The sequence below is a fragment of the Lepisosteus platostomus genome, chromosome 6 (genome assembly GCF_059453375.1).
Source record: "Lepisosteus platostomus isolate fLepPlt1 chromosome 6, fLepPlt1.hap1, whole genome shotgun sequence".
NCBI lineage: Eukaryota > Metazoa > Chordata > Actinopteri > Semionotiformes > Lepisosteidae > Lepisosteus > Lepisosteus platostomus.
Window position 1 is genome coordinate 27,620,213 of NC_142616.1, and position 288,358 is coordinate 27,908,570.

The 288,358-nt window shown below is 36.9% G+C and overlaps 4 protein-coding genes across 8 annotated transcripts in view; 2 read left to right on the top strand and 2 right to left on the bottom strand.

Annotated features, from left to right (window-relative positions):
* Positions 1-14,917: 14,917 nt before the first annotated feature.
* Positions 14,918-81,730, top strand: cpxm2 (carboxypeptidase X (M14 family), member 2). Its single transcript, XM_088635154.1, has 14 exons — positions 14,918-15,651; positions 18,871-18,960; positions 34,556-34,665; positions 39,866-40,005; positions 49,885-49,969; positions 57,195-57,345; positions 60,998-61,086; positions 64,037-64,160; positions 64,534-64,730; positions 65,446-65,625; positions 68,344-68,641; positions 69,633-69,772; positions 73,586-73,685; positions 77,669-81,730. The coding sequence occupies exons 1-14, from the start codon at positions 15,336-15,338 to the stop codon at positions 77,920-77,922; spliced, it is 2,274 nt and encodes a 757-aa protein (XP_088491280.1). The 5' UTR covers positions 14,918-15,335; the 3' UTR covers positions 77,923-81,730.
* Positions 81,731-90,820: 9,090 nt separating this feature from the next.
* Positions 90,821-104,006, bottom strand: gpr26 (G protein-coupled receptor 26). Its single transcript, XM_088635155.1, has 3 exons — positions 102,997-104,006; positions 99,475-99,588; positions 90,821-93,192 (listed from the first exon to the last, which is right to left on the bottom strand). Exons 1-3 carry the CDS (start codon positions 103,665-103,667, stop codon positions 92,961-92,963), a joined length of 1,017 nt encoding a protein of 338 aa, XP_088491281.1. The 5' UTR covers positions 103,668-104,006; the 3' UTR covers positions 90,821-92,960.
* A 60,401-nt stretch (positions 104,007-164,407) lies between these two features.
* The window catches only part of bub3 (BUB3 mitotic checkpoint protein), a 126,204-nt gene continuing 2,253 nt past the window's right edge, over positions 164,408-288,358 (bottom strand). Inside the window, exons 3-8 of one of the 3 annotated variants that reach the window (XM_088635156.1) lie at positions 288,254-288,323; positions 287,820-287,971; positions 282,212-282,370; positions 281,711-281,888; positions 280,995-281,211; positions 164,408-165,158 (exon numbers count right to left, since the gene is read on the bottom strand). In XM_088635156.1, the coding sequence (XP_088491282.1) occupies positions 165,125-165,158; positions 280,995-281,211; positions 281,711-281,888; positions 282,212-282,370; positions 287,820-287,971; positions 288,254-288,323 (810 nt within the window). In that variant the 3' untranslated portion in view covers positions 164,408-165,124. Of the gene's footprint in view, positions 165,159-276,248; positions 276,837-280,990; positions 281,212-281,710; positions 281,889-282,211; positions 282,371-287,819; positions 287,972-288,253; positions 288,324-288,358 lie in introns of those variants that run through there. The other 2 variants (XM_088635157.1, XM_088635158.1) reach the window with 2 other exon arrangements.
* LOC148661424 (uncharacterized) lies at positions 202,357-240,906 on the top strand. 3 transcript variants are annotated; one of them, XM_088635160.1, is made up of 7 exons: positions 202,357-202,559; positions 203,414-203,549; positions 204,325-204,428; positions 204,981-205,129; positions 207,539-207,767; positions 208,319-208,539; positions 240,412-240,906. In XM_088635160.1, the coding sequence occupies exons 2-7, from the start codon at positions 203,428-203,430 to the stop codon at positions 240,577-240,579; spliced, it is 993 nt and encodes a 330-aa protein (XP_088491286.1). In that variant the 5' UTR covers positions 202,357-202,559; positions 203,414-203,427; the 3' UTR covers positions 240,580-240,906. The 3 variants fall into 3 exon arrangements, with proteins under 3 accessions (XP_088491286.1, XP_088491288.1, XP_088491287.1); XM_088635161.1 differs by having other exon boundaries at positions 202,359-202,559; positions 204,328-204,428; XM_088635162.1 differs by lacking the exon at positions 203,414-203,549 and having other exon boundaries at positions 202,358-202,559; positions 204,328-204,428.

The window sequence follows — 288,358 nt, forward strand, 5'->3', positions numbered from 1 at the left end:
TCTTCTTAATGATCTGATTAATGACTCAATTTGATCCTAAATTAAAAAACCCTTGCCATTTCTAAGACATCGTTCAATTTTGTAATGAACAAAAATTATAAACTGAAACTGTTAATATCTTTTCTTCTCTAGTCGGAGGAGACAACGGATATTAAGGGATGTTGTACTTAATTAAGTGTTTGTGTAAAGTCAGTTGTGTAAAACCTGGTTAAGAAATGTTCGAGTTGTACCTCTAGTTATGAGGAATGAACCAGGGAGACTGCTGCATTTGTGAATGTGTGTGTGGGGGAGGTGCTAGAAAATATGCACAGCAGGTGAGTATTATATATAAGAGAACAGAAATGTGAGATGACAATTTGACTTCCTCCCAAACTTCTGTCTAATAACCCCATATAAAACCCAAGGACGATTCTAAAATTTCTTAAGGAAATGGGTTGCAGGAATTTTCAGACTATAAATGGTTTCATGCGTTAAGTGCCTCCTTACAGAGCAATAAAAATAAGTGTTCTCTTCCTCCTGCATGTTTCAGATATTATTTAAAATCAACAGAATGAAATATGCCAGGGTTTCCACCAAGCAGAACAGGGATAAACCAAATGTCTGTCCTGTTCCTGGGCAAAGCATTATGAGAATAAAAAGGATAAGACAGCATCAAATGATGCATGAGCTTCTTGGGGAAGTAACTCAGGTCCAAGTGATCCGAAAGGGTTTGAATCATTTTGTCCTGTTTCAGCTTTGATTTATACCATCACGATAGACACCACAGCCTGATTTACTCCTGCTTATTCTTTAATGCACAGATGCGTTTTTACAGCAGCCACTAACAAGAAAAATGACACTTGTAAGGGTGTTCTAAATTTATTGGCATCACAGTGCCATATTTATTTGGTTGGCTGACACTGCAGGTCATTACTCATCCTATTTTCCAAAAGTAGGATATGCCAAACCCGGCTGGCAAAGTACAAAAAGATCCTTTGAATGTATCTGTTGTGGCAGGCACCAGGGGAACAAGGAAATTAGCCATGCCTTAACTTGTTTCCATGGTCACTCAAAAGAAATCTTTCCAAATTAACGGAGTTAATGCAGTAATTTATAACATCAAGTCCAAGTGCAAAAAACCCTTTTACATTTACTGTACTTCATTCTTACACCAAGTTTCTCTCTCTGGCTTGGAGTTTTCTTGAATGTGTTAGCTAAGTGTTATTTAAGAAATGTCAAACATAATGCCATGAGTTATACTAGTTTTAGCTGGAGAGAGACCTGGCATTGCAAGGGACATTGAAGTACAGCAGCTTGTTCACACTTTTACATTATTACAACCCCCTGCCTTTGGATTCTTCTCACTCATAATTTGGCCAGTGCCTATTCAGCTAACAGGTTTGGAGACATTTTTATTTTTTTGTTGTCATTATGGGTATTGTTAGCCAAAACACACCAAAATCTTGCCAGTCAGCATGATACTGTACCTTCCATAGCCAAAAGTTAATTTTTCTGCCTTCTACTTTTCAGGATGGAATTCAAATTGTACTTAATCCTTGTAAACTTGCTGACGCGACTTTATGAGTCAAATCAGTGAAAGGGAGACCTTGTAAGAGGAAATAAACAGGAATGAAAATGGGATGTGGTGCATTTTGAAAAAAGAAAACAGGACAGAACCGAAAAGAAAAGTGAATATTTAGCTCAAGAGAAAAGTCTTATCACTACTGTACATCACTGATCTGTGAGGTAGCCTTAAGTAATACCAAGAGTGCTTGGTATCATGGCAGCAAATATTACTTCTACTGTACGTCATTGGAAATCTTATTTTATTAGCACCCATTAACATTACATGTGAAATTTCCAATTGAGAGATCAATCATTAAAAGCTATTAATTATGATCCAAATATATTCAGTAGTGAAGTTTGTAAGGTTTATGTAACGAAACAGTTCTTTCCAGACCCTATGAGGACGACACAATCTAGAGGAGTGAGGAAACACTAGGAAAAAAGTCATGCAGGAATACGGGGATCAAAACAGGGGGCGTGTCCTTGGTGCGCTGGTGATCAGGGGGGTGAGTCCGGGGCAAACAATCCAGTGGTAATCCAAAGGGGGAATTCAAACACGAGCAAACTCCAAAGCCGGGTGGGTCCATCCAAAAACAGATGAGATAAAAACTAGAACCGGGTCGGAACCGGCAGAAAGGGAACAGGAACAGAGAATAAAACCTTAACAGGATCAGGCGCTTCCAGGTCCTGGACTCGCACGATACTGAGATCAGATGCAGAGCCCAGATTGACGTCAGCACCTGGCTTTTAAGGTGGACTGGGAACGGGCGGAAACAGGGGACAGGTGCACAAAATCAAGTCCGAAATGAAAGAGCCGTAGCACCCTTAAGGAGGAGGGACTATAATCGTGACAGTTTAAATCTCATCCTTAACTCATAGAAAATTAGTTTCTTCTATTCTTCTGTTATTTGCCCTGTTAACAAAGCAGATGCAGATGTTGTGTATTTTAAAACTGTTACATTAGCTTTACTCTCTAGTAAAACCATTTAATTAGCTGGCTAGCTTTGTTTCTTCCCCTTGAAAATGAGAGCAAAAGAGTGACTGCACAGGATTGTTTTCCACTTCACAGAGGGGTTTGCAGTAGTGTGGTAAATCTGAGAGCACCATGTTGATTTTTAGAAGAGAAGCTGAAATTCATGGTGCACTTGAGTGTCTTCTGACCAACAGCAATAAAACATTTTCCAGGCTTTAGGTCCCCTGTTTACAGAAAACTATGCAGAAAGAATTAATCATCTCTAATGCAAAGCAGATGATCCAAGTCATTCCATTCTCATTGTTCTGCCTATGGTCGTGCCTGTGATCCTTCTCCTAATGATAAAAAATAGACTATTTTTTTTCTGCTCATACATACAATGCCATAGAAGTCATCATGGACCACATGCTTTATGTCGACTGTGTGGCTGGATGCAGGTTTGGAACCAGCATCTTTATCTCCATTTTATGAAGGAAACATAAAATCCTAATGTCATTTGTTCAGCCCAAACAGATATCAAATGCAGTCCTCTGACACTAGGAATTCGAAGGCTCTAAACAACCCTGGAGCATGACATCAACATGATCAATCATTAAAAGCTATTAATTATGATCCAAATATATTCAGTAGTGACGTTTGTAAGGTTTATGTAACGAAACAGTTCTTTCCAGACCCTATGAGGACGACACAATCTGGAGGAGTGAGGCCTTGAGCCCTTTTACGTGAACTTAGTGAAAACATAGTAATTGCTTTTAGTCTGGATTTATTTTTTAAAGCTAATCTGCTCCTTCTGAGATGGAACTTTTTTACTAACACTGCTTATACAAGCCATAGTAGCTTAAGCGAATCATTCCACCTATAAAAATTCCTGGCTGTAATACGCAACAGGACTGTATTGCATTGATGTTACAGATAGACAGGAGGCAATAGGTATGTCATGATTGCCATCTTGGCCAGTGAAAACAAATATCCCATTCCAGAACAATCTCTGTTTGTCTCAATAGGAAGGGGCACAACAGAAGACTTCCATTTACTGTGTTGTAGTAATACAGGGTGAAAAAGATCTATTGCAGTACACAGAACAACCAAATATATTGCAGTAGAGGTAACACTAATTCTAAAAAGAAATGGATAATTTTACAAACAGATCCAAAAATAATAGACCTAATTTCTAAATATTAAGAAATGAATATACTGTATAGTACCAGAACATTAGTGAAATGTGGAGTAATGTGATAAACAAGCACAAATTTGTGAAAACCTGGTGCAATGAACTGTAAAACTGTCTACTATTCTCAATTTACTGTAAGATATTTAGAAGAAATACCTTAAAATGTATTAAGGTCAGCTTTCTGGTCATTTAATTATCACATCCATTGCAAACATTTGTATTTTAAATATAAATATGGCAATGCTTTTGCACACACAATAACTGTAATATACATGTAATACCACACATTCAATACAGAATTAAAAAAAATCTTAATAACTAAATAACTTCTTCTAATTTTGCCTGTCTTATTTTCTGCCATTTCTCACATTAGAGTTACACATTATACAGTATATCACACGAAGAAAACGTGTAATTACATGCACTTTTGTATTTATTAATATGGACTTTCTAATACCTAAGGGTATGCACTGACAGCTACAAACTGGTATGCTCAAAATGTGAAGGACAGGATTAAAAGGAGAGAAAAAAACTGAAGGATGCTTGTATTTTAATTAACTCCATAACTCTGGCAAATAAATACTTGTTCAGGCTCCTCTCATGCATCACATTAATATATATCATGTGTCTTTTTTCCTCTAAACTATGTCATAAAGATTACAGCCAACCACAATTATTTACAGAATGTGAACAGATTGAGAACACCAATATAGCATAACCTCAAACATTTAGGAATGGGTAGCCAGTACACACAGTAGAATTTTAGTTCAGGGACTGCAAATTCATTTACAGTGTATATACCCCTGATAACCCAATAATGCATGACGTGGATATTAAAACTGTATGAATAACTTGGTATTTTTACTGTATAAAATACAAATGTCCTCTTCATCTATTATGAATAGTATTTAATATCGGTACCTTTAAAAACAATTATAGCTATAAATTACTTGGTTAAGGAGTTACTTTTTAAAATTAATGAGGAAAGGGAAAATAATCTTCACCAGGCTCCAGATAAAATGATTGTATGCTGTATGTGTATACTTCATATACAGTATACAGTATATAATATATATATATAATATATTATATTATGGTGAATGGTTATTTTACTTCAGTTTCTTGTGCTTCAGTTTCATGCAACAAATTGTACAACGGAAATCTCCACCTCTAGAAAAGCTCACTCAGCTATGTGATAAAGTAAATAAAGTGATAAAGTGATAAAGTTGACTTACTGTAGGTTACTGGTTCCTCTTTCTTCTTATGTAACATTAGTGAAATGACTTTTGTTTTATTTCATTTCATTTAGCACTACATTAAAAAATGTACTGTATCACTCACATATCTTAGTTTAAAATATACCTCAAATACAGTAGCACCTAATTAGAAATGCTAATGACAACTTGATAAGGCCAAGTGATAACTCAGACATAAGATTGAAACTCAAAGGTTTTGGTATTATAGCAGGTAGTTATAGGAGGTAGCTCATTAGTAAAGTTATATGCATGTTCTGTTTAATTTGGTGACATTATTTTAATTGCACATGCGTAGTACTTTATGTCCTTCTAATGTTGAGTCTGTTTTGCGTAATTTCGTGCTCTAGTGAGATCTACTGGCCATGCTTTGCTGCTGTGTCTCAGTTATATGAATTAATGACCCCGTCTCTGACAAACACCAGATGTAAAACCCCTGTAATCTTCAAGACACACCTGTAGTAACACACACTGTACAACAAACAGAGCTTCTAAGCAAGACACTTCATAAACCAGAACCAAGGTAGGCTATGAAATTCCTTGTAATTCCGATTGGCTTTGTTCTAAAGTGATATTACAAAATGGCAAGTTACAGGACATAACTACTGATGTACATGGGGGGTATAATCGGTATTTCTGCATTCTTTGTCATAATAAGCAACTATATTATTTGTAAGTATACAACTTACAGTATATTAACAATCCTTTGATCATCCGTATTGTACTGTCATTGTACAAAGTGTACAATGTACAATGTACAGTGTACAAAGACTTGGGGATGTTTTCACCTGAGGTGTTTGCACAGACTATAGGAGGTAATACTTTGTCTTTTGTCGTGTTGGGGACATTAATCCTCCAGCAAAGTTTGTGACAAATCAGTGACAAAGAACTCTGACATTGATATTTTATCTGCAGGGTTGTCTTCAAGCTCTTCTTTATATATAGAATTCTCTCTCTATATACAGTATACCATATTTTTATAGTTACATGAGTGGGGTGTAGGTAATATGGATGTACAGGGTGGTTACTGTTTACCTCTTTTCTTGGACAGCATCTCTGGCTGCTGAGGTTGGAGTGTGTTTAACCAGTGAGGCATTTGACTAGATAAGAAGTCTAACTAGAAAATACTCCAACTGAATGGAAAGCAGATGACTCCACAACTTATGAAGCTATAATTTCCATGGAAATTCCCCAGCCATCCCTTGAAACCAGTGCTCTTTAAAAAGATGTCAAGGAATGAGAGCATTGTAGCAGGAGAGCTAGACAAAGTCAAAGACAGGAGAGAATGAGTTACAGCCGTACTGCTGATCTACAGTACATCTTGCAGTTCCTCCCTAATAATCGGGTATCGAGCACTGAAGGGAATTAATATAAATCTAGGGAAAGAAGTCTTGATTTTACATATTTGTTTCATTTAAATTCCTCAGTCTAAGTTTGTCAGTCTGGGTAATGTGGATGTATTCTGTTTGTGGCCAAACTAAAGATTGTCTCATATTTAACATCAGTTTAAAGGTCAGATTCAGCTGTGGAGGGTTTTGTCCCTGGAAGATTTGGTCTAACCACCATTTCTTTAAAAAATATATTTTAAAATACAATTCTGAGTATACTAGGGTGGACAATATTAGGAATCTGGTTGGAAATACTGGAAAATGTGTTTGGCTCTAAAACTCCCTCCATTTTTAATAATAATAATAATAATAATAATAATAATAATAATAATAATAATAATAATTCTTTAAACTTACACAACACTCCACTCAAAGTGCTTTACAGATAAAAGGGACTCCCCTACCCAACCAATGTGTAGCCTCAACTGGATAACGCAACAGCAGTCAGTGTGTGCCAGTACACTCACTACACACTCAGCTATCAGTAAAAGTAATGAAGCAAATTCATAAATAGGAATTATTAGGAGGCCATGATTGGTAAAGACCAGTGGGAAATTTGGCCAGGACACTGGGGTAACACCCCTATTCAAATTGTTTTGAAAGCTCCTCCATTGTTGAGTCTTTGCTTGAAATTCACTACCTGACAGGAACCTTGTTCAGGTACTGTACATGAGTCCCAAGATCAAGTATTACACAGATAGAAGCTATTCCACTAATTGTGTGACTTTTTAAAAGATTTTTGTTTGTCTGCGCTAATTTAAATTCCTCAAGCAAGAAGTGCTTGTGCAGTCAAAATATTTTAGTTTTGGATTTCTCTTTGCAGTTTTTGCTGACATTTAACTTCACCCATAAGAAGAATGTTTAGTTTAAACATTCATGTTCTGTTTAAAAATATTCACTGTGAAATAACAATTACTGTAAATTGTTTGTATTGCAACTCAAAGGACTGTGTATTTTAAAAATAATAAATGTAAAGTCTTCTTAAGCATTTTCCCTCTGAAAAGTCTTGTTTATTAGTTTCTTCAGATTTCTGTGATTGGAATAACACCTGTTGCAAAGTATGTCAGGCATACCATTTACTATACTGTTGGAATTTAATTTCAAAACCATTTTCCATTTTATATCATGATTGCCATGTAGTCAAACTTGTAACATCTGGAACTAATAAGATGTTTACCTAAAAAAAAGTACTGTGGCTTTGTACAGTACAGTAGCTTTATAGTACTGAGACCTCCTTGTTTATGTTTTTGTTTAATAATTCATTGACATGTATTTCAAGCAATTTATTAAAGCAGGGCTTATAAATGAGAATGTTAGCTCTCCAGGGCAGTCCAATGTACAAATGTCAATGACATCTACAGTACATTTTCATTTAGTTATGTAATAACGGCAACATATGAAATACACAAAGGCAGTGGCACAATGTTGTTAAAATTAGAAGTTTTGAAACAACTTCAACTTTAAAATTCATACATCTTTGAAACTACATGCAAGTTCAAGTTCAAGTTCATGTTTATTTATCATTCCAGCCGCATCCAGTGGAATGAAATCTTGTTCCTCCTGATCCACGGTGCAAATACAGGCAGGACATACATGACACTGACATAGACATTGTAGACAGGATACACATAGTGCAAAGTGAAGATAGGGTAAATTACAAGTAAATACATAATGCAATGTATTTGTATTATGTACCTGTGTTTGTATTTGTATTACACGGGCCAACCTGTCCCATTCCATCAGGGAGGCAAAGCACACCTATGCACACAAAATCCATGGCCACTTCCTGGACACCAGAGACATGCGGCGCATGTGGCAGGGCATCCAGACCATTACTGATTACAGGACTACCCCATGTGTCAGTGACCATGATGCCTCCCTCCCAGATGTGCTGAACAACTTCTATGCACCATTTGAAGCAAAGAACATTGTGTAGAATTTAGTGACATTTTCTTTGGAATCTTATAGAAAGCCATGGTGATTTACTTTACATATGGGATATTATATTGCACAGTCCTAAAGAAATCAAGTATTATACTTAGTAAAGTAATGTCATTTTTTTTTGGCTTTTCTAAAATTTTTTGTGTTTTCTTATGGTACTCAAGTTGTTTAAAGGAAAGTTGGGCATTTAAAATTTATCAGTAATAGAAATTTACAGAATCGTGATACTTTCATTTTAAATTATTTGACTACAATATTCAATATTCCAGAATGTAAAGTACTCAGTATGTATGGTGATGTACTAGAATGTACAGTACAACTTTAAAAAAATGTATGTTTAATGGTCTGGAATAAATTGAGTTATTTCTTCACCTGTTGGATAATCTGGTTTAGGATCCCAGTATGTTCCAAGCATCCTTAATAGCTTGGGATCCCCCCTTTCTTTATAGATGTGTCAACATATTTGTTCTCTGTAATGTATATTATCAACCTTGTGGCGAACACAGAGAAGAAAATCTTCCCCTCCACAAATAGAAGTGAGATCACTCTGAACTGGCCAATAGCAGAAGAGTTCTCCTTGGGAGCAAAGTAGCTCTCCGCCCTCTTTCATCTTAATGGGATGGACGCCTTCTTCCATATTACCTGGAATAATTTCCACAACCTTTCTAAGCCACTTTGGGCAGCACCTTATAGGGGATTCAACGGGCCTGGAGCTGACCCTGATCTTGCCTTCTTAACCTTTGTCATCTCTTGGACTTCTTTCCAGGTTGGTTCAGTGATGTTAAGCTACTTTGTTGGTGTTTTTACTGTGCTGCTTCTTGGGTTCTTGTCTAAAACATCATGTCTTTGGATATCCCTGTATGTCTATAAAAAGGTTTTAGCAAACCTGAATGGATCCTTTATGAAATGCACTCTCTCCCTCTCCCTTTTTTGCTATGCCTTTCTTGTATTCTTAGCCCGTCTCATTCTGGAGACCTGTTGTCTCAGGCTCGTGATCAATGGTCCTATTTCCTTCTGTTCCTCTGCCTTGATTTTGAGTGGCATATCTCTCTATCTCTTCTGTTCATTCACATTTCATCTCCAAAGTTACCATTTTTTACTTCTGTTCCAAAATGTTACTTTATCAAGTTATAGAGTATGTTAGTGTAAGAATAATTATAATAATTGCTTACACTTATATAGCGCTTTTCTGGACACTCCACTCAAAGCACTTCACAGGTAATGGGGACTCCCCTCCACCACCACCAATGTGCAGCATTCACCTGGATGATGCAACGGCAGAATCGTGCGCCAAAATGCTCACCACACACCAGCTATCAGTGGGGAGGAGAGCAGAGTAATGAAGCCAATTCAGAGATAGGGATTATTAGGAGGCCATGATTGGTAAGGGCCAATGGGAAATTTGGCCAGGACGCTGGGGTTACACCCCTACTCTTTTCAAGAAACGCCCTGGGATTTTTAATTACCACAGAGAGTCAGGACCTCGGTTTTACGTCTCATCCAAAGGACGGCGCTTGTTTACAGTATAGTGTCCCCGTCACTATACTGGGGCATTAGGACCCACACAGACCGCAGGGTGAGCACCCCCTGCTGGCCCCACTAACACCTCTTCCAGCAGAAACTTTAGTTTTTCCCAGGAGGTCTCCCACCCAGGTACTGACCAGGCTCACACCTGCTTAGCTCTAGTGGGTTGCCAGTTGTGAGTTGCAAGGTGATATGGCTGCTGGTGTAGTAAGTGTATTAACCTTCCATTGTACTGTGAGAGAAGACATAGCAACCTCATTGAGGATTTAAAAATAAAGTGGCATTCAGTGAGGGAGAGAAGCTGACTATGTCAACTAATACCAAAGGATTCTTTCCTGCATACAACTCCACTTTGGTGGACCTTGGAGGAAGGCTGCAGTTTTCTAAAGTTGTTTAAACATCCCTAAGGCCAGATGTGGTGATGTGGTGCCCAGAAGCGAGAAAGACTGTCTTCATTGAGCTAACAGAGACATGGAAGGAAGGATGCAAGGAGGCCTTCGAGTGGAAAAGTGCCAAATATGAAGACATGGTGCAAGCTTTTAAAGGAAAAGGGTGGGTATCTTAATTGTTCCCAGTGGTGGTTGGTTGCAAGGTCTCTTCGTACAGCCAGTGTGGAAAATGCTGACATCTCTGGGGCTGACTGAGAGGGACGGAAAGACAGCAGAACAAAGGCTGGGAGAGACAGTGGAGAGAGCCTTATGTTGGCTCTGGAACAGGAGGGAGGAGTTAAGCTGGAGGCCTGGAGCAGACGAGCTGTTACTGGCCATCACTGCTTACCTGCCAGCTGGAGGGTGGATAAGGGTCAAAATGCCTGATGAACCACAATCATTTCTGGACAACAGCAATAGCCAACGTACCTTAGGTGAGGATCAGCAGATGTATATAAAGAGGTTGAGAGGAAATCTTTTTCAAAAGTGATCAGTTACAGGTATAGTGTTCTGAATAAGGTGCAAAGTTAAAGGAATACATTACTTCTTAAAAGTAATGTGTAACTGTCTAATTAAGTTTAAGAAGTAATTACACAAGTAACTTGTAATTTCAAAGGATAACTTTTTAAAAACAACTCTCCCCATTTATCCATTTTCTTGGAAACGTCATGTATACAATTCAGTTTTCTTTTCTTGGAAGGCTTGCAAACTTACATGGAAAAAAATGAACACATGAGCTCTGTAACATTTTAAATCACAGTACTAATGTAATGAATCCCTGGGCTTTCACGGCTCATGGCATTGCTCCAGTGAGCAGCAGCTGTCCTCCTACCTAGAACAGTCCTCCCACACCGGCCACCGAGTCCAATGCTGCTTACTGTACTTCCAATGCTACTATCTTCAGATGACACCTCAGAGTGTGTGGGTGTAAGACCAATTTATAACTGACATTTATATAAAGTGTATATCCATAAATCATATACAGTATACTGTATATATATATGACTAGATGTAAGACTCTACAAAGAGTGCACTAAAGCAATAATATAAATCATATTTCAAAACCTGCTCTGCAGTTTTTGAATCTGTGGGCGACCACCATATAGCTGTTAGTAAGTTTTACCCATGAGTCTTCTTTTCTTATTATACTGTATGCTGGTTGAATGTCAGAAGCTCTTGCTATTCATGCATGGCTATGTAGTGGATTCTTTCCTCGCCCCTGATGAATCCTTGGCTGTCCCAGCCTTTACCTCAGAATAAGAGTTCCAGAACTCTTGGTGGGGAGGAAATTCTGGAATGTTCCTTTGAATTTGCCAAGGGATACAATAATCATTTACTATTTTAACGGCACACTAACATAATGTAGATGCTTGAACTATAGGAAAATAGAAATGGGTAATTTTTGTGTCTTTGAAATAACTTCAAGACTTGAATATTTTCCCCTTAGATTATAAAGAAGAATTCAGAAGAGAATACTATATGATTTTGTTTCAAACTAGTATTTGTAGTCATGCCTAAAATGTGTGTAATTCAAACATAATGGCACATTCATTTAGTGAGAACCTACAGTAATATTAGTTTGTAGTTAACATTTAGTTATGTTCCCTTAATTACAATGCACCTGCATACTGGAGTGCTTTTAGAAGTAAGGTTTAATACATGGTTTCAAATCGCAAAAGGGAAAGATAGCAAAGGACGAAGTGAAGTGATAGCAATGGGGAAAGTTGAAAAGTTGAAAGTTAAAGAAGCACTTAGCATAAACAAGCATCTAGTGCCTAAAGGATTTCTACCTACTGTACTAAAGCAAAGGAGCAGCGGCCATTTATACAACTCTTTCAACAGTCGCTAAAGACAGGAATAAGACACATTCACTGGAAAATTACTGACATACATTTAATAAAAATGGGTGATACAATTTAACTGTGTAATTATAAACAAATGTCTTGTTTCTCTTACATACAGTATAAGGTTATGGAACTGGACTGTATTGAGAGGACTATACTATCTGGAAAGTAATTGAATTCTTAGGGATAGTCAACATGGAATGTTACAAAAATTACAGTAGGAAAGAGAGGTCTTTTGCTTAAATAGCTTGTTTGAGTTCATTGAACGATGAACAGCAGTAATGAATATAAACATATGCATGTAAGCATAGGATATACTTAGATTTTTAAGAACTTAAAATATTTGTATAAAGTCTCTCTTAAAGATTGATTCTTAAATTGAATTAATGCTTCCAATGTAATGTATGTACGGTATTTAGATAGAGAACTGGCTAATGGATAGAAGACAGAGGGCAGATAGAGGGCAAATGTTCAAATTGTAGTGCTGTGATTGGTTGAGTAACAGAAGGTGCTCACATTGGCCACTGAATCCGGTGCTACACACTGTAGGGTCTCAATTAGGACCACTGCTCCCCCTAAATTATATAAATGATTTGATTGTGGCACAGTAAGTCTACTAGTCTATTTCCATACAAAAACGAAGTTTAGCAAACATTATTGAAGCAGCAAACAAAATAAAAACACAAAATTCAACATAGGTATGCGATAAAAAAAACATAATGTTAAGATTATAGTTAAAAGCGCAGAATTTAAGTTAAAGGGTTTTAAAGTTGTACAGTGCGCAGGTGAATTTTGGCATCATGATACAATACAAGATACATCACTGCTCTTGGATCAGTTAAGAGAAAAGCTTTCCCTGGCTTAAAGGAATGTACTGCACAGAAAAACAGAACTGAATCTTTTACTCATGAACCCAGAAACATCCAATGGGATCTGGTTTAAGACAAAATCCTCAAAGGCAGTAACAAAGTCAACCCAATTGTCACGATCTCCCGTAGTTCAACAACGGCCCCTTTAAGAAGGCGTTCTTCCCGGCTTATCACCTAACCACTCATCGTCCCTGTTCTCCACCACACCTCCAGTCTTGGAATACTTAAGTGCGCGGAGCACTTATATCACTGGGTAGTATTTGGGTTTTGAGGTCAACTTCTTGTTTGAGTTTGTATTTTTTCCTGATTCGTGTACTTGTTGGCTTTTCGTCTTCTGCATCTATACCCGGAAATATCTACTTGGGTTTTGAATACGTTCTCTCTAAACTCTGCATAGGGATCTGTTTCGTGATTCCACCGACTCGTAACGCCAATGGTGTTCTTCAGATTCACGGGCAAATCACAAACAAGAGGTCACAGGGAATTTAAAAACGAGTTACTGTACCTTAGTGGGTTGGACTACGTAGAGCACTGTACCATAAATACTGTGCTTTGTCATGAATCCACAAAACTGCAACATGGCTGCCATTGCTTTCAAGTTGGCTTTGGTTTGTCTAAGCAATGAGTGCTTAAAGTTGAGGGAGTTTATTCGTCAATAATTCCCTGTGTTGCTGTATCAGGGTATCAACTTTGTGTGTGATACCACTGTACATTGTTGGCCGAACTGAGTGTGTTCAGAGTGTTACATATGGGAGATGGTGGATCTCACAGGCTTATAATCCAGACCTGGCTCCCAGTGAGTTCCACCTCCCCTGCCTCTTATGTATTGTATTGTATCTGGACAATTTTCAGTTGATAGGTGACATGTAATTAGGCCTTGAATTAAGGAGCGGATAGAACAGATTTCTATTATGCTATGATTCAATGCATATGGTGTTGTAGTGGGATGTGTGCTGGAAGTTGTTTGTGAAATATATAAAAAAGCAGACTTCACAGAAAGGTAATGTATGTACCATGGCCTTTTTATTGGTTATGACACCTGAAGCTTTGCCCAAAGACAAATTACAATGGAAGTTCATCTAACCATATTTATTGAAAGACCTCCATAATAATTTAAAATTCAGAATAGATCAAATAAGAAAAAAAAAGAATCAAGGGTTAAGCAAAGATGCCAGTTTTCTCTTTGAAATCTCTGACGTCATCTCTGGTGAAATCATCAGTTGCCCATGCTGTGCGTTGTGCGCTGTTGGCAGAGGCTGTTTCGTTGCTGGGAGCAGCAGTCCCATGTGATTGTGATGGGTCCTGACAGAGTGCAGCAGGGGCAGCCCTCATCCTCTCTGTTCAAACATGTCTGATTCCTCCAAGCTGCCTGGATGCCACAAAGGAAAGTTTCGCACAACTGCAGCAGCTTGCTAATGAAGAAACTTACCGTTGCGGCTCAAGACAGTGCTTTGGAATGTTCTAGCAAGCAAATGCCATGTCAGGAAGATTAAAACCGATTTTCTAAGTAGCTTTTACAAACTATGTACTGTATGTAGTAGCAAACAATTTATCCTTGCTTTGTTGAGTATTTTGCTGGGTAGCAGTAGCTTTTCAGAATCATAGGCTTTGTCGCCCATGTCAGTATGAAGTTAATAAAGCTTTTTGTATATTAATAATATTATTATGGTACTGTAGGTCAGCTTTATGACCAACTCTGCTATCACAAAACCGGTCTGTTAACTAAGTAAAAAAACTTCAACAAGATACTGGAATGAACAACAGGTGAATCTAAATTAAATTTTAAAAAACTACAGTAAAACTTTGAATGGTTTATAAGTTTGAAATATTTCCCCTGCAATAAAATAAGACTTTTCCTCTTATTTCAACTGTTATGGACCTGAGGCTTGGAGCAGGGGGGTGTAGTTGGAAGCCTTTCTTGCCAAACTGTCCCTTCTTTTTCTTAAAACAAAGTAGCAGTGTATGTGCTGTGAGATGTGGTTTTGATTACCTTATGTTTATAGCAATTGTGTCCAGCCTCTGGTTCTTGCCAAATAAAAAAAAAAATCCCTGTAAACCTCTTTGAGAGACCTTTAGTGCCTGAACCACCTGCCAACATCGAAATCAGAAAATCCCTCTCCCCCCTCCCCAACCATGTCTGTCTCTCTCTTGTGCTCTGTTTTTTCTTTTTTTTTTTACTCGGCAAGAATTCACATGGACCCCCTGGCTCTAGAGCATTCATCACTTGCTTGGAGCTTTCAGGAAAGTTTGTAAACTGCAGTCCTGGAGTACAACTGAAGCAGTACAGGAGCTGATGGGACAGACAGTGACCCAGGAGGGACCTATCAAGCCCAGCTGACTGTGCTGCTTGACTTTAGCCAGCCTGTAACAGCCTCTGGAGTAACAGGATCCTAGTGATTATGTTCTCTTTGCTGAAAAGAGGAGATTGTTCTGCATTCCTCACTCTCTCCCTGTTTGGGCTGCTGGGGCTGCTCCTGGATGTTACCCATGGGATACCGGCGGAAGACGAGGATTACTACCTGCAGGAAATTCTCAACAGGGAGCACTTTTACTCTGACCCGGGTCCCGATGATTCTGTGCCCTACACTGAAACGCCCGTGGAGGCTGAGCCAGGAGGGGAGAACCGCCGCACTTCCAAAATCAGCAAGAAGGAACAGAACGGGAAAAAAGAGAAAGAGAAGCAAACAGATAAAGCCGCTGCTGAGACCAGATCAGGTACCTTTCCTTTACGTTAGTTTAATTTTGACTTTCATTTTGGATTGATTTTATGTCTATATGTATTGAAATGTTTCAATATATGAATACAGTATATACAATAATGCATATGGATTTTTATCTCCTGTATTATTATAATAGGTTTGTTTGTCTATTCCGAATACACAAAGTATAAAATCTATTTTAAAAAGTTAAGATCCATTTTATTAATAGCAATGCATGCTTTATGCATGTATGTGTAGCTATGTAATTTGTTATCCTAACTTTATAGGGTTTGCTTTTGTGTAGCTTGAATTTGGATTTATATCTGGGCAAGACTATTTTAAAGATAGTCTTTTCTTCTTGTTATGTTTTCAGTTCATTAATTAGCTACAGAAATATAGCTTTGAGCACTGAGTGGAAATCAAGCACTAGGGGGCAGCACCAGAGTCTTTTCTTTTCAGTAGGGGATCAGTGCCTTTATATCCAGGTCATAATTATTTGCAATATTCCGGTAGCTGAATGAAATTATATTTACAATACCTGCTGTAAAAATGCCATACAATAGGTTTTTTAGATTTTAAATACAATAGTTTAATCATCCAAAATAGGATGCTTTTATAAAGATATTCAACAATGTATAGATCAATGTGGAGCTACTACAAGAAAGATTAATTTAACTTAATTACTGTACCTGTGTTATGATATGATATTGCTGTTAAGAATTAAAGGATGATTAAAAAACTCTTTCAAAGACCCCAGCAATTAGGCATGCTTCTTATTTGAATGTACAGTATAGTGCATTTTCTTACATTTTGAAATGGAATTTGTGTTTTAAATGTGTTTTTTCCATTGTTCAATAAAGCAAACAACCACATAAAAATTAAATAAAGCAATAATCTTGTCAACATTATCTCTTCACAGTTATTTACTATGTCAGGAATAAAATTTTGATCTGCATAAAGATTATGTAATCAGAAGAGTAATCTGAAACACATGCTTAAAAAGAGAGACGTCTGCAGTTGATCACATTTGGCTGCAGTTGTGGAAACTAGACCTTCTAGGAGGGACAGGGGTCAATTCAGAGGACAGCTTCCTGTGTTGATGGTATTTTTACAAGGGCATGCTCCCATTATAGATTACAAACTGGAGGATGATGTTTAAATGCTGTCAGAAACCAGGTGGTCTTTACAAGAGGAGCAGCATTTACAACCTACATTGCATGGGTCAGGAACAAACTGAAATGTTTACAAAACATACTGTATATGAGGTATAATACTTTTCAAAAAGGAAACATGAACCTTCAAGTCTAAAAGATGCTAGTGCTCATACTCATACTCATACCTGATATTCATGTTTTGAAGGAACATGTCTGAGACTCAGAAAGTATGACTGGAGCACAATAATATCAAACATGTCAGAGGGGAAAGATCCCTGGAATGCAAATTGTAACAGTGAGATTATTTATGCAGCTGCGATTATGTGCCACACTAAGAATCACCTATAGGAGACAGGTGGAACATTTTGAAGTGCTAAATTTCCAGTACCCTGTACTAAATACTTAATATTGCTTTGCCTTGACATTTCCTTTGAATCACTTTGGTGATTGACCCCCATAATGATCTACAAAGGCAAGACACTCACTTTACCGGCACAAAATGCATCTGTGATTTCAGCTGTACTCAAGAAAATGAAAACAGGACTAAAAGTAGGCTCCTGATGTACAGTATTGTAGGCAGTAGGCAGTAGGCATTTGAGGTAATTAATCTATTTGAATTTAGGACTGATAAAAGGGTAGGAAACATATAGTACATTAGTGAGTATCACAATGATCTGTATAAATACTGTTCCTTAATATTTGTGATCTTGAGTCTGGTATAGTTAAAAAACAGATAAAACTCCTGGTAGAGATGCAGAGAAAGGAGGAAAAACATAAAGAGATATACACTGATCTCGAAGAAGCTATCAATGAAAACGTTTTAAGTTGACACGTCATAATAGTCTTCTACATGATGTGGATAAGGAATAAAAAGGCAAACAAACATGTTGTTGAAGCTGATATCCTGGCTTCCTTCAATAAATGGCTGTATGAAACTATAAGAACAACTAACTTCAAGGAACCAGTTAAGCTGGTTGGGTTTAACATGATCTTTTATGGGAAATACGCAACTTAAATTACAATAACCAATAGAGAACTTTAGAAAAAGAATAAAACCAAGAGCAAGATAATAAATCAATGTGAAATATGCAAACTGAATTGCTAAGACTGTTTCACATTAAAATCAGAATTCAGAATCTACTCACTGCAAATCACGGGGAACATGTTTACATTTTTGCAAATAGAAAGTCCCATCTTTGGCCAAGGATATTTCTAGTGTTGTGAAAGCTATTGCACAGCACTTATGCTGTATTTCTTTACATCTGGGGTTTGACAAAAAAGAAGAACTGTAATGCTGATGCCTGGTAAAAGTTAAAAAAGCCTTATTTCTGGACACATAGATTTTCTCTAAAGTGGGCAAGAGGGATGAATTCCCATTCTTCTGACCTTTCTTTAGTCCTCTATGGATGTTTTTCTCATGATGATGGAGAGTAGACACTCTTCCTTTACATGAATCCACCAGTAAAATCAGAAGAAAAAGTTCATAGGGTGCTCTATTTTTAGTTCACTGAACACAGTCCCCTAGATTCATAGTTTTCCTGAGGATGGGTTTGGCACAAAGAGCTTAAGCAAGTGATTTTCCTAGCACTGTAATTGCCTTGCTCTATCTTGAAAAGAGAAGGCATGATGAAGTGCACTAAAATGTAAAAAGGAGTTTAAAGTGGCTCCTAATATCGCAGAACACTTTTGAGCAGCAGGACAAATTGTAAACCATTACAAAATAATGATAGGAACTGTCAAGAATGTACTTTTCTTTTCCAGTGTAATAATCTCTACTAAAAGTTTTAGCACAGCTTTGTTCTTTATTGATGTTGTGCAGCTTAGACAACAGTGCAGTCAGGGGCTGATTTCTTGCTACTTTGTCAAAACCTGGATAACACACTACCTGAAAGACTCCACTTCACTGGACAGCGAATCAAAAAGCTCTCTGCAGAATACACATCAAATACTATCATCTTCTTGCAAAAGCTATCCAAGTAGTAAAGGATAGCTTTTTGCATACTTATCATTATAAAATAATATCAATATACAGTATGTGAAATGCCCTTTTAACATTATTATTGTTTTCAATATTTTTCCAGGAAAAAAGGTTGAGAAGAACAAAAAAGGAAGCTGGAAAACTCCAAATGGCAGCAATGAAGGAGAAGGGAACTATGAGTCTGTCAGAGAGCGTAAGTAAAGGGGAGACTTCTGTAACTCTGTAGAGGAACATGGGATGTGTCATATAACACGGGTCCCCCAAGTACTTTTTCTCATATTTCATTTTAGCATGCTTCTGTGTCCTTGACTTAATATTGAAAATGCTGGTAAACAAAAAGAAATACGTTTGACCGTGTTTTCAAAATGTAAGCAATTTGTAACTTAACTGTTAAAGAGATCCAGTCTGTTGAAATGTGCAACTGTGTGTTTAGTTCCAGCTCTCCTCCAAATGTGGAATGTCTGTCCAAATGTGCCAGCACCTCTGCATGTACTGTATAGGCTGAGGGAACCAAGAAAACGTTTAAAGTTACATAAAGAAAAATGTCTAACTTTCTGTAAAAAACAGAAGCAGCCCTTAAAATGGAAAAACAATCATTGCATAAGCATTGAAGTCTGTTCCAGGAACTAAGAAATGTCCAAATAGACACATTGCTTTTGAAAGTGCAGTTATAAGCTTTTTTCCTTATGGTCTACTGTTATCATTATTATTTTTAAAAATGATCTTCTACAGGTTCCCTTTTGAAAAGTACCTGGTAGACTGGTATTCTATCCTAAAAAAAAGGCAAGAGTATATCCCGACAAGCTGGACAACTGGACAATAGCATTGCAACAGCTGAAAAGAATAACAGGCAGTAATGTGGTGTCCTTTACTTCGGGATAAAGCAGGCTCTGCTGGCTGCTGCTGTTACCATGGGGATGATGATAAAGTTGAAATGCCAGCCTTAGGCCTACAGAATTTGTGATGCCCCCACACTGATGGGCACATTGGAAAATCCTTTTATATCTAAAGATGCATTGAAGCTGTTTGAAATGCAAGCAGTTTTGCGGGTGACAGATGATATATTGCCAGAGCAGGTTTCCATATTAATCCCACAATGAAAATCTTTAAGTAGGATGAAAGGACAAAACAGCATGTTGATTCTGTGGAATATCAGCTACCCAGCTACATTGATGGTTTATGATTTCCAGACTGGTTTCAGTGCCAGCCAATAGCAGGTATACAGTAAATAAATTAGACACTCACAAGTTGAGCAAAGTTCAATTGCTGGGGCAAAAGGATTTTTTGAGAGTCACATCCTTATTCAAATGGAACACTGAATGAATAAGAATTCCTGATAGTCGTTAATTTGCAAAGTATTAATTTTCAAGACTAAAAGCATGTCAGGCCCTTTCCTTATTTTCACTGATGTTTAAACTATCTGCTCATATGTTTAGAGGTCTTGCAAGATGGAGCTGATCCCTCAAGCTTGTGAAGCTTTATACAAGATCTATTATTTTTCTGTTTTGGAATAACGCCATTTTGACATAAGTCAATGCTTAATATTATTTTTATCCACAGGCAATATACACCTACATCTTCCCAGAAAACCACAGTATCATTAGTCTTCAGAGTGCCCTTAGGTAAAAAAAACAATTTCAAGTAAATTTGTGATGCATGCCTGGGTAAAATAGAGTAATTTCACAGGGTGAAGCATCTTTTGACCTTAACAGGCTCAATGTCAGTGACTTCATTTAACAATCCCAATCATCTCATATGTAGTCTTTCCTATGTTCCTGATATATGAAAAAAACAGATTGGTTAATAATAATAATATCACTTTATTAACCCTTTACAATTTCTTACATTAGGAATTATCTTTTTGCATACCCCAGCTTGCTCTCCCTGAGACACACAGACAGGGATCTGGGGTCAGAGAGCAGGGTCTGCCATTGTACAGTGCCCCTGGAGCAGTTGGGGTTAAGGGCCTTGCTCAGGAGCCCAACGGAGTAGGATTCCTCTGCCGGCTGCGGGATTTGAACTGGCAACCTTCTAGCCACAGGCGCAGATCCTTAGCCACAGAGCCACTGCTCCGCCATTCCCATCAACCCTACTAATGATCCCAATCTGACAGAAATTCCTCTCTCTGTCTCCATGTCTCTGCCTTCTCCCTTGATTTGTATTAATTGCATTGATGGGAAGCTCCTCTTCTGTTAACAATGGGGCACAATAAAAAAACAAAACAAAAACAAAAACATAATCGTAAAGGCAAATGTACAAACCAAAGAAAAACATCAACAGTAAATGCACGGGGGTGAGGTATCCTTTTTTTTAATCAATGCCTTGTCTTGAAATGATATTCTTTGGGCATTTTCAGGTTACATTTTTCCACTTTGATTGGGTTTCAAACCAGCATGAAGCAAATAATGCTTTTTCTGAAGAACTTCCCTATTGTCTCATTGTTCTACCTGTACTGTATGATGCCTGAGGTCAGTTTTAATTTACTGCCTATCTACAATGTACATGAAGGCTACTGAATGATGAGTGAAATAATTGTGCTGCGTTGTCTAGATAGAAATATCCACTGCTATTATTTTTTGGTGGTTGTTGCTGGTGATGTCATGCACACAAATAAAAAATTACTTCCCCCAAATGATTGGTTATAGTTTTACAAGAACTGGAAGCTCTTCAAAAGCATATTTTAATAGCCAGGAACAACCGGCACACTATGCTGTTCAGCCCTGCCAGTTCCAAAGCACATAACTGGGCAAGTGTGCATGCAGCATTCTGTTCCAATTCCCATGCAACCTGGAGTTGCATTCTTTGCCATCTCGCCTTCTGTAATTTTCTAAATTTTCACTGCTTTAGCCTTACTACTGTGCTTGAAAATAAAATAGGGAAGAATGTGCTGTGTGGCACAGATGATCTTGATTCAGGAAACAACTATAACTCACAAGCTAATTCTACATGAACATCAAGCTCTCTTCTCAATGGTAAGTCAAGAATTACAGTTATTGCAAATTGCCTTTTGATCTTTACTGCTGAGTATAGTATATAAACCCTAATGTTTAAAACACTACTATGCATGCCAGGTATGGAATTACTGTCTATGGTAATGTCTCAAAATTAAAAGGTATATTACCAAATGGTATTTGTTAATAACACCCCTCCTGTCCCAATAGGTGATTATATAAGTTTAAATTAGTGCAATCAGTGTTCTGTACATATCCTTAACTCTTCCGGGCTCATCAAGGCTGTTTGGTTTTCATTGCTTCCTGTGAAGTTTTGAGGGTAACGTCTGACTATAAGGTCTGTTTTTATGAAAAAAGGTGTCTTGGAATAATTTTATTTTTTCTAAACTCCATGGCTCCTCTGTGCATGGGAGGGTAGCCTTGGCCATGCGACAGTGTTGTAATGGGAACCATGTGCAGCCCATTCTATATGCACAGAGACTGATGCTTGTACGGAAATACCTGCTTTGAAATCTCAAACTGAAATGTGAGCGCCAATAGCTGTGGTTTGAAAAAAAAAACCTTTTGCAGATCCAATTGAAAAGCTGTTAGCCATCATCATTTTGAAAAGATTACATTGTTAAATCTTTGGTTTGGTCATTTAGCCACGAAAATGGTTGTTTCACAAGAAAGACAAAAAAATGCACAAAATGGTGCATTTCACAAGAAGGAGTAAATAAATATTTATGCTGTACATTCATACCTTTTAGTTTTAGATTGATTCTTTAGTAGTAGATGTACAGTAAGTTATTAGGTCATTTAGTATGTGGGACCAGGAAACATGAACCAGCATCATCCTTACATGTGCATGGTACTGTATATGTTCTGAGTTACAAGTGGTAAAGAACAATTACTTTATGTACCTAAAGTTCCAGTTTCCAACTAGTGAAGCCTTGTGTCACTGCCACATTCAAAACTGCAAGTCATGGTATTTTGAAGCAGCAATCAACACTGGTCCCAGTGCTGGTTGCCAGCTGTAACCAAGTATCAGCCAAATTGCCTGGAAGCACACACTGGCCCAGCCCCTGCTGTTTGCCTGAGAGAGGAAGTGAATGCAGCCTGGGAAAGAGAAGGACAGATTTGCCTGCCGGGAGTCTGATTAAACCGAGCAATAGAAACGAAGTTTGTTTGGTCTGGCAGAGTGAGTCAACAGGAGCTAGAGAGTCTTGAAGTCCCCTTCAGGCAGTGACCCTTCAAAAAGGCCTTAATCAAACCACTTGACCCATTCAAGTCAGTAAGTCTGTATTGCAGTGGTGTACTGCAGGGAACAAATGATTGTGAAAATATAGCAATGCCAAGGAGCCAAACTCTTCCTCACATGGAGGTCAGACAATATTTACTCTGTACTTAGCACGTCTCAGATAACATGGGCACCGGGCCTCGTCTTAGCACACTACAGAGCTAAGCTAAGTGTATGATAATAGTTGGAATTAACAAATTGTGCTGTCCTCTTCAAATTGCCCTCATGGAAATATTTACTATACCTGATTTTTTTCTACAACTCCCAAATGGATTTTCAATACCATTGTTGCATCTAGAAAAATAAAGAGATATTTTTAGCACTTATCATAGATGTGCCATTAAACAAAAATCTTGGGCTGCATAAAGATAATGAATAGTTTATTAGCTGATATTTGACTATTTTGACAACAAAGGCACTTTGTTTTTTATTAGTTTGATTAGTAAAGTCAGTTTCATTATTTTTTTAGATGAGTAAATACTTAAATCGTGTTCCAATCCAAAGATACAGTATTTCCCAGTTAAACTAAATGTTATCTTAATGCAGCACTGAATTTTCTCATCATAGTCTAATTGCACATACGTTGAAAATAGCAGACCATAAGTAATTACCATAGTAATAGCCTGTCATTTTCCGGCTTTGTGACACTGATTAAAGAGTGTGGAGGAGTAAAATAGAAGTGAGAACAGCATTTCTTGATCATGTTTTTTAATAATCCCCAGCCAATTTGGAACATCAGACTTAAATAAGGACCATGAAATGAAATAACGCAGTTTTAGAATGGGCAATCGAAACCATTAAACCTATCTAAGATTGATTCTGTTCTTCTTTTATTTATTTACAGCAATGTACTACTTGAAATATCAGTAGGATATGTGTAAGATACATAAAAAGTATCTCAGATCGGTGTTTTTACAAGACATCTCAGGCTTTGAGAAAAGTACTAAATTATGTTTCTTTTTTTATTACAGTCATTGAATTAATTGATAAATAAGTATTAAATAGCATAAATGAATCATCTAAATTGACCCATGCTAATGACATAAAGGATAATTTCCTTTCTATGCTTTGTTAAAAATGTTTTGTTAGATTAATATGAGATCTTTATTTACATATACTGTATCAGATCAAACTGAAATGCTTCTTTTTCCTGAATAGAAAGAATAACATTTCACACCTAAAAATGAAAACATCTACAGTACTCTTAACTGCTTATGCAAACTTTAAATAAACAATGTGCTGTTGTGTATATTAGAGCATAAAATGGCAATGATCTTTAGTTCAGTTTCAGCATTTTTACAGTTGAGAAATAATGGCTCATTTCAACTAATGATGGTATTTTAAAGTATTAAAATTAGTCATTTGCCAAGCAGAATTGCTGAGGTTATACCTCACTGCTGCAAAAGGTCAATGAAATATTCAGTGAAATTTGTTTAATTATATTTTAGGGAAAATTTACTTGACCTTCTACATTCTATTGCCAAACCCTCAGTTAAAGAAAAAGAAAAGTGGACATTTTCTTGGATACTAAAAATTATGTGGAGCCAACAGTGGAGCCAAGTCCTCCTTAAAGATAAAAAAAAGTTCTGTGTAGACCACTCTGATGGACATCAGTGAGTGTAGAGCAGATATACGGAACTTTATGTTAATTGTTTTGTGCAATAGACCAAACAATGGCGAGGTCTGTATGTGCCAGTTTTCTAGCAGGACAACACTCTTGCTGTTGAATTCACGTCTATTTGTGAAATGAGAATGTGACAGTTGTGTTTCAGATGCTGTACTTACAGGTATCAATACAGAGCCATTGAACATTTGCAGGATGCTCTAGGGCAACATGTGTAATCTAGGGCTCAGGGACATGCTCATCCAGACTCCACAACTCAAAAAGAGCAAAAATCCACAAAACAACATCAGCAACCTGGTACAGAGCATGGATCACAGATGTACAGTAAAGCTTCTCTTGCTTCTAACACTAGCCACACATACTGTGCAGTATTAGCTTGTGCCTTTTACAGCAGACCCCCTATTGATCGACGTTTTAGTAGACAAATTTTAAAATCTTTTTTTGCAATCTTGTTACAAGTGTACAGATGCAGCCATTCAAAGTGCGCGGTACAGACACGTACCGCAGGTAATTGGCTGCGGTGTCGCGTATCATGACGCAAGATGAGGCGGTACGTGATTGGTTGGTCTGTCGTAGAAAGACTTACTGTAAACGTCTTTACTGTGCCCGTTGTAGATATTGAATTTTACCACTGAAGGGAAATCTTAGTAGCTGAGCATAAAAAGAATAGGAGCATACTGTAACGCGTGTGAAGGCCATAAACGATATTAATTTTGGAACATAAACATACAGTATATAGCTGGTCTTGGTACTTTAAAGAAACAAATACACACGAGTATTCCATTTCTCCCTAAACATTTTAAGCTTCGAAGTCTTTAACTAACGTGATACCAGAGTCAACAAGCATACTTTTAGAATTTGATTAATAGGGAATATAATATGGAATCGCGTATCTAAAGAATTTAATAATGGTATGATTATATTCGTGTACTGTGACAGGGCTGTGTAGGGCTGTTTCGCCTCCCTGTTCATGCAAGTTGTCTTGTAGCCTACTGGTCTACGTGCGTGACTAACAACGCACAGGTTGTGTGTTCGAATCCAGCTGGTGCTGGACTTCTCTTTTAACAAACATTTCTTCGAAAAAATAGAATAGCGATATTATGGACAATCAATTGACTTTTATATTTCAAAATATCGCAACATGATCGATTCTAAGTCATTTTTGATAACAATGAATAGTCACCTTCTTCCCTTCTGACAGCGATTCAAATCAATATAAATGTATATTTTGTAACGCATAGGTGACTATTTATTGTTATTAAAAAGACTTAAATTCGATCATGTTGTGATATTTAGAAATATAAATTTGTTTGGTGTGAGTGAGGTTTTATTTAATCTCTGACCAAGGGAAACGTTTCATTTTTTCAAAGAATGTTTGTTAAAAAATAAAGTCATAGTTCCATGGGATTCAATCACAGACCATGTGACATGGGAGTCAGGAAACTAACACACAGCGCCACCGGATTTAATAACGCAATAAAAACGCTATAAAACAATGTGACTAGGCAAAAAGAAAAAGTTTACAGCACAGTACAATAATAAATGCTGACCATGACTTTAGAAGCATAAATTACCTTACACTCAATTTAAACACAAGCTGTCTTGTAGAAATGTAGAAATGCATTAGCCTGATTATGATTAAAAAACACATAATTAAACACGCGTTTGCGATTTAAATCAGAACACGATTTAAATCAATATAAATGTTTATATTGTAACGCATACTGTCCAGCCTCCATTTCTCTATAAAAATTTACTCTGTTGCACACACACACACAATAGAAGCAGGAACCGCTGTCAGAAGGGAAGAAGGTGACTATTCATTGTTATCAAAAATGACTTAGAATCGATCATGTTGCGATATTTTGAAATATAAAAGTCAATTGATTGTCCATAATATCGCTATTCTATTTTTTCGAAGAAATGTTTGTTAAAAGAAAAGTCCAGCACCAGCTGGATTCGAACACACAACCTGTGCGTTGTTAGTCAGGCACATAGACCAGTAGGCTACAAGACAACTCGCATGAACAGGGAGGCGAAACAGCCCTACACAGCCCTGTCGCAGTACACAAATATAATCATACCGTTATTAAATTCTTTAGATACGCGATTCCATATTATATTGGCAGAAAAGCTTAAAACTACCACTTTTTCACACGCTATTTCACATGCTAGTTAAATACTTCGATGCTTAAAATCGTTAGGGAGAAATGGAATACCGGTGTGTATTTTTCCTTTAAAGTACCGATTCCTGGAATCTGACTGGCTGACACCCTTCTGAAGTGGTTCCATAAAAACTGGTATACGGAAAAGAAAGCGTTGATAAATACAAGTGTCTTTTAATACACTCTTTGCTGTGCTCTTGAGGATCCTTGTGATATTTTGAGCTCTAGTTGAATGATAAGTGTCGCATTTTAAATCATTTTCGTAGTTAGAAATTATGAAACGCCCTGTTAAAAGCAAGGAAGTTTTTATGCCCGTTGAAGTAAAACAAAATGCCTGACAAAGTATGGCTTGGACAGATTCCAAGTGCTTGTACAAATGTGCTAAAGAAATTATACTTTGAGTATACAGCTTGTCCAAAGCCATCCATTATTAATACTATTAGTAATATCTTCAGTAAAGGCTTTGATGCATAAATATTTCTGATAAAGGTAGGTTGTGTACTTTTGTCCAACTGAGCAATCTTGCTTTCATAAAATATACCAACATTTGAATGACTGATGATTAACATGCTGTAATACACAGTTCAAAATTAAAGGCTCAAATGCTGTACATGAGAGGTTAAGCTCCCCCTGGCGGTTTTACAAGGTGACGCCGGATAGTTTCAAATGACGCGCGATTAACCACGTGATACCGCGTGATACCGCGACACGCCCACCGGGGTATGCCGCGAAATACCTGACCCATTTTGAATGGCTGCATCTGTATGTCAGGAAAAACCAAAGAGAAAAAATGAACGTCTTTGGAGTCTGTTGCAAACTCCATATTGGGTTTGATACTGTAGGTTTTCCAATCTGCCAGACAGGCCAGCTTTGTGGGGTGGCCGGGGTGTTGTTGAATTGTCCACATTTTCTTCTCTCTCAATCATTGAACTCCGGGGTTGCAGCTGCGGCTGCAGCTATTTCAACATCACTGCTGCTTTCACAGTTGTATCCATAACCAGTTTCCTCATTGGCCAGTAGCTCGATTCAGAGTGACAGCCTGATGTACTGTAGGTGATGTCTGTGTGCTTCCTAATGATCAATGTCACTGTGCTTAAACAGATACTATGTCTTCAAAATGTTTTTTTCAAAAACTGATCTGTGCCTTTCTGCAGCATTGTCATTGACTTGGTAATTTTTATGGTTGCATCTTTGCTTGAAATTATCTACGGTACATGACTAAAGAATCTTGCAGAGATACTGTAGGTGTACTTATTACTTATATCACATGCTCCACCATTGTTGCACACAGACAGTGGCAACTCATTGCTTATTGCTAATTGCATGGCTCATTAAGGTCTTTTGTGCACCAAATTAATCCAGATTTTAATCCAGAAGTGTTCAAGAGTACTTATGTAATCATGACTTTTCTATATTTCCTTTATATCGATTATCGATTTAGTTTTCTTTTTTTATTTTGAACGTGTGAAGTAAGATGTGTAGAATATGTGTAAAAAATTGACTGCTACTTCAAAGTGTTAATGGTTGCAAACTACAAAGCAATAAAATGTAAAAAAATGTTCAAGGGCATGAATACTTTTGCAAGGCACAGTATGTATTCTGAATTTTAACTTTTCAGATATACTAAAAAACTCCTATAGAAAATATTTCACAAAAAGCAGTCTGCTCTTGCCTTTTTTAATACAACTGAAAAAAAGATATACTGTATCCAAAACTGAAAATTAAAACAGGTATCTGCATGAATGTGATATGTAAGAAAAAGATGTTTTATAGAAATGCATTCAGAAAGGTACAGATTCAAGATTGTGACTCACTAGGGTTGATGAAACTTGAAGGTACTTCTTTTTTCTGTAAAGAATTTATATATGGAAAAACTGGAATTATTTATCGGCACCATCAAACCCATCATAGATTAGGTAATATCTTTCAACAATATTTGTTGCCAGTTTGATTGATTGTTGTTCTTGGCTCAATAAATGTCTTGAATAGAAATGGGCTGAAAGTTTTTTTTTCTGTAAGTGCAATGATCACCTTTTTGTGAAAAACCACAAAAAACTGGTTCTTTTCTTCCTAGCACTTGTTTAAGAATAGTAGACATAAAACCAAGAATCTGTTATTGTTTTGTGTATCCTGTACAATTTCAGCTGTTTGCTTCACAGCTATTTATACAATCATACTAATTGAAAGCAATAGTGCTCCTTTTACAGGGTTGATGGGTCCTGAGAGAACTGTCAAAGAGTACGTCTTTGGAATGATATTGAATGATTCTGCAGTCTTTTGTTGTTTTGTTTTAAAATATGAAAGCCTGGAGATACCAATAATTTACTTTGTTTGGATTTTTTTGTCCCTAGCCGAGCAGTCAATTTCATTGTTCCAGTAAAAGAAAGTTCTCCACATGAGGATTCTATTCTACTGTATTCATTTATGGTTTCTTGTTTTGGCTCTTGCAGATCTGTAAAGGTTCGTGATATTTTTTATTTTAAAAAAATATGCCAAATTAAAAATAAAGGGTTTAGCGGTATAGGCAGAAACATCTGTCCTGTTTTTTTTTAAATCTACCTTCAAAACATACACATTGGAAACTTTTCGAGTGGAGAATAGTTTATTGCCATATGTACATGTGCTGTACATTGGAATTCTTAATCACGCTGATCTCTCTGGACATACACGGTACAACAGACAACATTACACAATGTAAACAATAGGAACAATTAATATATGGTGGAAAAATAAATATGTAGTAGCAAGACAGAGAAAAAAAAGGAAAAAAAACATACATTTTATGAATGTGCTTTAATTTTATTTGAACAAAATAAACAGTGAATCAAAGCGTGAAGATAAAATAAAGGAAAATAAATTATTATAAGACATCAACAAACATTCTGAACAAAGTTTTAGTCACCTAAGAAAAATAAAGACCATAGACTGTGAATTTTTCAGAATAACAGCTAGGCATTTATTGAAAGAAGCCAGTTTTCCCTTGAACAATATGGGTGTCTAGCATTATTCTGTAAATCTGTAGGATTTTCCTTTAAGACCAGGAATGTGTCAGATCTTCCTAGGTTCTGATCTCTTCTGGTTCCAGATTATCTACTGTATACTGTATATATTTCTATGGTGACCAAAATTGAACACAATATTATAAAGGTATCACTAAGGAACTGTACAATTTAACATACTGTAGCATCCAATGATTAACATAACATTTCTGCACATTTTCATGAAGATGAAAATATTATATTAACATAAATACCTATAATAATGTTCCAGCAGCAACCTTAGTTTTTCCCAGGAGGTCTCCCATCCAGGTATTGACCAGGCTCACCAGTGGTTAGCTTCAGTGGGTTGCTAGTTGGGAGTTGCAGGGTGATATGGCTGCTGGCTTACCTACAGTACAGTATGTGTAGGCTTTTTTCTTAAGTTGCTTCTTCAAGCTTGGACAATACTCTGCACTTGTCTAGGAGTTACAGATCCCTTTTCTCCTCTCCCAAGTACATCACATCCATCTGAGTACAGTATATGTCCTTAATCTGTACTCTCTGCTTTCTAACTTTTAACCAGTTCTCAATTCAAATCCTTGCATTACCTTGAATGACTGTTGTGTGCAATTTGATAACTAATCCTTTATTACAAATCCTTTCTTAAAATGTAAAAAAATCATAATAAATTGTGTCATATGTTCTGTTTCTTACCCTTTACTTTTCTGTTCAAAGAGTTAAACAAGACCCATTATTTCTTAAACCACATTGTCTCACAGTTGATCCTCTATCTGAATTCTTATTTTCATTTTTCATTTTGACATGTAATAGAAATACAAATTAATTGGTATTTTTTTGGTTTTGGTGCACATCTAATGGATAATGTACTCACTGTTCTGAGTGACTGCTGGCAGAAATTTATTAACAGCATATAAACAACATCTCTTGTTTCCCAAAGAGCAAATAGAATACCACCAGGTTTAAAAGATTTGTTTATGCAATTATTAATGATTAATTTATTTGGCTGATGCTTTATCCATAGTGACTTACATGTACACAGTGTTAAAGACTGTGTATTTTACCCGAAGAATCTAAATGAAGTACCTTGCTAAAGGGTACTACAGCATAGTTCCAACCTATTTTAACCCAGAACCTTCCAGCTATACAGTACGTCCAGGGCAGACCACTACTCCCTCATATTAAATGCTCCCAGTACTTGTTAGACAGCTTTTCTTAGGCTAAGAGATATTGACAGGTTCTTTCTTGGTAAACAACTGAGTGAAATATTCATTTTCTACATTAAGCATTTTTTCCAATGGGAGCTTCTAGTCCTACTGCTGGAGGGCCAGTTTGGCTGCAGATTTTCTAGGATTTTTTTAATGCACCAGCACCTGAAGAGCTGTGAGAATCTTTTTAAACTGTTCTTTTTAAGCGGATAACAAACTGATTCATGTTTGATTGGGTATTCCTGGTCTACAAGCTTCCCATTCTTCTCTCTTCACCTCACACACTTTGGAGTTCAGTTCAACATGTACTACCAAAGATAATAAAGAGCTGCATCAACTGCCGAACATCAATAAATGAAAAGAAAGACTGAAGAAGCAAATTTAAATACGATCCTGCAGCAGGGAAAGGTACTGTACACTGACGTAAAAAAACATTGAAGTCAAAATTACATATATGCCTGTAAGCCTGTGAGAGACTGCAAGGCATTAAAAGTCTTTGTACAGTACATTCAGTCCTGCTGTAGTTATAAATACAGCCACGTACAACATACAGAGATCACACTGTACATAAGTATACTTATATTGAAAGAAAACACAACGTTTCGGCTGTGGAGCCTTCTTTGGGTGTGAATTAAAAGTGCATGACTATTTTTTTCTTCTCCTGTCAGCATGGAATAAACCTATTACTTGTTCCTTTGCAGCCTACTGTACGCATTCTGTTGATGATTCTGTACAGTAGGATAGGATGCATAGGATATCCTAGGATGCATAGGATGTATTATGATAAACTGTTAAGATCCTCAAAACAGATTAAATAGTGACATTTACATGATCCAGATCAATGTTTTATGGATAAGAAACTGCAAGATTACTAAATGTGAATTGTTTCTTAAAGTTTGGAAAAGCCAGAACCAGATGTGTAATTTGTGCAGTTTTTCTAAAACATTACATTAAGGAGCAGTGAAACAAGCAATTGGTGAAACCACACAGCCGCAAAACTATCACATACACACCACACAATAAATGTATGTCCATGGAGCCCACTGTATGTTTACACTGTAAAGCAGAATGTTTAAGAATTAACCAGAGATCTTGTGCAACAGTTCATAAATACATTTTCTAAAATGTTCTGTAATGTATTTTGGCAAGTTCTTTTTGTGAAATGATTAACGGCCAGCAGTGACTTGCCAATAAAGCATTTGACCAACTCCAAATCTTTACTTGTACATGATAATGATATTTTAATTATATATCACTTGGAGTTTTACACAAAACCCCCAAAAGAAAAAAACTTTCAGCTGTAAAGAACAGTTTTGCGGAATTCTACAACAAGGCTATAAGGTATAAGTTGATGTTGGAGTTTGGAGGACAGAGACCCCAACATCATCTTAAAATGTATAGTGGGGTTATTTATCCACTCTGCAATTGATCAACTGCTGGTGTAAACAAACATTATCTGTTCTAATAAAATGCTTTGCTATTGGAAGAGGGATTTACATAATATCCAGTGCACTGCTAGTCAAAAAGGTGTGCAGTCAAATTTAGGGTATTATGAGAACCGGCTTCTGAAAAACCTACGCATCTGACATTAAAAAAGTAGGAACTGCGATATTTACCTTTATTTTTATAAATGTGTAGATCTGTTCATTCATTTTCTAATCTGCTTATCCAGGGTTGCAGGGGAGAGCAGACGTCTATCTTGGACAATGGGCGCAAGGACAGATACACTCTGGCTGGGACGCCAGTCCTTCACAGGGCACACACGGACACAAAACACACACATGCTCACATCAGGGTCAATTTTTTACAGAAGCCAATTAACCTAACAGCATGTCTTTGGACTGTGGGGGCGAAACTAGATCACCTAGAGAAAGCCCATATGAACAAGGGTAGAACATACAAATTCCCCTTAGATAGCACACAATCAATTCTGTTACTTTGCTATTGACATTGGCATGTGTATGGTTATTGAGGTACTTTTACACAAGGATGACTGTGAAAAGATGCATCACTGCTAAAGCCGTTGATAAACATATATAATAACATAATGAAATGTTAAATTTATCACTATTGTACTACAGAAATCCCTCTTCTAGATACATGTGTGGTAAGATCTGAGCAAGACGTGCCGCAATGCTCTTAAACCTTAGAATGTCCAAGTAATCAAATCCATGATGCCTTGTACCATTAGATACACAGATATTTTAAAATGTAGTGAAATGTAGGCTTTAGAAGAAATTATTATTATTTCTGAAGTGCATTCTTTTAGTTTGTGAACAACAGAGGAATCACATCATTCTAAATTATTCATTGTTTTATAGAACTGTGTTAAAACAAGGTGATCTTTTTAACTTGATCTTAATGACAGACACCATACTGTAGCTACAGTATTTGTAAGTGATCACTGTTTCTATTAAAGTTGCTTTTCATACATGGGAATGGTTGGTCTGATATATACAGTATGGTTGTTCAGGGGATGCAATGGCACTTTAACAAAATAGGTGAAGCTACACTGGAATAATGTTTGGAGCTACAAATTTTGTTATGTTTCTGATTGGACACGGATAAGATTATCCGGTTGTCAACTGTTACTGTAGCCAAGATGCAATATCTAAAATTTGCTGTCAACATTTTGGCATTTGAGGCTGTCTTGCTTTTAATGGTCTGTTAAATCTCATTTCTGTGTGATAAATGAATTAAAATTATTTGTGTCACTTTAACCTCTGCGATATCTTACAAAGCTTCTTTCTTTCAATCATCCCATTAGATCCAATCTAAGCCTAGTTCCAATCTTTTCTAATGTGTATTTATGTACTGTGCTTACCCTATATATACTGTACTATGTACGATATACAGAATGCTTTACTTCTCATCTTCCAGCCTTTACTACACCAGAAATAAAATATCATTGTTGACAACAGGGTTTTTTAAGGCCTTGATTCCCTCACAAAACCCAACACATCTAATTTTACACACAGCATGACAGAAGAATAAATCACTCAATACTACTGGGTATAAAGAGAAGTACCGGTAATCTGTCATTGTTAAGCTGATGTCTGACTCCTCTTTTACCCAGTTGGAATCCATCCTACTACAAATTTAATTAGACTACAAGATGCATAGGCACTGAACGGCACACTGTATGATTTGTGTCAGAAATAAATGAGCTAAAGATTAGCCAGTGTCCGCATCCTTTGCAGGGATCGTTAAAAAAAAAAACATACATTATGAACCTCTTTTAAATACTTGTGAATCTTTTGTCTTTGAAAGCACTTATTTTTTTAAACAAACGTATTAAGTCTGAGTAACTAATTAATTTAAACCTATAGACAGTTTGAATTTAAATTGCCAATATCAAGCATACAGTACAGTAGGGTTATTTCTTTCATTTAACTAATGTGATTTCAATATGCCTTATAATTCCATTCTCAATGAGATTCCCCTGCTAAGAAAATAACGCAGGGTCAGGTGTCATTGCTTTCTTTCTGAAGAAGTGACTGTAATGTGTAACATTAGCTTTAATACTAAGATGAGTGACCTGGGGTTCATGTTTTTTGCTTGACAGAATGTCCTCCAATGGGACTGGAGACCCTGAAAATTGATGACTTCCAGCTGCATGCGTCCACAATCAAACGGTATGGCCTGGGAGCACACAGAGGACGCCTGAACATCCAGGTGCGGAGAAGCTCTGTCTCTTGGAACGCTCTAGAACAAGCACTCAAGCACTGCAAAGGTGCAGAATTTCAATAGCAAAGTCTTTGTTCAAATAAAAAAAAACTCAGAGGGAAAACAACATTGGTTCATTACAGAAGGATTTGGGAATGTGCAGCTGCAAGCGGCTCACATGAAGATTGAAAATATGTCCCCTATAAGCAGGTTTTATAGTGGGTATTGTTAAAATGTATGAGTTGAAAAATACTGTATGTTTGCCTGTCTTTACCTTCTCATGCAATGTGCTTCTTGTTTGATAATGGGAGAAGCATGTTTTGATTATCTGATATAGAAAAACCTTTGTGCATTTCAAGTGTACTCAAGTGTGGTCCATGTTAATATACTGTACATAGTGTAGTCTATTATAACTCAATCCATATTGCACAGTACTGACATACAGTACAGTACATAGTGAAAATGTTTGGGAACCCCTATTTGTAATTACCCTTTATTACCTTCCTACCCTTGTTTTATCAAAACCTGTGTTTTTTTTAATAACCAAAGGGGCTTCTATTTACCAGCTCAATATTTTTTTATGATGCAGTGGTGCATGAAGTAGAACAAAAATGAATCATTAAGAATCAGTGTATGGAAAGTTATACAGTAGTGAGCCCTAGTTTATTTAGCACAGTTAAGGGGGTTATTAGAATCAGGTGGTTGAATAATCAGATAAGTAAACAAGAAATGACTTTGGGAAGCCCTTTCCTATATAATAGAAATTTAGTGAATTTGGTCTTCACCACACAGTTTAGTGGAAACACGTCAGGCCATCCATCTGTCTGCTAAAGCTGAGCTGAAAGTAGGTCACTACAATGATCTTAAACATACAGCGCAAGCAGAGCTACAATAGAAAATGTCCAGTTTTGGGTAGACCAATTCAAAGTCCTAGACCCCATTTAAATGCTATCGTGAGAAAACACCTTAATGTTACCTGATGACCTGAAAGCAGTTCTGTAAGGAAGAATAGGTTAAAATTTTTAAAATTCGATGTGAGAGACTGATAAATAGTTACAAGAAACATCTACCGTAGGTGAAGTCCTTGTTTTTACATCAGGATATTTACTGTTACTGTAGATCATTTTGTAAATTAAAATAATTCAAATATGTCCAATGTCTTTATGCCATACATTTATTTGGGTTATTTTTGTCTTTTATTAAGTCTTTCTTTATTTCTAGTTATGTTTTGGGTTTAAAAAATGTAAGAATGCGGACCAACCTAGACATTTCACAAACTTTTTCTCAGCAATGTACAAAACATGTCCGGTGTTTGTACCTACTGTAGATCCACAGTATGCTCAAAAATGAAAAATAAAAGGACTTTTTTAATGCTTACCCAAGTCTCATAAACTTTGAAAAAATAAGATTTACGAGCAAGACTTTGAATATGATTTTTAAAAATAAATCTCTGATAAGTAGACTTGTTTTCAAAATATGAAGAGGGGGCCTATAAAAAATGTTTTCCTTCTGCTACAAACTATAAAGGATCTGTTGCCATAGAGACTAGTGAAACTTTATATTTAAGAAGGGCTCCTGAAGCCCTCTGAAGTTTTGTTTTTTCTGAGAGAACTGCTTTCAGATTTTAATTACTTGGAAGAAGAAATGGTGAAAAAAATAAAAAACTTTGAAAGGCAAGTACAAGAATAAAGATTATATTTGTATTGGAAAAAGTAGCCTTGCTATTGGTGACAGCCATTTCTAAACAATTTCTAACCCTTTTTGTGATTTGATCTCAGATGTTATTTGATATTAATACTATTTTATGGTTCAAAATGTTAATTGCTGTCAAATATTTTAAAGTTATTTTTTAACTCTAGTTGGAGTTGGGGGAACAGTAAGTTGCACTCTTCCCTCTGGCCCTGAATTTGCAAACCAATATCCCAGTAGTGTGATGGGGACTCTCCTTCTAATGAGATGTTAACTGAGGTCCTGGCTATTTGATAATTAAAGGTGGTTAGTGTAATGTCCTGGCTACATTTGACCGCATGAAGTTATTTTTCATGTCTCCCCCTGATCTGTTGTGTGATGGCCCTGCTGATGTTCATCATCATGATGCTGCATTTCCTTCATGTACGTCAATGGATGATGCAATGGGAACCTTCCTATAGTTGAAGTGCTTTGGGATGAAAAAGCACTTTACAGGTGCAAGCAATTATTAATAATAAAATTGCTGTTCTGGGCTTGGCCACCTTTATTTGTGGCATTTCCATGTTATTGTATCCCATTGAACGTCCTTCCAGAGGTGTGCTGTATGTATTAACAAGTAGCTCCATTAAATTGTCCCCCTATGGGTTTGTACTCAAGAAAAGGAAAGCTGGGCAGCCTCATCTATTTATTCCACTCTTTGTCACACTTCCTCTGGTGGCTCTCTACTCTACTCCCAGATTCATACATGAGCTACACGGACTTGGGAATTCAATTACCACATATTGCTGTCTGTCTCTGTTTACTCTGGTAATGTATGGTGTGAATTCACAAAACGCTAAATTGATTCAATCCCAAACTTCTGTCTACAGAATTGAGTCGTTAACAAAATATGCACAGTACTGTATATTGGCCTCATGCTCTGCCTATTACTTCCAGATTCTTTCATTGGCCCATCAGAAATAATCAGAATAACATTTTAAAACATCAATTAAAAGAATCCAGGGGAGCTAAATAGTCACAAAATGACACAAGAGTGTATTTTTTCCACACAGCTGAGAGGAGTTAGCTAAAGGGAGAAAGTATATTTAAGTCAATTAATCAAGGAATTACACACTGTTTCTGACAAGGGACTTACTGTACACCCTTGGATACAGTACATTTTACTGGAAATGACTTAAAAAGATTGCAGCTTCAAAACGAGTTTGTATTCCAAACAGGGGCAAGGAAGCTGAAGAGATCATTTGAAATCTTGCGTAAGTCTTATATTTAGTCCAGATGTACATAAGCAAATCATGAGATAGAAAAAAAGGGGAAAAAACAAGTGAAAGGGAAAATACAAAAACTTTTTTGGCATTTGCAAAAAAAAGTATTTCCTGTTAAAAAAAAGACAAATAAGGAAATCAAACAGAAGTTAGAATGCAGCAGTCTAGTCTGAGTCATTCCAGGGGTTTGCATTGCTCTGGAATTAGTCTAATGAGTTCCACAAACAGACCAGTACATACAAAATAAAGCTCTATTTCAGCTTTGCTTTACTAGTGAAACACATACTTGTGTTAAACTAGAAATTACCAAGGATGTTAGCTACAACATTCTGTACTGAAAAAAAAAAAGAAAATCCCTGCAGTTCAGGTACTAATACTGACAATTGATAAGAATTTGCTATGGATTAGTTTCCTTTGTCATGACAATTGTTCTGTTCTTGCATCTAGCAACTTAAGATGTGTGAAAGCCAGAAAAGGCAATGTCAAAAATACTCAATGCACACATGCAGGAATGCAGCCAAACTTAGTCTGGATAACAAAAATCTAATATTAGGTATTTCTCTGCTTTGGTTACAAATTAATTCCTCCAGTCTGTATAAATGGACAAAATGCCATGATGATAAATGTGCAAGAAATGTATTCTTATTCTAATTCTATAATATTCTGAAAGGGTAATTCTAGTAATTACTGTACGTTACATTTGGAAAAAAGTTAGAGAAATGAAAAGCTACGTACATGAAAGCTAGATTGCTGCTAAAACTGGAGATAATTGTACCATATTCTTCAAATGAGATTTTCTTTTCTTTGCTGATTTCTATTAGAGAGTTTAATAACAGTGATGGGATGTCTGTACTCAGGGAGGGGGAAGGTTCTGAAGAAGTATTATGGAAAAGTAAATTGCAGATTACTATCTTAACCCATTTCTGCCTCCTCACTCATTATTCTAAAAACAATTTAAGAAGGAGTTCTTGGGACTTCAATATATGAATTTGAATTTATTGAGTACAAATTGTATCTTAAAAAGCACAATGGCAGTAAATGCAGTAGCTGTGGGTGCCAATTTACAGAACATAATTTAATATTTTTCCTAAACTGTGTATGTGGTTGCATCAATTAAGCCATAGGCACTCAATATTAATTAAAACAAAAACAACCTGTTGGCGAGTTATTGAAAATGCCAAAAATTATTCATAGATGAGAATGCATTTTCGTGAGCTATTCATAAAATGAATGTGGTCTTGCTGAGGTTGGTGCTGTTCTTGCAAACTGATGTTTTTTGTAGAATTTGTAACGGGTCTTTCATTTTACACAATGGGCAGCGATTGCAAAGCTGTACATTTTTGGGTACAATGGTGTATAATTCTGTGTTTGGCATGGTGTGACTCAAAAAGACTTGGCCCACAAAAAACAGAATTCTGCGCACAAAGATTGACAAAATGAGAGCTCTGTCCAAAAACAAATGAGGTTTTTAAATCAGCATGTAATTCACTCATAAAAAAGACTCAACGTCAGAAGGACATTAGAGGCATCAGTTCAAGGCTGCAGATGGAAAATTAATCACGTTTTTTTTAGCTAAGTGTGGTTGAGAGAGAAGTTGCATTGGCATGACCCCAGGACTGAAAGTGTCAGTCTTCCCCACTTAGCCCAGCAGGGAACGGGGTGATAAAAGGCTGTCAGTGCTCAGATATCTTCTTGATCCCTTCAGGCTATGATAATTTACCAGTTCTTTAGATGTGCATGGTAGACATGATGTTCTAATTGCTCATCTTTTTGTGCATCTCCCGTTATTTGAATAAGTGACAAAATAAAACCTGTTATTATGAAAATGATTGATTTTTTAAAATCTACTTCATAATAAAGTAAACTTGAATGGCTGTTTTTAACCACAGAAAGAATTCTAGATATATGATGTACTACTTTTGGGTATTTGTTAGAAATCCCATCCTTTGACCCAGAGAAAGGTCTGGAATACTCTTTTGTGTAGGAAATCTTCAAAACAGTTCCAGTTATCAATATTGTATGAAAAAAGCATTCAGACTTTCCTTGTTCATCTATGATACATGTTTATCTCATGAAGTGAGAGATAAAACGTGACAGAGAAAAACCTACATTTGTATGTCATGAGATTTTACAGTTCAATCAAGACAATCTAGAAATTGGACAACTTGGTCATATTTATACTACATGTATGTACTGTATGATAGCTCTGTGGATTGTTAAAATACTATATGTAGAATATAACTTTTCTTGTTTGCCAGGCTGGTATCTATGAAGATGATTTCTATGATGGGGCATGGTGTGCTGGAAGAAATGACCCTCTACAGTGGTTTGAGGTTGATGCTAGAAGGTTAACAAAATTCACTGGAGTCATCACACAAGGCAGGAACTCCTTGTGGTTGTGAGTACATTTAGAGTTATTTTAACATTCTATAATTGTACCAGCTCTTATATTAACATTCTTGGTTTTGGAAGATGGTGCCTAATTAAGAACAGACCTAGCCTGTGCTGGGACAGGAAACCTCTAAGGACATTATTTCTGTAAATAACATGGATTGCACTCTTCCCTTGGGATCAGAATTTCAAAATCAGTGTCCCAGTATAGTGACAGGTGACACTGTGCTGTCTGAGGTACCATTCTTCAAATCTTATGTTAAACTTCCTTCTAGAAAGAGTGTTAAAATAGTGACCTGGTTAAGTTCCAGTCTAGGCTTGCACCATCTGGCCTACCTAAATTTGCTTAATGAAGTAGTGAAGTAGTTTTGCACTTCTGCACCTGAACTGCTGTATACTGGGGCTGTTGGTTTATAATGGCTGACATGCTTCAACCTACTGTAGTGGGTGATGACTGCACTGCAGTGACAGATGAAGTGGAGGAAAAGCACTAGACAAATTTAAACAATTATTATAAAATGCTGAGCAGAGACTTGCAAACTTAAAACGTTTAGAAATGTTTCTGTGACTCTCTCATCACATACCACATTCCAGCTTGAGATCTTGCAATCATGTTTTGGTCATTTAAAACAAACAAGTTTTAAATTTATACAGATGTGTATACAAATGTGGCCACCCTGAACTGTAGTTTCAAGGCAGGTGGGAGTGTATTTTTGTATGTTATGTTTAGTTTCATACCCTAACTAAACAATAATGCCTTTATTTAAATTGAAAGAATACAATGATGCTGGATATCTGATTGCAGTGCCTTATGAATTTAAGTCAAGAGCTAATTTGATCATTTACCTTTTCCGTACCACACTTAGTTGCAGAAACAAGCCATCTTTTCAAGGCTGAAATAATAACATACTGTATAAAAGATCACAAATGAGTGGAAGCCATTCAGCCTATTTAGCTTGTTTGTTTGAGAGACAGATTATCTGAAAGCCAAGCTGAAGATACCTTTAAACCCTGTCAGGGAGTGGCATAAGACTCTTTGGTAATAGTCAAACTCTAATAAACTAATAATTATTGCATTAACAGTTATTAAAAGGGTGCATCCCCACTGGGCTTTCAGCTGCTTGCTGGAAGCCTAGGGGGAAGTCTACACAGCTGGAGTTCATTAGTCAAGATCCTTTAAAAGCAGGGTGTACCAGAAGGTACTTAGTCTTTTCCAAGATATTTAGGTTAAACAATACAACAAGCAACAAAAATAAGGTTGTACTACAAAAATAAGACTAGGAGATATTTAAAATACTGTAAGATACAGTAGCAGCAAATGGATTTTCAATGTCTTGGACCACTGTTTGCTCAAAGAAAAGATTTGCTTAAGCATACCCTCCTGGGAGGGAATTTAAGAATGGAGGTGTCAGGGCGATCTGAACTGTTGGATGGTGAGGCTTTGAATACCTTTATGTTCCTAAACTAAGGCATTATGTTCTAAAGGGTGAACTTGGTGAGTTTGCTTAGAGACACACCAGACTAGTTTCCCAAACTTTTAAAGGGGTATTATACAGTATATAAGATACTCTACAAAGGCTCAGCAGGTTCACAGAATTAGGGAAGGAACTGCCACTAGACAGAAAAGGTAGTAGGTAGTAGGTACCGTGTGCCATACCGAACAATCGCTATCGTGGAGTACAGGAGACTAGGCATGAGTCTGTAAGAGAGTGTATCTGTGTTTGTGTTATGTATGTGTAGTTTGTGTGCATGTGTTGTTTATTTATAGTGTACAGTATGTGTTTCGGTGTATGTACGTATTTGTACAGTATGTCTTGTGTATCTGTTTTGTATGTGTATATGCTGTGTATTTGTATTGATTGTGAGTATTTTGTATATGTTGTGTTTGTGTTGTGTATGTGTATAGTGTATTCTTCCTTATACTTCCGTGTGTCATTGTTGGTCATCCTTTAAATGTACAGTACCACTCAAAAGTTTGAGTACACCTCCTTAAAACCAGGTTTTTTGTGATTATATGTTTTAAACTGTATAAACTTTTCTATAAACACTTAATATTTAATTACATGATATATGCACTTATAATCTTAAGTGAACTGCATTGAAAATTTTAATTTTTCCTTTTTTAATAAAATGAACACCCAAAGCAAGTGGATTTCAGTCAGAAGCCAAGGTTAGTTAAAAGTCAGAAATGTGTATAACATGGTGTTAGAACACTAAAAGAAGTTTAAAATTGTATTTGTTAGATGTTCTCACAGTTAACTAGCATTTTACCTCATTAACCTTTTGTAACCAATTATTAGTAAACAGGTGAGGGTCCATGATTACTATAAATATAGGTAGCATGGGCAAAAAGTTCTAATTCCTGAATGAACATTGCAAAATTTGCTCAGTAAGCAAGTAAAAAAGGACAGTCTATAATTACTTTAAGAAATGAAGGTCAATCTTTAAGACAAATTGCAAGAATTTTCCAAGTGTCAGTAACTGCTGTGGCCAAGACTACCAAACGATATGAAGACTCTATCACTCATAAGGACTGAAAAAGTTCAGGCATTTACCTCAGAATCAGAGAATACATTAATTCTAGTCACAAGTCTGCAAAACCGGCGACTAACTGCCCCTAAAATACAAGCTGAGCTCAATGCAACCAGAAGTACAGATGTTTCAAACATCAACTGTTCAGAGGAGGTTGTGTGAAGCTGGCCTACCAGGAAGATTTGCTGCAAAGAAACCATTGTTAAGAGTGCAGAATAAGAGGAAGAGACTTGCCTAGGCAAAAAAAGCACAGAGACTGGACCTTTGAGGCCAGCTTCAATACTGTAGTATTGAATATTTCAATACTAAATTCAATACTGTAGTCTAGATGGTCAAAATGCCATTGTTAGCCATGTGATGTAAGTGTGAACTGAAACATAGTGTTGGTCAAGGTAACCCTTAAACAGAAGACCACTTCATGGCCATTGTAGAACTACATTTAGCAGTAAAAGAGATATTGCAGTTCACTGGTTTGTGTGTGTCAAAAAGAGAGATTGCTAAGATGCGTTTCCCTCAAGGTAAGACCCAAATATGTCTGCATCAAGTCAGGGCACCCCTCATTCTGAGATGATTGTGTTAGAGATGTGCTGAGGGATACACTTGCAGTATTATTATTGCTTATCCTTTGTGGCCAACATGGGATCTGTGTGTGTTGTCCTGAGAGATATCTTGTTGTGTATTACGCTAATGGGACATGGAGAGTTCTTCCATTTAAAGCCATTGGGTGTGTTGTGCTCATTTAACAGCTCTTGAGGGGCTTCTGTGTTGAGTAGAATATGAAATGTGTACCTTGTAGGCAAGAATGAAATTCATTGACTATGACAGGCCACCAGTAGTACAGGTCATTTAAGCCTCTATTGTGTGTACTGTATATACTTGGGGTATTGATTAATTACTTAATTAGTGAAGGACTGAAAGCCACATTCTTGCATGTGTCTAATCTACTGTATACTAGTCTGGTATACAGTATAAAGGGATTCATGGTAATAGCTTGTGTTGAGTCATTTAGAGTAGGTCTGTATTATGCAAACAGCTTTGTCAGAATAAAGTCTCCTTGCACAGCATTTTGCTGTCCATTCTGTTTCCATGTGCTCAGGGCCCTCAGTCCTCAGGCCTGTCACAGTGACACATACTTTACTGTAGCAACAATCCTGATTTAGTTGTTTTCATGAAGGTATCCTTGTGATTTAGGCAATACTAGCAGTGAGACTCCATACGAGTGCTAAGGAATACACTCTGAGGCCACCCAGAAAATGAGCCTGAGAACGCCTGGCCTTGAAGCCCTTATTTAAAGTATATCATAGAATGAAGGATGGGCAGAAGCTTGGGTTTGTCCTCCTCCTCAACTTTTGTAATGAACTACAATTAATTTTACATTAAAAGAAATATTTACCACTACCTGTTTATCATACCCAGCCTGATGAAAGCCACTTCAGTGATAATTTATCCATGGCGAAGGTTAATTTATTTGTATGCCGGAAAGCAAAACATTTAACTCCATGAGAGTCTCTTTGGCTCTTTGATATTAAAAGGTCATCATAAAAAGCCAGTAAAAGATGTCATCCTTCATTCTTTCTGCCTAGTTAAATTTAGCTGAAGGTTTGCGTATTTTGTTTTGCAGTTATAATGGGCAGCACTTAGTCTTTTTGTAATAGCTTGAGAGGAACATTACCAGAGGGACGGGATGTTGAATTCTTCCCATGCAGTTTTTAACATTATTATGCCTAAATTAAGAGGATAAGGCTAAGTGTTAGTCATCCATTAATCCATCAAAATGCCTTTAAAAGCTTTTGCAAAACTTGAAGATAAAAATATCCACCACCTTAACTAGTTGGTGTAGTGAGTTGTGTTGACTATGCATCCATTTTTCAAGACATACAGTACTACAGTATATGTTCAGTACGAAAAAAAGAAAACCTTTAGGTCATAAGGTTTTAACTGACAATTTGTAGGTTTTTGCAGTAAAATGTTCTTATATGGTTTTTGAAGTTTTTTACATTGGAAGTAACATAATATATGTACTGTATATGTTTGAAAATGTGTAGTTTTTTAAAACACTAAAACACATATTTTAAAACAGAGTGCGACATTGAAAATGAAAAAAATGTCAAATGAAACACCACATCAAAACACTAAGAGCCAGTGCTGTGATGTAATCTTTTGTCACAGCACAACTTAATCAAGAAAAAACAAAAGCCTGAGTTATGTTTAATAATGCCTTGTTTATCTTCATACTGTACCTCAAAACCCCTGAGATCAGTACTAAATACAAACCCTCTCAAAATCTTCATTAGATATTGCTTCATTATTTGACTTACAATAACTGCTTTTCAGACTATTCACAGTGCCAATAAACCCAGGAAATCCAGAGAGTGGATTATTGATTCCCATTTCATTTTTAGAAGCATTTTCCTTTTTTTTGAGCTTTGTAATATTATTATTCCATCTATATTTAAGAGTTATTTCCCCAGATCATGTATAACACCTAAAGAATGCTTTATCAGCTCAAGCCATACTGTGGTGCAGTAATTTGCATTGCATACCAGTGTCCCTTACTAGCGGTAGAAATGCAGGTTTGAAGCATTCAATAAGGAATTCATCTCACCATTCCAGAGAGAAGCAAGGGTAATTAGTCACAGTCTTTTGCCTTGAATTATTTACAAGGCTTTTTGCTGGGTTTGCTACTGTGTGACATTTTCACGCAGTTTCAAGACCATGTGTAAGTCATCTCAGTGCCTACTAGGAAAAGATTAATTCAAAGTCTTGCAAAATATTATAAATACCAAAAATATTTAATATTTTATAACAGTTTAAAACCTCTTTTTGACACATAGTATGATGAACTGTAGTAGTGTTTGCAACACATAGAATTGCATTGTTCAGATGTGACACTTTTTCTTGAGACTATCAGTAAAAAGAGACTACAGTAGAATAGAAATAGTTTTTTTTAACATACAGTAGCATATGTTTGATAATGTGTAATAAATACAGTATTTGGTTTAGAGAAAAAGCCTGGCCTATTGAAATGTTATTGTCTGTCAGCTAATTGAAATTTTAAAGTTGAGTGGGTTTTAAATCAACAACTAAATAATGGTACAAGAGACAAATGCAAAGTGGCAGCATCATAGGAAAACAATTCTGTATTTGATATAATCAAGGTATTTAATGAAAAGGAGCAATAATCACAAACCATCTGAAAAGCCTTTAAATTAATTTTTAAACATCATAGAAATACAATATATTCATTGTATTTTGCAAACTAATCTGGTCAGTTTCTGCTGTCACATCTTACAAACACTCTTTTTAAAATACATCATAAACAGTTGCTCTCTTAGTATGGTTTGAGCTCCCTGAGCTGAAATGGATTCAGTGATGTGTTTATTAACAAGTCAGTTAAATCAGTTGGGCAACATTCAGAGTGGTGCCAATGACAACAGTCTGCTGGAGCTGTTCCTTAATTAAAAATTGCTCGATGAAAATCAGCTCCGAAAATACTGACTCACTTAATGCAAAAACAAATGAGCAAACATCAAAAACTCTGAATACACAGGCTTAAAATGACATATACTGTATGTACTGTAGGAAGAGATAACAATAAGTTTTGTTCGCCCTCAAGTTTTCAAAACATTCCAGACTTTATTTAGGTTAATCATTTTAATGTATTTAATTAAAGCACTGTTTTTAAGGAATATACAGTACAAAATGTACTTTATACATAATACATTAGGTACAGTATATTATTATACAATTATACATAAACTATATCAGTTATAAATATTTGCAACATACAATGTATTGACACATTTTCTGTATGTTGCATGTATTGCAATATGACTAAGAAATAATATATACAGTAGTACTGTATAGTTTTTATTGTTTGCTGCACACTATAAATTTAAATATTGTACAACACATTTTAGAATGTTAACTTTCCGAGTCCCTTTATATGTGAAGTGTATTTGATGATATGCTGTGGAACCGTACCTTTTGTGCCATGTGAAAGTGTTTTTTACTTCTCTGTTTGCCTGAATAAATTGCACCACTTTTATAAAATACAGTAACTGTAAAGTAAATAATGATGGTTCATACCTACTGTACATCTCCCATTAAAGAAATTAAACCAAGTACTTCATAAACTTGTCTTTTAGACAAATACAATACTGTAAATCAATATTTTAACTTGATGATTTTTGCAGTTCTTTGTACAGTGGCTATGTGAGGTTGGCATTCTGAGACAATAAGAGTCTCCCCCCACACAATGAATCAGACTGCTTGTTGAGTGTAAACAGAACATGCAGGATTGCAGGTGGGCGCTATTATGACACAGCAGCTCTTATTTGTCCCATCAGGAGCCTCCCTAGACTCACACCACAGCTGTGATCTGTTGAGCTTGACTTAAACATGTGAGCAAGGCAATTAGCAGAGGGATTCTTTGCTGCTACAGACAGATGCAGCCTTAATAGAAAACCCACAAGACAAAGCAAATAGAACCATACAAGAAATAATTAAATTAAATGTAAGCCCCCAGAAAGATACTAGAATGGCATGATGTGACTAGGAAATAATCCTTAAATTATTCATTATAGCAATTTGCAAAACCTTGATGAAAACCACCTATGCAGTATAGAAATCCTTAAACATAAATGCTGTAATAATAGAAATTTGAGCAGTGTTTTAAAAACATTCTTGCAGGGCCATCCATAGGTGTGAGGCAATACTGCAGACAAATTTGTACACACTAAGTAAACCTAAGACAAAAAGTAACTTTAACTAATTTAACTGAGGTTGACATAAAATCTTAGTACAGAGGTGTTAACAGATTGACACAGATTCAACAGAATTTTTCCCCATTTCAAAAGCAAACAAACTTTGCAGGATTCCATGTTATATAAAATGTTGGGCATTTTCCCTCAATATTCTATAAAGCCAATGTGCACTTCTGATCCTTGTTAATCCTCAGTCCACCCCCAGACTGTCTGTGGATTGTCACCTCCTGTCCTCCGAGGATCAGCCTCCCACACTGACATTTCATTTCCATTCTAGTTACCCGGAAACTTCAAACAGGCACACAAGTCCTGACTAAACCTCAACTAAAAAACAAACTTTCGCAATATTGTCCTTAAATTGCATTTCCACGGTTTCATAATCTTAACTTTTGATTCAGATCAAAGGTTTATCTATTTGTTTCTCTATGTAAATAGAAAATAATAAATTAAATGCTCTTTGTTTTGATTTAGATATACTTTAACCAAAGACTGGCAATTGAGGGAGTTCTATCTTCTGCTATTTGGCTTTATGTGGTCTGTTGTACTATTTGTATGACACACAGGGATCCCTGGTAGTTCTGTCTCTGTCTCTTGTTCTTTCTCTCTGGACATCTGTCACAACTGAGGATTATTTTTTTTTTGTGCAATATTGCAAGACTGCACATCTGCAGGTCTGAAGATGACTAAAGAGGAAAATCCAGGATAAACAGATTTTGGTCAAGTTTATTATTGTGTTCTCAAATAAAATTGGGGGTCCTGGGTGGATGATCAAGTCCATGGCACACTGTTTTTGCAGTTCCTGCTTTTCAGTGTCTTGTTGTTCCATGGTTTTGAGGAGTTGAGATTCTTGTTGCAGGTGCTTCATTAAATTCTGGGTAATAATCTCCATGAGTTCTAAATGTTGATATTCTTCATGCTGGCTTTAGGACATCATTGAAGTGCTTCCCTTGACCTCCTCTTGAGCACATGCAGTTATTAAGACTTGCTTAGTTATTCTTGTTCTATCATAGACCCAAAGCAAGAGATCATTACTACTATAACTACTACTACTGCAACTACTTCTACTTCTCCTGCTAATAGTAATTATTATAATAATGAAGTAAAGTAGTCTTCTGGGATGGTGGCCATTCTGTATCATTGTCACGTTCTTAAGTTCTAAATATTACTGATACTACTTAGCCAATTGTGATTTGTGACAAGGCACACTGTAATGAGAAAGTTGTCTCTATATTTTATACTGCCATGAGATTGGACACCAAGAGTTTGAGCAGTTCTGCATCAAGAACAGAAAAAATCTATTCTAAGAATGAGTAAATCAAAAGCTGAAAACAGTCTCCTAAATGGTTCAACAAATACATTAAGAAAAATATGAAGGAATTAAGCAATTTATAAAATGATTAAAAACAACAGGATCCACTTTAAGAAAAAGTAAAAATATCTTAGAAAGGTCAAGGGTGGGATAGAAAGGAATATTGGAAAGGAATAATAAAATAAAGGCAAAAATAAAAGTAATAAAATGTTTTCCAAATGTATATCAAATATGCTAAATTCTGGAAAATTGGAAATCAAGTCTGCTGATGATAAATTAACAGGAATAGTTATTATATCAGATGCAGTTTGGTTTTGAAAGTATGAAAAAACCTAACCAAATATGTTCTTTCAAGAAATGGCTGGATGAGATACTTGGATCAATCCTAAAAACTACTGTAAACAGGCTATACAAACCAAATGACCTCTTCTCATTTGTAACTGATCTTCTTAGAAGTGTCTCATGTTATTAAACATCTATGAATTTGTTATTTTAATAAATAAAGCTGCAGTACTTAGAGGAATTAATAGTAGCTTATTTCATATTAGACTTTTAAATGACAGTATAAGTCCACTTTAAATTTGAAATGTGCAGTCAAAGCCCTTTTTTAACATCTAAAAATAAACCTGGATTTTATGTTAAAATAATACCAAATTTAGGTCAGCTACAACTTTTTATCCTAATATTTCACAGGATTGAAGAGTGCCCTTAAATTGCATCATAGATCACCCTAGTAAATCTAAAGCATTCCAGAACCAATCCCTGCTGTTAATCAGCTATGGCATATTATAAAGGCCGATCTCATTTTCTTATATTTCTTGCAAAAGGTGAGCTAATTATATTGTTATAGTTTCTTTGTACAGTAAGTTACCTGTACAAGCTTTTCAGAGTTGTATTGAGTCTGGAGGAAGTAAGGCCATCTAATTCAGTTGCATGAAACAGAAAGGAAATTTAATGTGCAGTCCTCCAATATACAGTAGTAGTGTACTGTAATTATCTTTTGTATTTTAACAAACATGGTTCACACCTGAAGAAGAGTCATAATTGGAAACCTTTTTTCTTTGCATTTACTTTTCAGTGTGGAATTAGCTTCTGTGTGCTCCTGAATTGTTATTATAAAATGGATTCAACACTATAGTTTGAACAGACCAGATACCTACAGAAACTTGTAGCCTCATGGCAGCTAATGTGTATCCACACAAAGCTTAATTTGTACTGCAGTTACACTCTAATGATTGCTGGTTAAATAAGATGTTCTTTTCTAAATCTGTCATTGCAGAAGCGATTGGGTGACAGCATATAAAGTAATGGTGAGCAATGACAGCCACTCGTGGGTAACAATTAAAAATGGAACACAGGACATGGTGAGTAGGAAAGGCTAACCGATTTCTTGTCTGTGAATGTTCATCTTCTCTTTAACATTGTTCTAATTCACATACAGAATCTGCAAGAGTCTGAAAGACTATCTGTGCTCTAAAACCTGCACTTCAGTGATGCCTCAGATTCATGTACAGTAAGGAGAGTTTCCCACACATAATTAATCCACAGAGGAAACCCAGCTACAGGCACGTGTTTTAAAAGGCAAGAAGACACTTGCTGTCATTGTCTTTGCCTTTTGGTGTTCAGTAATAATCCTGACATTTTCTTCAAAGGCTCATTTCTCTTCACAGCTAATGCTCTTCAGCAAAAGCAGATTTGTGGAACATTTACCAACAAAGGAAAGGAGGCAAGCATTGAGGTCTGCTCAACAACAATGTAATAAAGAAGATAAAAATAATTTATGAGGCTTATGAATAAAAACGACATCAACATGACTATGATAAAAACAATTACATCGGGTGGAGCAGACATAAAGGATATATAGGTCACATTGGAATATATCTCTTCATGAAGATTAATCATAGATCAGACAAAATAAGAAACCCTATTTAACCTTCAGTGATCATTATTATGTGTCACAGAAAGCAGTGAAAGGTTTGGCACAGTTTCAAAGGCAGGCCTATACTGTACCATACCCATGTAGCCAAGAAGTAAGTTTCTAATACTCTGTCTTGAACTGGTCCGTAGCCATCAGTTAATCAATACAATTCCCTTGGAAAAGTTATTGTGTGTATATTATTTTAATTTTTGTTTCTTCATGTGTTTCACAACACACATATTCACATAGATGATAAGATCTGATTGCATTTGTTTCAAAGGTATTGTTCTCCACTGTGTGTGTGTGAATAGAGGCAGGGAAGTATAAACAACTTTCAAATCTTCCGTCCAAACTGTAATTTTTGTTTCTTTTAGGACTGAAATTGCTTCAATGCATTATTTTGGAGTAGGCTCTACCTTTCTGTCTCCATGTTATGTAGTGCTGAATCCTAATACTTTGCTCTGTCCGCTGCTTGCCCCATGTGTTTTGTGCTATATCCATGGTTTGGTTCCACCCTTTGTAGTCTGAGCACTGAATCGTTTCCGGTGCTGACTCGCTTGGCTCAATGCTCTATTCGTCTCACTGAACCAAATGAACAAATCATCAGTGGACTCAGGACCAAATTCATTTGTTTTACTGGTTGACTGAAATCAAAATGAAGTAGTTGTTTGCGAGCTTTTTACCCATATTAGCTGTGTATTAAATGAAGCTGCTACTTCCTAAACTGTTGCGCAGCCGAGGACGTTTTGTGATTGGAATCTTCAAGGTCACTACACGACCAAACAAGGGGCCACAGGTCACAGTGAACTTTCAGTGCACAATATAAGCTTCCTTAGCTTCCTTGTGCTCTTTTTGCTGGGCTTTGTTCCCACATTTAATCTCTAAATCCTGCTCGCCGAATCTAGAACACCTGACCATAAAATGTCGACCCTTTTATTTGCCGAGGGAGTTTTCCGCCACTATTATCACAACCGTTTACATTCAACCTCAAGCCTGCGTGGAAGCAGCACATAGCGAACTCCACGACATTATCAACAAGCACGAAAACTCCCACCCAGAAGCCGTCTCAATTGTAGTAGGGGACTTCAACCACTGCAATCTGAGGAAAGTTCTGCAAAAATACATTCAGCATGTCACTGTACCGACAAGAGGAGGCAATATTTTAGACCACTGCTACACAACAATAAAAGGAGCATACAAAGCGCTTCCCAAACCGAGTTTCGGTAAGTCGGACCACATCGCTCTCCTGTTGCTTCCTGAGTACAAACAGAAGCTGAAGACCTCCCCCATTGCGAACAGGTCAGTGCGTTGTTGGTCTGAGGAGGCGGAAAGCAGGTTAATAGACTGCTTTGATAGTACAGACTGGGACGCATTCAGAGCTCCCGACACAGATTTAAATGAGTATACCGACGCGGTCACCAGCTATATTAAATACTGCACCGACGTTTGTGTACCAGAAATGAAAATTAGGTCATTTCCCAATCAGAAACCGTGGTTCAACCACGACATACGCAATAAAATAAAAGTTAGATCCACCGCGTTCAAATCGGGGGACGAAGAGCTGTACAAGAAATCACGGTATGCATTAGAAGAAGCCATAAAACGCGCCAAACGGAGCTACAGAGTGCGGCTTGAAACGCAGTGCGCTGACACCCGGAGGCTGTGGCAGGGATTACAGTCAATCACAGGCTACAAGGGCTGCAGCCAGGAGATTGACACGAACAACACATCCCTGCCTGACGAGCTGAACCACTTCTATGCCCGCTTTGATGCTCTGAACACGGGCAATGCTGAGAAGACCCCAAGTGTGCAGGGCGAGTTTGTTCTGAAACTCTCAGAGCAGGACGTGCAGAAGACTCTGAGCAGGGTGAAAATCTGTAAGGCTGCAGGGCCTGATGGGATACCACCTCGCGTCCTGAGGACATGTGCAGCCCAGCTGACCACAGTGTTTACAGACATCTTTAACTCCTCCCTGTCACGGTCCATGGTCCCCACCTGCTTTAAAAAAACCACTATTGTTCCAACCCCCAAAAAGACAAAAGTGGCATGCCTGAATGATTACCGACCAGTAGCATTAACATCTGTGGTGATGAAATGCCTGGAGAAGCTGGTGTTGTCACACATCAACTCCTCCATCACAGAGTCCCTGGACCCCCTGCAGTTCGCCTACCAGAGCAACAGATCAGTGGATGATGCTATCTCCCTGGCTCTGCATACAGCCTTGGAACACCTGGACACTAAGAACTCGTATGTGAGAATGCTGTTTGTGGACTACAGTTCAGCATTCAATTCCATCATACCCAGTCAACTGGTGACAAAGCTCAGGGGATTAGGTCTGTGCAACTCTGTCTGCAACTGGCTGCTGGACTTTCTTATCGAGAGACCACAGGTGGTGCGGATAGGCAATAAAACATCAACACCACTCACCCTGAGCACTGGAACCCCACAAGGCTGCTGTCTGAGTCCAAGGTTGTACTCCCTATTTACTCACGACTGCACAGCAAGACACAGCAACAACCGCATCATTAAGTTTGCCGATGACACCACTATAATAGGACTGATCAGTGATGATGACGAGTCCACTTACAGGGATGAAGTTGTACAGCTGCTTAGGTGGTGTCATAGCAATAACCTGGACTTGAACATAAAGAAAACGAAAGAGCTAATAGTGGACTTTCGGAGACACAGGCCACACACTCACAGCCCACTCAGTATTGATGGAACGGAAGTGGAAACAGTCACCAGCTTTAGGTTTTTGGGAATTCACATCTCTAAAGATCTAACCTGGACTGTGGACACTGACTCTATCATGAAGAAGGCTCAGCAGCGCCTTTATTTCTTGAGGTGCCTCAAGCGATGGGGGATGCCAATACATGTGTTGGTGAACTTCTACCGCTGCACTATCGAGAGCGTCCTCACCAACGGGATCACCGTGTGGTATGGCAACACCTCTTCGCGAGAAAGAAAGGCACTGCAGAGAATGGTCAATATGGCCCAGAAGATCATCGGCTGCGGTCTCACCGAGATTAAACAGCTCTATGAGGACCGCTGCCGTGGTAGAATTCTGGCCATCACAGAGGACAGTCACCACCCCGGGCATGAGCTCTTCACCCCACTGCCCTCAGGCAAGAGATATAAGAGCATACGGACACTTACCACTAGATTCTTCAATAGCTTCTATCCACAAGCAGTGAGACTGGCGAACACATTTAGCCATCCCCCTCGGACCACACCTACACCATCACCATCTACCTCATTGTAATTTATTTATTGTACGTCTCCAGTCATTGTTTATACGTCTGTGTTGCTTACATTCAAACTGTCTGCATGTTTACTTGCACATTGTCTATTGTTTGTTTGTACATTGTCTTGATGCACTGTTTGCACTTTGTTTTGTTTTTTTTTTACACTTGTTTTACAATTGAGAGACTTTCTGTAAGTAAGAATTCCATTGTACCAGCACCAGTTACATATGGCAATAAAGTTCAAGTCAAGTGAACTTCTCAATCAATTTGTTTCGCTTCAGTTGGGTAGTATTTGTGTGGTACAGTATGTGTGCAACTGTGTACTGTACACAGTTGTTGTTGAAAAAGTGGCCATAAAATTGAATTATTTTAATTAAACATATATATAAAATCTTAATTGATTTTTTAGTGAAGGGATTTAAATAATTATCACTAATTAAAAGTGAGAATTTACAGTACATTACCCCATAGCCTGGTAACTGCCTTGTTAGTTTCAGAGAAGATTATCAGATTAAAATCTTGTTAGGTGCCAATTTAAAGCAAGGTTCATTACCAGTGATCATTAGCAAGCCAATTTATCTGCAGGATAATAGTCTAACTATTAATTATTTTCACACAGGAGACAACAACATTAAAACGGGGCTTATTTCATATCCAAGGGAACCAGTGGATTCATTAATAGACTGTAGGCATACAGCCTCTGGGTATGATTGACAACATAGCAGCAACAAGGCCTGAGTGGAAATTAGGACATGGGGTTCGTGTTGATTAATTTTCTTGTGTGCTGCTCAACTGTTTGTATAAACAGAAGATTAATGCTTTTTTACAAACCCTTCAATAACTGACATTTAGATTTTTTGCTCTCTGCTTGTTACCACTAAAAAGTGTGTACCATTTATATTAAGTTTCCAAAATTTTATTTAATATTTTAAAAATAGCCTGACCAAATACAAAACAAAAACATTTCCAAACTGATGTGCGTTTCATTATATTTATTTAAAATTCCTTTGATTACTTAGTATTATTTTTATTTGTTGAATGATGAAATGATGAAAAGCTGAGAACTATGATTTTAACCCCATCAGGGTTGGGCTGTATGCCATGTCACCCTGCAACTTACAATTGGCAACCCACTGAAGCTAAGCAGGTGTGAGCCTGGTCAGTAACTGGATGGGAGACCTCCTGGGAAAAACTAAGGTTGCTGCAGGAAGAAGTGTTAGAGGGGCCAGCAGGGGGCGCTCACCCTGCAGTCCATGTGGATCCTAATGCCCCAGTATAGTGACGGGGAGACTATACTGTAAACAAGTGCCGTCTTTCAGATGAGACGTAAAACCGAGGTCCTGACTCTCTGTGGTCATTAAAAATCCCAGGGTGTTTCTCGAAAAGAGTAGGGGTGTAACCCCGGCGTCCTGGCCAAATTTCCCATGCCTCCTAATAATGCCCCTCTATGAATTGGCTACATTACTTTGTTCTCCTCCCCACTGATGGCTGATGTGTGGTGAGCGTTCTGGTGCACTATGGCGACGGCAGGCGGAGCGACGCGCCGGTTGGAGTATTTCTCGGTCGCATTTAATGGCAACGTCAGCTCAAAGATTTGGTTCAAACCACCAAATGGAGACGGGCGTGCTGAAAAGCGGACCTTGCTGATATGGGATTAACTAGGATGAGAGATCAGGGTTGGGCTGTATTCTTTACAGCTTCTGTTTAGCTGTATCCCTGAACAAATTGCAGTTAGTATATTTGGTCAAGTCAGGCATCTTTCAAATCCAAAACCTCATGTCTCCCTCTGCCTCTACCCTTTGTGTTCCCTAATATCAAAAACTTCCCAACAACATCCACAAACTTCTTCTGGGACAACTGTCATTAAGCCCCTAGTGAAGTGCTCTGTAAAAAATCATCAGCCAGATTGACACCTCAATTGGCAATAAAACAATAAAACCCAGTCCCAGAGGCAACAATATGCCATTTGTGCAATAGCTGTCCCCTGCCTACTTTTACCAGCTCAGGAATGAAATCATCCCATCATATTTAGTACAAGAAAAACAGAAGATGCACACTCTGCCATACCAAAAGAAAATGTTTTACTTTAAATTTGTATTTTTCAGTGACGTGTGGGACATTAAGCACACAGCATTTGATTAAATACAAAACACATATAGTATAGCTGAAATCAATGCCAAAATAACTGAGTAGTTGAAAGTATCAAACCTTCAATTGATTAGACCCTGAACATTCTGTATTACTGTATTTCCACTCCTAGCAATCTTCAAGGTATGCAAAAGCAAATGGCCCTTTTCCTGTGCACTTCTGTTTGTAATTAGCACTTTCTATTTCACAATGCAGAGTGAGAAAGGAATTGTCTAAAAATGTTTCTTATTTTGCCTTTCCCACATAGAAAGTCAAAGTTAGCTTTCACAAACAACTGCTTTGCTCTTTTTAGGGCACAGTGTACAGTATGTTAAGAGCTTGCTGTCTCTCTAAATTATGACTAAACCTGCACATTGAAAGATCCATATAAACATGTTCCCCTGGAAAAAGTTGGCTATGTCACAGTGATGAGCCTAATAAGGGTAAAGTAGTTGTCCAAGCTGCTAACAGTGACATTATACAGTATACAGTATGCATAAAATGGAATTAGAGGTTTCTGTAGATGGTTCCATTTCACTTGTCTTTGTGAATTGGCAGGAATGTTTTAATATTATCCCACTACTCATAATGACTGCATGCTCTAAACATGCACCTGAAATAAATCTAAAGGTTACTTTATGTAAGATGGATAGACTAGATAAGATAGATACTCATACCAGGTAGTGCGTCTCCTGCTACCCAGCTTTCATAACTATGGTGAAAGAAACAGAAGTATGTATCACTGGAGTGAATGCGCATGAAAACAATGCAGTGGTGGTCCAGGGGAGGAAAAGTCAGAACATCTCAGCAACCATCGCAACAGGCACAGGGTCAGAGAAGAAGGAATAAGAGGAGAGTGGTGCAGGAGGTCAGCAGGAGTTTGTGCTAATTCATATCCTCTCCATAGAGTTTTCAGTGGTCGTCTGCCAGCATGGTGAATATTACTGTAGCTGTCTCGTAGAATAGAATGTTGTAGAAGGTGCTTGATTAAAGAGGAAACTGGTCTGTCTTTATATGTCAATGACACTGCAGGTTTTGGAGACAATGTTTACTATTTTATTTAAAAAATGGAGAAATCAGAAATGATCAGAGTTTTTTTAAGAATCTGTTCGGCATGCAAATTTCAGCTGTGGTTTGAATAAAAAAAGTGTTTTTGACCAAACCCAGATCAGCCAATTCCAACAGGCTACACATACTGTATAGTGATATCACAGAGAACATCATAGCAGTGTCTGCATACATATCCCTTGCTCCTGATACATATTAGGAACTAAGTATTTATTCCCTCTGTGGCTCTAGATCTTCGTGGGGAACCATGAGAAGGAAATTCCAGTGCTTAATGAATTTCCAGTTGCTGTGATCGCCCGCTACATTCGTGTGAATCCACGCTCTTGGTATGAAAATGGCAGCATCTGCATGAGAGTGGAGATTTTAGGCTGCCCAATGCCAGGTAATTTTGCTTTGTGCAAACAGGAAACCCAAATGAAATCTGTTATTGTGTGTAGTGTTGTTTCACTGTATGAGAAAGAAAGATACAGTACATACTCTCAAGGAATGGGTGAATAATTGATTATGTTGTTTTATAGTTTCAATAAGTATAGTAATATAGTTACAATAAGTCCTTAACAAATCTTTTGTCCGTGTTGATAAACACTCTGATAAAAGTGATGTATTTATACTGATTACATGTGTATGCAGGGGTATATTTGAAGGAAACAGTAAGAGCACTGTTGTTGTAATTTTAACTGCTTGTTTTATAGTGCCTGCTCTGAGATAAGAGTAGGTAGTTTTAGTCTATGCTTTCTTGCTTGTGGGGAACCTCTGCAGAGCACTGAATGACCACTGTCTGTTCACTTCCATACCACAAACTCTATCCACTATCTCCCCCTTCACTCCACTGTTATCCTCTGCATGTATCACAAACACAAATCATAGCATAAATAGAAAACATATGAATTAAAAAATTAAATGTTACCTCCTGTTTCCAATTTTATAAAATTTCAAAATGCAAAATATCTTACCTTACACAGAAAACAATGATAATCTATATTTGTACAGTTTAAATGTTTAAAGTCTTTGATGTATCCTTTGAAATCCCTTTTGTACAGGGTGAGCTTTTCTTGTATGTCATCAAAACTCCTTTGATGCAATTCAGGTGAGCAGGTGAACACATGTGTCTTTAAAAGATGATCACAGTGTTTTTTGTTCTTCTCTGTGACTGGTTTTCATCAGTTGGGTCAGTTAATTAAGGAAGACATTAAACTGTTTCCAAACAGACTAAGAGTCACACTAAATGCATTGTAACTTCATCCATGTCTATTTAAAAGCATTAGAAATATAAAGAGGATTCTGTAAATGACATACTGTAGATAACCAAATTTAGAAACAGAAAAGAAGTCAACAGTACTGTACCAGCTGGGAGTGTGGTATGGAGGGTAACATCTACAGTACAGTACTGTATATGTCTCCCGACAATTAATGCAGGTCTTTGAAAAGCAATTAGGGTTGTGTTAAAACACAAATAGCTTAAGTTTCCATCAATATTCTTCACAGGAATTAGCCAAATCTAAAATGTGTTTTTTATTTGAACTTCCTTCCCTGCTGTATTACCGTATATCAGAGCAAGCAGAGCTGGGAGTAGGACAGCTGGCTTGTTAAAAGTATATTTTATCATCACAATAGAAAAATCATAGAATGAAACACCACACATTTCAGAAGAGAAAGGCTGCCAACAGTCATGAATCGAAAAGGAAATGTAAAGATTATGTTTTAATGTAGTTTATGACTCTGACACTGACTCACCCAGAGACATCACAGAAGATTAAAATTTCTGCATATTTTGTTCTACAATAAGTGACAAATCAATTTTTTATTTAATACAGTATGTCTATAAATACTGTATGTAGGCCTTAAAATGTTGCCTTGAAATGTTTGACCTTTTCATTATGATTTACTCCTCATCACTTGCTGAGTGGTGAATTGGTTGGTAGTGTTTGGCTTTCAATTTATATAAACACAAAATTCTACCATTTGGCACTGCTAAAAGACCAAACCAATTTTAGAATAATTAATCGCATAATAAAAAGACACGGTTGTGATTTTTTCTAGTTTCAAAGACTGCTCGAAACAGTGGTCTTGGATACATGACAAATGTACAGTTTGTGGTACATAATTGCATAGATTTTGGAATAGAGCATGTACAGTATTACATTTATAGTCTCACTAAACGCACATTAACAAAATGTTTTTTTAACATGAAGATTTTTTGTCCTTCATGAGAAAACAATTTTCAGTAGAGTAGAGAAATAAAACAGTGGGAGTATTTTTTTCCAGGCAGACTTTTTCTGGTCACACGATACATATTCCACATTGTATTTTTAAATCATTATTAGCTGAGTGATAGAGCACAAATTCACTCCTAAAATCCTGGTGTGTGATCCCAGTAATGTTTCTGTACTGTATGTTTCTGGGGTGTTTTTCCTTTTTCCAAAACAAATGTTTTAAAGAAAATGTTGGAACTACTGCCTTGACTATTGTTATTCCATTTGCTATGATTTTTTGCATTATTTAGGTATTATTTATTTTTCCACAAAGAAGGATACAAATTTCACTCAAAAAATAAACAGCTGTAATATATATAAAATGATGAAAAAGCAGCATTAACAGTAACAAAAATATTATACACATAAAAAATAACCCAGCTACCTACAAACAATTTCTAAGATGCATTATAGTTCTTTGTATTTTTCAGGAAGATTAAATGGCTCACATTATTGTTTACATTTTCCTTTTAGACATTACTCAAATGTCATATTTCTAGGTCTGTTCTCTTAAACAAATGTTTTCTTTTTCCTTTTTCCGAATGTGGTAGATATTGCAACTGTCATAGATTCTTGAGAAACAAAGAATCATACAGTATGTTACATATGCCTTCCTTACTTTGCTCCTACTCCCTTCATACTGAAGTTATAAAGTTTTACTGAAGATTTCCAGTCATTCCAGGTAGATTATGCAACATTTAAAGAACTGCAGGAGGTTATAAAGCTGATCATTGCTTTTTCGATAAGAGTTAAAATTCCCAATAACACTCTCAGAGGAAGAGTTTAGGATAATCATTTAGCATAAATAGCATGTCTTTGGAAGGTCACAGGAAACCAGATCAAATGCCTAAACTGCATTTGATCAAGGGAGAAAATGCAAACTCCCTTCATGCAAACACATAGAAGTCTGTAATTGAATCCAGGTTTCAACTGTCAGGCAGCACGGCTAACCATTAGGCCAATCATTTTGTGAGATATTTTAAAATAAGAACTAATTTACAACCTGTACAATAATTTACAATGGGAAGGTTATCATGCTTGACTTGTGAAGATAAGTGCAATTGTGGTCTTAGGAAGAGTGTCCTATATTGCCCATACTGACAGAGTTACATCATCTTCTCAGTGCAGCGGGAAGGGCACAATTACTCCCTGAAAGAAAATTGCTTTTCTTTCCACACTTCTCAAGTTCTATCTTAAATGTCACATTTAAAATTTAAATACAAAACCCAAGTTCTATATTCAGAGAAGAATGATGAACTTGAGTTTCATTTTAGCCGTTGGTGCAAAACGTGTTTTTGAGTGGTTTTGCCAGCTTTAATAAAAGAAGGAGATAAAATGACAAAAACCACTCTTGAAGGAAATGACAAGTACATTTTGTGCTTACAGCAATTTTTGCGTGAGAAAACCTGCCAGCGTTTGTGCACTCCACATGTTTGTTCTCCTTACCAAAAAGAGAAAAGGCTGAACTACAGGTGGCTTTGCTATTTTCCCTGTTTCTGTTGAAAACTCAGTTAAACTGATAGCAGGCCCTCCAGTGCAACCCAGGATTCTACACAAGCTACAGACACCCTGAAACAATCTGTCCAGTTCCAAAATTTTAAAAAATCAGTTTAGACGCCTCTTTCAAGTTGGTTCTGCAAGTATTTTGTGCTGTGAAAAATAAATTGAGCAATTCAAAACAAAAGATCTAAAACAACCCAGTCTCATTAAAAAAATGTGTTTGCTTCATTCTTATAAACAGTGATTCACTGTGGAAAATCTCTTTTAATTCTCTTTTTCCAGACCCCAACAATTATTACCACAGACGGAATGAGATCACAACAACAGACAATCTGGACTTCAAACACCACAGCTACAAAGAGATGAGGCAGGTACGTTCACAGACTCCTGGGCCACACCTGGATTTACACAGGGTCAGGAACTGGGATTATCTACAGGTCATAATACACATGTCCTAATTAAAGTCAATACTCAAACTAAATATTAAATTATAGATGTCTGACTAAATGCGAGGTTGGTGTGCAACTGGGATGCCAGCAACAGACAGTGGAGGGGTTTTAAGTCTTTATTTCATTATTATTTTTAAATTGTGTTTTAGATATATGAATTTGTTGCTGTGTAAATTTTACACAGTACAGATTTTATGATAGATTCAAAGGAGAGTATAATTGATCTTAAGATAATACCAGTATCATACATTTTTAGTATAATAGAAGTATATTCTCTATATAATAAGATGTACAGTATGTGGTACTTTAGCAATTAAGTTGTTTCACACAGACAACACTATTCGCTGAATTAGAGATCAAAGAGGTTTGAAAATGTATGGATGGATGTATGAATCATACAATTCTATTAGACAACTACTAAAATTTTGTTTAATAATCTCTAAGAATGGCATTGATGTGGTGGCTTGGAAATTAGTGCTTCTGTGTTTTGGCTCTTAAGTCACGGGTTCGAATTTGGTCTGGAGTGGCTTTTTGTGTTTGAGTGGGCTTACTCCTGGATGCTTTTCTCTCACCTTCCAAAGAATCCTAAGTTACTAAGTGTCCCTTTGTGTATGCTGCAGTACTGTCCCATCCATTTTGTACTGCCACATTATGTCCAGTGCTTCATGGAAATGCTATGCATTGCTCTAAACCATATGAAGAATAATTGGCTTTCTGATAGATGCATGGATCTGTTGCCATCCTCTGTGTTGGCATAAATTAAAATAGGGTGTCCACTTTGTCAGCACCATGGACAGTTCTGAGCAGAAACATTTGTGTTTTTTAATTGTAAAATCTTCAACTCCGTGCTGATGGACTTAAATGAAACATTAAAATTGTAGATCTAATTTCAAATGCATGTAGAAATTAAGATTTGTCACTCAATTTATTGGCCAGATCTCACTCAATTCATTGACCGCTTCTTATAATGAGGGACCAATAGAATTATGGAAAGGATAAGGGAGGAGTGTATTATTCTCAATGATCTGACCCAAACCTTTTTTTACTGTCCGTCTGTTCCCTCTGGTATTGTATTTCTGTAATCAAATTAACGAGCACATTTGACACACACCTCTGTCTCCTCCAGTTTGCACAGCTCTGCTGGGATGAGTCCATCTTTGTTTTTTTATATCTCTGCTTCCAGCAGTTACTTCCACCCACCTAACCCAATGCAGACACAGCAGATGCACATCTGAAAATAATTTTCCATTCTCTTCAAAATGAAAAAAAAAATGTCTGAGAGCTCAAATGCAAAAAAAACATTAGTTACAATAAACCTTGAACAAACCATCCTCATTGTTTCAAGTATGGTTTTGGATCCTTCCTGGTTAGCTAACTTATTTTTTGGCCTTTAAGACACTTTAGGCTGCTGCTTAAGATGATAAAATTTTGCTAAAAAGAAAGTCACTTTTCTCACTAAGCTTTGAGATCTGCAGTGATGATATATCATCGGCTCTGTTCCCAGATAACAGACACTTAGCACAAGGCTCTAATGTGATTTTAATGATTTACCACATGTTAACCAAGTTTTTGGTTTTGGAATTTGTGAAAAAGGATTTGGCTTCTGTGCTTTGTTTTTAATTCTATTTTAGTATTTCTTAACCACATTCATCTGTCAAAAAATGTATCGCATCTTCTAGGTCATTTTTTGTACTGTGATGAATTTTGGAAAATATGAATCATGATAGGTGGCATGATAGATCAAGCTTTCTCACACTTTTTTTTCTAGGCTTTGTTTGAACACGATTTTTGGTCTAACTGATGTAAATTAAATTTAGGTAATTAATTCAAATCCCTTCCCCTTCTAGTGATGAATATTTTCTTGCTCTTCATCCTGTTTTAGGATTAAGTTTTAATTACCAAAGTATGTAGGAGGGGAGTGAATTTCCATCTAGATATAATTTAGTGAAAATACTGTACGTAAAGAAAGCTGTTTCTCTAAACTAATTAGATGTCTTCTAAATATACCATAGTATAATAGTTTTTCAAAGTTGATTGTGACCTACAAACTGTGTAGATGTGAGTACAGTACCTCTGTGGGTTATTCTCAGCACAAGCAATCCCCCTATACCCAATTTTGCTTTTGTGTGGGCCAAGCCTTTATCATTAGCTGACTGTGACCAGGATGCCCGAAGTACTGGCTCAACGCTGTCTTAAGCCTGCAAGGCCTGGGTGGCTTACTTCAGGAGTTTTCTCATCTTGCTGTGAAACAGCACTGCTTTTGTACAGTATATGGGCTTTCACTGGCGTCAGTGCTGTCTGTGGTGTATCAGATGACCTGTGGCTCTGACACTTGTCTCAGTGGAGTGTAAGCGGTCCTTCATTCCCCCTTTATAGTACAATGCTTACTTCAATATGCCGTTGATTAACAACAAACAGTTCCACATTGGGTGGATATAAAATGGAAACATGTTTATCCAAATCTAAAGACATAAAAAAGAAATACAGGCAATAATATATGGATAATGGTGAGAACTGTGAATGGAGCAGTTCTGCAATCTAGAAAACAAGAACAATATGCTCTGAATACAGTGGGTTTACAGGAAATAATCAGATATGGGAATAAAAAGGAATTAATGTAATGGAAGGGGAGCAAGGATAATGTCGAAGTTAGAATGTACAGTAATGTTATCTATTTTTTTGTGATTTATACTATTTGTGAAACCAACACATCAAAATAGAACAAATGGGAAAAAAGCAAGGGGAATCAGGAATTAAAAGAAAAATAAAAGTGGTTTTTGGATGGTCTGAAACAGATTAAAATAAATGTGTCATTGATTCCGTTCAATAGGTTTTAACTCACTTTAAGCAGACTCCTCTGTGTTCCCAACAGCTAATGAAGGTGGTAAATGAAATGTGTCCAAACATCACAAGAATTTACAACATCGGCAAAAGCCACAATGGACTGAAACTCTACGCTATTGAGATCTCAGACAAACCTGGGGAGCATGAAATTGGTAAAAAAAAAAAACCTTCCACTGTCAACAAAATAATTAGGAAATATAGTAATGATTCACAACATTTTAAATTCTAGTCTGTCCAATAAAATGTAGCATGATTAAACTAAGATTTAGGAGCTACCTGTATTCATGTTGTACCTGTTAAAAAAAGTATGAATTATTGTAAAGGATAGTTACTTGCTATAAAATATTAAAATCTATTTTTTGGAGAGATTGAACTACCTGACTATGTCTTTGTTTCTCTTTAATATTAATTAGTCTGTATTTTACCAGTCATCTGTACTCTGTGTAGATATCATTGCATCATTTGATCTCATTCATCATTTTTCCTTAGAAATAATAAAATAGTAGTTTCACATTGTCGCTCCAGGTGAGCCAGAGTTCCGCTACACTGCTGGTTCCCATGGCAACGAGGTGCTTGGCCGGGAGCTGCTGCTGCTGCTGATGCAGTTCATGTGCCAGGAGTACCTGGCTGGTAACTCACGGATACGGCACCTGGTCGAAGAGACCAGAATCCACCTGCTGCCTTCTGTTAACCCTGATGGCTATGAAAAGGCCTTTGAAGTGGTAGGTCTGCTGAACCTTAATTCATCTGAGCAGCTGTGAATGGACTGACCTCACCGGTGCAGTGTGATATGATGCTAACACAGTTTTATTTGAATTATGTAAAGTCAGCTTTTTCTTGTCACCTTCGAAAAGTGGCTATGATGCAGAGTGTTTTTTTTTTTCTAAAGAAAAGAATATGATATCCGATAGTGCGGCTAAAACCAACAAACCCAGATGAAATTAGTGTTTCCATTTGAATTAATTCCTGAATTTTTCCATTTATTCTTTAATATTATTTATTAGGTAGTGAAACCTACTTAAATTATTAGGTAAACTTTCCTAAATTATTAATTATTGGTACTTTACCTAGAATACCATTGTCCTCTCTTGATTTTATGTTTTTCTGTCTGGACTTGTCAGAAAATGATAATAAATAATAAATAATAATTGAACAAAATATGTTTTGTACTGTATTTTGAACGTCAAGTACAGGTTAGAACATCATTATATATGCTCACTGTGTGTCTGTTTATGCAGTACTTACAGTATACATGTTCTAATGAACTTCATTCCAGATTACAGTAGGAGTTAAGGACAGCAGTCACAATATTTTATAGGTATAAGTATTAGTTAACTCTCCACCCAGTCACAATGCTACATGAATATTACTAATATGATTAGGCTGGTTTTATATAATCCATGTCTGATCTCCAGTTTTGAATGGTATATTTTTCAGGGTTCCGAGTTAGGAGGATGGTCCTTGGGTCGCTGGAGTCAAGATGGCCTTGACATCCATCACAACTTCCCAGACCTTAACTCTATCCTATGGGAAGCAGAAACCAGGAAGTTAGTTCCCAGAAGAATCTCCAATCATCACATACCCATCCCAGAATGGTATCTGTCTGAAAATGCTACTGTAAGTCAAAGAAGGGTCCTGGAGAATGAATTTCTAATTGTAGAAAAAGTAAAGAATTACTTCTGTTGTAGGACAACCTTGTCTTAGCATTTTCAGTTTAACTGCCATGTTAAACAAATTTCATCATAAAATTACTCATACCCCTTTGTTTTAATAAAAACAGAAGAACCAAGGGACTGATTTAAATACTTTTCACTAAAGCATTATTTATTTTAACTTAAATGTGTAATGTAAAGGTGCTTATAATGTGGGATACTTTAATTTCTTGCACAACCTCAGAGTCCAGCAGAACAGTTCTTTGTTTCTCCTGGTGAAAGAAAATAAGAAAATGAACAAACTGTTTCAACGGTTAAACATCTTGATCGTTGAAGGCACACATTACCTTTTAGAAAATAGGAGAAAATAACTTTTTTAAGAAAAACAAGATTACATTGAGAAAAAATAGTATTTATTTCCAGAATCATCATGTTTTTAATTTTAAGACATAGCAACGTCTGTGTTTTCGGTGTTTCTTTGCTACTTGACACATGTCCCTTATGTTTGGCTGATTTTATCTGCTTATTATGAAACAAAATGAGCTGCATTTCTTTTCACACTTCAGCCACTGAGCTTTCTGCCACTCCAGACTCAAATTTTATCTCTGGTCACTCATACCACAGCAGATTTAATTAATTTCAGTCCTACAATTTTCTGAACCACGTGTACAGAAGGTTGTGCATTTATGTTCACCATTTTGTTAATGAGACATCCCAACAATACACTTGCCACCTGAATGGAAATATCTGTACAATTTTTAATACAATTAAAACACAATATATACAATACTGTTCCAAATGGGGAGTTACGAAATTGACCGAGCGGTTAAGTCAATAAGTAAAATAATTATTCATGTCCCCCAACTTGTAAGTGATTTCTAGCAATGTACCCCAGTGGCTGGTATAATTAGAGGCACGTGAATTCTTTGTTCTCTGGCACAGCTTTGTTGAGAAGAGTAGTAATCCAGGCACATTTGGTTAAACAAATATGCATTACAATGACAAGATTCAAACGACACTATACACAACAAAACATAAAACACAAGTTACATATACTATATACAGTATTTACAGACAAGGTGTTTCAGAGGCCTAACATTCTGGTTACCCAGAAAACCCCAGACAGCTACTAAGTATTAAACTCATAGTAAGCCTGCAGTGGCCACAAACATCCTCTCTCCTTTGAAGTTTGAAGTGTTTACCCTTCCAGGTGTCACAAACTTTATCTGAAATCTAAGAGACACTTCTCAGTCACCTAAATATTTAAATCATTCTGGTTAATAATATTAAAACCATACTATAGATCGAGTATTGCTGAACTAAGGTATAGTGAAAACACAATTGCTGCTAATTGCTGTATTATACAGAATGCATGTTGCTGTTGAATACATACAGAAAAGGCTACTTTTTATACACTATATAAAAACTAATCTATATTGAACATAAACAATGAGGTAATTGGGGATTCAAACATTTAAGCTTTGCAGCTAGAAATAACATTTCTGTACCCTAGTAAAAAGTGTTTTTTTGGTTTTGTGCTTGGATTTGATAGTCATGAATGAGAATTCATATGTCAATAGAACTATACTTTGTGATACACAACACAACTGTTTTATTTATTGCAATTTGTGAATCTCATAGCTAAAAATGGTACTTTTCCTAGGAATCTATTTTTATGTAGAGAGCCTTACAGAGAATAAGCAATGACTCACTCATCTTTCTAAAATAGTAACACAGCTGCAGCTGGAAAGATCTTTTCCCCTTTAATGTGTTGTTTCCCCCCCGGCTATATTATGATAGTCAGTTGTGCTCAGTAAAATGTGAAAATTATATTAATTTTTCACCTCTGTATTGTTGTCTGTAATACAAAAGGCCTTTATTTTATGCATTAATGGCTTTTTAACACTGGGGCTACAAAGAGGAAAATTGAAAATTTACTTTAAATGTCTGGTAATAAATTATGGAGAACATACCTCAGGAGGAAATAAATCAGTAAGATGCAGTAACTTTCTTAATTACACTTTTAGTTATCAGGCACAACCTTTACAATATCCTTTGTTTCCCTTATTTTAAACTGAGATTTGGTAAAGCTGATTAAAGTATGACATTTTGCTCACAACATTACATTAATTTTTTTTTTCGATTTTCTCCAATAACAGCCTTCCAGGTCATTTTTCATGTCTTTCCAGGTTGAAGTCCTTATCAATGCTTTGAATTGTCCCTGAGACAGCCTGGGTCGATTGTTCTTTCTTTCATGTGGCCTCTTTTTTCCCAGACAGATGTGTGTGTTGGTGTTGTGTGTGGCTGGCTTGTGTCACTCTGGAATATATGAGGATATGTAAGCTAGCTATGTAACCAAGGACACCTCTCTGGTGTCAGTTTTGGGGGTTTTCTCTTGATGTTTCTGCTCCAGGTTTGTAAGTGTGCTTTTCTGAGCATTCGGTGCCAAAAGAAAGCACCCTTGGTATCTGCACTTCATTGCAAGGTTTTTCCCAGTTACTTCCTAACTGCATGGCCTTTAGCTGCAAGCTCCCAGAACTACAGGTTATTTACAGTAGGTCTTTTTGTAGGTATAAAGCAGTGGATGGACTAAAGTTTTGCAAATGAGTGAATGCATCAAGGCTGTTCTGGTCCGTGGAGTTTTCCACAGCACTGACTGCTTTTCTCTTCCCCGCTGGTCAAGGTGGCCATGGAAAGCCGCGCGGTGATCGCCTGGATGGAGAAGATACCCTTCGTTCTTGGTGGGAATCTGCAGGGGGGAGAGCTGGTGGTAACTTTCCCCTATGACATGGCGCGGTCTCAGCACAAGACCCAGGAGCAAACCCCCACGCCCGACGACCCAGTCTTCCGTTGGCTGGCGTTCTCTTATGCCTCCACTCACCGCCTCATGACCGATGCCAGCCGACGAGTCTGCCACACCCAAGATTTCGCCAAGGAGGACGGGACCATCAATGGAGCATCATGGCACACTGTGGCCGGGAGTAAGTTTACCAACTTCCATTGCTCTTCCGTTCTCTCTCTTTCACTTTGTCTTTTTCTCCAGGGTGTTCTGTTCTTATGAACAACTTCAGAAGTAGAGCCACAACAATAAAACAGCACAATTTCCATCTATCATTTCAAACATCTATTTTATGCACATAAGGGAAAATATATTAAATGCATTGGCAAATCTTTCATTGTGTCTGTCTCTCCTCTCTTTGTCACAGTAGCCATATTAAAATACTGTATTACGTTCACCAGATGAACCTATAGCCCTTTAACTTTTTTAATGTGATGGTCATCTCCATTATGAATGATTCTCTTCCAATTTACAGATATAAATGAATACACCACAGTCCAGTGTTTCTGTGTTCATTAACTCATTCTCTGCTTTTTGTGTGCTTCATATTAAAACTTTCTTATTTCATAAACAATATTTTTTAAAAGGTAAAGCTTTTTTATTTCCTGTGCACCAACCCCCACACGAAATGTACATGTTATCTTAAATGGCCCCTGTTTCTACACAAAATGTCCTCAGATACGGCAATTTTCTGATTTTGGCTGATGATGTTCTTTCTAGCACAGTTAGTTCAGGAACAAAAACATGTCAGCAACACTTCTCCTTTATCCCCTTGCATCTTTGAAGGCAGCCAGCTTTTTGTGGCACTGAAGTGCTGACAGGGCCTTTTATTGTGTTTCTGCATAGCATGGATTATTCACAAGTCAGAAGGGGCAGCACTATAATCAGGAGTAGATATGAGCCTCAGAAAATTGTTTTGTTCCAGAGTAAACATTCTGTTTCTCAAGTAGGGATATTTCTAAGTCAAAGGGTTTATAAAGTCAGGAGCTAGAGGAGAAAAAAGAATGTCTAGGTAATGTCATTCCATGTTTCTATTTTAAAAGAAAATACTGATCTCAGAGAGGGACACTGCACCCATCTTTGAAGAATTAATTATGGAAGTAGCCAACAGATAAACTCTTCCGTTTTGACAGGTATGAATGATTTCAGCTACTTGCACACCAACTGCTTTGAACTGTCGATGTACGTGGGCTGTGACAAATTCCCTCATGAGAGTGAGCTGCCAGAAGAGTGGGAGAACAATCGCGAGTCGCTGCTTGTGTTTATGGAGCAGGTACAGAGAGAAATATCTCAATTCCTGAGAGTCAGGGACAAAAATATATGCAAACATGTCAGGGGAAAATACGTGGAAACAAAAGTGGTGCAAGCTGCAAGGTGACTTTGATCTGGAAAGCAGGGATAGGACTAATACCTTTCTCAACAGATATTAATACTGTTCTCAGATATAAGCAAACACACCAACAGACATCCCCATACCTTAGAGAAATTGTTGCAATATTTAGGAATTTGGTTTGGATAACATCTGTGTTCTTTCCTTAGCATTTGCGTGATTTAGAACAAATTACACATGTACTGTATAGACACATTCCTCAACATAGGCAAATGAAACTGACAAGATGCATTGAAACAAATAATGTTTCTGTGCTGTAATAGAGTTTATATACAATTTTACCAACAAGTATCTTAAATCTTATTTGTTAATGGATCCCCAGACTTATTTTTCCTGGGCCAGGAGTGCTGCCTGGACTCCATGGATTCTGAAGGCTGAAGGCTTTTAGGCATATCATTCTCAGTGTGATTGACTCCAGACAGAAAGAGACGATGTGTTCGTTTGATTCACAGTCCAAGGCAGAGGTGCACAACCGCACTGCAGGAAGACCACAGTGTCTTCAGGTTTGCATTCTACCTGAGCCTAACTGAACCTAATTGAACTAATTATTGACTTAACTTGACCAGCATAGCATCTCGTGTCAGTTATTTAGGTGCTGGAGAAATATACTGTAGATACCTGTAAGACCTGTTGAATTGCAGCCTTCCAGGAATACAGTCATATATCTCTTGTAAAGAGCCATTTGGTGATTTTATGGGCTCTGACAAAGAGGAAGAACAAGCTGAGCTGAATTCATTGTTGCCTGAAAAGAGAAAATGTGGAGAGAAGCCCAAGGGAAAGGATTGTAGACAGTATTCTTGATGATCCTAAGATCTCAAATGACTTAACGTTTTCAGTAAATGAAAAAAATGTTTGGACTGCAAAAGAGCAGGATTCAGTTTTGGTCCTACAGTATACCTATTGAAGCAGAAGTATGAAAGAGAGGTTCGCATAATTGCTTTATGTTTTAAGCAAAAATTTCCTTTTTAGCGCTCAATTCCACCCACTCCGGAACAAATCAGAAAAGTTCAGATTTTTTTACACATTGTTCTGAGGTGACAGTATCTGTGGTTGCCAGCAGCACTCTGTCAAAGAAATAAGAAGTTTTGTTTGTGGGAAGCATCTTGTCTCAATTTATTTAGTTTCGCTATATCTTTAGTCAAAAGGCAAAGAATTGAAATTGACCTTACTTGCTCACCATGGTGCTGCCCTCAGTGTAGGAGATAGCACAGTACCAGTGAAGAATGAGAAAACCATCACAGGAATAATGGAAACTATAGATTTTCTTTTTTCCCCTTCGGTGTAATGTAACTGTGGATAATGCTAACCCTAAGTCTTGAATAGATATGTCATTTTCGTTTACTGCCTTGAAGCATTTCAGACTGTATTTCAGACAATGAAAGAAGGTTAGAATCTTTTTGACAAGAATATTGCTTGACTAGCTTAAAGGAGCCTGTTGTAATGCGTAAAGGACCAAGAACATTGTTGATAAAGTGAAAAACTGGATATACTGTACAGTATATGAATGTACACTGACTTGGGCTAGATGGTATATCTGCACTATTGAATACTGTGTATAAATGCACTCTATTTGCTGAATATATCATATACATATTTTAAAATGCATTATTGTTGATGGTGGTATAGAGCAGAATATTTTCTTAAAGCACAAGAGTCTGGTTGTCTTTGGGACTGTTTTGGATATAATGGACTATTTACATTGTGCACAATGCAGATTGACTGTGTGCTACAGGAGAATAGGAAGTATAATACTGTATGTACTGTATTTCACTAGAGCTCATACAGTATAGTTGTGTTTGGGTTTTTACTTTATAACATTATGATATGAGGTTTGTTTGTGCCACACAGCCCTAGGTTCCATACTTAAGGTACTAAAGAAGATGAGCTGGATTATGCTGGAAACTGGGGGGATCACACATAGGACAAAAATGTCAAATTTTGTGCCCCAAATAATAGTTTTCCCCTCATCACAAAGTAGCGATCTCCTAGGTACTGGCAGGTAAACCATATTATAACTGAACGGCTTGCCTGCAAAAGTATGTTCTCTGTTGAATCAGTGACGTAATAATTGAAAAAGCATTTACAGTATGATGCTCTTTAGTGAGTAATAATCATATTTAAATTGAACTGCATACCACAAGCTTTCATTTTTGTCCTAGGGACAGATTTACAAGGCCAATCTCACACCTGCCTCCTGACCATCAGTGTCAGTACTTGCCATCATTTAGAAGCTGGTAAGGGAGGCGGGTTCAGTTCAAGTGCACACAAAAAAGTGAACATATCCATTAAATATATTTGCTGCTTTATTGCTGGAAAAAAGTTCATGTGCATTTGGCACTGTTCATCTGTATTCAGATGACTGCATCCAATTCTAGAAAAGAAGATTATTCACCAGATTACTGCAGTTGCTTTACATTAGCTGTCATTTAAGATCAGCAGAGGCTATAAAACAATAAATGGTATACTGTGTCATAAGTCAGTAGATTTATCGCAGTAGCCTCTGTTAGCTGTGTTAAAAGTTATATTCTGTATCTACAGTATGTATTATACATGAGCACAATACATACAGTATGCACTCACCAGCTGTAACACTTATGAACATGAATGTTATTACTTATAACTTAGAACTAAAAAATAAAAAATGTTGTTCTGGCAATCCTTTGTTGTATAGTGACAGTGTTATTCCTCCACCATCCCATGTTGACACCTCATCTCTCAGTATAACTTTCCCACTGGCTTTTTTCTCTTGGCTTCTGGTTTCATTCTTTTGTGTTGGCAAAAACAAAAACTTAAGATGACCTCTCTCTTGGAAGACCTTTATTATTATATAATATTCTTCTCTCGCACATGCTACAGCACTAAACCCCCATGTGAAATGTGCGCTCTGAACCCCCAGCCTCAAGTTTCACCTGTTTTGAATGGTTAATTAAATATTCTGAAAAAATTAATACTAACTCTTGCAGTATGCATAACAACATTCATGATTACAAGCTGTTGTTTTTTTTCTTTTCTGAGATTTGAAATATCAGTGAGGTTATTAGATAGATAGATAAGACTTTACGTTACAGCAGCCCAGCCCAAAACAAGCAAAAACAGACATCAAAATAGACTAAAAATTAAAATAAGTACAGCTAAATAAAATAGAGTTAGGTGTGTGCAAATATGCTAATAGTCACAGTGAAACAATAAAAGATTAGCAAAATACGCATAGGTATACTGTATACAGATTGAAAGTACCACAGTAAATACAGTATATTAATGCAGTGTATAAAAAGTACATTACTGCAACATGCTGTCCATAGAGCAGATGAAGGGCTAGCAATCCTAGCCTAGGGCAGTGTTATCCAGCCTTAGGTACAGTATTACATTTAATTGGGGAATCGAAGACACTAAGACACCAATGAGAGAAACAAAATACTGAAAAATAGTATCTTTATTTATTATCCAAAAAATGGAAATATCAAGAAAAGGGTTTAATAGCCAGAAGATAACCATTTAAATTGCAATGTAGTATTGATTTGATTCAAGGAAAATGGAATAATCAATCTGAAAAAGAATGTAAGAGACACTTGTGTTAGTCAATTACTTGAAACGTCAGGCCATTTGCCCAGTTTTTGGTCTTTTTTGTCATCCAGAGTAATCATTGTCACACTAAGCTTCACTTTCTCATTGTTAATCAATGTTTTTATTCCTAAGGTCCACCGTGGGATCAAAGGAATAGTGAGAGATGCTCAAGGTAGAGGCATAGCTAATGCTATCATATCTGTGGAAGGAATCAACCACGATATTCAGACAGGTATGTTCTTCAGGACACTCATGGCTTTTTACAGACTTAAATTTTAAAAAGCTAAGAAAGAGAAAAGGGATGTATTACCTTAGAATGTTTACTGGTTCCAAACATACTGCATTTCAATGCAATTCAAACAAACTTGTTCTTTCTGCATTGTAATTCAGAAGAAAAAAACAAGATGCTGGATGTAGTCTTTTGTATGTGTACACTGTACTTATACAATCTAAAAAATAAAAGAAAATAGAATATTGTTTTTTAGGATAACCTCAACATTGTGAAAAGGGTAATGCTTTTTTATATATCACATCAGCTGGAACTCCAGATTAAACTCAGAATAAGACACCTTTCCTTAACTGTGGAATATGACATTTTCTGCAAGTACTGTATACCACTTTTGTCCTAAACCCACAGTAGAAGATTGCACACCGTGAATACAATTTTCACTTCCATGCCTTGCTGTAAAATCAGTGCCTGTGGTCTTACAACACTAGCAATATGTTCTTTATACAAGTTTGTTTTCCAGGTTTCTAAAAATATTTAGGATACACCACCTTTAAATAAAAGTTTGAAGCAAGTTCATTAGTTTAATTAGAAAACTAATTATGTGTTGGAGACAGATGTTGAAACAGCAAAAGGACAACCTGCTCAGTGCTGAGGAACATTACCTCCTTTTTAATAATTCCTGAGATTTCCTTCACAGTAAGTGGGTCTGACTTTCAAAGAAGTGTGTGTGCCAATGCTGCTTCCATGGGATTCTTTAAAGTAAGGACAGACTGACAGATAAAGAATGTTAATCATTTTCAATTCCGGAGTTGATCTGAAAATCCCTTTCTTATATTTGAAAACCCTCTTTAGTTTCATATGCTGGAAAAGAGGATTTCATCTTTGCCCATGGTTCATAGCGGAATTCTGATATTGTTACCCTTGGTTTAGACATCTAAAACATGAGATGGAGACACAGTAGTGCATAGAAAAACATAATAACCTTTTGATAGCAATTTGGATATTGGAAAACCAAATTATCCAATATCTCCCCCTGTCATCAGGAATGTGAACTACCCACACGTACGCATGGTACGCAGGTAGTGAAGCCATTTTTTTAATTGACCTAATATTTATTAAAATAATTACAAAAACAGTGAGTCCGTGACCCCAGGCCTGCTACAGACTAAAGCTACCATCTCGCATCCCTTCAGGGTTGTGATCAGACTTGCAACAACAAAAACAAACATTTAGGGAAGCAGTGTTGGTTTCTAGACAACAAAAGACCCTTCCAAGGACAGTCTGCTCTGTAACACAGAATCGAGAACCATTTCTTTCAACAAAACAATGCATCCAGGTTTTATGAGCTCTGCTAAAAAGGCTGCTAAAAAATAAATCTTTCCTTAACCATAAAAAGACACACAGCCCTTGTTCTCCTAAATTCAGTCGGGTGTAATTGGTGGTGAACAATACTGGCAATGTTCCAGTTCCAAAAAACACTTGGCCTTTTCTCTGCAAGCTCCAAAAGATGTGAGGTGATGCAGCAAAAAAGAGAGAATTTATTTAGTAATCTGGTCCCACAGTGCCGGTCGATCTCTTATTATGTCAGTTCTCTGCCCTAGGAAAAGAACTCTCATTGGACGATGTGCAAAAAATACCCCCCTACCCTCAACAATATCAAACACTTGACCATCTTCTTTCTAATGTGTGGTAAATATACAGTACCAAGGTGGATTATTGGATGTTAGAAACGTCCCTGAATGTCACATGAGCAATTAATTTCTTTTCTCCTCTGGCAAGTGTCAGATAAAGCTATTTGTAACTTCTTAAGATTAGTCTGCACACAATTAATGTATTTTATAATATGCTGGACCTATTTTAAGGCTTATAACAGTAAAGTGTCACTTAAATTTCATCCGAACAGGATGACTCATACTTATGTCTCTGGGCAAGAAAACACTTGCCTAAACTAAGACAATGATCACTGTGTGGCTTAAGACAATAAATAGCCTCCAATAAATGAAGAGGGATCCAAAGACATGTTTTAACAGAAGAGCCACATTGTGCCACTGCATCTTTTGCAATTTTATAAATATAATTGGATTTATTATGGAATGATGATTAATAAATTTCTTTAGAGAAGGGTTCTGTACTTGTTATTTTTTAATTGAGCCTTAAGGCCAGAGAAGTAGGTCAAATGTAATTAGTTTGACCTTCTACATTACCTTACAGCTCGAGAAAAAATAAGAAAAGTAAAAGATCACTAACAGAAGTGTGATTATTGCTGGTAAACTGTCTGCATGTCAAATACATCATGATGTCTAAAGACCCTGGCAGCTGCATATATCTCCTTTCTTTTAAGAGCGACAAAGACACTATTTAGTGTTCAATATTTTCTTAAATACAATGTCATAGTCACTGTGCTGTCAGGTTTTGTTGAAAACCAATTTCTCTTTGTTTTAAATGTGTGTCAGAAAATGATTAAGAAAAATGTGACAGTAGGAATGCTGGCATGAAATAGAGTAGAAACAATACCAGTTTTTGAGATTACAGGATAATCATTCATTTTTAAATATACTTTACTTTGAATTTCATTTTAATTCTTTCTGCAAGGCAGAAAGAACAAAGGGGAGCTTTTTGTTTCTGGTGTAAGGTTAGAAGCTGATTTAGCATTCAAGTAGGCTTATTATGATGGTTTCAAATTAACCTTTAGAACCCATCACAATAGCAAATATATGGTAAATGTCATCATTATGTAGCAGTGTTCCTGTGTAGGTGTCTCATAGGGAGTATGAGGTCAGGAAGGAAATACTCTTGTAGGATTTTAAGAAGACTGTAACTCTCCTCCATTAATATGTTCTAAATATATCATTTATTTGATCATATAAATGAACACTGTACCATAGAGAGATAAAATTATTACTTCAGTTATGGTTATTTAGCCACTGTAACCTCTAGGAAGTTTTACTAAACTAGCTTGTTAACTATCATCAAACCTACAGTATGAAATAAGGAAAGGTGGAGTTCTAATTAGAGCTATAGAAATAATAGGTTCCCAGTAGGAGCTGTATGAAGTCAGAACATGCCTACACTCTGCTTTCTGGCTTGATCACAGACACTGTTATGCCCTGGATTTCTTCTGATTTCTGCCCACACAGTGCTATTCTTAACCAAGTGAAGCAGGTACTATTTAGCATGACACCGTTCAGTGCTATTTTTAAAACTCTTACTATAAAGGGTACATATGCAGTGTATTGTATATCTTGAGAAATAAAAGATAGCTCTGAGATTTTTTCTTGAAACTTTTTTGGGGTTTTTAGTAATATGTGTTTTTTTTTACTCAAGTAAAATATTGCATTTGTTTCCTTCTTCTAATAAATTAAACTATTATTTATGACATCTGGAGTATGCAGGTTTTCTTTGGCAGTTTTCATTGTCGCTCAAATTACAAACCTTAAGACACCAAGTAACTATACAGTATAAGTCCATACCATAATAAAAGCTTTGACATGGGGATACCTTCATCTTTAAATCAAACATTATGTATAAAAGACCAAAAATCTAAGAATGTTGTGAATTACAGTATATTAATTTCTACAAAATACCTTGAAGTAAGAAAACATACTTCAACAGTTTATTGAGGCACGTCTCACGGACAAAGCATTGAGAAGAATGGTATTCCAGAGACAACCACAGTGAATAGGTCACCATGCCTTCAGATATTCAGTAAAGTATAAAGGGGAAAAATTGAATAATCTTCTGGCATGTGTAAGCTCAACAATGAATTAATTTGGTACAGGTGCAGTACGCAGATCTGAAGTAGTAATACACAGTCTCAATTGGAAATAGATTTTTTTCAAAAAGTGAGAAATGTCTGGAGCACTTTATCCAGCTGGGTGACATTATCCATGATACTGGATTGTCTTTGAGGTACATAATGAGCTCCACTAGCCTGATATTGTAGATTCTAACACTCTCCTTCTTTCATTCCCTGTTTCTCCCATCAGCTGCCGATGGGGATTATTGGCGCCTACTCAACCCTGGGGAGTACAAGGTGACTGCTAGGGCAGAGGGCTACACCCCAACCAGCAAAGTGTGTGAGGTGGACTACGACATGGGCGCCACCGAGTGCGACTTCACCTTGAACCGCACCAACCTCTCGCGCATCAAGGAGATCATGGAGAAGTTCGGCAAGCAGCCCATCCCCATCCCCGCCAGGTCACACCGCCAGAGGGTTCGGCAGAGACGCCGGCAGACATAGGAAAAAGTTTACTTTACGTGAACCATGAATAATTTAAGACTGGCAAATAAAAAGGAAGGGGGTGTCAGTAAAGAAAGAGTTAAATTGCCATGTGGAGACCATTTACGTACAGTAGTCCTTCAAATGCCAGTGTAACTCTTGCTCACCAATCACTTCCACCAGGTTACAGACGACACAGAAAGTTCTCCTGTGTGATGCGTCCTTAAAAATGGGGTATACAGTACCTTTTAGTAAGCTAAGGTAAATGGTGGTGTGTGACCTGGGGTATAGGATGTTACTAATTTGAAACTATTAGTACAATTAAAAATAAAGTACAACAAAACACAGGAAGATCTGCATTTCCCACCAATAAGGGTCAGTAGTTGTGGGCATTCTGAATGGTGCATTTAAAGGGAATAGGTGTGCTTTCAGTAATGACTATTGATTAAAAAAGGTTGACTTTAGTACAATGTTTTCTGAGTATATGAAAATTTTAATTGTATAGGCTTCAATTTATATGCTTTTGCTCAAAACTATAAAAATGTTATCCATTACAGGGCATTAAGTATCTTTCTGCAGCCTATATGACAATTCACACAATATTTGTATGTGTTCTTAATAAGTGTATAAGAAAATACATAATATGCTTTAACATGTTTACTGTTGAACTCCTAAACAATTCCTTTGGCCAGAAACAGACAGAACACTTTACTGTGACATTTCATTACATGTTAGATTCCTTCCCATTTTTCCAGAATTAGTTCACATTATGTAAAAATATTTACAGTTTGTACCAGGATCTCTTTTTGATGAGGGGGAGAGTGATTGGACGGCTGTTTTTCATTCCATTCTCTTGACTGTGTAACCAATATCATTATTCACTTGATTATTTATACCAATCTTTAACTTTCTTCCTGGGTAAAAAGCTATCAATGGCTTAAACACACCTACAGTAAGTGCAAGTTAAACCTGCCACTGGCAAATTATAAACCCAGTATTTGGTGCTGTGTTTCCACTGAATGCAATCAACATGTCTATGTGAGTCAGAAAGCTGTCTACAATAACTGATTTTTGGAATTTAGGATTTGTACATGGGTCATGTTTTAATCTTATCTATCTATTGTGACTGCTAACCTCAAGGCCAACAGCTGTGCCCACCTGACCTGGATCTATTGCCATAGAACAAGAAACAGACAATCGGATCAGAATCATGAACCTACTCAGACCTTCCACATTCTGTATATCACATGCCATCCCTAAAAACTATTTTAAGACCTCATTAGCTAAACAATTGTTCAGAATAATCATTTTGCCCCAGTCTTAATCAGATAGCCATTACATAAAAATACCTATAAAACCTGCAGTGAAACTGGGTTGATCATTGCTGTTACAATAATGTTTAGGCCAGATACTCCATGTTGCTATTTATTTCATGGAGTTTATAATGAAACTTTGGGAGGGATGACAACAGCCAAGTTCAATCTGACTCAGCTGTCAGTAATACACAATTAGTCCTGACATCATTTCCTCACCTCTCTCTCATCCTAGCGTTAATCCCACATCAGCAGGGTCCGCTTGTCGGCACACCCGTCTCCATTTGGTGGTTTGAACCAAATCTTTGAGCTGACGTTGCCATTAAATGCGACTGAGAATACTCCAACCGACGTGTCGCTCTGCCTGCCGTCGGAGGGGGGAGAGGAGAACAAAGTAATGTAGCCAATTCATAGAGGGGCATTATTAGGAGGCATGGGAAATTTGGCCAGGACGCCGGGGTTACACCCCAACTCTTTTCGAGAAACACCCTGGGATTTCAAGACCTCGGTTTTACGTCTCATCCGAAAGACGGCGCTTGTTTACAGTATAGTGTCCCCTTCACTATACTGGGGCATTAGGACCCACATGGCCCGCAGGGTGAGCGCCCCCTGCTGGCCTCACTAACACCTCTTCCAGCAGCAACCTTAGTTTTTCCCAGCAGGTCTCCCATCCAGATACTGACCAGGCTCACACCTGCTTAGCTTCAGTGGGTTGCCAATTATAAGTTGCAGGGTGACATGGCTGCTGGCATCATTTCCTCACCTAAACATTATAAATACTGTATGTTATCATTTTCTCACCCTCATATTCATATTTTAATCCAACCTCCACCTTCGCAGCTGCCCCTTGGTCACTCCTCACTCTGCATGGGGCTTCCAGTCTCCTTGTCCTATGGCCAGCTTAGCCCTGAGCCAAGTGGGTTAAGACAGATTTTGGCGAAACCCCCCATAATCCTTTCACTACACTTAATTCTTGGGTGCTGTTAAACATTATTGAGTTAATGTTTAATTAACTTCACTCTGTAGTTCCCTCACAATGGACAATACAACCTATCTGAATAAGGGATAAAACCTTGTAGACAGATTACCTAGGGAACTCATTCACAGCTGTATTGTGTTGTAATTCATTTGGATTTAATTTGTCTTAAATCTAATTAATCATTTTCATACTTGGTTTGTGCTATAAAAGTGTACCACAAGACAAAGAAATATAATATATAAAAAGAAACAAGTAATAGGTTTATTCCATGCTGAAAAAAAGAAGAGAGAAAAAACACAACGTTTCGGCCGTGGAGCCTTCTTCAGGTGTGAGAGAGACAAGGCAGTAGGCAAAGATATAAATGCAATTAAATTTTTCTAGAGGATCTAAATTTCTATATACTGTATAATGGTCCATTAAGGTTACTTAAACTTGTGCCCAAGTCTACTTGTAATAATTGCTTTACTATAACAAATATAACAATTTGAGCTGTGTCATTATGCCTTTGGTATACTGTAAATCCACTTACAGTCAATAATGACTTCTAATACAAAATCATTTGAGAGATCTTACTCTGATGTAACTCAGGGGTGCTTGAGTCCAGTCCTGGAAGGCCACAGTCTAGCATGGTTTATAAGCTTCTTAAAATCAGTAACACCATGTGACTGGAAGAGCTGCTAACCTGTTTCAGTGAAGCCAATGATTCAATAAAAACCTGCAGACCCAGCAGCCAACCAAGATTGGTTCTGGGCATCCTTTGTGTGGACCCAACACCATGTTCACTGTAAATGAATAATTTGCTTAAAATTACATTTCAAAACTACTTTAAGATCAAGGAAGTAAAAAACAAGATCCATCATTTATCAGTTTGTATAGCTGATGGGTCTATAAAGATCCTACCACCACACACTCTCTCCATGAGGATGAAGGCTTAATGGAAATGCATTGCAATCCATTAAGACCAAATAAGGTGATTCTGAGCAACAGTAAGACTGCAAATCTACAGTATCTGAGACTTTAATGCAAAGTGGATAGAAGTATATTTCACCACAATTTTCAACAATTTTGGAAAGTCCTGAGTAAGAACTAATTTTTAAAAGCCGTAAGAGAATAGTTTTGGTGAAAAATGGGTTTCTATGCCAAATACAGAGTGACTGATCAATTTTCATGTCCAATCAATGTGGCTTTCTCTGTTGCTGAATAATTAAAAACATTGACCAGGCTCTTTCTATGTCTAAAGATAATTCTGTTTGTGTTCATTTGACACATGGTTATTACCCTTTTCTAAAACTGAAAATGACACTGTATATGTGTGCATGTATACAATATTTATACATTTTTAATTAAGATTTCATAAAACTTTTTTTTCTAAACTTTAAAATATTATACGATATTCTAGGTAATGTTATTGCACTTTAAAAACCCCACCAGACTGCTTCTGCTTAGAAATTCTTGTATTTGGAATTTTTACTATTATGGATCTTTTATATGCAGGAACTGTATGAGGCAGTTTATAATAAAATCACTTTTTGTCTAATATCTCTTGTGTAGGTTTGTGCCAGAATGCATTTCATCTGTTCCCCATTGCACAGCATAATTTTAAAATGCAACTTTCTAGAAAAATAATCCCGGAATGTTGTATTCTAAAGTATACTACAAAAATATGGATTGGTAAAAGACGAACACTGTTTTGTTGAGACAGAACGAGATTTTTAAGGCTAGAAGAGTCTAACAGTTTAGTACTGAGAAATAAACTGAAAGTGCCTTGAAGTGTTAATAGAAATAGAATTGCCGTCTCATTTTTGTATAACCCTGTGTCTTCAGTGCTGTCTTGGGTAGAGATTCCTAATTAATGTGCAGCCCACCCTTTTCTGTCACGCCTGCCTGCATACCTGCACTGAGCCACAGCCGCCTGCACACCCGGGACTCCACAAACCCGCAATTACAGGGAGAAGTCCAATCAGAGGAGACACTATTGAAACCTTCCAGGGGTATTGAAAAGCATGCCACACCAGCGTCATAATTTCACAAGATAAATAGTGGGTGGATAATATGTGAAATCATGATTCCTGGACTAATTATCTCTTCCAGTCTCTCTTTTCTTTTCTTTTTTTGGCATTGCATATTACTGTGAATTGCCTGTTGATAATATTTGCTAATAAGGAAAGGAATGGAAAAATAAAGTTAAAGACTTTTTAAATATATTTGAGTAATGGTAGCCTGTATTTTTTAAATTAAATAAATAAATATCATTATTGATGATATTGTTCGTAGTGATATGATAATTGTTGTAGTGTTCTACATGCTACACAAATTCTTGGGTGAAGTACTTTGATGTTCCACATGGAATATACTTAGATACATTAATAATACAGCAAATGAGTGTTGGGACCAGTGGCATTTGTTATGCTTTTAATGCCTCTCACTATATCCATATATTCAATTTCAGCAGTTTGATTAATAATTACCTGTGTTCCGTTCCCACCTGCTAGACTCTGTCAGACAAAACAATCCCCCAGTTTTGTAGGAAAAACCCTTCTATCCATACAATGTCTTAAATTCTGTCCTATGTGTCCAGAGCTCCTGTATATCTCAGCAATCAAAGGTCTTTGATCTTGAGCATCAGAGTGTTAAAGCTGTATAGTATATCTTGCTCTATTTTTATTTACTGGTGCTTTTTAGGCACATTAATGAGCCATGTGACTTTATACAACATTTTCCTTAATAGTGCACTACAGTATACTGTATACTGTTTTGTACATTTCATTTGCACGATTTTAATTAAAAAAGCAGAAAGATATAGTAATTCTACTAGTAATTCAGGGTTCGTACAGATTTTCCAACATTCACCTCCCATCTGGAGCCAATCAGGGTGTCCAAAGGACAGTGCTTACTGCTCAGTCTGTAATGCTGTACAGATGTGTGGGAAGAGAGAGCTGCCATCTGACCTTAATATTGGTTCAAATGCCACTGCTCCCTCTGAAGTTGTTCCAACCTTTGAAGTGAACGTGTGTCTGCATGGATATTACATGAGTGAGTGGCATTATTTACAGTATCTGTTTAGTGACTTTCTAAAACTCTTCATACTCTACAGCATCATTGTTGTTCTCATATTGGTAAAATAGAATACAAACAGACCAATAAACAGCCAGATACTGTACATACTGTAGATAGGTAGATTGGCCATTTATACTGCATATACTGTAGATAGATTGGTGCTTGCTCTTCATGTACAGTAACACTATAGTTTCATTACTAACTTGAAATGCAGATATACTGTATTGCATAGGTCTACATGTTTAATACACAGCATTGCTATAGTACATTTGTGTCATGGTACAAAACATTAATGTACAGGGACAGATGAAATGTGGAAAGGCTACAGCAAGAATGTTTTTCTGAGATTTATGGAAGTGAGTGTCTGTTTTCACTTAACGTACTGTACATCTCTCAGATGCTCAGGGCTTGCTTGGCTGAGCACAGCAGGAGCACTTATTCTCTGTGAAACAATTGTCTTCTGAAGGTAATTAACTCCTGCAGAATCCCATCTGAAGATGGTTTTGAGGGCTTTGAGAGGGAGTCTGTATTTTGAGTAAAAGCCATTTTCAGCCCTACATTCCTCAGCTATTGTACTGCCATTTCATTACCAAGATCAGTATGATGCAAGTAGGTAAACCAGACCCTCAGCATGCTCTGTACTAAGGTGGCAGACAAACTCAATTACCATACAGTATGTCTTACAATTTGATTCCCTCACACACTTGTATTCCCTGCCTTTGGAAGAGCTTCTGTTTATTTTCCGTAATTTTCATCACTAAGTCATAGCTTGTGTATTTTAATTATGGAAATTGAACTAGTCAGAGCCTTTCAGCATTTGACTTTCATCTCTGAACAAGGAGCCAAGCTACAAGTATAGTAACTAATAAAACTTTGGCATCCTCAGCTGCTCTCTTACAACACCACTGAGTTTGAATTAAATTAAAAATGAAAAAAAATATTTAGCTTAAAGTGGCCTTAGCACAACATGTAGGAGACTGAAACACCTGGGAAGTAGCATGCAATGTTGTTGAACCTGATTTGCTCTTGAAGCTGATATGTCTGAGATCATGCAGGAAAGGATGAGATGAGGTCCATGACTCATTAAGCCACTGGCAGCCAAACAGGCAGGGTGGATTTGTAGTCTTGCTTATGTTCATACTGTATAAGCATCTTCTTGTCAACTTGGAATTAACCTTTACTTGTTCCTTATGTTCTTATGTACAAATGCAAGGTCTGCCCATTTCAACTCAATAGAGAATAAAAACAAAAAGTGAAAATAATGACATCTCCCATTTGTTGCTGTGCATTCCTCTCACATTTCTCACAGTTCAAAGACATACTGATAGGTTAATTGGCTTCTGGGAAATTCGGCCCTGGTGTTGGGTGTATACTGTAAGTGTCTGTTTTTGTCTTTGTGCACCCTACAATGGAATGGAGTCCCCTCCATCTACCCCATGACCCTGAATTGGATGAAGCTAATAGAAACTCAATGGATGGATATACTTAAGTTTCTTCGATAAGCAATATCAATGTCTCTGTGTATTTTTGTTTTATTAATTCCATTTCAACACAGAAAAAATAATTCACCACTGCCATTATCCTTGAAACATTACATCATTTATTTTAATAAACTCACAATAAATAGAATTTGCAAAATTAAACACTATCATAACAAAAATATATACTGTATATAACAACATTTTATATAGTATGGCTTCACACTCACAGAAGAAAATAAAACACTATAAACCTTACAGAATCAGAAAAGTTAGTCAGGGAACATTGAAATGCTTTCAAGAGGAGAAGAGCCATTAGACTCCAGAATGCTTGCAAATTCGTCTTGGGAGAATGGGAGCTTGTTCTAAGCAACACAGGAATCAATGTTGTAGGGGTCAGTTATGTTCGTTAAAGAGGAGTCTGTTTATACAAGCAACATATTTTGGTTATATCATTGTGCTATATTAACAAAGTCTGGTACAGAATTATAAACAATATAGTATTGCTGGCATGTTTTTCCACATATTATACTTTATTAGTATATTATTATGTTTTTCTTGCTTAATTGTAGCTTAATATAATCACTTTTGAGATAAGTATATACTATACACGGTAAAGTGCACTAAAAAGGTAATGGGACAGAAAACTCAAAACTGTTATGGTTGTTTTATGGCCAAGCAATTTGTATTTGTTATAGTGTTATTTATATGAATAGGTACAGTACAGTAAAAACAGTATAATTCACATTTTACTTTTGGATAAATACATGGATACCTCTAATGATATTAGTACAAAAACCATAACCTCCAGAGGCAACCATGCATAATGTACCAAGGAAGTGACAATTAACCATACTTCAAAAGTACAAAGATGAGACAAGATTGTTTTGGACCAAAGTATTATGGACAGATGAGATCAAGATAAAACACTGCTTAAACATTATCTGTAAAGTATGGTTGAGGTAATGTCATTCATAACCATCTCTTGAGCTGATTTACTTATCTTTATAAAGGATGAAGTATTCAGGTGGGTAGCTGTGTCTGCATGTATAGGCTGCAAAGGAACAAGTAATAGGTTTATTCCATGCTGAAAAGAGAAGAAAGAAACAACTTTTCGGCTGTGGAGCCTTCTTCGGGTGTGCGATGTGTTTTCTTTCTACAGATATCAGCAACAGAATGAATTCTGGACTTTACAGAAATATTGTGTCTTCTTTTGTAGAAGAAAATACTACCATACTTACTGAGTGCTTTAGCATGTCAATAAACACAAACATGGCCAATGTAACCAAGGTGCACAGTTTAGTCCATCTCCAGTTTTAAATGAACATGCTTTTTACAAAATGAAGACAAAATTAAGTCAAAACACTCTATAAACATGCTAGAACCCAAAATGGCTGCAGCAAAGGCTTAGCAAAATATTTCTATTGACAGTACAGAGTTTGTTTGGTGAGCTCAATGAGTCACAGACTTCACGCAGTTATTGCCTCAAAGGCATGTCCAATTAAATACTGACTTTTACAAATTTTCTTAAAGGGAATGTGTTCCAATACTTTTGGTCACAAAAAACCACACCACAAAGTACGTAATTTTCTAATATGATTAATTGCATGCATGACATTTTCCAAAATATACAGTAATGTATATTATATTAGCTTGTCACAATTCTCATGAGCATAAATTCAAATTGCTTGAGTGTAAACCAAATGTAATAGTTAAATTCCAATATGTTTGGAGGGCACTGAAAGTACTGTGCACTCAAGAGCTACAGTACTGCTGCGACCTGATTCTCCTACAACAGTGTGTCATTTCTCTAATATTGCACATATAAGGCATATTTTATCCCCTTGTAATTGGAAACACAAGTGTCTGGAGTTTCAATTTGTGATCAAAACAATTTGATCTTCTAAATTATTTAAGGGGAAGTTTAATGTGAGTATAAGGATATAATAGTTTGATCTGTCTAAGTTACTGTATGAGTTATAGAAAGATTCAAATATTTACCTTCGAACTCATAACAATAACAACATGCTATTTTTAGGTGTGCACTTTTTAAAATGTAACAGTTTGGGGTATGACATACTGTACAGTTAAAGATTAAAGGTATTTCAAAAGTAATTATGTGTAAATTATATTTTGTCACTGCATTTTTATGTTTTCTTGCAGCTGATTCTTGCTGTCTCCATGCTCAATAGGCAGAAATGATTATTTTTGTTCTAACTGTCCCTGAAAATAAAAATGAACTTGCAGGATTCAAGACTAGATGACTCACTCCAGTGCAGGGAGAGTACTGAAGTGATCTGTGGAGCTGTGCTACACAGTCCACACTCTGTGTCCCAGTAAACTGATGCTTTGTCTATCCCACTGAGAGCAAGTTGTACTGAGCATGTTGTTTCAGCTTCCACTGTACAACACAGTGATCCTAAAAGAAGAGAACAGATCACTGGGCATAACAGAGCTTGCACAGATCTTGTAATACACCAAGGATACCAATTACAATTAAATTGCAGCTGTTGGGATCATTTAACCAAATGTTTCCAGCTCCATTGTCATCTCTGCCAGCCATAAGAAAATGAGAATAAAAGATGAGTGAACAGATCTTAAATCTCAGCCTGTTACGTTTTCCATTGATAGGAGTTTGACCTTTATTTCCGTTTTGTTTCTGGCAGCTTAATCTGGTGCAGTTACACAATATGCAAGAACCACACTGATATGTTTTTTTCTTTTTTTTGGACCACCACCGTCTGTTAAAAAATAATCATCCATTTTCACAATAACAAAAAATTAAGGATTTTACTTCAGTAATTTAACCTTAGTTTCCACCTTATATTGTGGGTTAGGGTTAAAAATGTAATTACTTTATGGATATAGAATCAATCTGAAATTAAATGCAATTTTTGAAAACATGAAAGATTTTTTACCTAAATGTGAGGAAGAGATTTGTTGTAGCATTGTATCTGAATAAAATCACGTGCACTTACACAGTAGTTACATTTTCATTAAGTATACGGGCACAACAATGTTTTATCCAATCTTTTTTTCTTCAGCTAATACAAACTAATTATAATATTATATTGAATTAGCTATGAAGATTAAACAAATTTACCCTACAGTTAATATTTACTTGTTTTCACGTACCATGTAAGCCACGCATTTCTCTAAGACAGTTTATAACCTACTTAAATGAAATCACATGAAATTTACAAGCACATAGTCTTTAACAAAGATGTTAACAAAAATATTTATAATACATTCCTCCATATACAGTATAAAAAATTAACCAAAGAGTGATTGTGTGAATTCTGTGTTGAATACAGTGTAAATTCAACTTTTACATCATAAAACTCTATTTAATTAACTGCTACTTAAAGTTTACTGATTCAATTGGCACTGTCATAAAATATATTTTCCTATAGACACAAGTTAAGAACATACTGTAACTGCTGTATGGAAACACAATTAACAAATCAAGTTCACATAGTTAACTGTCACATTACCCAGGAGAGAGCAGGTTTTCAGTAAAAAGGACTGGTTTTCAAACTGGTTTTGAAAAGCCCAAAGTAATTTGTATCTGACCATGATCTTACTTTTGATCATTGGAGAAAAGGATAAGATTTTATCTTTAAATCCACTTAAATTTATGAATGGGCAACAAGATAATTGGTCAACTAAAAAGATCACTGACAGACAGCAATATTTAAGGCATTTAATCTATTGACCAGTCAGTTTATGAACATACGGTAACTAAATAGAACAAAACTGTGACTTGTGCAATAATGCTGGTGTTTAAACTAGAATTTTGAAATGGTATCCCTAAACTGTAAGATTATATTGAACAATATTTCCCTTTAGAAAAATAGCTTCTGAAAGCTGACTTTTTATATAGCTTCAATACATATTAAATGTTAATGAATAGTAGAGAATAGTAAATAATGTAAAGATAGCTTAGTACATGTCAGTTTTGAGTTCTGAAACACTGCAAAAGCATCTGACCTCTTTCAAAACATTTAGATGTTGTTATAAATGTTATTCATACAGAACCTGTAGAGAACTTTCATCATGCTTGTCTTACAAACTGGAAAAACACACAACATTGCTTGTTTCAAGTAAAAAAACAATCTTTTCAAAAACTTGTATCAGCCATACAGGAAAAATATTTTTTAAATGCTGCGTTTCTTATGATCATGACATTTTTAGATGTCCTGAATTGGTTAAAAATAGGAGCTGTTAAACAAGCATTCTTGAACAGTCACATATATTTTCTAGGGCAGCAAAGATTTAACATCCAGTGAAAATACTCAAATGTGATGTTGATTGAATCATGCTGAATTTGGGGGCTAGATATGCAGAATGGCTAATGTGTGATTTAAATTATTTTGAAGAAAAATGCAGTACAAGAAGGCACTGTGATGATCTTGTTTTTAATTTCTTGTTTTCAAAATGTTTTAAGAATTAGAATGGCAATGTGATTTGGAAAGGAGTGCATGTCTGCAAAATTCCTTTTAATCTTGTAGATTTCACCACAATGTAGTTCATCATATTGGTTATTTCCATTTTTGCAACACCAATAAATGAAACAACAGGTTTCATATACTTCTTCCACTTCTCTGCATATTACTCCTGCTAAGTTTAACTATACTTTAAAACATACTGTTAAAAGTACAGTATGTACGCTCTTGACAATGTGAAATGAAAAAAATCAACGGGCAGTTCATGAGCTATGAACAAGATATTTAATTTTAATTGAAATTGGCCGTATTAATGGTTATGAACGTACTTAGGTTTCTGAATGTCACATGTATCACAAGCCATTTTAAGCCAATTCTTAACATATACACCTTCTTAGTAAGAACAAAACAAAATGTTCCATCTATTACCAATTCAAAGTAAAAACTAAAATGCTCTAAGCTGTCCCAAAAATCATTTTCATTTTCTTCTATTTTGATGCCACTCACAATAGTGATGGTCAAATAAAGCAGAGTCTGAACTGGCAAAATAGTTTCCTAAATATTTTTAAATTCAGAAATGAAATATTTGAAGAAGAGGAAAGCAGAAAACCCTTTCGTTCATTATTTAACAGAAATATGAAAGGATTAGCATATTTCATTGTCCTGATTGCCTGCTAGCTGTTCAATTTACTGTGACAATCAAGCAGTGCTTCTTAGCACAGTTGAGCACATGCTTTGTAGCTGATGTGTAGCTCTGTCCTGACTGAAGTTCAGGTTAATTAGGCTGAAAACAAAAAACGCTCAGGAGCAATGGAATAATTTCACATTCATAAAATATTAAATCATCGAGATCAAAAAAGAAACAATCAGATAATGCATCTGTCAAAAAGAACCAAATTAGATCCTTTACACTTGGAAGCAAGGACGCAATGATACTATTTTAGAATTTTTTCTATAGAAGAAAATTTTGGCAGAGAGTTTTCTTTTTCAGTTCTAAGCCCTAGGGTAGAGATCAGACGAAGACAAATTAGACTGAGAAAATAATTTCCAAGAAATCAAAACAATGCCATATAATAACACTTTCTGTCAAATTAGGACACAATTGCATTGGAACACTTTACACTATTTGAGGCGTGGAATGCCGCCAATTTTACAGCCAGTGTCTTGGTTAGAAATTTGAGCCTTGCATCTACTTTACTTGTCTAGCATGAGCATCAGAGAAGACGTGAATCTGGAGAACCCAGGTTAAACAATTAGTGTTTATTACTGTTTTCAGTTATTTCTTCTTTCCCCATGTTGTCATTTATCTGTGTTCTGCATGATTCCCTTTCCATCACCGCTGTTATCTGAGATGATAATTAATGGCTCCAGGTAAAAAGTAGGTTCTGAAAGTGCTGCAGCTATACAGAGTGCAACAGACAGTCTGATCACCCTGAAAATGCTAGGTTGCTTCTATTGAATCTCCAGTGGTCTATATCAATGGTTGTTGGTGGCTGGTTCGTTACATACAGACCAAGAGATGTCAAACTGTACCCACACCATTCAGTTAACTTTAGCCTGTCATATTTGGCACACTTTAAGTGGCAGTTAAGCGATTAAATAACTGATAAGCAGCTACTGTACATCCAAATAATGGAAACATTTGGGTTTGTCCATAGTTGCCCAAGAGTCAGACTGCCCTCCTGTCCAGTGCTAACTGTTGGCTAGAAGATGCTCGGTATAAACAAGTTACTTTGAAGGCAGAAATACTTTGAATTGTGTACCCAATGGGCAAAGAATGTAAACCAAAAATAAAGACAGTAAATGGATAATGTTATAATGCCAATGCTTCCCTTCAAATTGAGTTATCATAACTAAAAATATTTTTATACAGAAGCTTAACAGGACACGAAGCCATTTTTTGAAACTTTAGAGAATATCATATAGAATATGTCTAATTGGATTTATAGCAAGTAAGATGAACTAACAGGTGGGTCCAGATGATAAAAGCTTCCTGTTTAACCTGCAGCATGTAGGGCCAAATCAGAACCTTCTGATACAGAGGCTCTTTACAATGATGTGTTCAAAGGCAAAAACAAATGTCTTGGCCGTCAAACAAATCTCAAATCTTCTGATACAGAAAACAATGAAAAAACACAAATTTGTAAAGTCCTGCGTGGAAACTAAAGACATAGGAAGAAACACCACAGTACACCATAAGCAAGTATCACCCAGCAATTCTATCTTTTGAGCAGTACAATATACGAATGCAGCATTCTTTTTCCACATAGCTGAGTGTTTTGTTCAGAAAGAATAATTTAACTAAACTTCCTCTTTCATAATGTTTTTTCTATATTTTTTTTGTATAGAAAAATAAAAAAATATTTACATTTCATGAGGCAGAGTGGGGTATATTTACAGTCACTTTCAATTCCCAGCTTGACATCCTCTGTTCAAGGAGTTGATGAAGTGAAGCACTGCTCATTTCAAACGTTCACACCCCTAAAACCTTAAGACAGCCAGTTCATCAAATGATTCCACTGCAGTTTCAATCTCACTGAAAATCTTCAGGACAAAAAAACTATGGGCTATATTTCTATTTCTATTCACATTGCATGAACCATTTAAAAAGGCATGCAAAGTAACACTTGTTGTCAGTTGGGTGGGCTGCATTTTCCATGAAGTCAGGCATGTCTACCGAGGAAGGCACTCAATGCGCAGGCTTAGTTCTTCTGCAGTTCAGAAGCAAGCGGAGGCAAGCACTGTCAGTTATGCTACACTTGATCAAACAACCTGAGGGGCTGACTTCAGCAGCATCGGAAACATAATGAAGAGATTTTTTCTTCCCTATTATTATTTTTGTGCTAAGATGTACAGTGCTGGTGGGCATCACCAATAATTGGTTTCAGAAAGCACAACTGTTGTTTCTTAGAAAACTGGGAAATTACAACTGAGACCAGGAGTATCGGATAAAGTCTATCCCCCGGTCAGCTGGTAGGTACAGTATGGTGGTGAGGAAAGGCTCTGTTTCCCAGGAGACTTAAAATGAAGACAATGTCCTATTAACACTGATGCAACTAGAGTTGTTTTTCAATTTTTTCTTCTTGGATTAGAATCCCCCCTTCATCATAATGTAAAAGTTATAATGTACATTAACCTCTGCATAATGATGAATACACATTTCAGTAGGAGACACTGGAAATAACATAGAGCAATAACTTTTAACATGCCCCCTACAATCAATCAGAAAGAAAATTGCAGACAGCGAATAGCAAATTTGAAAAAGGCGGTAAATTACAAAGCCTATTGAGAACAATATGATCCTATCTGAAGATCAACCACCCAAATCATTGATTCCCTTGTACAGTGAGATTGCTCTTGCTTGGCTGGCATGGACTATGGGAGAACACCGATCAGCTATCTGCTAGTTGTAAGTGACTGCATACTCCTTAACTGGGAATGAAAGGAATCCATCTGCTTTTAAAGACAGAGAAGGGTATCATTTAGGGGTTCAATCTGGCATTTCATAGTTTGTCTCCAAAAATACGTTATTGTATAGTATGAAGCATAGTATTGTATTTTGTGTAAGCAACACAGTATAACTACAGTAACTTACAGTAGCCCAGTATGAAAAATTACTTTTAAATATTTGTATTACACAAGCTATTTCCATCCCATTCTGATGCACCTTGCAGATCAGTATGATGACTTGGTTATTCAGACACCTGCTTCTATATGAAAGTTAGGTTTTGTAGCTTTTTGGTTTTCTTGAGTCATATGTTGCCAACAGTATTTTTGTCTCCCACTTTCACTCTGTAGTTTGTATAATATTGTTTCTTCCATTCTCCCCCCTTACTCCTGATGAGTTTAAAGAGCGCCTTTTCAAGATTCTGTTAACGATGTCGCTGCATGTCTTCCTGTACTGATACCGGAGCAGGGAGTACACAAAAGGATCACAGGCCGCCTTACTGTAAGCCAAGCACTTGGAAACAGCTCCCCAGTGGGGGTTGATAGGCACTGCTGGAAACAGCTCCACTAGCCTGTCAAGACACACATAGAAAGAAAAGAGCAAATCAGGCAGAAGCGTTTACAGACGGCCTTACATTGTCCCCCAAGACATCTGCTGAAGTCATCGTAGCAAACCAAAACAACAACAAAATCCCGCAGTCTACTATACAATCTGTCATGAGATGATTTTTATTTTGTTTTACTTCAAAACACATTTCTGTTCAATGCTCATTAAGTAGTGAGTCATTCATCTTGGGAGTTCCTCTGCAGATTTTCAACCATTTTCAGTCTATTGAAGCATCTTTTTGGGTCAATGATATGAAAGATACATTAGAGAAAAGAGGCCAGAGATAAAATGTTTTAATTTATGCTCCAATTCTAGTTAATTCAGTTTTTATATGGTGCTAAACAATTTAATTTAAATTTAGAATTAAGGAGAGAGAGAGTACTCTTGTACAAAATGCAATACAATCAAATGAGGGATGAAGACTCTTCACTTTCAGCTAAACCTGACTATTTTATTAAACTGAAAGCTTCCATCATGTGCAGGAAAGATGCTTTGCACATAAACTGCACTGTATGTTTTCTACTATGACATACAGTATACTGTATGTAGTAAATCAAATTATTCTCTATTGTTATTGCCTAAAAATAAAATTAATGTTATACTTCTCTCTTCATGAGCTTGTTCCTGCACAGCTCTACAACAATTGATATTTGCCAGCCTATGTAGTTACAATTTCTGGAGGAGTATTTGAAAGGTCTGTACACATGACCTACTGTACATATCCCTTCTTAAGGCAAAGATCTGCTCCTTGTTCAAATTTCCAGGTGTTTAGCAAACAAAAGTCAGGGCCCTGAACAGAGACCTACCAGGGTTTAAAGGGACAGTAAACTGAGGAAACACAAGCAACAACTTTAACACAATATGACAAATGTTTGTTAAGTCCTGCACCAAAATGGATCTTAGAATTTCTAACAAATACAGGGATTTTAAGAATTGAGCCTACCTGATGGCTCCATACCTTTTTAAAACATCCTGTTTTTATGCCATAAAGCATTAATGTATATTAGCAATAAACAGATCCCATTTGGGAAACATACTGTATGACAGAAGCCAGGACAAGACCCTGGACAGGTGGCCTGTCCATCTCAGTGCTCACACACATACAGGCACAAAACACTGATTAATTTGTCAATCCCTCCTTCAGCCATGTGCTTCCAGGATAGGCTTTGACTTGTCACAGCAGACACAGATAATCAATATAGTTGAAATATATAGAATATATAGATTATCAATTCTATTTTCTATCAGGATAAAAGCTTGTGAAACATGGGTTTACTGTTAAAGTCGTTTAGAAAGGGAAGTGTTTTGAACACTGGAATGAGTGTATAAGGCATGATGAGGTTTATTATATCCACCAGTTTTATGGTAAAGGTTAGGGTTATGGATAAGATTGTGTACAGTATAGAGCCATGTTAGTACTACTTGAGTGTTTTTAAGTGAATCTATAACAAGTTGCATAACAGTATAAAGACTAGTAATTTTTTGTGAAAACCATGTATAAACATTAGCCTTAATACAGTGTACATTAGGAATACACATCACATATTCTTCAGAAATTGTACTCCACAAAAAACTTTACTATTATTGAAGTTAATTTATCATAGAATTAAAATCAGTTTTCTTTATGTTAGTGTCCTGAGTCTATGCTGTATGGCTGAACAATACCTATTGACCTGTAATGCAAAATGAGTAAAATTGAAAAAAATAACTCAATGTACTAGTTTTAAAAATATTGGATTATATTAAGTTTTCATACATCTTAAAGGAGCAGTTGGAAGAGCAATAAATTAAAATTAGGTGTATAGCACTATCATTACCACTGTCTGTGTATCTGTTTCACACATTTGAGAAGCTACTTTCCCGCAGGAATATGCTACAGAAACACCTAAATGTTCACTCTTCATTGCAAATCACAGAGAATAGTACTCACAGGCCAGTGAAAGAGGAATGCGATGACTGTGATGGCCACCAGTGTCCTAGTCTCCTCTAACCCGCCAACTCATCTGTTGACATGTCACTGGCTATGTAGGCCAGTACAAGGGGTTCAGTTCCTGCATAAGGACAGGCTCATCCCTCACTGACTGTGATTAATTCCACCCTTTCCTTTGATGGTGCTAAACCAATTGTGTGCCATCCTCCTGTCACAGTTGGCTAGTGACATGCCCCAGGTTAGGCTCCTGATGCCTGGATCATAAAGCCTAGCCTGCACTTGGGTAAGTGACTCTACCAGTTAGGTGCTGGATTTCTACATTTTTATTAAGACCAAATTAGCTTTTTCACATACCAATGACATACTGAATGCTGTCAGCCCTAGATACCTACTGTAGAGTATGGAGTTGAAGACAGATATTAAGACCCCTTTTCTAGTCCAGGCAGAATATTTACAACTACAGTATGTGTTAATATGAACAAGGGTTTAATAAACACTGAAAATATACAATTGATAATTTGGTTATAATGTGCATTATTAAATCTCAAGCAATACAGAATTCTATCCATCTAGTTTAGCCCTCAATGAAAATACAGTAGTTAAGGTTTTAATAAAGGTTCTGTCCTTCTTCCATCAGTGTGTTTGAGCGCTGCAATATTTTTACTTCTGAAATGTGAACTACTGTAAATGGTATGTCAGACCCCATTATCTGACCCCCTCCTTTTAGCTCACATCCCAAACTTCTCTCCAATGAATACAGACGACAAATTAGTCTTTTCTCTTGTTTAGTCTTCTCTTTGTCTGCACACTTAATGGTACAATATCTTATATGTACTGCAGGTATGTTCACCTGTCTTATATGTTGCTTCAAAATTAACAGTTGCAATACTGTTTGCTTGTCACATTTAGCACACATTTAGCACATCTTAATTAACTGGAAGTTATACAAATGTGAATGGGTCCATTTATATTTGACATTCATTAATTGTTTTTTCCAGTTCAACATTGGATAACACTGCTAAACTACACTGAAAGGTCCTAACTTTGGTCTATTCGTCAATTATATTTTCTCATGTACTGTAGGTACAAAGGACAGATATTACACATGCAGAAGAACTCTTGACCCAGTGGCTGATCTCTGTTAAGTGACTTCATAATCAATGTTTGAATGAAAGGGCTGAGTTTATTTAGATTAATGTGATCCAGATAATGCTTTAAAATACATTTCTTAGATTTGTTGTGTGTTATTCATGCTTGACTTTATGTTTAAGTATGTGTTATAACCATATATGAGGTATTTATGTGCTTTAAAATCAATACATGTTTTTCCTTAACTACCTCACACTGTTCTGTGGACATTGCATCCACAACAGAGCAGGGGATGAACAGCCCTCTAACCTCTTCACTTTTACCTTCACAGATACTTGTTCTTGCAGGTTTACAGTGAATGTCACAGCACCATTCTGATTCCAAGAAGAGTGATTTTAGTTTATTAATTTACTCTCACTTAATAAGTCTGGGATACTGTCTTAATTCAGGAGCATTTTTATAGCAGTAGCAGCAGACTGGGAACATTTTTAATACTATTTAAAAAACTTTTTTCAAGACAGTCAGAACAATACTAATTTCATGTCACTGTTTGGTGTTACAGTGCAATAAAATAGTGTATTAGTGGTGCTAGTAGGGAAGTGTCATATGACATAAGTCACTTCTGTCTGTGTGCTTGTTCCATATTACTCCATGGTCAGTAATGCTTATTCAAATCAGATAAAATACAAAATAAATGAAGGTAAAAAACAGAATTTGACATTTGCATTTAAAGAAAAATGCTAATCTGTGATAGGTATTTTGAAAAAGTCCTTGGCTCTTTGCTTTCTGAGCTTATTTTCAATCTCATCCCTTTAAGCTTACCATAAACTGATTCCAACTTCTATCTAAAAACTCGAAAACACCGCTAATTATAAAACAATGCGTGTATTGTAGCTTTTCATTAAAGCTCACGGCCACCGAGTGTTTTGCCTCATTCTGTAAGTCCCCCAAGCGGATTTTGCAGGTGACACTTATCATGAATACCAGAGCCCATTTAACTCACATTTCAGTCCTGCAGCTCCACAGTATAGCCTGGAGTGGATCTGTAACAGTTGTGGGTTTATGTTCTCCACCAGTTAAAAAGATTTTCAGACAAATATTATTTTCAGTAGAAAGAATATGTATATAGTACGTGCAAATGAAAACGAACAAAAAAAATGTCATACAGTGACATGACAACAGTCAACAGCCTTGACAGTTGTCTTGACTTACATTAACTTATTAAACAAAATTGTGTATACTGCAAGGAATAAATACTTACAAAACCTTAGGGTTTAAGTTATTATTCTATTTTTATGTACTCTATCAGTACCTGGCACTGCACTATTCCTTGCTACTCTTTAACAACATTCTTGAACACAATATAATTTACAGTGTAATAGTTCACAAAAAATGTGAGTGTTTGGTGTTTTTATCATCTAATGCAATTTTTGACATAAGAGAATAAAGTCAAATGCAGCTCATTTCTTGCTTATGTTGCTGTCCTGTGTTTCCTTTAAAAAAAAAGATTTCTTATCCATGCTGTGAGCAGATGTGCTGAGTACAGCTTGCCTGTGCTCTGATATTTGGCAAATGGCATTGGCACTATTTAACATACCATTGAAACTCCCTAAACACAGCTGAAAAGGTTAATAAATTATTGATACTACTATAACATTTTGTAGTACTGGCACCATCAGTTGAAAAATCCAGTGCTCCTTTGCCATTAATGGAGCCCTGCACGAATCAGTTTTCCTATTGATGCACTAATTTACCACATTGACCTTGTCACTGCAATAATTAACTGAGAGGTTTTCAGTTTTGGAGTGGATTTCAGCAGTCAAAGAGTGATCTATCAACATATGAGAATCACAAAAAATTAAACAACTGACTATACTGAAAAAGGAGATGAAATATTGCAAATTGAATGACTAGGAAATGAATCCTTTCCGGGGAGCTTTACTAAATATTGGCTTTGAGGTTGGAAGGTACTAATACACCAAAACATTTGTGTCAAGATCTAGACTCAAACATCTTTAAACCTGACTTCTTAATAATTATCTTTCTCATTTTAAGGACATAGGAAAAAACAACCATCAGTGTTCAGAATCCAAGTGTTAAATGTATAAAGTTGCATTTATATTCTCTTCGTTTTATGTGATAAATACTATGTTTCATTGTAATCTGGACAGGCATCTAGAGAATATGGTATCAAAATCCTATTTTTTTTAATTGTTAAAGATTTTTTATTACTGTTGCCCCACAGTTTAATCTTTCACTGGCAAGAGATTTAAAGCCTGCCAGGGGGGCACGGTGTCTATCTCCCTTTGTTTATTTTTGTGTAATAGGAACATCTTGTGGAGGTGCAAAATTCAACACTGCATAGAAGTGGAATTAAGTACTGAATTATTGACTGAAATTATCCCCTTCTCTTTCCCATATTCCAGTTCATATATCTGTACAAAAAGTACTTGTCTCAGCCTTTCATCTGTAGTGTAACAGAATTTCATTTTATTTCAAATGCTTAGGGGGTTTCTCTTATAGTATAAAATAGTAGTGCTATTCTCTGATTTATCACCATTTTCCTTTACAAATCAATCATTTAAATGTGGAATTAAAACAAAAGACCTTTTCATTTGTTTACACAATTTGAATAAGCATATACAGTACACTATTTATCTTTAAATCTCTTTATTGCTTGTTGGTTTTCTATAAATACATTAAGTTAAAATATTCTTATCATGACAATAAAGCTATTGTGAGTATAAGATACAGTATATCTTTATACTTTGAATTTATAGCAGATTTAGAATCGAACATAATAACTAAACATACTGTACACTATCCGGGGTAATGATCCATTTATGGTCACTGGTCATGTTAGAGGGAACGATTGAGGAATAGGAACTAGAAACCTGTGGAACTTGCAGGCATCATACACCTCATAGAAGTGATATATTTAATGTTTTAATACTGTAGCTTCTACATCCTAATCCATTTTAATGGGTCCTACTGATAACATACAATGTTTTGCGTTCTAAATTGTTCTTCAAGTATATTTTTACTGCTACATAGTAGGGAAAAACTCCTGGATGAAGTATAAGGCTATGTCTGATGTGAGATCCTCTTCTGTGTGAGAACAAAAATGGCTCATCTTACACACGGATTATAGTCTTTGAATTACAGGCAATGGACTTTGCTTTATGTAGCGAGTCAGCCTTGCTAGCACTTTGTCTTCTTGTGACTCACCTTGTTATTACATATGGTGCAAAGCAAAGCACAAAGGTGCCAATGAAGGTGCTAATCTTTTTGGTTGCTCTCTGTCTCCGCCTTCTCTGCTCCTCAAGGCACCGCTGTCGAACACTGTGAAGGTGAAAGACAAGAATGAGAAGCGGTTGAGTCTTCGAAGTAAAATAAAGAGAAGAAAGCAAAAACAGCTGCGTTCTATGTGAAATCAATACACCAACTGATGTGTGATTTAAGAAACTGCTTGGGGTTGTGAGGCATTTAGAGGAAAAGGGAAATGCTCAGTTCATCTTTTTCTCACCAGAAAGCATTTAATCAGGTTGGAGCAAGAATACTGCATATGATAAAGTAGCCACTTGAGTAAATAGAAAAGGGTCCTGCATCATTGCTAGTACAATACTTAGTACTTCAGCCCTCAAAGGGAATTAAAAAAATACAAGACAGAGCCAAGGGATAGTCCTCTATGTGTTTTTATACACGTGTGTACTTGTGTCACCTGGAATATACTGATATTAGTTTAGTGTGAGCAAAACTGGGCATGACACCAAACTTTAGTTCTGAAGTGATGCAATATAATGTATTATTATCATCTTAGCATCTCTTCATTAAACTATTACCTTAACCATTCTATGGGAGAGAGAACATATATTGCTTTTTTTAATGCTGACTTGTGCCATTTAGTATTGAAAGGTTTCCAAATAGGTGTTACCAAATACTGTACTTTGCCTGAGCGTTACTGCTTGTAGGATTCATTCCAGCCCTAACGTTGCTTGGCCTCCTTAGCTACTGTATGTGATATGTAGACACTAGTGTTTTGGAAAATGGTTTGGATTGTATCACTGCATATTACTATCACCACAAAATCTGTTTCTTCTTCCAGGTCCTGTGCTTTTCATATTCATGTGTGTTTCTGTCCTGTTGCTGAGGAATTGTGACTAGACATAGTGACATAGTTCATACAGTATATAAATTCCATCTACAGTGACGAAGAAATGACATGTAAACCATTTACCTACAGTTAGTCTCTCATGGGGCAAGACATAAAAAACAATATCATAATAGATACAAGCTCTCTATGTCAAAGATTTTTATTTATTGTTTATTTTACTGTTATTTCTGAAGTCTATCGCCTTTGCTGGCAATGTGTTTAAAGACAATCTCATTCTGTTCTCATCAGTGTGGCTGCAATTAGTATGGGCAAAGACCATCTTAATATTTCTGAAAAAAAAAGATGCACTTGATGGGGGTAGAAAACATAAGGTATTAATATAGGTGTCATTATCCTTCATCCATTATCTGACAGTTACTCATTCTTAGTAAGGTTCACAGCAACTGTAAACGTATCCCAGAGTTATAGGGTGCACTCTAGTCAATTGTGCAGCACCAACAGGTACACTGGGTCAATTTGGTGACACCAATTAATCTAGTCGGCATGTTGGTTTAATGTGTGAGGAAACCACAGAACCTGGGGAAGACCTACACAAACACATGGAGAACATGCAAACTCTCCGCAGAACTCCACCACACCAGGAACAAACAGAGGACTCAACATCTATTAGGAAATAGCATTAATCACCACATCATCATATTGCAAATCATTGTTAATAACATCTATTAATAAATACCAAAGTAAAAATCACTAATATTTCTTTGAAAGTATAACTTCTGTATAAAAGGGATGCTTATTATATGCAGTTTGGTATCAGTTACATTCTAATCAGAAGTTACAGAGGTAAGAGTAAACAGCATTGAACACGTACAGTAAATACTTCTAATTCATCATCCAGGTGGATGCTGCACATTGGTGGTGGTGGAGGGGAGTCCCCATTACCTGTAAAGCGCTTTGAGTGGAGTATCCAGAAAAAGCGCTATATAAGTGTAAGCAATTATTATTATTATTATTATTATTATTATTATTATTATTATTATTATTATTATTATTATTAATTTAGCATTAGAGTAAGAAAACCTTAATCATTGTTCATACAATACGTCAGTTATGCCACACCAGACAAGCTACCATCTCTGAGGTTTTCATTAATGATCGTTTTGTAAAAAATAGTAGTAGCAGGCTTGTTTGGAGATGGGGAAACCCAAATTAAAACGAAGCAGGGCACGGGTATTTGTCCCGCACGGATATTTCCGTCGATTTTTATTTCAAGTTCGAATTCTAAATTGTTTCACGCTTCTTACGTCACGCAGTCATAAGCATGAGTGCATCGACTGTACATAGCTGAGATAATTGCGCTTGTTCTAATATTTACACTCTTCACTAAGAAGGCATGTTGGCAAACGACTTTAAGGAATGGTACAGTAGTTGTGACCCATGCTTTCTTGTCGTGCCTTAATGCCAGAGCTTTTCACAAGCTGGTAAAAGAACAGATTGTCTTGTATTGAAGGCAGGCAACATTATATGGGTTTGTGACTGCATATAATAACTGTTCGCTGTCCCATTTTGTAATAATGTTAAATAGTTTAAAAATATATATTTATAAGTTTTATAGGTATAAAAGGACGAGATAGACTAAATTGTGTAAACATTCTTCGATGTATCAGATTTAGTGAGGTACAGTACTACTAACGTCGTCTCTAATACAGTTCCCACAGCAAAATAAGAAATTATCATTTAATATAGTGTATATAATAAAGGATTTCACTGAACTAACATACTCGCTTTGCATTCTCGTGAAGGCCGAATTAAAATCTCAAGACGTGTATTTTGTATAACGATCTCAGATCAGAGCTAACTTTACACTTGTAGACTAATCAAAGCTTTTGGCTGCCATGTCTTTTTTATTTTATTAAAGTATTATATCATCAAAGTGACAAAATGTTTAACAGTGTCATTGAATACGTATTTTCACTTTATGGTAACATTTTCTATTCCGCTTTTACGCGTTTTGTGTTTTTTTTATTTTGTGCTGGAATGTCCATTAAAGGCATGGCAAGCTCCTGTTGAGAGGACCTCTACTAATCCAAGCAAAATAATTTTCCGGCAACAGCACTTACATTAATATTGCATGGAATATATTAAGAAATATAGGTAAATGTAAATGGCTTAAAAGCAGAGTGTCCCACGCTTAGAATCCTAAATATATGAAGGGCAAATTCCCTATGTAATAACCATATTAGTCAAATAAACAAAAACTAAGAAGCTCAATAAAAAAAAATCATTTTAAATCTTGCAAAGCTGCCACGTTGATCAGGAAGGAGTTAAGATTAATTATAAAGATCATTCAAACTGTAACAATATATCATATACGGTGTTGTGGAGATTATACAGTACATACAATTTGAATTTCTTGGAAGTTTAAATATTAAAACTTGAGTCATTTCATTATCTGCGAACGTCAAAGTAACGTTCTAAGTAACGAAAACTTCATTTTAATAAGAATCGTTTAGATATGACGGTTGATCTTAAATCAAAGTGAGTCCTGTTTTACCGATACGTTTAAAATACCCGTGTAAAAAACCGCCAAGCGTCTGTTGCGCAGACCTTCATATTGGACCTTGATTTTTTCTTACCTTGGATGAATGTCCACAAGTAGCACCAGAGTCTGCATTGTAATAATGTCTATCCTTTTACAGTGGAACCGCGCCACTTTGAGCACTTTCAGATATGTGACACACAATACTATCAAGGACAAGAGGAAAGTGAGGGAGTGGAAAGCCACAGTAAAAATAACAAACTGAGTCCGGCTACCGCTTGCCCTGGCGTTGCACAGAGTACAAGAGGCGTAAAGTTGATGGTACCCCACCCAGGAGAGGCAAGCTGCTACAGTGGAGAAGGACATGGAATGTGCCCACGTGTAGCCAAGCACCACAGCAGCATCCCGGTGGCGCATTTTTGAATGGTAACTTAGTGGGAAAACGACAGCAATCCACCTGTCGATGCTCAGGGCAGCCATACTCAGCATAGAATTAGTAGTCAAAAAGCTGTCCAAGAAGCCAACGATCTGGCAAAAGCCTTCCCCGCCGGGGTGCCCCTTGTTGATGATTCCCACTAGAGTGAGCGGCATGTTGGAAACAGTCATCAACAGGTTGCAGAAGGTTAGGTTAAGGATGAACAGACCCGGCACTTGCTTGCGTATCTCCGGGCTGTAGAGAAAGCAAATCAGCACCAGCACGTTGGACAGCAACGACACTATTATGATCACTACTACCAGGAAAGAGACAATCACCTCTGCTGTGTCCATGGTGCGTCCCGCTCAGATATCCAGTGTTTCAATAATGGTATCCAGCCACCAACAGCAGCACCAGAATGGCATGGTGTTAGCTACAAGATAAATCCACCACCGTGCCCCTATAGTCCCTATTATTTCCCGAGGAGAGCGGCAGATCTGCTTCTTTCAACGTCACTGCCTTCAACCTTGTGCGCAAAGCAGCAGGGATGTCCATCAAGCTGCGAAGGACCAAAAATAATCAGGAGGACTGAACCAATATCTCTAGAGATAAGCTCTAGCACACAATCTCCCCATCGATACCAAAAAGTGTATTTATCAAGTTTTTTTTTCTTTGCAGACGTCTTCTGGCACTGCCTCCGCACAGACCGCCTTTCACGTCTTACACTCTGTAAATCCTGTCTCGCGCTTGAAGGATTCAATCCGAATATTCCCAAAACCAAGTATCTGTATAAAACCTCATATCCTCAGGTTGCTTAGGAAAAGGTCCTGTTCTCAAAAGCACCGATGGGCTTGAAAAACCGCTTTACCATTGGACAGGTGATTTATTTGCTTTCCAAATCTGATACTGGATTATGCCCCTTCTTCGTCTCTCCAAATTGACCGTATGTGACAGTATACGAAAGAGTAATATTTCCTCTGCAAAAACAAAATGAACATATTCAAACTGCAAATGCTACAACAGATAATGAAATCCGTGTTGTAATTTAAACAAAGGAATTTCTTCATATTACTCTGAGAGAAATATTAGCGTTACATGCGATGTTAGGTAGGAAAAACGATGTTTTATCAGGCATAGTATCTTCACGGGGATGAGCCGGGCTGTGAATTTGTAGAATCGGATTTAATTAATTTTGATCACTGAAGTGTGGACATGAATTATTCCAGATCAAATGTGACTTACTTTCTTTCAGACATATAATCCGTAACAAAATGAAAAGACTGCGTGTTATATGGTTGTGTCCAAGCTTAAACATTGCGTGCCACAGTTTTAAAGCAGGTAATAGCTTAGTCATCAATTATGAATATAAAAAAAATGTCGAGGAGACGTATCCTATCAACAGTATAACTTCCAATTTCAGCGTTTCAGCGGGATAGGATTAGAAAGGATAGTTCCGCAGAAAATGATTAATTCCAAGCGGGTTCGTACTGTGTGGACAGTTGTAAATTGTATTTGTGATCATAAGGTTAATGCGAATGATAAGTACAGTAAATGTTTTATTAAACAGATCAAATTCTTACATACTTCACCATGCAGCGTGACAATGACTCAAAAACATGCAACCAAATGCAAATAAAGTTAATCAAAAGTGGAAAACTTCAGACAGGCTGCTGACTTTTACATGCTGGCAAAACAATCGTTGTCAAAGTACCCCCCCAAAACAGACAAGAACATGAAATGGCAGCAGCAAAGGCTTGGCGAAGCATCTTGACGGGTCACACAATGAAATTCACGAGCTCAATGGGTCACAGACTTCATGTAATTATTGTCTTAAAGAGAAAGGCAACTAAAACTAGAAACTACAGTACAGTATAAAAACTGACTTCGACACGTGGTAGTTCACGTACAAGGAATGTGTCCCAATTCTCCTAATCACCTGAAATCACAGGGTTGAACACAAAGTAGGATATACTGTAGTTCTAATGTGATCAACGTTAAGAATAAAATAGTATAACAGTTTCTTCTTTTCTGTCCCAATACTTTTGGAGGGCAATCTTAGCAAAATACACGTGAAACATTATTATTATTATTATTATTATTATTATTATTATTATTATTATTAAGAAGAAGAATAAGCTTTAACGGAACCAAGGTGTGATCATTGCCATTAATTGTTTGCTTCTGTATAAAGAGATCCACACTTCGAAACGTTCTCTGCAGTTCATAATTCTCTGGTATTTTAATGGCCAATTAGATACAGTAATCCGTGAAGGAAAATAGAGCAGCACAATTAGAAGCTTAAAACTCAAGTGGGCAGTACTAATATGCTGCACTGCGCAGATGTTGTTACTATGCTTGTAACACACTGTCCATTAATTAGGTTAATTAAATATAAGCAAATAAAATATGATAAAACTGGTATGTTAATTTTATGATTAGCACTATTAGTTGCATTATGACCTTTACTTAGACAACTAAGGGGTGTTACAATCAGAAAATACAATTGTACATACCATATAATGTAAGATATTCACTATTCACTGATAGGTTCTTATCGAGGTGAAGTGCTGAAATACTTACAGTATTTAAAAAAGTCAAACCATTTTCCAAATATATTTTCAGGTTGTGCAATTCAAATGTTCAGGTTGGCATTAAACTGAAAATCATAGGTAAGCCAACTTGTTTGGAATGTAGGGTCCTTATTAAACAATTAAGTTCTGGTGATTCTGGCTCTTGCTTCTTTGGTTAGTGTTAATTTGTAAATGAACTGAGTTCAGGATTGGATAATTGATACGTCAAAAAAACAAGTATTCCAAATCTCCATCCATCCATCACTTGAAATTGTTTATTCCATGCTGAAAAGAAAAGAGACACAACTATTCAGCTGTGAAGCCTTCTTCGGGTGTAAGTGTACTATCTTGCTGCTTACAGTATATTCCAAATATGTGTTTACAAAGTCTTTGTGTACACAGTTCTAGGAAAATAAACCAATTAACTTTCCCAGAGAAAGGGTTGGGGCTTGTAGTGTTATAGTATATGGTTCCCTACTATTCTACTTCTAGAGTTAAGCTTTTCTAGAAAATCTGTATGATGAGGGTACAATGACAACTGGGCTAGTTAACTGAAAATGAAAGTGCATAATAATTTAGTTTTGCAAATGAACCTACAGTAGCTCCAGTGATATTAGAGCAGGCATAGAAAACCAATAAGAATACAGAGCATTAAAGCTACGTGATAGCTCCTACTTTTAGATCAGATACCTACTGACATCTCAAAATAAGAACCTGTGCTCATTTGTAGTTATCATGTCACCAAATAAATAAAATGTTAATGATTTTTTTCAAAATTATTTTTGATTTTTGTTCTGTATTGCATATAGTAATTAGTGGAGAATTGACCATTTTCCATCTTTTATATAAATGGGAAACAAATTAGCTGTGTGTTCATTTCACTGACCATCGGGATCAAGACAAAGCAGAATTAGAGATTTTCTTCTCTTTCACGGATTACTTTATACTGATACATTAATATCAATTACTCTGCTTGTTCGGTATACAGTACGGTCTACACCGGTTTTAGAATTTCCTTATTTCTGAGTTCTGCGTTTTGGCAACTGATTCAACTAATTACTGACCTAATCTTCCAAGTTTAAAGACTTCTCTTCTCTGACTAATACAGGTTTGTTCAGAATATAAGAACATAACCAAGTCTGTGAATAGAGGAGGCCATTAGACCCATTTATCTCATTAGGTTTTTAATAGTTAATTGATCCAATGCCATCTAAGATCATAAAAAACAGGGTATTGGCACCATAAACATGGCTTGCTCCAGATTGTGTAAAGATGTACCTCAGTGTTATGTACTTCTCTTTAGTTTCAACTCATACCCTCTCGTTTGTATCTCAGTGTTGAGACTTTGTGTTCACTTTGTCAATTCCTTTGAAGATTTTGAATAGTTAAATAGTTAAATCAGGTCCTCACGTAGGCTGTTCAAGACAAAAGAGTAGTCCATTAGTAGTACATTCTTTTGAGTCTGATTACTCTTTTTTGTGTACCAGGGTAACCACAATTGAGATTTTTAATATTCGGGAACAGGAGATCTTACTGTACAAAGAAATTACACAATCTAATCAGAATATCTTTTTATTTAATTTCTGTACTTTAACTATATCTACAGTACCATCATTCTGTTTGTTTTCTTATTGATTCCCAGTGTTATCTAGAGTTCAGATCATTGATGTAAATAAGAATGAACCGTGGCCACAATACAGATCTGTGCAGTACTCCTCCCTAATTGAATGGACAAATCTGTACTCTATCATTTGAACAGTTCTCATTCCAAACACTTTTTTCTGAATGCCTACTATCTGCAATTTGAGGATTAATATTTTATCAGAAACCTTGATAATATATGTTAATCTAACATATTGTGCTCTGTTTGTATCCTGTATTGTTGATTTATAGAGATTTGTTAAACTTGCTAATCTGCAGACATCTAGGACCAGAGTTGTACACATTTTGTATAAGAATATCTGTTATTTAATTATCCCTGTACTTTGTTGTACTTGATTCAGCCCTCAACTTTGGCAGTTCATCCCAATATGTGATATGCAGGATAAAACCAACTACTGTATCTGGTACCCATTCCTGATCATCTTGTTTCCTGCAATAAAGAAATGTCATACCTGAACAGGTTAAAAATCTAGATAGAAATGTTCCAATGTTTAAAGTTCTCAATGTCAACCTAAAAGGTTATTTCAGATTTGGCTGTGAAGCAAGGTTCTTTTGGACACAAGTGAAAGTTGAATAGATACAGTATGAAAAAATAAGTATTTCTTTACACCAAAGTCTGTGGGTGTCTTGAATAGCATACCCACGCTTCTTGTGTGGGTAAAGGAAATTCCTTAATATCCTTCAAGAAAAGACAGGTGGGATTCTCAGATCGATAAGCTACTAGCAACCAAACAAGCAAGTTGAGTTGAATGTAACATTTCCTGTGTTCTTAACCTCAAACATGTAATCAGCTTGCTTTCAGTAGAAGCTCCTGTGCTTGAAATTGCCATTCTTTCAAAAGCATGGGTTTTCAATTATTGATGCTCAGGTTGTCACTGCCTATTAGTTTGCTTCATCAACTCTAAGCAACAGTAGCTCTTGAGGCACACAGATAATGCTTCCGGCGTTCATTCCTGCTGTGAAGATTTGTAGGAAGACGGTTCTATTAGGCAGCATGTCCTAAAAGCTTGGGAATTGATCCAGGAACACAACACGTGAGCTTCTGGCATGAGGAATTCATTGTGGGCGTATGTGTGGGTGGAAGGAGCCGTTGTTCTTGGCAACATGCAAGTCTGACATTGTGTTGAGTTAGTATCTGGTATTATTATTTTCCTCAACTGTCTTAAGGTTTAGTATTCTGAGTAAAAAAAAATGAGCAGTAAAGTAAAATTACTTTGGAGCTGTATTTTTAGATTGGAGCACAAGAGGGGAAGTGTTTTGAAAAGCATGTTAGTACTCTGAAGAGGCTTTTATTGGGCAGGCGGAGGACAAGTGTGTGCTTGCCTGTTTTATGTTTGTTTGCTGAATAGCATCATAGAGATGAAGATTAACAGATAGAGTCTGGTTCTTTGATTAGGGCCTGATCTGATAGAAAAATAATTTTTGAAAATGATTTAGGTCATCAAACCTTTCCTTTCCAACGTGAATGATCTTATCCCGTTTCCTATACATTTTTGTGTTGCTTTTTATTTTTGGTGATATCACTGTACATTCACTTATATTATTGCTGAACATGAAGCTACATTAAAGTACAAAGATATAACTTAATACAGTTTTCGACTTATAACAATGTGCATCTCTATGGAAGAAATGTATTAAGTTTATCTGTTAGTACTGTAGATTTGGCTGAGTGCAATACCAGTTCAATGTGAATATTGAGATAACAAATCAATATTTCCACAATGTGGTAAATCTTTTTTGTAGTCACTGGGATGCAACTGGAAGACTCAATTTCTTTGACAGAGAGTGTTTTCATACACAGGTTTTGATAGAAATTACATTAAAATATGCTGGTCTGAAGTGAGCTGCAGTGCTTGCTGTGTGCCATGGTCATAAAAGGGTGGCTTCCTCAAGGCAGAGACAGATGGTTCTGACAGTTACTGTATGGGTTATTCCCAAAGGGCTGCTCTTCACAGTTCCTCAGGGTCTTATAAGTCTCTGTATGAGCTGATACAATGTGTATTTAACATCAACTAGCACACCCACTGCAGAGGGAGGAGTTTAGAAATCTTTATCTGCTTCAAAAATGAGATTTCCTTACTTTCCAAAACAAAATACAACCGTGTTTCTTAGGTTATGCATTAAACACACTGCTAGAAACGTATATCCTTAATATCCTGTTTCCTGAGAAAACAGGACTGTCTTATATCACAAGGTCTTTTTAATAAACTTGTAATTGTTCATCTTGTTTTATATGTTTCCTTACTGTTAAATACATAAAATGCTTATCGGCAGTAAATGCAGTACATTTTAGAGAATTAATAGAGAATTCAGTGAAGATGTCACATGATAGATAAAACAGACAAAAGCGGTAGTGTCCTGCACACATGAACACCCACACACAGCTTGACAGTGTGCGTGTGAGGAGATAATGTTTACCTAGGGCATGTCAAGCTGTGCCTTAATGCACTGGAAAAAGCAAATGAGTATTAAATGCCACTAAACTACTGATAGTCTCTCCACTCTATTATCACTGTATTCTGTTGTTTTATTTTCTTGTTTAGGCAAACAAACTGCCTTCTAATTAACTTCTCAAATTAAAGAGAATGTGAAGGCTGGTTAATGTTATTCAAGCAATGGAAGAAAATGGGCAAACCAGTTAACAACTATAAAATAGTTTTTCAACATGCTCTTGTTTAATTTCAGCACTGTTATAAAATACAGTATTCTCTTCGAGCATATATTAAATTTGCCCGGTTCCAATGTGCACTGTCTTTTAATTAAACAGAAAACGGTTCTTTTTCCTGTTTTTGGTGACACAGTCAAGTATTCCAGCTTTCTTGAACCAGAGCTGTAAGCACAGGAGCACTTATTGAAGGCAAGAAGGTCATTAAAGCCAGCAAATCGATAAATCAGCCTTCCATAAAAACACCTTTAATCCTTTCGAGTCGTGTCTGCTGAAGAGATACACTTTCCCAATATTTTCTGGTATTTCCATTAAAAAGCAGCATTGTTAAGCAGACTTAGCAAAGGATTGAGGGTGAATCATCACTCAGGCTGTTATCAGCATGCACCGACACCTAAATTATTTTCCTGCAAAAACTGCTGCGTGTTTCTGGAAACTGACGTCCAAAAACCCTGCAAGTGGTTTGCAGGAAATATTGTCTGGGAAACTCACAGTGACACGGTAACCTGTTGGTGTTTTTATGGAGTACAGTTGTTGCCACTATGTGCAACCTCCAACTTGGGTTCTGTCCATAATTTGTCCCCTCACCTGAGAACAGCTGGGTTCCTGTCGTAGTCTTGTAATACATCTCCCAGAATCCATGGGACATGCATGTCCTACCACTAAAACAGGGTCATGGCGCGTAGTGAAGACTCCTTTGGGACCAGGAGGTAAGTAAATCAGTTATGAAAAAGTCACGTGTTGTTGCTCACCACTATGAACAGACTTATTGTATTTTCCAGTGTATTCCTTTCCATAATTTAGTCACTTTTTTATTTTAGGAATATTCAGTTTAATAATTAAATACTGTATCTGTGTGTATTGAAGACTTGAACTGGAATTGGTTGTAAGTAGTGAAATCTCTAATATGCTGACCTTAGAAAAGAATTGAGAAATTTTCGCGCAAGGAACATTTTCAATCCTTGACATTCCTCTAAAATATGTCCTTTCTTCCTGCTGTATGCACGACCAGCCAGGCTTGGTTACTTTCAGATGGATTTATGAACAAAAGACACACCTGCTATCTATTAATTTAAAAATACATGTAGTCTGAATGGGACAGTTTTATTTTAAAAGTATTAAGTTATAGTTTTATAAACATTTGTCTATCATAGGTTGTAGTCTTAGGGAATAATGCATCTGTCTTTAAATTCAGTAGTTGTAGATTTGAGACTAGATAGCCTGGCAAAAAGGCTGAGGTGTCTTCTGTGAAGGAGATTGCCTAAAAACTCTATGCTTGCCTGTTTTGTAAAATAAGTATAAAGTCTTTTAAAACAGTTAAGTAATATGTAACTCTTAAATCATACCATATTCCCATATATACATTATTTACACTGTCTACTGGCAAATTACCATAAATGGAAGTTATAAACTGAAGCTCTGGAGGGATATCAACGACAAGTCAATCTCACATAGCTGTATCTAATCACCATTGTTATGAAATTAGCTATATACTGTATACATCAAACACAAATGCCTTCCTTTGCATTGGTCTCAAGCATCCCTCCTCCAGCCCATCTGCACCTTGCAGCTTCCCCTTAGTTCACTCGAATCTGAATGGGGTTCAAGCCTCCTTGATCTATGGCCAGGATGCCACCCATTAACCAGACAGGTTAAGCCAAACCTATCTACCACATAAATCCAAACATTCACCAAGCATTCAATTATTGGATGCCGTTGACCCTTGTGAAATGTATCTAATTATTATTTATATGGTTTTGTTAGGAAAACCTTTCTAGATTTAATTCTTACCGAACTATGTGTAAATTCTGAATTGAAATATTTTGATGCATAATTAATATTTTTCATATTTCTTTAGAATATAATTTGTTAAAAAATTGTGAAGTCCTCATTTTCCCATCTCTCATATCCTTTTGTGGACTTCAGAGCCTCATAGTACTGCTTGTCTCACTAAATCTGAATGGTTTCCTGGTGTGTAATGAATTGATGATGGTCTTACTCACATATCAGTGGTGCTTTGAGTGGGAAGGCTTCTTTCTTCTTGCTTCTTTCAATTTACACTTCAAAGTTTTAGCATTCTTTAATGTAACTATAGTAACGAATGATAGTATCTTAATCCTTCATTGTTCCTTTACACACTCATAGGAAGACAGAAACACATACATTAAATCAAAACAGGCCAGCCCTTGAGCATGTCAGTGTCCCAGTTAAAGTGTATTATTTATTTAACATATTTGTTAATTAATTTGCTTTTCATTTCATATACAGTAATCAATCGATTTACAATTGCTTGCTCTATAGGCAACTGGTTTGAGTTAAAAGGTAGGTTCTCTTTTGCTATGGTTAATGAATGCCACAAAAAGTGGTTTCCCTTTGACCCAAAGGTTTTGCCATTATTTTTTATGAGTAAAACAACTATGATTAAAGCCTGGATTAAATCAATATCAATACCGGAACCTACATGCCCAATCACAAACGGATATCATTGGGCTGTTGAGTGAATATATTGTAATGGACATGGAGCCCTGGTGATATTCAGGACATTGTACACAGTGTGTGTGCTTGTGTTTGCCCCTGTTTTCATTTTTGTGATGTGTCTGTGAAGGTGTGGGTACAGGATAGCTCACAATCCCTGGAGCTTTGGGCATGCAGTGGGTCGCACGGCACCTGTGACCTGTGAGAGGAGGAGGACCTGATGGGTTTGTGGAGCTCTATCTTCCTCTGAGCCACTGGTCCTAGAAGATCAGAGGTAACAAGTGTAGACTTTCCATCCTAGGACAACTGCTGAAAGTATGGAGTTAATGTACACATCAGTTAAGTTATACTGTACATACATACAGTATGTTGGTGCACAAGCATTGTTGCCCTCTCAGCTGTAGTAGCCATTCTGTTCAGTCCTTGTGCAGCAAAAAAGTGATGACCACTGTCATTTTGACAATCAACTCTAGTCCTCAAGGACTGCCGTCCAGCTGGTTTTATACTGTATAGTAGAACTCTTTAAATCTCCAGCTTTTCAAGAGCAAGAAAAGGCTCTACCTTGTCCAATTGAGCAACTCATGAGTTTAATTAGGTAAATAAGAACTCAAGAGGAAGGAAAGTAGTTCACTCCTGCTTTAAGTGTTTGTATTCTACTGAAACCATAAGGCAAATAAAAGCAGGGAGAACGACTGGTATTGTCATTTCAAAAATTATGTTTAACCCTATAAAGGGCTTTGTTTTCTAAGTCTTGGAGAATTCTGTCTTCAGGGTTGGTCCTTTATCCTATTGGGAAAGAGAAACATTGCAGTTACATTGCTTGTGCTTTTAGCAGTGAACAGACCTTAACTAGTCTACTTCACGTAGCAAGCTAAGAAATTGGAATTTTGAAGAGAAGTGCATCATTGTGCAATTATGAGTAATATCAAATATGTCCCAATAATACATTTGTTTGTTTGTTTGTTTGTTTGTTTGTTTGTTTGTTTGTTTGTTTGTTTGTTTGTTTGTTTGTTTGTTTTGTGATGCAAAGATTGTCTGCAAATGTTTCAGGCAGGAAACTGTATCATAATACAAGCAGCGAATTAGAAAACATAGGTTATTCCAAGCTGAAAAATAAAACGTAGAAAGTAGAAGCAATGTTTCACATTTGGAGCCTTTTTCAGGCATGAGGACCCAACAATAGACAAATAAGGACCTCACCTGAAAAAGGCTCCACAGCTAAAGCTTTGATTTGATTTGACACAGAAAGGGCATACATGTTCGAGAGAGGTATCAAGGAGGTCTTTCTGTGAATAACACAGAGAAGTCAAATACGGTACACTGTACATTGAAAGACAGCTGAAAAATCAATAAAAAACACCCAGGAGGATTGTGGTTTTAGTTTTCCAGCAGGTATTGGATGATTCAGAATGTTAAACCAAACAGATTTTATAAAACTACTTCTATATAAAGAGTTTTAACTGAAAAAAGAATTGTTATTTCAAGTCTACCACAATTCTTGACCATATAAAACATTTGCTCCTCACAAACACAGACTGTTTTTCTTATTTATCAATCCAAAAATGTTTTTATGGTTTTCCATCTTAAAAGCAGAGTGAAAGTAATGTAAAGCACAGAAATAGTAAAGCATGATAGAAAGTCAAAGGACCCATGGCAAAGTAAATTGGATATTCACGGCATTAACATGATCAAGCTATTTGAAAGCTTCTAAAATACTGTGAAAAACTTAACATTGTAAGCTTTCAGAAGGTAATCAGCTTGACCTTTAAATAATTTAGCTGTGGCTGGGCTAACTTCAACCATTTGTGCCAATTCATTTTCTCAGCAGCCAGAAATGAATTAGAAGTCATGGGCGATTTTCCCAAATAGAGGGCCACTGCAGGTGGTGTACTGTACATCAAGCATTTCTTGATAGTACCTGAAACTGAAAGCAGAAGTAAAAGCTACTTTCTTGCAGCAACAAATTAAAGGTCACAGACTGAAATAGTTGCGCTGTTAAGTCAAAAGGAATGGCTCTGACAATAGACTTTTTGGTTTTGAAATCTGGTTTCCCTTCATGACTGTGTAGGAGGGTCTGATTTTTTTTTTCTCCTTCAGCAAATCAGTGCTGATTCGTAAAGCACAGATGGTGTCTTTATAAGCGGTATTCCTGTCGGCAGGTAATTTATTCTCTGAGACCCTGCTCAAGTACAAGAGACAGTGAATTAATAGCCAGAGCTATGACTCAGGACGTCTTCCCAGAGCACACAATGCCAGCACTCTAGCATTGATGAAACAATCTTGAAAAACATATTTGACACTAGCCTTCTTTAGTGTTCTTTGAAAAGGAATATTAATGCTTTCAGTTTTGCTGAACCACCATGTGGGATTAATTTCAGTTTAGCTGCTCACTAAAATAAAAAAATAATTTAAATATGTTCTAGGAGTTCCTCTCAGCCATTCCAGAGACTTTATGAATGTGAAATGCAAGGGGATTCTCAATTACTATACTTGCAATAGAAAGGACAGCTTGATATGAAAAATACTGTATTTAAACAAATCCTTCCATTTCATAATCCGTTCTGCAGCAGAGCAGGGCAGGATTCAGTAACCCAATCTAAATGCTTATATTTGCATTTGAAAGATTAACTTTAGCACCTTAAAGTCCTAGACTCAACGAGTCCTCGTGACCTTTTTGTAACAAATGTTGTAATGACTATGTCCTATGTAGAACCACATTAATGTCATGGCATTAATATCTTCTGTGAAAGTCAGGAGGCTTTTAACAAGAGAAGGCAAATAAGTAAGAAGCCATCATTCTTGTCCATTTGAATGTAATTGAAAAAATCCCAACAGGTCTAGAAGGCATTGTTTTATCTACTGTATTTACTACATCTACTAAAATTATTCCTATTTCTCGTAACTGAATATCCATTCTTTAAGTTCCTGATTCGGACTGGACAGGAGTATTTCTCTGTGAAAATACTAATTATTGGTCAAAGATTACTTTAATTGTATGCACGGCATTGCACTTTTTTCAGCAGTAAAGCTACTGTACCGAAGGGTAAAAAATCAACTAAAAGACAAAAGAGTTGATCAGAAACACAAGTGACAGCCCCTAGGGCAAAGACCTGTAAGAAACAGGCAAACATGAGCTGATGTCAATAGTCATATTTGCAGCGCCAAAGACTAAATACTGATTTGTAGATGGAATAACTGTATTTAGTAAATTCAATTTAAGAGCTATCTTTAGAATAAAAAAAACACATTCTTCTCCCAAATCCAAAAGATTAGGAACTAGTGATTTCAGGTTAGAAAATATTGTAAGAAAAAACATTACATACAGAGTACAGTATACTAATACAACAAAATGACCAAGATGGATCAAATGGTCTTTTCTTGTTCTTAATTTTTTTTGGTAAGATACAGTACCTAGATAAAAGGTATACTGAACTAAGGACAAAATACTGTAAATATTTCAAGGTTATTTTAAGAAAGAGCAATGCAAAGTCTTTCTTCTTTCAATAATTTTAATTTTCTTATTTTATAATATGTACAGATTTATAAAAATGGACTATCATGACCCAGAAACAACCATGATTTTAATTAGGATTTTTGTTTTATGGTTTGTCAATGTTTACTTTATAAAAAAAAGTAAAATGCAGTTCTTATAATATGAAATGGTAATTTCACATATATGATAGGTTTTTAAAATATAGTTAACATTTTAAGTTAACAAATGTAGTGTTTTATTGTTATTTATATCAATCAAATCCAAGTAAATGTGAATTAGATCTTATATCTCTGATGTCGGTGATATCAGTTATTGTCAAATATATTTCATAATACCCCTGCACTAGGCTCTTTGTGATTGTTTTATTTGAAAAAGCAAGCAATTGATGTTCTGACTATTCCATTGTGATTATGTTACAAAGTTCAGCTTAATCCTGATCATCCATGACAGAAATCATATTAAAAATAAAAAGCCTCCTTTCACAGGGATGCAGAGGTGCTAATGGCAAGTAGATTCCTCAGTGAGATTGATAGGCCCATGACAGGCCTCACATGCTCACCTCAAATAACCTTCTGCGTGGGCGAGGATCAGCTTCACATGATGACGCTTGAATGGAATTAAAATTTTAACCTTTCCTGGTCTTAACCTGATCATGCATAGAAAATGCTCAGGTGATGTGGCTCAGTTCTTGCTTGGAAAATGTAAATCACATATACAATGTATGCAATACATTCAGTCACATTTCCAATACATGTTCTGTATGTCTTTCCGGTGTAATATCTGAATTACTGTACATGGTGAATGTTAAACAAACAGGTTATTTCTCTTGTTTGTGAAGCAGATTCTTCAACTGCATCCTGCTCTGTCCTACCAATCTGCATTAAAAAGGTTTTCATAGTTTAAATCTGATGACCGCAAGCTGAGACTTTTATTTCCATTTTGGAGAGAAATTGAATTCTCTCTGAATTTTGTGTTTTGATTGAGATTTTTTGTTACAGAAAATATATACAGTATTCAGTTTTGTGTTATTGAATTCCCTTTGATCATTTCCCACTAACAGATTTTTCAATACAATTTTTGCCATGTTAATGTGGCATTCCTGCAGTAATTGGCATATTCAGTACTTTCAAGATAACCATGACATCTTCACTTTAGTGCATTCACTACAGAGCTAAAGATAGCATCACGATGTGCTCTTCTACTGTATGTTTTTTCCATGTGCATACTGTATGTGTATATAGAAATCGGTCTCCTGTTACTGACTCCACAATAATTACTTCAAACAGTACAAGCAGAGGAAAGACACATTGAAGGAGTCATCCATAAAAAGCATTATTCAATCTAAACCCAGTTACAAAGAAAACCATTCACTGTCAGTAATCTAATTCCCAGCTCAGCAGAGTCAAATGTTATTTACAAAAATGTTTTTTCTAACTTCTGGCCCAAAGGATGTTGGGAAGTAGTCCTCAGATTTTAGGCACTGGAGTCAGAATTCAAAAAAGCATTTTAGCTAATTTCATTTTATCTTCGCTACAGCATTAATTAACTTCAGTGGAACCATCTGGTTATAGGGACTGGATTTAGCTGCAATTGATCTGCCTGTGTGAAGAAGGAGGGAGTAGTAAGACATGCAGAAATGTCTTGGAGTAACCAAAAAACATATGGAAACAGAGCTTCACCAGTAACAATGGCAACAATCATCACCTACAGAAAATACAACTACAGAACATTCTCATTTCTGCTCAGGGCAAGATTTGTTCCATTACGGCCAAGCCTCAGATTTCATATTACTGTACATGTGTTTTTTATTCCAACCAGAAAATGTGTATTTTGCTGTTTATATTCTGTAGTGCAGGCAGGCTATGCTAGAGATTTTTAAAACATTTTTAATAAATTTCCATTATTCTATGAGATTCTGATGGTATGAGATTTAGCCATTGAATTGTAAAAGCAGAACTGATCTATCTAATGTGAGAATCTCCATGAGGTGAGGTTCAATTTTATTACATGAAAATCCAATTATATTTTGAGATCTTTCAATTTCCTTAAAAAAAGCTCACCTATGCACAGTACAGCATGATAATAGACAATGTAGCTCAAAATAAATTAAAATGTTGACACCACACTGTGGTTGCAAATTACAAATCCTTTACTTTATGGCAGGGTTTTTTGCCCACTGTATAGCTCTTGGTTTATAATTTGTAATTGGTGGAATTGGTGGATTTAATCTGATTTAAATAGACCCATGTGAAGCTTGACCCTTTGTTTAAACCTGGAAACCTGTTCATTTTTGATGAGAGAAAAGTGGCTACGTCTTTCAGTTTTTATGTTCTATTTTAGATTAAATACCTCCTGTGAAAATACCTACTGTAATGAGCCATGGTTCCGAGCCACAATGACACCAATGAGTCTGAAGTAGTGTCTTTGTCTGTCAGGATCATCAGTCTCAGCTGTGGAGCAGATGTCACTTGGACACATGGGTCTGTTTGATACTACAGGCTCTCCCAGCAGGACTGCAATTAGCCTGTCCCGTAAATGAATTAGTCCTCTCAGCACGGTAAATAATACTGAGAATTAAAGACTAAAAATGAGTCTGATTGTATATTTTATACAAAGTTGCCCTAAATAAAGATGTAATGTCTTAAAACTTCATTATTTGTAGATCATATTTGTAATTGTTTCTATTTGTATTGTGTGAAAAATAACACCGTGGAAGCCAAATGAATAAAGACATACAGTAAATATGGTTAGAAACAAGAAGACGTAATTTTGGCCATTGAACTCTTTAACTTAGATAGTTAATCTGAAGATCTCATCCAGCTGTTTCTTGAAAGAAGCCAGGGTATCAGTTTAAACAACATGGATGGGTAGTACAGTATGTTCCATACTCCAACAACCATTTTATTCTCTTTATTACTTCTCTTAATTTTCCTCTGGTGTCCACTAGTTCATGATTCACTGTACTTCTGAAGATGTCCAATCAGTTATAATAATAATAGTAGCCAATGCTGTCATTACCACCAATGTTCCAGTTTAGTTTAAAACGTGAAACAAAATCTACAAAATACATGTACACTTACAGTACCCTTCATGGAAGATTTATGATTCAGCAAACTTCATGGTAGCTCCATACCTGGAAAAGAGAAAAGAGGTATCAAAGCAGGAGCTGCCAATTTAAAAGACTATCTCCCATGGCAGTTGGTAAGTAGTCTTGCAGAGCTCTAAAGAACTAGTTGGTCTGTTATGCCTGCCTTGTACCTTGGCTGAGAACTTAGAATACTGCTAAGTGTAATGTTTTTAGCGTTCTTGATTTTCCAAAACTGCTTTTAATGGGACATCAAACATCCAAGAATTGAATGCTTTGTGAGTATTTGGAATACTTGGTGGGATAGGTTTTTCTTTAATAATAATAATAATAATAATAATAATAATAATAATAATAATTAATTGCTTGCACTTATATAGTGCTTTTCTGGACACTCCACTCAAAGTGCTTTACAGGTAATGGGGACTCCCCTCCACGACCACCAATGTGCAGCATCCACCTGGATGATGTGATGGCAGCCATAGTGCGCCAGAACACTCACTACACATCAGCTATCAGTGGGGAGGAGAGCAGAGTAATGAATCAAATTCATAGATGGGGATTATTTGGAGGCTATGATTGGTAAGGGCCAATGGGAAATTTGGCCAGGACGCCGGGGTTACACCCCTACTCTTTTCAAGAAACACCCTGGGATTTTTAATGACCGCAGAGAGTCAGGACCTCAGTTTTACGTCTCATCCGAAGGACAGCGCCTGTTTAAAGTATAGTGTCCCCATACTGGGGCGTTAGGACCCACATGGACCGCAGGGTGAGCGCTCCCTGCTGGCCCCACTAACACCTCTTTCAGCAGCAACCTTAGTTTTTCCCAGGAAGTCTCCCATCCAGGTACTGACCAAGCTCACTTAGCTTCAGTGGGTTGCCAGTTGTAAGTGGTATGGCTGCTGCTCTACTCACTTGGTTAATGGTTAGCCTTCTAGTTATAGGACAAGGAGGCTTGAACCTCATTCAGAAGGAATGGGTGAGCAGCAATGTGAACATGCAGTGGAAGAAGGATGCTTGAGATTAATGCAAAGGGATCTGTTTGTGTTTGATTTTTATATACTGTAGCTAATTGTGATTAGATTGGGTGATTAGGTATGGCTGTATGCGATTGACATGTCTTTGTTGTCCCTCCCAAGCTTCAGTTGATAACTTCCATTTTAATAAGTTTTGCTCAGATATCCATCTGGCTCAGTAATGAATCTGCTCCTGATTTAATTGATGAACTTTCCTTTAGTGGTAATTACGCTACTTGCCATTTGGCACGTGCTTGCCCAGTCTTCAGTTTTGCCTATTTCAGATTTTTAGATTATTTTGGATTTTCTTTTTGCCTTCAGTTCATTGATGTACATTGGAAAGGGCAGTGGTCATAATAGAGATCCATGTGGTACTCCATTAATACAGTCTTCCCAGTCTAAGCAATTCCCATTTTTTATTACTTTGCTTCCTATCCATCAACCAGTTCATAATCCAAAAACATGCATCACTTGAATGCATACTGTCTGTAATTAATCCATTAATCTTTAATGCAGAACGTTATTGAAAGCCTTCTGAAAAACTAAAAATACTATCGTCTAGTATCTTGCCATTCATAATATCCTTTGGTTAATTCTAATAGTCATTCCTATAACCTTATACAGTATGGAGTTTTTGATCACTCTTTTTATGGTTGGGTACTACATTAGCAGTTTTTCAATCCATTGAAAACTGGACCCCTGCCTTTAGTCGCTGTAAAAAATTGTTCCATGTCCATGAATAACAACACATTTCCTTAAGTACAATGAGCAGAATATTATTGGTCTCTTGGGATTTGTATATCTTTAAGCACTTCTAATACAGTACATGTTATGATTCTCACTGTTCTGTGGTAGTACTGTTTAAAACACAACTGTCTTTTCTTAGCCTGGGGCATGTTGTCCTTTTTCTTCTTCGTTGAACACCTGAGGGAAATATTCACTTAATGTGTCTTTCTTTCATTGTCTAAATCTTTACCTCATCCTTTGTGAGGAACAAACAAGTGTTTCTATTTTGTAATACTGAAAACAATAACAGTATTGTGCTTTCTTTCTCTTTTATTTTAATTCTTAATTAATTACTTTATATTTTCTTAGTCTGGTTTACCTTCTCTACATATACTGTAAATATGTTCTTTGCATTAAGTAGAATTTTACTTTTCTTAAATACTCTCATTCTTTCATGATCTGCTTTTCTAAATTTGTATGCCTTTGTATACTTTTACTGATGTATACCATATTATGATAATAATTACCTACTGTAGATGAGAGATGGTTATCTCACCTCACCTGCTTTCACTTTATCTTGATTATCCAGAAAGACTAGATCAGTACAGGCATTCCCTCCTGTAACTGTTTTGACATGCTGAGTAAGAAAGATGTTGTTAGCAATTTCATATTCAGCTGATGATATTTCTAGTAAGCTTTCCCAGTCTTTGTAAAGAAAATTAAAATCTCTCATGATAGCCCCTTAAATGTATTGTATATTCATGATTTCACTCATAAGACTCTCATAAGATATCTGAAAGTGGTGATACAATCATGCAGTAAGAAATTGAATCACCCTTTTGATGTATTGAAACATCTGTTTTTATCTGTGTTATGAATGACTTTGATTCTTGATTCTCTCTTCTCTTAAGAATCAGGACAAGATCTGCACAACATGTCAATCTTATATCTTAAGGAAAAGCAGAATTGGATATAAGAGCTCCTACATTATAGAAGGTAATATGTGGTTCTCATTAATGTTTTCAGCATCCCAGATCCATAATTCTGTGTTTAACTGTTTTAGTCTAGAGAGTTGGAATGTTCTGCTACTTAACTGGCAAACCGAGCAGCTTCTCCATCCGACAAGTCCTGTTTATTGGTCTCCTATGCATTACTTTGGCTTTCTAGTGGTACAGTTGGCTTACTTTTATGGGGATAATATATATCACTTTTAAGCTTAAACTATTAATCAGACTTTGCGAGAACTGAACTTGTCATTAAACGCAAGCTGGACAACCGTGTAACAATAATTTTCCTCAAGGTACATCTTTCAAGCCTACAGAGAATCAGAAGCGCATTTGCTTAGAGAAGATCATCTGTTCTTTATTTCAGATACTGAGTTATGATCATTTTCATTTCATTTTTGTACGGAACAAAATAAATAATATTTAATAAATATTAAATAAATATATAATAAATAATAAATAAATATTAAAAATAAATAATAAACAGAACAAAATAAACATGCTCACACTTCAGTTGCTTTGTGTTTTTGTTTGATGGGTTATTATTGTAATTAATACTATTATTGTTGTTGGGAGCACAGGTGGAATAAGTAAAAGAATGTAAAATTAACTGAAATTAATTAAATGGGATGACAGCAACCAAGTTCTCTTTCATCTCAGCTGTCCTAACATGAAACCATCCCTGACGACATCTCCTAAAAGTTATTAATAACAAAAATAAGAATCTCTTCCTACACACCCCTTCTCCAGTCCATCTCCATCTTTGCTGTAGCTCCCCTTGGTTCACTCCTCTCTCTGCAGGGGGATCCCAGTCCCAGAGGATCAAGCCAAAGTTCCCTCACACTCATTTAACATTCACAAATGCCTTAAATTCTTGAGTCTTGTTTTTCCTCATTAATTGGAATTCAAATGTACTGTGCATATCACATATTTTCTTATATTCCCAAAATTATTGTAATCTGTTTAGTGGTTCTGCAATTAATGTGTAAATTAAAGACAGGATAACATTTAAAGGTCCATAGTCATAATGGTATTTAATAACAGGTTTCAGCAAAAGAGTTGACTAGTAGTAGTTTTAGTGTACAGTATGTTGTCATACCTTAATGAAGTCAAAGGAGATGTAAAACTAACTGTAAAAGTCTGTTTATCCCTCTTGAAGAAGGAGGGAAAAGGCTAAGAGTGCCCAAATGTGCATTTGCGGTGACAAAATGGAAAATACAGAGTATAAAAGCATAAACCTTCATCCTGGGGGGACTGATGTCGTGTTTGACTGATGTCTATAGTCATCCTTTAGCATTTCCCACATAGTTTTTAACACTGGGCCTTGCTAGCTGTTTCTGAGGTAAGCATCTCCATCAGTGGGTGCCTAATTATTATTGATGGAAAGTACAGAGTCCCCAGCTGTGGTGTTAATACTTTCAGAGGAGAAGAGGTACTGCACATAGCCAGAGTGTCTTGAAGAAAGAAGGGAGAAATGAACACGCTGGCCAAGGTCACTGTGAAGACGCAGCCAGGCTGTAATTAACAGAGGATCACTTTTCGAGAGTCGGCTACTCCATTTTCATTTTTTCTGAAGCACACTTCAACAGAGCATTTCCTGATGGCGAGCATTCCTTTCGGGATTGTTATGGTTGAACAGAAGTCAAGCTGTTTGAGCAAGCCTATAAAATCAAAGCTTTCCAGGTCCAGAATTAGTTTGGAATTATTTTGTTTTCCATATCAATATGCATTTCGCCCCAACCTTTAATGAAGACCATTCTGTGGAGAATACTCACATACAAGCACATATTACCAATACTTTGCAAAATAATAATTCATATGTGTTAGCTGAGCGTATATTTACAGAGGATATACTGTATAAATAGTAGAGATACAAAATGTACTCTCCTGAATATTTACCATATGTTTTTTCCAGTTTTCCCTTTTGTAGGTCCTCCTCAGTATTGCTGATATTTTTTCCTTGTCACTTGCCATGAAATTTGGCGATAATCTGAAGGAAAACCTTTAGACAATGTGCCCCTTAGAGTAGATGTTAATTTTGTATTGCACTGTGGGCTTGTAGATGACATATTGCAATTCAAATTGTAAGCCAGTGGATCAGGCAAGGGTAACTGTTAAACAAGCAGAGGAGCACTCAGCATGTCCTAATCTAATGGTGCCCAGGCAGTCTCGCCCTTTAGGGATTCCGTATCATTTTGGTTTGTTGTACAGCTACAGCCAATAGCAACATCTGCAACTGCAGGATGAAGCAAGATAGCTCATAGTGGAAGCTGACTTCTTCAATTATATTTTATCAGGACACTTATTGTACTCTTATAATAGTGAATTGGCATGTGTTATAACAAGCAAGTCACAAAAAAGCATATTTAAATACATGTTATGAATCATGTTCAAGGACTGATAACTGCACGAGGCATCAGTTTTTAATAGTTATATTAAGGTCATTTTTTTTTCATTCTTCTAAAACTGTCAATCCCCAGAACCACTTCTCAGGTTAAGTCCTGCAATTGCTTTAGAGGAATTTCAAAAATACTATAACAAGACTCAGAAAATAGGAATGCTTTTTTCAGTTAATGTTTTCCCCTGTCTCGTCATGCCATCACTTCCAATACTCACTGTTTTAATTTTGGCTCCTTAAAACTACAGTGGCTTACTAATAAATGTGTATGTTCTACAGCTCCAGTCAGCTCCCATGAGAAAGCCTCAGAGTACAAACAAGACAGTTACAGGGATACTACTCCAAAGGACTCACAATATACTGTACAAACGCAGCACAGCAACAGGCCAGTCATTTGGCTTTGTGGATTTGGCGGCTGATGGACTGTGTGGTTCTGACCATTTGAAGGGAGCTTGAGAGAATTACTTTGATCCTGAGTAATACTACTCTGAATACATGTACGGCTTCACACAGAGGAAAAAGAATGAACGAGAGAGCCGATACTTGTTATTATTAGGTCTTATTACTTAGTAATAATATGTTACTAGTCAGTTGCTCTTTCAGTGTTTCAGTGCACAATCTCGTCTTTTTTATACAAAGATGTTTTCCATTCTGTCTCCTATTTTACTTTAAAAATGCCAGTTTTCCACAAACCTTTGGAAAAACCAGTCTTGCTTCTTTCAGTTTTGATTAAGCTGAAAGGAGTTTGGGATATGTCTCCATAGGAGTGACTGTGATTTAATAATTACCTTTAGTTATTGTTCAAGAATTTTGTAAGCAATTTAATTAAAAGCAGAAAGATTTTGCTGCCAGATGTGTGAGCCTTAAGGGATATGGTACAGTATGTGAAACTCTTATATGAAAAATGGACTCAACACAGATGAAGCAAAACTGCTTTTTTGAATGTCCTAACATATCTAGGGCAGGTTAAGCTTTTTTTTTGTTTTGTTTTTAATAGAATGTCAGTCTAGATGACCTACCTATAAAATAGGCTTAACAGCAAAACATCACTCCTTTCTTTGTTTAATTATCTGTTGCATCCTTTTCCTTTTTATTGTAGGAAATCTGCAAGTACAGTAAATTCCTCTTTGGCATAAAAACTACCAGGTATATCTGAGTACATTTGGGTAAAAATATAAGGACATTCCATATTTACTAACTTTATCTATTAAATGTTGCCAGAAGAAATAATTGCAAACAAAGATATGCTATAGTTCTTCTATAAATATTTTACAAATTGGTCTATTTGGAATGCAAGACTGACTTTCTATTTAAATCTACTATTCACTCTCATTTCCTCTTGAACCACATACAGTACAGTACCTGTTTACAAGGCATTTCACTCCAATGCATTTTCATCTAAATGAAGATGTTAAGAGAATATACAGTATAAACCTAGAGAAGTATGATAAGTTCTGAAGGCTGTGAGAAGTTGAACAGTCCTATTTCTTTGAGTACAGATCTGTATTAAAAACCAAGAGCTGCCCTGAGCTTAAATGACATAAAAATAATTAAAAATCTCAATCTCTTTAAAATTCCACACTTTGAAATGAACATTTTAAGACCATTGCAGCACAGCTCTCTGCCTGTTTTTCTTTTGTTTGTTATACACTGGAAGCCTGTTAAAGTTAGCAAAGGATTTTTTTAAACATGTTTGATGTAGTGGATGCAGTAATGAGGGTGATATTAAAAGCATTTGATGCAGTCGCAGTTAGCGGCTTCTCTGTATGGAAGACAGGATTCTAGGAGAAGGAATGCTAATGAGTTTTTTGTGTGTCGGAGTAGGTGATGTGTGCATGCACTCTGAGCCAGATGTGAAAAGATTTCTGAGGCTGCCTATTAAATGCACACACATGAGTGCATTTAATACAAATAGCACCTACAGTATCATCTTATATTTGATATTCCACAAAATTTAAAAAAAAACATACCACAGAACACTGAATTCCTGAAATCTCACTGAATATTTTTCTGGTATGCTGTGAAAAATAACTATTTTTGCCTTTGAGCTGTGATTAAACAGAAAATAATGATCTTTACACAACCTCAAGCTTCTCTTTAAACAGTGGTTGCTTTACTTGAGTTAGCCTCAATAAAAATAGGTAATGTTTTGTCCTTTGGGGATGTGCAGCCATTGTCATTCTTGATTTTATGTAAAGCAGATCAATGTAGAATATTTAGTTTTTCCAAAAAGAAGTTATTTCTTAAAAATAGTTGGTGCAAAGCTTATCAGACATACTGCATGTTTCATGTTTATAAGGTTTTCATATTAGTCTCACCTATTCATACACCTACAGTAACTATGTTAATGATAAAGATGGGGATGTTAAGGAATTAGAATTCTCAGTATTAATAATTGCACAGTACACGTGTATTTCATGGTTAGGCGCCCACCTGTGCACCCTTCTCTCTTTCCAATCAAAAGCATTGCCTTGTGTTCTCCTGGTGAGGAGTGTGCGTCAGGCTGGTGTGGAATGATTCATGCTTCACCAGACTATGTGAACGCCTGGCTGAGCAGCACAGCACCAACCAGCTAATGCACTGGCTGAAATCCTGTCTTCTTCCATTAGCTCTCATTTGTGTAGGAGAACCCTGTTCTCTGCATTCTGAACTCTGCATTTGAATCTCATCCCTCCACATCTGCATCTCTGTTTCTCGGAGTGATTCTCCTTACTCTGGAGGTTGCACCTCAGTTACATTAATCCACCCTGACAGTGCACTCAATTTGAGCACAATATGATGCTTAACCCCCAATTTAAAGGGATAGTTAAAAAAAACTGACCGATGACAAGCTAATCGAGAATTTAAAATGGTCTTCCACCTTTTTTTTTTGCTTTCCACCTTTCCCTCTTTTTATGTTTTTACTGCAATATTTGTTCTTCTGACATCTTCTCTTACTATTTTGTATCCAACATGCACTAGTAAACGATGCTGTGCAATAACCAAATAACAAAATGTTCATCAGCAGATCAGATTTTATATCGTACATTATGCAACAGGTGCACAGACTAGCGTGGGTGGTGAGACTCGGGCCTTTACTTCTGCTCACCTGCTTTTCAAACAAGAAAACCAGTCTTTGTTTCGTTACAGTATTTCAGTTGTAATGAGTAATTGAAATATGTCATATTAAAATGTTTTGAAGTAGCAGGTAATCCTTGTGGTTTTGACTTGAAGTTCACTATTTTTCTATTTACCTTAGTCTATTTATTCAGCTGGCTCAGAGCCAACATTAAAAACAGGCACAGTTAATTTTGGAACTTGAATTTCTTTGTTAACACCAAAATACATACCTCTGGGCATGATTTAAAGAACGGATTTTCTCTGAATCATGTAACAATGAGATATACCCTATCATCAACCTTTAAAATAAAGCAATTAACAATTGTCTTGTTTTACATTTTGTGCTGCAATACAGTGCTTCAGAGACAATAGGTAGTTTTCATTCATGATAACCTTTGACATGACATACTGCACAGTACATGCAGATTGTCCCTTATAAATTATCGCTGAAAATTGGAATTGTAAAATTGTAAGAAAATATTTATTATAGGAAAAATCAAAGGGACAAGTTTGATATAAAAGCTAGCATGCAGCGTTCACATATTGTAAAGAATGCATGATTAACTTTATATGTCACATTTTCTCCTTGGTATGAAAGATCTATATTCTAAATGCTCCTCTGCCAAGTTAGAGACATCTCTAAAGCATTAGAATAGAAAACCTTATCTTTGCATATTGTAAAATACTCAGACATACAGTAATAAACAATTTCACTTATTCAATTCTGTTTCTCTATAAGATAATATATTAAGCTACCCTGTATTTATTCTACATTTTAGAATGTAAAATGGGTGCAATAGATAAGTAAAGTAAATGTGGTGACAAAAATAATGGGGAAAACTTAGAAATAATGAATCTTTATTGGTCATGGGCCTAGTTAATGTTGGCCTCTGTGGTGAAACCTTGTAACATGATTGCCTGCCTGTGAACCAGCAGTGGAAAATGTTTAAAATGTCAACACCTCCTATTTGGTTTGTAATTTCAGTGTAAAATTGTAAATTAAAGAGTTCTGTGTTTATACCACCCCCAACCTACCCTTCTAACTCTCCAGTTTGTCTCACATCCATGCCTGACTGAGCTAGAGTAATTATAATGATGGCTGCTAATTGCTGTTAATCAGTTTTCCTGCAGGGCTAATGGTTTAAATAAAGACTCACTAATAAACTGTCTCTCCGTTCCACTATTTTAAAGGAGCTGTTACTTAATTGCCTCTATATTAACATTTAGAATTAGAAATCATCAGATTGCTGTTTGTGTTACACTGCCATTCCAAAACAATTTGTCTTCTCCCTGTTGGCTTGTAGCACAAGGATCTGAAAGTCAAGCTTTTAGTTGTAGAGACCTAGGGCTTGATAGTTCATGAATTTATTATTCATCTCTTGCTGAGTATGCTGCAAAATTCATGGAGGTCAAGAGATAAGGCTTTTTTTAGAAAAGTGAGCAACTGCTTCTGATACGATTAATAAAATTTCAGCATGGGGACGATCACTGAAAGAAGTATTCTTCTGCCAGTTTTCAAAGGAATTAAAATATAGCCGTACCATTAATAAAACTGGTGTCATTAGCAACACTCCCTCTCTTCTCTCCCATTATGCATAGAAAATGAAATGCTAAAACCTTTATTGATTACATGAATATTGATTAATTATTCACATCACAGGATACATATTTTTGGATTTAAAAAAGTCTTTGAACCCTCTGTAATGAATTTACTCATTGTTAAAATGGAAATCCCTTATGTGTCTGCAGCCTGTGGCAGTTCAGGTTACAGAAACTCCCAGCCGTGTTGTGCTGCTGTTTACACTTCTTGCTGCTAATTGCTCACTGCAGCATCCACCTCACAGTACTATTGTATTATATCTGGAGTTCTCAGAGCCATTTATACCAGTGCTCTGATTGCTTTTTCAGGCCTGAGAGAAGAGAGAGGCAAGGTAAACAGTCAGTGATCTATACATTCATCTTTCATTTCAATGCCCCAGACATAAAGGCTACTCATCCAGAGAAGATTAATAGTCCAAACACCCTTTTGAAGACCAAAAAAAAAAACGGACAAGATATTTCATGATGAGGTGTTACTATAGTTTATAAAGAGCTAAGATCTTGTCATCTTAACAAATGCAAGGCCAATTTCAAGTTTTGACTGCTATCTAAACTACTGTACAGAAAATTGAAATCCTCAACCAAAATACGAAGATTTATACTGTATGTGGCCTGTATTTATATGTGGTGTTTATTAAAGTAAAATTGTGTCTCATTACATTATCACAGACATGAATATGCATATATGCATTGTACATTAGAAGAGCAGAATTCTAATTAATGTACAGTATGTAGTTCTGCAGCCACTGTGATTGTAGTAATTACATGCATACCTATAATATGTGAAAAACAGATTACCAGCAATTTTTACACAAGTGAATATTTGGCTGATGTAATGAGATTCTAATGGTTGGAGCTGGTATTTATAGAAATGGAGGTTAATAATATCCAGTGTTGACATCAACTTCAGGACAAGCAAATTATAAAATAAAACACCCCAGTACTCAGGGAATACTGTACATTATAAGGTCATGTTGTGGCTTCAATTTTCTGCAAACAATCTGATGAGTGAGAAGTAATTTACAGACTATGTACATTAAGAGAGGGCTTCAGACCCAAAACATCCAATCTTTTCCACTCAATTACTAACATAGACCAAGTCAAATTCACTTAGAAGCAGACTCCAAAATGTTTATATGGGAAAAATAAACACATTTCTGAAATAATTTTCTTCATGTAAGCATACATTCTATGTTAAAAGCAAATATCCTTTGGTCCCTAAACAAAAATGCATATTTTATTACTTATTTCACTTCCTGGTAGAAGTAAAATAAACAGTTTGTTTAAAAAAAACTATTTTAGTATACTGTATCAAGAATACTTTTTCAGTTTATTTTGTCAGTTGTTTGCAAGACACACAGCTAATCACGGAGCATACCGACAACCAAGATATCATGGTCTGACCTCAATCTCAGCACTTAATAATATGAATATGGTACAGAAATCTATGAGACGTCAGTCAATCATATTATTTTGTATAACCTTCTCAACAAAAGCTTACCACAAAGGGCTTTACAGATGTTTACAGAAGTTAAAAAAATAGGGCTACTCATCTTTCTACCTCTCCAGTCCACCCCCTTACCAAATTTTAAACCAATCCTTAATTGTTCAATTGATAATTATCAAGATCATTACAGCACTTGAAGAACTGGTTTCATCAAAGTGACGCAGTGAAGCTGATTGGACAGGATGCAAATTGCGTAGCCCTGGAGAACGAGAATGGCCCTGCTAAAATGCATAAATTTAAAGGTACTGAGCCGCTCAGTCAGTAAAGACATTTGTTTTACATGAATGTTGTGCCACATTGGGAAATTGTGACCAAGGATTACCAAGCAGCATTGCAAATGCTCCTCAATACCACCGAGGTTTGCTGGGTGTGTGATGGCCAGAATATCCATGGTTTGTCAAACAAAGCAACTTCTGTGATTTGCTAGAGCAACTGTAAACTTGCAGTGTCATAAGCATGGTCTATATTATAACTCCAATAGATGTTAACTCAGGGCACAGTGGGACTCACATTTGTAAGAAAAATCTGCATAGTCCTCATTCCTCCAGTACCCATGCACAATAGCTGTGAGGTGAGTTGATGAACATTTAGCAGTTCAAATCAGGCAGGATACAAAAAGAAAATAATTGGCAATTCCAAAGTTAATTGCATTCATCCAACAAAAATATTGTAACTCTGACCTTTTACAGTTCACAGGGTTAATGCCCCTGGATTTTGTAAATATCTTTTTATATTACCCTTTAAAGAGGAAGCAGTTGTGGGCACTGCTATAATACTGGGTAGCAAAATGAGAACTCTCTTCTCAGTTTGCAACTCGGTGAATGTTGTACTGTATGTATTTGCTAAATTAAAATTATTACATTTTTATTTGATATTATAAGCAACCTAGTGGTTATACTTATCAATCTGTATATTCTGGAGTTTGTTCTATATAATTGAACCAAGGAAATTATTTCTGGCTTCAGTTTTGCAATATTTTGATGAAATATTGTCAATTGTGACAAATTGTGGCATTTTGTTAATCCTGAGAGTTTACAAAATGATGCCACATTCCTGAGATGTCTTAAGATTTCCATTTTAAATAAAGCAGTTCATGCTCCAAAATAGACACAAATGAAAATTCTGTTCTAATACTTTCAGGACAGTTCTCCGAGAACTTGGTAAGCTATGTTGTTGAATCTGCTAAATTAGGTGACATAGGTAAATATCAGGTACTGTACATCAAAGGTTGTGAAGCAGCCATGATGGACAGAATCTTCCTTTACCATCAAGAAATTTGGAAGTTTCTTCCAATCTGGCATTATTACCAGAGAGAAGTAGGTCATTCTGGGCACAGGCTGAAATTTAGTGTACAGACATCTCCAGTTTGAGCATGTACTTCCATTAGCCAACCATGAACTGACCCCCCCACGTATAAGGTCACAAATGGCATACCGCCACCAAGCTTGCAATTGTTTGAGTTGACTGGAACATCCTGAGTCTGCAACACAACAGTGACCCCAGTGACTTACTATATGCCTGTAGATTAGCAGTTTTGTCAGTAAGAGATGCTTGACTCCTCCAGTCAATGCTAATGCTCCTAAGGGCAAAATGACAAATAGCTCTGACAAAGTGTGTCTTTGGGAGGGCAGCTTGCCCAGTTCTTCCAATGCTAGAACAAAATTTATAAAGTAGTGATCCACTGCTACCAATTGGAGATTCCAAACTGGGGGAATAAAAATGAAAATAGATTTTTGAAAATGTTGTAACCAAAGACTTTGAAGGGAATCTCTCTCCCTATCCAAGGATATTTTAGAATCTCTCTATCATAAATATTGTATTTCTCTGCCAGAGCTTTTCAGGGAGAAGGGCTAAACTGGTATCAATCCCTTCCATAATGTGTGATGATTTACTGTAGTAGCCAGAATGTATTTGAATTCTTTTTGGCATCATATTAATCACATACCATACATAAAGCTGTGCATAATAATGCAATGCCCCCTTTACAATTTGAGGCAAACTGCTTGTATTTTCTTTTTTTTTCTTACTTCTGAGGTTTCATTAATCTTTTCTCCACTCTCACTCAATTCTCAGTCAGAAGCTAATATCTGAAAAGGCCACATCCATTTTTTCCTTTTTCTAAATTTAGCTCAGTGAACAAAATGTCATGAGTAACTTAGAAATGAACATTTAAAAATTATCATTTTTTTCTTTCTGACATTCTATTATAAAGCACTGTAAATGGGCAGTTTGACTCTGTCTTAAGCCAAGACAGTCATTAGTATTGCTGTGTTTTTCTTGAGAAGAGTCTACTTTATCTATAATGGCTTTACATGTAGCATCCACAATAATATCCCTGTCTTAGAACATAAGACTATTTCTGTGCTTTGGCCAAAGTATACCTTATTAACATTCATTATTATGGAAGATGAAGTTTATCACAGGATGCAGCTGCACACTCAAAGCTCTTCCTGAATTATTTGACATTCCCATATACACAACTACTGACATCTTCATTTTATGAAAGGGCCTTCTGCCTGCCAACAATTCATAGCGTAATATGCCTTGAGGCTACATGAAATGCCACCTCTTTGTAACACTATCCTCAGGCAATTATGTTGTGATACCACAAAAGACACAATACTCCACACAATATACTGCTGTTAGATATAGTCCATAGCAGGCTAATGGAATTTGCCCACCCATTTTGAGAATGGCACTTTAGCTGATGGGTTGTTAATGCTTAATTTACATAAGCATTGTTTATATGTAAAATATGAACAAAGCATGTTGTTTTTCCATAAACTGATATTAATATCAAATAAAGGCTACTGTACTTAATGTAGAACATTTGCTTTAAACAGAATATGAGCCTGTGGTTCTACAGTGGGAATCATAACAGACTGTAGTATTTCAGTGATTCTGTGTGCCCTGGCTATGAGTATTCTGGCACGTTGGATGGAAAGCAGGGGCCTCTTTCTCAATCAGCTGGAATAGAGGTGAAGACAAGGGAGGAAACAGGAACAGCTGAAGCAGGACAGGAGGCTTGACTGCAACACAGTGTGATGGTGGGAAGATCAGCCCTGGGAAGGGCCAGACTCATCAGATACATCTGGACGTCATGTTATCATACTTGTCAAGTTAAAGAGAGGTGTGAATTGGGTCAAGATTATGTGAGGGCAGCAATGGAAAAGGAGAGAGACAGCAAAACATTTGGTGTGAGACTACTGCGAATGAGCTGATGAATATGGGAGCAGACCATGGATGGGAATGCTGGATCCTAATAAGTACATCAAGCTCCCAATCCAGTCTGCGATGTTCTACCTAGTCAGCGCTATCTGTTTTGTTGAGGTAAAGGGGAGTCCCTAACTTTTCCACTGTGCCCAAGGAGAGAGTGCACAAAACACAAAAGACACAAATCACATGTTGGCTTCATGTTGCATCACTGATGTGTCCAAGAGCAACAGGAGTTGTATATTTTCAGTGTTTGGTAGGACAGATTGCACAATTAAATATAATATAGCGTTTGCCAATCATTACAATGGTTTTACTTTACCACCTCATTTTCTAGAGTACAGTATGTCTCTTACCTAAATGCCTTTACTGTTTATGTTAATTCCGAACAGTGTTAAAAATCTGGTTGTTAAGGAATTTAAAAAGAGATTATAAAGACCTTAGGCAATGTATATCAATGACACCATATGAAACATGAAGAAATTTTGTGCTGGAAGCCTCGATCTTCAAAATCCTGTTTCCTACAAACAATTAATTGTATATAAGTAAATGTAAATCTACAATGAAAAGTTTACCCATATTAAAGTGACATTATTCTTTTTTCAGAGTCCTTGAATTATCCTAATTCAAGGATATCTGAATTCAGAAATTACTGATGTAATTCTTTAATTATTGTCTCTGAATGAATCACAGTTTAACAAGCAGCAGCTAAACAATGGACTGTTTTTAAGACAGCAGTAATGCATAATGCAAATATTGAATTACTGATAATGTGAAGGAAAATAATCATGGGAGAATACAGACATACAGTATGACTGTGAATCCTGCATTAAATATCACAATCATACAGTATCTACTGTACTACTATGGGTGCTGCACTGAAGGGGAAGAACATATGTTTCCTTACCTATAATTATTAGTAATAGTATTATCTTAAAGGGTTATGATTTGTGAGTTATTATCTTGGACAGACTGTACATGAAGGATCTTGGGTAAAGTGGGATGGAAACTCAGTAGACATTTTCATTTTTAGGTGTGAGGTGTAAGGTCATCTCTCAATTTCACAGGTGATTTCATCATTTCATTGCCTGCTAATTTTTGAACTTCTTACAACACATGAGCTAATGTACAGTGCTTTTTAAGATTTGTATCCAAGGAACATAAAATATAGTGCAGCATGAGGCTTTATCTGAAGTTTGCATATATTACTTTTTGGTTGGATAGAATCCCAGGAGCCCAACATTATATTTATTGTCACTTTATCAGTGCTATAGCAAGTTTAGCAAGAGTTGTTAGCCTGATGATAAAGTTCCAAAACATCTTGTTTTCCTGTTTTTCTAAATGACAATACCCACAGTTGACTTAAGTAGTTACAAAGGTTGCTCACTTGCACTCCCCTTAAGGTGCCTGATAGTCATTCCATGTTGAAGTGTCAGTCAGCTATTTGCCTCATGGCATTTTGACTGTAGGCAAATGTCTGTATCTACTGCGTAATATACAGTACCTCCTGGTGCTTGGTTTGCAGTTTGAGAGGATTATGCACATGTACCTCTGTTATACTGTAAGTATCTTTAATAATACTGTACTTGGTGAAACTGACATCATACGTAAATAGATTTGCTTAGCAGGCACCCTGATCCTAGGCAACCTATACGGGATACAAAAATTTAATAATAATACAATTTACATACCCATAAAAGAAGTAAAAAGTACAATCAATTACCATGTCAAAATAAATAAAAGGTGTCAATGCAGACAATACAGGTTACTGCAGTTATGTCGCACTACCGAGGTGGGACTCCTAAGCTCTGTGTCAACTAAATTGCTGGTGGAAAGGCAGCTCCTCGGGCAGGTATGCCTGTCTGGATTTGCTGACAGGCAAATCAGATCCAGGTTGAATTGAGATTCTATCAAGCAGATTGAGGCGGGTGTTTCCTATGCAGGAGACACAGGTTAGTACTGTTTAGCACACTACCTAAGTCTGAGTCACTACCTAGGTCTACCTACAGGTAAGTCAATGACTTATCGTTAAAACACCCATTCGTTTGATGAGGGAGGATTGAATAATCTGTCCAAAAGAGTCTGAATAACCCTGAGTGAAATATAGCTCCTCATGGGAATGTGCTCAATTTCTTAAGAAACTGAGAGCTACAAGTTCATGCCCACCTGAGCATAACAGTGCTCCCCTCTGAAAAGGCACTGGAAGCATGAATCATGGAGGCTGCATGGAGATCCTGTGCTGGTACCCCTGACTTCTCCTCTGGTCCATGGCCTCTTCAAATACTGCGGCTGTTCTGAACACCATGAGTCCAGGACGCACTTGGGTCTGTGTTCCTCAGTGGCTCCAATGGAGATTCTGCCTGTGCAGAGGCAGATGGGTCAATGGTTGCCAGTGTGGGTTTCAGGAGTTAAATGTGGAAAGCTGACAAGATTTACTTTCCCAATGAAAGGGGAGGGTGGAGCCGGTAGGTAATGGTGTTCATTCATTCCACCACTTTATACAATGAAACAGGAGGCCAACATTCTTGATGGCAGGCAGAGAGGGAGGTGTCTGGTTGAGAGACACATATGTTGCCCAGGCCTTAGGGGTGGAGCAGACTCTCAAAGATGGTTGACCTGTCTGTTCCAGCCAAGGAGGTTTCTGGAGGTTGGAACACACAACCCACTGTACACCCCCCAAGGACATCCGTGGGGTCTAAAGACAAAGATGAAGTGCACAGCTTAGGAGAAATGGTCTTGAAGTAGTGTGGTCTTCATGGTTAAAGCATCTAACCATTGGGTTCGGATAATCACTCCACACTAGTCCTGCTAGCCCTGTTTGGAATGCAGCTCCTCATGGGAATGTGCTCACTTTCAAAGAAAACTGAGGGCTGCCTTGTACATGAGATGAAATAATATTACACTGTAGTTTACAGAGGACAGGAGATAGAGTTATGTGCTGAATATACAGTACAAATGAAGAGTAATTGTAGTTAGCACATGAACGACAGGATTCTAGACAGACTGAACCCTATTTAGTACTTGGACGATAAACCTAAGTGCGGTGTTCTAGTAGTCTAATATTTCAAATTTAAGGCATGTATAGTATCATTCAGATAACAGAACAAGGGTCTTAATCGAGTAATGTTATGCAGGTAGAATAAAGATAACAAATTTGTTTCTATCAATAAGGGGCACTTACTGACAGAAATATCATGAAGGTTTTCTCAACCCCACATCAGGTGAAACAAAGTGTTGTTTTGCAGATACTAAGTACACATTCTAGACAGGTAAGCATTTATACCAAAAGCTTCCATATCTTCCAAACTGAAAACTGGTGAAGACAGCACATTTTAATTGAGACAGGAAGACAGGGTTTTGAATGGTAGAAAATACAGCAGCACACAGTCACATATCCATATTCCCATCTGTTTAAAGGCTTAAACACCAAGCTGACCGGATTAGGGACAGCAACTGATTTTACCGGTTTCCCTATAATTGCTTTAAAGACTTATAACTATAGCAGAGCTTGTATGTAAACTTTTAAAGACGAATGCAGTAACTATAGCAAAGGTTGTATGTAAACTTGAAATAATCATGAAAGAAAAAGAAGAGGGCAAGTGTACTCATGTAATAGTCTGCTCGCGTGATTGGCAGGACATTTACTTTCTTGCCTTTAAAAGAATAATTAAGTGCCATATTATGTACCTGCTAAAAATGAAGAAAAAAAATGTTTGGAATCATACTCATCTATTCATTAAATCCTTTATTTTCTGTCCAGAGACCTGCAGTAGTTTCGTAATTTGATCCTGTAATTGTCACAGCTGTTTTGAACAAACGTGATTCAACATGACTTTCTCCCAACCCAGTTCTCCGATGCTGGTGGAGATATTTGCTTTGCCACAGTTTGTTAAGGTCAGTGGGTTTCTTTAGGATGCCCCAGGTCTTCTTGTCTTCTTGTGATGTGTGGGAGGGATAGTCTTGATTCTTTATAGAAAGAGCCCCTTGACCTTTTCCATCATAAAGCTGGGACCACGAGTATCGCACTATGTCTGTGGCTAAATCAAAGTACATGTCCATCTAGCCTGGCTAATGAAAGCTGTGTACATTGACATGCAGTGCCAGGGGCTAAATCGCTTTGCTTTGCGAGTTAAAAATAGCAGGAATTTGTGTTCCTCTTGTCAAGTTGTATTGTGCAAATTCTGATTTTTATTTCTTTTAAATATAGCACTTGCTGTTAAATTGGTGACACTGTAAGTGTGCAGTGTAGCATCCATTATATGTGCTTGTGCATAGTACACATCAATGAAGTGTAACATTTTAAAAACAAAATTATGCACAGTCTTTGTGTCCAGTGAATGTAATTATGCTTTTCTAGTTTTTAAAATCTGTTTTATCGAACATACAAGATTCTGTGTTGTTATTATTTCCTTTTATTTTGTTTTGTCTTTGATTTGCCAGTTTTAATCTAGTTTAACTAGATTCCTTCATTTGTGCTATTATGATGTCAGAATTTACACACACAGATGAATAGAACACCTTATTCATTTTTACGACGTTAGACTTTTATGCTTCATTTTTGCCATCCCAGAAATGAGTATTCTAAAAGAGCAGTCAACATTGCATGAATGCCAATGTGCAGACTATATTCAAAATAATATGCAATAGTGTACATTTTACATTAAATGCGACTTTTTGACATTCGCAGGGACTAAGAAGTGTATGTGATATGTGTGTGTGGGAAATCAAAAATGAGAATGAATTATGGGGGAGGGGTTAAACAGATAAGAGCATTTTTGTATCCTTTCCTCCCTGCTCAGTTCTGATACGGAGAGTGAAGGCAGTGGATTGGACAGGACTGCAGGCTGTGACGGACAGGGTGGATTGGAAGCAGGGGTGAAGTGACTGAGTCACTGCTCCGTGTTCCGTGAGTCTGATTGTGAAAACAAGTGTCAGTGTTCACATCGTGATGTCTTCCAGCACTATTCTAATTCAGGTAGCAGTCAAAATGCTTCATTCTCAGCTCTAGCTCTTGAATATAGAACTATGCCACTGCCACAGATACACTTTTAAGTCAGTTAAGAACACAATTGTAACAAAAAAAGTAAAGAAAAAGATTAGACTCCGAGCATGAATATAAAATCATGTAAAGCTGTTTGAATGCTGACTTCAGGAATGAAATCTTTGATAATTATACCCTGTGAGAAAAAAATGCCTTCATCCTTAGACAGAATATATTGACCAGTGGTGCTTCTCACTGCTTCTCTTTCTACTGTACAACTGCTCTCTGGTAGCATTTAACCATCCCCTCGTTCCTAACCTTCAAAAGTCACCTATTACTTTAATAAATAATGCAAGAACAGTGGTTTCTGGAACAATGCTATTTATAATTATCTTTTAATTTTATATAACATGCAAATAATGAAATTGTGAAACAGTTTTTAGTTTCATACTATAAGGGGATATGAGTTTTTTTTTAGATCTTTGGCAGTCATTCAGTTTAAATGATTTATTCAAACTAATGTATATATGGTAATGAAGCTGAAAAATCAAACTCTATGTAATAAATCAGTGCTCTCTAATGCATTGCCAACTTTATGCATTTATGGAATTTTCCCTTTTGTAAGGAATACCCAAGAAAAATACACAAGATCTTTAATAGATGTCAAGTGAAAAACCAAAAGGAGAACAAACTGCCTGTCAACAGCAATGAAGTACAGCTGTTTGATTTGGCTGCTGAAATGAAACTATGGCCTTGCTTCATTCCATTGTGATAAAGGGATTTCAATTAACCATACACTGCTACAATACTTTCAAGAAGTTTATTAAATGAATAAGCTCTTTTTCACAACACAGAAGCAAGATTTTCTTACAGTATTTTACAGCTATTAGGTTTATCATGACAGATTTTCAGTGTGTTTCTGCAGTTTTCACTTGGTTTAACTTAGACTATGAAGCTGATTTGCTTTGAAATACTTTCTTACATTCTGAAACTGGAGCTCAAGATCCAGCAGCTCTTTATCTTAAAGATTCAATTGAGCAGTGGAGAGCTCATCTGTAACAAAAATAAGACAGGACCATAGCCAGTTAAAAACAAACACATTAATTAATAATAATAATTCCTTACACTCCTGTTATTTACAGGTAATGGGGACTCCCCTCCATCACCACCAATGTGTAGCACGCACCTGGAAGATGCAGCAGCAGCCATAGTGCGCCAGGACACTCACCACACATCAGCTATCAGGGGGGAGGAGAACAGAGTGATGAAGTCATTTCTTAGATGTGGGGATTATTAGAAGGCCATTATTAGTAAAGGCCTATGGGAAATATTACAGTATAGTGTTCCCATCACTATACTGGGGCATTAGGAGCCACACAGACCACAAGGTGAGCACCCCTTACTGGTCCCACTAACACCTCTTTCAGCAGCAACCTTAGTTTTTCCCAGGAGGTCTCCCATCCAGGTACTGACCAAGCTCACTTACCTTCAGTGGGTTACCAGTTGTGAGTGAGTTGCAGGGTGATATGACGGCTGGCACATATCACATTACCATGCACCTCCTACCATGCACTAATATTTGAAAATCAGCTGCTAAGTTTTGTTTTAAACTAGGTGCAATGTTTGGAAGCTCTGTCTTAGGCATACTGCATGATAGCACTACACACTCCTTATTTATCCATCCTGCTTCTGTGTTTCAGAGTGCATCCCTTGCTATAAGATATAGCAAGACTTAGCAAGGCAACACAAATTGGCTAAATTTACCTTTGCATAATTTGTAAACAAAAATGCCTCTGACATTGCAAGTGTACAGTTTACAGTATACAGTATAAAATAAATATGCCTTAATATTCTGATAATTTATATGTGACTAACTATGCACCATAAGGAGTCAGCCAAGTGAACAAAAACACTGTACCATCAGAAAAGGAACAAAGTAAGGGCAGACTTAATGAGACCAGAACAAACTCAACCACCAACAACTACACCACTTAGGCCACTTTATATACTGTAAACTTTGTCGCCACTGGAAAAAGAGTCAGTTTCCACCTGTTATGATGTCCTCTCAAACATTTTGTAAGGTCTCTGGAAGTTACAGTAGAAACCTGGTTTATGGCTTAAATTAAAGCTAAACCCCACCCCTGGTCCTCTTGATGGACAGGTACACCTACATTTTAAGGGATGGGTTAACAGAATCTGTAATCTGACACAAGACGGTGGATCAACAACAGGTAGCACACAACAAAATACAACAATACATATTGTACAAAAATAACTATATAAAAGGTTTTAAAACAGGCCACAAGGCCATGTGACAAGGACCTAGCACAGCTCTTTGTCACACTGTTACACAGTATGTATCTTCTAGATGCTTTTGTCCTATTAGTCACTGCCCTATAGTAACTCTCATTCTCAGGAGCAATGAGCATTGTGTATTAACAATGTCATCCAGATCAGGAGAGGAATCTCCATCAGTCAGTGAAACATGAAGACATTTGGGTGTCTCTTCCATATAATAATATAAGTCATTAATGCAACTGTAATGGACTTTCCCTGTATTACATCACCATTTCTACACGCGCATCCTTTTTTCTTCTGGGTAAGTCTGTCTGTAAGGTATAATAGCCAAATGCATATTTTCAGTGACCACAACAAAGTGATATGTCTTGTTTATGTGTAATAGTCAATAGTATTCTTGATTTAAGATTGTCTAAACATCTGCATTCAGCCACATAACTTCATGTTCACTGTTCCAAATTGTTCTTTTTCATATACAGTACACTATATATTTTAAACTGATGTGGCAGCTTAAAGGACAAACAATTCACTCCAGGTATGGCAGAAGTTCATAAAAAAACATAAAGACATTCATACAGAGACTACAAAGCCTGTTATCTAACACCACTGTTGGTGATACTGTAGATTCTGATACCATTAGCTCACCGATGAAAATGAGTGAGGTCAGTCATCTTTAAATCTTACGTATTAGCTATGCAGTTTTATTGTTAGCTGTGAAATACAAGGTGAAAAACAAACATATTGTACATGCAGTTATTGATATTTTCTCATCATTTTCAGGCATACAATACTAAATCTCCAACATCGTGAAGAGACAGTTTTAATGGAGATATTCTGTGGAGCATAGAGAGCTAAGAAAATGTTGGCAATGATTTAAAAAACTTGTTAACAGCTATACACTGTATAGTAACATGGGACCTTAAGTACAATTCTGTCCCTTCATCTCCTCACTGTGGAGTTATTTATTTTAAAGAAAAAGAATAGATCAATGGAGGAAAATCCTTTGTGATCCTGTCCACAGAATGAGTACAGATGATTCATTGTAGCAATGTAAGACACTAATTAAACACGCAGAGCTTTGTGCAGATTACCAATAATCACAGTGTTGTACACATGGTACTTCTGTAGTTTTTCTTGCCTATTTTTAATTGCCTTTCTGATGTCCTTTTTTCTACAATGTCTACTGTTTTCTCCAGTTGAGAAGATTTAACAGGCTGTTGATAAGTAATGTGACACTGTGAGTCTTTTTGTTGAGCTAGTGTACAGCACATTTCATTTGCCTCTATAAATATAATAAAAGATCAAATTCTGAAATAATTGTAATGAGAAACAAGATGTTAACAGTATAATAATACCTTTCCAGTATATCAAAACAGTTTGCTTCAGTTTTTGTGCCCCAGAAAACAATAAATGTCTCAGCTGCTGTTTCACGTAGAGAATATATTATGTCCTGCAATTCCTTACTGCTTGTTTTTGTCTTTACCAATCTTTTTCCTTTTTTTCACTGTTCACTGGCAGACCTCCTGTCTAGACTATACCATCAGAATCTATGGTTTACCATGATATTTGCAGTAATTGCTTCTCTTTGTTCTTCTACTACATCTATTATGATGTATGATTTCAAACATATTGTTTATGCCATTCTACACTACATTACCTTGAGTAAAAGTTTCAGATAAATAAACTTCTATTAATAACAGACTTGCAAGTTTTCAATGTACTGTGGCTGTTGAATGATTTGTAAATACAGAGCTCAGCGGATGACTAATGCTTTTACTGTCCTGCAGATCATTTCCATTGCTGAAGCTTGGCTGATGTCTTGAGTCTAAATGGATAAAACTGTGATAGAAACAGTGATCCTAGCATTGTCAGCGTCAATGTCAAACACAAGACTACATTTGCTGACATAGTATGCCTTGAAGTCAGATGGGACTTATTCACTTAGTTAAAATGTTGCTCTCTTATTACAGGGTTGGAGTCTTTGTTTTTTTCATTTAATCACGTTAGTCAGATGAGAACAAATTTCCATTGACAGTGACTATGAAAAAATGAAAATGGAGCATTCTCATGTAAACCACAGGCCATTAACAGAAGCAAGTTTAGTGAGATGCCCTGCTACTCATGTCTGGGCTTCGGAGCCATAACTGCTGACCTGTTTAAGTTGACAAAACCCATTGCTCTTCACATATCACTGAACACTTTCAGAATTCATCCTGAATTTCTTAAGTACTGAGACAGTTAATCATTTGTTATCGGATGAGATGCACAATCATCATCCAGTTTTTTCTTGACAGAAAAATAATAATCATAATTATTAAAGAACATTATTCACTAAGTCAAGACCTTGTGCTGTTGAAGACACACTAAGCTGCAATTTGACCATTGATTTGTTTGGCTGCTCCTCAGTAATACTGAAAGTGGTGTTTTGGTGTTTTTATTGCAGGATGGCCTCCCTCCCTCTTTCTTAATGCTGCTCTTCTGCCTGTGTGTGGGCCTGTGTCTTAACTGGTGTTGGAGCATGACTGGCAGCCTACAGATCCATATCTATATACTTGACTTGCCATCTGCTTTTCTTACATGTGAAGGAGTGGGCTTAGATGAATGCGTAGAGTATATGTACAGCATGAACATGAATAGCACAAAAGCAACATGCAGATTTTATCTTCCAGTGATAGTTATGAAACAGATTTTAGTTTTCTACTTATAAATGACACCCGATTTAAAGCTACTGAGCTTCAAATTGGGTACTTTTTATTATAACTAAAAAGCTTCAATAGCAGACATGTTCACCAGAAATACATAGAATAGATTAAAGACATTAATGACTTTCAAAATCATCATGAACAAAAAGAATGAAGTGAAAATGAAAATTATGTGTATATTTGTATACAAATACATATAAGGTATATAAGGTAAACAAACCAACTATATTTATTTTAAATTTTAAATTAGAAAATAACATTGTTAGCTATTCAGAAATTACATAATTGGGATTTACACAGAGGAAAATAACATTTTTGGCAGCATCCTCAGGGTACATATTGATTACAAGACGTTTACCCAGAACCACCAGATCCCTTTACTTCTCAAGCTCTGCCCCTCTCCATGATCAACCCAGTCTGACCCAAACCATGACTTTCCCCTGAACTCTATCTCAACTCTCAGCCGTCCAGAACTAATGTAATCCTTGAGCTAGTTGAACATGCTGCAGGGGGATCTCACACATCACAGTTTCTCTGGGCTGAGTGATTCCCCAATGGCCCAGGTGTTGTGATCCAGCCAACACTTACTGTACTACTCACTTAGCCTGAATTCTGCACTGCTTTACAGGGTGGGAAAAAAGAGGTTCTCTTTCATTTTAAAATCATGGACACGTGAGTGTTTTCAATTTAATATAAACCACTGTGGATTTAAAATGAAATAATTAAATGCAGGAGGAATCAAAAACTTGACAGAACAGACCACGAGAGAGAACAGACGAGTTTAGAAGACCTGCTCCACAAGAAGATGAAAATGTGATTAGCCTGCGTCTACTGCAAGTGAGTCCTGAGTCCGTGCTCCCTCCAGATCTCAGCGACACACAGCCTCAACATCACTGACCTCCGCAGTATTCGGCACTGACATTTTTCTGAAACACTTTCCCTTGGCTACATCATTATTTTTTTTAGTGAAATGTTTACAAGCATCTGCAAACCAAAAAAATGAGTGGGGAATTGAGTAAAAAGATAGAAATCTACCCCATGCAGCCTCATCTGGGAAAGAATGCCATCCATCATTGTCCCTGAGCAGGAAGGCAGACTGACATTCTTGCTTACAACCTCTAACAGACTAGGCAGATGAAGCTAGAGAAACTAGCAGAGCAACTGGATATGATGTGAAAATCAGCAGTGAGACATTCCCAGCTGAAAGACATCTCCTAATCTGAGCACCAGATTCTAAATTCAACCTCAGAAGTTTCTATCTAATGAACAGTGAAATAAAAACTGCCAGTGAATTCAGTATCAACAATGCAACAGACACCTGACTGTTTTTGAGCCTGTTATCAACAGGCTTGCACCAGCCTCAGAATTTCATCATTGAAAAGGCAGTTAATAAAAGAGCTTATGTCTGGTAGCAACCAGACTAAATTTTTTTGCCAATAACATTTTTTCAAAAAGCATTTAAAAAATAATAAATGTCAGTTAGATGGATGAGAGCATAATTACAGATTTTATAAAGGGTGACAGTAATTTCTCATATACGTCTCATCATCACGAATGTTTGCTGCCATACTTCTATCAGTGAAGCAACAGCACCTCGTAGTGGTTGAATCTTGAATCGTACATCGAAACTGATACAAAAGTTTATATCTGAAAGTATAGAGCTTAATTTGGTTCATTTGTCTTATCTATTTGTGTATGATATGTATGTATAATATCAATTATGACACACCAAACCAGAAAAATGCCTTGACTCCCTCAGGCAAGAGATATAAGAGCATACGGACATTTACCACTAGATTCTTCAATAGCTTCTATCCACAAGCAGTGCGATTGGCGAACACATTTAGCCATACCCCTTGGACCACACCTATACCATCTACCTCATTATGATTTCTTATTTATTGCACATCTCCAGTCATTGTTTACACGTCTGTATTGTTTACAATCAAACTGTTTACTTGTTTACTTGTACATTGTCTACTGTTTGTTTCTATATTGTCTTGATGCACTGTCTGCACTTCGTGTTTTTACACTTGTTTTAACAATTGAGAGACTTTCTGTAAGTAAGAATTCCATTGTAACAGTACATGTACCGGTTACATATGGCAATCAAGTTCAAGTTCAAGTTCGAGTGAGGTGAGGCATATGTACTACTTATGAGTTCAGAGTGAGAAAAGGCCACTTCAGCTCTCAAGGCCACAGGGTTCTCTGGTGTGAAGCACAGCTGGAATTTGAATACCGTAGCTTGATAGAGTGGATCATGTGCTTTAGGTAAGCAGTCAAATCAACTTTTTTTGGGTGACATTTGAAATAAAAAATATTAAGCTGTAACTTTTCGGGTGACTGATGAATAGTCTAAAAGCAGATTCGCAATAATCTTCACTGGAATGTGTGGGGGAGTTAATAATTGCACTGTGTTGTCCATACAGTATTATCCAAAGTGTGTTTCTGAAATGTATAGACTTTTTAATTGATAAATAAAGCAGTACTAAGGAAATATTGAAAATAACAAATATTTTCAATGTACTGTAACATTCATCCAGTTTGGAACCAATTCATTGCTGCAGACTTTTTATAACTCACTTCGTCAAAGTATAAGTAAAGACCATATTAGATAAAACAAATTAAATAAATTTGCATTAGTAAATTGTTAGTCATTTTGCATACACACTAGCAAGCAAAAGAAATAATACTGATTCAGTTAAATAAGTTAAAAGAATTTATTAAAATAACCTCACTGCCTTTTGGTTGTGTAATCAATATGATGCAACCGCTCAAAGGAAAAGAAGTGTGCTAGCAAGAGAGAGACTGATATTATTAGGAAAAACAGGACTAATCCCCACAGTCAGTGAGACTTTTATTCTACTTTGTATTCTACTTGAATTGAAAGGACAATAGATTATCATAAACATTTTAGTTTCTTTTTTTTTTAAAAAAGCACCTTTTAACTCTATGATACCAAATTTAAGAAAGTGGACCAGGGGAAAAGGTAAATGTATTTCATTTGGATTGCAACCTAGACAGGCAGAACAGGGTAGAGGTGACTAAAATCAGAGGTACAGTATAAGAGGAGGCCTGAGGTAAACCAAATTAGATGGTCCCTTTACAATTGGACATAATGCCTGAAAAAGGCTTTATCTATCAGGCAGACAAAGGCGAAAGCATTATTAGGTCTTGTTTAAATGGCATGGGGTCAAGCTGAAGGGGCTAAGACAGACCCCCATTTAAACTCTACAGCTTTTTGAAAGCAGCCATCTAACAGTTCTGCTGTGATTGAAGCACTTCTGCCTGTTGAAATTAATAGCAACACACAACCGGGCCATTAAGAGAACTGCAGCAGGGGCACTCGAGCTCTACTACAGCCCCCTTAAGAGCCCGAGCAGGAATGGGATTTATAATAGTGCCACTTTTTTAATTAACTGTATTTAGCGCACATATGAAAAAGTATATTTTTAATTATAAAACTGCCAATACCAGAGCCCCCAAGGAGTAAAACAAGGTGCCCTTTTCTCTCCATCCCAAAGGCAGCAGTGCTTATTCAGATCAAACACTGCAGGGAAACCTTCTGCAGCAGGTAAGCCTTTATTGGTAGATTAATAATAAACAGACTAAATAAAGCACTAAATAAAATCCTTGAGCAAGCTGCTCTGTAACTGTCAGTGTTCAAGTGTTTCATTTAACCAGAAATCTGTGTTCTGCTGGATACAGCATCTATAGTACAGTAGTTAAACATGGTCTTCAGTAACTTAAGCACAACACTTGAGGAATTGTACTGCAAGGGACTGTTTCACACTCAGAACTTGTGTGTGCGTTAATATTTGTTTAGGGGCTTACACACTTCACTGAGGGTATTCAGTTAAGTTTGTATATTTTTCAGTTACTGCAAACTAACAAGGTGCAACTAAATGCTTAGTTTATATTGCTTAATCCCTTAGATTGCAATGGAGCTAATGTTTTTAGGATACTCTTTATTCTTCAGAAAGAGCAGATGTGTTGATCGATCCATGTCAGGATGGGATAAAGACACAATAGAGTAAAACAGTGCGCTGCTGTGGATTACAGTGCGGAGCTCCCAGAACATGACTAAAAATATGTTGTTTCAATTATGTAGCATCTTAAAAAATATATTTATCCTCAAGCATGTGGAGACACTGAACCACACTTTAAGCCAAATTAGCACCTTGCACAGCTTTGTGCAAGTTTTAAAATCAATATCAAGAAAAAATATTGTTCAGTATACTGACACATCAGTGTGGTACCTCATCCTAAAAAAACCTCCCCTACACAATCCACTCATCCTTTGTTGGGTTGACTTTGATGCTTTTATAGTAACAAATGTACAAATATGTTTTTGATTGGCATTTCTGCTAATTTGGAGTCTTCATGTTTTCTTCCATTAATAGTGATATTTGTATAACTATGTGTTCATCAGATTTTGAAGGGAGAAACAACATGAATATTACCAGTTCCATTTTCTCCAACATCCTCTGATTTCTGAAGACATTCCACAGATGGGGTTGATTGAATGATGAACATAGACAGCCCCAAATTCACAATAAAAACTATTTATTAGTATAATAATATATACAGTATGTGTCCAAAAATAGACATTCCTTATTATTCTAACAATGGTAGTGATGAGACTTGAAAAAGTGTTGGTATTCACACACGTGCCGATTGTTGAAGTGGCAGTAGTGTTTATATCGAAAGGGGGAAAATGAAATACTGTATGTGAAATATAATCACCACAGATACCTTTCCTCCCCCTCACATCCCAAAATCTAACTCTAGAGGGAGCTCTTTATCACTGTATGCCAACCCAACTCCATTTAATCTCCAGCCTTTCACCACTTGGCTTTTATTGAGATTCTGATGAATGCATCATCAACGACCTACTATTAGCACATGAATTAGCAATTGTATCCCCAGAACAAGCAAATGCCTTCCAAGTAAATGTCCTTTGGCAGTTCACTCCTGGCATTACATTGTAGGTTTTTACTATTACATCTAGACAGGAACTTTAAAAAGAAAATCGAGAGTAGGTTATAGTGAGGTTATTGGATTTTTGGCAGGTCAAAGTCATTTGAAAGCATAAAAAATACACAAAATTGCCTTTAGGCTGATAATCTTACTGGCACATAACAGTTTTTCCCAACAGTGCATTTCATCAATCTAATTCACTTTATTCTGCATCTTCAATAGTGGACTGTAAGAATTCCCATTATTTTAAAAAATAAAATGCACAATAAAAGGAATTTTCTAAATCATTCAAATAATAACACAAGGCATTTGGGAATGAAGAGACAGGGGATTTATGAAATCTTAAATTAAAACATCCCGTTGACATTCACTCCTGGTTTTCATTCATTTTCGAGCAACTCCATGAAAGCTAAATGACAACACAGGTGGTTTTTTCAATGTTCTTGCTAACTAATTTCTGTCCGAATAACATCCTGCCACTCTAGGAGGGTACAGAGCACTGACAAGGCTTCTCCTCAGGTTAAAACAGCAGTAGCTTAATTTGTTTTTCCTGAGCAGTCTCCCTAAATAGCGCCACTAGTGCAAAAGAGATCTATTACTGGACCTATTACTTTGTGGCCGGACATATTAGCAAGTAATATCCCTAAAGAGGATTAAGGGATGGAAGGGAATGGGGTGGGGTAGAGAGGTCAAAAGTTACTGCTTGGCAAATGTGGATCGTGACAGCTCATCTGACATTTTCTTTCTTCTCTTCTCCATTACAATGTTCCCCACAATAAACACCAAACAGGCAGGCGAGAGGAGGAGGAGATCCTGATGCCACTTGATGCTGCCATTGCCCCAGGGAGTGATGGGAGATGTCTGTGACCTGGGCAGTTAGCTGATCAACTGGTGGCTGGCAACAACCACTGTGAGCAAGTCTTGTGTGTGTATGTGTGTGGGGTGGGGGATTTTTTCGTTGTATGCTTGTCTGTATGAATGAAAACATTGCTTTGGAACGCTGCTTACCCCCTTACGTTCCCTAAGATTGAACACAGTGACTGCAAACTGGAAACAACAGGGAATCCTGGGAGATTTTCTTCCAACAGTCAGGGAATGTAATCTCTCGAAGAAGCTTAGAACGTTTCTCCACAGCAACCTGAGTAGCCCCATGGCCCATAGCTGAAGCTCAGCTTCAAGGATACATTAAACAAACCAGTCTGCCTGGAACCAGAAGGCATTACAGAACAGCAACAGAACAAATGCCTTTTATTATACTTACTTTGGAGATGTTTCTTTCACCATTACAATTTTAAAAAGCACATCAATAGTAGGAAAGCTTCAGTTCAAAAAAGCAAAAAAGAAATGACAGTGTGTCTCTCTATTTTGTCTATATTGATATACACTATTCATTTCATTGTATACAATATCTTCCATTGGTATTTTCAGAGATACAAAAACTCCTACAGATTTTATTTTGAAATATCATTTTTATCATATTGCAGCTGATCTAAAATGACATTTGTTAAAATGTCATTTTTAACGAATGTAAAAAAAAAACCTTACTTGAATTTTTTCCTCTGGCTTGAGGCAGTCCCTCCAAAGCCTGTACAAAATTGTCCATGGTCATGTTTAAATTGCAATTTTACAATTCAGATTCCTATAATGTCTTTAAATTAGACATGAATCTGAACTGCCACAAATTCTGAAGACCACAGCTAATAAGCTTTAGTATTCTTTTCCTTATGATGTATGTTGCATAACATAGTTGTGAAGCACCATGGTAAATTTTGAATGGCATTTTTATGGTTACTGCCCACCACAGTCTGCTTCCCTTTTGAGCAATTCTTGTTCAAACATTTTAATAAACTTCAGAAAAGTGTGGAATTTAAATTCTGTAATGAAGCTGGCATATATTTTTGGGGTGTATCACGAATGGTGAGCATGCATTTGGGAAAGTGGTTATTGGTGCATGTGCACAAAAGATCAAGCTTGATTTCACAATGAGCAAACCCATTGCATCTATCTCAATCCCACAGCCAAAAAGTCATGAGCAAGATAAAACAGCCAGAGTCATATCACTTAAAGGCTGCATATTGCTTGGTGTGGCAGCTGAACCATGGGCCAGATTATCTGTTTTAGGAAGATCATCTAAAATGCAAGATGACATTGAGTTTGAACGGGTCACTGCTTAGTCATCTGAGCCTCAATGTGGCAGGCAGGAGTCAAGTGGAGGGCAAACACCTGGCCTGCCTCTAACAGCCTCATTTAGAATGTCTCTGTGATGATAGTCATCCTGTGGATTTACTGAAACCATAGCCCCTGCTCAAATTAATTTGAACTGCAGCTGTCACAGTCTTTCTGAGGGGGCAAGTACATGCTAGCATAAGTGTTGCATAACCTTCAGCGTTCCTAGTAAAACAGTGATTTGAATTGGAGGGTGTCAAAGTCTGATACTTTCTTTCTCGTCTTAATAATTTCTGCAGTTCAGCCAAATAACTAGCAGAAGGCTCCTCTGCTCTTTGCATCTGTACCAGCATTTTTGTAAAGAATCAAGTAAAACCTTTGGTTTTTACAGTTTGAGCACCTTTTCATCGGTGAACTTTGGAGAAACATTTCTCTTTCCATTATGTACTGTAGTTATGTAGTGAGCTCCATTACACACAGATTCCTGCCTAAGAATGACTTGCAGCAAGACTCTTGTGTTGTCTGCAATGCAGTCTGAAGACAGCCCGATCTGTGCAATGCTCAAAGCTCATTAAATGCAAAGTGTACTGGAACAATATCTAATTGGTAGTTAATAATAGTTACAGTACAGTATGTGTAGCTTCCAGATAACATCAATTGTCTCCTGTTTCTTGAGAAAAGTTTTGAATAAAAATTGGGCACTGCAGGGTGTTATCTACAGAAATGTTTCAGCCACCACTGGTTCTTGATAGTGGACAGTTTCTCTCCAAAAGCTGAAGTAGTGAGAAATACCATACCAGCACAATAAGTCAGTAGAAGCCAGTTCTGGGAGAATTGTTTTAACTTATCTTGAGAATATTTTTGTGTGGTATGGTTTTCTGCTGTTCTTGCTATAGATTTCATATAACGCACCCTTGGTGCCATCTTGCTCTCAATGATAATAATAAAACTCCCGTCATCCTAATCTAGCTTGGTATTTATATCCATTTCACATTCAGTTGAATATTGCACCTTTTGACTTAATGTTTGACAATAAACATTGTACAGTGAGTTAAATTGATGTAATGTCTGGCCTCCAACTCCCCATTCTTAAGCCCTCTTTGGAGTGGCCAAGAATGGCTGTTGAATGCAGTAATAGCTAGTTAGGATACAGTACAATTTGCCTCATCCAGCCAGATTGCTCGATTTGAGAGCATAGAAAATGGAGTATATGCTGACAAGATTAAAAAAATCTTAGTTTCTTGCATTGTAGGTGCTCCCTTTTCTAGTACAGGATTCAGACATTGTCTCTTCTAGGACAGCAATTTGTTTCCAGGATCTTAGCATTACATACTGTAACTGCTATACAGAATACACAGACCATCTCACACTTCAACTTATCATCATCATTAACATCAGTGTTCACCTGCTGGTTGTCCTTAGTGTGAAGATGCCCCTTTATCTTGCTTGTCATTGTTAGTTCTCGACCGCCTCTGGTAGAGGAGTCATAGTGAAACCATTCAGAAGTTAATATCACATTCTCACAAGGATAAAGCTCTCAGGAGCACAACACCATACACAATACAGTTGTGGATTTGGTTTGATTTAAAATTAAAATATGCAGTATTGTATACTGCATGTATGGAAAGTAAGACTGTTCTGCAATACTCTCAAATGTCATGTGAGCCAGCCATGCAAAAATGAACCTTTAAGATGATGACTCCTTTCCTAGTCCTTTAAAGGAGATGAAAAAGAAAAGCAAGAAAGGACCATTGTAAAATGGGGAATTTGACGTTTGCTGTATGGCCAATTGACTTCTTTTCCCATTAAACAAGTGCACTGTTTACCTAATCTTTCATACCATTTCAAAACCATTAAAACTAAGGAGATTAGTATCACATTCCTGACAAAGTGTACTTTTATTTCAGTAAAGGGTATTTTCACTCTCTAAGGGGATTATAGCCTTCACAAAATGCATTCTGTAAAGCTCTACCGCAACTCACAGAAGAACAATTTTATCTCCCTTCTAAATAAATACAGTATCATTGTCTGGTTAAAGAGGATTAATACAGGAGTAAATCTGAAATTGAGTTTAATGCTATGCTTATCTGAATTCTTGACTGTTTTAATAGTGTACACTTTTGTATCATTAAGCAGGAAGCAGGTGGGGATAGCTTTAAAGAAGTTAGAGGATACCTTACTGTAGGGCTAAAAGAGGAAATTGTGTGTTGAATTGCACTTAAAACCCCTCTTTGTAAAACAAGATAGATTGCAAAGTGAATTCACATGCCAGAACAGTCAGGACGGATTTGAGAAAAGATATCAGTTGCAGCTCATACTGTAACTTGCGAGGTCCTGATTGTTCTTGGTAAAAATGAAATGGGTGATATTGGCTTTGGTCTGCCTTCCTAATAAAATTGTTTTTACAAAGTATGTAACTAAAAAATGAGTAACGTGTACTGGAGAGGGGTTACTGCCAGAATTGTATTGAAGTAAATAGAGTGCGATGCTAAGGTTGTGATGAGTATTTGTGTAATAGAAATTTGCAAACAAAATAAAGCACCAAAATACTTCATCAGTGATTCTTATGCAGAACACTGTAACTGTAACATTTTTAGGTTAATGTTTTCTGATTAGGAAGCCATTCCTCTATGAAATAAGAGCATATGAAAGCATACAAATGAAAGAAGGATTTCTTGGTCCATCTGCCTAGTTTGTTTTATTTTAACTTCCTTGCCTTAAATTGTTTTGCTCTGTGTAGATTTACAAGCTTGCTATAATTCTCCAATGTTCAAGTGTCATGTAGTCGTCCTTTCATTGTTCACTCCTCATGAGTGAAATGGAATTGTGGTTTGAAAAATTTTGGCTGTTAGGGTTTTTTTTTTAACACAGAGTAATTGGACCCTATTCGGTTAAATATGTTCTATATGCTGGTGCAACATTACGTTTTTTTACTTGTGGAAAAATTCGGAATACTCAATTCGTTTTTTTTATCTCTTGAGTCTCAGCATTGCCTCCTTTATTGTATGAGAAGTATGAGGATGAGCAGATGTGTCTTCCACCATAGCCACCCTTTAGATCCATTCACCATTTGGCATTCTGCAAGCTCCGTGGTTCCTTCCAGAAGTGTTAATGCTGATTGGAGGAGTAGACTGATGTCTGATGTCACAGGTTCCCAGAAAGTTACAGGTGTCACTACTTCACCAAGAACTGAGAGAACCCTGGACAAGTCATCTACATCCTGTCCATGGTACGACTCTGTCAATTACATAGCCACCTATGGAATCCTGTGCAGTGCTGGCTTAAAAATCATTTGACTTTATATTCTGCTAATGAAGCGAGGGGCTCAAAATAAAATCAATAGGCTATCTGAAATCTTGCACTTTTCAGTAATCTTAAATAGTTTGTAGCTGTGTTTATACTAAGCAAGAAATGACACTTTACATAGTAAGGCAGCTGGGACTGATAAAGAAAATAAGATCTTGATTTAAAACAATGTTTTTAAATCAATTTATTCCATTATGCTTAATGTTTTTAATGCTTAGCAACATAAATGAATCAATGAAAGCAGCAGTTTGAGTGCTATTCTGTTGAAAGCTAAGAGAATGGATTAGGTGTTTCATTTTTTGTGCACAATACGTTCCATTTTAAACCAAATCACAATTTCCTCTTTCGTAGCCCCAAGCTGTCTGGTTGCTATGACAACGAAGAGTAGCATACCAAGGAGTCTCTTCCTTTTAGTTCTTAGGCCTATAAGCTTCGGCCTCAGGCCAGCAATTCATATCTGAGGGAAATAAGCAGAAATATACTGTTGATTGAGTGGGTGATGAAGAATTGCAAGATAATCGGCATATTTATTTGGAGTATCCGGATGTTATTGCTTAACTTTAGGCATATCTTTAGGGAAAAGGAAATTAATGTCACAAACCACTCCTCAGCAGACATGTATTGAAATCCAGAATTCTTTAAACAGATAGCTTGAATAGAACACCAAGCTTAGCAGTAAAAAAAGATTTTTTTTTAAATCCTAGAGTAACACAGTTTTCTGAACCTTTTACATGAGTTCATGCAAATTTGGAACTTGCCATCAATTATATTAATATAGAATTTTTTTTCTATTTTGAATAAGGTTGTTCAGTGTTTATTGACAGATAAAGCTAGACTGTGAGACTCAGCCTTCATCTTTCTATTCTATAGTACATAATGGTGTTGTGTACGGTATTTGAAAACCACAACCATACTGCTGTCATTTATTAGCTTCTTGCTGTGATGCTGTTTAAAACAAACAAAAAAAAACAAAAGCCATTTGAACATTTATAAGTCAAAGAAGCAGACACTGTGTTCAAGGATGTCTTTATAATTTATTTATATGTAATTGGCCATTTGCAACATGTTTTTATGTTTATCCAGATGGTCACTTCCTATCACCTTGAACCTCCTCTAAATTAGTATGACCTTGAACATGGATCTTGTGGTACGTTACAGACCAGATACTGAGAGAGTTGAAAGCATACTGTATATTAAAAACTGCACAGTCTAAACTACATTAAGCTCAATACTTTTCATATTGAAACTTCATAGTAGAAGACAAAACAAGAGATTTACACTGCAACTGCAAGAAGTTTGTTTTTCTTTTCTCATTAGTTATCTGAGAGAGCTGGCTCAGTACAGACGGTAGCACTGACTGTACATTTACATGAAAGGCCCCTGATTCAATTCAAAATGATAACTTGCTGATAGAAAAGATCTATCGTTTCATAGAAGCTGGCTGTCTGTCTGCCAGTTCTGCAACTATATCCACGGGGAGATTGGCAGATAGAAGCGGCTGTCATCGCCTCCTGCCCTTGTTGGTTCCACAGAACCCGGCTCCCTTTTTTCTCCATGTCAGAGACTGCAGGAGTGGAACATGAAACACTTTCAGGCAGACTCGTTCTTAAACGTGTCTGAGCATTGTACCAGTGGCAGGTTACACTCCCAGGACAAGCTGGTGGAACACACTGCACGTCTGGGGCTTACGCCATCACTGTCAAACACAGCTGCAAGAAAAGAACCTCCTTCCCAACATCTTTGCCTTAAATTACAAAAATATTTTAAGCTGCTTTAGGAGATTACTGTTTAAAGGTCACCGCTAAGAATAAAATACCACTTTAGCTCCAGGTAAAATTAATTCAATAGACTGAATGCATTACAGTCTGTGTGGGAGTACTGTATGTAGACATTGTTATTTTTGTTGCTGTTCTTTAAAATGTGATTTGGTAGCACATCCTATTTTTCACGTAATATATAGAAACTGATGTGCCTCTTTTCCCACTTACTCTCAGGACACATAATGCCATTGTTGTTCTTTTATTCTAAGAGTCTTCTATTCTCATGGGGATTTATTACTCACATGGCTCTGACATTTAAAAGCAAGTTTTTCAATCAGAGTTGTTATTCTGAACTTTTTGGTTTTCATTATAATTACAATTCCGTCTTGGAAGAGTATTTATGCATGGTGAGAGTCATGATATCTATCAAATGTTAAGTCAATGACATATTTGACATATTAAGCACATATTTCTCAAACAATGTTACGGTTTAATCCTTTCCCTCAGGTTTTGACAGTCTTTAAATCACAGGTGAAAATACTATGCTGGCTGTGTGCCAGTTTCAAACTGGAAAAATAAAGAGTTGTAAAAAACTCTTGGTCCGGACAGGGTTACACCTAAGGGCTCCTTATTAACATACAAAATATGAAACTACATTTCCTTAAAACATTTCACTGATTTAGAATTTGGATTCTATTAAAATTGAATATTTTATATTGCCCTGTTGCTCATTTCTAGAAACAGTAAACTGATCACATTGTAGAATACCCTTCAGAATGAAGCATTCTTCATCTTACAACATTATTCTTAGAACTGAATTCATACTCAATTTCCTTTTGGTAATCACCTACAAACTCAAAAAACTTATTTAAGTATAGATTTAACCAAAACTATTTTTTGTTTTCAACTTCCATTAATTATCCTTAAAGGTAATATAAATTTGCTGCTTCCGGCATTATTATTATTATTATTATTATTATTATTATTATTATTATTATTATTATTTATTTATTTATATATATATACTGTGTATGGCAACATAAGGTCCATATTGTAATAAACAGGAAAATAAAAGGGGTTTAATGTCAAATGTATTCCGGTCTTCAGAGGAGTCAAGTGTGATATGAACATCAAAGACTCCTAAATATTTTTCATTCCTCCCTCTGCAATGCACAAGGTGATCTGACAGATGCACAAAAGCTCCACAGTTTCCTCTTGGATCCTGCATGGGCGTCGATGTGAACAGAAATTAGGTGAGCACCCATCCCCTCCATGCTAGGACAGCGGGCGGACAGATGCCCATGAAGGGACAGGCTCCAAATGACCGACAGGATACAATGTGAATACTTCTCTTGGCAATTAACTTTAATTGGGTACAGTAAATCTCCAGATTAAAATTGCTTGTAATGGCCAGATTTTCTGTTTTATATGATTATATCAGTGAATGTAAGATGTAAAATCCAATTCTTAGTGAAGAAGTGTCTAACATTCACTTTGTTGGGATACACTGCTGGGATACATCGCTTAAAAGAAAAGAAAATGATATTTTTTAAATGCTTTTTTAATATTGAAAAAACGAGCAAAAGAAATGTACATCTGGCAACAGAACCTTCCATCCATCCATATTCTAGCCACTTCAATACAGCAGCAAGACAGGATACACCCTGAACAGCACGCCAGCCCAGGGCAGGGCACACACAGATACAAACACTCACACCAGTGCCAGTTTTTGCTAGAAACAAATTAATCTACTGTACCGGTATGCTACTGTATACCAGTGGAAGGAAACCATAGCACCTGGAGGAAACCCACAAAAACACAGGGACAACATTCAAGCTCCATGTAGATAGACCCCAGGAACTGAACCCAGGGCCTCACTGCTATGAGGCAGCAATGATAGCCACTGTGCCATCATGTCACCCCTCTGCAGGTGAATAACAAACATTATTCTTGGATGACAGAGTCCAGTAGTTTTGTACCCTGATTCCTCAGTCACTTCACTACTTAACCATAAAAGTTCAACTATGTTCCAGGCATTTACAGATGTACTTTGAATTAAGTTCACTTCTTCAGTCTTCCACTGTAGAAGACTTGAAGACTGTTGAAGAAATCCTTCTGACTAAAACCGAACTCTTTTTTAAGCTGCTACTCCAGATCATGCAAAATTACAACTAACGTTTTAAATTTGGTTTCTTTATTTTTTTTAGAAATTTAAATTCCTCAGATATGGTGCACCTTCATTCAGCTTTTGTTCCTTACAAGAGCTTTCTTGAAGAGAAATCCTTTATGTTATGCAAATAGCAACAGGACTTAGGCACATATGGTTTAAAAAAGTATTATCCAAGGCAGTGTCAGCTTTTTCAAGTTTCGCTCTTTAACAACTGATCACCGACTGACTCAAGAACTGAAAAGTGAAGAAAAAAAACGGAGGCGTTTTCCATTCCATCCTATAGGGGGTGAGAGGGAGCTGGAGTCTGTGCACGGTTAGACCTGTCCACAGGCTGAAACCTGAGAGGGTCCTGTTAAAGGGAGTCACTTGCAATCAGAAAGCCACCATTTAATTACAACACACAGGAAATTACACAGTGAATGGCTGAGGCGGTGATAAGGGGCTGAGACCAGGGGATGACAGCTCCCGAAACCTGAGCACTTCATCACAAAGCTACTTATCACAAAAGGCTGTCTGGAAGGCTGACAATCTGATTGTACTGTCAACTCAATTCATAATTAATATATTTATCAAATTAATTACTGAAAAAATCTCGCCGTCGCCGCTCGTCATCGAACAGTGGCTAAATTCATCGGCCGCTGGCTCCGCTTACTGCTAATAACTGCGCTGTCAGTTTAATGAGACCATGAGTGGGCTTGTGCTTTCGGCCCATGACAGACAAATTGCTCCCCTATGCAGAATGATACAGAGAATTTAAAGGAAGAAAAGAAATATGTCATTGTTTGGTGACAACCACAATCGCAGCCTTGTCTTGGAAACTTAGCATCAATTCGGACAGACATGAAAGAGAGAGGCTCTGAGGGGCTTTGTGGTGGCACTTGTTCAAAATACTTTATGAAGTTCTATCTTAAGCCCTTCGTCAGTACTTTCTGAATAGGATATGTTTTCAATATCCACCTTCATTTCTTTGATGGATATGTTGGCTTCTCACAATGCTGATAGCAGGATATAAAATGTTATTAAGGATGTTATTAAGGAACTTAGGGCTTGTCAGGTCATGTTCCTTGATCGTAATGTTATGCTTGATGTATATAGCATGGCTTGTTCCCTTTCTGGAATAATAATGTTAAATATATCACACCATCAAAAGTTTTAAAACCTATGGATTTCTACATGTAATAGTAATCTGCTTAAGCGATAATAATGTTTTTTACAATGTACTGTATTATAAGACAAGTTTGGCCTTTCTACCTGACCTACCAAAAAAAATGTTTATCACACTATTTCAATTTTAATTTTTCTTTGATTGAAAACTAGTGGAATCTTTTCAGTGCTGATTTATGTTCAAGGCCAGTGTCAGATGGTACCACCATACCATGTAGTACAAAGCAGAGGGCAGGGAAAAGGGTTGTTGTAAACCATTTAGTATGGGCTCCCTCGAACATACCGATACTTACTTTGAAAAGAAAATCATTTCACTTTTATTCTAAGTTTTCATTTTAATTTTTTAGAGAAGACTTTGTTACACTCAAGAGCAGTCTGCTAGTAACTGTTAGATTGTAGATTAAATGCTTAACACTTTTGCTTTGCATTCATTCCTTAAATCACTGAATGAATGAACATTCTTTGCCAATCTATAACAGCCATATACAGTACAGTACCAAAATTGTTACATTTTCAGAAAAATAAGGTATAAATTAGGTTTTGTAGTGTACCTCCTAAAGTGACTGTCCTTAGGTATTCCTGAAATAGCTTTCTGGAAGTCCAGAGGAAGAAGCCCCATTCAATTATTTTAGGGGCTTGGAATCTGTGAATCCAACGACTAACAAGAAGCTGTCCTCCAAATCCTCACCAGGATTATCTGGTGACTTTTGGGAGAAAATCTTAATTTATATTTTTATCTTTAAATAAAAATGTAACCACAAATCAAATGAAATACAATATTAAATATACAAAACTTTGGTTCAATAAAATGAATATTTTCCTAACAAATCATATTAGTATTATACACTTCTATACTGGACATTTACACATATACAATCATTATGATGGCTTCAATACACTGTCAGTCAGACTGTCGTACAGAGAAGAAATTTGTTCCAAGCAACACTAATAACAAAAATGAATAAAGAGATCACTGTTATAGCATCTTCATGAGTCTGTAATCTCAGCATTTATGTATTTTTTTTACTTATATTCCTTCAGTGTTGGCCAGCTCCTGTCTAGTCCTGTTTTACGTCAACTTTCATTTACTGAGCTGATCTGACCTGATAGCTTGATTGATTGCCATAAAAAATAACTTTTGTGCTTTCTAATTTATGATAGTTCAATATTTTGTAGAAAACGTGCAGAATTGTGGATCTTGGGGGCAGTACATAACAGTATCTATTCCAGTGATTGTTAAATTAATTAGTTGTCATTTTATGTGTTTTTGTCATAAACATTATGGTTGTGATTGAGACGTTTGTCTTAGCAGATTCCATAACAACCTTCTTATATTTTACTGCAGAATCAGCCAATGAAATTTCAGCAATAGCATTCAGACTTTCATAGAATACTGCAGAAGGCCTTTTGTGGATTTTCTGTCACTTGACATTTATTCTTTCAGAAATATACCTTTTCTATCTTGACTGTGCTGTTCCACATTCTTCAAACCCGCTTCTTATGCTTAAAGCTCAAAATCAGGAAAGATCAGATTAGTCTGTTCAGATAACTCTAATAGATTGCTCTGTATTAATAGATCAAAATACACTGTCACATATAATATTTTTCAAGCAATATTATGCAAAGACTTGCATTCATTTATTTTCCTTTTTCAACAGCTGTCATGATTTTATAGTCCAAGTGCTTCTACAGAACTCGTGAGTGTGCTGTGCTGCAGTCCACATGCAAAGCACATGCAGTGCAACTTAAAATGAAATGAAGGCAAAGCTGAGCTTCACAGTATAGGTAAAAAGATCCTTTGTTTGGGATATGTCTATTTGTTGCTTTACAGACAGGCATCTAATTTAATTGCCTTCATAACACCATTGCCCAGCTGGAGTGTTTCAGCAGAGAGACAATAGAGGAACAATGCACTGGCCTTTTTGAAATGTGTCTGATGTGCTGAGGGTCTCCTTCACCTTTTCTTACAGGCACAGGAAAATGATGGGCGTCTTTCGTTCGTTAGCTACACGCATTCTGTCAAAAGAAGTGTTTATGCAGTTACCTAGAAACCTGTATATTGCAATCTGGTATAATCTTTTTTAGAGGCACAGCATGGAGAAGCTCCCCACAGATTGACACTTCTCTTCAAAAAAAGAGACGTACCTTGTTCCAATTAACTTGTGAAATCATTGTTGAATTCTAAATAATTATTCATACAGTGGAGCAGGCAGATTTCCATTCTGCTGTAGACCTCATAAAAAGTCAGGTTTGGTACTATCTTGGAAAATGTGATATTTTCACAGAACATGAAAGCACCAAACAGGAGGATGATAAATCCTTAGAAAAAAGTAACGCTTTTGAACATTCCAGAATTATAACTTACCTTAGCTCATTTCATTCTACTTTATTATAGGATGCAAAGCAGTACCTCCTGAATGATAAAATAAAGGTTTATTATTTATTTTAAATGTTATCTTCAATGTTTGATGTACTGTATAAAATCATCATTGCTGGCACTGTATGTTAAATTGTGGCCTTAAGATGGCAGTGTTTTGCTACACTTCGCTGCCCACGGCAGGTGTATTCTTGCTGATTAAGAAACAAAGTAACCTTCAGCTCTGCAAGGTTAAAAATCAAGAACTGCTTTGTGAGATTAACATATCACTTTATTTTATTTTTATACAGATTCTACAGTGGTTTCTTTGCCATTGGCTTCTTGTTCTTTCAATAAAAGAGTCAGTTAACAAGCTGACGAACAAATAAAGTAGTCTGTTGTTGAAAATGTTCATTTTTCTACTGTGGAGGTAAGCCTGACCATTTAATTCAGAGGATCCAGAATATACAATTTTCTTGCAGAAGGAAGGCTTCTTGAACAGTAATCAAACAGCTTAAGGTAATTTTCCAGGTGAAGTGAGGACAATTATACACCACAGACCTGACAAATGGGAAAATAACCTGTTTTTATTTGTTTAAATAAATTGTTGGCCCATATTCTTAGTTAGGAACTGATTATTTGGAAATTCCCTTGGTCATGCTGACACAGGGAAGCTACAGTGCTTGCACTACGATAGGAGTGGACTCAGATTCATTACATACAGTACTACACTAATGCACTACGTTATAATATGCAAGTTATCTGTAACCAGTACCTTAAAAAGTATATATGTTGTTACTGGATGTGTAAATTAGAGAGATACTCATATCTCAAGGTCACCATTAGAGAAGTAATTTGACATCTAATTCTTCTGTTGAATTCTGGGTTGAAACATGGTGGAAACTGTATGATCTTACCAAAACAACGGAGGCCTCCAAGGTATACCGTGTAAACAGGGAGTATACCAAATAGTGTGCCGTAAACTCCATACACCACAGTTTTTTTTGTGGCCGATATCCATAAGTTAGATAAAAAGGTAATAGGATAAACCACACTACAACCACAGTAGAACCTTTAATGTTAAAAAAGTCAAGGAGACCTTTGGCCCTGAAAATTGTTCATAAATAGGCAGATTTTATCTGTTACTGTACCTTTCACCTGTTCTCCATATAACTAGTTAACACTGGACTACTGTTGGAGGTCACTAGGTCTGCTTTCTTCTTTCTCGTAAACCTGGCTAACATCAGCAAGCCTATCAGTGATTCTCAGGGAATAATGAAACCCAGTACCACTTCTTGTGATGGTAACTTGTGACTATACTTACCATAGTGTGCTGATATAGAGCAGATGTGGGGTTGTGGGTCTCTTGATTCCTAATTGTAATATTGACCTGTGAAAATGTATCATTTCTGATTGGTTTTTGGATCTATGTATTCTACATGTTGAAGAATAGGAACAAAACTTTGTTTTAGTACCATTAATGGCAATCCCCTTAATAAGCCATTACAGTATGGTCTCTGCCCCTGAAGCTACTTATATTAAGCAAAAATATGGACAAGTATTGTCAGGTTATTTATCCCTGTCAATTTCTTTGATACCATATACAATATATAAATATGCCAAATGATGTTCAAAACTACTTTATTCAAACACAGATCAATTATTTTTTTGTAACTCTCAGTGCCATGCAGGGCATGTAATTATGTACATCCATTGCTAATAGTGCTAAAGTCAAGTGATGCAGTTTACAAGTGACATACAGTTAATAGCTTTAGATAGACTTATTAAAGTGCCTGTCATACTTTTCATTTTAATGCCAGCACTGTGGTGTCTTTATATTATTTTTTACAATCAGGTTTTTAAAATTTTTTATAAAGATACTATAGATAAGAATAATGTGAATGTTTTAGGGAAAACAGTTTTACTAACATCAATTACTTTATCTAAGTCCAAGTAAAAATGGGAAAGTGTTACATCCAAACCCAGACTTATTACATCTATTGCATTAAATTAATTGCATTGTATGTAATGGTGCATATATTTTCATTATTATTATTATGAATGAAACACGTTTATAAAGAAATGTTTGAAAAGACAGGACAGATGGTATACTTAAAATTAATACTAGTAATAAACTGGGATTGTATCTGTAGCTTTTTCTGAAAGTAATCACAGCTCAGGAAACTGTCTGGAAACAGGTGGTAAATACTTCTGTACATTTGATTTTGATTAGAACTGCTTTTGCCAAACCCAGCTCTTCCTTTTTTCTTGGCTCTTCACAGAAGTGAAAAGGCCACTCAAACAGAAAACCACGTACCTAGAAAAAGTGAGGACATTTCAGAAATGTTTGTTTATCACACTCATTTTTGTTTAGCAGTTCTGAAAATGCAAGGAGTGGTTTTATCTGACATCCCAGTACAAAAACAGGAAGGGGACAGAGATTGCAGAAGTAACACAATAGGAGGCTGGGAGAGTCACAGGAGTATCAGTTACTATAAGCTGTGCTGAGCAGACGGGAGATTAAGACGTGGATTACTGAACACTTACTACATGTCATACAGAGGAGAATAGGCTGCACTACAGGGCTCCCTCAGCTCTGGACAAGTGGTCATTTCTATTACAGGTCAATGCCAGTGTTTTCAGTCATATTTAGATCGCCTGTCAAAATAATGATTGGTCATTGCAAAGCATATAGTGACAGATTTTTCAAAAGCTTTTATTACACAGCTTCGATGACAAATTAGGCATTGTTTGCCAGCACTTGTGAGCCAAGCAATAAAATAATATACAAGTCTGATAGATAATACAGACAGTTTATTTAACCGTTTTTATGAGATCCTACACAACTATACAATTCAGATACAATTTAAAGGGAACTTTTCAATCATTTTGCTTGTTGGTTCTTATATCAAAATAAGTGTCATTTTTAACCATCTGTAGTTATACTTATTTATATATAGTATCTATAAAATAGTGGATTCCCTCAATTCTACAAGGTAAACCATTGACAGCACATTCATGCACACATATATATTTTTTCCTAATAAACGGATTATCCTGCAATCTCTGGTATTGTTCACAGATATTACTGTATTACTAAAAAAAAAAGAATTAAATTAAATTTCTAGTTGAATGGTCATTGTTCCTGGTATTCTCATACTATTGAGGGAAAGAGATCCTGATGGTGCATTCCATTGCTCTTTTCCTTTCCCATCTAAGAACAATAATCTAGGTGCTGTAAACTGATCTCCCCAAGCTTCAGAGTTGACCTTTAACATTACACTTGACCTCTCACCTCATGAACAAACCCTTGGCAGTAAACCTTGCTTAGACTGTGACCCACATTTCTGCTTGACCAGTCTTGAGGTGAATAGAAGGACAAGCTGGGAGGAGGAAGACAAGAGCTTTTCTGGTCTTAGTCCAAACTGGAGTCCTCTGGTTGCTGAAACCTGAAAGAGAAATTAGACTAAAGCAGCACTGACAGATTAATAGTTTCATCCTTCAAATAAACGCACCTGGATAGAATTAGATTCCTAAGCACAACTGTATTCATTTGCCCACCATACAAAAGCCAGATTATGGACCGACAGTCTTCCTCAACGGCTCTGTGGAACTTGTTGTGAAACTATGTCAAGCTCTAAGGTATACAAACAGCAAACCGTTCCATAAACAATTGACAAGTGTTCTATTAAATATTCACTGGGTAAACTGACTGTTAAAAGAAACCCTCTCAAGAGCTTAAATAAGAAAACAAACTATCTTTCTCCTAAATAGCAGAGTAATGTCACGTTTGGCTTGCTATTGCCCCGATCGTGCATCCATTGATTTTGGGCTTTACAAAAGTGATCAACAGTTTACTGTCTTTTAGAAAACTTCAGGCTTTTGTTCACCAGTGACTGAAATTACTTTCACGAAATGTTAACAGCTAAAAGTTAGGACTGTATGAAACATGTTTTAATGGTCAGTAAATATCATGATTGGAACTTGAAAACTTCTCACTAATAAAATAAGTCACCAGCCAAATTAAAATTATTGAATTTGCTGTGTCAGATGTCAAATTGCATCAGCCTTCTGCTCCCTTCATCCATGACCTTTTTCATGTCAAGATGAAAGGTGTACATTGAGAGGTAAAGCTGATACCGCCTGTGATTCTATATACTGTGTCCAGTTGTATATGTGTTCCAGAGGAGCTGTGTTTCCTCTGTTCAAAACGCCTTTGTGAGCAACCTTATGAAACACAGCCCCCTGAAAATGCACAGCCCTTGTCCTTCTTCAACAGAGAGGGACATGCAAACCCAACAGGCTCTCATTCAGGCCCATTGTAAACAGGCAGCCCCGCTGAGTCTCGCTGACTGAGCTCCAACAAGCCCTTCATTCATCAGCGCTCACTGCAGCTGAGCTGTTTCCACCCGGGCCAGAATTACAGACCTTTAATCAAACAGAATATACAAGGCACCTGAACTACTTAACCGCTGTGCTTGTTCGGGGGGCTAAGATAACCAAGTGTAACAAAAAGCCCGAACTTTATCTTTCCCAGGATGAGTACATTTCCTTTCTGTTGTTCCCAACAAAGGGCAGCAGGTACAAATGGTCTGCTATCTGTGTCACTGGGAAGTGGAGAGCAATTTGTTTCTATTAAACAGGACGGTTCTATTTTTTTGATTTTGTTGGCTTTTGTCCTGTAGTAACCTGTGCCAGTCACAGCCTTTAATGTGAACTGCCCTTGACCGGGGGCTGCCGTGCTCAAAGAAGAATTCCCCATTTCTGGCTCAGGTAATTGTGAGAATGCAGAGGGAAAACCCTGGGGTATTCGATTCAAACACACAATCCTCCCGTTCTCAGAATTGCACAAAGAGTAAACTTGAATGCAACATTGAGTTCTGTCAAGCTGCACCTGCTGGTGATTCGTCTCCCCCAGTTCACGGTGGGGTCAGGGCGGCTGAGCTCTGCCCCGCGAACTGCTCCCTCCCAGACCGGCCCCGATTAAATCTCTGGCAGCCTGACCTTTCTGATTTATGCTGGACCTGATAAAGCACAAAATACAATGACAAGCAACTATATTTCAAGCTGGAGCCCAATATACAAACTCTTGCACACTGAGATTAAAAAAAACATTTTTTATGGCCATTTTGCTACAACAGACGTGTGACTTTTCTAGTTTTAGGTTTACTGGATCTAAATAAAGTGAGTCATTTTTGTTGGGGTTTTTTTTTGTTTATCTATGAATGTTTTATCAGATTTCAAGCTACCATGGTTTCTTAATTGAAATATGAGAGAATACTGTTATTCCCATTCTATCTCTTTTGCACTTCATACAGTAGCTTGAAAGATGGGCATTCAGTGGGCATTGTGAAAGGCATTTAAGTCAGATATTCACAAGATAAATGTGCATGGTCTTAAGAAAATATTTCAGCAAGTTGGTTAAGTATTATTAACTTTTAAAAGTTTCAGACATACTAGTATCCTGCTACAGGTTATATGCTTTACCAAACAAACACAACACACAGAAAAACAGATCATGTCTGAGCTGTGTAGTAACACAAAAATTCTTTTGATTATTTTGCTCTTGGAAAGTAGTTTAGGTTGTTTAATGATAGCTTTAAAGATTTAAAGATAAAAAAATGAAGGGATGTAGATATACAGTTACGCATTACCACATCTAAGACTGGACACCCATGAACAGACGTACTGTAACCATTAGGTTTAAAGTCTACTCTCTTGTATATTTGTGATCTCCCCTCCCACACAACGCTATTCAATGTTCCTGCACCTTGTACTGCTGTTTAAAAAGTCAACATTAACTTGATCAAAAGCATAAAAGAAGTAAGACATCGTACAGGTAAATAACAGAATCAATAGATAGGTTCTGGTTCAGGTTTGTCTTTTCCTAGTTTCTGTTGCCTGTCTTCATTTCAATTCTGCCAAACATACAGTACTACTTCTTTACTAACAAGAGCCCAGTATATTCTAAGACAAACATTTGTAGTTTTTTGGAGCAATGATAAGAACATCTCCGCTCTTTTTTCAACAATTTAACCTTTTAGTATTCCTATGTTTCACAGACCTCCAGAGTCTGTGAATGATGTCGCCTGAAACATTTTATTATGACTTTGAAAGTGTAGACTTTAGAGCCCTGGTTCAGGGTTTAAGTTGAAGCTAATACAAGAAGACTGCTTTGAAGTTGTCAAGCTCAGTTATCAAGAGACAGACAAGTTAAGTTCAAAATGTTAAGTTACAAAGTTCTAAAGTTATTGACAGGATCCTGTGATGTGGAAACATCCTGGTTGGTTTTACCCAGTGAAATCACTTTGATTTTTTTGTACAGAAGCAACAAGCCTTTTATGTATCAAGAGAGATTAGAAGATTTGTGATTTGTGTATGCTTTGCTTCATTTTTAAGTTCTGATTGACTTTAAATTTCATAGAACACTTTTACTAAAGATGGAAATAATGTTTTCTTTTCCATTTAAAAAAAGTAAAGCTGGTAATAAAGGTGGACTGACAGGTAAACAGCTTGTTGTATATTTGTTCCCTATGACTAGCAGGTTCAACACAAATTATTCCAAATACAATAGGAAAGATTCATCTATACGGATTTGCATACTGATGGAATCTGTGATAAAAAGCTGCACTTGAGGAAGTATCCAAATGATGCCTGGGAGGAACTGCTTTTGGGAAAAAGTAGGGAATATTCTCAATTAGGTAATTGAGGAGATGGCTATAGCACAGTTCTGCAATGTAATGGATCTGAATGTCTGCCAATGGCCTTTAAACCCAAAGCAGAAATAAACCTGATGATGAACAAAATAAATATTTCAAATAAAAAAACACATCTATCATCTGTCCAGCTCACCAGCAACAGTGCAGGGGTCTCAGACTTTGATCCTTGGAGCCCCAGTCCATGACGTTTTGTAAGTAGCCTTTCTAAAGGCCCAGTTCAATTTAACTGTGATCAGTTAAACAGGTGTTGTGTTCAGTAAATCTGAGAAAACTGGAAGCAAAATTTAGAATATCATTCAGCCCTCAAGGACCAGTGTTCCTTTCACTGAAACATTGTTTGCTCAGTTGATCAGTTACTTAAACAAGTAACAGGTAATTTATGGTGACCTACTGTATAAGAATATTTGTATTGGAGCTCTCCAGGACCAAGGCTAGAGACTCCCTCAATAGTGTACCTGAAAAAACAATTCACAGAATGATTGGTGTATTCCTTATTATTTTCTATATGTTTATGTACAGCTTATATGTCCATATTGTTACTGACAAAAATGCATTTACCTAAAACACCAATGTCATGGTATCAAATAAAAGCTCATTGTACATAGTACTGATTTCGATTTTACTTGGCATTCCTGTGTTTTACCTTAAAAGACTTTCATTTTTTTCCTAGCAAAAGTGTCCTGTTCAGAGAATTATTGGAGCAGATTAAAAGATAAATGATTACGAAGAATAAACAAAAATATACAGGCTAAATATGGTTAATTCAAATAATATGATTTGCATATGCCTTAGAAAAGCACATTGTAATATTTAATTTTGCAAAACAAATAAGCAATATTCTTTCTAATCAGTATGTGTGCTGTTTCAGGTACTTTGACTGTATCTTGTACTGCGAAAAATACCACTTGAAATAAAGCATGTGTGTTTCAACATCACATCATTTGTCTATATTAATCAATAATCATTTACTTTATTCTTTCACTAATGCTGTCCTGGCGGTAAGAATGGGAACATGTAGAATAAAATTAGATAAGAGGTATTTATCCAGAGGCTTTCAAAGCTTCTCTGTTCTTTATTACACTTTCCAATACAGAGCTCCATCAAGTGTCGTAATGGCTTCCTAAAAGAGAACATAGATTAGGCATGGAGAACTCAGTTGCTCTTTCATTAAGTTTGTCTTGTTGCAGTTACCTTAAACCAAAGTGAAAATCATGTTCTACTTAAATAACATTACTCCTACAGTACGTGTTTATTCTTCTTCTTGTGCCTTTGACGCAGTCTTCTATGTTTGTTTTCATTCTATTTAATCTCTTTAAGACATAAATCACTGAACTGCGGGATTAATTGGACCAGTTTAACAACTTTTCTCAGGTCTTCAGACACTGCTGTTGTAAAAAGACATAGGAAACCTGCAGAAAAATTAGCTCTCCAAGACTGGGACTGGTCACTCCACCTCTGCTGTAAAGCATCAATCATGTCTTTCATAGCTCAGGCAAGGCATTTTGCTCATGGGTAGGCCACGGGGCCTGAGGGGCAGTGAAGGTCCTACATGTTATGCATGCCCAATGATCCTATAATATGGCACTACACTACTGTTGTTTCAGGTGATCCAGCAACAGTAGGGTTTACTGCATTCCAGGTGAGGTCTCTATATATTCAAATATCTTGTTCAGTTTATTGACTTTCATACAAAGAGCAAATTATCTCTCATCGCTGGAGAAATCTTTCTAGATATAAAGATGAATGACTGGACAGCAAAGCAATATTCCAAGTAAATTTTATTTTGAATCCATAGCGTTCCACAAAAAAAAAGACTCTTTGGTGACAAGTAATTAGAGTTCTGGAATAGGGAGCATTTTCTTATCAAAGAGGAATTAGGCATACATATAAGCATATCAGATCAACCTCTCCTTTACCAATGGCTCAATTGTCCCTACATCCATCATATCAATCTCTGTGACTGCCAATGCACTTCTGTGGAGAAAACATATCCTTACAGCAAAGCGTTTAACCTCACAATGCTTGGTTGCATGAGTGGCATATAGTGCTCCGGAGACGTCACACTTCTTTTCCTTTGGCAAGTTGCTAATTAGACACTGGACACATATGGTTCAATTAATTTAGCTAATGAGCACCTTTAAAGGCTGAGGGAAAATGTCCCTTTGTGTTTCACTCGTGGAACCCCATCTGGGGCTTTTAGAGGCGTGAAATGCACAGTAATTATTAGTAATCATCACAGACCATCAGAAACTGATCCTAAAGCTGTAATTACATGATAAATGTCTGTATAACACATGCCCCCTATTTTGCAGTACCCAGGAGACTGGGGATAATAGACAACTAACAGGGATACGGCAAAGGCCTTTTATTCCAGCAGAGTCTATTGTTTCTGCACCAATACATTCTGCTGCCGCTTAGCAATACACAAACCACAATCAAAGGGCTGCATGGCCTTGTTGAAAGCAATGTTTATCACCAGGTTACATTGCTAAAAGCATGGGAGCTTTGGCTTTTCTAAAATGAGACAAATTTGTTCATTTAAGGCCTCCTTGCAGTCACTCTGTCTGCTGTAGGGAAAGCTGATTGCCTTTTCTGTTGAGTACTTTTTTTCCTTACTCTGGGCTCCTTCTTAGAATGAAGCCTTGTTTTCTGCATGTCACAATGCTGCCCGCTGTTGAGAAGATAATTTTATTCCTCGCCTCCCTCTGTCCGTGCCTGTTTCAGGCACACCGAATCTATTTAAGCGCACACCTACAGTACAAAGCAGTGATTTTTATCAGTCACAGTCAAAAACTAGATTTCTATGGTGATTTTCAATGTTTTTATGGTTCACAGGACAATCTGATTTCTGAGTATTTGGAACACGTTTTAACAGGTGAAAGTACAAAATATAGAAAAATGCAAGATAGCTATATAAAATGAAAATAAGCTTTTTTTTTCACTTAAGTGAACACCCTTTTTAGATGGATACTATGTGGTGAGATAGGAAAGTGGGACACTAAAATTATTACAAAGTTGCCCTGTTGATTACCTTGAAAATCATACTGTACATTTTGTTATTTTCTCTTAATTTGTTTATCAGGCCTAACCTTCTTTAGTTCCTGTTACCAATATGTCTGTGTACAGCAAGAAATAAACATCCAGGTATGTTCCAAAACCTGAGAAAATTAGAAATCTCTCACATCGTTGAAAATGTTAAAAATGTAGAATTTCTAGGAATTTTTGCTGGAATACGCATGTCTGCTCACATCGTCATAATGCTTTTGAGCATACTGTATGTTTGATCGAATGTTATAGATAGATAGATAGATAGATAGATAGATAGATAGATAGATAGATAGATAGATAGATAGATAGATAGATAGATAGATAGATAGATAGATAGATAGATAGATAGATAGATAGATAGATAGATAGATAGATCAGCATAGCCTCTCCTCTCATTGCTACTAAAGAACTGAGGAACCATAACTATTTAATAGCAATACAAATATAAACTTTCAAACTTTAGAAAATAAACATTTTCTAAACATTATCATAAAAATAAATGAAATACTGTCTGTTATCAGGAACCATGTTTATTTTTTTTAATGGAGCAGGACAACAGGCATCAGTTATTCCAATTTTACACTGCCAGCCTTCCAGGCCTTGTTAGCTTCAGCACAAACATAATACTAACTGGATCCTGGTGTTGTAGGTAATTACAGTTTATTACAATATGCAGAAAAGTGCAGGCAGAGCTGCTGTTCCTCTGCAAAACACTTTGAACTTTGCACAGTCGTTTAAGTTTAAAGCTCCACAGACTGGCTAGCACTCATCCTTCTCAGACTTATTTCTTGGGGAAGCATTAAGTAGCTTCAGGACAGACAAGCTCAGTCTTCTCCAATGTAACTGTGCATTAAATCCAGGGGTTGGAATAAGAGAACCAACAATCTGCTAATTCATTTCTTCAACATTTTTCTTTACGCCCCACAAAGTAAGCCCATCCACCCACTTTAATTACAGGAGATTATTAATGAGATTTTCATCAAAACAGGAGTCATGGTGAAAAAATGCATAATTTCTAATGTCAACATACCGTACATAAACATTTATACAGACACGATATTTTTATTGTATAATTGTAGGCCTTTAGCACTTGTTGTGTACATTTTTCTTTAGAATTTATTGTAGACTGTACTGTATGTCTACAGTGTCTACATTAAGTATTTGGAGATTTGGAGTAAATCTTTAAAAAAATTTTTTTTAAAGAACTCAAGATTTTCTATTGTTATTGTACATCTCTATGATAAAGCTGCTGATTTATGTTAATACAAGACACCTTTCAGAAACAGATTGATTAAATTTGCTCGAAACCAGTTAACAGACTTTGAAAATACACTACAATAGGAGATTGTGATAACTGATTCTCTAATATGCTGCAGTTTTAATGCAAATAAGGCAGAAGAAGGCAAACAGTGAATAAAATGTTTGTTTTTTTGCTTTTCCATTGAACTGTTTGGTTGAAGAGCAAATTTAATTGTAATATACAACATATGATCAGATACGCATGCAAACCTTTTTTTTTACTCTCTGATGAATGTGAAAATGAAGAAAAAATATCCATGCATTTGCCTGAGATTTGCCTACTCTCCATTAAACAATAACTGTGTCTATGCTCTAAGCAGTCGTTGGGACTATGACACAATTTAGCTGTGCCACTTGGAAGCCACAATACCTAATGCCGTTAAACAAATGACAAGGCTAGAGTATTTATCCTTTAAAAAACAATAACAATATTGAGAGTTTCAACTGTTCTGAATTTCAGGTGCTCATAAATTAAACATCTTTAAAAGCTGTTGTACTGGACCTGACATTTATTTCTACCGAATAATTTCTCTTTACACACCCATCTCAAATAACATTAATAGAACATCATAAGATTTTTAGGAATAAGAAGAAATTATTTTTATTCATGTTTTTGAAAGATACCTGTTAATTAAGCATGAAGGATATTTTAGACCATTGTATTCTTTTGGCTGCTATGGCATATGGACTTCTGCAAAATTATCTGTTGTCATACTCTAAGCAGAGTCAGAATTTGCTTAGTTCTCAATATAGATACTCTATACATTTATTTTAAGTCTGCATACTCAGTCTTAAATTTTCTCATTTGTGATACATAACCCACTTGAATAATTCTGAAAAATGTAAGATATCCATAACAATAGTAAAATGTTGTAGTCATTGTCACAATGACAGCATATTATCAAAAATATTTTTTTTTCAAATTATACTCGCTAAATAATTATATTTAGCTGGTCATCTTAGAATTATTTTCTTTGTAAGAGTAAGACATTGAATACCATAAAATTGTGCCCAAAATGGATCAATTGTATATTCTATATTGTAAATCGACATATTGTATTGTACTAATCTGTGAACAGATTCACCAAGAATAAACTCTTACAAAACGAGTGTAACTCATTACAAATGACAAAGTGTAGTAAAAAGAAATTTTGGAAGTCACAAAAAGATCACTTTTTGACCATAAACCATTGGTAGCATGGAAACACATATTCCTTTACAACTTATAAGCTTATACACACTGTAGTTCATAGTCTATGGTACTGTACTTGCAGTTTGGCCTACTAAATATGCACACAGTAGGCCTCTGTAATATTTCAGAACTGGGTTCACAGATATTTAGCAGTTTTGGAAAGTAAGGCATTTAGTGTTTAAAGAGGATGAAATGATGGGTGCATGAAGATGAATAAAATATTCTTTCTCTCTCCCTCGGGTAGGGTACAGGCACTTGAAAAGTCCCACCATTCCCATAGGGTGGTGCTATGATGCTATACAGTGAGCGTCCTCTAGATGGCAACAATGGCTGATTAAATAAAAGGCAGGGTGGTCGAGTTCCACTTCAGCAAGAATAAATCCCTAACTTGAAATACAGTCCTGTCTTTCTTGCTGAGTGTCCAGAATGAACCAGAACACTGTACCTATGATTCAGGCACTGTTTCTGATGTCAATGATTACCCACATCTAGAGCTTTAAGAAATTGTGTACTTCACTACTCTTTTTTTCCGCAAGTAGTGGTTGACCTGATATCAAGACGGGTGTTATGCTTGTGGTATCCATACTAGCACTGCTTTCCCTACACTGTTCAGAACAGGCCAGGCTTCTTAGAGCCTAATTCAACAGAATCTAACTTTCCATTCATAAGATAAAAAAGACTTTGAGCAGTGGTGGATTAACCAATACCTGTATCCTCTCAATAGCCATATCGAAAAGCATGGCTCGCCTCCTTCTGCACAACATTCCCCTATGTAGTTCTCCTGCTGAGTCTAGAGTGTTGATCATCCCTGCTCCCCTCTGCATTGGGGGTATTTGTATGTGATTATTGACACTAGTTACACACCCCTTTTGTAATATAAGCAATCAAAAACATTACAGATTCTGTATCCTCAATCATCTACCATAATTTATATTCAGAAAAATAACAATGTGCAAAATCATACCCCAATGCACATTTTCATTTGAAATGATTATTAACCAGTTTTTTTATCCATACAGTATACCTGAAATTGTTTTAAAAATGAACAATTAGAAAAGAAAAAACTAAAAAAATGCAGAACAACTCAATAATTCAAAACATCTCTTTAAAATGCAACCTACACCTGCACTTGAATCATCTTGAGATTATAATATTTATTAATGTCTTTATCAGTGGAAACACAGGACCTATACTGTATGTGGTAAACACCATCTGTCCTATGTGCTATGCAAAAGAGTAAATCTCAATTCAAATCATAAAAGTAGAATAAAAACAAGCAATAAAAAAATAATTGGGCATATTAAACATCCCTAGTGCCACACAAATGTGGCTGCAATTCAAGCTAAAAGTAGACCAAAATAAGAAAAAAAGACCTTTTAAAAAGTCACCCATAGAATTATTTTTCAAAATGGCAGGAATTCCTTAATTGATGCTGATATTTAAGGAATTAATGAGTCCCTACAGTCTATATGAACCCTGGGCTCTTTTCGTAGCAGCCTTTTCATAGTGTAATGAACAGGCAGTCCAGCTACTCTGTTGGTGGAATCATGATAGTGATAGCGCCACTGATTACCAGATGCTGTGCTGGGTGTGGAATGCACAGCTTTTTATTTCTAAGAGAGATCGGTGTCGTTCACAAACAAGACAGGTTTTCCAGAAAGCATCACATCATCAGTTGCTGAACTCTCTTAATTAAAGAAAAGCAGCATTTCTGAGTGGAGGCTTGGATACAAGGGCATTCCTGATCTTTACTCTGGCAACCTGTACTCTGAGCTTCACCAAATCATTTTCATAAGCAGAGAAAAAAAGATGTAAAAAATGCAGTGTAGCATAGACTTTGTGGGACAGTTACTCACTTCCTGTGGATTTGTTTTTTACATTTAACACTTGCATATACATTATATTATTTTAAACAAATAATAATCGGCACCTCTCTCTGTTCCTCTCTCTTTATGATATACTCCAACAACTTATGTTGATCTATTAGAAAAAATAATTAGGATACAGTTAGAGTTTGATGAGCCTGATATTTTGTAAAAGGTCTGAATTGCACTTAAGGTGTACTCATCTAATCAAGTTAAAGTAAAGCAATATAAAACTGACACAATTAGATAGTAAAGGTCTTGTCGATAAAAAAAAATGTTTGACAAATTACACATCTTGAGCTTTAATGTTAGTAATAACTCTATTATATGGATTTTAATGTAGCCAACGTTGTCAACAGGTTAAATTTGGTATTTTTTGTTGTTCTTGTTAATAGTAAGTTGATAAAGAGCTTCATTCTCTATAAACATAGGAGTAATGCTGGCATCAAAGAACTTCAGAAAGCAAGCCAAGCCTGACTTCTTAATGCACATTTTACTTAACTATCTAATTAACTACTGAAGGACCTAGATCATGAAGAATACAAAATGGCACATTATAACCTTCATACAGAGAGTAACAGTGGATGAAGGTTTCCTATGTTCAAACGAAATCTGAAATCAAATGGAAGATCTCCAGTGTATTCCTGAAGAGGTATTGCAAAAAAATAAAATCTGTCTGGATCCAGCATTCTCCTAGTTTGCCCTGTGCTCTCTATACTGTGCTCAGACATCCACAAACATGTCTTCTCAGACATACTGTAATTCACATGTACTGCACACTTACATTGTATAAAACAAACCAGTACAACAGTGTTTTCATGCTACTGTTGATGTTTTGGAATAAAATATAGTCTTGGGGGCCATATGTCAAGTCACCACATTTCTGATCTTATCTTTGTGATTTTTGAATGTTAATCAAAACAAGTGAGTTCTCCTTTTACACTGCTCTGATACAATACTGCCGATTCTCTGGTAGGATTGCTACCAAAAGTCACTTCATGCACATACATCCAAAACAACTGGATCTTAACCAACAATAAAACAATTAATTAGTCCTCCTTTTCTGTCTGTTTCAGAAAAAAATGAGTTATTTAATTTTTCTTGACAAATTCCAGGGGGGCAGGCCTTTCAAGGCTGAAAATGACCTATAATTTGCTACTAACAAATGCTTCAGACTGGGAATAAAGGCTTTTCATTAGGCATGCCTGAATCAGAAACAGCTTAGTCAAAGGGTCCTTTGTCTAATTGCTTACCATTAAAAATAACATGTGGCAAAGGGGTTTAGACACTGTTTTCAAACACTGTGAAATCGCATCATTGGCCCTTCACAAACCCAATAATAATTGAACAATTAAACTTTAGCAGCCTAATTACCACTTCACTGCTGCAAACAGTACTGTAAATCACAGAAACCTGTGTCTGTTCAAATGAAGTCTATTGAGAATATTTCAGTATCATTTGGTTATCTGTGCACTGTTCAGTGCCTTGTCGTAGGTACAGTACCTTGTTTATGAATAAATGTTTTAAGTATCTTTGGATAATGTCACACCTAAAAATTAAACTAACAAATAAAGCAAAACCCAGAAATACACATTATCCATAGACCTAAAGCAACTACAGTCTTTCAGACTGTAGTCAGAAAACATGGTTAATGCATGTAAAAAGAATGATCATTTATTTTGGGCTTCATTTCAATTTTTCTGTAGAAAAAAGACACCCTCTTCTCATTAAGTTAAGGACCATTTGTCAGAAGTGTGGATTTTAAACAGTGCAGGTTTATGATTTCCAAATAAATCCATTTACACGTTAATAAATTCATTGTGGAGTCCTAATTCCTTTCACACTGTCCCCTTCTAGGTGTGTTTGGAGTTGAATATATCTTTTGTGTTATGAGAAGAGGGCTTTTGTAAAATTACATGAACACATAATGATGCTAATCATAAATTTGCATTTCAAGATCGACTATCATGTATATAAAGAATAATTACCCCTTTCTTTTTTAGATTTACCCCTGATTTGTTTTGAGATGATGCGGCAAACAATTAATGAAAACTGGTAAACACATGTTCTTTTAGCATTTGCCTGGTATTGTACGGTCTTGCATCTCACATGAGGATGGGTTCTGTGGTGGCACCACTGGTGACCTTTCCTTTAATGTTCAGCTAGCTTCATTCAACAGCAAAAGCAGCACAATGTGACAGTACTTGAGTTACAATTCAATTTTCAAAGCAGCAGGTGTGTTTTTAGTTACTTGCCAATAAAAAATGTGCCACACATTAGTACATGGATTTAACCCCAAATCATAAGAAACAAAAGCTCAATCAAATCCCAGTTTTAATTTGTTTTATTTTTCCTTTTTTTATTTAGCTTTTTTAATATCTGACAAAAGCTCGTAATCGGTGATTGCATTTATTGTATTACCTTGTCGTAATGCGCATTTACTGTAACCTGCTGTTAATTTTTTCCCACCTGTGATAAACCCAAGTGAGGTATTCATGTGTGAGTTAGTCATTCCTGACTCTGGCAAACACTTTCAAAAACCTGACGTTGATGAGTTTTTCCCTGTCATTCATCAGCAGATTTAGTGTTGTTTAATGTTGTTTGTTGCTTGTCTTTGCTAAGTTTACAAGAGCTGTTAAAAAGGAGTTGGAGAGGAGGTCACATTGTAATCACACACCCAGTCGACTAGAGGGGCTGAATGGCCTCCTCTCATCTGTAACATTACTCACAATCTTATGTGAGTGGTGGTTAGCCATTCTTGTCTTTATAACCTGAACTGTCATTTCCTCTGCCAGGTGAGTTTAGGCTAAACACTGACATATAAAGTACACTATCAATTGTATATTCATTGCCTTGTCTCATGGGACTTGGGACTTTGTTCTCTTATTTACCTTAAAATTGAACACAAAGGACACTTGAACGTAATTGAAAATATTGCTTTTATAAAGGAAAAAAAACTATTTATAATATGTATAGTATCCCTCAGCTACTTTAAGCATATTTATTTATATACAGTACATGTGCTTCATTCTCTCTGCAATGACATGTTCGTGCATCGGAATATCTTTTTTAAGTACAGACATGCCACTAAACAATACTACCTAAGAACCAACTGATACCGCCTGTGTTGTTATTCATTTGTCTCTCCAGGTTCATGTGGGCTTTCTCTGCTAGATTAATCGGGGTCTCTAAATTGTTCCTGTGTGTGTGTCCTGAGATGCACTGATACTCGATCCAGAGGTTAGTCCTGCGTTGGGTTTGCCAGGTGTCTTCACAACACCTTTTGCTTATTGATATGATATTAATGTTTGCATTGTGCATATTTAAGAACAGCAGAAAGGCAACAAAGATGTGGGGGTTATTTAGCGCACGCAGCTTGTATGGGTGCTGGGTAATAATGAAGATCTTATCCAGCTGTTTCTTACAACAAGCCGCATTCTCAGCTTTGACAGCATGGATGTGTACAGTATCCAGTTCCACACTCACAAAATCATTTGTGTAAAGTTTTCACTTTATCTGACTACATGAAATGTAGTACTTTAATCTAAAAGTTGTGCATTTTTAATGGACAAATTTGAATTCATTTCTTTCAAAACTGGTGAGGCAATTATTGATATAAAAATCTGAGTACAAGGCTTAAACAGGACTGAGCATATGGCCTTCCAGTTTTTCTCTTGAACCTACAGCATTCTGCTCTATTTAAACCAGTGAATATGATTTGGGAAATGCAAGTCAGCCTTTCTTGCAAAAAAGAGGAACATATCTGTCTTGCATGAAGGCACAAACGTCTTGACCACAAGAGATATTATCAGAAAATTTCAATGCTATTTTCCTAAACAGAAGACATTTCTCAGTGAGGGAAAAATAGAGTCTCTGTTTTAGTTAGCGATAAATTGTAAGCAGTTTTTATTTACTATAGAGGTGTTATATGGCCTTATTGCTTTGCATTATTTAGGCATACTGAACACATGGAATTTACGTATGCAAACCCACTGGTAATCTTTACAAAGGTGTAAGTCAGGTGCACCAGGAAATTAGTTGCTGGTAAATGTATTAATACACCTAATGGTCAAATCTGATTATCAAAAGTTGCTAAACAGCCATCAGAATGAGTAACCTATCCCTGTTTGGACAAAGTGTGAATTGTTCAAACCATTTTCATTTTTACATCTGCTAATAGCGTTAACAGGGACCAAAGTACCTCATTTACATAGCTATGTTTACAAGTGCCTTAACTGCACTGGACTCACTGTTTGCCTGTCCTCTGACAGTATGGGCATAGCAGAACCTGCTGGGTAGATCTGGTTATTAAAAGAAAAAAAAACAATGGCATTAACATATGGTCATGAACTGCCCTGAAATATGCTTTTTGTCTCTAGGGTCGACAGGTATAATCTGTTTACACTTATTGAGCCCTCCAAATCTAATCTGACAGTAAAGTCAAAACTGTTATTTTTTGCTTCACACAGTGGGTAAGCAATTTGTATTTGTGACCATGTGATTAATGTGAATGATAAGTACAACATTTAATTTTACTTTTGGGGAATTTGATGCTTTCAACCCAGTGACCAAAACTATTCAATCACATTCACTTTAAGTAAATTTCAGAGGGCAAATGTCAGTATGTGGTTTCATACCATGTTTGAGGCAAACACTACATGAAGTCTGCGATCCACTCAGCTCACCAGTCTGTGTAATCATCTGAGGTGCTTTTCCAAGCCTAGGCATGCACGGCCATTTTTAGAACTGACTCGCTCATTTTTATTGATGATGCAATTGATCATGGACACAGCAGAATTAATACTGAGATTTACAGAAACATATATCTACCTGCTTATGTATAAGAATATATTTCTATATACTGTATTTGGAGGCACAGCACCATGTAACATGACAAAGAACCAAAACATACAGCTCATGAAACCAAGGAGTTGATCAGGAGAAAATTATTAGACTAGTCAAATCACTCTCCAGAGTTAAGTTCAATGGATTAATATAATTTACACATGCTGACAGAAAAAAATGTCGGAACACCCGAAGATGTTTCAAGATGTTCTAAAACACAAAAGGGCTTCAGAAAAAGTCTCGGTGAATCATGATCTGCATGCAACTATTGTCTCAAAACAGTGCAACCAAACAGTGACTTTTACACTGTCAATACTTAATTTTAGTTATGGTCACTTAAAACCATTGTTTTGAAACCAAAATATGTATTTGTAATAATAATATGATTAAAAGGTTAAATGTATGCACATAATTACCAAGCAATTAAACATATACATTTTACTAATCCTGTGTCTCTCATGTATTCAGGTAATTCACCAAGTTTTGGCAATATCTTCTGATTTTGCTGTACAAAGAATGTGTTAGTTTGATATGCTTTACCATAAGTAATATAAATATTTTGTAGCAGGGGACATGGGGCTGGGATTAATTGCAGTAGTTGCACATCATCATCATCATTATCATTATTATTATGTACAGTAACCATTTTGTAATACTTGTTGTGCACTAGGTGGTGCCCCATCTTTATGAACTGGCCCTCTTGATCCTGTTTCATCATTCTTGATTCTGCTATAAAGTACACAGAACTTTTTCATTTACATGTTCTGTTTACTAAACTTGAAAAGTACAATAAATCACCTGAAGCGTAAATACACAGGAGCAAACATTTCTTATTATTGTTTCAGAAATTACATAAATCTTTGTAAGTTGAAACTTAAACCATGTTTAGTATATCTGTAAGAAAGAGTGGGCATCTGACCACTGGTAGTGCAGTGATTAGCAGTGCTACCTTGCAGCACTGGGGCCCAGGGTTCAATTCTGGTTCTGTGGTGCTATATGCATGGGGTTTGTACTGTATGTTCTCCTCCTGTTTGTATGTTTTTTGCCAGGTGCTCTGGTTACCTCCCAGAGTACAAAGACACACTGGGAAGATAAGCCCTGGTGTGTGTCTGTGTTTGTCTGTGTGTGCCCTGCGATGGAGTTGTGTCCCGTCCAGTGTGCCCTTTGACTGCCAGGATAGACTTTGGTTTACCTGTGACCATGAATTGGATAAAGTGGTTACAAAATGGGTGGATATTCAACAAACTTTATTGATCAGGAATAAGGGAAGTGCACAAAAACAACTAATCCTTTTCAAAGCCTGCTTCTTCAAACACTGTTCCATTTTTATATATTTCTACTACCCGCAGGTACTGCTTTGCAATTTCATGTATATCTTTTAAGATGTGATGCAGAGGTACAGGTCTACAACCTGTGAGTTTTTTACATATTATTTTCTTTTTCCCTAAACTGTCAGTGTAAATATTTGACTTGTCAAAGAGAAGTTCTCATCTAGTGAGGTGAGATTGGCAGCAGCACTATGATACTTCTAGCTAATGTTCTAAAATCATCAGGGATACTGTGGCTTCTTCAGCTTTCATCTTAAACTCAAAGGCCTCAATCAAAAGTAAAAAATGAATGTAAGAATCTTCTGCATCATGTTTGTCCAGAAACAAAGGCTAAATGGAGTGGATACTAAGCCCTGTGTGAAAGCTGCATTGTGTTCACCTGTGACTTCAGCTATTCATGGCACAATAGAAAACATTAATCCAGATAACTGACACTTAAAAAGATCCTCCCATGTGCCCTTCTCTGTTGCATCATTTTTCTTCCCTTTATTGGAACGGTCCATTTTCAAACTCATCTCTTGCAGAAGATCAAATATCAACACGCCTTTTTGAGGAACTGCTTTTTTTTACCCAAATCCGCTACTGTTCTCAGGAGAGCAGCCAGCACTGTACAATGTACTGTTATTAGATTATTAAGATGAAACTTTTATACAAAATTAACATACGATTAACACATAAACATTTAGGAACCTGTTACTGCAGCTGGGTTTACTGGAGTAAAAGTACAGTACCTTACTCAAAAGGTCAGCCGCATCCTCGCACAGGATATCAACCTATGATGACAGGTAGTCCACAGCCAGTAGCACTAATCCACCAAAAGGTCTTCCTGGGTTCCAAAAGTAGCCAAATGTTCATTCCCTAATTCCTAAACTATGCAACTCCATTGGTGTGTATTGAGTGCAGCAGGTGTGGGCATTCAGATACTTCTGCAGAGTTCGCCTGTGGACAGATGAGCAAACGGCTGAATCGCGGACTCCCATGGATCCACTCAGCTCACAGACAAACTCAATACAGTCAGAACACAACTATATTCCATAGCAGCAATGGAAGTACTTGGAATGCAGTAGTTATCTTGTCAGAAAGCAAAGTATAGTAATGGTGACTTTTTAAAGTACAGTAAATGACATCTTTCAAGTACATGACAACTTTGAAAATAACACATGAGAAGAGATTGAGGCAGACATTATCCATACCTTTTAAGGGCTTCCAGCATACACATTGTTAATATGTCCTCTGTTTCCAATAGGAATGTCATCTTTAAAACTGTGTTAATGCTCCAGTATTCTGCACATGGATTAGAGTCTTATTATTTTCATCAATGTTTGTAGACTGAGGAGAATGCACCCAAGCCTTATACTGTATGAACTCTCACAGCTTTTCTTTAAAAGTCAGCTCAAGATCCTGTTAAAAAATATTACCCTAACTCATAATAATGTGATCAGAGGAAAAATAATGATAGTTGATTAAAGTAATTCAGGTGATGAAGGCACATAAGCAGTGAGCAGTGCCAGCGTTAGGTTGGGCGGCAGCTGTGACTCTAATTACACTGGCTGATTTATACTTGATTAAATCCCTGTATAAGTCACCTCTTTCGGAGAGAGCAGTTAAGCTACTTATACTCTTCACCATACAGTAGCAATTTTGTTTGAAATAAATGTATGTAGCTCTTCTGGGAGCATATGGTATATTTCTCTCTTATTAATAATTCAAATGAAATGAGCAAAAATTAGTTGGCTCAGTTACTGCCGCTTTTGTCCTGCACCAATTTCACAGACATTTTGTAAATGGGGCTATTACATTTAAAACAAAGCCAAAAGTAAGTAGTGTGCTTTGCATTACTTACAAGACGATTTGGCTCAGCTACCCCTGTTAATTTACTTTTGTTCAAAGATATTATGTTTGCTTTAATAATAATGGATTAATAATGATGTGATTAATAACAAAAGTAAAATGTCTTTCTCAAATTTGGTGTATACAGCATGATGTTATAGCAAGTAAAAACTGAGAGTAAAAGCAAAAATGGTAAAGATAAGATAAAAAGATTAACAGAATAAAAATAACATTTTTTTTCCTGATTCACAAGAAGAGATTTTAAATTAAATAATGTATACCTTTAAAAAAGGTAACAAAGGTATAAACAATCTTTTTTTCTGTTGAATTGGCAGATATTATACAATATGTACTGTACCCCTTCTGAAAATTTATTTTCATATTAGTATTTTCTTTAAGCAAAGTAATTTAAAGATTTTAGTAGATCTCACATTCCTAGAACTTGATGTTTTAATAATATCCGTATAAACTTTGATATATTTAACTCTTGTGTCAGCACAACCCGATAGACCTATCCTGATAGTATCCTGCCATTCTCAGCACTCAGATACCTTTCCTATCCAGTAGTTTGTTATAGTTGCTTTATGCGGTGAATTGAATTGCTTTTGTGGTAAGGACAACCAACCTGAGACCTCAAACTCATAGCATGTGTGACCTCATCAAGGCCTGAATCCACAACACCTGAAGCCCAGGGCTTCAAACCCTGCTACTGCACCCTTTTGTTCCATTAATCCCACTTGGTCCTGAAGTGCCATCAGCAGTTTTCAGCTTTTGTCACATGAAATCCAGGGGAGTGGAGCAGAGGACAAGAAGGGGAAAATACACCTTTCATACGGCTTCCTTTCAAGTGCTAAACCTAACACTAAACTTTTGAATTAGGCACAGGGGCTATATACAATACCAATAACTCAGACACATTACACATTGAGGCTGATGTACTCCTGGCTACTCGTCAAAGTTCTTTAGGGTGAACTGCTAGTAAATGATCCAGGTGGCATAATATGTGAATTAGATGCTTTCCAACACCGAGATGCACTGACAGTCAGACCAAGGGGTTTGAAGCCCCTCTTCATTCTTCTCACAATGCCAGGGACCTAACGAGAAAATAAAGAACCATCTAGAGATAGGTGCTCTTTCCCTGTCAGCTGTTGATCAGAATTCCAAGTCTTTTTAGTACCCTTTAGCTGGAAAAAGTTCTTCCCGAAGTGAGTGAAAGATATATTAGCGTCCCTAGCAACATCTCTGTCAGACACTAACAGGTGGCTACACGAGGATAAACTCCTTGTTCTTAACTATTTTATGTACAGGTTCAGCAAAAAGCTTTAGTGTGTTTTAGGAAGGTAGATACTCTTTGAGCTATCAGCATATAAAGTACTAAATTACGCAACCATGTTGATGTAAAAAATTTAGTAGCTCATTTAAAATGTAATTCCACGGTCCACAAAATAACCCCTTTAATACATATTATAACATTTGTTGAAGGACAGATAGTTCTCTTTACTGGCTCTGTAACACATGGTAAATCCAGCAATATGTGCTTTTTTGCTTTTTACTCACATACAATACTTCTATTTGAACATATTGCTTAGCTTAGTTAAAATAAATTCTGAATTGCTGAAAACATTGAGTAAAAACAACTTATAGTCTCTAAAAGCCAGGAGTGAGGTATGGATTTTCAAATTTCAGGTTTCTGTTAAGATTTCCATTATAATATCTACTCAAAAAAAAACTTTACATCTTCTAAAATATTTGACTGTGTGACATATTTCTTATCATATTCATATTATTTCTTGTTATATTATTAGGCTTTTTTACGATGCTTTTTCTGTTCTTCTTCTATTACACCATTATATCTTCCTACTTTTTCTATCCTTTCACTTACAGTATTTATTTAAGCCCTGACCTACCAAATACAAGATCCCTGCAGCTGTACATTTGGACCGTCCATTTGTTTTTATCTGGTATAATTCCGAGCTCCTTGATTGCATGAGAGTGGTAATGTTATTGCAGCCTTTCACAACTTGTGTACCCGAAACTGGTCATACTTACAGTCCACCAACTCTCATGTTTTTTGGGAATCATTTAAAAACATCATAAAAAGAAGCAAGAGGAGAGAAAAAAGAAGACACAACAACATAAGATAAGGGAAGCCAAATTGTGTGTGAATCCATGAACTATTTGTGCTGGAACTCAGCATCTGGAGAAATATCTTTCAGATTCTGTTGTCTTGTTACTGTTTTCCTGTTGTATTTTCTTTAGTGTGCAATAAGAAATAGAATCATTTTTATATTCTTATTTGTGTTCACTGCTCTGAACACACATAGAGAAAGCTGTATATGTAAAAAAGAAAAGGAATGTGAAAGGTTAAATAAGCAGTGGGACTGAAAACAACAGGACCACCCCAGATCACATCACCCTATAGAGGTAGATGTAAAGACATGACATTTTCTTGACACACATTTCTAAACCAGAGGTTCCTATTGCCTTTCCAGAGAAGTTCTAACTCTATCTTGTTGATATCTCAAGACATGTGCCATTGTCAGAGTGCCTCTCTGAATGATATACTGTACATCTCTCCGGATATGGGTTAGACAGACAGAAAGGTTGAAAAATAATCTTTAATAAACATTCTTCAATAATCAAAAGTCACAATAAAACAGAGCCATAGGACAGTAAAATACAATTGAAAAACCAATAAGCTGCCCACACTAAGTATTCAAAACAATTTTAAAAAATGCAAAATAAAGGAAGCAACAGATCCCACAAAGCAAAGAAAAGACATTTAACAAAACATATTAATCATGCACAAAATCCACCCAATAAAAGCAGACACAATTAGTATTTAGCTCCTGTAAATAAGATGTATCAGTCAAGGCAAAGAAAAAGTTTACAAAACTAATGGTTCATGTGTAATTTCTCCTTCTACATACAGTAGTGCATATTACCTACAGTATAAGCTCAACTGCTGAACCATCTTATAATATGGATAATAGATACAGGTCAAACATTTTATTTAAACATCCTATTTATTTTGTGAATTTAAGAATAGTTGGCTTGGCCTGTCTCAGAAGGAAATTGACTTATCGTATTCTGGTCTTATTTCTCTAGAGACAGTCAAAACCAAAGATAAAAACTTCAACCCTACATCAACAAACACATTTTCCAAAAGGTGTAGCATTCATTACAGTCTTGGACGGCTTTAAAAGTAGTGAAAATATTGTATACATTTTTTGATAGATATTCAAAGTGTGAAATGTGTTTTCCATATTAGAATATAGTTTTGTAAGGAGATTTTTAATTTTTTAAATTGGTCTGTTCACATCTATCTTACAGAGGGAGTGAATGGTTTTCGCCATGGTGATATATAGTATATATGTTGCAGAGCTAATGAAGCGTGCAAGTGAAATGATGTGAAGTTAGAGTATTAAAGGATATTTAATGTAGGTATAGACATATTTTCTTTTAAAATGTCATGGTTTCAAATCTTTTTAAAACTGCACATTACAGTATCTCTGAAATTATATTGCTTTTAACCTGTATTTCTGTTTAATTCATCATTATGAATTCAACATCACCAATGATTGTTCAACATCATTATGGTCGATGAACTAGTCTGGCTTTCTTGTATAACAGTAGGACAGACAAAATTACAGTACTGTACGTATATACTGTACTGTATGTCCTGTGGTCTAATAAACTAAATCAATGTATAATTCTTCATAAGGAATATTTGTGCACAAGCTTCGAAAAAGTCCAACCACGTAAAAAAGTCTGGTTCTATTAACTAAAGGGTTAGAATAGTCTAAATTGACAAGGCAGTTGAGAAAGTAATTCCTCCCTCTCTTTCCCTTTCCTCCCTTTTCTCTATAGCTCAAGTTATTATCACAACTGCCGGAGAATTGGTGAGATGGGGGATACGAGTGGTAACGATCCATTGGGGACTCGTCAATCATGACAAACTGCTACCAGAATTGAAATTACATCTGCATTTGAATTAGCAACATTATTCGCCAATTTAGCTCAGAGTGAACATTTTTCCATTGAAGATGGAATTAAATTAGAAAATGAGTGAGTCTTTAATTTCCAGATTATAAATCACAGAATATAATTCACCTCCCCATACCTTAAGGCCAATTACATTATCCTAAGCGACATTTTATCTTCCGACCAGCAAGTGATATCATGATGGGGAACCATCACACAAATCACATTTGCTCTGGTAGCAAGAAATATATCTTTCTCCCGAATTAGACATAAAATATAAGTATCATTTCCTGCACTAAAGCTTATTTTACATGAAATTTGATAGTCTTTTTTAACTCATAAACATATTACAGTATTACTTTGTTCAACTGAAATAATCACCTTTCAGCAAGATGAATCCTATCTGTTAAAAGATCGCGGCTTGGATTAAAAGAGTTGCTTTTTATCAGTCTGCCTGTCAAAGAAACATCTTGAGAATGCAGGAGGATATTGTGTTGAGTGTTTATGACTATTGAACTCCATTCATTTTACATTCTAGAAAGAAGGGAAGGGGAATTCATGTTCTCCTTTGCAAGTATCTGTGACGGGTATCTGTATCTGCAGTGACTGTTTGGGCAAATTGGTTCAAACAAGAGTTGTCTATTATGAGCCTGCAGTTTATATAAACTGACAATGTAGCTTGTTCATATAGTATCATATGAAGCACCGTGAATACCGTTAATACCTTTTCTGTTATATTGTAGTAAATTTGGAATGAATCTACAACATTTCAATTAATACTGTACATAGTCTTGTTATGTACTAGTCACTTTAATACCACATTCCCCATTTCAATACATTGCAATAAAAAGACTTTTCAAAATAGTCCCTACAGATTCTGGAATAAATGCACCACAAAATGTTTACTGTAATCATATTATAAATAACTGCTACTATGTTTGTCTGTACATAGTTGATTTCAGTGACCTTGAATTAATTTAGAGAACGTTTGAGAAATTACAATAACTTTGCAATTATATTATGCAAATTAAAACTCGTTTTAAAATGTAATTCATAGTATTGTAAAGAAGTAAGACATTAACAGTGTCCTTAAAGAGCTGTAATTTTAATGCACACACTGACCATGTTTCTTGCTGACAAAAGAAACAAGATTATTGAAAACAAGAATTTAGAACAGACAGCATCATGCAACTGTCCGCTGTTTTGGACAGAGAAAAGAATACAAGACTCCTTGTGCGCTTAGGTTCTTTCTAATAATAGGTGTGCCTAATGGATGGCATGCAGTGAACTGTTTTGGTGCTTTTAATGTAAGGAAACATGCAAAAATATTCCTATTCCATTTATTCTCAAATATTTGAGGCTGTATTGCATTTCAAGGCAAACATTTGTATTTCAAGTTTCATGCTTTCTTCTCAGCTATAGAATTATTACCTGTTTCTGGAATTTACTGTAATTTCTTTACCATATCAATTGTTGTATGTAGAGATCTCTTCAAATAGAGTTCAGTATCATATTTTATTGGGTTAGTTGACAAATATATCATATATCGAGTTATGATGGTCTCTTAAAGAGTCAATTTCTTATACGCTGCTTCTGGTAGAAGAAAAACAAATGCGAGAAGAAAAAAAAACTTTTGCATGTGCTTTACAAGCCGAAGTCTGTACTGTATTTATTAAAATTCCGTATCTCTGTGTGTCTGCAGCTGAATGAAATGCCCCCTTCTGATTCTAATTAACTCTGCACGGTTGCACATTAGCACATAAGATTGTAAAATATGATAGAGCCTCTTGGAGCCTTATTGCCATGGCTAAACTTGCTCCCTGCCCTGCATTCTGGCTGGTGCTCAGAGCTTATTAAATATGAATAAGCTCTTTTAAACACAAATAATGTGAGAGTTCTATTATAAAAAGAGATTTCAAGGTGATAAATATTATTTGGAAATGGCAGTGATCTGATGCGTATTGTGCAGTGATTGGGGACAATATTAAAACCCACAAAAGGCCATTATACCTAAATTCGTGTTCCAATTCATGCAATATTGCTACTGCTTAATGTGATTTCTATTTATTTTTCTCTATTGTTGGAGTTTTATTGAGGTTGTGCCTATTTTATCAAACTAATCTACACTGGAAATAGAGGTCATGAGAGCCAAAGCATTGATTCAAAGCCTCCTTTTATTGTGTTTCACTTGATATGAGCTCATTTAGGACCCTACCTTCTGCATAAAATCTTTTCAATCTGATTCCAGTTTTCTGGAAATGATATTTATCATTATTTTACATATTCCACAACAAAGGCAGGTGGCATTTAATGCTCTTCAATACTGTACTAATAATACCCTTTCCCTTTGTCTCTGCTGGGAGAAGGGGCCGCAGAGCAGGGGTGATATACTGGTTTACATTTTCATCCAAACGACGCTTTGGTGGTTCTCACATAAAAAGCAATAAACCCTGACGGTACATTGAAGGTTCACCGGCGAAAGCTGAATAGATAAGATTTCAGATCTATACATTTCAGATTCCTTAGGAAGGCTCAATGCTAGTAATGTTGAATGATTGATTTTATGAACCATAGCTAACGTCATCATCAGTACAAGCATTCTAGACTCTAGCTCTTTTGATCTGAAGGCATTCTACATATTGTATTCTGTCCATATGTATCACTGCAAATATGTATAAAGACCTGCAGTCTGTACCCGAAATATCATTGTTCAGTATAATGTTCATGAATTTTCCTTGGTTTTTAATCAATAGCTCTTTTGAATGAAGATACTGTATATAACAAGATATTTAACAGATAAAGCAGCGAGGTACGTTTGTGAATACTGTTGAAAGAGATGGAAGACTTCTAACAGGGGTACATTGAGGAAATAAGAAGTGTTGGTTTTGGACTCAGTCTTCTACACACTGCATTGTTAACATTTCCATCTTTCAAGTGTGGTGGTGCTTTCAGGTAACTATGAGCCACAGGGCAGAGAACAGATGATCTACAGCTCTAGCTAATATTAATATGAATATTTTAAAAAGCAATGGATCTGAAGCTAAACATCTCCCTGTCCAGCTGAGTTGAAAGCCTACTGCAATTTTACCTACACAATTTCTGGTTAGTGCTCAAGGTCACTACTTATTTTGAGTGTGATTCATTAACAGATTTTGAAAGTCAACCACACAATTTCAGGACATACAGTGTTTAAAGAATTGGTTAAATATTACAATGATGGCAAACTACGGTGCTCACCGGGAAAAACAGACTGAAAATGGATGGATGATGATGTCACTGACCTGACCCATACCTTTTCCTTCCAGTTTTCAGCTCAAACAATTTAACCTGATAGGTTCATTTTTTAACAATTCTAATAATTCAAGAATGCAGTAAAAATCCTGGTAATGTACTTGTCACGATTGTAATCCTTCCTCTTAAGGGAGCTCCTGTTCTTTCACATTTTGCTGATTCCATGCACCTGCCCTCAGTCCTGCCCCGCAAGATTTTAGCCGGGCACTCTCGCTACTCTGGGCTCTGCATTGGAAGACGGACAACCGGAGATCTGCCTACCATCAAGTCGCCCTACCTCCGGGGCTTGAGGACAAAGGCCTGACCCAGCGCCTGGCCTCATCAACCTGTTTTTATTTACCTGTCCCTGTACCAGACCCCATTCCAGTTTTTCACTCTGTTTTGTCACGGCTTGTTTGGATCACCCGGATTTGGACTTTTGGACTTCCCACTTCCCACTGGACTCCTTGGGTTTGCAATGGGCCCACCCCCCGAACACCAGTTCACTGTCGTCACGCCCCCGTTTGTCAACCTGCCCTGTTTCTTATCGTCTCCTCCCTGTTGTCCTTTTCCACTTTCCGGATTATACCGTCTGCACAGGGTCCTGAACTACGCTACAGTACTGATGATATAGAAAAAATTATGATTAGAAAAAAAATGAAAGTATACATCTTCTTTCATAGATTCATCACTTTCCATCCTTCCACTTGAAAGCCTCCCAGATGATCTACAGACACCCCAGCTGTTTTGTTGTTCCTTATCTAAGATTAGCCAGATGACACATTGAAGTCCTCTCTGCCTTCTTAGTTCAGCATTTTGTATGTCAAGGTTTTTGAATGGATAACCAGTTACCAAATAGTGGGTCAAGGATTTTACTTTTGATCATTTTTTTCTTTCAGTTAAAGTTTGGATCCATTCTTTGCAAAGTCTTTCTGATTTGTACACCTCTTCAGCATACACAATTTGATCTTACTGATTTTGTTTACCTGGTGTCCCACTTTTGTTTGATTTTGTGTCACAGTACTATCCAGAATTAGTTTTATTTCCATGTTGAGAAGAAGGAGAGGGTCAAAGTTAACAAAGGGCTTTCATACATCTAAGGAGAATCACTGACTACCCAAAACTAAACTGAATACTGACAGCTCATCATCCACTCATTAGGACAGCAGTCACAGGATAATGTAAAGCACTGACAGTCTTAACAGCCTGCCTTTTTTTTGAACAGGATGAAGATGTTCTCAAGGAAAAGAGGGACATATGTGAATCCAGTTGTCCCAGTCCACATTATAACTGATGCTACAGGTAAGGGTAAGCTCATGTTCTGCAAGTTGAATTTGAAGATTGAGGGTGTAGGCTATTAGTTTTCCATTCAATAGTGCTGGTAGAAAGAACAAAATATCACCAAGCAAAATGAGGTCAGTAGAATTACACATTTTTTAAAAAACTTTTTAAAAAGAGATGGTGGATGCCAGAGGTTTCCTACTGGCTATGTTTGAATCATAGAGGATGTGGTACACTGGGCAGATTTTTTATATAGTGGTAGCAGAATATTTAAAATAGAGATACTGCAGGCAGGCACGCCACATCAACATTTCTAAAATGCCAAAATACTTTTAGTATTAAGAAATGTACTGGAAACTCAACTGAATAAAAAGCTAATGTCTCAAGACTGAGACAGAATCAGAGGTTATGTTGAACTGTACAATTGGAAAAATAAGATGCTAATGATTCAATGTCAAAAGTAATTTAAAGTCAAGGTATCTTAGTCAGAAACAGCTATTGAAGGATAAATCTAGGGATCCACCTATGGCTGCTGAGATTTATGATGTCATTGGCATAAATTCAAAGGAACTTTGTTACAGTTAAGATGTAGCAATGACTGTGACTTCACGTACACTTTCTTTAATATATTATGTTCTTCTAAAAAACATTATAAAAGAAAACGTGCCCAAATTCTCTGTTCATACAAGGACCTTTAAATGTTCTTGCAGGATTTTTTAAAAACATCTCTTTAGAAGCTGTAAGCTTTTTGAAAGAAATGGGTGTGCTGTAAACCGCATGTGGGTTTTCAGCATGGGATGCAGTTTGTTCACTCTGGTGGGCAGAGATTTGATATTCATGTCCATGCGTGTTGTCTCAGGGCCTGAAGGCCTGCTTTTTGGTCAGACACATAATCAGCTGCAGAGCCTGTCTTTCTGTCCCTTTTTCTTTTTCTTTCAGCTTGGCCTTCACAGCTTGTCTGTTGCAGTGATGCCACTGGAGTTTATTATACAGTACTTTCATTATTGAGGCTAAGGGCTAAAAGGGTTCGATTCAGCTCACGGGCAGTGGTGTCGCCTTCCTGGTCCTAATCACTGCGGCCAACATGGGCTGTGCTTCGGGTCACCCATGTCATTAATCACTTCATTTGACCACAAGCGTGTAAAACAAGACGTACCAGCAGACCTTTCTCAACAAACACAGCAAAAACGTCGCTTCCTACTGTGGAGCTCATTAAACCACACTATAAAGATGTATTTTTATACAAAGCCTGTATTATCTATTTTTATTGGAAAAGGGATTTGACAGTAGATAACTTTTGTCCCTTTCAGAAAGACACTTGACACTTGAGCACCTTAGACAAAGGACATCTTGGAGCTGTCTGATGGCTGGGAAGATTGTTCGCTGCCACCTGGAGAAAATCTTGGGATAAGCTCTGATCTCCTGTCCTGGCGTGACAATGTGGTTAAGGAGCGCGATGCGTAATAATCTTCAGCAAAATTACTGAGCTGTACACCGCTGTTAAAAAGATTGAACCTTGAAAGGAAAGTGAACATAATAGTTGTTAAAGTTAAACCTCAAGACTAAAGAAACAGAATGCCTCTCTGCGGGGAAACGCAAAATAACCAGTCTTTCATTACTGATGTGCCTAGTATAAGTTTCATAATAAATTGCTTGAAATGTGATTGAAATCTGACAAAATAACACCATGTTTTATAATAATGTCCCCAAGCAGAAATATGGTCCCTCTAACTAAATAGTGCTTCATCACCCTTGCCATTCTCAACAGCTCCCATTAATAGTGAGATCATTGTGTTATGCCTCCTATTCCCCTGCTGACCATGTAAGTGACAGCACAGGCTTTGGCAATGACATTGAAAAATATTTGCACTGACAAGGCCACAAATCACCATAAGACAAGTTTAAAACTCAATATTCACTGAATGTGCATCTAGTATATTCTTGTTAAAAGTGTAATACAGTATGCTCTGCCCTCCACATTCCTTTATTATTATGGTATTGACAGGAACTGTAATAAAGTTGTGTTTCTTGATGCCGAAAGAGAATGAAAAAAAAACAATAATCCCTGTGCTTGAGTGCTTTCACCATATGATAGCTTGAACAAAAAATTCTCCATTGATTAGGGAATATTGTATCTAAGCAACAATGCCAGCAAGAACATTGTATGTATATATTTACCAGTTTTATTCCTTGAACATGTGGAAGATTGCCTACAAAACCTCTGAGATACAATAAAAATAAAATAGCACTCTGCTTTTCCTAGTAAATGGAAAGACTAACTTCTGTTCTCTCATTAGAACTGTAGTCATTATTTCTTTGAAGCACTCCTGTCATGCTCAAGTGAAGATGGTTATTTTCAATATGACAAACCATAAAATACATAAATCAATCAAATATATGCTGGTGAAGTGAATATCTGTATTTACTTTGAACATGATGAATCAATGTCTTTCTTTTTGTTCCATTTAATTACAGCACATTTTGATTTAATACTTTAATTTGACACTGCATATGAGTGACTAATCTCCGGGAAAAAAAATGGTTTTCGTGGTGTAATTATCCTTATTGGAAATGGAACTTTCTACCAACCTGCATCTCAAACAGACACATTCTTGCTGTGGTTGAAATATGCATTTTTGAGTACTCCTGAATTAATAGGAGTAGCTGATCTCAGAATCTTTCGTGCAGTACTTTCACTGAAGTACTTGCAACTTTGAATCTGCTATGGTTATGTTTTTTTTTTCTTTAAAAGTGTCACTGTTGAAAAAATGACAAAAGTACATTATGTTGATCGTATCTAGTGGATATCATGCACCTATCAGATTGTGCATCCACAACACAACACATATTATACTGATTTGGTTTAGTTAAAAGTGTTGAGGAAAATTAAGCATTAGACTTGCAGTCTAGACTTGTAGACTCTCAGTGATAGAAGACTGTGTAAACGGCATGGTGGTCGAAAACCTAACCAAGAGGAGAATTGTTTCAATCAGATTTTCACTACCTTTTTTCCTGTCCTTAGACTATCCATTAATTTTATTTTCTGTGTGCTCGCTAAGACCTCTGTTAAATATAATCTCATGGTGGTTTGCTACAGGTTACAGTAATGCTTGCTAATTCCAGCTGTCGTGAATATGGTCTGGGCTCCTCTTCGATTATTACTGTCTAATTTCTCCCCATGTTTTAAGCCTTATCAGCTGCGTTTAGTTTAATAAGTGCGTGATATGCTCCAATAAGTGTGCTTAAGGCACATTGTTAACATAAGGCCAAATCTGTAATATAGCATGGACAATTAAGTGCACAATTTTTGTATAAATGCAAAATCCCTCACTGTGAATTATTTAATTCAGGTTCCACAGTTCATTTAATAGAGCTCTTTCAACGGCAGTTTCAGTCACAGAAAACTAATTTCGTTCTGTGCTTTGATTTAATTAGATTGTATGATATATGGTATTGCTAATTCGGTGGCTCTCCACACAGTGTCTAGGCCTGTCCCCTCCATTGGCGGCAATCTGTCAGCCCCCCATTTTTAACAGTATTGAAAAATTCAAACTTTATTATTGCCCGCTCACTCATTTTCTCCCATCAGGAGGAAAGTAATGAGCTTTTCTTCTTATGAGAACCAGCAGAGAAGGAAAGAAAGAGAAGAGGAGTAAGAGAGGGAGGGAGATGGAGAGAGCTGTGTGCCCACAGTGCTCCAGGCATCAAGCAGTATTAACAGCCTGATTCATGAGTTAAGTTTCTAACTGCCTGTGGCTATTAGCTTTCAGTCCTTTGGCTGTCATTTAGTTAAAAAGACTCTTTGGTTAATGCACTCTTTTAATGAGACCGTGCTGTTCAACTAATATATTTTACTGTATGAAAGGTCACAACAGGAAGCAAAACAGATTGGAGGGAATGTAGCGCGACGCTGGGGCTGTCAGAGGAGCTCGGAGCCTCGCAGGCAGCCCCGCCGCTCGCCTGAGCTGTAATAGGCTGGGGAACTGATGGGCTCCTGCTCACCTCAACAGTTGAGCACCATAAATCACGAGGGCTAAATAGAAAGCAGGCTTAATCAGAAGGGCAGACAAAAAGGTAGCACGTGTTTCATTACCCATATAATCACCGACATGATTGCCATACAAGCCATGGTAAGGTTGCCAGGCAAGGATGGAATATATACATGGTATACACATACTTTACATCCACATAATCAGTAATTGTGCACGTTTAGGTACAATATATAATATTCTACTCGCACACACACAGAATTGATCATGACATAGACTATTTCAGCTCTGTTTGCCCAATTAAACCCATTTCTTGTTGGAGAATAACATTTTAAATGTCACTTAACATTTGTGTAGCTATTGGACTATGAGGAATCTATCAGGGAATATGTAATGAGGGGAGCTTTGCATTTAGGTTATTTGATGTTAAGAATGTCCAAAAAAGCCTAGAAGCTAAATACACTGGCATGTAAATCTTTCACTATCATCTCTCGCATCTTCAAAATTTTTTCATAAAAAATAGAGTGATGTCTATGTACTACTCCTGAAGAAACTACCCTCTCCCTGAACTCCAATACACATTTCCACCCTCAGACTCATCCATTTGGAATATTTATTCCTAAATGGAGGGTTAACATTTAATATGAGCTTCTTCCTCTCCTGGACTGTGGTAACAAGGTCACATACTAGCTCTGTACTTTCATGTAAAGTAGATCCGTTTGTACCTGTCTCTGTGAGCTCAACAATGTTTTCCTTCATGGAAAAACTAAATATTAACAAATTAGATACGACCAAGGTTATGTACTTTGGTTCAAACAGACAGGTCAATTGTTTAAACAATATTGATGGTAAAGTGATACTATTTGCTTAGAACAAACTGCATTTATTCTACTGTTTTGTTTATATTAAACTAATGCACAAGATTACAACATTTCTTATGATTACAGTGGTTTGCTGTTTCACATAACAAAGCAGTTACCAATGATTTGTACAAATCCTTGTTTTACAATTAATACTTTTAAAGGGGAGTAACATTTATATTCTATCTTTTATGTCTCTTATTTGAAGATTAAACATAACTGAACCCTCTACCAATAGCAGTACTTTCTCTGACACCTAAAAACGTCAAATTGAAATTGAAAGTGATGGGAATGCAAATTAATGCATAAGCATGTCTTAAACGTTGGATAGTAGAAAAGAAAGTTACAAGACAATAGACTTCTAATTGAGTCTGAATGGTAATTACTGAAGTACCAAAGAGTTTTTTTAGATCCATTACTATTTCTGATTTACACAAATGATCTATATACAAACCTAATCAGCAAACTAAAATTAAATTAAAAAATTTAAATAATATTTTCAGGTAAAATAAAAATACCTGGAGAAGTAACAAAAGGCATTACAAAAAACATAGCATCCAAATATGGGCTGTCTCCTGGAAAATTAAATTTAATATACAGATGTGTGCAAAATACCTGTGGGTAGGAGAAATACATTTAAAAATAAAAATAAATTGAATTGTTGTTGAAGAAGCAGATTGCCAATACATTTTTTCACAACATCCATCCATTTTCTAACCTCTTCTTCTAATTCAGGGCTGTGGTGGAGCAGGAGCCTATCCCAGCAAGCAATGTGCACAAGGCAAGATAAATCCTGAATAGGATGCCAGCCCATCACAGAGTACACACAGAAACATACTGTACATGCACACACTCACCAAGGCCAATTTTACAGAAACCAGTTAACCTTCCAGTAAGTATTTGGGCACTGGAAGGAAACTGGAGCACCCAGAGACAACCTATGCAAACACAGGGAGAACATACTGTATAAACTCCACAAAGACAGCACTCCAGGAATTCAAGTCAGTGGAATATATATATTAAAATTAAAGCAGTGCTTTAGTAAGATCTCTCTGAGAAAACTGTGTACTATTTTGGTTACAACTTTTCATGGACAAAGCTGTAATGGAATCTTTCCAAAGAAGGACTACAAGGTTAATGGTCTTTATGAAATGTCTTGGACACTGACAGGTTAAATTCACAGAGTCTCTTCAAGCCTTTAATAATACGAGACTGCAAGGAAACTTCAATATCTTACAAAACCATTCCAAATATTCTTGAAAATATGAACTTCTTTAAGATCAACAATGAAAAATCAATCAAAGATACACATGCAAACTAATGGAAAGTGCATTTGAGAAAGAGGCCTAAAGACACATTACACAAAGAGTTGTGGAAGTATGGGCCAAGCTACCCATGTTATTGAAACTGATACGCTACTGTTACTTTCATCAAGAAAAACTTGCATGAGATCCTTAGATCAATCACGTTACAAAGAAAATGAGCTAGAAGGGTCGAATTGCTTTCTCTCACATAACCTTCTTAGGTTCTTATGTTTTTGTTTAATATTTAATATTTCTTTAATAGACTGTCCCATTTAGAAACTGACCCATTGTCTTTTTTCCAAAATGTCATGGTGCAATTAATTTAACTGACATAAAACAGCCATACCAAGTGATTCTGCTCCAGTACAGGGGGACATTTTTGTAAGCCATTTAATGTTCCGAAGACAGCAGCAGTCTTTATCTTAATTTATGTCTAGTACCTTTGTATTCAGAAAATATAAAAGCCTTTTAACTCCTTGGGCATTCATTTACTTTTCCTTTCCATGCATAGAAACGTATATTACATTCACTCTTCTGGCCTGACATATGATTGCAACCTCTTATGAAACCCTTTCTTGTGCTGCTAATTTAGAATTTAGTGAAGCTTTATTTTAGGAAATAGCACTATTATTATTTTACATTATGTTTAGCTTTGACACAGTCACCACATCCTTATTTTTCCATCCCATCTATAAAAATATATTTAAAATTATATAATCTATATGGATCTTTTTTGTAAGAGTCATTATATACCCAAGAGTATAAAGTAATTATTTAATTCCTTGCTATATTAAATTGAACATCACCTCAACAGTAGGATGTGGCTTGATTTTCCTATAGTATTTCAGCACCCATAATATATGCACTTTCAACATCATTTATCCTATTGATGCACTATAGCACGTTGAGAGATACAGATGTACTGGTGTCCCTACTGTTCTGTGCTTGGTGTTTTGTCAAAGCTGTATTTTGCCTAAGTCAAGGATACTAATTTTAATACAACATGGCTCTGTGTTTATAGGTTTCTCATCAATCCACTATCTTATCAAGGAAAATCTATTTGCATATTGTGAGGCTATTGCAATGAGCAATCTGAAAGAATACAGTGTTTAACCTGAAAGCGCAAGGTAGAAGGGTCGTTGTACATGCTGTTCTGGAGATAAACAGATAATCTGGCATGCTAGGACATGAAAATAACTGAAACTGGTAATTTGGTGCAATAATAAGAAAGTGTCTTGATTATTTCTCAGAAACACCATTAGAAAAAAAAACCAATAATGAATACAATGTGCTTTCCTACCTGGATCATTATGCCTCGTGTTGAATGACCAGTCTACTGTGCCACCTTGGTCTTTCAACTTAGTAGTTATGAATCTGCATTCGCTGAGCATGGTGTAATATCTTGTGCTCGCAGAGCACAGCATTCTAGCTGGTATGGGAGCAAGTGAAGGTTTATTCTATGCTGAAAAGAGAAAAGAAACACAACGTTTCAGCTGTGGAGCCTTCTTTGGGTTCTTTTCTTCTCTTTTCAGCATGGAATAAACCTTTATTTGTTCCTTTGCAGCCTATGCATGTTGTCACAGCTACCTACTTGAACTACTATTCTAGCTGGCATGCTAAGCAGCCTTGCACCTGACGCCACAACCAGTGCCCTGTCTGCCTGTTTCCAGCAGTGTGTGACTTGCATGCTGTCAAGGGGAAATCAGGCAAGCTGTGGGAGCAAGGAGGTGCCCATTGTTAACCCCTGAACCAGATAATCTAACGGTAATCCATTCAAAAATAATCAAACATTTACAGAACTGCAGTGGTAGTGAGGAAAAACAATTCATCATCTTCACAGCCTCATTACACTCCCAGCATCTCAATCTACCTATGCAAATGAGACAGGGGAGCTGACATAGGGTCTGTGTACAGAAATTATAAACAAATATTCATCCATTACGCTGCTGAAATCTAACAGCTGAAGTACCAACAGTAGCTGAACTTGCAGCCCTAGGTATCAATTATTTATAAAGCTGGAACTGACAAGGCTGTCAAGGTGAATTAGCAGCATATGTCAAGCTTTTGTTATAAATCCCAGCCTACTGTAACACTCATTTTCAAAGAATGTATGTACAAGGTTGACGATATATCAACAGTTCTGGATTAATAATTCAAGAGAGCGATTCCATGAGGGAGTACCTTGGGAAGTGGATTTTGCACCGCAACTGGGACTTCTGTTGAAAAAAAAATTGTGAACCCCAAACACAATTCATCCACAAACCATACAAAAGACTGATCAAGCAGGACCATTTTTGTCTAAATGTATTTACTGACAGCGAAACAACAACTTTATTGCTCAATAATTGCTGATTACTAGCCAACCTCAAGGCAAATATTAAAAATACTTTTTTTCCCTCTAGATGTTTGAAGAAAACGTTAAGATATGATGGCATAAGTATGAGAATTGCAAAATAATAACAATATTAAATTATTTTGTACACTGTATATCAGTATATACGTTATACCCTTTGCAGGCATGTGGCCCTTTTGGTTACATTACTTACATTACACTACTTGATTTACCGTTCATTGGAAAAAGAGAGACTGACAGGACAAGTAGAGGAGCCAAAAGTGTTAAATGTTTATGTAGAACTGGTGCACAACTACAACAAAGACCTATTCTCAATTCTGGAAAAGGTTCAGAAGCCAGACCCACAAAGGTACCAAGAGAGCCAAGTCTGATTATTGCTTGATAAAGTGTAAACTTTTTTATTTCAAATGAAAATGTCTGCAATTTTCTTAAGATTGATGACTCCTTACAGTTGTATCCAATAAATGAAAAATAGATGAGGCGTGGTTCTCTCTTTTAATATTAAAGGCAATATTAAAGCCCCTTGAATTACATGGAAATGCTTTTATTTAAAAGGAATAAGACCACTGGGCATTGTTTACTGAACAGCTCATACATATTTGATGCTCTTTGCAGATTCTTAAAGAAATTCAAAGGCTTTGAAATTGTTACTGCTTTGCAAGGAGTATAAAAAGACTTTAGAGGGAATAAAATGGCATCGCTCGCCACTATATTTAATCCCTTGCTTGACACGTTTCAGTACACAGAAAAATCAGCAGAAGAACCTCTAGGTTTTATTTTTACAATAATATTGTAATGCATCAGCTAAATCAAATTATGTTATACAGTATATCGATTTATGAACGTGTTCACGAATCTTTGTAAATAAAACAGGATGTGAGGAGAAATAAAGAGGTGAAGTGGATTCGTTGGAAAAGGAGAGGTCTAAACTGAAGAGTGTAACCGCCAGTTCGTTTGGCAATTCCGTGTCGTTTGTACGTTACTGCTGGTGTATTGCATGAATTTAAAACTTCAGTAGAAGAAAAGTGCGGGTATCTGGAGCTACTAAAGTAGTACCTCCAAAATGTAATATAAAATATGGATTAGAAGCAAAAGTGTGAGAGATAAAAGAATGATTAAGACCTGGAAAAATAAATATATACATTGAGATTTTCTAACGCTGTACATTAATTCTTACACAAGTGACTTTAAAATATTCTTTGTCAATTTTTCATTCAAGAAGGCATTTTAGGAGTGTAATCAACTAAATTACACTCTGGTATAGTGATTTCATATACAATACATGGTTGTGTTGTTAGTAAAAACAGAAGCAAACATTACGAAACTGCTAGTTACAAAGGCCAATGTTTAAAAGGTAGACCAGTGTTAACTACACAAAGAGCCTTAACATTTAAAACATCACAAGGAACGACCACGGTCATCATGACGCCCAGCACAATTACGTCACCACATTATTGACCAAGGCGTCTTGGCGCTCCACGTGGCGTGTTGTTTACATCTTGACTGATTGCTCACATGGAAGCTGGAAGAAGCACCGCGATTGTGAAATCGCATTCCATGCTAATATTACAATCTCGGCAGGCAACTGCATCTTTCAAAGTAGAAGCTTACAGTTTTAACACCAGCGAAATGGCAGATTGCTGATAAAAGCTGTCTAGGCTTTTTTGTCTGTCGACATATGAGGTCAGTGTCAGACTATCTTATATCTTTTACTCGGAAAGAGGTCAGCTGTGCGTGACTGAGATCATTTCCAGAGAATGGGTTAAACTTTTGTTTTTTTCAACTGTGTAAATTTCCAGGCTTTAATACACAGAAATAAAGCGGTTTGTTTATGCCTGTCTTTGAATTTCATTGAAAGAATTGCCTGCTTCAAAGATTTAAAGATGTGTGCTGGATAAAGACTATCGCATATTTTAATTAATATTATTTTGATAGAACAGCTAGACTATAAACCGGACAAGGGCAGTGTTGACGCATGTGTATAGTTATGTCACTGTCACATCCAGCGAGCTTGTGACCTCATAAAAGCTGTAATTAGAACTGACTCTTAACCATTAAGGTGATATCTGTTGATCTACTTACGTTTTAATCTGTTATTTATAAAGTACTTATTGAGAGTATGTTTTAAATTTAAATGATTTGGAAAGCACAGTATTTTTGATCATTTATTTGGTTAGAAATGACTCTTAACATGGAATCATTTAATTGCAAGTTGAACCTGACCTTTAGGAGAATCAACCCAACACTGTAGACTCGAAGTCAATATTTATAACGTATTTCACCCTTCTAATTTCTAATTTTATTAGCTGATGCATTTATCCAAAGAAACTTACGCTTGAATAGATACCTGGGTATACTGTACCTGGGTATTTTACTGGAGTAATTTGGGTTGCATGTTTTGTTTTCTGTTTCTTTGCATGCGTTTTTATTCCAGTATTTATGGAACCACGTCTTTCTGTTCTGATGTAGCATGGTTGACACTTTTGTTTTCACTTCTCTCTCTCTCTCTGTTTTCTATGTTTGGTATACCTTCGCAGATCCTGTTTTCAGGATGTTCCTGCCTGGGAGCCAGATGGTCCACTTTGACTTTGCTTCAGGCTTAACTGAGCACAGAAGCCAAAGTGAAAACATTCAGCAAACAAAGAGTTTCAAGGAATTCTTAGTAAAACTGAAGTAAATTTAAAATCCACATGCTGACGTATTTTGCAATCATATTCACAAAACCTTGCAGTTTCATTTATTGCAGGACTATTTAGCACAATGTAGTGTCAACTAAATGTACACTCTGTTTTCCCAAATATACAGTATATTTCATTTAACAGACTGTCAGCATTTAGGGGCACAAGAGCCTTCATCAGCACAAACAAATTTGGCTTTTGAACATCCATGATATATATATCATATATATTTACATATTTTATTGTAATTCTTATAATTGTGTATGTCTATGTTTTTTCTGATTTAAAACAAAGAGTACTCTGCTTCATGCAGAATGTGGAAGGTTAAGAAATGGAATTAATGGAATTAATTTTCAGTAAGCCAAACTACAGCTTATTTTTAGTGGTGACTGATATTACATGATATGAAGTTAACAAGGAATAGGTTTCTTCCATGCTGAAAAGAGATGAAAGAAAACACAGTGTTTCGACTGTGGAGCCTTACAGTCGAAGAAGGCTCCACAGCCGAAACGTTGTGTTTTCTTTCTTCTCTTTTCAGCACGAAATAAACCTATTATTTATTCCTTTGCAGCCAATGCATGCTGACACAGCTACCCACCTGAATTATATGATATGATATCAGTTGATATCATATATTTACTGATATAATAAATCATATTTTTTTTTACAAATTGTGGTATTATCGGCGGATGAGAAAGTAATAACAATTTTCTCTTTTGATTGGGATTTGTGGTATATTAAGAACCAGATTCAATTTTTTTTTTATTTTGGAGGGTCATTGGTGGGCTGAGAAAAGATTCCCTCTTCTGCAGCTTGCGAGTTCCTAACCAGTATCAGACAGCAAAAGAAGAAATTGATCTAGTCATCCTCACAGGTACTTAGAGTGTAAAGCTGGCTGTATTTTGTCTTATCCCACTTTGAGTTGGTTATCCAAGAAGGGTTATTTTGACATAGTGTTCAAGATTATTTTTTGATATAATGAGGCCACAGAGGTGTAAAGAATAGTAAGAGCTGCCACAGATGTCAAGCATTGCCTTAGAAAGGTTATTTAACCAGTAGTGTTCATAAATCCTTATGGCCAGTAGGATGGTCCTAGTCCAGTTCAGTGTGTAATATCAGCAGTGCAAGATTAATATACTAAAAATATTTTGAAAAAACGTGATCTGATAGATTAGTTTATCAGTCCTGTTCACACTGGTGTCATTTTAATTCATTTGTTTTTCTACTCGCATAGATCGAAATACCATTTCAGTCTTGTTGCTGTGGTTAATATTGTGGGACAGAAATTCTGATATTTGAATTGAGTCGCATTTGCAGTACTCTTACACAATAAAAACTTTAGTAGAACTTAAATACATAAATAATTAAATGGCTTTAAAGTTTTTTTTATTTTTATTGTTTTTAAATAATCCTCTTTGTTTGTCAGGGCGTGGAATATTTTGTATTGATGTCAAAAGCTGGAAAGGTGAAGTGTCAGTGCAAAGACAAAACTGGCACGTGCACATCAAAGAACAAGAGGAGCATTTCACAAACACTTCTATCACCCAGATGCCTGATCCAGTTCAGGCGATTAAGGTATTGTTAAATCTGTTGGTTTTTTTTGTTGTTTTGTTTATCTGGTAGGACCTTCTTCTGTCATGAAAATACTCTTTTGGGATTCTTCTTTTGTTTTTGAGGGCCTTCCTTTGCATCCTGTAGTACGTGGATGATAAATACTAAAACACACATTGCAGTAAATATCATAAGACTAAATGTCAGAAACCAGGACACTGACTTTTGTAAGCTATTTTGTTGATAAATAACTGCAGGGTGGGCAGCATCGTGGCTAGCATTCCTGGGGTCCTGGGTTCACTTCCTGGAGTGTTGTCTGCGTGGAGCTTGTATGTACTCCCTGTGTTCGTATGGGTTTCCTCTGGATGCTCTGGTTTCCTCCCACAGTCCAAAAACATACTGATAGGTTGATTGGCTTGTGTAAAATTAGTCCTGGTGCGAGTGTGTGTGTTTGCCTCTGTGTGTGCTATATGATAGATGTCCCTCCAGGGTGTATCCCACCTTGTGCCTTGTCCGGTTAGGATCTGGCTTCCCCATGACCCTGTACGGGATAAAGCTTTTAAAAAATGGAGGGGGGATAACTGTGTAGCCCCTTCTACCTCTTCCAGTTTGATACATTTCAGAAATGAGGTTTAATTTCTGTATACTCTACAATGAGTAAGCTACGACAAAACAGAATATTTGTGTAATATTATAACAGTGCTAACAGCTTTTATGTTTCTTGATTAACTTAGAAATATATTCTGAAACTGGAAGAAATATAGCCCACCATTCCTTATACACAATTGTGTGTTTCCTCTTAATTTCAAACAGTGGTTCACAGAGAATGTTACCAGGGATAAATTTATCAAATTATTTGTCTATTTTCATTTGCTCATTTCCCTTGGCCAGTAAGTATTTCTGTCTTAATTCAATGAAGATCCATAAAGAAGAACTTCCGAGCTAAACGGTTTATTTGTTTCTCAAATAAAAGTATTGTGACTGTAGAGAAATAGAGAAATATACAGTAAGAGATAAGAATAGGGGCTTAATATTAACCTGTTTTTCTATATCACAACCCCTACCTTTTAGTATATACAGCCTCTTTGGAAACAAGCATTACTCCTCCAAAAACCTTTTCAGAATAAATGTCTTCAACTAGCTAACCATAATCATGCACACAAAGTTGAGTAGCCCTTTACATTCTAGTGGTGGTTAACAGAAATATTCAAAGTAAGTGCTCCATAAAAGTAAGAGATTCAGTCTCCCATTTGGAAAAATTAAATCAAGTCCCAGATTTTTTTTTCCTCTGGGCTGTACTGTACCAGACCTTAATGGATGCGAAATAGATTAATTTTTGTGCCGATATCAGGGACTTTACTTGGCAAGCACAACTAAGGCAGTAGTTTCATAGTCCTCCTATATTTTTTGATTGATCTAAATTATGCTATGAGTGCTATTTTTCTGAGTCAGAGTAACATGATCTATACAGAGATAGCAAATACTTATACTTTATTAAACTCTTGAAGCTGGGCTCTTCATTTCAATTGCTGTAATTATATTCACTGGAGGAAAAACAAGTGCCCAAACACAGCTGCCAGGCTGTGGACTACAAGGCTGGATGGGATTAATTGTTTCCGAACAGAAGCTAAATTTTGGCGGAGGTTGGGATAAGCGGGGGCTGCAGGAACATCTTAATGTTACGTCTGACATAAGTAATACACTCCACTTACTAGAGTGAGCCTCACCATTAGTTCTCAATGCAGACTGCTCACTCTGTAATTATTCCAGGTGTACATCTTAGCCAGCATTAGTTCCTCGTGACATCTGATTTTTGTCTGATGAAGATAACAAGAGGATAATTGCCCCCCTTTTTAGTCCTGCTTATTAATTGTGACAACAATATAATAACAAGAATAGCATTTTCTTCCAGAGACGCCCATTGATTGTGGTGGGAGATGGGCTTATTTCTTAGGAAAACGGAGATATTAGACTTATATAGATTTATGTTTTTTCTTATGTGAAGTGAACTGAGTTTGAAAAACAATTCTATCTGTGTACATGAGAGTTGGGATTCAGGATAAGTTCTTCTTGAATCCACAGTGAATGGAACCATAACCTTTGTTAGTTACCCAAGTCTGAACTTTTGATTTATTTCAAGATGCTTTGAAACTTTTAAGTAAGTCTGCTTTGCTTTTAAACATAGCTTAAATGTGCACTTTGTAAGCACTTAATTTATACTGCATCAGTTTTTATCATTAATTTGTGACCTTGTTTCAAGTATTTACTCTGTAGGTTTTGGTTTGGATAAAAAATAGTTATACAGTATATAGTGTAATTCAAAAATACATTTTAGACTTCAAATATTTTTTAAATGTCTGTTTTTAAAAGCCAAAGCAATGCTAGTGATAACTTGCAAGCGGTGTCCTTTACTGTAATGCTCTCTTCCCTCAGAACAAGACAGCCAATCTGTGGAGTCATGTAGTGCATAGCGGTGTGGCTGTCCACCAGTCTCTCTTCATTCCTTGGGTGGTCTTCCTCTCGCCAGACTGCATACTGGACGAGGATCTCCAGAAGACCAAGGAGGTGGTGACCCATGGAGGTCTGGATTCATTCTTTCACTCCTTCAAAGAAGGTTACCTGGGATGGCTTTCAGACGCATTCACTCCATCTTTGTTATCTGGTGAGTGCCATGCAAAGCTTTTATGTAGTTATAGCTGTGTCCATGTCACAGATAAAAGAAATAAACAAGTAAATTTACCACCTCAGATTTAGTATAGAATGTACAGTATTCAGGCTATGTGTCACCCTATTTTTTTTATTAAATCCAATGCATTGAAGTTCTACACAATTATTTGAATCCTGGCTCATTTTAAACCTCATCCTTTTACAACTTTACACTAAAAAAAAATATTTTGAGTTGTCAGCTCCTAAAAAGCCTCACGACTCAAAAGATTCCGCACTGTCCTTAGCAAAAAAGATCATGACAGTCATTTTCAGCTCAGTTTTGCCAAACAAAACTCCGGTAACAAGGGAGTATTTTAGCCAATTAGATGAAAGACCAGCTGACAGGAGACAAAAGCTGTTCTGCTGCTTAATGACAATGCAGATCAGTTACTACTGTTTATTTGCCATGTGAAATAACATTCAAACGAATTACAAACATGCTTGCCCTAAAAATTCACCTCAATTACAGGATTGTGACTGCTGTCTTGTGTGCCTGCTGTTGGGCAGGCCACCTCTCTTACCGGCAGATTGCCAGCATTAGAGAGGTGCTAAAGAGAACGGGGACATGGGACACGGTCAGCCTGCATGGTGGGGGGCAGCTGAAGGGAGACTACCGGGGCTGCCAGCACCTTGCCCTCAGCCGCGAGGAGACTGACGTGCTGGAGTTCTCCCACGTCCGCACCCTGTCAGCGGGGTCCCTGTGGGTTCTGCTGGGGTACTCCCCAAAGGTAGGCAGTGGTGGAATCTGTCCCATCTGAGGCCTTACTGGACTTTTCAGTGTTCTGACCGATTCCTTTTCCATAATTCAGTGACGCTGGCGATATCAAGCAATAGCCCTTTTTATCTATCTTTTGGGTCCAGATCTTTTTTTTTGGGGGGTGGCACAATGGCACAGTGGTTACCATTGCTGATATGCAGTGGTAATGCAGTGGGGCCCTTGGTTCAATTTTAAAACTGGTCTGCTATCTGTGTGGAGTTTATATGTTCTCCCTGTGTTTGTCTGGGTTTCCTCTGGGTGCCCTGGTTTCCCCCCATAGTCCTAGTCATTCCTCCCTCTCGTGTAGGTTAATTGGCTTCTGTGAAACTGTGTGTGTGTTTTTGTGTCTGTGAGTGCCCTGCGATGGACTGGTTTCATATCCATGGTGTATCCTGCATGATCCTGTTGCAGGCTGGGTTAGGCTCCAGCTGCCCATGACCCTGTATTGAATAAAAGGGTTGGAAAATGAAGGGATGGATGGATCTTTTGCACCCTAGCCATTCAAAAAACATGTAAAGCTAATTGTTTGTAGTATTCACTTTATGCTTTGGAGATTTGTCAAAACACATCTTATTAGAAACCGTGTAGAGGCACCTGCCTCATCTTTCCTTCGGCTTCAGTAACGAGATACACGTTGCACACAGAATAACCTGGATTTCAGACCTTTGTTATTTAATTGAATTGCAGAAAGGTGCTCTCCCTTTGATAGAGTTCTAGTTCACTTCTTGTACGTATGCTTTCCTGTTTCCATTCCTCTGTGATATCCAAGATGAATTTTTTTTCATCCAGAATTAAGCTTTAAAAAATGAAGCTGAGTTTTCAAAAATAATGACAACTATGAATACATACAGAGTTCAATTCAGTATATTAACAGAGCGCACAAAAGCCAGGAAGTTTGAAATGTAATGACTAGAAATGTAATTAAAATTAAAATTTGTTGTTCTTGTTGCTGTTGGATTTTAAGTATTCACTGGTGTGCTAATGCTTTAGAAATCCACTCCATTTGGACAGGCATAACAGTTGCCTGTGGTACAGTAGAGTATTACATTGTGGTCATGTGAACAACACAGGGCTTCAGGGGTGAGAGCTTCCAGTTGTATCAGTTTCTGCATGTTGCTGTAGAAAAAATATACAGTACTCGCAGAAAAAAAAGAAGGAACTAAAGATTATATGAGAACACTGGTAAGTTTACTTTAGTTGTTTTATGCTTTGTTTTAAAAATCGTATGCGTGTTTATGTTTTATGGCTGCTTATGAAAGAGAGGGATGTCTACAAGTGTACCATTCAAGAGGCTGGCACATTCAATCTGAACCGTGGCAGAACAGGACAGGCTTCATTGCAGCTGTAATAAATTACCTACAAGTGCTGCAGAACAATAACAAAAAAGTGTGAGCCATCCATTTCAGTACCATTTACAAGAAATCAATATCAATACTTAATGCAATACTGGTGAAAAATGAGCAAAGATACAGAGCGAATAATAAAGCACAAATGAAAGACCTTGGAGTGTTCCACTTCGGGGCGAAAAAAATAAGAAAGCATTTTTTTTTTGCTGTTGGATTGTATCATTTTTACTTGTGCTGTGGTGTGTAAAGATATTTTTCACAGAGGCTCATTTTGTCCTCTTGTCCTGAAGTCTGACGGCCAAGCAGGCCAGCACACTGGGGACCACGTGAGAAATCCATCTTGCCTTCAGTTTGCCACAGCCAGCATTTCAGTGCCAGGTCTCATCAACATCACCATCGCACCACTGTAGGCTACAGCATAGCTTTATTGTCTTTACTATAGACTGTACTAATTTCTACCACAAACTTCACTAATATTTTTTTCAGAATTTCAATGAGTTCTTGAATTGAACAAAGGAACAATATAACCTGAAAGCAAGAGGACAAATAAAGGAACTGATATCCCACTATGCTTTCTGCACTGAATCTTTCAGATTCAGCAGAGATCCTGTAATATCCAAGATTGGTGTGTCTACACAATTGTGACTACTTCACAATTTTTCAACAATTTTTTAAACTAATTGTTTGCATTTAGTAGTAATTGATTTCTGTTTTCTTTTTAACCTGTATGCTAGTGGTCTTCTGCCTAGACCACAGGTCAGTTTGGGACATTTGAATGTAGATACAATGCTTTGTTCATTAATCATTAATGTTCATTAATTAGTATAGGATATGTGATAGGATATTGACTCCGTGCTGATGTGTCCCAGTATGTGTGTGAAGACATTGGGGTCTTTGGAAGTACCAGGACAGTCACATTGCAATCTACTTGTTCATTTATTTAGGAGTGTCACAGCTCAAGTGGTCATCTGTTTTGTTTTTTTGTTTTGCTTGGGATTCACATGAATTCTTTCCTGTAGACTTAACCCACCCATTCTATTTTCTTCTCATTCTTCTCATAACAGTTGTTCAGGCTTCAATAAATGAATAAACGACACCCAGTTTTGCTGCATCACTGACAGTTTTGTTTTCAGAAATATACAAGATAAAGCCTGACCTTAAATTGTGTGCAGTATGTGTTTATGCATTAAACACGTCAGTTAGGTGGGTGGGATAAACACCTAAAAATGACAAGATACCAGATGTCTCTTAAGACTTTAATGCCTACACGTCAGTCAGATATTTGTCATTTTCTGCAGAATTGCTTATTTTTGTAATATTATCTAGCCCTTTACACCATTAAGCATACAACAGATCTGTTGTAGACTGTTTCACTGCTTGCTAATTTACAAAATTTACAAGTTACATTACATCACTTATTGGTTGTGGTTTCAGTAAATCCAGGCTTGCTCTATTGCCTAAGGAGGCTGACTTAAAAAGACTTAAAATTTTAAAGATTCTGAGTCAAATCTTTCTGTCAGGGTTAATCACCCAAGAGACGGTGATCTGAGAATGTTTTCCCAGCTCTCTTTGTAATTTATGATTTGGAATTTGTTATAATGAGAGTGGCTTAGAAAACCAGGACAAGGGAAAGCCTCTCAGACTATTGACACTCATCCAATTTCTAGTTGCTAATTGAATTAAGAATATGATCTATCTGGTCTAAAGCTTGTACTTATTGAGAATATCTTTTTTTTAAGTAAGGCCTTTTTTGTTTTTGTACAGTTTCATTTTCATTCTTATTGTAAGCTCAAATCAGTTGTTTTCAATGCTGGAATAACATGTATGTGCAGAATAATTAAAATGTCAACTATGATGTCAACATACATACCATAGTTGGTATACCTAGTTTACATAGAATCTTTTGAAGGCAAAAAATGGATGGATATATTTTTTGCATATTTTCAGAAAATGTACAGAGGGAAAAAAACAATTATTTCTTTTCATTTTCAATGTACTCTAAAAATATTTTGGAGGCAACTTTTTACAGACAGTAATCCTGCTTATCTTCTAGACTGGAGTTCATCAAGGAAAAGGTTCACAACACACTAAATTAGCAATGTGTTGACAAGTGGAAAAGTCACATAGATAAGATTTATGCACTAAATATGCATCATGTGCTTAAAAAGGCAGTATTCCTATATAAATGTATTTTAGACTAGACAATATTTTTAAAATGCTTACTGTTCTCCTGATACTCGCTCTTGCCTAGAAGATGGTTTCAGACCTGAGCTCGAGCTACAGCAGCAGCCAGTAGATGGCACTGCAGTCAAGTTTTCTGACCTACTTTTCTTTCCTGCCCTGCAGATCTGCTAGATAGAAATGTATAGTTTTATTTTTTGAAATATTATAGACTTTTCAAAACAGTCAGCTTCAGACAGCCGAGGCAAACAAAGAAGAAAAACTGTATCAGTATCACTGATGCAAGTTTTTCCATGAAAACTGACAAGGATCTCTTCTGCACTGCCAGCCTGACTTAAAACAAAATGACTTTTTCCTTCTGAGAAATACAGTACAGATTATTTTGATGTGATAATAAATTAAAAGACGTTTCTTCTGCAATTTGTCATAACTTAAGAACATTAAGTGGCTATTCAAATAAGATGTTCAAGATTATACATATTTCCATTTGTATAATCAAAGGATTAAGAGTGCCAATTAGTCTTTACAAAATACACTAATTTTGTATTGTTCTGTAGTATATCAAGTTTAGGGAGGATACTTTATGCTACTTCTTGAAGTAAGGTCTTTAGGGATCTAGTAAATGCTTATTAGATTCAATAGAAAGTCCAGAACAAAGCTGGCAGATATTCTTACTGACTTGCATAGTTATATAGTAATTTTAATATAAGCTGTAGCAATCACTGTGATAGGAATTTGGCAGCTTTTCAAATTTGAGTCTTTGAACCTGCTGGCCCAATTGTATTATATTTTACACCTGGGTATTCTGGAGCACCGATATTACCAACAGAATGTTGTTGACTTCGCTGGTATCATGTATCATGTAGGCTGGTGTAAGAAGAGGTTAGATTTATTTGGGAATGGAGCTGAATGACCTACACATTCAAAGGATCACCCAGAAACGTGGCAGGTTTCTCCGGTCAAATCGGTTGTGTAATCTGCTTTACTTTTCCAGTGTGAGTTTCAGGTATTCACTTTTCAACACAAGTCTGTGCACAAGCTTCTGATACACATATTATGCATTTTTTAATAAGTGAATATTAAATTGTAAAAAATTTGTATGTATGTTATTAATAAGGAAGCCTATGTTACTACTGTATATATAACTTACTACGTTACTTGTTTTGCAATTGAGTCACATTTAAAGGTACACATATTGTTCTTTTCCACTTTAATGGAAAAGAGGAAATAGAGAGTTTTGTGCTGATATGTATCCTGTATAACAGTTGCGTTTTCTCAAATGTATATACATTTTTACATGATGAAACTGAAGTCACAGCAATTTCAAATATTCAGGAACCATGTAACTGATGTTTAACAACTCTACACCTGGCATTCACTGTGACAGGATTTGATCCAAAAAGGCAGATCAGTATTCCTGACTGTATTTCCTTATGAAAGGTACACCTTTAGTGTACTTTCTCATAACACATCTATAGTGCTATTGAGCACTTCTGCTGTAAGTATGGTTCAGATTATTTTAAAAGAATTGATATGTTAAGGTTATATGATAACATTATATATACGTTATATGATATAATATAGTGTTATATGTTAATGTTTAATTAGGAAAATGATGAAAATGTGCTGTGTTGAGCAGTACTTTATAAAGAGTGGTATATTAAAGCATACCTAAATTTGATAAAATAATGATAGTATAGTGGTGATCTATTGTTACTATTCCAAAACACAGGCTTACACTAAATTAGTATTGAGCTTAACTCGTTAGTTGTCCCACTATGAGCTGTAAGCAAGACAGTAAGATGCATGTAATTTGGAAAGGTGTACTTATGTTTATACTGCCCAAAGCCTCATCCCCCCCAGGATATATTTAACAGTGGTTATAACGTGAAGTAATAAAAGGCGCACTTTGCCACTAAGGCAGAAGTAAAGATATTAGAAGAAATTTCTGTGAGAGAACTATGATTGCAGTTTTCTCATTATCAAAACAGTGAGTGTAGCGTTTGTATATGATTGTGGTGAGGAATATGGCCATAAATAAGCTGATATTGTATAAATATTATTTATTTTGTGTTTAGTTTAATTTTGCTTTTCAAGTGTACAAAAGATGATATTATTTTAAATGCTAAAAATGTTTAATTTGATTATGTGGGTTTAACTTATCAGAGTTGTTGTTGTATTTAAGAGTTTGTGGAGTTCAATTATCATGTTTATGCTTGCGATACATCATATGAAACATTTTAGTAACTGTGGGATTATGTCACTGAGACTAATAATAATAAAAATACAATAAGGGGGATTTGGCATGGCATCATATCAGCGTTATAATAACCCAGCAATTTCATTTATAAGCCCTTGTTTCAGCTCTCATCCTGACATTGAAAGCTGAGCAAACTGAGCAAGAACTGTTTAACCTGGAAATCCAGCAAATTAAAAATTGGTGGGGGTTTTATGATTTGGACCTCTCTGTCTGAGTCATGTGATTTGGCAGGAGTATGTCGCCACACAAATTGCTTCCCCCTTTGTTTTCACTCCCCTCTTCCCTCTTTGGTGATTATTTTTTAGATCACTTCCATTAACATCGGCATGCCGAGCGATAATTAGTCACTCGGTGTTCTGTGCGGCCGAACGCTCATTTAGGTAAGCAATGCCAGCCGTTTGCAAGATGCTTGTTAACTGAATGCAGTTAATTATATAAGAAGATAATTACATGTAAATGTTGCATCTAAAAGCAGCTATCTTGCCCGCTCGCTGTTTTAATAGGCGAGCGGTTGGAATTTCTGTTTTGTTTATCTTAGAGTGAGGCAATTAATTGATTTAACTGATGAAGTGAATATGCTGGATACTCTTTCCAGACAGCAGCCCAAATTAGATACTGTTAAGATATACAATATGTATCAGCCATGTTTGTTTTACCCTACATGGGTTTGAGATCAGGGGACCCTTTGAAAAGGCGCTATATCAAATAAAAACTGAAATTGAACTTGATTTGACTTAACACCTCAGCTGTCAGAGATAGTTGTGGCTGTTGTTTTTTTTTTAATTTGACTGCTAGACATAATAAGCCACTGCTAAGTAAACAAAATTGCAGGGACCACTTCCATAATTTTCTTTGTTAATAACAGTCAAATTTCAATTATTGCATTAACAGGTGGATATTCATGTGGGCCCTAACCTGGCAAATGCCTTTTGAAATATTTGACAAAAATATTAATTAACACTTGGAACTGACATTAAAAAACAAACAAAACAAAAAAACAAAACTCTAGCTTGTTCTGTAAGTTAGAGGGGTTTTCCGCAGGGATTACCACTTAACTACAGGTAGACAGGGATAGTGAAACATATTGGCAATTTTTTGTAGTCTCATGTAAATATTACTTTAGAAGTAAAAGTATATTACTCATTCTTAGGAGTTTGATAGTGTTCTCTCGGTTCTGTTGTTATGGTATAACCTCAGGAACATCACCAAGTATATTTGGAATAGGTCTACATTTCTTGTTGTGCTAACTACTGTCTGTTTAAATGTGACATTAATGAAAAAATTGAAAGATTTTCTCAAATAAAAGTTTAGAAAATTATTTGAAAAAAGTAATAATTACACTCTTTTATACATCATGGTTGCATTCTTCCTTTCCCGTAAAAATCAAACATGCCGGTAATCCATTTATCAATATTTCATTGTCCGTGGCAAATGATGCAGCTTTAAGCCCTTTTTAATTCAACCGCTGTCAAATTAAAGGATATTTAGTGCATTTTAAGAAAGTGAAGTCAAGGGTAAAGGCAGGCAGAGGTCACCGCATCCCAGCATTCCCGGGGGACATCCTGGCTGGCTGTAAAGAGGCGCAGGATCCATTACTGTTGTAATGGAGGGATTCCTCTGGGCAGCATAAGGCTGGCTCTCTGGGGAAGAGCTGGCCGGAGGAGCTGGGGACTGATCACGCTCCAGCGGAATCCATTCAGGTCCCAGGGCAGAAACCCCGACACACGGCTCTCCAGATGCTTTTCATCTGATACCAATCAAACACGTAATCTTTAATTCTCCAGCGGGCAAGAGGGCATCCTTTCGGGACCCACTGTGTTAAAACATGATATGTTATTTACAAAAAAATATTTGTAAATGGAAGCAGCATGGCTCGCCATTATGTAGCCCTTCAGCATCTTTCACTGAGAAACATGACACTAGCTGTGGACATGTCACAAGACCAAGCTACCACCCCCCAGAAACACACATGCCTGTCTGCTTTAGGCTGTCTCTTTGTCTTCTGCATCCCTTTTTAGTTATGTATGTCATAGTTCTATATGGTTTCCATGTGAAGAAATTGGGCATTGCTACAAAGAGGTATTCTCTCACTCTCCTAGATCTATCTGCAGTTCACAAACACAGACAAATATATAAACAGAGAGATTCAAAATATCAGTAAAAGAAGTACATGATGTGTAGCAAATTGATAGATATAGGGGAGATTATAGGGGAGGTAACAGCAAATGTTATAGTTATAGCTATTATCTAAATGTGCTTATTCTGAAAATATATTTTCTGAATAAGCGCCTTTAGAAAACAAATGGATGTTTCGATTTGATAGTCTTTATCCCAAGCTGATCAGGATGCGTAGCAGCCGCAAGAAACCAAATATTGTGGAAAAAAAAGTGGACAGAAAATCCTCCATTGATTTTTTACAGTGCATAAAAACTAAGCCATTACGCGTGATGCAGATATACACAGTGTAAGATAAAACATCTAATGAAAGGCATGAGCAAAGCGAAAAAGGTTTATATTAATATTTCAGAAGCTTGCTCTTCTGCCTTTTTTCTGGATTTTCTTTTACAAGATGCTTTTATTTTCAGTATAAATAAACACTGAAACCCAGGAGATTACTTAACTGAATATTTAACCCAATCTAACCAGGTTCAATGGAAATACAAAAACACTGGAAAACAAAAAAAAAACAGTTCTTTGGAAAAAACGAGCATTAGATTCCAATGCCACAACATCAGACGATATGTATTTACTTAAAAAAATATTATTTTTACATTCACTTCAACCTACTAGAATCATCTTTGATAATAAGTGTACCTTCTTTCTAGATGCTCCCCTGTGGAAGCTAAACCGCTGTCATATTTTCAATGTCTCTTTAGTGTAGTACCTTTTACTTGGAAAACAAGCTACATTTGCGGATCTGTTTATCATGTTAGAAGAACATATTTACCGATCTCTACAGAACATTGTGTCTTTCAAAGGAAAACATGTGAGACTACATGTTACAAAGTGGTAGGTCAAAACATCATTGTTATAATATTTACTGGTAATGACTGCCACAGTTGTGCTGCAGTAATTTGCTTCTAATAAGCATTTGAAATCTTTTCTGGATTTTCTCAGAAAATCCTTTGTGTTTTGTCAGATGCTTATTTAGCCGTGTTATGCTTCCAGGTGCTAGAATTTAGGCGTTGACGTATCCAGCATCTTTTGTCTGAAGCATTTATACATTTATACCAGAGCCTACGCATTATCCTCTCTGAAAAGGAAAGTGTCCTTTGATAGTAAATAGCTTGTATTAAAGACATTGAAATAGTTTTTTGTCATTCTGTTTCAGATTTACACCTTAATATTTAGTCACCAAAGCCAGGTAATCTTTATCCCAATCTATGTGAAGATAAGATAAATGAATAAACGCAGAAAAGATTTTATTTTAAGCAGTGTGCCACTTAATTATGCAGCATGTTTACAGTGTTCATTTTGCGAATACATGGTATGAGGCTGTAAGTAGCAGCTGCTCTGGGAGGCTTGGATGTACCAGAGATATCTGATAGCTCCCCTGACACGTTTTCAGCCCCAGAAATAAGATGCATCTTTGATTTGCTACTTGTAAACAGACAGAGACAAGAGGAGCCCTGATTATCCACATTGACCTGCCACTCACGGCATCTGTTTAAAGCAGAGTAAAATCATTGCCTCTGCAATTACCAGATGCTAAGGGGTCCCACTGGCCATCGACTAAGATAAAATAAATCCTCTGCACTAGAGTTTCAGATATTACTGCTTTTGGGCATTTGTGAAAGCTTAACACAACTTGCACACGTGCTGAATGCAATTTCTTTTTGTCTGGCAATTGGTCAGAAGACTTCATTCTTGCACGGTCCTGTGAAGACATACAGTAAGTCCCTCTCTGGTGCTGCTTTTTGTGGTTTGTAATGACTAACTATTCCGTACAAACCCATACAGTGTAAGAGAGATGACACAGTAGTGAACAATGCATTCATTTGAGATTCATTTGAAGTCTTCTGGAATCACCATTAATCAGTGTGTCCGTACAAGTTTGAATATGAAGAATGACAAACCCTTCTATGGATTCAGAGTAATTTTATGTAGAAAATAGAACATGTAGGAATAATGTATCTTGGTAAGAGGCCATTTGTTATAATTCTGGTCATTCTGTAACCAATAGATCTTTATCTCGTTATTCTTATGGTTTCCCTGTTGTTTGGTATTAGAAATTGTTTAAAAGTTCTGCTATACAGTAGCCACATAGTAACTGAGGCTTATTTCAGGACAAACCCCTGCTGCAGTTCTAATTGAGAAAACAAGGCTCTGTACATGGTAGTGCTAAGATCCAAGCAACATCTGAACTCCCTTACAGAATATGTCTCCCTTTCAGATCATCTCCATGAGTTCGAACAGTGAAGACACTTTCTACTTTGCCACAATTCATGTGGTGGTTTTTATTACTTTTTATTATGTCCTTGAACATAGAACACCTTTTGAAATGTTATGCTTTTTTTACATTTTCATTACTTTTTATACCCCTGGCAGTTCAATTCTATTTTGTTCAATTCTGTGGTTAAAAATTACTTTACAATGGTCTGAAAAAAAAGCATTTTAAAATAATTTAGAAGACAAGAGCTGAAAGTTCCCCAGTTTTAATAAATGTAATTATGTTGTACTTTCTTTTTTAATTTGAATTATGTTTTAAACACTTGCTTGAAGTCTTCCGTGTTCTATTGAATTTCTTTCAAATGCCCCTTTGACAGTGAGCAGCCGAAGGGGAGTCAGAGGCAATCAGTCCTCAACTGAGGAGTGAAATAGCAGAACACATAGTAATTAATTAATTACAGGGTTTATTCTGAGAATGCTGTGCTTGCCTTATTCAATTTATATGGATTGAAAAGTAATCAACATGGATGAGTCACAGCAAGCCCGAGCTGAAGCAGGGCTGAGTCGTTTCCTGGTCTCAGCAGTGGTTCCTGTGAGGCTGTTTAGGCAGACATTGCAGCTGTATGGTTTGTGTCATTGATGCGTGCTATTGACAGCCTTCCACTGCAAATCAAGTGTATTTAAAAGCTACCGCCAGGTCACTCCAAAGTGTCTTGTTACCGTCAGGGACATATAAGGAATTCCTGTGATTCTTAAAAGGTTTTGTCACCTATTGAGGAGTTTACATTCTGTAAAATATTGGTTTGATAACATTTAATACTGTAAGAATAAGTTAACTTTTGGGTAACTGGATATTCACCTTTCATTACATTAAGAGCTGTGTCTACTTAAGTCACATTTAGATCTACTTAAACATTCTGTGGCTTATTTTTCTCGCAGATTATTTATCTGTGTTCAGTTATCATCTCACATGTACTGTACATTTTGCAATGTAAAGGAACAAAAGCACAATAACAGTAATGCAATATTTCAAATGGTTGCTAATTCAGTTTCCTGTAAAATAAATCTCAAGGTTATTTTAATAATTCTGTGCTTCTCGCTGACGAAATATGAGAAAAATCCTCCATTTAAGGACACTCTAGACCGCTGATATTCACTTTCAGTCCTTGAGAGCTGCACTCTACAAGGTTTTATAGGTAACTTCCATTCCTCGACGAGTAAAGACCTGGAAACAGTTGTAATAGAGACCAATTAAGTGATCAAATAAAATCATTAAGTCCAGAGTGGAATGAAAACCAGAAGATGCAGGCCTGCAGGACCAGGAGTGAATAGCAGTGATCTAGATGGTCCCACAGGTGTGGAGCAGTCTTGCTCTCAAGTTACACATACTCTACCGTGAAAATTGGAATATTCAAATGCACAAGAGTGTCTTTTATCACTGCTTTTTTTAAAACTACATAAACACATCCCCAAATCGTATTGTCTTTCTTAAGGAACAGAAAGCCTCAAACTCAGCTTGAAAGGGAAAATGCAATTTACACAGCATGTGTCTTTCCAGGCTGTATCAGAAACAAAAAGCAAACTAATCCTCCATTTTTTTTTCTCCTGTATACCTGCTCCAGGACAGTCTCAAGGTTAATGGACTTCAGTCCTGTTCACTGCAGCCAGGGACAGCACCTATGACCTCACAGTGCTAAGGCACTATGTTTGACTTTAATGCAACACTCCAACATGACATCTCATCTCAGCACAGTGTTGAGGTGATTAGGAATAAGACTGCAAACCTACATGGTCCCCCTGGCGTTCCTATTAAGGCGTGAGTGCAGAGCGCCGTTTGGCACATTTCACAACAGACCCGACTCCACTGGAGGCCACCCTTCCGAGCCACCCAGATCAGAAAGGGCAGCTACTGTTTAAACAGCCCACAGCAAGCACAGCGAAGATTGACACATCCAATCTCAGACTTCTTTTCATTTTTGTCCCTTGGACTCAGGTTTTGATTACGATTTACTTGTAACAGAAATAACTGAGGACAGAGCTAGGGGGTTAAGATGCTGTTCTGTCCCCTTACTTAAGCTGAGCAGGTTGTTTTTGTGGTCAGATGCATCACAATTTAATTGACTGTAGTGAATTCAATTATTTGTAATAATGCGCTTGTGGCAGTAAAAAACACTCTCATGTTTGACAAATGAGTGACTTCTTCATTTTGCAATTGAGGCACCTTTCTCGCTCTTTTGCCTTGTTCAGCTGATATCCGCAATCGCAAAGAAACCGTCTTTAATATTAAATCAAAAGCTGCGATTTCTTCTTCTTTTTCTTTTTCTGATTTGACCTTTTGTTTGTCTGATGGTGGAAAGGAAGGACACTGATGAGTCAGGTCTGCTGCGAGGGGAGCTGTAACTGCAGGCAGCAGTGGTAGACTGTCTGCCTCCAGTCTGTAAATTTGAATCGGTGCGGTGGGCTAATGTGGCAAGCTCATGAGCTACATGGGGAGCTGCAGCAGAGGTAAGATGTCATGTCCGTCTGTTGGCTAACAATTAAATGTGGCACCTCAAGCAGATCAATTTAATTTTAGCCAAGTTTTTTTTTCTCCTTTCTCTGCCTTTATTGGAAGTGTTGCAGCGCTCTTTGCTCTCCTCTTTTAATGCACAGCCCCCCAAATGACTTTCCAGTGACCTGGGCTTATTATCTCTCCCCAACCTTTGGAGGCTCAGGCAGTCACTGAAGATGCTCCAAAGAAATGAAACACGATAATAAAACAGTACTTGAAATATCAACATCCCAGCCTAATTAGAGTCGGGCTAATGGTCCCTAATTGCATATCTGAAATGCACCAGTTGAGTTCTTTCTAGTGTAACTTGACTACACGTCTCTTTGTACTGATTAATGGAGCCAGAGCTGCAAACTAAAATGCAGTTAATTTATTGTAAGATCTATTAGGCGTATAAAAAGGAGAGAGCAGGAATTATTAGCCTCTCGTTGCTGGAGATACATTTCATCTATGACTCAGAGCAGATTCCACACAGATTAAGCTTGTTAATTTTACTTACTGCCGACATTCTTCTCTACATTGCTGAAGCCCAGGCCACGCGCTTTCCAAACCGAAATGGACAGGGAAAAAAAACATTGAAAAGAAGCGGGGTCCTGGACAACAGTTACATTAACTACTTTGTGCTTTTAATTCATCTAATTACACAAAAGGGGGGAACACACCATTTTCAGTCCGCGAGCAGCAGCTTTTGCAATGATGATGCCAGCCCTTTGCTTTTATAGTTTTTTTTTTCTTTTATTCAGTCCCTTCTATTCAGGAAAAAGGTTAGAGCCATTTTCAGCAGCTAGCGAGACAAAACATTTTCAATAAGGACACAATATACTTGTTTAAATTACCTTTTTCCCCCATGTGGAAAACCATTAAGGGGTGGTGCTTCTAATAAAAAAGTTTTTTTTCCTCTCTCTATCTCTCTCTGTCTTTGTAGTGGTTTACCCCTAATAACAGCTTTTATCAAATTTTGTTATTAATCCATTAGATGGTGATATTCATTTTGGCTAATGTTGTGTTTCATTGCACATTTCACAAATTGAAAGCACTGAGAAAAAGCCTCAGTATTTAGACTAATGTGCTTTCAATTTCTATGTAATCCACATTTAACTGTTTTAGCTGGGATATGTATTGGGAAATGTGTTTTTAATCTTGGCCTCGTTAACTTGCCGGTTGACAGTGCATTAAAAAGGAAAAAGCGCACCATGTTTGTGGCTTCTGTCTTCATACTCCATTTCTTCTCTGTATCCAGAAAACCAAAAGCAATTAAGGACAAACTCTGCAGTAAACTGTGGCAATTTGTATGTTGTATTATCTCGTACTTAACAATATTTAGAAAGAGGCTCTTATTTTAACTTTATTTGGTGTACCCTGTCCAATGTTTTCATTACCTACATGAAAAATAGACTTCTGCATTCACTATTGCAGATTCAAGATCATTTTTCATTAAAAACATTGCAAAAAGAACTTTACTGTAAAACAGGGGAAAGATCCAGGATTAAATAAGATGCAGATATTAAGTTTGTCATATGAGGCAAATGTGTAATAATCACATTGTATGGTGCTGAAAGTAAATGGAAACCTTATGGTCGTGGTATAAGGAACTTTATTTAACTGTCACTCCTAAGCTATCACGCAGAGTTCATAATCCATACCATATTGTTAAATGAAGGCGAAATAGCTTAAGCTAAAGACATGCTTGTTACAGAAAAAGGCTGCATTTTTCTTTGTTTCCTGAAGTGTGTGTTATTCTAAGAGGAGTAGTATAGTGCAGCATTGGATAAGAACTTCACAGTGAAATGTACAGACCTTCTTCAGGATGTCCTTTGAGTGTGGTGAATCTCCATCTATGTGCTGTATTATAAAAGCTCTTGCCACCTTTGTTTGTTATTTTACTAGCTAATGGTAAACCATGATAACCAGAATAAGTACTCTATGCGGAAACCCATAGAGAAAATATTAAATGCCCCATATTAAATGAAAAAAGTGAGATCAAGTACATTTCAGGCCAGTGAAAACTAACAGAGATTTTACAGAGTGAAGGTCTGGAAAGAGAGATCATGATACTAGGTTTCAAGAATATGAGTATACCCGGCTGTTGCTATAAGTGGAGTTGGTGGACCAGCAGGAGGTGCTATGCAGTATCATTTCCATTCCAATGCCTCAGTGTGCTGACAGGAGAGGCTGTGCTGCAGAAGACACTTCCTTATCAATGAGATATTAAACTAAAGTCTTGACAACGTGGTCATTAAAGATCTCATGGCCCTATTCCTCAGAGTAGGAGCCTTAACCCTGGAGTCCTGGTTAAACTCCTCTTGGGGTCTGCACAAACCAGCCTTACTTAAATCTGCCCCCCCCCCCCCTTAATTCAGTGAGTAAAGTAATTTGTTTTCCCAGATGGTGCTACACTACAGTGGTAGATGATAAAGTGGGTTCCTTCCTACATGTAAAGCGCTGTGGGGTAATTTGGGTTGAAAAGAGCTGTACAAATGCAAGGAACTACAGATTAATATACAGTAATGTTTATCTAGACCTATTAAAGCCATTAGGCGGGAGTAATTCCCTGTGCCCCAAAGCTTGTTCAGAATGGAAAGATATATAATCCTATTTGTGATGTGGACATTATTAAAAACTTAAGAGACTTAAGTTATCTTAGACTGCATGATTTTGGAATGTGGGAGGAAATTAGAGCATTGGGTGAAAACCTATGTAGTTACAGGAGGAACATACAAACTCCACACAGAAGGCCAGAATCAGAAGAAGACCCCAAAGCTGTGAGGCAACACTGCTTAAAGCAGTTTATTATATTTCACGCCTTTTAAAAGAAGTGTTGTGGTTATATGATCTATAGGAAGGATTTGTTACAAAATAACCCACTAAGGGTGCCCTTCAAATAAAATATCTCTGAGATAGAATAATATTGAAGGATAAGGAAAGGCATAGTACTAAACTGTTGGGATTTTAAAAGCATCTACCAGTAGCCAAATTCATTCCATAATGCTTTGTGTGCTCGGCTTGGTTTTGAAAGGAAGATAAAAGCATGAAGCAAATTTAATTTAACATCCATGCTGACCATCATTTATAAGTCCTTTCACCCCCGGTAGACTCAGAACATACTTGAAAAGTTTTTAAAAGAAATCATTCAGTTGTAATTTACGAAATGCTATAATGTCATTTTCAAAAGTTAAAACATTTTTTTCTGCCTGTGAAATTAGCGTAAATTACTATAATTTTCAGATTTCGGTAATTGGGAATTGGTTCTTACTTCAAAAGAGGCTGTAATTTGAAGTAATTGGTTGCTAAGTATGTATGGGAAGCCACTGAGAAAGTTAACTATATATAATTACAGATTGCTGGAGTACTGTGTATGCAAAGCAGGGCCTGGAAATTGCTTTGGAGCCAGAAGTGTCAGCGATGTGCTGATAAAAATATACCAGAGGATATATACTTGTCTTATTAAAGTTAAAAAATGATTTCCCATAGTTACATGATTTATCAGTCCACGTTTACATTTCTCTAAAGTCTATTACCTCGAGCAATCAATAATAAAAAAGGTGGAAACTCAGAATGATAGCAAACATTTGAACGTAAATTAGGACATCAAGCCATATGTTCTCTCAACAGATCATTTTCTTTTGTTCAAGCCTTTCTTGTTTTGGGAAAACGTTACACATCGTATGTGAATTGAAATTGTAACTGCCAATCATATTCCACATTATTGAAACCACCGCCAACCACAATAAAGGCTGTCTATTTACAGTGACTCCATAAATAATTGGCTGCATGAATCAGACAAGATTTAAAATGTCAATTGAGATAAGGTATCACTTGGCAAAGTAATTTGAAAACAAATTGTACCTTAAGAAGGTAATATTTGACTACTGCAAGAAAAACAATTTGCATCCTGTCTAAGCTGTTCAGCCTTATTTGTTATCAAGGATGATGTTCACCATGGTTTCACGCAGGCTTTGTCCAGGTTGGTTTAGTTAAAGGATTTTGCTTTGAACGGGTACAGTGTGGGGAGGCATGGCCATATGTCATTAAGTGCTACTGCCTCCCAGCTTGAGGATTCTGGGTTTCATTCAGCCTAGTGCTGCTTCTGTGTGGAGTTTGCATGTTCTCCCTGTGTTCACATAGGCTTTCCCTCATTGCACACTATGTTTCCGGGATGGGCTTCCGGTTGCTGCAACCCTTACCAAGAATAATGGGATCTATATTCAACAACAGACTGTTTTATCTATTTGCACCTGTATTTATAGCACATTTACAGCGCTGTTTATACAGTATGTATCATTTATATAAAGCGTCTTGGCAATGCTGTGGATTGAAAGGTGCAATATAAAAATAAAATTGATTGGTTGATACTTACTATGTCATAGCACAGTAATAAAATTCTATCTAGATTCTCTAATGAAAAAGAAATATTTTGTTTACTTTTTTAAAACTAATAATACTGTACCTATATGTATAGTTTTGAGAGCATTTAATATCTTCAAACTGTTTTGTGTTGAGCCTGTATGTGTATTAATACTCACTCTTAACTCTAGCACGTTCAGTAATATTTCAGACGATTTCCTACAGTAGTTTACATCTTAACCTGCTTTTTGGCTTGGGCAGCAAGTATCTGAAATACACAGGATGTTTAATGAGAAAATTCAGCATGGTGGTTTTTGGTGGTTTCTGAATGTAAGCACTAGTACTCATTGTCCATATCGCTACCATTTTGTCCCCTGCTGTTGTCCACAGTGTTTTTGTTTTGTTTTAATTAGCCTCAGCACACAATGGAAACCGTGTTCAGGAGATGCACTTTAAATGTCCATTTGTTTCGGCCTCTGGATGTTATGGGCAACCGATAGAAATAAAAGACAAATCAATAGGGTTTCATTAAAACAGCAGGCAATCGTGGCTTCAGCACAGCTTAATTACAGTTTCAGTAGCATTTGCTTTAATTGGAAAGAATAAAGAGAGTGAAGTGGAGTGAATGAAGAAATTAGCATATCTATCACTGTGTCGCACAGCACTGTGGCCTCATAGCTCTCTGTTTGCACTGAGGAGCACTTACTGCTTTGGGGGTCTCAGAAAAGGACTGCACAAAAATATGGGGAGGCAATTTGCAAATAATCAGTTTGCAGCTTTGTGTAACATGAATAAGAGGTCTTTGTCGTGTTTTTTTATTTTAATTGGATGGGACAAGTTAAATATAATTTCGAAATTATAGTTACATCACCGCACTTTACCATGTGAGATTAAGTATATTACTGTACACAATGTCTTGTGGAAATATGAATATTCAATTAATGAATTCATGCAGTTAATAACTAGGAAAGTGGCCCTGCAGAGATACTTACATTGCAGTGTGAAATTAATGCTGGTTTTGCTGCAGCACTGACTGTAGTAAAGTAACCTGGTTTTCTGTGAAGAGATGTACTATGTTTTATTTATTCATCATTCAGAATTCAGCCATTAATGTATGTACTCACATTTAATATCACATTACCCACTACTCGTTTTTTTTTTTCATTTTATATCTTTAACATTATGCAGTGAGGAATTGCAGTTGTTATATGTTCAACATATACTGTATAGTAGAAATATATCTGCACTGGTAACATGCGGCATATTAGTAAACGTCTCCATCTCCATGATAGATGTGGTCCACAAACCATGAATCACTCAGAGTTCTGCTCATCACAACCACCAAACTCATCTCGGTTGATACCAGAACAAAATTCAGAATTCCCGGTTTGAGGGGGTGAGTGTCAGTGCATTAGCACACAGTGCCAGCTAGCCTCATATCAAGTAATTGCTTCTTCCAGTGACCCCCTGGCACCTCACTATTATTATAATCTCTGGGAACTGTAAATAAAAACCATCCGATCCTGCCTGTGACAGCTCAGTGTATTTACCCTGCTGTATGTAGCTGTTTTTCCAAAAGAGTTTCAGGGTTAATAATACAATCAAATTAATGAAGGCAGGGGAGAAAGCTTATGGAAGCATGCAGATAGAGAGAAGCAGGTTATCCCTGTGGTTGCTGGCTGTAAAACAGCACAGCTTTAAAAGACTGGAATAGATGGCTTTAAAAGCCCGTGCTTGCTTGGAGCTGTACTGTAGAAGAACAAATTGTCCACAACATAAATATTATGGTAAGAGAAGGTAGTAAGTGGGAGGTCTGGCTAAATGTAACTTAGAAAAGGTCTGCAAAAGAGAAGTTGAATTTCTCATCAAATATTTTTGTGGCCACACTCTAATTTCCCAAAAGGAGATAAATATTGTAATTAATGAGGTTTGGTAAATGTGTTTATTGTAGATGCTGCATTTCTGTATAGCAGAAAACCAGTGTGCTTCAGCATTGAAAAGGTTGATTTATAATTTGTAGCATTACCATCTGTTGTAGTTATGTGAAATTACAGATAAACCAGTTAGTAAACACTTTGCCCCATTGTCTGTTGTTTTGATAATCACCCATAATAACATCCAGCATCAATATGGTCTTTAAACCCGATTTGGGAGTTAATGGAATAAGAGGAGGCAGTCAGTATATGCACTAGGGTAATGTCATTAGGAATGTTTGTGAAGAACAAATTAAATCAGTCGTAAATTGTGCTCTCAAGTCAGCCAGAAAACCAGCCTCATTGAAGAGAAGGGGATTCATATTTTAACCTCTCGCAGAAAATGCACTTAAACAGATTAAAATAAAATAGGGACTGTGTGGATGGATGTAAATGGTAATTGCTGGAGCTCTAATGGCTTCCTGTTAGCTATGTCAGGCTGTAGGCAGAGCTATTTTAAAGTTAACCAGTGATTGAGGTCATAGCTTTGGCAATCTGGTGATTAAACTGAACTGTACATGTCACCAAATAGCAGATTATCCACCTAATAGGGCTGCTCAAAACAGATGCTGTTTTCATTTGGGTGGAACTGTATATTTACATGACTGAGGCTGGGCTTTTCACAAGTACGTAGTTCTTCGCTGTGTGTTACTTGTGACTCAATAAAAAGCTGTTACTTATAAATTACAGCCTTTGTGAGTTTGTTGCTCTTGAGCCTATTAACCTCTGTCACCCTGGAGAAACCTGTTTCTGTGTCCCATTCACCTGTCCTGTTACAGCTTTCTCTGGTTTCCTTAAGTTTTATTGAGAATGTAGGATTGGCAAGGGTTTCGAGGTTATCAAAATATCACTAAATGCTCCATTTAACCAATATTAACCAATATTTTCAAACTTGCAAATGTTATACTGTAAAATTGTAAAATATATCTAGGATGAGATGGGCTGCCCCTTCTTTCTCTGTGGGGCATCAGCATCTCTGTGGGTTTTTAGACACATGGAACCTGTTTAACTAAAGCCATATGAAATGGAATACTGTCTTGAAGGGGAAAAAAATACTAAGAAAACTCAACACTGGCCAGAGCTGTCAGCCAGAGGACTGTTCTGTCGCCAGTAGTTAATCGCTTTGGTAATTTAGGAAAATATTTTAGAACCATGTTCAATTCTGTCTTAGAAATCAATTTTAAAAAAATAGTGATGTTCAGACATAACTGCAGACTGATGCAGAGGATGTTTATGGTGTGGTTGTTTTTCACCTAATTTAAAGAATCTTTAGGACTCATTGTAGCATGAAGGTCTAAAGATTTTGTATTTGTTTCAAGTATGATTTTGAAGAAAAACAATATACTGAAAAGTAAAATATTAAACTAACAAAACAATTTAATTAAAAATAGCAAGTGGGTAAAAGTATATTTTATATAAAAAATGTTAAGAAATTAAATACTACATAAATGTAATGAATGGACAGAATTATTGATGTGTATATACATATGTATACACTATAGTATAAAAACTTCACCAGAAAACTCATAATCATCACAGTACGTGCCCCAGTTTCAAGTTACAAAATAACCATTTCCATTTGTTCATTGTACATTTTAGATGATGTATGACGGTTGTACGGAAATCTGGAGATATAGATTTGTGTGTGTGTGCGTAGCGCATGCAGTTGTGCCTCAATTGAACTGACTTGCCCTTTGTTTACTTTTCCTCATTAAGTCCTATTGCAACGTGCAGCCCACGAATTCACTGCCTTCCCCACTGCCAGGACTCCAGCTTGGCCCTGACAGTTAGAGAATCTGCCTCTGGGGCTCACGTCAGATTGTGGTTATGGTTTTGTTTACCCTGTTACCAACATGGTTTTGATCTCTTGATTTAATCATGGTGTCTTATTTATGTCATTTGTGTTCATAAATATGAGTTCTAAAATGCTCTTGTTTTCTGTGTTATGCTTAATTGTTTTCCCCCAGTAAAAATGTTGGCTTATAAAGCAGATTTTTTAATTATTATTTAATACATTTCTGTCTGAAATGCTGATTAATTTACAGCTGGTGTTACAGTTCAGTTCATTACTGAGTCAATGCAGGATTTGTGATCATGATTACATCTTATGGTTGAATCAGAGGCAGTTTGTAACAGCATTGTTCTACTCTTGAAATAGACAAGTGAGCAAAGCATGTATATTAGTGGAGTGCACAGGTATTTTAATTAGGTTCTGTTATAATTTGATTAAAGGCTTTTGGATGATCATTTTCATATCGTTATTCATTGACACCAAAAGAACAGGTGGGTCTGAAAAGTGAAAAAAAAGTACTTTTTCACACTATGTTCGCTCTGTCTGGTGATAGATGTGTTAACAATGGAGCTGCCATTACTACTTTGGTGTGGGTTTACACTGAATCCAGGTTCACTTGAAACACAGCACCTTTTGCTCCAGGTAAAACTCCTTTGCAGTAATATTCATGCATTGTGTAAATTAACAAGGAAAAACCTGTGCATATTGAATGGCAAACATACAGGTGATGACATGCCTTCCAAAATACAAAGTATGTGTCATTACTCACAGGCCTGTGGTTGTCAGTTTCAGTCCCGTCACCAACATAAATTTACACTCTTGGCATACTCCAAGAAAGACTGGAATGCTGGGCTTTTTGGGAGACAGATATCTAGTGACATTAAAGCTTTTAATGAGGTCATATTTCAGCTTTATGAGAGAGTTAAAGTCATTGCTGACTGTTGACATTAACGACTGTTTTTTTGGGGAAAAAATAATACAAATAAAATTCCAGTGCTTACCTCATCCCCATGGAGGTGAGGGGCATGATAACGGACTATTGAGTTTCTGAATCCCATTGATCCCACTGCCAGAGTACAAAAAGGATTAGAAGAAAGGTGTTGGACTTTTTTAGACTTTGAGGAAAAAACGAGAGGCATCAGGGTTTCACAATGTGAAATGAAAGGATGTGTTTCAGTTTACTGTCTTTTAATGATAATTAAATGATAACAATATAGCAAAGATTTAATTTTCAGGTTGTACGTTGATTCCATTCAAAACCCTGTACTATATCACATTTTTCTGGGAATGCTGGACATATTTGATTACTTTTAACTGTAAAGACAATGAAATTCAGTGTTATACTGTATACAGTATAAAAGCAGACACAGCAGTTGTTATCCTAACTTTTCCTTACTTTTGTGAAATGAATCTTATGAATGTCTCATGGATTGTTATTTTATTTTCATGTTATTTATTGCAAAAGAGCTATTATTTATACTGTAAGCTGGAATGACTCATCTTACAAAAGGTCCTCTTGTTATACTAAATACAAGAAACTGGAGATACCAGTTTATGTTTGAGATTGAATTTGCGAGCAGTCAGAAACCCTTCATACTGCTTCTTGGAGAAAAATAAATGCCTTGTATTATCTATCTATTACAACAGGAACAGTCAGGGACAGTTTAAGTTGGGAATAGATTTAGTTCTGTTGCTGGTTTATGTTAATTCTGCTAGCATTCCATATCACACAGAGACTGACTGGAATGGAAAGCCTGCACAAAGGCAGGTGATCTGTGTTTACCCTCTTGGCTGGGGCAGGGAACACTGACTGGCAGAACTGACTACAGTTATATCAGGTCTAATCCAATTGCCAGAGCCCAGACCTCTAGGCTCTCATTTCCTCATCACTACGATCTATAGATCTAAAAGGGCTGTAAGCAGCTCGGAGGAGCAGCAGGCCACCGACTGACACCGCTCCCCACGACAGACATGCAAAAGCAAAAAAAATCAAGAACGAAAAAAAGAAGTAACTCAAAAAACTTTGACAGATAACCTCCAGGGTATAGAGGGCTCAGTAAAGCCAGCACAATGTGGCTTTTCACAAAGTGGCAATTAGTGGTTATTACAGGACAGGGGGATGTAACTGAGAGAGGCAAAGAAGCAGGGGAGGAGGAAGTAGCCGTCTCAGCCAGGGCAGCATTTGAGAAATTGTGTATTTTGTAACTTTTCTTTTCATGTCACTAACACGTCCACTTTAGGACACACCTGCCCAGCCCCACAGCTGAGTGACATGTCATTGTTCTTGGGGCTTGATGTCTCACTGACAAGCTATCTTTTCCAGGGCTTAAGATCCAATTATCTCTTTTGCCCCAGCACAGTGTGAAGACAGGGCTGACGAACAAGGTAAGATGATCAGTGGATGTCCTAGATTTTCACTTGTCTGCGATCATAATGACGTTTATTATGATTCAGTAACGAGGCAACACAGGCCATTCACATTTGGAATATCACTACACTAAGTGAATTAACTGCAGGTGTTGGCAACCCCAGTCCTAAATATTTTTTTTAATTTGATTGTATTCTGTTAAAAGTGCTGGTTGTAGGTACACTGAGCTCTTCATGTTCTGTCATCTTAGTGTAACATAGTTGAACATTTAAAGAAATTATACCGCTGTGGTGTCTTATGGATGTCTTCATCCCTGCTGCATCTTTTTAATTAAAAAATACTCCCCTCTGAGTCTTGTTATAGCAACCATCCAAGCACTGGGATACACAAGATGGAAACAAAAAGATTACCTGAATTGATTCAGAGTAACTACCGAATTTGCCTGTACGGCCCCAGGTGTTTTCTTCATTTGATGTTATATAAATACAAAAACAAAGTAAATCAGGTGGAGAGGCGCAAATAAGTTTAACAGCTACAATTAATGAATGCACTATTATTAAAACCTACCCAATGTCCCGTACCTTGCTGGAGCATTTGATTTGAAATTTTAGCAGTCCTTTGTTTCAAGTTACTTAAATACAAATGTACATGTGTTGAAGAAAAAAATGAAGATGAAAATAAATTAAACTTTGTAAATGACTCTTTTACGTCTCCCTATATCCAATCCTGCTGGAAGCTTTTACACTTCAAGAATTCTTAATAGTAAGATGGAAGGCTCTACACCCCCCTGCATTCCTGAAGCGATTTATCACTGAGTGGTATAGCAGAGAGCTCACATCAGAAATTGGATTGTGTTTGTGTTCAGGTTGGAAGAACACCCTTTAACTTTGTTGTTGTTTATTGTTAGAATTATTATTACCTCTGGACTGACAGAGTGGATAAGATGGAAGGAAATCCCCTTGGAGGCTGATGGAAGATGTGCTGTCAGAGCACAGACAAACAGGCTTTTGTCTTTAGTTTAATCACCTGCACACACAGACACATGCTCACACTCACAGTAGTTCCTGCCAGTGTCCCTGAGACATTAGCAACTTAGACATTAGAAACTATGGCTTCTGAAACAAGCCTAAAAAAAAGACCTGCTCTTTGCTGGTCTTAGAGTTAAGCTACAAGCACACCAGGGCCAAATGGTAGCCGCAGACACACAGACATGGAACGGCAACAATGTCATAAAATGGGACTATTTGTTGGCAGTCAAAAAGCTGTTTTTGTTAAAATTGATGTAAGGAAAAATAGATTTATCTTTAGAAATATATGGGCTTATTAGGTTGGTGCATGAAGAGATAAAATGCCTCTAAATCAATGTTTATAAACACATTTGTCTGACATTGGTAGCTAAATAATAAAACTACGCTTTATGGAAAAAGTAGCTTTATTGATAAATTAAACTGAATAAAGAAAGTTTCCAGAAAGAGAGGTGAGGTGGGGTGAAGTCTGTGCAGTGTTCCTCCTACTTCCTGTTGCAAAAGTATGGTTCAGACAAAACCTCAGCAAAATGCTCTCTTTATTGACCTATTTTGTGATCTGCCAAGATTATTAAAGGGATTCATAAAGAACTCAAACAGGACAGAATTAACACATGTATGACAAAAAAGTCTTAAAAGTTACCTGAAACTGCAAATGATGTACCCAGTAACAACCCAATAGCACTTAGTGAAGAATTTGACATTTTGTACCATAGGTCGTATTTATAAGAGGGCTGGCGGCTTGAGCATAGTCCCAGAAACTCCAGGGTCCAGGGTTCAAACTGAGTGGACTCACAGGTTATTTAGTTGCATTTGATTAACCATTAAAACTTCAGCACTGGCAGACATCATTTGAAATTGCTGGTTAGTAGTGTCGCCTGAATTCAGATCCCACAATCTATAGCTAACAGGTTTAGATTGCTCTCTAAACAGAAATATGCCAGTTCTGCTTCACTATCTGTTTTTAAATTAATAACGCGAGGATATAAAAGACAGGTTCAATGTTAGAATACTGTGCTGCCCTGGATTTACCCATTCTGCTTTTCGTAGGTTTTTTATAAATGTATGTGGACTAAAGGAACATTCATATCCTTTCCTACTACTTCTTTTCAGCTCCAAATGTTTTCCATAATATTTTCATGAAGATAAATTTTATTAAATTCCGTAGTTTTGAGATTCATAAGCAACAGTAACATGAAGTAACAAGAAACGTGCCCCAGAGCACTCAACAGCTTTTCTGTCCATAGTATAAAACTATAGTCATCATGTTTTAATAAACAGTTTTCTTCCAACTACACTTCATATATTTTATTACTTTGTGCCAGATATGGGCTGGCAATTTCCATTATTGTTACGGATGATTTAGAATATAAATTGCTCCAGCACATGCAACAAATTTGGATTTTGGATGTTGTATCTGGGTGGATATTGAAATTTTCTTTTGCGGTTGTTTGAAAAACTCTCATTTTGAAAGAAAAAAGGAATCCAACAGTTCTTTTTTTCCACATTAAATTGAAAATGTGTTGCTGTCTGTGCTCTTGCCTGTTTTCCAAAACAATTGAATCAGATGGCTTTCAACTGCATGTCCTATTTCCAAGGAGCTTCAATTAATGGCATATTTAAAAACTAGATCTAAAGTTATCCGTGTCATCCGTTATGACATAGTCAGCTATATTAACTGCCTGTTCAAGTATAATTCCACTGCATATTCAGGAATTGTTCTGGGACAAAATGTTTATTATACAGTACAAGCAATGACCAACTCTAGCCAGTTTTGCCGGAGATTTAAGCTGTGCCTAATGAGGGAATTGACAATTCCTTCCACATAAATTTAATTTCTTGGAAATATTTACTGGATTCCTGAATCTATTGAGATTCATAATATATAGTAAACAGTAGGATTAAAATGGTACACTTTTTAAGTAAATATATAAATACATTCTGCAGCTTATACTGTATGTACTCGCATTAAAGAAACAGGGCAATATGTAAACAGCACCAAGTATCATTTTTTAAAAGTTTTCCAAGAAATATAAGACTGGGAAATACCTCTTTAGACAGGTTCCAGAGATCGTACCAATCTATTGAGAACATATTTTTTTATACTTCAAGTAGTCCTAGACACATATGAAGCGAATGACGAAAATTAATCTTTGCAATCACAGATGGTATTCTGATCAAATTAAAGGATGAACAAAATAAAACTTGTTTTGCCCGTAATATGGTCTGCGTTTATACCTAGGAGCCACTGTTATTGAATATCCCAATCAAAGGAGAAAGAATGCATGTGATTATAAAGAGAACAATACACCTGGCAGGCTCCAGGTTTTGCTGTTATTTACAGAGGAATGCATGCTGTATGAAGAGACATCTGAAGGGTATGTTTGGAAATTGCTTTGTGGTCATTGACACATACAGACATGTAAAAACGATGGATAAGCTAATGCTGTTCAAAACAGGGAAAAATACTAAATGCATCTCCTTATGCCATATTCTGTTACTGTATGGGAGCATACTTTAACAGATGTTTGTGGAATATCTTAGTGCAATTTATCATATTTCTATTTGGTGGCCACTTGACCACATATCCAAAATATTGATTGGTTTTGTGTCATTTTATTATAACCATAGCGCCTAGATCTGGATGTTTTCTGGAGTGCAACTCAGAATTTCTTTAATTACATGGCAGGTTTTGTTATTCTTAAATGCTCTTTTGAGGGTAATATTTCTAAAAAAAATATCAAAACTGAACACACATTAAACAAGATTACATGTTTAGTCATTAAAACATAAGAGTACAATCATTGCTTAGATTGTTTTTAGGGAAAGCAGTGGAAAGCCCTGGTTTCTGTTTAGACTTGAAACTCATTGTTACACCTCTTATTTACATGCAAACATTTCTCAGAGATCAGAATGTGCTTCATAGGTCCTTGAAAGCAATTGCAACTGAAGTGTAGCTTTTGTGCAAACTGTAAGACATTGTACATGGCCATATTAATTGTATATAAGGTAGGTATTAAAATAGCAGCACTAGAGATATCAAGCTCAAGTTTCTACTCCAGATAGCATTGTCAAAGTCCTGTTGTCAACTACATATCTTGTTGTCTGTCATTAACATATTGTGTCTAGAGTTCAGAGAGCCCTGGATTCCTATTTACTACACAGGAGTGTGAATGAAAGGGTTTTTCCAGCACAGAAACAAACTGTTACCATTAAAGGAATTGAGATGTGCTCAATGCGGATCTTGGGAAAGGTTCCCTCTTGGTTGGTAATTTATCAGTTTAGTGACAGAAATTTGTATTTTTAAGACCCATGTAAAATCCTTTTAATGTTCAGGCTGCAGTGCCTCTTACCGTACATGTGTTTTGTTCCAGGGTAGTTCCTATTTTTTTTCCCATTTTTCTCTTCTCCATTACAATACCATGCTGTAAGTGAAGAAGGCTGAGGACAAAAGAGTGTCTGGTAACACCACGCTTCAGACATCTCTTCTGTTCACCTTCTCAGCACTCTCAGTTGATCCCTAGTGGACTGAACACCATAATGTTTCTCTCCAGACTCAGTGTGGGTCACAGTGCTTGTCAAAACCCCTGGCAGACTTCTCATGTGCAATATTTGCTTTGAATGCCAACATGTACACTCAACCTGCATCCCCAAATCAATCCTGCTCCTTTTTTCTATAAAGGCTGTAAATCATCAAAAGGTTATGAGTATTGATGACAGTTGAATCTGAGAAGTAAATAGTATTTTTTATCAAGGAATCTCATTTATTAGGTAGTGGTGGCAGGGCCCTCTGGGCTAAAATGTAGTTTCCTTACTTCAGAAGCTTGCTTCTTCCGCAGACCACTGCCGGGATCTCAAACAGTGGGAACTGGGTACTTTTGTCCCTAAAGGCATGTGATTTAATAGCCCTGTAAAGTTTGTGATTAATGTTTGGATGCTTTTTGCTTCCTAGAGATCTGCAGTGCTTTTCTTCTTAGAGTGTTTGCTCCTTGACCGGTTTACTTTCTGGTGCTACATCTGAATTTTTCGTTTCTAACACTTTATTTTATAAAGTTAGTTTTTTTGTATTATACAGTACATATTACTTTCACAAGCTTTCAGGACGTGTTGAATCCTGCCGTCTGTATGTTAGAGTGTGTACTTCATATTTTAGCGTTTGGCTGAGAAAATGACACTCCTGACCCTAAACTCAAGCCTAACTTGCGAGGAATGAAACAGGGAGGCTGCTGCAAGGGTGAAGATGGGGGGGCAGGGGTGCTAGAAAACTTTGTGCACGAGAATGCAAGGGGGAGACTGCAATTTGACCTCCTCCAGAACATATATTAAATGACTCCATCTGGTTATGCATGGTTTTTAAAACATAAAAGAAATTAATTTATGCACAAATTAGAAAAAAAGTTTAATTGATTTATTGAAGAAGAGATATTACATTGTCAGCAATTTTATGTATGTTTTATTTTATACTCCAGGTCACTGGGAGTAGAATAGGAAGGGTTCATTCAGCCCACCTGTTAATTCTGAAAATATTCAATTCAGTATTTGCTATAGTAGTAAACATGCCCTTTGACTGTAAGCTCATATTTGAAACTATTTCTTGGAATACTCTTAATGTGTATCATAAATTTAAACTTTGATCTGGTATCAGTAGATACCATCAATGCACATATCAAGCAATCCGATTTATTGGCCCCAAATGTTGTGTTTTTTGTACTAGTACAGAATAAGTGCTCACTGTACGTGAAATTAATATTTATGATGTCCTGCCCTTGTGTGTTTTGCAAATGACAGGGAGCTGTTGTTTCTTTCATGTTAAAATTAATAAAGGCTCATCAATTATGTGGTGTCAACCATTGTAGTTGTAATATTAGCCAGGCAGCAAACCTTCAATTGCAGGTTGCAGCTCTAGTAGCTTAACCTTGACTAGGATTTTTTTTTTGCAGGTTTAAAAAAAACTATAGAAACCACACAAATGGTATAGCAATATAGGCCTCTGAAATTGTTGATGCCTTTGTTACAGATTATTAGATTAGTAAATAGAAGCTACCAGTAGCAGAAAGTGCTATATACATGAGGATTGTTCTCATGCGGCACAATAATGAGGAATAATATCTTAAGGGCTGAGAGGTATTGTCAATCTTGTTCTATCAATCCTAAAACTCGCCACCTCTTGACTATTAAAGTAATCACTAACAATTACGGAGAAGAAGGAAAAAAAATCCAACACAAAGTAATTTTTCCCCACCTCTGGTGCTTATCTTCCTTTTGATGTTTTGTGAGGGAATAAAAGGCTTATTGGACATCCACAATGACCCAAACAATGCACCTGAGCAGGAACACAGGGTTCGGGCTGCTGCCACTCTTAACTAAAAGGCCTAGACAATTTATTGAAAGCTGGAGATGAAAGAAAAGAACAAATAATTTAAAAATTGACCACCTCTAAAATGAAGAAAATAGAACTGTAAAAAGGTATTGTAATATACTTTAATCTTCCCCGAATGCAACAAAATAAGAAATGCCATTAAATCTTGCTTTGAAATGGATGTGGCCCAATTACCTGTGCGACCAAATCTTGTTAATGAATCTATTGTTAAGGCAAGTAAACAGGAAAAGCAATACTGGAAGGGCGATCTGTGTATTACAGAGACTCATTTAAGAGATGAAAGAACGAGAAAAATTAAAGTTAAATCCATATAAATATCATGGTAGAGCAGGCTAGTTGCAGGTGTAAAAAAACGTGAAAATTGAAATTCCATTTGCTGTTGCCCTGAGAACAAGCTAACCTCTCTACTTTGTCAGGAAAAAGATTGGGAACACAGAGATGAAAGCTGCCAGTGGCATTATAATTAACACTGCAAAAGAACAGCAATAATTATAATCACAAGAGGTGTTCAGTTACAAAAGCTGCTCACTATGTTTTATTTAAGTTAGGTTAAATAGGATTACAAGAGTTGTTTTAACCATGGCATTATGGTGAGGTTTTCTTTTTAATTATCATATAAGAGAGAAGATAGAGTTATTAGTTGTTTTAATGAAAGTAAATGTTTTGGGAGTCACAGTACAGCTCCTATTTACATTTTACGTCAACATGTGGAACTACCCATCGTAAATGTAAAGAAATGTGAAACTGGATCCTCAATCTACAAATGTGAGTCTGCAAATGTTGAAGAACTGCAATGCATTGGTAAGACAAATTGCAAGTGCTTATTTTATTTTCTGTTCCCAGTTCCACTGACCGAGTATTCTTTGGTGAAGTGGCACAGCACTGGCCTTGTGGCAACAGCTTGGTGAAGGCGAAAGGTTAAGTCCACGAGTGTCTGTGAAGGTCTAGACAGAGGTCAGGGGGTCTCAGTCAGTGTCATGCCCCTGCTGACCCCTGGTAGTCCAGTAAGAGACCTGCGGAAGAGTCTCACCTTCAACTCCAACACAGAGAAGCAGGCTGGGGGAAGGGAGACTGGGAAAGCTTTAATGACAAGATAAAGATTAAGAAAGCTGACATTGTACGGTCGAAGATTTGTACATTCATATTTACCAAGGCTGTGCAACTCAATGCAGCACATTTTGGTAGCTGTCTCAGAGTACTGTGGGGAGCAGTCTATTTTACTCAGATCTCCTCGCTGCGGATTTCTGCAGACACTGCCAGCAGAAACACATTGTAAAGAGCTGTTTCAGAGCAGGTGTCCTAACTAAGTTAAATATTTTTAAATGAATGGCTACATAAAATGCAAAACTATTGCATAAAGGGGACTGCAGAATCTGCTGTGGAGAATTTCTTTGCATCATTACAGATTTATATGGGAAGCACATCCCATGCGACGGTAGGAAAGAGACACCACATCTTTAATATTTCAGACGAAAATACACTCCGAGCAGAAAGTGGAAGGAAATGGATGAGATCCCTAGCAGAACGCTATATGGCTTGTTTAAAACAAACCATTTTGCACATGTCTTATTATGTTCTCAGCTGGAATATTAAAAATAATTGATAGTGGTGTGTACAGCTACCCTACTGTACTATTCATTCTCTCATTATTATTTTATAAATATATGATTAACACTTATTGCAGTTGCCTGACTCCCATTTACTGTGTCGACAGCCCCACAAAAGACTGTTCAAGCTTGAGAGATGTGGTTTTCAAGTAATTTAAATTTTACAGTTCCATTTACCCTGCCTTTTAATTTACCATATAATGACGCTATTAGAATAAAATACATCTGGAAGTTCTTTTGGGAGCGCTTAATGTTCTGTGGCGTTCAGAGCTAACGTAACTTGCACCGCTGAGGCAACAGATGCTAGAATAGAATTTTTTTTCCCAGCTTTCTTGAGATGATCAGTCTGTTTAGAAAGTAGAATTCTCCAGATTTACTAGCACACGCGAGGTCGGAAAATGAAGAAGATGTAGGGGTGTCACTACTGCAGTGCAGTGCACGCATCACTTCCTCTGCATCAACGACCTTTGCCTCATCCCGGTACCCTCTGAGGTGAAAGGGGAAAGTGAGGGAGGAGGGGCAAGTCTACGTGATGTGTGGGGCTGTTCTCTTGTTGCCCCCAAACCCTGCCCCTAAGCTGTCCACTAACTGCAGCCCTATGTTTTTCTTTCTTTTGTCTTTTGAAAGGTGACGGTCAAGATGTACAAGCGAGGGAGGCAGGGCTGGCTGGGCAGGCCACTCACGAGCATGGCCACTATCCCCTACAACACCCACATCAGCTTCAGGGTCTGTGGAGAGGATGCAGATGCCAAGATTCCAGCCAATCACATTGACAGAATCCACCTCAGCCTCTGAAAAGTAGATTTTAAGTAGGCTTTACAAGAACAAAAAAGTATATACCCTGACTGAAACATGGGAAAAAAAATGCCCATTGATTGCTTGATGATCTCCTTCAGCTATCAAAGGTAATATGATATAGTCCCATGTCACTGGTCACTTGGAAATAACTAAAATCGAAAGAAAGTCTAAGCAGGCGGTGAATGAATATGGTAGAACTATTTAAATTATGTTGCTTTCCGTACTTATTGTAAACACAGAAGCGTGCACTTCAAGATTCCTGCCTACATGTATTTTCAGTGAATGTGACGTGTGGTGCATTAAAAGCCCTGTTTCCCAATGAAACAGTGTCTGCTCATGCCTTGTACCATGCAGTGGCCTTTATTCCTGTCAGCCTCTATTATGTTAATTAAGATTTTTCTGGTAATTAATGTGATTAATTTTCTCTTATTTTGAATTACAATTCCAGTGCCTGCTAACACTTTAAAGTAATCATTCATTACCAATTAAAATAGCTAGCTCATTCGCTACAGTGCAGTTGAGTTCTGTGCCACTCAGACTTTAACATTCTAATTGGAGTGATTAAAAAAATGTGTGGCCTTTTAATATGAGGCGAGGAGTATAAAACTTATTACTATTATTAGTTCAGTAGCTTGGTGATTAACAGTCTCTAGATGCAGAGTTATAGCAGCAGCTTTATAAATTTGTTACTTGTGAATTTTATACACTGTCCTTGTCAGTAATTTGTTTAAGAGTTCATTTGTCTTTAAAGAACCCCATTCTTTTTTATTTTAGGATTTTCCCCCTTCTGTTTTCCTTATTGTTTACTCTAAAAGCTGCATTAACAGGTTACAACTAAATTTGCTTCTGCAGTAATTGACTCAAAACAAGCTATTCTCTTTGGAAGATCCATGCATTAAGCTACTGTAGAAACTACATTATTGTAATAGATCAGATCTTTATGAATGGCAACTCAACCTGAAACAGAATTACGTGCTGCTCAAGATCTGTCATATGAAACTGTCACAGCAAAATTACTGTCAGCGCTAAGGGCTGATGTCAGCATCTCCCATGCCTCTCCCTTACCTCAGTTTAATGATACACAGTGGCCTTATCAATATATGTCACTATATGACCGACTCCCGTTAAGGTAAAAATACAGCATTTTTTTCTGTGTGGAACTGCCTGTAATCGTGTAAATAATTTCGAACTACACTTTGAACTTTAGTTTGTCACACACATCTACATACATTAGATCTATTAAGTAAATTTATATATTTAGAAATGGCAGATTTTAACATTCAGTTAGCACTGAATTCAAGAAGGGCTTTAAATATTTATTGTTTTTTTTAAAAAGGGCCTTTGTCTTCACCAGAATTTCACTGATGTTTTGTAGAGTAAATAATGAGTTACCTCACCACTCTGCAGCCAGCACAGTGCCAGTGTATCACTTTCTAATGTTTTTCTTGGAATTCCCAGTCTCTGTCTTTGTTGTTGAACAATTGAATTGAACATATTCATGGTCTTCCTTACTATGAAAGATGATGGTGGCAATTGGAAAACTGGCTAGTCATGTATTTAGTGGTTTTCTCACTGCGCTCCAATGTTCAGCCAGGAATATGTTAATTATGTAATTTTGTAAAACGATTTATAGCACTGATATTCCTGGGCCACATGTCATTATATACACTATATATACGGCTTGTTATAATTCTGTACAGGAACATATATAGTGTACTAGAATTAGAAGTCTGCACCATACACATATAGACAGTTTTCTGACTGCTTCAATGTATTGAACAAGCTGATCTAGCAACAGGCTATAACATTTTCAGTATGGAAGGGTTCACATTACAGAACAGGTAAATAACTTTCATTCCTTTGGTGCTGTAGACTGTGATTTCTTTAGGCTTGTACAAGATAAATTTGTGTTGTCTGCCTAAGCTTGGCTTGATTATTTTGAACACTAGGTTGTGTCCTTTGCCACCAGAACTGCATGTGAGGTTTCAAAGGAGCTGTAATGGAAGGATGAATATTTAGGGATTCAGTGAGGATACTTCAAAACTGTTATTTTTGGGTGCTGTTGTTGCCATGTTGTCATTTATACATTAGGCTTGACATGTTCATGCTAAAACATACACAAAATAGTATTTAGTTCTCATTGTGCTGCAGATTCACTAAGGTGCACACTTTGCATTGGTGCAATAAACAATATTTCTCATTAAATGTGTCCTTTCTGAAGTCTCCAAGCTGGAGATTCCTAGAACTCAGGACTTCAGACTAGAAAATCAGTCATGTCAACAACAGCACGCCCAGGATTTACCAGTGAAATGTTTTTTTCACCTTCTTTACTCCTTGCAATGTGACAGTTGTCTTTCTGTAAGTAGAGATGTCAGCTGACACAACTCCAGAAAGAATCACTGCAATGAGTGTTTTGTTATGGTTTCTGAATATGACACATCACCTCCTTTTTAATGTCAAAGAACCACCCCCAACCACTAAAGACTGCATATTACTAGCTGTTTAGAATGAGTCAACATCATCAAAATTTATCGGAAAATGAGGACTTCTATTCAGCAGAACTGTACATCAATAACATCTTTTTGTAGCAACGAACATGGGTGGAGTAAAGAGGGTGGGATTGCCTAGAGTCATTCATTTTATTAATGTCGTCAAACCTTTTCTTATTTTCAGTGAGAATCAAAGACTGCTATAAATTTCAGGCTGTTTTTGGGATTGTTAACGGATAATTTATGGAACTTGAAGCATGGTCCTTCCAATCACAATGAAGCATCGAGATGGGCTATATGCTTTGTGTTGATTCAGGGATTTGCCTGTAATCTCTTTGTGCTTTTAATTTATATGGAAATTTAATTAGATATCATCCTGTTGCCCTCAAGTGTGTATTATTTGCTGTTTACAATATAATAAAAAAAATCAGCAGCTAAGACTTCGGCTGTGAAATTGTGATTGTTCTTGATGGGCTGTTATTGAAAAATGTCGGTTTAGAAAAAAAGAAAAGCTTCTCTTTTTTTTCTGAGAAACAGAATCTATCAGCTGTGTCCTGTAATCCTGTGAATGACAGTATGTTAAAGCTGCCATCTCACTGTGTGTTGGGTTCTTTAAGGCTCACTGCAAACCTGAAAGAGCCCTTTGTTGTCCTGCCTTTTAAAGATGCTCTGTCAGTGTTGAGACATCTTGAAAATCTCCTATGAAAGACAAGAATGTTTAATTTTATTATATTAGCAGTTAATCTGCCCTAAAAAATCTAAATTTTTCTTTTTGTGTCTTTGGGGTATGGAATATCTTTGTAGTACTGCAGATTTATCCTAGGTGTCCTTATAACACATTTGAATTAGGTTTTGCCCTCATGACAAACAACCTGTTATTCACTATAGAAACTTACATAAGATCACTTTATTGGCCATATACAATTTCTTGTATTAGGAATTAGTCTTTTCGCATACCCCAGCTTGCTCTCCATGAGACACCCAGACAGGGAGAGAAGCTTGGGGTCAGAGCGCAATGGTCAGCCTTTTAAACAGCGCCCCTGGAGCAGTTGGGGTTAAGGGCCTTGCTCAGGGGCCCAACAGAGTAGGATTCGTCTGCCGGCCGCGGGATACAAACCGTCAACCGCCACCGAACCGCCTAAAAAGACGTTTGCTTGTTCCCGCCTGGTTTTTGCACCCAAACAACCAGGTATTTTACCAGCGCAACGTGGGTGAACTACCTTGCTCAAGGGTACAACACTATTATCTCACCTGAGATTTGATCCCAAAACCATCCAGTTATGAATCTAAAACCCTAACTACTCCACACAACTACCTGACTGTACAGCAGACCTGCAATTCATCCATCCTCTTTCTATATTTGTTAGATCTTTAAAATGAAATGTTTTATCAAACCAGTGTCTTATATTAACAAACACAATTTGTTTTTACCCAGCAGTGTCTCAGTCTAGAACGTGACAGAATCTGGCTGATTTCACAGTGCCATTTTACAGTGTGTCTCCATTGTTTTGTGTTCATTAACCACAAGCCCAGATCAAAGACTTAATGGCAGGATTCTAGATATCCATCAACAAATTTTAGCTTTTGAAAACATGAATGCCCAAATGGGAGGGTTCAAGTGTGGCTAGGAGGAGGAAAAGAATACTGACTCTTCCTGTCTCTGCTTCACTGCATGACTGAACAGCATGACAAAGGATCTCTTGTTGGTTGTAGATGTAGCACTTGGGAAGAAAGGTTAGGGAAAGCGAGGCCAAGAACTCAACAGGACACAACGACAAGGTAACAAGGCAAACTTATGTCTGTTCAGATTAACCTAGGAACAGAGTCAGCAGGGTTATAAAGCAGCATATCAGTGGGTTTCAAGAATCTTCATTGAGGTATTGCTGACAACCAGAAGCCATCTTCCACAGCTAAAATAATATCCAAGACTTTAACCCTTTGTTAAATGTTACAGATCTCCCACTGTTATGACTGAGTCAATCAAACCCCTTTTTCGGAGTCTTGTTACTAAATACAATCATCGTATCAGTTTTCTTAAACAATATCAGCATTCTTCACAAAACTATTATTTTTGTTTCTTCTCTTGCTGGAAGATTTTATATTCAAACACATATCAAACACATATTGTGTGAAGCAGCTAAGCTAAGTGATAAACAATAATATGGTATTGTGCAAGAGTTCTGCAATAATGTAATGTTATAATAATGTTTAGCATATCTCAGTGCATGTAACGATTCCCTTAGTGCCAACAGTCTTTTGAAAATATATTTTTCACTGTAGTCCACACTTTTTAAAAAGCATCTACTTCACAGTGACAAATGCAAATAATATTTCATCTTAATTATGTGTTCTCTTTTAAAAACCCCATTTAATTTGTTTTTAGTGTGCATAAGTGCACTTTCCTTACTAGGGCATGAAAATGGGTATGTGTCTTTAGTCCTCAAGGTTCTGACCTTGTGTTTATGTGCCAGCGGTGTAAGCCTTCTTTCGCTTGTGTTTGGCCATTAAAATCCCTTTAAATTGCTGCATTATGGAAGGAAAGAGCAAAGAAGTAGGCTTGCTCAACATCATCACTGAAATAATGCCCCCCCCTCTCCCAGCGTAATGTTTTCAGCAAATGTCAAACTCATAAGTATATTAGCGTTATCTACTTGTGCTTTGTATTGATCTTTGAATTGTGCAGCTTCAAAGTCTACCTTCATTAGTAAGCCATTAGCGTGTTCTGTAGGCTAAAAATGTCATTCAAGTTGCCGCTCCTTTTTACGTAGCTCTATGGGTGCAAGTCCATTTGGACATTTTTTTTTATTTTCAAAGAAAAGGAAAGCAGAAAATGCTTTTGTACATGTTCGGTTGAGTGGATTTTTCCTAATAAACTTAAGTACTTGTTTAGAAGCATTAAACAATCTGCGGCTTTAATTTACCTGCTTAAATAGTCAGTTCTTTTGTACTGCAGATGTAAATCACCACCCTTACAAGTTCCTAGAACAATTGGGTAGGATAGGTGTAACCAAATGATATTTGCACAGATCCTGTGTATTTGTGTTCTCCACAAAATCAGAGACACAATGCAGTCCTGCTTATCATGGCCTTTCATCTAGCCAAAAGCATCTCATTCCAAAGCCAAATTGGCTGTCCTTTCTAAACCCTGGCAATAGTATCTCTGTCTCTATAATAACTGTGTAACAAAAGGGAGTATGGCAGTGCTTTACATATTCAGCTCCCAGTATTGTGCATGTGTTAGTGTGTCTGAATTTAATCAACCAGGAGCATCAATACATACAGACACATGTACTGTGTATTCATATTGTAATTAACAGTTTGCAAGATAAATCCTGCTTCTTAGATAAGGCTCTTAATGTGTTTGTGCATGTTTCTCTGCAGAACTTTTAAGACTTCAAACAGTGCCTGGCGGGAGTAATGGAGCTGAGTGCTCAAGGCTTCCCGACCTGTTACTTTGGAGCTGGCAGGGCACAGCAGTTCTGGCCAGAGTGCCCCGAGGCCCTCGACCCTGACCTGTGTCCGGGGGAGTTGTCTTTCACTGTCTGTCCCCAGGGTGGCCTGGCTGGGCTGTCAGCCCTGACCCCACCTGGGCCAAGCACTTGAACTGAGAAGCTGTGGGCAGAGAGGGACAGGCCTTCTGAGCAGGAACTCCCTGCACCATATGTGAAAGGGCAGGGTCCTTAGCATGAATACAGGCCAGTGGTCACTCCGCCATGCACTCACACAAAGGCCACTGGGTACATTCTCGCTACACTGCTAAGCACTGCAGATGTTACATATTGACACTGATCTTAATGGCAGCTACATATACAAATGGACAATGACTAGCACGGTGCTGCACAATGTGCAGGTGTCCTAACCATTGTGTCTAATACCCTAGCTGAGCAATTTGTAATAACTGCAAATACATGGTCTTCATCAACTCAGACAGTTCTTCCTTAACTCAGACCGGAATGCAGTCTTTTTCAAAAACAATACTGTAGGACGTCTGTTTTCATTTTGATGTCTTAAGTTTCTGTTGTCTTTAAAGGTGAAGAGGCTAATTTGGTCTTGAATTGTCACTTAACTTTCCTGTTTGTCCATGAAAAACTGTACTATGTTGCATCAGACGAAAGTATATATCCCTGAATTCCCAGCCTGTTTTCAGTAATGTCTTTAAATAAAACAGCAGGCAGTTAACACACTTATTGGGAATCCGTACAGGGCCCAATCATAAATACCTCACATTTTTTTTGCACATGAGATAGAAGACCTGGCTGTCACTTAAATAGCTGACAGAAATATACAGCTTCACAAAACCCAAATGATCTGCTTCATTCTCGCATTAAATACAGAAATGATTGGAGGGTTTAAATAAACATGACTTTCATTCCACCAGAACCTAGCGGGCCATTAGGATACTAAAACACTGACAGCAGCAAATCCCAATTCCGTCAGGATAGTTTCCCATAATCGCACAGAGCTTTGGTAGGTTTTTATTACACAGAAACGCAAATGGCATTTCTGCAGAACTCTACATGACATAATGATACGGACATAAATCATCATAATACCAATTTAGTCCTGACAGCTTGCCATCAACATGGTAAGCGCTGGCAGCTGTAAATACACACAATTATAATCGCCATTTCCTAGTAAACCATGCAATATGACCACATGCATTAATATTCCTGGGCTTGGTCTCTGTAATGCAGCCGTGTGTTTTATAGTTTCGCTGTACAGAGGGTACTGACGGTTCAGAAACACAGTCAGAAATAATAAGAGCTTTTACCAGGAGGCAAGAAGGCGGTAACCACATGTGACTATACAGAGCAGTGGCCGGTGCCTTACCACAGGACTTCAAAAAGACAAAATGTGTTGTTCCTGATAGAGGGCCACATTGGAAATGCCACCCCTAATATCCCACACAGCAGCTTTTCTTTTAGAGAGCAGTATTCTAAAGACTACACACAATAAATGGTATTTTCATAGTTTGAAAGAGTACTCATCTCATCACAATAGTGGCACTACTGATGTCTTATGCTTCTGTTGTTTTTAACGATGAAGAGGCAACCGTGGTTTTGAATTGTCTTTTTAAGTATCTAATATGAGTTACACAACTTTATTTATCTATTTAAAAGCCTCATAATACTCTCCCTAGCTGTGTTCATTTATCTGCAATGGATTACATGGTATGCATTAAGCATGTGAAAGGAAGAAAAAGAAACACTATGAAGACAAATAGGAACCAGACCAGGCTACAAAGACAACATGCCGTGTCTTCAGAAAACACAAATGGCCCTGTTTCAAAACTCAAACTGTAAAATTCACTTGAAGTCTACTAAAAAAAACATTGAAACATTTTTCAAAGGTCCTGTACAGTATATCATTTGCAATCCCCCCTTTATTTAGTGAAAAAAATAAGAACACCGAAAAAATGTCCAGTACCAAAAACAGATAACTTGATGTTTTATAAAAATGAAAAAAGTTATTAACACAGGGGTTTTACATGAGCAGTCACTTATGTCAGACACTGCATATGTTGGAAAGTCAGAAGTTAATTTGTTTCAAATTGGTCTTTTTAAAAAACTTCTAGCTGCTAGCAATAAAATCTAGCTTCTAGATTGAGTTTATGAATAAGAAAATATCTCAGAGAGGCAATCTGGTGATACTCATTGATGTTATACAGATCTTAAACAGTTTAGACAGTCTGCATAACTTTAAAGTAAAACTAAAAGGAAAGCTGTGATTCAACAGATCACCAATTCACTGTCTCATGCAGAAAAGCAATTTGTTGTCTCTGTCTCGTTAGTCTAATTTCTTTAGACCAAACTGCATTAGGAGCCCATCTGTCAGAAAAAAATCAGTTTTTTTAAGTAACCAAAGAGATTTAAATTACATATACATTGTGTGTGGTATTCCTACACCATGTACTTGTTTTATACAAATGATGTGCATGTTATTGCATTGTGTGTGTGTCTGTGTCTCATTTTGTGTTCTCTGTGCTCAGATGCCATGTTGATGTTAAGGATCATAGTTCAGTACTTCCCAGGTACAGTTAAGGTACATTTTTACTGGAATATTTTCAATAAGCAAAGATGTTTCTGTAGTAGAAGGCCCAGGTGATTCATTTTGTATTGTTCTTGCAATCAAATCCTAATGCATTGCTACAGTATATAACAAGCAATAATATATCAACTCCGTAAATACCTACAGATTTTGAATGTGAAGGTATAGATCATTTATTAGATCAATGGGTTTTTATATTCACTAAATGCAACTGACGTTGCTGTGGATTCGAGGCATAGGATATTATGTATTTAAAATACACAGAGACTGACAAAAGTATTTGACAATTTTCACATTTTGTCTCTTTAAAGCTTGCCGCCAATTCACTTTGAAGTAGCAGTTAATATTTGTTGTATACACAACTACTCCACACATTTAGTTCAAAGAACAAAAAGACATAAATAGATCATGTGTTCATTGTACAGTATTTAAACACTTTACTATACCCAGCATAAATTAAGTTTGACCTCTGTTGAGTGGCTTCTGTTTGTGAGCAATCATTATGGTCCACATGATTTCAGAATAAACCCACCTTTCTCTGTAAGGTGCCTCAGTCAGGTAGTGATTTGCAAGCAAAGATTCCACCAGAAGATCAATTAGCCTTCAAAACAACTGGGCTGTCCCTCCAAAACGAGTAGCCAGGCAAGAAGGAAACTGGTTAAGGATGCTACCATGAGGCCAAGGGCAACTTAGAAAGAGACTCAAAGTTCATTGGCTGTTATGGGAGAAAGTGTTAACAATATCTTGGTCATTCCAAAAAGATGTGTGTACAGTATGTAATTCCAAAGAAAAACATCGCTTATACAACAAAGCCCCTAAGTGATACTGCAAACATGTGGAAGAATGTTTTGTAGTCAGACAGGTAAAATTGGAATGTTTTGGTCCAAGCGATACATCTCACCCAAACCCAACCTTCTACATCGCTCAGTCAATCCCATCACTACTGTCAGGCAAACTGGGGGCAGCACTATGTTACTGTTCTGCTTCTCACCAGGAAAGACATTAAGTTAGGACTAATAGAAATATAGATGGAGTAAGGTAAATGCAAAACCTAGAGGAAAACCTGCTTTACACCTAAAACTTGAACAAACATTTAGCGTTCAGCAAGACAAAGACCCAAAGCACCAGGCCAAAGTTACAATGGATTACCAGAGAAATAAGAAAATTGAAGCGCTTGATTGGCAAAAAGTCCTGATTTGAATCCCAGTTAGAATCTGTGTAAAGCAACAGAAAATTGCTGTTCATAAGTGATCCCAAGTAAACTTGAGAGAACACGAGTAAATGTGCCAAAAAGAATGGGTAAAAATTGTAACAAGACAGTGTACAAAGTTGGTAGAGACTTACCCACAAAAGACTTGCAGCCAAAGGTGTTTCCTCCAAATGCTGAGCTCACAGGTCTGAATACTTATGAAATCTACATATTTCAGCTTTTACTTTTTTTAAATGTTTTGCTGACATTTCCTATATCTTGTCTTACCCTTAGAAGCTTTCAGTTTGAGCATCCAGGGTTTGAATAGAGAATTAAGTTTTTTTAAAATAAGTATGCCTCATTTTGTACTTTCACAACATTAGACACATAGGGAGGGCCTGATAGAAGCAGAGGAAAAAGTCTGAGAATTTCTTCATGCTAACCCTATATTTCCATCAAAAAATATAATACTGGCCCTGCACACAATCTATCCTAATCCTCAATAATTTAAATGTTGAATTGAATGTGTAAAGTTACACAGTTAAATAGATTTATGTATGTATTATACTTCCAATTTATTTTCTAACATGTCTAAAACATTCAATAAAATGCATCTTCTTATATAAATTAGATGCAGATGCTCCATGAAGGGCATTTTTGCAAAACAAAAATTAAATACAATCATGTGCGGTAATAAAGATAGCCAACCATCTTTCTAAAGGTGTTAATTGTTCATTGTCTGGGCTTGATCATTACATTTTGGACTTTAAAGTGATGATAGAAAATGGAAACCAGGACATCCAACTGTGCACCCTTGCACATGTTGCCTATGCTTTAGTGTCTGAAGATGCCAAATCTGTCAGCCTCACAACTGTAAATAAGAGCTAGATTTTTTCATTATATTGACACCATTCCCAGATGACTATATTCATGCAGAATGTATTTTCCCTAAAGGTTAAAGCTAGTTATTAGGAAAGTAATGTATTATTAAAAGACTTTTTTATGTGAAGTACCTATTGATATATTTTCCTTAGTAATAAAAGCAGCATTCTGGACAAATTTAAAGTCATTTGCAGTCCCATTTCACAAGCTATTATTCTCCCTCTCTCTGTGATACATCTGTAACAGGGAGCTTGCTGCTGATAAAAGACGATGAACATTTTGTGATAGTCAAAGCAGTCTCTTAGATTACTGGTGTTCATTAAAATTCTGTGAAAAGTATTCAGGGCATTTTTGGATAAAGATGCTTCTCAATTTTTCCCTTTTCTATCTTTTTTATGTTGTTCAGAGAGTAATTGAAAGTAGGAAATGGCCTGCTTGTTTGGCGCCTGATCTAGAAATGATTAAAGGTAGGAGTTTTTGAGGCATTAGTGGTGTTAAAAAAGGAGTATGGTTAATGCTGCTTTAAAAATAAGAGGCGAGGGGGAGAGAGACATGGAGCGAGGGGCGGGGGGGGGGCTCAGAGAATAGCCAGTACTCAAACCTCTATTAAAAGCATCATGCTTGTTAAAACCTGTAAAAAGGCAGGAAATCAGTGAGTGAAATGAAGCTTCTTCACCAATTATTGAAGAGAAAGCGTACACCTTAAAGCTCTTTGTAATGTGCTGTACCAGTCCCTCACTCTTAAGCCATAGCTCTTGAGCTGGGTACATTAGTGATCAACGATGAAAAAGACGAGAGGTTTACAAAGCTCCGGCTAGCTCACTTCGCGCCTGTTGTTCAACTCCCTTTTAGGCTTTATTCAGGGAGTGCTGGGGCAGCTTTAAATGACTCTACCCCCACCTCTTCACTCAAACACTCGTTTGTATGATATTTCTCTTTTTTCCCCTTAAACTCGGTTGAAATGATTAATAAAGCCCACAGTCCGTGAAGCTAATGCACATCCACTTGGTTAAAGGCCTCTCTTGCAGGCTTATTTGGCTTGACGGTCTCCTTCAGGTCTCCAGTTCTGCTGCCATTGGCCATCCAGAGGACCATAACATGAGTATAACATGACCTAAACCTGTGGCCTCAGGCTATTTTAACTTTTTTTTCTATTTTACCCACCTAAGCAGCCTTCAACGGGCACTCATCCTCTCTAAAGAAAAAAACAACTGTGGTTCCCCACATTTAAGGTTAAATGGATATAAAATCTAATATATCTAACCCCACAACTAAATAGCTCAATATATACACACATCAACAGCCAAATATATACATATAGAGATGGTGGCATTATTATTAAAGACAAGGTAGATTTTGTTGGTGTGCTGTTATGAGTGACCAGCATTTCCATCCTATACACAGTTTATTTCTTTTTTTTTTGCCAATGTGGAATGGGTAGATTATTAGATGGATAATACTAACTGCCTATTTGTTGTGATTTAATCAGTACAATACTGCAGTGGTGTATGTGTTCAAGGTTTTAACAGTGAAAGTATGAAGAAAGAGTATGATACAGACTGTAGGGTTACAGATCAAAGATTTTCTTTGACACGTTAAGAATCAGGATCAAGATCAGGGGAAAAGACACGGGAACTGGGGTAACAGTGCCAGGTTTCTGCCGCTGAGCTCCAAGCCATAGCCTCCAGACTCTGTCTGCCACAGCAGAGTAAGCCCCAGCTCACAGAGAGGGAGTCATAAACAAGCCTTTCATTCAATACCTTCCTGAATTATTCCTGAGTGCCTACAGGGGTCAGTAACACTAATGAGCCTTGACTTTACTAGGCTATTGCAGTTTAAACCACTGGTCTGTAAACAATCAAAAAGAATAAAAATACTAGGCTGACAGATTATGGGAATCGGTTGGCAATCAGCTGACTTAACTTCAGACCCTCAGTTATTTCCTGACGCTATTTCATCAAAAGGTTTTAAGCAGCTCAAATAAAAAAAAATCTCACAAGAAAACAGCTCCGTACGGTAAGATCACAGCATTAAGAAAGCATACAAGCATTCAGACATGTGTCTGTGAGGCTGTCTTCTACATGTGAGTACAATATTATGAATAATTGAGGAAACTACAATGAATACATCAGAGGTTTATTCTCCCAACACGTCCTATCACTCTGCAGCCGTTTTGTAGTGTGCGTGATGTACAGAGGCAGGCAGGGACCTTGCTTGTGCAAGGATGGATTGCCGCTGTCATCGCCTTTCACTCCAATGGGCTCTCGAGGGTCCAATAATTACAACAAAGTGTGGCCATCTATCCCTTTGTATTGACAAAAGTCCTTAATTACCACTGCAGCAAAAATACCCGCTATTACATTCGTTTAAAAAGGCGGCAGCAAATTAGGTGAAGGGATGTCGAAACCAATTTGCAAGTGTCTCTGTGTGTTGGTGTGTGTGTGCGCTATGCCCATGTGTTCGGTACTAAATGGGAATATGTGCACAAGTCAGTACTGAGAGGCAGGGAGATTGCACATTTTTGTCTGCATCTAAGGACAGTTATTCTGTTGCATGTGTGCGTATAATTGTTATGAGTACACATGAATGTGCAAATGCTTTTATTTGGTGTTTGTGTGTGAATAAATGACAAACCACAGCTGCATACACTAAAACCTGTAGCCTCAGAGCCAACTATAAGGGTCCAGCTAACTAGAGTGGAGAGCGCTCTTTCAGCACTGTGTTTCAAGGCTTTAAGAAGGGCAGACCAGCAGGCCAGAACAAGCCTTGATTTTGTGGTGATTATCAAGCTGCCTTTCTTTTATTTAAACTCAGCACTATTAACCTTTTGGCCTGGTACAGAAGCATCAACAAGGCAGCATTAAAAATGATAAGGATTGGACAGAGTTCATTTCCAGAAATAGAACGTGGCTCTGACGGATTTAATTAGAGAACACATTATGGAGTTGAGCAGGATTTGGAATAAAATGTGTGTGTGTGTGTATTTCTACATTTTTTCAGAATGTCTGGTTTAAATTAAGCAACAGATGTGTATTTAAAGTTAGGCTTATGAGGATTAAATTATTGCTGCAATAAAAATTTGACAAGAAACAAGTTAGATATCTGTTAGCTGAAAGAATTCTCCTGTGGCATGGCAACAAGATGACAAGCCATTGTGCTTTTCTTGTACAAGACAATCAGTACAATGGAATAACTGTAACATCTACAATCCTGCAATGGCTCGTCTTTTAGGATCCCTCAAACCAGTATTAAGTTAATTTGCACCAGGTTTGTTATTTTAAGACTGTTTTATAGAACCTAAATTTATTTTGATCAATCCATCCAAATAGTTTGAATGGGGAGAAGAAAATAAGAAGCAAGGCAACATGGTGTTGTGAGTTGCAGCAGATTTAACCAGTGCCTCTTCTGTAGGGTCTAAGCACAGTACCCAGCAGTCCACTGGAGCAGTGAATACTGATAGAATTTGTTGCACCTGATGCAGTGAGGTCAATGACACACAGAACACTTCTGGAGTCTGCCCCATATAAGACCCTTTTCAGTCTTCATCCGTCTATCCTATTCCTGTAAACTTCCCTGAGCCTATCCCAGACACCTGGGGTACAAGGTGGTCCCACATTCTGGATGGCATGCCAGTCGACTGCAGCTCACTAGCTCACCACGCACACACACACAATTGAGAAACACCGGGTAAGCTCGCCGCGTGTCTTTGAAAGGTGGAAGGAGGCCAGAGCAAGAAGAAAACTCCTGCTCAAAGCAGGGAAGAACTGGCACTCTCCACACAGGAAGTGACCTCCTCCAGAATCCAAACCAGGACCCAAGACGTGTGTAGCAGCGTCGCTCCAGCCTATGGCTGTACCTCCAAACCACTCTGTTCAAGGTTCAAAATGACATATTTGGATTCCCCCAATAGATGTGTTTTCAAAGTTGCAAAGCCTGGACAAATACTGTATATAGGTACAAGGCAATTCAAAAGTTAATTTACAATCTGAAAAAAACTAAAGCTTCCGGGTGTCAGTTCCTTCCAGGTGTGAAAGGTATACTGTCCTGTTTATCACTATTACATTGAAAACAAGGCATTATTTAGAGACTAAAATACACACCAAATGTAATCTTGCCTATTAACTTCATAGATTAAAGTAAGCTTCAACTAAGGGAAAGAGGTGCTGAACGATGTTTGTTGAGATCATTTTTTTAAAGGTGCTACATTTTTATAAACAAGTACATCGCTGTAAATGTTCCTTTTCTGCAGGGGTTATACAAAGACACATCACATTATGATGACGATGTTAAGACTGATCTGATTTTTTGGACATAGGCGTATCACCTCTTTACCAGCTTTTCAGCTGTTTGTTATTGAGTCCATTACATCATCTTTAGTTAATCTGTCAAACATTTCAGACAGCCAAAACAATTTTCGAATCGCTCAGAATTTCGCCACAAGCACCATATGCTGTTAATAAGATTTTCATTTGGACTGATGCCACGCATCCCGCATTTTGTATTGTACATAAATACTAGAATTTAATGGCTTCGGCTTTTGTTTAATGTTAATGTCAACAATGACAAAGTTAGCGTGGGGGGAGACTTGCGCAGAGCCAGTGCAGGAAAGCGCTGTTCTGACAGCTATTTGCAAGGTTAATGTTGTAGAAAACAACATCCATCTTTGAAACAGTTTCATTAGCCCCATCTAGCTGACCTCTCCACATAATGTTGTCAAATGTGACACGCATCAGATTATTGGGAATATGGAGATCAATAAATATGCAACGCTGGTGCAGGGAGCGCTCCTGGCATCACTGCTGAATAAAATGCCATCTAGCATTGCGCTGGGTAGCTGTCATCTGTCAAAAATCTGTTAATAAATAGACAGGCTAAAGGCGAAAGCTATCAATAATAATAGAACGTATGGGTAGTGATGAATTAGGCGGCGTGTTTTATAGCCAAGGTCCTGATGCATGACTGTTCCAAATGAGCGGGCACTAGACAAACACATTGAACCCAGGAATTACATTAGTTAAACAAATACAAATCTGAATCAATGAGACAGTACATTCACAAACGGCTTCCATTCTCGTATCTCTAATCGCACAGCTACAGACAAAATAAAGTTAGCAATATTTTTTTTTCTGCCCTGTTATGGTCAAAATGTAGCATTGACACTAAGAAATTAAAGTCTCAACTGCTTGTGCTTGTTCTTCACATTGCAGCATTGGATTATGAGAAAGACCACCTACCTAAATAACATAACATAACATAACATAACATAACAACATAACATAACATAACATAATATAATATAATATAATATATCAATAAAATCCTGATCAATAAGAAATTAGATCAAGTATCTTTCATTATCCACAAATCTACACACACCTTATGTTTCAGGCATTCTATCAGAGTGAGCTTCATGTTCACATTTGGTGTATATGTGTCCCGTATTTTCAATTGTAATCAGCACCAAGCCTTGCGACTTTCTGCAAGACGCACAGAACATGCATGCTGTCATTTGTGCTGATGTAATCAAACTCTAGTTTTGTGAACCTTTTTGCAGCTGAATACATTGTCTTTCTTCTAATTGCATCTGATTTATTGCTGTACTTTTAGGTGACTAGAATATTTGAATGTAAATATCTTCATTGTCTTAAGTTCAATACAATCACTATTATCTCACGTCAGTTACAGCCTCATCAGTCATGTGTTTTAATTTGCAAGTGAGAGAAAGATTTGATAACAGTATGCTGATCTCTGATCACAGGATATGATGTACTTTTAAAAATAATCTTGCATATTCTCTGACAACTCTGGTACAACTGGCTGATTTTGTTAAGGATATTTTTATCTTACACAGATCATTTTACTTTGCATTCCACTTCAACAAGTCCCAGAGCACACATAAAACTATAATTCCTCTTAATTACCCTTAATATAATTAGCTACATCCCAGTCATAAAACTATAGTTTTGTAAGTGTTTGGCAACTCCTAAACAACAGCGGGGAGCCAGTCCTTACAGAGGAAAGAGGAATCATAGTGCAGACCACTAAAGCCCCTTCTGACTCATTCAGCAGGCAGAATGAAGTCACAGAGAGAAAAGAGAAGATGAGATTCTGTAGGTGTGGAAGCCATGTGTTGAGTCCCCCATCTGTCTTTTCATATTATTCTAATTGCCAATGATTCCTTGCATTTATATACTGTTTCTCATCCCAAAGGGTCACAAAGCACATAGAATATAAAGGGGACCCACTTCAGCCACCAGTTAAATACAGCCCCTGTCTGCATGACCAGCCGCCCCACCACACTGCAGCTCAGGAGGACACGTGAGAAAAAGTGCTTAGTCAATTTAATTAAGGGGAACTTAGTCCAAGTTCCTCCACAGGGGATAACACTTCTGGTCTGATAAGTGCCCTGGGATTGTTAAAGAGCAAGTAGTTAAAACCTTGGTTTAACTGATCTCATCTAAATGACAGCATCTCCTACAGCACATTGCCTTCAGTAACCATATTGGGATGTTGGTTAGGAAATTCTGGTCCAGTAGAAACAATGACACTTATGGGTCTATTAGGAGAAAAAAAAAGCTCATTCGTGTGACTCTTCTTTGGGATAAGCAGTGATTTTTATCTTTCCTTATCTCTACCTAACCGCATATGTGGTTTAAGCGATGACAGGCTCCCAAACCTACAACATGGGATGTCTAGATCGTTATATAAAAGGTGTGTATCAGTAAAGCTGCCCAGGCATTCTCAGACCAAATCTTTTATGAGGCAGCACAAATACATGATGAGCGTTTGACCACAGAAAACTCAGAAAGATGCCTAAGATGAGACACACAAGTAAAACTATAATGCTTCAGATTGTAAAAGTGCAAATGGTATGGACAGACAGTTTCTGTTTTCATGTGAGATCCGGGGACTGACACCCTTCATTCATTTGGAGATATTCATTTTGCGGATTTATTTACAGTGTACTATATACTTGTATCTTGCAAGCATTTGGGTCATGGACTCATGAAGAGATCACAAAGCAAACTCACTTAATCTTATAGTGACAAAGCAATGCAACAGAGATACATAATTTTCTTTTTGCATCAAGAACAAAATTACACACAGGTAGCCAACCAATGTTACTCCATTGTGCTGAATGTTCAGTGCTCACACAGCAGCAATCACAGAACCTAGTCAGTCAAGTCATTGCACAGTGCATAGACGCACAATCAAACCTGGAGAAACAGACACTTTTCAGCTGCCTCACCGATGCTGCTGTGTTTTACAAGCTCAAACCAGGAAGAATGCTAGAACAGAAAGGACAGCTTTCTTGGGTTCCATTTGATTCGCTTTTCAGATTCAGCCTGAATGTAGAAGGAATCCAAAAAATCGATCGTTTATTTTTTGTGGAGAAAACGAAACTGGAAAAGATTCAGGGAACGTTTCTTCAGAGTGCTGAAAATTACTTTGCAAACTACAGGTACTGCATGAAGCACCAGACTGAAAACAGAATTAAACTGCTCACAGGTGCATTGGGTTTTCCTAGACTAGGCATGGGCACTCTCTGTGGTAGGAGGCAGAAGTTACAGTATACTGTAGCACTTACTCATTGTTGCAAGGAAAAGCCATTTGCCAGCAAACTTCACTAATATCAAGGTCTCTTCTGATATTCTTTGAGGGTGTAATCAAGCTTGCGTGAGTTACACACAATTATTAATCGTTGTAAAGGCTGGGAGGTTGTGTGTTGTTGCACCGGGTAAGTCAAGGGTCTGCAGAGATAAAGAGCAGTTACTGAGGTCTAAGGTCCTGAATCCCCCTGCCAGCAATGGAAAAGACAGACAGATGAATTTAGTCCAGCTCAGGGGAGCAACATTTAACTATCTGATGGCAATATCATAATATTGAGTGATTACTTTTGAGGATTAATCAATACAAATAGTTTTTAAACCATACACAGACAAAATTCCTTCCAGCTCTGCAAATAAAACCTATAAATAATTCAACACCAAGTGATTACCCTATTACCCAAGGTTATATTAAAGATGATTTTACTATCCTTACACATCATTAATTATGTTCAGTTTTATTATGAATAAATATACGATTAAACTGAATGGAGCTCAACAGTTCTTTGTACCTTTTTAAAGTTTTTTAGGCTGATTTCTTCCCATGTGTTGTACTGTGTAATTCAATTTTAAAAAAAATGATATTTCTCTCACAAACCACAGTGCCATAATTAACTATCGGATTGCAATAATCAAGGAGTCAAAACATTTTTAGACAGAAAAACAGAAAAAATGTTGAAAGCACTGCAGTTCTCTATTTAATTTTTTCCTAGAATTGCTGCATTTCAGAGATTAGTGAAATAGTGCATTAATGTATGACTGTGACTGCCTTGGATAGATGCGTTTTTTTAATAGAAGACTATTCAGCTCTGAAGAGAGAGTATTGCCATGCTTTTGGTAAAAAGGCCTCTTTTGGACCTCTTGATCAATCTCCGACCTTTAAGCACAGTGCCATCTCATAAATAGAAGTTGCGCTAACAGAGACTTCAAAAGGAATGGGACCTGATAATTCAAAAATGGAGCTGCATTGAGTGGCCCTAGCAGACTGTCTATAAAAGCAGCCTTGTTCTCCACACACCTCCTCTATGCTGCACAACAGCCAGTTAGGATAATAGCTGAGGAAAAAGCATAATTACAGGTAATCATTGGCTGGAAAAGAGCTAGTGATCATTACAGCATAACAGATCGTACTGTTCCCTGCTGCAAAATGCTAAGGCTGGCTTTACTGCAACCGTCAGGTAACGACAGGGGAATTATCCTGTAACCTTAAACCCTCAAGCAATCACATCTCTCTCTCTTTCTGCTTCTCTATCTCCTTCACCCTCACTCTAGGGGAGTGGAGTAAAATTTTGTATTGCACTTAATAGGAACATTTCTTTTCCTTTGTCATCTCCTTTTTTATCTTTAAGAAGGGAATCAAAAGGGAGAAATGCCCTACAGGACACGTCGTATCAAATTATTCTAGATTATTTTAAATAAACACATTATAGGAGCAAATGAAGAAAAAAATGGTCTATAGCACTCCTTAAAAATGAAAAGACTGAATCTTTTTTACTGCAAATGTAGCGCGTGTAAGCAGGCTGTGACAGTCATTGATTAACCAGGTACAGTACCTGTACAGTACCTGCAGAAAAGCTGTGGACTAACTACGCTCCTTTGCTGGGGTTTCTCTGAGATAGTGGGAAGAGGTTGTGATGATCTTATTGCTCACTGGACTGACAGGTGTAAAAAGGCTACTGAGTTTCATTACAGTCATTAATATGCAGGTTTATTACTTTTAAATTGTGCTTTAATGTATGATTTAATGTTTTTACTTTTAAATTGGCACAGTGGTGCAGTGATACTGATAGCATTTCTGCCTCACAGCACTGGGGACATGGATTCCATTCCTGGGGTGCTATCTGCATGGTTTGTGTATGTTCATGTGGGTTTCCTCTAGATACTCCAATTTTCTCCCATAATTTGAAGACATAGGTAGTTTAACATGGTAGGTTAATCCTTGCACCCCTGCTGGGATAGGAACCGGCTCCACCATGACCCTGAAATGGATGAAGTTCATAGCTCTGAGCAATGATGGAAGCTAAGATGGAACTCGAACAAATCTCAGACCTGATTTCAAAGGACTGATGTGACCCCGACCCAGATCCCAAAGGGTCTCAGAGTTGTGAGTTCAAAAAGCACATGATAAATCTGGACCATTTCTTAAAATTGTACAGTATACTTTTTAAAAAGGTACAGTTGCATCATTTTGTTCATTTTTTGTACTGGGGATGCATATGTAACAGCTAAAATACGCAAGAAATCCAATCAAAGCATCACATTTTGAAGCAGTTTTGCATTCACAAGCTTTCATTCTGAGTTAAAAATGGGTTGTAAAAACAGCTTTTTTTACTCCATAATAATTGCAATCACTATTAGAAGCTGTGCAGTTACATTATCGATTTTCTGCTAAAAACCTTTTTAGTAAACAGGCACAAACTACATTCATTAAATATAAGTGCTTCGAGCTATGCTGTGAAATTCAATTCAACCATTACTATGAATTACACTGATTATTGCTGTAATTATTTCTCTTGGCTAAACACTGAATTTCTGTCCCTTGCTATTACTATTGAGCACATGACCATGTTCTGCACTTTGTTGCTAACACATCTACATTTACCAGCTCCCATGATTTATATAAATCACTTTTGAGGTTCCATACAAAAGGAATGAGGAGGCAGTGAAAACAAAACAACCTTTAGATGCTATGAATGTGCTCTTCTTTAACCAGCCCATGTCGCTCGGTGATAATAGAAAACGTAGCTGTTGACTGATGCAAGTGAGAAAGATGATGTCACCATTGATCAAAGTGAGCAGGAGACTGAGAAGATTCATTGCATTAACAATGGTGTGGTACATTTGTATAAGGAGCCATGGAAGCCTTTACAAGTATACCTTTTCTCTGAGGGGGAGACATAATATCCTTTCAAATGGCTAGGCAATAATTAGTCAACCTCTTCTCAGGAGACTTACTAATAATCTTGTCAGGATGGTGTATGCATATGTGTGTGTGAGGAGAAAACAGTGCTGAGTTCCCATGGATGTATCTGTTCTTTGTGATCTCAGAGACTGTGCTGCTCCTCGCCAGGCTTGCTGTGCCTCAAACATTCGGTCAATTCTTTTCAGGGGATGTGTCTGCTTCATGAGCCCTTTTTGCCATTTCTTTTGGCTCCAGTTTGGGCACACTTTTAAGGTTTTGAAGAAACCATTAGGGAACGTTTTGAGAACCATTAGAAGAAAAGCAAAAACTATCAAGCTTCCTCCCTATTGTTTGAGTAACAACTTCTTTGCCTCATTTTACATATTCTTCCATGAAAATGATTACTAATAATGATCTATAAAGACTGAGATATTTTTTCAAACACTCTATTTTAAATTATGTCCAACAGATATATAGATTTGGTATATTAAAAAAAAAATCTGTTTAGATTTCATCGTCCTGTGCTGAATGTCAACACTGAACATCCCTGCCACTATTTAACTTTCCTAAGGTGCCTCATCTGTAGGCTGAAACCAGGACCAAGAAAGTGTAACAAATGCAACAAGTAAGCTATCAGACATTCCTTGGCCATTTATCTCAGGGGCATACAAAATAAAACAGACTTCAAAAACTGCCGCTTGGGGAAACATCTTTAACATATTTCTCTGCTGGGGTTTATATCTGAGACTCACGCACAAGAAACTGGTTTCTGAAAATAGAAGTTGTTATGCCTCAGTTTACATTATTTAATATATTTCTAGTGAATGTGTTGTTTTTATCTGCTTAATCTTTATGCCACAATAAGGAAGGTTTAACTTTTGGAAAAAAAAGAAGGTAACTTCATTGTTTGTCCAGGCAGGAGCAAGTGCTTCAATCATGAAACAGAACTAAAGCCCCTTTGCTGAAAATGGACACATGGATCTATAACTGCTCCCAGTAAGAAGCGCCTATTCTGAGTCCCCACACAAGTCAGAGACAGGATAGAATGGAAGTTTGTTGTCTTAGAAAGGCTTAGAAAAAAGCACAGGCTAATAGAACTCTGTTTTGGGGGTCACGAATCAGGGTTTTCCAGAGTTTCAACATCAATAAAATTCCATATAGTCACCTACATGGTGCCACCAGCTAGTCTGACTGAATCAAAACCCACAAAAACGTGACCTTTATAAAGCCCAACTTCTCCCTGTACAGTGAAGTCTTTGAAACTAATCCTGAAGTAGTTTGTTTCCCAAATGCTCTTGAAATACCAGACTACACACACAGTATGCTTGTTGTCATGATATGCCTTCTTACAGCTTTACAAGTGACAGCACCATTCAACCATGCTTTGCTGTACTGCTTTAAATACCCAAAGCACTTGGAAGAATGCAGCCTTACATGAAATAACATGTCCCACTGTACATGTTGACTTAATGCCTTGTACAAATATTCAGCAAGTGCTTTTACACTTAGACTGCACTTATCTAGATCGGTTCAAATCAATTGTTCTTAGAGAGGAATCTGACATCTTCACACTGTCACTCCCAGGCAGTGTCCACACTTACCAGGTGTTCTCCCATTGTGCACACATTGTGACAGGATAATAAAAGATTCTGCAACCTCCCATGGATAGATTTTCACACTGAAAATCAACACATAACAATTTAACAATAGGTAAAGGCTGAAACACAAGCCTTTTACAAGGAACACAGTAAAATTAGTTATAAAATATTTTATTAAAAGAAACAGCTTTTCACAGAAAAATATCTTTATTATCAAGGCGAGACAAAGAGGTCAGTTTTATTGTAGTTGACTGTGCTGATCAAGCAGGTACATTAGTGGCCACTTGTACCTGTGGCTAACTGATAAGACATGCTCATCTGGAGATTATTAGAAAGACAAGGATGGAGGTGTGGTGCTGAGCATTGAACCAGCTTGTGGTGAAGCTCACTTCCTGTTTACATGGTTACTGATTGACATGGCACCAGAGAATTTGTGTAACAGCCTCAAATGGAATACTTTTGGAATGCCAAGTGCTTCAACGTGCTTCAATACAATGAGTGGGCTACACTATCAGTTGGCCATTTTACTGCACCAAACACGTGCACTGAGCTACATATTGCATATTCTCTGCCTTTAGATTGACTGTATTTGTATTGAAGCAAATGGAACTCAAAATCAAGCAGTTCTACAGGATTGCAACATTTTCTCTAGGCTCCGGTCAGCATGTTACTTATGTAAGAACTACAATTACATAGAGTAGCATCAATGGGGAAAAAGGAAAGTTTAAATCATCATCTGCCCTTGATCTACCTGAGTCTTTGACAGTAATACCAAATGGAACCCAGTTTATTGAGTATTAGATGACCAGACCTCTCCAAGCACCTTCTGCTAATTCTCAACGTTGATGTAAGCCAATCCCAGATACTTCTTCATAATAAACCAATCACATCCATGTGTGAAAATGAAAGAAGGCTTATGACTAAGCTTTACATTCAGGATCTGCTATCCAGAAAGTACCCGCTTAAAAACTTAAGAGACTTACTGTTTTTGTTGACATTCAAAGGAAATGACCAATAACACACTTGGTAATACAGGCGGTAACCGATATATATGGGGGGGCATAGTTTAATCTTCCCTGCAGGTAAACCTGGAACCTGGTAACCCGAGCCTCAAAGATGTGCTGCATTAGTTCTGCTTAGCTAACTATGAATACTAATTGCAGGAAGGGCAAACTGCACCCACTGCCCCGTGGCCATGAACACACTACATAACACTAGAGGTTTCATGGCCATAGCGGGCAAACAATGAGTGGGTCCTGAAAGGCTTGCAATATAATTCTGTTTAAAGGGGATAAACAACTGAAGGCTTGAATAAATTTCCTATCCTGTGTTCTTCCACCTGACAGATGATGACAGCATATTCAAGCCGCCCATCACTCACAGTGGCTTGACGTGGACTATCCCTGCAGTGCTGCATTCTTCTATGCTTTTCAACTTCAATTTGTTTTCCAAACCCAGGAACCGGCCTTTAATGCTCTCTTACCTGACAGGTGATCATTGTCCTAATAAATTTTATTGGAATCCAAATAACAGAGACTAAAAGTCTTATTTTTGCCCTTTCTGTCTGAATCCAGTTCAATTCAGTGATATGCAATTTCATGCAGCATTTTTAATGTACAAGTCCCGCGATGAGGAAATACACTACAGCACTAGTAAAATATGTCATTTTGATCATGATCCTCTGATCCTAGTAATTCTGATTGTGGTATTAGGAAACACAAAGCAAAGAAATAGAGCCAAACAAGCACTTGCATCCCACACCTCTTCAGGCAAGTTCAAAGACTGGATTTCACCCCACAGGTTCTACAGTCACCATGATATCTCTGGTCAGTCCCACCTTTTGGCCCCTGATCTCTGCAGGTCCATGGCCTTAGCAAACCAATGGCTATGGGCAACTTAAACCAGATGGCCTCTCCCCCCCCCGTACCCCTCTTGGTCATCTTGTCGGCACAGGACTCAACTGTACATGCTCTTCATGTCTTCCAAGAACCCATTTATTTGAATGACTAGATTCATTTGCAAAGGTCTGGGCAGGAGCATCACAGCTTCCCAGGCTACATCACCTTCACAAAGGGCCGGCTTTGATCACTGACTCATGACCTACGAGGTTAACCCTCCCACAGAAATAGCTATAACCTGATAGCTCAGTCTCTAATTGCCCAATTGCTCATCACCGTGTTTCTAATCTTGCACTCGTAAAACATATGTAACTTTAACTTGGAGCTTTGTTTTTTTTTTCACTTTAAGGCTTTTGGTTATGAGTATTTCTTTCAGAGCCCTCAGGCATTCCATTGCACATGGTCAGGTACAGTAGTATCAGAGTTTGGTTAATATCAATATAAATGTTTTAAGATTTTAAGGTTTTTATTATTTAATAATAATAATAATTGCTTACACTTATATAGCACTTTTCTGGACACTCCACTCAAAGCGCTTTACAGGTAATGGGGACTCCCCTCCACCACCACCAATGTGCAGCATCCACCTGGATGATGCGACGGCAGCCAGAACGCTCACCACACATCAGCTATCACTGGGGAGGAGAGCAGAGTAATGAAGCCAATTCATAGATGGTAGTTTTTAGGAGGCCATGATTGGTAAGGGCCAATGGGAAATTTGGTTACACCGATACTCTTTTCGAGAAACGTCCTGGGATTTTTTAATGACCACAGAGAGTCAGGACCTCGGTTTTTCTTCTCATCTGAAGGACGGCACCTGTTTACAGTATAGTGTCCCCGTCACTATACTGGGGCATTAGGACCCACACAGACCACAGGGTGAGCACCCCCTGCTGGCCCCACTAACACCTCTTTCAGCAGCAACCTTAGTTTTTCCCAGGAGGTCTCACATCCAGGTACTGACCAGTCTCACACCTGCTTAGCTTCAGTGGGTTGCCAGTTGTGAGTTGCAGAGTGATATGGCTACTGGCATAATTTGAACCATTTGAACCATCAGGCTTAAAAACATACGTTAACTTATCATTTTAGCAAATATTCTAGGTAGACTTGAGAGTCATAGGAACATAGGAAAGGTTACAAACAAAAGGTGACAATTCATCCCATCTAGCTCATTTGAGAGCTAGTGTATATACCTACATGATGATACCAGGAACAGAAGTCTGGCTCTGTCACCATCTCCAACTGCCATCTTTTTATTTCAACTTGCCTCCACTCAGCACTGAAATGAAACACTTGACCTCACTTTGCCATCCTAGATAGTTTATAACATTTAATGGCTGTCTGAGGGCGATTTACACATCAGTAATAATATTACTTATAAGAAATACAATCAAGTGCTGTGGATAAATGACCAGTGAGACCAGATCAAGTGATGCGAAACCTTCAGATTGTATTACAGACTTTGAATACATTGTGGGCCTCCTTTATTGCGGTAATGAATATACAGTGAGCTGTTATTGAATTAGAGAGCTGTGCGTGGCGAGGGAACGAGGCATGAGACAGGGCTGCAGACAGGTGTGAGGCTGGGTTACAGAGAAAATGACAAGACATAACCCTAAAGTTTGAGTTTGTTACTTAAGGGTTTGTGTTGTTTGGTTTCAAAAAAATCAGACTAACTGAATTGCTATATTAAAAAACAGCCTTTCTACAAATTAGCTTTTAAATTATGGACTGGCAACCACACAAACCTCTAGTTCATTCAGTTACACATTATTGTGGTAGCCTGAGAAAAGATGTTTTCCTGGGAACACTCACTGCAGGTCTTCAGTGCTTCTTTGTTGTTGTGATACTGCAGGTCTGTCCAGTTGGAACCTCATAAAGGCAGAGGACTGCGAGACAGCAGGTGCCTGTTCTCTCTGTTGGACAGAGCTCTGTTGAGAGACCTGTCTTTGCATTGTGCCACAGAATGGCTCCAAGCCCTAGACCCACTGAATAGAGCAGGTGGGGCACTGCTTAATCCCTATGCCCCTCTAGTGGATGTGAAAAGGGCCTGAGATCTGAAGAGAAAAGCTTTCACCAGCACATGCACTAAATCAAAGGTAAGCCACCTAATGTACCCATCCAGAAACGCTGCCATTATCATTTATAAGTATACCAGCCTTCGCAAAAACATAAATTAAGTTAATTGCCATGTGTTTAGTTGAAACAACTGTCTTGGAAATTAAACACTCCTTTATTAAAAAAATCTTTTAAATCATTTTCAACAAGTGGTGGTTTCTTCTTATTTACCAAAGCATTTGAGATGCAAACTAGATTCTTATTCCTTTTTAATTACTCCCTTTAAAACTCTTAAATTAGATTGTGATTAGTAAGCCATGGAGTATTGTTGAGTTCTGTATGCTCCTCAGCAGTGTTTTAAATAATGTATGATGTTGACCAACTTCCTTCATTAAATTAAAGACAAAAGACAAATGTCAACCCGCACTTTCAAAAGACATAACAAAAGATCTCCATTCATGATGTACCAAATTGCATAAATTCAAAAAGACAAAAAGGAACACAAAATTAGGTTGAAACAATACAGTTTGTTCATTTTGAATGGTCCTAGGCATGAAAAAACCCTTTCTTCATAGCTATGTAAAGTAGAAGAGTTACTTGGTGCAAACATGCCAACTCATTATGGGTCATATTTGCATTTGAAGCACATTTTAGAAATGATCAAAACAGGCAGTCATGATTCTTGCAGACTTCATGCACATGTGTTTTGGCCAGCACAGCAATTTTTCAAATTCGGCTATCAAATATGGACAAAAACCACAAACTATACAAAATATGAACATCCAATATACTGTATATACAGTACCCGTATCTACAGGTAAATCTATAGATTATGAACAGCAGTATGGACATCCCTTGTGTGAACTTCACTAGACATGCTTATCATTATACTGCTTATACTCACAATGAGGAATTTCAACGTTCACGTTTCAAGTTGAAGTTTAAATTGAAGTTTGACAACATTAGCTATAAAAGGTTTGTCTTAATATACTTCCTAATTTCGACCTACATTTTGACTCAAAAAGATTTTTCATGATTTGAAGGTCATTTCCAAACACCACATTTCACATCTGTGGTTCAGAAGTTCCTCACAATAAGAATAATTTTCATATTCAGGATTTCATGGTCTATGTCCAATACCTATACAGGATCATCATACACTGAAAACAGATGATATTGGTGGCAAAGCAAGGGGTACTAGCTGAATGCACGGATGACCAAAAAAAAAAATCAGCCTGAAATGATTTCAGAAACGCTTTCTTTTGTTTGTAGTATTTCTCTTGTCAGCAAGAGAAGCCTCTTTTTCCCCAATAAGATCTATGTCTTGTTATAAATCTCCATGGGGGGACAAATATCCAGTAGTTTACATACCCTTTCGGCCAGAACTCAAGCCTCTCTTAATGCCCATCTTAACCTTTTTGAAATAGGTTTTAATTTTAAATGAGAAATTGCCTCATTAAATCTCAGAGTCCCATTATAGCTTAGAACTTGCATCATGTTGTCCAAACATTTCCTTGTTGAAATAATTGAGGACGTACTACCAAAGAAACTATTGTTCCAAAAACATGAATGGGCTTTAAAGGGGTATTTGCATTTAATCTATTGAATTTTAGCACAGGTCTTTGTTTACAAATGTAACCTTTCTTAATACCCATAGATGCGTTCTGAAACAAAGCCTGACGTGACAGAAGAGAGTATATCCGTAGAAAATCAGGTGCTCCAAGTAAAACATTAATTTTGTTCGGGGGCAAACTGTTTTTTATTTTGCACCTGAAGAATGTTATCCCCTCCATCAGAGCAGACTCCTGTGTAGTTTTCCCTTGTGCTGCTTCTACTTTCCCTTGCTCATCAGTCACCAACAAGCTGTCCTGTGAAAAGCCAGGTGACCTGTGGCATTTCTGTCACTTTCTAGCCCCTACCGAGTCTCCCTGTTTATTTAGAGAAGGTGTGTGCCTGTGGAATATTGTGCAGTGGTATTCCAATCTGTGCCCAGTTAAGAGATGGATTGTTTTCTGTGTAAAATATGGCAGAGGATCCATAGCCCTGAGCACTGCTAATTAGTTTCTAATGTAACTACAATTCTTTTGAAGAGATGTTTTCTCACTCGCCAAATCTCTTTAAAAGCATCCCTGGGGCTGGAATGAAGCTGCGCAGGGTGCAGTGGGGCAGGCAGCGGCGGTGCTGGGGTGAGCTCAGGTTACTCCCTGCCTGCCGTGATGCATGGTCAGTGGGACAGCGTGGCTCCAGCCTACAGCCCCTACAGCCAACATGCTGCTGGAGGGGGGACTCTGACACCGCCAGTGGAAAGGCACTCTGCGCTTGAAACCCAACACTCAACTAATGGTTACAAATGTGTTTTCAAAGAGAAAATTGGGTCCCCCACACTTGTATGCTTAGAGGCACACACACACACACAAGCCCTTTAACTTGGACTGCTTCGCTAGGGGGAAAAATGAAAATCCCAGTAATTGCCAGGACACAATTATATGGCACTTTCCTCTACAGGCTAGTCTTTATGGGCATGTACATAGTTTTTATTTCGCAATTGCAGATAAAAAGATGACATGTACCCTAAGGTATTCCAAAAACAACTGGCTTTTCCCATCTGCAGAAGAAGAAAATGCCCTAGCAACTCGGAAAAGCTGTGTTTTTATTGCGTCCGTCCCGTGTCATGGAAGTAGCATGTGTTCCTTTGAACCGCAGCCAGTCAAGTCTGTTTCCAATGTGGTTAAAACTGCGGATCCCCACCTTCCACTAAATTCTTTTTCAGTTTTCTCATTTGTGTTAGCCTGGTTGTCTATGTAAAATAAGGTGTATTTATGGATTCCCCGCCATAATACAACATGCTGAGACTGTGAACTCGACTATGACGTTTTAGTTTCAGAGGTATTATACCGGTGCCTCGTGCAAAATAGGTTAAAAAAAGTTTTTCAATAAATTATTCATGTTCGGATCATCCATTCCAACCAGAGAAAATAAGACATAAGTTATGGGAATTCAATTATTAATAGAAAGGCAATTGTACCGCACCAAGCAGGTAGCATGAATACTTTGTTTTTTCCTGACAAGACATCACTGAGCCTTTCATTCACAAGTCATCAATTCAGAGAAGCAAGGGTGTGAGCCGAGCCCCTTCCTCAAGACTCACCCAGTACTCAGGAAACAGCACTGGCAGCAGGTGGCTGATAGGACCCGGCAACAAGTACGCACAAATACTGCCGATTACTAAAGAAAAGACCAGCAAAGAGCCCAGTGTGTGAGAGTTAATGGGAATTGAATTAACTACAACTAGAAAATCATTGAGCTTTAGGTAGGAAAAAATAAAATGGCAAGGCACACAATACCTGCTTCAGTTTTTACCTTTCCTACACCGAAGCAGTTGCACGCATTTCAGCCGCTTCCAGTTTTTTGGCATTCAGAAAGAGAAAAGGAAGGTTTAATTAGAAAAGACTCATGTTAAAGAAATGACAAGTGATAACACACCCAATAATTCAAAAAATGTTCCTTGCTTAGTAGCCAAATTACAATTGCTATGAGAAGTTTACTTCATGCCTTATTAAAAAAAAAACCCAACAGATAAAAATATCAGCCTCAAGCACTATTTTAAGGGAAAAAATCTTGACAGAAGCCACACAAAAGCAGTGGAAATAGCGGTGTGTTTTACTGAGTGACACTTCAAACAGAATTAAATGACCCTGTGCTTTTTTTATTCCAAGACAATGGATTACTTTCAACTGGGGTAATCACAAATGCCTAATTAGCTGTCAGGTGATAGTCTGTTCTGCTCATTGTGAGACAGATAGCTGGAGGGAGCTAGGGCAGCAGACAGTTATACTTTGGACTGAAAGAAAATCTTTTCATCATCCCCGCCCCACAATCCTCACAACATTCCTCATTATTGATGATAGGTAGACCCAAAAAAGAAATTGGTCTGAAATACCAAATTCAAATTTCTTGTATATTACAGGAGGAAATCCTCCTGCTGCAAACATATACCATGGTGTGAAAAAGTAAGCACACAAAAATGAAAAGGTTTGTCTTTATTTACATTTTTGGACAAAAGGATATTTGATCGTCATTTCAACAATACTGATAGATAAAGGTGAACTAATTTTAAAAATAACATAAAAATTACATTTTGCACTCATTTTTACTATTTAAAGCAACAGAAATGCATTTTCTTTGTGCGGAAAAAGTTAGTACACCCCTACGTTTACCATTGCATCAAATGCCTAAAATTAGAATCAGGTGCACCAAAATAGGTGCAAATGATTAGAACATCATTAGAGAGTAGCTTGGAGGGCACTGTCTTATATAAAAATCAGAAACCTATCTTCTGGTTTGATCTGGTTGAGGTGTGTGGCTACATCGTGCCAAGATCAAATGAGCTCTCCGAGGCCCTCAGAAGAAAGCTTGTTGATGCCTATGAGTCTGGGAAGGGTTTTAAAGCCATTTCCCAGCAATTTGTAGTCAATTATTTCACTGTCCAAAAGATCATCTTCAAATGGAGAAAATTTCAAACCACTCACAATCTATCCAGGCCAGGTCGTCCCACCAAATTCAGTCCAAGAGCTGACCGAAAGATGCTGCAGGAAGTCTCCAAGAACCCCAGGATAACATCCAGGGGGTTTCCAGGCAAGTCTTGCCTTAGTCGATGTCAAAGTTCATGAGTCAACCATCCGAAAGAGACTTTGCCCTACATGCGAGGTCAGGAAGGAAGAAGCCTTTGCTCTCAAAAAAGAATATAGATGCATGACTGAAGCTTGCCAGACAACACCTAGGTGAAGATCAGGACTATTGGAACAATGTGCTCTGGATGGATAAGACAAAGGTAGAGTTGTTTGGCCACAATGCCAGATGTCATGTTTGGCAAAAACCAAAAACTGCCTTTGACCAAAAGAACCTCATACCAACTGTAAAGCATGGTGGTGGAAGCATTGTGGTTTGGGGCTGCTTTTCTGGCTCAGGGTCGGGCCAGTGTGCCATCATAGAGCAAACCATGAATTCCACATTGTACCAAAGAGTACTTGAGGTGAATGTGAGGCCATCAATCAAAAAGCTGAACCATAAGTGGACCTTGCAACAAGACAATGACCAAAACCACAAGCAAATCCACAAAAGAATGGCTCAAAAAGAAGAAAGGGAAATGGAGGGTTATGGAATGGCCAAGTCAAAGCCCAGATCTTAACCCCATAGAAATGCTGTGAGGGGACTTGAAGCGGACAGTACATGCAAGAAACCCCTCATACATCACACAATTGAAGGAGTGGGCAAAAATATCTCCATGTCGACGTAGTAGACCGATAGACAATTATATGAAAAACCTACAAGTGATTTCTGCCAAAGGGTGCAACACCCAGCTATTGAAGCTAGAGGGTGTACTTATTTTTTCCACAGCAGACAATTGCATTTCTGACTTTTTTTGTTGAATAAATGATTGTAAAGAACACATTTCATTGTTAAATTAGATCAACTTTATCTATCAATTTTGTTGAAATGAAGATCAAATATATATACATGCAAATATGTTGAAAAACACACGCCTTTTCATGGGGTGTACTTACTTTTTCACAGCACTGTAAGTGAGAAACTTACAGGTCACTTTTCAACGGTTGCCAAATGGCATTGGAATGGCCTTAACAGTAGGACCTTTTCCAAAACTAGCACACAGCTCCCATTTTCATGCAATGTAGTGCTGCTTTTAAGCAGGTTTCAGTGGAATTTGGGTGCACTGACTGTTTTGCTAGAAGATGTTGAAAGAAAGGCTTCCTTAACGTATAAACGTATAGACCACAGATTTAGAGCAATTCCAGGGAACTGTTGAAAGAACAACGGGAGGCTGCAAGAAAAAAAATAGTTAAAACTGGAGATGAACTAGTCAACATCTGAAAAGGCTGTTTGACTCTTGGTATTTAACCTCTGGGAACACCGCAGCCACTCTCTGCAGGATTGACCTTGTCTGTCATTAACTCTTACCTTCAGTTCATGACAGTCATCAGAGTTAACTCCCAGGCTATTCTCCAGAGGAAATTACGATCTAAACATACCTCCTGATAAGACGATAAGGTAATAAAACCAGTACTTTGGGAATATGCCTAACTATTCTTTTGTTCTTTGTTTGGGTCTTCCATGTCACTGGTCAGCCTTTGGATATAGAGTCTGGGAGCTCCCACTGAACAGGCCCGCCGTAGGAAAAGCCTAACAGTTCATTAAGAGAGAATCCACAATTCACTATACATTTGAAGGAATGGGATTATTTTTGAGCAGTCTAGATGCAGAAAGCATTTTGGATACATAATTCTAAAAGCCTATGAACTACAACAATCATTATTCAGTCTACACCATATAACTGAAAATATGTTCTAAATCTGTTTTAAACCAATTTGGTTATGAAATCTAGCTCCTTTTTAAACTCCTATAGGTTAGACATTTAGAGAGGGGGGGGAAAAGTCATGTCTTAAATTTCTCTATTTACGTAGAGATTATGATCTTGAACAGCAGCATCAGCTTATTAGAGTATTAGCAATGAATTGAGTGCACTGCCTTTTCAAGGATATCCGCCAAACCTTCTTTAAACACTGTGAATTCGCTTGAAGGTCATTTGTACACTCTGTAAACATAAGACCTTTTTGTGGTTTTGGTAAATGTACGTGACAGCCTCTTGGAGCACATATCCCTCCTCTTTAATTGTCATGTAACAACCTCATGTAGAGCCAAACTGTCTGCAACACCTCAGCACTTAGAAATTAAACCCTCACCGCCGGACCACAGCATTACTTAACTGTTGCTGGGTCTTTAAAGGAACAATGTACCAGCAGGTTTACTGCAGGATAAATCCAGTGGTTAGCTGAACCTGCAAAGTCAACTTGTCAGAAAATGTATTTGCTCGAAGAATTACAAGAATGCAGAATGCAATAAAAAGGAAAAGAAGCTATTTGTTGTTAGCTGAGGGATCTGAACATACTGCGTGTTCATAACAGCAGAAACTAATGAAAGATCAATGTTCTATTGAAGCATGTTTCAGAAGGTGAATAACTACTTTTTTTGCACATCAGGTTTTAAACAGTTGTGCTTTATTAAGTATGAAAGTATGTCAAGATATACTTATATACATTTGAACAATTTGACGTTTGTTTTATCAAGATTACTACTACGACTGAACAAAATCTTGAAAAAATAACATTACCTTTGAGGGCAAACCAATCAGAGACTATTCCTATTATTCCACCTTAATGCAAATAATAAGAGCACTTCTGAAGAGAATCTTTCCTCCAAAATAATTGCCCCGATAATTTCAAAAGATGTGAATGCACCAAGTAAAGGGGGAGGAGAAAAAAAAAACCTTCTGAAATGGTTCTAATGCTCAGCTGAGAAACTTAATTTTCTAATTTGCTGGAAGTCAAGATGACAGGAAACAAAGCAATTTGCCATATTCTAAACAAACCCCAGCCCCTCTCTCTCTCCAGCTTACGAGTGGTAATTATCCCTAAAAAGAATGCCATTTTATATTAAGCTAAAGTCGCATCAAAATGAGAAAGAGTGCCTCATTACAAGTAATTATGAGGGAATTAGAAACATCATTTAACTAAACGAGCAAATAATGCCCAGGATATTGAAGAATCTGCCTGCACTTCTGCAGACTGCTGCAAGACCTATTACAAAAATTGTACCTCTTAAATGGAATAATTTGAGGCCTTATCTTTCCAGTTCTTTTCTAAAGAGTCTCGGAGAAAGGGGGAAATGGGCTTCAAACAACTGCAAACAACTGTTGAAGAGAAGCTCTGGAGTATTAGTCCCATAATTCGAAGAAAAGATGAGAAATAAGTGTAGGACATTCAAAGGGTAAAATACATATTAATTACCCATTCATATATTAAAAAATAGAGTGGCTTCTAAATTATAATATAGCAGTTAGGATTTTTGTAATTGAGGAAAAGGGGGAGAGCTTTTCTTAGACAGAAAAGATTTTGATAATCTTTTATAATCATTTTGATAAATGATATTTCCATGCATTAAAAACATTGTTGTATTCCAAATGAATACCAGATAGTTAGAAATTCTGAATGGCATGATTCAGGTGAAATTGACTAAATTCTGACAAGAACAGGGAGAAGACACCCAGCAATTCACATACTAAAAGAACCTTCCCCGAGATTGGGTCAGAGACAGAACAGCAAAGTGACTGGGACTAGACATAACTGCCATTAATCCAAAACACAATGGGATCATAAATTCAATATTATGCTAACCAGATAGATAAGCCAGTTTATTTTTTAAATAAAATATTAATGCATTGTGGTATGCCTCCCCACCAACAGAATGCATTAAAACTATTTTTGGATATATACAACCATTGATTTTTTTGCCTCAAGTTTCAAATACAGACATGTCCAATTAAAAACAGAAATAAAGGCTTTTAAAAACATAACTTTCAACACCCCAATATAACAAGTCAGATCAGAGCACACTGAACCAACATGCCTGACCACAAGGAGAGCCAGACCCACAAAGCTTGTCCAGCTACTCATATTTTTTTGGATATCTGGTCATTTTTGAGTATCGAAGAAAACTTTTTGAACTGCATTCAAAACTCAACCTCATGGAAGAGGTTTGGGAAATGTGAATTCAGGACTGGTCAGCGACCACCCCCCACACCAGATTGCAGATTCAGATCAGATGGTCTATCCCACAGATGTCCTTCAGATTTTATCACAGTACAAAGTCAAAGGGCAAGTACAACTGACCGCAATAGTAGATTTTCAAATAGCACACCAGCATTCAACGAGGTCTAGCCTTTTTGCTCCCTGCGCAACAGCCACTTCGGATTTGTATGGCTTTCACATATTTCTGAATTATTTGATCTTAAACGTCTGACAATCTGACCAATATTTTCCAAGTTGAAAAATCTAGTTTTAGACCCCGAACATTAATCATTATACACTTCTTGTATTTTGGAGCTTTTATTCATACACACGATCACACAAACCAATGCAAATAAAATTAAAGTAAAACCATTTATTTTCCTTTTGTGTAAAACTGTGACAGTTGCATATATACTGACCAAGTACAACATGACATTTTAGATAAGGTGTATGGGTAATTAGTTGCATTAAGGAGCCAGTACGTTTCAGTAAAACATACAAAAGCCAAATAATACATAAGACATATACTGACGTAACACTAAGAGGTTTTGTGAAGAAATTTGGTTTTTGAGGCTTGAAATTATCAATTTGACCCTCAGCACCACAAAATAAGAGCACTGAAACAGAATGTTGTATTGTACGGATAGGTAGAAATCTATACATATAAATTCCACAGACAGAATAGGTGTAAAAAGAATACAAACAGAAAAAAAACAATTAAAATGTCGGGTTTGGCAGACAGTCATTTCTATACAACAAAAAACTTTTTGAAAAACGGGAATAGCAAAGAATGGTTCTAAAGAAGCACAGAATGTAAGCAGGACATATATTCAAGATTCTCAACTGGATGCCAGCAGATATTCCAAGTGATGCAAGCTTCAGGATGGTAAAAAAAAGCGTGACGAATGAACGAGACCACTCCGAGCTGTGTTTATGTTGATCTGTGGAGGAGAAAAACACTAGAATGAGACTGAGGAAACCGATGGTTTCCTAAGCATTGCAGCTTTTGAACAGAAAAGACTCTGCACGGTACCACAGAAAAAAAAATGCTGATCATTTTACAAGTCATGGGATCCTTCCTGTTTTTTTCCCCAAAACTCATGCTATGAGCCTGTTTCATATGCAGAAAGGTGTGTTTTAAATTAGAAAGATTTATTAAAGTGTCTGAAATATCTCAACTACTGTGCACACCGACAGCACTCATTTAGTCGAAGACTGGAAAAAGCAGGTAGACATGGTAAACATGATGGGGGATTCCAACTGGCCAGCCAGACGGATGTAGGTTCAGCTCATTAATGGTTCTGGTCAATTTCACCATCACAAGGCCCTGAAGCAACCCTAATATTAACCAAGACCCAGTAGAAGTGGGTAAACTTGGTTTAGCTAATAAGGGATGATCACCACAGGCCCCATGAGGCTGATAGGGCAGCTGTGAACTTGTGGTTTTATCACAGCGCTCTCCCACTCCCAGTGCGAAGAAAGTGAACTGCTCTTTGAAGACCACCTTCCAGGAGGAAAGCATAGACAGTCTATGCCAGAGTCCACACCCTTCATCCCAGCTGGTTAACAATTGTGTAACATATCGATTGCGATTACATTGCGAATATTTTTTTTAATGTAAAGTTTATTTTTCTTTAATGTAATAGATAAGATTTCGATTCATATGACCAACAGTGATGATGCAATACTCTTCCTCATGTAAATTAAAGTTGCAGCTCTATTTGAAAAGGCATTTTCATCAGGATGACACCATGTCTGTGGTGAATATCACTTTCATAGGTTACAGAGGGGCTCTGATTTTTACAATGGCTTCAATACTTTAACCCAACACGTCATTCTCAATGAAAGGTTCTTAATTGACAACTCAAAAGAGAAACTCAGAACATATTGTTTAAATTTAGTGTTTTCTACTAAAGACAAAGAAGGTTCTTCCAGATCAACCCATGAAACATTTTTTCCACATGGAGTTTTGTGATGTGCCAAGAAAACCATCTTGATAGAGTCCAAAAGTGTAAGTCTTAAGGTCTTTCAGTGTATATTTAGAGCTATATTTTCAGCAAACATAAGGAGAACAATCAATGCATTTAAAGTGAAGATATATCTAAACAACCACACAATTTGATATGAAACCTAAATACTTAAACAGCAAGAGATCATAATCAAAAGTAATGAAAGTCTTAATGCGGGATACATTTTTTTACCATAATTAGGTGTAGCAACTACCTTAAAATAACTACAGGAATTGAGTGATCCCGCAGTTGCTTTAGGAGAATTTACTGATTTTGCAGGCACCATACATGACCTATATTTTTCTTCCTGCAATAAAGCTAAAAAATAGCTGTTCTTTCTTTCAGGCACACTTTTCTTTTTGCGGACAGCATTCCTTATTAAAATCAAGCCAATCTAAAACACCCGACTCACTGACTAAAAGATGTAGAGCAGTCACCTTATGTACAGTGATTAGCTTTCATCAGGTAACGGTTCCAAATGAGAGATAAGGGTAGTTGTGTATATGATTGGTATACAAAGGATTCTTCACTCTCAAGATAACGTTCTACAATAAACAGCAAAAGCAAGGACATGAGTACCATCAAGAAATCAGGAAACCCAAGTGGAGTTAGAACTGAAGCACTTTACTGAGACATTTGATGACAGTAATATCTTTTTTTCTACAAAGAATAGAGTTTTTTGACTTGGTAGGATTAGGCTTTCCCTTGACTTTATATTCATCATCAATATTTTGCATAGTTGATTCTGTTTTTCAAGCAAAATCTCTAAAAACCAATCTAGGAAAAACTAAGGAAATTTGAAAATTTAGAGAAATCTCAAGAACATCTAATAAACTAAAACAAGATTAAAATAATTTTCAACAGGATAAAACTTCTTTAGTGTAAACAAAACCTAGGATGGATTCAGAGTCTCATGCAATCAGGACATGAATGTGCATAGCAAAGAACAAACGGTTAAAGCTCATAATGCCAATCTTCACCAACAGCATGCAAACACTTTCAAATGCATAGGACCATCTAGAATCCAGCAGCAGTAAGAGCTGCTTACAAGATACTGATAGCCATGGAATAGCTGTACTACTATGCAGAACTAAGACTTTTCCTTGAGCTTCCCACATTCCCAGTTTGAGAACTTCTGTAGTATCATTACCTGTTTGATAAACATTTTCTAAAAGGATTATCCAAGAGAAATCTCTTTATCCCATTAAAAGCCTATTCAGATTAACAACAATAAAAATGAGCTTTGTAAATGTATGCATTTTTAAGAGCATCTTTTTAAGTTCCAATAAAAATAAATGGTTACAGCAATGACGAAATGGCTGAAAACCGCCCCTCTGAGGCGCCAAACAGAGTGCTATTTATATGTATGCAGTCCCCATTTTCTGGTGACATAAAGCAGAATCACAAAAAATCTGTTTAGCTCAAACCAGCTTTTGACCATTATAGTCAATAAATGAAAGATTGTATAGGTTACAAATGACAAGGCTGCATCAAAACCTAGTTACAGTTTTCTCAAATTCAGTTAAAGACAGAAACAGGTCCTGAGAGTTGCCTGTCTTAATGCATTGCAATTGCTTTAAAATGTTCAAAAGCAGATTCATAGCTCTGCATTTTGTCAGCGTATTACATACTCATCCCTACCACCCACCTCTGGGAACCCTTACTAATAGAGAATTGCTGAAGTTATGAAATCATGTCAAGACTGACTACTAAAGCTTTATATTTTCTGATAAATCAGACAGTCTTACTTCAGAAGCTAAAACCACTTCTGAGGCCATCTTCTAGAAACCAATCTGTTGAATACTTATGCATAACAGGCAATCCATACCCTCCTTGTGAGTTGAACAGGAGAAATGGAAATGTCCACAAAAGAAGTCCTGGACTATAATTATGTAAAATATTTAAGCTTGACCACTGCTTGTGCAAAAGCAATATTACCCCCCCCCCCCCACTAATCAGATACTAAGGTCATGTAGCTTTTAATCTTCTGTAAAAAAAAAAAACAAGAAACTATTTATGTTTGTGGCTTATTAAAGTTCAAGAACTGGCCTCCAAACCTCATCCACTAATCCCTTAACTATGACCATTTTAATGTACATCTTTAGTTCCCTTTATGTACATATACATACAACTACACTAACACTGGTGAGCTTTCTCTTCAAACTGATGTTAAAAAGGAGACAACGTTTGGTCCCTAATAAAATGCACTGCAATAAAGAGCAACAAAAACTGCCTAAAGAATTAAAAATATATATTTAAACAATTATGCAAAATGGTTCATTTCCCCAAATCTCAACTGAACCTCATCAATGGCTACGTTCTCCATTCATTAGAAATCCAAAGGTTAAGGTGGGCTGTTAGCAACTCACTTGCCCCAGTGCTCATCTGTAATACCTTCCAGTTCCTTGTGGTCTATCATTTAAAATCTAACCTTTACAAAAGTTACTGTCTACATCTTCAATTGGTTCAGCTACCTAAGCCTTAAGAACTCTGGTGGGCTTTATCTGGAAAAAACAGTACAAAATATAGTACTGTTTAACACTCCCTTACATGGATATCCCAAATGTTAAGCAATGTAATCCACACATGTATAGGATCTTGTAGATTTCAATATCTTTAAAAACCCATGAGAGAAAATATTATAGAAAAGGACAATTTCTGGTATGAAATATGCGACCATGCTGTATTTTAAGTTGATTTTAAATTTGTCAACAACTCCTCTTTGGCTTTTCATTTGATTTACAATGAGTTATAATTTGCTCGAAGACAGAGTGACAATAAGAACTCATTAGACAACAGAGTTAAATAGACCATGTTCCCATGACGTCTGGGAGACAGAATGAGAATTTGACATTCTGCACAGAACAAAACAAGAGAAAAAAAATCAAAAGTAGGCATATTTTATCTGTCAGACGTCTATCAACCAGCGGATATTGAACCTCAGGAGAGCGCAAGATAAAAATCGGTACTGACTGCAGTGGCAGCTGCACTTTACCCATATCAATAATTCTATTCATGGAATTAGAAAAATTAATAAACAGATAGCTGGCAAAGGGATTAAAAGAAATCGCCTTGGCAAAAGAAACTCACTTGGGCTTTGTCTCGGCGTCTGTGACCTGGCGGATATAGACGGCATCTTCAGGGTGCTCGATGTCGCCCTGCTCGTGCATGTAGGAAGAGGCAATGGCCAGAGTGGTGCCATCATTACTGAATGCCAGAGAGGAGATGCTGGTAGGGTAGCGGTGAAACTGGCACAAACGCTTCTTATTAAAGGGATCCCAGATATTCACAAATCCATCAGAGCCCCCTGAAAAACAGCAGTTCAACTTTTACTTTACTTAAATGTAAGAGAACTTAACATGTGCACATTCTATCTTTTGTAAAAAAGGGGGACACTACATTTTTTTAAATCTTTCACAAGTCACCGGCCAGTGTTAAGGTATTGTTCAATGCGCTGGTAGTTGAAGGACTGGATTCACAATGCCAAAAACTGCAAATATCAAGACGTCTAACTGCAACTGATTCCGTGTTCAGGCACTAATGTGCATTCCGTACCACGACAGTTTCAAGTTTCGGCTCAATATTAAGCACTGAAAATCAGATGACATTTTGTAATGTATGGCAAGTCAGGATTATGAAATATAGAACAAAAAGCTAAGAATAAAACCTAGACAAAATGCAATAAAACCTTAGAACGCTTTAAAAGATTGGAGCCAAAAGCTTAATTAACCCACTTCTTTAACCCTATATGAATTCTACCTTCATTTGAAGGCAGACACAAGGTCATCCCCAAGCAGTGTACATACCTGTGGCAAAAGTGTTGTGCACACTGTGGAACGAGATAGCATTGACCGGGTAAACCTGCTCAATGCCATTTTCCTTTAACCTGTGGCATTTAAAAGCATATTTCTTCTTCTGCACCTCTGGGCTGGGGTCCAGGTACTCCACTGCAACCCGACCTTCAATCGAGCTCAGCACGTAGCCCTAAAACAGAAGTATCAGCATGTCACCACTGCTCTCTCAGAAAATAGCAAAATCCCTAAATCCAGAAAGAAACTGAAAAACTGGGCTTTAAGAGACATGCATAGAGAAGACTGGACCTATTGCAAGGCTTCCAAAACACTTTACCTTAGAGATTAAGTTAAATTGATATTTTAAGATACCAAAGAATAAATGTTCATTGTTTTCAGGAATGAATTAAAAAAAACATCTTTAAGTTATAGCAGTTTTTGTTATCTGAAATGTCTGAATTACACAGAAGTCAGAAACCTGACATAGCATTAAAGACACAAAGTCTCAGTCTTCACCTGCTTGTTGGGGAAAGCCCGGATACAGCGGGTTTGGTATTTCAGACTCGACTCCCTCCTCTGCTGCACATAACCCATGTTCCTAAGGTCCCACACAAGGACTCTCCGCCCGGCTGTTCCCACAATCAACCGATCTCCTGCCACAGACAACGTGTAGACCTGGAGAAAGGAAGAAATGTTGCGCTTAGAATTTTGAAGATGGCTAGATAACTCAATAGGTATGCATTATTAATGCCAAGGTTTTAAAACTATATTAGATATATAATTTCCAAATGATGGCTACCAAGTTCTACATCCATACAAAAAAAGTCCCATTTCAGAGAACAGCTCCTATGATCATGAAATATTTAGCTTTTAAACATTTTAATAGTCAAAATACATTCAAGGCTGCATATTCAATTTTCTTTATATTCTGTTGCTGATATTCCAGTCATAAACCATCCCACAAAGCATGCTGTGCTTGCTTTTCACATTGGCTTGCTGAATCCTGAAGCACAGCACAGCTCAACAAATCTTCACTGCAATGCCAGGTGCTGTCTTTTTCAGTTTAAGTACTCCAAATCATTTCGATTGCCCTGCTATTAAAAATTGTAATTCATACCCACCATTTAGGCAATACATAACACAAGCAATTTTTTATAAATATTGGTTGTCAGCCGGAGCTTTCATGCTAAATGGTCTCTTCTGCCCTTCTCACATTGTAAATCAAGCACCAAAGCTGACAGGTCATGCAGATTCTTGCAAGTCGATGGTGTGCAAACATCCATCCAGTGAAGTATTACAAAAACTGATGACATAATGAACCCTGCGGAACTAATAAACAGCTTCATTCACAGGGGCTGTCGCTTGCTCTACAATCTGTCACAAATTCATCCCTTTACCTCGCTCATGCCAAAGTCTGCCATAAATCACAGCCGTTATCTAATGCAATCCATTTATCCTGAACACACAGATTTCACTGAAATTGGGTCAAGAATAATCTGTGCCATATTACACACTTTCAGCAGTGTAATGTTGCCATTAACACTTAGGGCAAAGAGCCTACCCTCCAGTAGATAAAGACCTAAGAAATCATACAGCTGCCACCACTTATTTTCTTATTTATAAGGCATGCTTAAGAACAAAGGAGGGCCAACCCCGGTCCTGAAGAACCGCAATACAGCAGATCTTGCAAAATAACCCTGACAATTTCTATAGTTAGAATATGTGAGGCTCGATTGATTTAACTGGATCTATCAGGGCATTAAGGGACCAGACTGGAATTGTATAGTGGAACTTTCATTTCAAAGTGCCTCTAAAATGCTTAATTGAACAATTAAAGCAGTCACATCACAATTGTACCAAGTACTTTGGTCTTGTTTTAAGGGTAACCCACTGAAGCTGCTGGAGAAAAGCTCCCCAGGACTGAGCTTGGCCATCTCAGTTTTAGAGATTCATGGATGCCAAGGAAAGACACAAAGTAACATTTCCAAAAAGTGAGGCTTACTGGTTTCACTTTGCTCAGAAAAACAGGACTGTTAAGTGTACGGAACCTGACGTTCTTATTTGCATGTTCAAGGTAATAATGCCCCTATTGTCAGCGATGGTGAAACTGAAATACATCCTCGTAGTCATGTTAAATTACTCTGCTCCTATTGTTTTCCGTGAAAGAAAGGACATTTTCTTTAGCCTTTTGCTGGAATTTATTTGCAAAGGATGATGCAAATATACAAGTGACCATTCATAGGAGCGACATCATTCTATCACTCAATTTTGTCTTTTTTAAAAGCACCAAAATGAAAGAGCAACCTTTCAATTTATCAATTAACCTGAAAGTAGACATTTTAAATCCATGTTAAACACATAACTAATAGAAATAGAAAACGAATTGTCTGCTTAGTAAAGAAGGATATTTAAAATGTACAAAGCAATCCAACAGACTATTTGACCCCAAAAATATTTCTCAATGGAAAGATGGCTTGTGAAGACTGTCCTAGCACTGTCTGGATACAAACCTATTTTGATTTATGGACAGTTGATGGCGCATATGCAAGCCTGAAAATGCACCTGCAATACACTACAGTATAACACCAATTTTACATTCATGTTAGTTTAGGTGTTTTTGCAGTATTTTTTCCCCAGCAAGTGCATTTTTTCCAGTAAACCTTAGTGCATTTAAGCATGTCTATATCACCCCAAGATTGAATTTCTTGGCTTATACCTCATTAAAAAACGGTTACTGGTATTATTATTTAAGACAAGAATAATTGTCTAAGACACTGTTCATCCTGAGAACCAAATACTTCCCAATATCAAAAACAAAGCTTGCATGATATTTTTTAGGGAGGAAGGATTGAAAAATGCATTAATTAGCAGGATAACTATAATTATACAGAGGCAGGCTGATTAAATTATCATTGCCTGCTATTGGCTAACAAAAGAACTGAATGCTACACAGGACAAGATCACATCTTTACAGAACAGCATATTGGCACCTAACAAATTTAACCAAGTGCCAGTTTGAACCTGCTGGTGGCACAATCAGAAACAGCGCTATATAGCACCCACACCCTCATATTTCAACACAAACATCTTCGAGTGTACTGATGAGGCCATTACAATTGCAAGAAAGTGGCCGAATAATGAGATATGCACTGCTCTGAAAGTTGTTCATGAGTGTAGAAATCGCCATTTACAAAAGGTTACTGAATTTACACATTTCTTTCATGGTGGAACACCAAATATGCTCAGCAATAAAGTTGAGTATAACTGGATTCCCTTTGTAAAGAACTAAAGTGCAAATTGATCTAAGTCCTGTAACAGCTGCTTTTGCACTAGCACCATAAATGGGTCACATGAGCAGTTTCACGCTGTGGTTGAAATAACCAGATCTCTGGATCTGCTTGTAGTACAGGATCCAGAGAATGAAGAACGTCATTCTTGGACAAAACCCTAGTATATGTACAGACAGAAGCCCTTTTAAGAGTTTCTGTATTTTTTCCTATACCAGGAAGTCCCCAACCTCCCAAAGCACATTAAAAGTCCGACTGCATGCAATATCCGTAAGTATTTTCCTATACAAGACAATGGTTTCAAAGCGTCTGGGGGCAGGGAACTATTTCTAGCACTGGAAAAAATTAAGATGCTCTGTAAAACAAGATCAAGTGTATAATTAAGATCTATTTAATATTCACAAAGCTTTATTTTAAATCTGAAACTCTCCCAAGCTTTTGTGAATCCAGTGCACTGGTTTAAATCAATAGTAGCAACTAGTAACATTTTTCAGGCAATAGCTGGCAGAAGAATGTGCTTGCCACATAAATCTACAGTCCTACACAAGCACAAATACCAGGATTCCAAAAGTATATGCAAGACCTAAAATACAGATTGTCTATCAAATAAGAGGAGTATTAGGAAAGTTTTAATGAATATGGAAATCCAGAGGATGATCAGAGTACCTTGTTTTAATAGCACTAGTCAATTCACATCTGAAATTCTACTAGCATGGAAAGGTCATGTCGGTACATCACACGTGAGGTATCAAACACGTATGTGGAAGCAGCTAGGCCCTCCACCAAACTCTTGCGCAGCAAACCATTTGAAAAAGGCACACTTGACATTTCTCCTCCACCTTATGAAGACCAATTTGCATGATGTAGAATGAAAAAAGATGTTTCACTGTCGAGGTGTATTTGATCTCATGCGGTTGTTTGGAGTTGGAAGTTGTGGACTGCATGCATTAATCAAATGTCTTTAATTTGGCAAGTTGTCATCGTTCCACTCCTACTACTGATGACAAAAATGTATCAATTTATAGTATTGATCTTCTGGAATCAAGATGCACAGACGTGCCTCTGCTCCGAGTTTACTCCAGAACACAATGTTGTGAAATTTACACAAGAAGCTTATAGATGAGAAGGTTACGATTTTTCAAATAATTCTATTCTTTTTGACACTATGCCTTACAAGATAGAGACTACTGCAAACAGTATTCTACTTATGAAGACTTATTCTACTTTAAAAATATTTGGATTTTCTTGATTAATGTACGTCCACAAACACCAACACTGCACAGCACAGCACACCCTAGCAGGCAGCCCTGAAAGGAGCAGCCAACAACTGATAGAGTTCCTATCAGTGAGAGTCACTTCTGGAGAAACTAATAACAGAAGAAATTTCAGGAACAACAGTGTCCATGCCATACAGTGTGGACAGGAGAATTGTAAAGAAATAGCAGCAGGCATAATATTAAAGGAAATGTCTTGAAACATCAGGATTTGTTACATATTGCAAAGCTGTTAAACCTGGATTTAACTTCTGATGTATTTATGAAGAAGGCTTGAGCGAGTACGCTGAAATCTGGAAAATTAAAATATTTTAATGGTATGCTGATATTGGCTCTGGTAGTTGAATCGTTTGTGACAAACAATGCACACTTTTAAAAAATCTGAAGTCAACATTTTCTTTGCAATTAAGAACCACTTGATTTAAGGCACTTACAATGGCCCACTTTACATATACGGTAAACAAACACCTCTGCAAAAACACCATCTGAATAAAATAAAACTGATTACGTAAGATGTCTATTTGGAAGATTTCTGATGCTACCAGAAGAATAATTAGGAATCACTGCTGTGAACTGGGCTTTAATCCTCAGCCTCATTAAAGTGTCAGCATAACTCAATATAAACTCCCCCATCAACAACAAAATTAATTCACTTTCAGCTATTACACTTTTTTTTTTTACTACGTTTGAAATTCATATCTTTCCAAACTGGAATTCCCAATTTTTGATCAAATCAGCATGGCAATATAACCCCTCTACAAGGACACTGTAAATCCTCTTCCCTGTCACTACTGACTCACCATTTAACTCTTAAAGCTCCACAATGTCTTGCAGCAGTCATCGATTATAGGCACGACATGCAAAAAACCCATAGGTGTCAAGCAAGTCCCAGTGATCACTATTCTGCAGAAATGCAAGTAACTTTGCCATCTCAACCCCACACATTCAGACAATATTGCACCATTCCTTGGGAAATCAATACACTAAAATTAAAGGCACAACCAAAGCTTGAATCCATGAACATAGGGACTATAGGACTCCACTGTACTCTAAGCAAGACCTTAAATGGTTGAGACTCATAGAATCTCAATTAATTCATTCAACTTTGTCATTATACTTACACAGGTACATAGTATAGTGAAAAGTGTTTCTCATTAGTCACTCAGGTGCAGTATATAAATAGAACAGAAGATAAGACAATAGACAGTAACACAATAACAGTGTAATAACATAACGGAATCAAAACTGTGCAAATAGGCAAACAGAGAAAAGAACACAACAGGACAAAAACAAAGTAATTTGGGGAACAGTGCAAAAATAGTACGGTGATTAATAAATATTACAACTAATACAGTTTTAAGTACAATTTTGGCTTACATTCAGTTGTCGTGTATGTGGTAGTGTTGGAGTACAGTCATTGTGGGTATAGGAAGACGTTAGGAGTTATTGCTGCAACATTAATAGAACTATAATTTATATAACAAAGCAAATGCTTCACACATCAAGTAAAATAAAGAATCCAGCAACAAGTATTCTGGAATATGATTGTCTCAGCACGTTTACCTTTTCAGGTTGAGAAAAGGTGCCAGCATTGCAGGGGGTACGGGGATCCCAGAGCCGGACAGACCGATCCCAGCTGCCCGTTACCATGACATTAACCTCTGGACAGTATTCCACACATCGGATCGGAGCGTCGTGGGTTCCCACTATTGTCTCTGTAAGGAAAGAGATCAGAGACCGCACTGTCAAAGACTGGATTCAGACTGTTCCACAGTACTAAACTAGGAAGGAGAACTGGGCTAGGTCATTTAGTATTAGGCTTATACACTTTTAAATACACCTAAAAAATGTAATTATAATGGAACTCTGCTGAGCAGAACTAAATATCACAGCTCCAGTCTACAGTACAACATGATTAACCTGCCCCAGAGTCAGAAAGCTGTTTCCATATGGTGAAGACCGAGTGGTCCCATGGCTGCTTGCAGTTCGAGGCCTACCTTGATCTGTGTTTAAATCGTGCGTTTTCAACTGCATGTCTAGGCCACCACTCCAAGCATGCGTAGGGTCCTATAAGACAATGTAAACAGAAGCTATCATTACAG

Bases quoted from the DNA above. Each gene is read 5' to 3' on its own strand.
- cpxm2 (XM_088635154.1), top strand. From the start codon at position 15,336: ATGTTCTCTTTGCTGAAAAGAGGAGATTGTTCTGCATTCCTCACTCTC. The intron at 15,652-18,870 runs GTACCTTTCCTT...ATATTTTTCCAG, and splicing joins CGCTGCTGAGACCAGATCAG to GAAAAAAGGTTGAGAAGAAC. The intron at 73,686-77,668 runs GTATGTTCTTCA...TTCTCCCATCAG, and splicing joins CAACCACGATATTCAGACAG to CTGCCGATGGGGATTATTGG.
- gpr26 (XM_088635155.1), bottom strand. From the start codon at position 103,667: ATGGACACAGCAGAGGTGATTGTCTCTTTCCTGGTAGTAGTGATCATA. The intron at 99,589-102,996 runs GTAAGAAAAAAT...TCACCTTCACAG, and splicing joins CTTGTGGACATTCATCCAAG to TGTTCGACAGCGGTGCCTTG. The intron at 93,193-99,474 runs GTGAGTCACAAG...GTGTCTTGACAG, and splicing joins GCACCATATGTAATAACAAG to GCTAGTGGAGCTGTTTCCAG.
- LOC148661424 (XM_088635160.1), top strand. From the start codon at position 203,428: ATGTTCCTGCCTGGGAGCCAGATGGTCCACTTTGACTTTGCTTCAGGC. The intron at 204,429-204,980 runs GTACTTAGAGTG...TTTGTTTGTCAG, and splicing joins TGATCTAGTCATCCTCACAG to GGCGTGGAATATTTTGTATT. The intron at 208,540-240,411 runs GTAGGCAGTGGT...GTCTTTTGAAAG, and splicing joins TGCTGGGGTACTCCCCAAAG to GTGACGGTCAAGATGTACAA.